At 43.9% G+C, this 288,358-nt stretch overlaps 5 protein-coding genes, 1 long non-coding RNA gene, 1 other non-coding gene and 1 pseudogene across 13 annotated transcripts; 2 read left to right on the top strand and 6 right to left on the bottom strand.

Moving 5' to 3' along the window:
- Nucleotides 1–8,200: 8,200 nt before the first annotated feature.
- On the bottom strand, nt 8,201–46,080 carry MSANTD3 (Myb/SANT DNA binding domain containing 3). 4 transcript variants are annotated; one of them, XM_061426342.1, is made up of 4 exons: nt 45,973–46,080; nt 45,822–45,889; nt 21,714–22,164; nt 8,201–13,812 (listed from the first exon to the last, which is right to left on the bottom strand). In XM_061426342.1, exons 3-4 carry the CDS (start codon nt 22,129–22,131, stop codon nt 13,403–13,405), a joined length of 828 nt encoding a protein of 275 aa, XP_061282326.1. In that variant the 5' UTR covers nt 22,132–22,164; nt 45,822–45,889; nt 45,973–46,080; the 3' UTR covers nt 8,201–13,402. The 4 variants fall into 4 exon arrangements, with proteins under 4 accessions (XP_061282326.1, XP_061282327.1, XP_061282328.1 ...); XM_061426343.1 differs by lacking the exons at nt 45,822–45,889; nt 45,973–46,080 and adding an exon at nt 38,221–38,366; XM_061426344.1 differs by lacking the exons at nt 45,822–45,889; nt 45,973–46,080 and adding an exon at nt 38,065–38,163.
- Nucleotides 46,081–63,690: 17,610 nt separating this feature from the next.
- On the bottom strand, nt 63,691–75,184 carry LOC133253086 (NUT family member 2D-like). The gene is made up of 7 exons (XM_061426337.1): nt 74,478–75,184; nt 69,091–69,805; nt 68,005–68,133; nt 66,779–66,951; nt 65,939–66,234; nt 65,368–65,484; nt 63,691–64,876 (listed from the first exon to the last, which is right to left on the bottom strand). Exons 1-7 carry the CDS (start codon nt 74,509–74,511, stop codon nt 64,130–64,132), a joined length of 2,211 nt encoding a protein of 736 aa, XP_061282321.1. The 5' UTR covers nt 74,512–75,184; the 3' UTR covers nt 63,691–64,129.
- Nucleotides 75,185–78,434: 3,250 nt separating this feature from the next.
- LOC133253085 (uncharacterized) lies at nt 78,435–127,313 on the top strand. The gene is made up of 4 exons (XR_009738175.1): nt 78,435–78,537; nt 84,839–84,951; nt 122,955–123,154; nt 127,140–127,313. It is a non-coding gene; the product is annotated as an uncharacterized LOC133253085 (long non-coding RNA).
- Nucleotides 125,190–159,563, bottom strand: FBXW12 (F-box and WD repeat domain containing 12). 4 transcript variants are annotated; one of them, XR_009738174.1, is made up of 11 exons: nt 159,318–159,563; nt 156,225–156,262; nt 152,164–152,324; nt 151,624–151,742; nt 147,706–147,915; nt 133,006–133,164; nt 131,430–131,640; nt 130,192–130,370; nt 129,973–130,100; nt 129,145–129,333; nt 125,687–125,775 (listed from the first exon to the last, which is right to left on the bottom strand). XR_009738174.1 is itself a non-coding variant. In XM_061426333.1 (10 exons), exons 1-10 carry the CDS (start codon nt 159,546–159,548, stop codon nt 125,667–125,669), a joined length of 1,545 nt encoding a protein of 514 aa, XP_061282317.1. In that variant the 5' UTR covers nt 159,549–159,563; the 3' UTR covers nt 125,190–125,666. The 4 variants fall into 4 exon arrangements, 2 of the variants coding, with proteins under 2 accessions (XP_061282317.1, XP_061282318.1); XR_009738173.1 differs by lacking the exon at nt 129,145–129,333 and adding an exon at nt 126,126–126,595 and having other exon boundaries at nt 125,688–125,775; XM_061426333.1 differs by lacking the exon at nt 129,145–129,333 and having other exon boundaries at nt 125,190–125,775.
- TRNAW-CCA (transfer RNA tryptophan (anticodon CCA)) lies at nt 145,924–145,995 on the bottom strand. Its single transcript has one exon. It is a non-coding gene; the product is annotated as a tRNA-Trp (tRNA).
- A 2,532-nt stretch (nt 159,564–162,095) lies between the features above and the next one.
- Nucleotides 162,096–171,176, bottom strand: CDK20 (cyclin dependent kinase 20). The gene is made up of 8 exons (XM_061426335.1): nt 170,743–171,176; nt 170,271–170,384; nt 167,272–167,460; nt 166,916–167,037; nt 166,655–166,717; nt 165,405–165,528; nt 164,792–164,947; nt 162,096–163,070 (listed from the first exon to the last, which is right to left on the bottom strand). The coding sequence occupies exons 1-8, from the start codon at nt 170,815–170,817 to the stop codon at nt 162,873–162,875; spliced, it is 1,041 nt and encodes a 346-aa protein (XP_061282319.1). The 5' UTR covers nt 170,818–171,176; the 3' UTR covers nt 162,096–162,872.
- An 18,291-nt stretch (nt 171,177–189,467) lies between these two features.
- Nucleotides 189,468–194,400, top strand: LOC133253497 (double homeobox protein 4C-like). The gene is made up of 4 exons (XM_061427088.1): nt 189,468–189,480; nt 190,505–190,680; nt 192,616–192,699; nt 193,636–194,400. The coding sequence occupies exons 1-4, from the start codon at nt 189,468–189,470 to the stop codon at nt 194,398–194,400; spliced, it is 1,038 nt and encodes a 345-aa protein (XP_061283072.1).
- Nucleotides 194,401–256,646: 62,246 nt separating this feature from the next.
- On the bottom strand, nt 256,647–257,533 carry LOC133253446 (large ribosomal subunit protein eL21-like; annotated as a pseudogene).
- Between the last annotated feature and the right edge of the window lie 30,825 nt (nt 257,534–288,358).

The raw sequence follows: 288,358 nt of genomic DNA, 5'->3' as shown, positions 1-288,358 counted from the left end.
TGGGTTTGAACTACAAGAGTCCACTCAGTTGTTTTTTTTTTTAATAAATAGGTACTATGGTACTACACCATAAAAGGTTGGTTGACTCCTTAAATGCAGAGCTGTGGATACAGAGGGCCAACTGTACAGTTATATTCAGATTTTCAACTGTGAGGGGGGTTAGCCCCCTAGCCCCCATGTTGTTCAAAGATAAACTTACTAGAAAATTAGAAGAGGTCCCAGGTTAGGGAAATCTACTCAATGTTCAATGGTGACCTAAATGGGAAGGAAATCCAAAAATCAGGGGATTTATATATACATATAGCTGATTCACTTTGCTCTATAGCAGAAACTAACACAACATTGTAAAGCAACTATATACTCCAATAAAAATTAATTAAAAAAAAAAAAAGAGGGCTTCCCTGATAGCTCAGTTGGTAAAGAATCTGCCTGCAATGCAGGAGACCCCAGTTTGATTCCTGGGTCAGGAAGATCCGCTGGAGAAGGGACAGGCTATCCACTCTAGTATTCTTGGGCTTCCCTGGTAGCTCAGTTGGTAAAGAACATGCCTGAAATGCTGGAGACCTGGGTTCCATCCCTGGGTTGGGAAGATCCCCTGGAGAAAGGAAAGGCTACAAGGCTTCCTTGGTGGCTCAGAAGGTAAAGAGACTTCCTGCAGTGCAGGAGACCCAGGTTCAATCCCTGGGTTGGGAAGATCCCCTGGAGAAGGAAATGGCAACCCACTCCAGTATTCTTGCCTGGAAAATCCCATGGGCAGAAGAGCGTGGCAGGCTACAGTCCATGGGGTCACAAAGCAACTACATACTCCATTAAAAATTAATTTAAGAAAAAAAGAAAGAAGAGGGTCTAGGTTGAATCCCTGAGGATCTCCAATGATGAGAACTGTGAAAGAACTGCCAGAAAATTAGAAGGAAACCAGGAAAGAACAGGGTCACAGTGATGAAGGAACAAAATCTTTCAAGAAGGAGGACATGCCCACCTAGTCAAATGCTGTTGAAAGGTCAAGCAAAATGAGTCCTGAATAGTGTCCAATGGATATAGTCACTTGAAGTCATCAGTGATCTAAGCAAGAGCCATTTGGTGAAATTGTAGGGGCAGGATCCAGATTGGAGCCTTCTGAGAAATGAGTAGGAAGTAGGAAGTAGAAACAGAACGTTTGGACAGCTTGACTGTGAAGAGAAGAAGAGAAACAAAGCTAGAGGTGACTGGGTGGAGGAGGGACTTTTTGAGATGAGACTGTAAAATATTTAAAACGATGATAAAGATCCTGGGGTGGGGGAATTGACTGTACAACACAGGAAAAAGGATCATCAGGAGTGTAAGGTTCTTGAGAAGACAAGGTGGAATTCAAAGCGCAGATGGAGGGACTGACTTTTGAGGAAGACACTTTCTTCTTTGAAATAAGATAGAAGAGTGGAAGGTGACATGGGGGTTGTAGATATGGTATTGAGACACTGAGGAACATCCTGAATCTTGGTTTCATTGTCTCTCTGAAAAGAAAGGGGGCAGGGCAGAGTGGGATATTGGCGGGCGGGGGTGGGGGGTGCTGCATCCAAAGGTAGCTGAAGGCACTGTTGGCCCCACTATACTCTCCATCAGCTCCCTCTAGGCTGTTCCACTCCAATCTGCATTACCATCTTTACTGTGGGCAGTTGCATTCTCTCAGTCTTATGTAACAAGTTACTTTTTCTTTAAACTGACTTAGAGTTCTAAGGGAAATGGTCTCTTAAGAAAGTTTGGGCAAAGTGTACCCTATGCTTTCTGAGTAGTCAGTGTGACTTGCTGCTGCTGCTGCTAAGTCGCTTCAGTCGTGTCCAACTCTGTGCGACCCCATAGATGGCAGCCCACCAGGCTTCCCCGTCCCTGGGATTCTCCAGGCAAGAACACTGGAGTGGGTTGCCATTTCCAATGCATGAAAGTGAAAAGTGAAAGTGAAGTTGCCCCGTCCCTTGAGGTAACCTAAATTCAGATTCTCTCCAATCTAGCATGCCTTCTATTCTATAGAGGTGAAAGTGATAGTCTCTCAGTTGTGTCTGACTCTTATCCACCCCATGGACTGTAGTCTGCCAGGCTCCTCTGTCCCTGGGATTTTCCAGGGAAGAATACTGGAGTGGGTTGCCATTTCAAATGCTGGCAAATGGTCAAGAGTGATTGAATCACCATTTTGCAATCACCATGAAATAACTGATTTGAGTAATGATCACCAATGGATGCTAAAACTGTGGGGTGAAAGGTTGTAGGGGACAGGATATTCATGTAGTCTTAAAATATCACGCTACAGATAACTTATTAACTATAAACAAAAGGAGATAACTTTATAATGGAAAAATCTAGTAGATGCTGCCTTTGCCAGGTGATCAAATTTAGCCTCACCAACGGTGGGGCAGCTTTTGACCACACAGCTCCGGAAAGGATGTAATGAGAGATAGGTGATATTATCTATAAGATAGTCTTGCCAAAGAAGTTTAACCTGAATCTAATCACAAGGAAGTAATCAAATAAATCCAGAATATGGGGCACATTGACTAGGCCTGGACTTTAAAAGAAATTTAATGTAAGGAGAAATAATAAAGGAAAGAGGTTTCTTCTAAATTAAATTAGGCTAAAGACACAAAACAACCAAATGCAATAAACCTTGATTGGATCTGAGAAAATAAACAGCAATAAAAGACATTCTTACAACTAGAGAAATGTGAATGTAGACTACATATAGATACTATGTGGTAACTCAGAAGATATTACTAAGTTAATATTAATTTTCTTCCATGTAATAATGGAATTGCAGATGTAGGAGCACGCTGAAGAATTAAATGGTGAAGTGTCAAAGTCTGCAACTTTCAAGTGGTTCAAAGAGCGAGAAAAGCCAACTGTTAACAATTGGTGAATCTAGGTGAAGGATTAAAAAAAGGATTTTTTTTAAATTCAATGCAATTTATTTCATTACTTCAAACATATTTTTTTGCCATGACCTTGGATAGCTTTTTGTGCTTCTTAATATGCTAAATTAGATAGAAACCTTTAAAAGCATCACAGCAAGATAACTGCTCTGCAAAGCCTTTTAGACATAAAAGAATTTCTAATTTGTGTAGGAGTATAAGTGCATATATGGTAAAATGGGAGAGAGGGCCACAAAATAATAAAAAGAAAACTCTGGGAGTTGAAGACCTTTGTGTATAGCACTTAACCTGTGGAGGTGTCTGTCTGCTCATCTGCAAAGCAGGGGTAATAATATTGCCTTTGTCATCCTGCGGTCCAGGCACAGGAGAAGCAGGATAGGAAAAGACTTTATAAAGTGGAAATGGGAATGGAAGTCATACTATTGTGATGTCCTGTTAGCAATGGTTCTTGAGCTTTATTACACCTACCAAGCAACAGGGAAGCTTGTTAAAAGTGTAGATTTCCAGTCTTGCCCTCAGAGATTCTGATTTCAGTAGGTCTGGGTACTGGTCCAGAACTTGCTTTGGGGAAGCACGCCAGATTCTCTGATGCAAGAGATCTGAAACACTTAGGGAGCCATCGAGGATGTTGTTGTTGTTTAGTCACTCAGTCGTGTCCAACTCTTTGTGACCCCCATGGACTATAGCCCAACAAGCTCCTCTATCCATGAGATTTCCCAGGCAAGAAAACTAGATGGGGTTGCCATTTCCTTCTCCAGGGGATCTTCCCAGCCCAGGGATAGAACGTGTGTCTCCTGTATTGGCAGGCGGATTCTTTACCACTGAGCCACCAGGGAAGCCTGCCGTGGAAATTACTGTGATCTAAAATCCTTGCTAAAGTCTGCTATACATGTAAATCGGAGAAGGCAATGGCACCCCACTCCAGTACTCTTGCCTGGAAAATCCCATCGACAGAGGAGCCTGGTAGGCTGCAGTCCATGGGGTCGCTACGAGTCAGACACAACTGAGCGACTTCACTCACTTCACTTAAAATCCCTGCTACTCAATGTTTGGTCTATAGATTGGCAAAATCACTAGCCCCTGGAAGCTTGTTGGGAATGCAAAATCTGGCTCTACTCCAGACTTACTGAATCGGAATCTACATTTTCAGCAAGATGCCGAGGTGATTCTAATGCACCTTAACATTTGAGAAGCACCACAAGACAGATGGGTGACCTCTCTTTCGCCTTGGTCACTGATTCTCAGCTGGCTGTCAGAAGAACTGGGTACCACGTTTGCCGCTGCTGTTACCTTTAACCTCGTGTAGCTCTTCTCTCTGCTTCATTTTGTTTCTGGCTCATCATTCCTAACAGATGTTGATAAACATAACCAGCCATAAACAGACTAATCAAATCATACTAACTCAGGATCTAAATCTAGTTGAGCTAAATATGCAATTTTTTTATTGCAGTGAAGTACCGTAAAAGTTACCATTTTCGCCATTTTTAACTGTAAAGTTCAGTGATGTAAACTACATTCACATTGTTGTGTAACCATCTGTAGAACTTTTGGTATCTGACTTTGAATGACACTTAACCTCTCTAAGCTTCATTTCATTATCTTTAAAATATGGATAATATTCCTACTCCTACAGAGTATTTTAAGAATAAAATAATATATGAACATGCTTAGGGACCATAAAAGATATGCAACAAATGCTAAGTTTCATCCTTGGAAGTAGGTTTCCAGGCAGCCCTGGATGTTCAAAAGAGATATCATCTACTGAAAGCAACTGATTACATGTTAAAAGCATATACAAAAATCTACACATTCTGGGTATATTACTGCCTTAGAACAGGGCAATTTGTAAAATAGAAGGATTCTATAATCTATAGAAGTGGGCAATTTAAAAGAGCTAAAGTAAACAGCAGCTAATTACATCTTATTGGGAAAATTACATTTTAGGAACCAACAACCTTTATGTATGCCTTATATAGAAATTCTTGTATTGCTTGTATTTGGTTTATTTTAGAAACAGTTTAAGTATAATCATTATGCTAATTCAATAACTTTCACAAATACAACTTTTAACTTTGAAGTTGACCCGCTTCAATGGATTATTTTAATTCCATTTATGTACACATTTTCAGGCTTTCCTGGTAGCTCAGACAGTAAAGCGTCTGCCTACAATGCGGGAGACCTGGGTTTGATCCCTGGGTCGGAAAGATCCCCTGGAAAAGGAAATGGAAACCCACTCCAGTATTCTTGCCTGGAAAATCCCATGGACCGAGGAGCCTGGTAGGCTACAGTCCATGGGGTCGCAAAGAGTCAGACACAACTAAGCGACTTCACTATGTACTCATTGGAAATCTCAAGTGGCCCTATGTACATACACATTGGAAATCTCTTCCCCCCTGGCTGGGGAAGATCCCCTGGAGGAGGGTATGGCAATCCACTCCAGTACTCTTGCCTGGAGAATCCCATGGACAGAGGAGCCTAGCAGGCTACAGTCCATAGGGTCGCAAAGAGTTGGACTGAAGCAACTTCACACGCACACACATATACACGTTATCTTTTAAGGAGAATGGTAAATTGAAAACTTGTGTTACATGCAGTAAAGTGAAAAGATTAGTTTAACTTCAGAATCAGGTGAATTAAAACAAGGAAAGGGAATTTAGAGATCCTCTCCTCCAACACCCTTATTTTACACACAAGGGAATTATATTAATCCAGAGAGTGATGAGTGGGTCCAGAGCCCAGGTTACAGGAGTGCGTCCTGGTGTCACTTGACCTTGAAGGACGGATAACACTTTAGCAAGTGATGGAGAGAGGCTGTAGAAAGGCTGACAGCATTCCAGGTAGAGGGATCAACAGAAGTAATTTCACAGAGCCTGGCTCTGAAACCGAGGTGATGAGTGTGTTCAGGTATTGTCACAGAGTGGGAAGGCTGGAGGGAGAAATTAAGATGAAGTTTCATGATGGAAGAAGAGAGTCTTGGATTGTCCTATGACACAGAATATCAGAAGAAAGGTGCAGGGTTTGGGAGGGGGAGGTGGGTTGTACAGTTTGTGTGGCCCTTTCATGTTTATATTCTCATGTAATCATTTTGGAAAGTAGGTTTTTTACAGATGATGGTCTAATATTCAGGAGGCCATGTTCTCTGTAAGTGAAAGTGAAAGTGGAGTTGCTCACTCGTGTCGAACTCTTTGTGACCCCATGGACTCTAGCTACCAGGCTCCTCCGTCCATGGGATTTTTCCAAGCAAGAATACTGGAATGGGTTGCCATTTCCTTCTCTAGGAGATCTTCCCGACCCAGGGATTGAACCCGGGTCTCCCACATTGTAGGCAGATGCTTTACCATCTGAGCCACCAGGGAAGTTCTTTGTAAAGCAAAGACTTGAATGCAGGCTCTGAATAGAAACACTGTATTCTGACTCTTAAAAGCATGAGCTCCAGAGCGAGGCCACTTGGGTTCAAATCTCTCTGGCCCCATTTAGAAGCCATATGACCTTAAGAGAGAAAAAAAAAAAAAAACTAAACTAAAACTTAGAGTGTCTGTGTGCCAAGCTTTGTTCTAAATACATACAAGTACTCATTTAATGCAACAGCCCTAGGATATGTATTCTATTATTATCACTATTTTAAAGCCTCTCCCTCCAAAAAAGAAAAAGAGGAAGGAACTGGGATGCATTTCCCCCCTAAATTCTCTGTTCTGTTTATCATCTAATCTCAACTCCTTGGTATTCCACTCATAGCCTCCCCACTTGTGTCACTGTGGTAGATGAGATTACCATTCCAATTTTTCACCTCCTCCCCTCACCAGCTTCATGCTTAGCTGCTCAGTCATGTCTGACTCTCTGCAACCCTGTGGGCTTTATAGCCCACCAGGCTCCTCTGTCCATGGAATTCTCCAGGCAAGAATACTGGAGTGGGTTGTCATCCCCTTCTCCAGGGAATGTTCTTGACCCAGGGATCGAACCTGGGTCTCCTGCATTGCAGGCAGATTCCTTACCATCTGAGCCGCCAGGGAATCCTCCCCCTCACCTGCTTAAGAGGCGTCTGCTTCCCTCCCCCTCTCTTTTGGCTCAGTCACATGACTTGCCTTGGCCAAGGAGATATTAGCAGCTATCACACTGACACTTGAAATGTGCTTTCCCAGGTGGGCTTGCCCTCTCATCCTTCTGCCGTCACCTTGAGAAGGGCTTCCCCTGGACAGCTCCTACCCCTGCAGCTTGGGGCTCCAAGCGACCCCAGCAGTGCCTCCAGACTTCCCAAAGGCTGAGTGACTACAGTGACCACCTTCCATTCCTGCAGAAAGTATAACACTAGCCCACCCAAAATCTCTCTGAGGTTCAAGGATAAAAATCTAGAACCACATGCACCTCACAGCAGAGCAGAGTTTCCTTCTCGGTTGTTCTAGAAGCTAAACCAGATGATGAGGCAAAAAAGAACTGGAACCTTTTTTTTTTTTTTTTGCTGCACTGCACAGCCTGTGGGATCTTAGTTCCTTTACTAGGGATCAAACGTAGGCACCAGGCAGTGGAAGCATAGAATCCTAACCACTGGACCATCAGGGATTTCCCTGGGACCTTAACTTCTGCTGCTTACAGTAGTTCCATTATAACAGGTCCTTTTGATTAAAAACAACCAATTTCTTAAACAGCAGGGTTTGCAATTTTTTTCTCCCAACAAACCCATGAAAGAGAAAACTCAGACCAGAACCTAATTAAATCTCTTGACAGTTACCGGGAGTTATGACACGGAACTCAAGTTTATGGCCAGAGAACCCCCTACTCTGATGAACACACATGGTGAGTCTTCCCCTCCACACTGGCAGTGCTGTGAGAATGTTTTTCAAGTGGAACTGGAGCTGTTGATCCCCTCACTCAGGAGTAGCAGGAGCCCCATTCTGTCTACTCTAATCAGTGGCAACAGTGAAAAAACCTGCATGCACAAAATCTGGGCATCTGGAGAATGTAGAAATAGAAGCTTTCCACCTAATGATGATAAACTGCACTGTTAGGTTAATAATCAGCTTGCAAACCCTACTATTATATTAGGTAATAGAGGTTCAATACATATGTTCTTTAAAAATCTTACATAAATCACTCTTCTATAATCACATCTCATTCTAAATGAACCAAAGCGCTGTTTAAAGAAATGCTACGGTGAAATTTTTCATATACCCCCCAAAATCACTCTGGTATCTGTTATGGAAATTTTCTATAGTGGGTATTCCTAAAGCATGGTATCCTTGGGGTTCTTCCCCTACAGAGCAGCATCTCTACAGGGTTGCATCCATGTCACAATGACAACAATAATGTTAAAACGCTTTACATCACTCTTTATTTCAAAAGTGCTTTACTAACATAGACTAGTCTTTACAACATTCAAGGGAGGTAGATAAGTATTACACCACTTTCACAGATGGAGAAACCGAGGCAGAGATTAGTAAGTTGTGTTGAAGGGCATAACATATGGCACAATTAGGAAAAGAATTTGTTGCAGTCATGAATCACCAGTGACCTTTCCCGAGACATCTGAGTTCCACCAACACAGAAGTAGCGGATGCCGCAAGGAAGCAGATGGTCGATATTATGGCTAGTCTAAGGCTACACACTTCACCTTGTTGATACCACATGTTCAATATGCTGGGTGTTGGCAAGTATCTCCCTCACACACATTCTCAGGTGACTCCAACTCTAAAACAGGGGTCAGCACAGACTGTTGTGGGTGCAGAAGGAGGGGCTGCAGAAACAGGGCTGGGAAGGCAGAAGACAGAAAAGGGCAAGGAAGAACAAGAGGACCAGCTGGGAAACAGCCCAGCGGAAAGGAAAGCTGCAGCAGAAAAGAAGTGCTATTGCATTTGAACAGCTTGGACATCTAGAGATGCTATTAAGAGAGTAATTCTTTGCAATGACATTACAGAGTCACTCTTCATGGCTTTGCCAAATATAATTATCAGGTCCTTCTGACATTCCCGGGAGGCAGAACCATTCCTCTCCCCTGGTCCAGACCAAGTGCTGATGTAATTGACCTGACACTGCAGAAGCTGTTGACAACTCAAATACACTGCCCCACCATGCCTCTTTCCTTCTGTTGGCTCTTGTCTTAAAAAAATAAAATAAAATAAAAACAATGTATTTTAAGATTCTCCCTGAAAAGTTCCTAAAATATTTCCTAATTTTTAATGCATAATAAGGTAGGATTCTATGTTTGATTATTGTAAAGGGGCTGTAATAGGCATACGTGGGAATTAGCCTCTCAGTCAGTGCGTCTTTACACAACAAGGGACGCTTAAAAAATACCCTGAAATTTGTAGGTGCCAACTAGGAGAGAACTGAAGCCCAAGATAAAAGAAATCAGTTGACCCTTGAACAACACAGGTTTGAACTGCGCAGGTTCACTCATGCTCAAATTGTTTTCAATATTTGGGTACCATAGTACGACACCATCTGCGGTTGGTTGAATCCCCAGATGCAGAATTGCAGATACAGAGAGCTGACTGTAAAGTTATAGGCGGATTTTCCACAGCTAGGGTGTGTTGGTGGCCTTAGCCCCCCAGTTGTTAAGGGTCAACGATAGTCTTTCCTGACCTTTCAAGTGTGAAGCCTTTATAAGAGACAGTGACTGATACACCACTAGCTGCAGTGGAGGTCCTGATGGCAGAGACAGCACCAAGTGAGTCAGGTGATGAGGACCCAGCGAGGAGGGGTTAAAACGTCAGCTGAACAGGTGCAAGGAGCAGCACAGGCAGCCCAAGTGGCAGAAGTCAGAGCAAAGAGGCGCCAGCCAAAGAGGAGGTGAGAGGAGGAGCTGGTGTTCCAGGCTGAGCGGCAGCAACTGCACTAGTTTGCATCCAGGCTTCCCCTAGGACATTGTCAGCCAGACGCATCTTTGCTTTGTTTCAATCAACATCATTCTTTCAGGCATCGACTTCAAAACCCTAGTCATCCACTTCAACAATAGAAATCTACCAAGCCTGAGTGATGCCTCTCCCGCCCTTCACATTGGTCTCCCTCATTTTGCACTACAGCCTCCTCTAGGTCCTCCTATCATCTCATCCTAACTAGAGCCAAGCCCTCCTACCTTGTTTTCTGGACTCGTCTTCTCTAAACTCAGTTCCATCTTCTAATCTTCCTCCTGGAGCACCGTTTTGATCACATTACTGCCGAATTTGGAAATTACTCCACGTCCTCCCAATTACATGTCTCCTTGCACAAATCTTCATCAGGGTCTTACATCTAGTGAATTTGCTCTCCTTTCTGAATCTCCACCTACCAAAATACCAACTCTAAAGATTTAGCTCAAATGCTAACTCCTCCAGGCGGCTTTCCTTCAAGCTTCTTCACTCTCTGCTGCTGCTAAGTCACTTCAGTCGTGTCTGACTCTGTGTGACCCCATAGACGGCAGCCTACAAGGCTCTCCTGCCCCTGGGATTCTCCAGGCAAGAACACTGGAGTGGGTTGCCATTTCCTTCTCCAATGCATGAAAGTGAAAAACTGAAAGTGAAGTTGCTCAGTCATGTCTGACTCTTAGCGACCCCATGGACTGCAGCCTACCAGGCTCCTCCATCCATAGGATTTTCCAGGCAAGAGTACTGGAATGGGGTACCATTGCCTTCTCCGTCTTCACTCTCTGCTGAGCTACAAATGCTCTAGAAGACGTGCACTGATCAAATACACGACAGCTGTGTACAAGCTCTCCTACTGGGCTATGTCCATGATTCGGCAGGGCGGGGGATGTATTAGTGGTCATCTGTCAATTCTCTACAGCACCTGCCAAGAGATGTTTATTGCATTTCCACCTCAGGTAAAGAACTGCTCAAAAGTGGAATGCATCGGGATATACCTGTTCATAAGTGGAGACATTACCAGTAAGCTGTAGATGTCATCTGGCTCTCAGGATAAAGGAAATCCATGACAGAGCTTTTGAGGGATGGGGTGGGAGCAGGCAGGTGGAGCTATTTGTTTTCAAGTCAAGAGACCTAGCACTGAGGTCCTGTTTTGCCATTCACTAGCTTTCAGCCTGGTGCAAGTGTTTCTTCTGAGCATCATTTCCTCACTGCTGCTGGACTTCACTGGATTAAGGACCAAATGATACACGTTTGTGAACTCTACACCAGTGGGTCTCAGTCTCAATTGGGCATCATCATCCTTTGCAAAATCCCAAAATATAGAAGACCAGGCCTCAAACCAGGAAAACTGAATCTCCTGGGAATGGAACCCATTGAGACAAATTTTTTATAAAACACTGTTTCTAATGCAACTCAAGGCTGAAAACTGTTATAAACTCATAAATACCATTAACAGTAGAACACGTGCTTTAGCCTGCTGGTTTAATTATCCTTTATTTGTTCAGTTAGGAATTAGTTCGATGCTTTTACAGTTCCATTATATGTGTGAGCTCTTTTTGTGTTGTTCCACATTGTTATTTGTGTGACTAGGTGGCAAATTCTGAAAGAATAATAATATATGGCATAATGCTGTATACAAAAATGTACCTAACCCAATGGTGGTGCTTTTTTTTTTTTTTTTAAAGACAAGGGTCCTCTAAAACCTTGCTGCACAGAATCATGGTGATCAGACAAGCAGAACTGACATAACCTGGGAACTTGCAAGAAATGCACAGTCTCAAGCCCCATGCCAGAATCGGCATGTTAAGGAGATTTTCAGGTGGACCAATAGATGAAGCAAATCACACTTTTGTCAGTTCACATCTGTGTTGAGGACCTGCCATTCTCTGGCCTAATCTGTCTCCCATAAATCCATGAAGCTTGAGACTTTTTCCAGATGCTACTTCTCTAAAGGGTCCATTTGGAAAAAAAAGTAAGAACACAAATCCTTACAAAAGCATCCTTCCTTTGAAAGAAGACTAGTCTTCATGGGTTCCCTTTAATAACTGGTTCCTCTAAGGTATTTAAAATATGATCAGTGCATATAATAAATTGATATCCATTTAAGTTTTATGCAGTGCATATGCATATATGAGTACATATGTACTTTACTGAATTTACAGACCCTGAGAGCCAAATTCCAAAATTATGAAAGGAAGCTTAGCCACTGTATAAACTCTCCCCGTTGACTCACGTCCTACGGACAATTATGATGTTAGCAGCCGTCGTCCAAGACTGTGCAGACCACACCGTAGTCAAGGAGTTGGTCTGATCATTATCTAGACCAACTCCCTTGTTTTAGAGACAGGAAACACCACGGCCAAAGACTAAATGGAGTTACCCAAGGTCACATAGCACCTGAGCCGGAGCCAAGCTCAGAATTCAAGCTCTGACTCCTAGTCCTACACTACCTACATAGCCTCTGTCACACATACTCCTCCTTCCCCGACACACAGTCTCGAAGTTTCATTCTCAGACTCTGCTGACCTGCCATGGCACTTGAGTGTCACTTAGCTTCTCCCAACTACTGCTATGCCAAGGCTGTTTTTCACACTAGGCTACAGGAGAAGTTATATCACAGCTCAGTCAAAATATCCATTTATCAATCCATATTTCCAAATCTATTGGTAATGGATTCTGAAAAAGCTCAATACCAACTGTGTAATGCTTATGGAGCATTACTATCAGCCAGCACCAGGAGTACAGCAAGGGAAGGGTCTTTCCTTAGGTGGCTAAAGATTAAAACTAAGGGCAAGCATGAACTCAGTAGTACAAAGTTGGGAGGAACCTACAGCAGGAAGGCAAAAACTGGAGCACAGTGAGGGAAGCAGCACCTTTAAAAAACATACACAGTGTAACTATAAAATTGCAAGTCTTGTCTTTTAATAAAATAAGAAATAAGCATGACAGAATGTAGAACTCTAAACGAACATTTCTCTCTCAAAGTAACCACATCCTTAGTTCCAACAAAGCTACCATTGTTGGAGACATTATCTGGAACTCTTCTTTGAGTAAAGGGGAAAAAAAAGCAGTCTATGAGCCACATTAGAAAATAACCTTCCATATGTCGGGCTGTTTAAAAACGGAAAATCCACACTCAGAAGATGACACAGAAAAACTGAAAAGTGTGCTGTAGCTCTTGTGGAGGTTCCCGAAAGACCTCTAGCAAACTCTGAGCAACAGCATCACCGCTGGAGAAACGTGTATCCTCCCAAGACAGCCGCTTTCAATGGGAGGGCATTCATTTGGATATAAAAGGTCTGCTGTTTAAAAAAAAAAAAAAAAGACCCATAAAACCCAGCCACACTCCCTTTATAGTCACACTTGCATTTGATTAAAAAAATACAACAACAACACTCACACATGGTTCTTGTATGAATTCTAATTAAGAGACATTACATTCAGAAGGATAGCACTCAAAGTGATAATTTTCAGAAAACTCTAACAGCTTCTTTACCACTGAAGGGGTACACAGGGTGCAGCTGTTTACCTGAATGTATTCTTAAGTGTCTACTACCACTCTAATTTTCCTAGTTCGTAGCTCTGTTACAGGTTACTGACCGCAAGTTCATGTTCCAGACTTTCTTTGCCAACACACATTAATTACAAGGGGGCCATCCCCACAGTCTTTTAGGGTGAATTGGGAAAGGGCCGGTTAAATGAGGAAACAGGCCACTCCTTGGTAAAAGTTTGCAGTTTTCTTTCCCAATACATCTTCTTTTTATTGAGAACTTCCATTTTTATCCTGTGTTCCTCCTCTGCCATCTCACACTCTCGCTCTATCTGCTGGATTTTGGCCACATGCACCTCATTCATTTGTATCAGCTGCAGTTGTAAGATGGACATTTGTTGATGGTGTTCTTCCTCATGCATCTTTTTTAAAGCACCTTCCTGAGAGGTTTTGCTCCTGTAGTTTTTATTGGCTGTTATTCTGACAGCTGAACACGAGGGTTCAGGTTGAGAGGTCCCCTCACATACTGGAAAATGTATGAACTCTTTCTCATCATCGCACAGTTCTCTATTTGAAACAGCAAATGATTCTGAAAAACAGTAGCAGAAAACATATGTTCAAAGATCTTACAGGCAGAGAGTAAATCAATCCTATTTCAAATGACAGGGTCCCCCATGGCAGGATGACTTGAGACAGCATCTGCTCTGGTCTGCATGTCCACAGGTACCCCTGTCACTCCTGACTTTAAAAAAAAAACAAAACCATACATCGAAAGCAATTTTCCCTTAAGAAAGTAACAATAATAGGTTTCATCATGTCATTTCTGACACTGCGAACTATGAGAAAAGTGGTCCGAGACTGTGCTTATCAAGGACTGGAGACCTGGGTATGTGGATGTAAGTTCTAAAATGAAATGTGCACAACCCCCAGTGAGCAGAAGACCACAGTACGAAGCCAGTGGTCGGTTTGCAGATTAAGAAGTTCTCCCTTGGTCTGATCTCCCTCTCTGATTCTCATTCAGCCATGAACACTGAAGTTCAATTTCCACAAGGGCACCATTGTTGGGGGTCCTGTTCACAGGTCTTAACCCTTACCCTGGATAGGATCTCACAAAGGTTCTTCCTAGAAAGATGAGCCTACACTCCCTGGCTTAACTTCCTCAGACTTTTCTTCAGTCTCCTACATTTGGCTGTTCCCTCTAGCGCTGCCATCTGGGGGTCAATATTCATATCCTACAGACAATTTCTGACATCCCTTTTATGAAACTTCTCCCTAGCACTTGACAATCCTTCTTGACATTTGTTTTCCCCTATTAGCTTCTGAACCATTGCTTTCTCCTAAGTTTCCTCTCTGATTGCTCTTTCTTCTCTTTTCTGGATCACACTTAAATGTTTCCCTGGGGTTCCTATCTCTGGCTCTGTTTTCCATCCACCCTAAGTAACCCTCATAATCTAATTCTAACCTTCCTTTATCTTCCTTGACTTACTCTTCAAAATCCCAGGTATCCTCCAATTCTACCACAATCTTTATTTTCTCCCATAATGCTGTCTCACTGCTCCTTCAGCCTACAGTTGGGCTCACTAATTGTCCCCAGACCCTCACTCAAACACACATTCTTACTCTAGTTTCCCTTCCAACCTCCTCCCTAACCCCTACTTCATTCAGGATCAATGCTACTTGCTCTGTGAAACCTCAGCCCTCTCCTTTTCTCTTCTGTTATAGAACTTAACACATCCTAGTATTGTCTGAGGACTGTGACTTATTCATTTCTTTTATCCTTGGGCACCAATTATTTTGCTTGGTACCTAGCGGATGCCTAGCGCTGAAGCTTTGAACAGAAGGGAACAGAGCTTATGGATACAAAAGGTTGCCACATTCGGTGGTGCCATGTTTGCCCTAGTATTTTTATAGGTCAATGATATGAGTATCAGTTAGGGAGTTTCCATAAGGAAACCACTAACACCACTAACCCATGATTCCATGTGGTAGGACTGGATTCTAGCTCTGACTCCAGTGCTTTCTTGGGACGCTTTATATTTCCGGTAATGAGAGTCCTCTCCTTGGAGAAAAATAACATCAATTTATTAACAGAGTTGATTACATTAGTACGTCCACTCCATTATTCCAGAAGATGGGATGCCGGGAATGTTAATGGCTACTGGGGGAAACCTAACTCGTAACACTCTGTTAATAAAAGGAAAATGGCTGCTGTTTAGATGATTTCACTCTAAGGGGTTAGGTAACAACCATAACTAGTCCCTAATTAAGCTTAAAGAAAAGGTAAAAAAAAATCTTACTTTTGAAAGGGAAGGTTAAAAGGACTCCTGCATCATCCAGAGATAATGAAAATGTCTCCCTAGGAGTCTTCCCAACTCCAGCGGCTACAGCTTCAATTAGATGTCCTTCCCTCATGCTCCCACTGCCTCCGGAGCCTACCTCTGGCAGAGCACTTGTTAAAACTGGCGGTTTAACTACCTCCCCTTCAGGTCTCTGAGCACTTTGAAGACAGACACTGCCTCTAATTCATCCTCCTGGAGGACCCAGCTCAGGGCCTGACACACTGCTGGGCTTGTAAGAAATGTGTGCGGGATGAACTGGCTGCAGAGGGTCACATCGCTCTCAACACGGCACAACTGTGAAGAAAGAATAGCATTCTGAGTGCAGAGCCAAGGCGCAGGACAAAGGAGTGGGGACGGCTGAGCACCGAGAATGGGGTCCCTCAGATGGGATCAAATGCAAAGAGGATTACCTCATCTGTTTCCTTTCGAGTCTCAGATCTGAAACTGTCTTCAAAGAAGACTGGACACATTAGACGTTTTTTGGTACCTTTAGCCTCTTCTCTCTTTGATTTCATTCCAGAGGACAGTTCTGGATACTCCTCTGAGCTTTTAAAAAGTCCATGCCCTGACAATGCTACTCATCTCTCCCAATTTCTAAATGCTTATTTTTCTCTCAATAAGTCTTGGCTTTAGAGGCCTTTTGATGATGACTATGATGACAGCAATACCATTTTCTGAGCAGCTAACCAGGCACTAGGCTAGTGCTTTGCAGCATTATCTCATTCAATCCTTACAACAACCCTCTGAGAGAGGTGTTTTTATTTTTTATTTCATTTTTGGTCACACCCCATGGCATGTGGGACCTTAGCTTCCCGACCATGGATGGAACCTGTGCCCCTGCACTGGAAGATGGAGTCTTAACCAGTGGACCACCAGGGAAGTCCTTGCTGCCGCTGCTGCTGCTAAGTCACTTCAGTCGTGTCCGACTCTGTGTGACCCCATACACGGCAGCCCACCAGGCTCCCCCGTCCCTGGGATTCTCCAGGCAAGAAAACCGGAGTGGGTTGCCATTTCCTTCTCCAATGGATGAAAGTGAAAAGTGAAAGGTAAGTTGCTTAGTCGTGTCCGACTCTCAGCAACCCCATGGACTGCAGCCTACCAAGCTCCTCAGTCCAGGGGATTTTCCAGGCAAGAGTACTGGAGTGGGGTGCCACCGCCTTCTCCGGGGAAGTCCTTGAGGGAGGTACTATTATAGAAAACCAAACACAATAAGCTAAAGTCACTTGGCTAGTTGAAAGAACCAGGACTCCAATCCAGGTCTGCCTGACTCTAAAACACAAGCTCAACTATTACAACGCCCACCCTCTCATTATATCACCTGCTCAGCTGGTTACTTACATATCTTGAAATGCAGTCTTCAGGTTGTATCCACTACAAAACCATTGATTATTAAGACTATGGGTATATATTTCAAATTTTGACCTCCAAATTTCTCTCTTGACTTATGAACATGAACACAGTATGTTTATGTCTGGGAACAGATAAATGAGTCTACTTTAAAATTAATTTTTTTTAGTTTAAAAGTGTGCATATTTTAAATTTAAAAAGCCAGATCTCTCAAGACTCTGCTAGAAGCTGTTGCTTAAAACTAGAGAAGCCCGATGGAGTAGTTAATTAACTTTCACACAAATATTAGCTCCAATGATTGGAAGCTAGTGTTCAGATGGGGAGAGTCTCCTCTTAATTGGAAAAAGACTCTCCTGGGAATGGCAACCTGCTACAAACACACACCATGTAATCTCTCTCCCAGGTAAAACAAAGCCACCTGAAGTAGAAAACAACTCGATCGTGTGCAAAACGGGTAAGAAGGCCTAAAGTGTTTCCTGGGAGCAGAGAACACAGTCAAGGGGTGTTCTTCCACTTGGGCAATTTGAGTAAGTTTAATTTCATCAGGAAAACCAATGAAGGCAGTCAAAGGATGGGAAGGAAACTATGTACAGGCTAAAACTCAGCCCTTCTCAGCAGAAAAAATGGAAACAGGACTGACAGGGAATATGGATAAATAAGATGCTGGGGATATACACTACAGAATATTATACATCAACTAAAAGAAACAAGTTAGATTTACTCACCATGGTGGGGATAGATCTTTAAAACATTCTAAGTGAAAAAAGGTAAGAGAAAAAGGAATGGCATTTATAGCATGATTTTTAATCTATTTTTAAAAACTAAATTTTAGTTTTTAGTTAAATATTTTAGTTAAATATTAAAACTAAAATTTTAATATTTGCAAAAAATAAAATATACACACACAACACCAATGCATGCTTTCAAAAACACATGAGAGAATATACAACACGTTAGAATGATTAGAGTTCAGGAGAAAAGAGTGAAAGTGGTGAATGGGGATTAAAAAAAGGAAAAAAATAATGCTGATTTTTGTATAAGTAATAATACACAAAAAAGGACTTTTCCAGCCCTTTATATATCTAATGTGTCATGACTAGAAATAAAAATCAGCTCCCTGTACTGGAGTTCCTACCCCAAAAGAAGAGGATTAAACTAAAAAGACTAATACTGGAATTTATTAAGAAATGTTTGATAGGTTGGCATGCCTATGTCTGCATTACTGGAGTATAGCTGTATAGTAGAGAACTAACAGCATATGAATTAAATGTAAGTTCTCTCAAGATACTTGAGTCCTATCTGAAAGCTTAGTTTTCCTACGTGCATCTGACATTTGGCCATTCTACCCTCATTACTTTGCCAACAAAAGTCCGTCTGGTCAAGGCTATGGTTTTTCCAGTGGTCATGTATGGATGAGAGTTGGACTATGAAGAAAGCTGAGCGCTGAAGAATTGATGCTTTTGAACTGTGGTGTTGCAGAAGACTCTTGAGAGTCCCTTGGACTGCAAGGAGATCCAACCAGTCCATTCTGAAGGAGATCAGCCTTGGGGTTTCTTTGGAAGGAATGATGCTAAAGCTGAAACTCCAGTACTTTGGCCACCTCATGCCAAGAGTTGACTCATTGGAAAAGACTCTGATGCTGGGAGGGATTGGGGGCAGGAGGAGAAGGGGATGACAGAGGATGAGATGGCTGGATGGCATCACTGACTCGATGGACGTGAGTCTGAGTGAACTCCGGGAGTTGGTGATGGACAGGGAGGCCTGGCGTGCTGCGATTCATGGGGTCACAAAGAGTTGGACACGACTGAGTGACTGAACTGAACTGATCACCCAGCAAATTTTGTCGACTCCCCTAGTTTGTTTGTAAACCTGTTCCCCAAAGATTATGGAAGTTAAGTATCGAAGCCAAATTATCACATATCATAAATCTACAGGGTATAAATTCCTTTATTATATTTAAGGAGAAAACACCCGTTTTTTACAAATACGTTCCTAAGTATTAAGTTTTAAGGCCAGTGCATTCAAATACAGATATACATTTCATGAAAGTTATTAACAAAGCTAAGAACATGCAAGGGACGGTGATCAAGATGACACAGTTGAAGACATCTCACATAAGAAATAGTTGGTGGGAGGCCTCTAGGGGAATGTGTTAGGCTCCTTTGTTTAAACTCCAACAAATCTTTGAGCAACTAATTCTGTCACAGGCACTGTATAAGGTGTTAGGACAGTGCTGTCCGACAGAAATATGAGTTACGTATGCCATTAAAATTTCTTCTCATAACCACATTAAAGAAATAAAAAGAGGCGAAATTAATTTTAGTAACATATTTTTAATCCAACAGATCTAAAGTATTATCATTTCAACATTCAATCAATATAAATGTTATGAGTAAGACTTTACATTCTGTTTTTTGGTACTAAATCTCTGAGATATAGTGCATACATTTATAGCACCTCTCAATTCAGTCTCCCTACATTTCAAGTGCTTACCAGCCTCACATGGCTTGTGGCTGCTATACTGGACAGCACAGTAGAGACAGAGAGACAGGAGACAAACTTAGCAGAGATACTAACTAAACACACACACACACACAGAGTCCATGGGCCAAAAGACACACGAAAGAAGAAGAGCCATAACTCTATAGCAGGTTCTCAACCTTTTCCCCAGCAAGACCCAGAAACAATGATTAACAATTCCAGCTTTCTTTCTCTTTCTTAAAAGTAAGTTGAAATGCAAAATGGGTAAGGTAACCTCAAAGCTGTTTTAATGTATGGAAAGAGTTTCAGTACCTTAACTACTAGAGAATACAAATTATTTTGGACCCAGTTCCCAACTGACAAAGCAACACACTTCTCCATCACCCTCCAGATCTGACCTGGAAACAGGAACCAGACAGCATATGGCTGTACCTTAAGAACCATCAGCAAAAAGTCTCATGCACCATATATGTACACACAGCCAATTTAAAGAAAATCTCTTTACAAGTGAGTCTCTAGAAAACATCACTACAGGAAGGACACTGAGAATCCACATTTATTCCCTTCTTGTTGAAAATTTAGAAATTGTGTTTATGAGTAAATAAGTTATATCCTTTCCTCTAAAAAGCAAGAGGAAAAAAATCTGTAAGAATAGACTTTCTAGTTCCTACTCAAGAATTTGAAAATGGGGAAATAAGACTGTCCCCTTAGAAGAAGCTGATGAAATCAATACACAACCATCCAGACTGGAGATCTGCAAAGTGAACTGCACGCAGTCCACACCAGCATCTTCCTCAGCAACATCTCTCAGGGAATATAAGCAATTTGAAAAGCAGCCCTGCTGATTCACCTCCCCCAGCACCATTCCTTTCACTGCCTCACAGACACAGAATCACCCAAGGCCAGCATAATGGACAGGAACTCGCTGAAGCTGTAAACATCTCCAAGGCAAGGACACTGTCAATTAGCAGCGGACCCCACTTTAGCACAGAAGCAGCAATAAGGATGGAGGAGAGAGAGCTGGCAGTGTCCATATTAACACTGGAAGCTTCCCTACCTGGGGAACTCAAGAATCAACTTAAACAGAGATCCTACCCTGAGAAACAACACATGAGTTGCCTGACATTCAACTGGCTTCCTAGATTTTACCTTGGCCAAATGATCAGAAAACAAACATTTGATCGTAATTAAGCTTCCCAGGATGATCTGCCGACAGGAAAAAAAAAAGTGCTAATCAGAAACATGTTATTATCTTTTCCACTCTACATGAATAACATTCTTGGTTTTAAACAGTTTCTTGTGACTTTTAATTAACCAGTCTCTCAGAGCTTCAATTTACTCTCGGGACACTAATAAGTGAATTTCTCATCCTGCAAGCCAAAAGTTGGATTTTTCCAGGCAAATCCTTGCTGTCTGGGTCCTTGGAGGGCCTTTTGAGCAGCCTTCTGGCTTTCCCAGAAATCTTCCTCTGCATCAAGGTATATTTTCTGCAAACTTCCATGAATCTTTACATAAACTGATCTTTCCTATCTTAAAAGAGGCAGAAATTACTGATACTTTGTCTATATGCATTCTCACCCTCCCCTTGCCTGGAGAAATTTCAATAGCCCCTTAATTCCAACTTTTTAAAGCCATGACCCACTACTGTTACAGTCTTAATTATGTGACATTCTTTTACTTCCCTAAGAATTACGTATATTTTTCTCTTTTCAAAAATGAATTTTTTCCAGAACGTCTCATGTTTCCTGGAGTACACAAACCAAAACTATAGATCACAATGTTATAATAGGTAGAAATGCTAGTTTTTAACTTGGGTGACTGCTAAATGGGTGTTTGGTATATTCGCCTCTGTACTTTTGGTAACTTTGAAATAGTTCACTTTCTTATCGTGGCCTTTTGAGGAACTTAATGTGGTGCTTTGCACACAACAGTCCTCAAAAACTACTTTTGAAAGATAAAAAATATGATTGACTGAAATGAGTATGAATCCTCAAAGTCTCTTTAATATATAAAATAGAGATAAGCAACTAAGGTACTTCATTCATAACTATATTGATGCAGCCCCTTATTTTCCCCTCTTAGGTGATAATAGTGATTACTGAGACCTCTCTAAGAGATAGCACAAGGAGAGAAGAGCTTCTGTTTTTATGGACAACATGACTTGAATGTCCTATCTAATCCAGAAATTCTGAACTAAGAAAGTCAAGTCTGATAGGAAAGTTATTATTTTTTTTTCTAAGCTCCGTGGAAATGAAGGACTTGAACACTGAATTGTCAAACGGCTACCCGAGGGGAAGGTGCAAGCGGGCGGCACGCACGATACCTTGGGCAGCGGCCTCAGCATGGTACTCGGGCTCCTCCTCGGGAGGGCTCTGCAGGAAATACAGTTGCTCCGGCAGCATGCTGGCAATCTTCTCCTTCCCCAGGACGTGGGTGCTCAGAAGCGGGCTGACGCTGCGCTTCACTTTCTCTCTCCTCTCGTGGGCCATAATCTTTTTGGTCCGAGCCTTGATGTTCTCCCAGCACTTCTTCAGCTGTTTGAAATCCCGCAGCGACACGCTGGGCTGGGAGTTGTACTCGTGGGCAAGCGCCTGCCAGGTGCGCTGCTTGAGGGCAATAGTTCGCGCATCACTTTTCTTACATTCCAGCACATACTTGTACTTTTCTACTAACGCCAGCAGGATGCTCTTTTCCAATTCTGAGAAGTATTTGGCAGGTTTTATGATTTCGTTGTTTTGCATTTTCCACTGTGTTTCTCCTGGCTGTTAGCTATCCTGGAACAAGAAGTTTGAAACAATCATTATCAACTCCAGCTATAAAGGCATCAGCTAATCACTGAAGCTCCATCCCTGACTTGATTCCCTTGTCTGAAATACAGCACTTTCCTCCCCTCTTTAATACTGAGTTGTGATATTCTCAAGAAAACATTCAGAAGTTTACCAGGAATGGGGTTTTAACTTAAGAATAGATTTTCAAGTGGGGGTTCCCTGGTGCCTCAGATGGTAAAGAATCTATCTGCCTGCAATGCAGAAGCAGGTCAATCCCTAGGTCGGGGGGATCCCCTGGAGACAGGAATGGCTACCCACTCCAGTAGAACCTTCGCTGCACTTCTTGGCTATTTTGTGGTTACCTGGTTATTGTGTTTAGTCGTGTCTGACGCTTTTCCATCCCATGGACTGTAGCCCACCAGGCTCCTCTGTCCCTGGGATTCTCCAGGCAAGAATACTAGAGTGGATTGCCATCTCCTTCTCCAGGGGATTTTCCCTGCCCAGGGGTTGAACCCACACATCCCACTAGGCAGGCAGGTTCTTTACCTCTGAACCACCAGTGAAGCCTGATTATGTGGTGCATGCATGTGTGTTCAGTTGCTTCAGTCATGCCCGACTCTTTTTGACCCCATGGGCGTTAGCCCACCAGGCTCCTCTGTCCAAGGGATTCTCCAGACAAGAATATTGGAGTGGGTTGCCATGCCCTCCTCCAGGGGATCTTCCCAACCCAGGGATCGAACCCGCATCTCCTGTGTCTCCGGCATTGCAGGTGGATTTTTTTTTACCGTTGAGCCACTGAGGAAGGCCCTATGTGGTACAGAACAGCCAAAAAAAAGAAAAGCTGAACATCTATGTGGAACTCTATTGTGTTAATTTGTTTCTATCACTCACCTAAAGCCAGACATCCTGGGATGTGAAGTCAAGTGGGCCTTAGAAAGCATCACTACGAACAAAGCTAGTGGAGGTGATGGGATTCCACTTGAGCTATTTCAAATCCTGAAAGATGATGCTGTGAAAGTGCTGCACTAAATATGCCAGCAAATCTGGAAAACTCAGTAGTGGCCACAGGACTGGAAAAGGTCAGTTTTCATTCCAATCCCAAAGAAAGGCAATGCCAAAGAATGCTCAAACTACTGCACAATTGCACTCATCTCACACGCTAGTAAAGTAATGCTCAAAATTCTCCAAACCAGACTTCAGCAATACGTGAACCGTGAACTTCCAGATGTTCAAGCTGGTTTAAGAAAAGGCAGAGAAACAAGAGATCAAATTGCCAACATCCGTTGAATCATGGAAAAAGCAAGAGATTTCCAGAAAAACATCTATTTCTGCTTTATTGACTATGCCAAAGCCTTCCACTGTGTGGATCACAACAAACTGTGGAAAATTCTGAAAGAGATGGGAATACCAGACCACCTGACCTGCCTCTTGAGAAACCTATATGCAGGTCAGGAAGCAACAGTTAGAACCGGACATGGAACAACAGACTGGTTCCAAATAGAAAAAGGAGTCCGTCGAGGCTGTATATTGTCACCCTGTTTATTTAACTTATATGCAGAGTACATCATGAGAAATGCTGGGCTGGAAGAAGCACAAGCTGGAATTAAGATTGCCGGGAGAAGTATCAATCACCTCAGATATGCAGATGACACCACCCTTATGGCAGAAAGTGAAGAGGAACTAAAAGGCCTCTTGATGAAAGTGAAAGTGGAGAGTGAAAAAGTTGGTTTAAAGCTCAACATTCAGAAAACTAAGATCATAGCATCCGGTCCCATGACTTCATGGGAAATAGATGGGGAAACAGTGGAAGCAGTGGCTGACTTTATTTTTTGGGGCTCCAAAATCACTGCAGATGGTGACTGCAGCCATGAAATTAAAAGATGCTTACTCCTTGGAAGGAAAGTTATGACCAACCTAGATACCATATTCAAAAGCAGAGACATTACTTTGCCAAAAAAGGTCCATCTAGTCAAGGCCATGGTTTTTCCAGTGGTCATGTATGGATGTGAGAATTAGACTGTGAAGAAAGCTGAGCACCAAAGAATTGATGCTTTTGAACTGTGGTGTTGCAGAAGACTCTTGAGAGTCCCTTGGACTGCAAGGAGATCCAACCAGTCCATCCCAAAGGAGACCAGTCCTGGGTGTTCATTGGAAGGACTGATGCTAAAGCTGAAACTCCAATACTTTGGCCACCTCATGCCAAGAGTTGACTGATTGGAAAAGACTCTGATGTTGGGAGGGATTGGGGGCAGGAGGGGAAGGGGATGACAGAGGATGAGATGGCTGGATGGCATCACTGACTTGATGGACATGGGTTTGGGTAAACTCTGGGAGTTGATGGTGGACAGGGAGGCCTGGCGTGTTGCGGTTCATGGGGTTGCAAAGAGTCAGACACGACTGAGCGACTGAACTGAACTGAAGTGAAACATTAAGGAACTGATAATTCCTCAAATTCATGGTAGGCACCTTCTGAACTACACAGGTCTCTCAAAGTTTTGTTAAGCTGAAGATAAGAGAAGGCACTGAGTGACCTAATGTAACAGATAATATAAATACTACCAAGATTGTAGAATCATCCAAAATCACCCCAGAAGATCTGACATTTCCATCACTATGTTTGTGGCTGCAGATAGGTCCATGCTCTTAGAGGAACCTCAGTTTCTTTATCTTTAAAATAAGGACTTGGAGTCTGTGATTCTTAAGCTATAAGGGCCACTTTTAAAAGTGTACAGTTCCATGTAAATAATTAATATAATTTCAGAGGTGTAAAGGCCTGAACGCTTCAAAGATTGAGTCCAATGCCCCTCTTTTTTCTTACCCCTGGACATTTCATACAAATGGAATAATCTGTGACTTGCTTCTTTCACTTTGCATAATGTTTTCAAGGTCTGTGTACATTGTGGTGCATATCAATACTTCATTCTTTGTTATTGCCAAAGGATAGTCCATTTTATAGATATAGCACAGTCTATATCCTTTACTAATTAATGAATTTTTATTTTATTTATTTTTGGCCACACCGCATGACATTGGTGCTAGCGGTAAAGAACCCACCTGCCAATGCAGGAGACGTAGAGATGCAAGTTCAATTCCTCGGTCAGGAAGATCCTCTGGAGGAGGGCATGACAACCCACTCTAATAGTCTTGCCTGGAGAGTCCCACGGACAGAGGAGCCTGGCAGACTACAGTCCATCAGGTCACAAAGAGTCGGACACAACTTAGCACACATGCCCTTATCATTATTAGAATCTATATACCATAGATGAGCATATTAAAAAGCAGAGACATTACTTTGCCAACAAAGGTCCGTCTAGTCAAGGCTATGGTTTTCCCAGTGGTCATGTATGGATGTGAGAGTTGGACTATAAAAAAAGCTGAGCACCAAAGAATTGATGCTTTTGAACTGTGGTGTTGGAGAAGACTCTTGAGAGTCCCTTGGACTGCAAGGAGATCCAACCAGTCCATCCTAAAGGAGATCAGTCCTGGGTGTTCATTGGAAGGTCTGATGTTGAAGCTGAAACTCCAATACTTTGGCCACCTGATGTGAAGAGTTAACTCATTTGAAAAGACTCTGATGCTGGGAAAGATTGAGGGCAGGACAAGAAGGGGACGACAGAGGATGAGATGGCTGGATGGCATCACTGACTCAATGGACATGAGTCTGAGTGAACTCCAGGAGTTGGTGATGGACAGGGAGGCCTGGCGTGCTGTGGTTCATGGGGTTGCATAGAGTCGGACACGACCTAGTGACTGAACTGAACCATAGATTTTTATATTTTTAATAAATGTAAAAACATGCTATACCTTTTTATATTAAAAAAATTGTATATATGTAACATACATAGTGAAAATGATTACTACAATCAAGGTAAACAACATATCTCCTCACATAGTTACCTTCTATGTGGGTGATGAGACCACCTAAAATCTAGGCTCTCATCATGTTTCCAATATTCAATACAGCATTATTAGCTATAGTCTCATTCCTGTACCTTAGATCTCCAGATTGATTCATCCCACATAACTGCACCTTGTAGCCCCTTAATCAACATCTCCCCATCTTCCCCACTCCCCACTCCAGTCCCTGGTATGCACTGTTCTACTCTCTGCCTCTGTGAGTTCGAATCACCTGGTATTCTTAGTATCATTTCACAATTATCTCTTACTCAACTATGACTCCCTAGGTCATCTTGCCATCCTCCCCAGTGCTGAGCCAGCATCTTTTACACAATAGATGCTTAATAAATGTCTTATTCCACTGAGCCTATGTGTTCTATGACCACATACTCTCCCACATCTTTTATTCACAGAAAGCTTCCTACAAAATTAATCTCTCAGATTCATCATGGCAAGAATGTCACTAAGCAACAGAGAATGCAGCAATAAAGCAAGCGGTGCATTGTCCTCTTTGTGGAAAGAGCTGATATGCCCCGTTCTCTTTATGTTCTTCAAGCCTCTGAGTTTTCAGAATAACAGACAAGTTTCAAGATACTGATGATGCAGTCCATTTAAAACTGACCAACCTGCTATGAAAAGAAATAGAAACTAACTTGAAACGAGCCGCACTGGCCAAAAATGGGACATCTGAATAACAGTGATGGGTACACTAAGATTCATCAAATTATTCTCTTGATCTTCATATTTGAAAAGTTCCACAGTTAGGGTGGAGGAGAAAGACTGTGGCTTGTAAGTTTTAAAACACTGACTTAAATTCACACCATTATACAAGTCAGCTCTTCACATACTATGCCTGGGGAGGGGTTACTGTAGTTTTTTATTTTTTAATATTTATTTGGCTGTGTTGGGTCCTAGTTGCAGTTCAGGGAATCCCCATTGCGTCAAACAGGATCTTTCGTTGCAGACTCTCTAGTTGTGGTATATGGGCTTAGTTGCTTTGAGGCACGTGAGATCTTAGTTCTCAGACTAGGGATTGAACCCGCATTCCCTGCATTGCAAGACAGATTCTTAACACTGGACCACCAGGGAAGTCCCAATTGCAGTTGAAATCTGTGAGACCTGAGTGTGGAGGGGATCTGGCCAGATCAGAGAACCTTTAAATAGAAGCCAAGGAAATGTGGGCTTAACATGAGGGCAATAGAACCTGGTCTGGGTTTCCCACCATGTACCACTTCCTCCCAAAAGTTAAGGTCAGTGTGATCAGTGTCTCCAGATACAAGGTGCCTGCCCTCACATTCATCAGAACACATCCACATCAAAAATCTAGAGCTTTAGACAAGCCAGAGGTGATTTGGCCCTGAGGTCTTGGGCAAAGAGAAATGTTTAGTTGCTAAGTCGTGTCTGACTCTGCATCCCATGGACTGTAGCTTGCCAGGCTCCTCTGTCCATGGGAGGAGAATTTATCTTTGGAGACAAGTCCTGAACCCCTAAATTACTAGGCCTATGCTTCAGCCATGTGGCTCTAATATTCCTATGATGATCCATCCAATTCAGACCCCGTCTCCCCCAGAGGTCCAAAATTAATTTTCCCCTTCATCAATACTCTTATTTCCTATAAAGTAGCGTTCCCAAACTGAAATTTATTAACACGCACTCCTTACAATATATCTCTTCCTATAGTATCTCTATCTACCAAGATGTCTGTGTTCAATTTTATGTTCTATGGTTTATGTTTTATGTTCTATAGTTTTTATTATGAAATCAATAGGTATCCCAAATGTTCTTAACCTACGCACCACACTATATGAAGCCCACCCCAACTCTTCTGCCCCCAGATGTCTACCTTCCCCCATGCCCCTCTCTTTTTAAGAATCACTGCTATGAGGATTCGGAATCTGATTCCCAAATGAAAAAGGGATTGTTTGCTATTTCATTCTATTAAAGGTAATAATATCTTATACACAATATACATTTTCTTTCTAAATAAACCTCTTTTCCTATCCTTGATTATTTCTTCAAGATAAATTCCCAGGAGAGGAACAGTTGCCAAAAAAGATAAAAAACACTCAAGACTTGTTCCATCACTATCTGTCCTTCAGAAATGGTGTACCAACTGATATTCCCACTTCATTGACTTCTGCTGTTAACATTTTTTAAAAATCTGTGTCAATTGTGGAGATGAAAAATATGTCCCTTCATTGTTTAGTGATATATGAATTGCAGCTCCCAAGCAAATAGGCCACACTCTGCCTAACAAAGTCCCTGTGATACTTAGTGGAATTGAAACTACAGGGAATTAGTTCCAAGCACTTTAATAATTCCTCCTCACACAGTGTGCAGTACCACTAACTGCCACCCGGTGGTGGAGGGCTGGTGGGGATCTAAATTCATAAAGGATCTTAACCTAAGTGTGCCCAGTTTGGTCTCTAATAAGAGCAGTAATAACAATAGCAGATAACTGTTACTGAGGCTATACTGTAAGCATGACACTATACTAACTGCTTAATATGCACTATATCATTTAATCCTCCCCAAAATAGCCCTTGAGAGCATCATTTGTTACACTGCTAAAACAAAAAAACTATGAAAGTACCAGAAGAAATTACACAACTCTCTCAAAAGCAAATATTCAGAATTACCAACACCTGGGGACCATTAATAGCCTATTAACTAGACTGTTATTTAATTACTAGTTAAGTAAATCGAAAGTTACCAATTTACTTTGCCTAATTTTGTAAAACAGCAGGCCTCCCTTGGCCATGTGGTTGCATCCTGATGGGCTATAAAAGGATTCTGGTATGAGACAGAGTACCCCAAAGGTCCCCTATGGATTTCCAACAGTCTTCTGAAGTGGGCTATACAACCCCACTAACCAATTATTATTCCTGTTTCCCAGATCAGAAAAATGAGGCTGAGTAACTTGCCTGTGGTCACACAAATAGTAAGCAGCAGAACCAGGATTTAAACCCAGGTCTGACTCCATGCCCAGGCTGCTCTCTGCTCTACTTAGCCCACTTCTTTCAGACCTAGCGACAGCCTCTAGTGCCCCTGTCGAATTACTTGTCAATTAGCAATCTGTCAGCAGGGAAAGGTCCTCGGGCAGAGCAGCCTAGGAGCTGTCTGCCCATCTCCATTTGTTGGCTCCCCACTCCCCCTTTCTTTCAAACCTAGGGTCCCCAGTCCCCCACCCCCACCCAGGTGCCCTGCTCTCACTCTAACCAGGGAACTGAAATAGTGTCCACTGTTGATCTGCTAAGAATGTGTGTCTGAAAAGTAACTGTAGCAATAAAATGGAGCTTTAAAATGGTCACACCTCAGGGAGACTGGATGCTGATGTTGCGCTGGGGCACCTGACTGACAGTCCTAAGTAAGCAAACACTTCCTGGAGAAAGAGATGTCCAGGCACAGCTTATTAGTAGAAAACACCGAGACTAGAAAGCACCTTCCAGCTTAAAACTGCTCAGGAATGTCCATAACTGGTTATATATGACAACATAACAAGCCTCTGCTGCATCAACTTTTATTAGAAACTGCCCCCAGCTCTACTCAGTATGGATCAAATTTTCCACCCATTGTTCTGCTAGACAGGGTGCAGATGCATAGCTGTAGGACAACAAGCAGCCCAGAGACCCTCACATTGTGGGCCCTCAGCAAAATTTAACGAATCAATGTCTTTTGATATAGGCATAAAACTGCCTACCATGCACAGAATGAATATCATATGTGATAAAATAATCAGTACACCAAAAGCTGCATGAAAGTAAAAATTGTCAAATAAAATAGAAAAATCCAAATATGATGGAAATTCCTCTTGGGCTAAGCAAAGACCCACAGACAGAACTAAATAAAATAGCAGGATTTCAATACTATAAAAGAACACAGAGGAAATAATCAGCACAATTCCCAAAACAATAACACTGACTAAACCACCAGAAGACTGTAATAAGTACATTTAATATCCACCTTAAAAATCCATCTGTTAGGGGACTAAATGTTTGGATTCAACCCATCCCCCTAAAAAAACTTATTTGTTGCAACGCTAACCCTCACAGTAACTGTATTTGGAGATAAGCTTTTAAGGAAGTAATTAAGATTGAATGAGAAAACAGGTCAAAAAGCAACAGTTAGAACTGAACATGGAACAACAAATGGACTGGTTCAAAATTGGGAAAGGAGGTGTATATTGTCAAGGCTGTATATTGTCACCCTGTTTATTTAACTTATATGCAGAGTACAACATGAGAAATGCTGGGCTGGATGAAGAACCACAAGCTGGAATCAACATTGCCAGGAGAAATATCAATAACCTCAGAAACACAGATGGTTCCACCCTTAAGGCAGAAATTGAAGAGGAACTAAAGAGCCTCTTAATGAAGGAGAAAGAGCAAAGTGAAAATGCTGACTTAAAACTCAACATTCAAAAAATGAAGATCATGGCATCCAGTCCATCACTTCATGGCATACAGATGGCGAAACAATGGAAACAGTGACAGATTTTATTTTGGGGGGCTCCAAAATCACTGCAGATGGTGACTGCAGCCATGAAATTAAAAGATGCTTGCTCCCTGGAAGAAAAGTTATGACAAACCTAAACAGTGTATTAAAAAGCAGAGACATTACTTTGCCAGCAAAGGTCCATCTAGTCAAAGCTATGGTTTTTCCAGTAGTCATGTATGCATGTGAGAGCTGGACCATAAAGAAGGCTGAGCACTGAAGAATTGATGCTTTTGAACTGTGGTGTTGGGGAAGACTCTTGAGAGTCCCTGGGACTGCAAGGAGATCAAGCCAGTCAATCCTAAAGAAAGTAAGTCCTGAATATTCATTGGAAGGACTGATGCTGAAGCTGAAGCTCCAATGTTTTGGCCACCTGATGGGAAGAACAGACTCATTAGAAAAGACCTTGATGGTGGGAAAGATAGAAGGCAGGAGGAAAAGGGGAAGAGAGAGGACGAGATGACTGGATGGCATCACTGACTCAATGGACATGAGTTTAAGCAAGCTCCAGGAGATGGTAAAGGACAGGGAAGCCTGGCATGCTGTAGTCCATGGGGTCACAAAGAGTTGGACTGAATGACTGAATAACAACAACAGGATGGAATGAGGTCATAAGGGTGGAGTCCTGGCTCAAGAAGATTAGTGACCTAATAAGAAAAGACAAGACAGCTCTTGTTTCCTGCCTCCCCAACCACCACCAACCCCTAGGTTACAAAGAGGTCGTGTGAGCACACAGAGATGGCAGCCACCGACAAGCCAAGAGAAGAGGCCTCAGAATGAAACCTACTTTACTGGCACCTTGATCTTGGACTTCCTAAGCTTCCAGAACTGTAAGAAATAAACTTTTGTTGTTTAAGCCTCCCCCTCCACCAGTCTGTGGTATTTTATTATGGCAGGCCAAGGTGACTAATACACCATCCAATAATATTCTAAGTCCACTAAGGATGAAACAAAGTCCTAAAATTTGGGCAAAGACTAGAGAAAGTTGGCCAGATTTGATCTCTACTGCCCTTTGTAGGAACCATGACCAAAAATCGTGACACTGAGACTTCAGACAGATGTTAGGATATGAACTACTGCTCTTAAAGTGAAGTGAAGACACTGGATGCAGAAAACCTGGGCTCAAATCTTAACTTTAGCACTCACTTAGCGGTGTGACTCTGGGCATGTCAATTAACCTCATGCTTCATCTGTAGTAAGAGTTAATACCCACTACTCTGCCTTAGTCCCCCTATATGACCGTCCTGCAATGGGAGTCAAGAAGCACAGACTAGATCTTCAATAAATTTTAGTTCTTTCCACCCCTCTCAGCCATACTGAACTGCTTCCAAAAGTAAAACAGTGGTCTAAATACAACATACACTCAAATACTTATTGGTTCTTCTATTCACTGGCAAAAAAAAAAAAAAAAAACCCGTCAACAGATATGTAATGAATTCCTGCCAAAGGCTCAGTACTGTCCTAGAATATGTGGCAGATACAAAGACAATCTGAACCAGAGAGCCTGGAAGGGCACTGGCATGCAGAAACTGACAACCAGAAGGACAGGCACACTGAAACTGAGACCTAAACAGGACCAAGCGCCCTGGGCATTCAGAAGAGGGAAGAGGTTAATGTGCACTCTTCATGAACCAGAGGACATTTGAGCTAGATCTTTTAAGAATGTATAGGATATGAACAGACAGCGCTGAAGGAGATCATACAGATAAATAATTGATAAGGAAGGGCCTGGATTCTGAGTAGCGGCGAGTTAATGGAAAGGAGGTGGTGCGTGCCAAGGGCTGTTTCAAAGTGAGAAATGACCAGGATGTGTGTGTGTCTACACTAGGGTGGGGGATCAAGAGAAAGCAGAGGCAAAGAGAATGCACGAGGACTAGATAAGCACCTGCGTGTGCAGGCACTGGACGGGGGAGGGGTATGTCTTAAGATTCAGGAGAAAACAAAACAAATTCAGGAGATCACGGTCCAATGAAGACACAATACAACACAGAGTACTGTGGATGGACTGGTAACAAGTGTGATAAGCACAGAGAAAGAAATGTGCCCAGGGATGTGACTCCAAGATTGGGGAGGACCTAGAATAAGGACCTTAACTCCCATCAGAACAGACTGGAATCAGAACTGCCATTAGAACAAAGCAGGGCAACTTTGGAGAGAAGGAAAGTATACAGAATTGGCGAGTGAGCTGCAGGAAATATGGCAGCCAATTCCCTGAAGGGGGTCCTGGCCATAGGTTATGGGTGATCAGTTTGTTCTAAAGCCTAGAAAGGCTATTTCCCATCCTGGTCTATTGACTGTCTCCTCTCTCAGCATCCCCCTAAACAATCTTTTTTAGAGAACAACATCGATCCTAACACGTTAAACTCACAAGGGACTTCAATCCACTCTTCTCACCTTACAGATGAGGAAACTGAGTCTCAGAGCGAGCTACAGGGGTTCCTAGAGGCCGAGGAGGGGCTAAAAGTGAAGCTTCATTATTTGTTTTCAACCCCTCCCCCCATATCTCTTCTCTGGAACCCTCTCACCATCAAGATGCCCTTTGGCTAGGTACCCTCAAGCCTTCCCCATTACCCCAACTGAAAACTCTGAGGCCACTGCCCTCAACTCTGACACTCACTCTGTGCCATCAGCCAAGTCCCCTTTCCTCCTGTTGATTCCTCATCTCTAAACTACCATGCATGTTCTCTAAAGCCCCATCCAGTGCTGTAGCCCACACTAACAATGCTGTTACAAGGGTTTTTCTGCAACCTAATTTCCATGGTCCTTTGCCAAAGACCCATAGATGGCATTTTCTGATTATTTATGAGGCTAGTGGGGCTACTAGCCAAAGAAAGAGAACACTGCAACAGAATAGAGCCAACTCAGCAGTTTAGGGAGGTTAGCCCAGGTTTAACTCTGTAGGTTATTTCTAAGTGAAATGTCTAAAGCAAGTGATGGACCCCTCCCTCACTACTGTAGCCCAAGCTCCTTGAAGAGCACCTGGAATACAGCAGGGAAATAAATACAGGGGAAATATATGTTGAAACTAACCTGCTCGCCATTTGCACTTTCTTTAACTAATTATATCTAGATGTCCCACGATCTTAAATTTCTCCTTTTATCAAGGATTTATCCTAACAAAAATCATTTTATGGCTTCATCTTATAAATACTGCTGTACTGTACGCCAGATTTTTTTAATGCACTTATTTCTTTTTGGTTGCACTGGGTCTTTGTTGCTGCGTGAAGGCTCTCTCTAGCTGGAGTGAGCAGCGCCTACTGTCTAGTTGCGGTGCGTAGGCTTCTCATTGCAGGGGCTTCTCCTGTTGCAGAGAATGGGTTCTAGGCTCATGGGCTTCAGCAGTTGCAGCACAGGGTCTCATTAGTTGTGGCTCTCAGGCCCTAGAGCTCGCGAGGTTCAGGAGTTATGGCTCATTAGTTGCAGCTCACAGGCTCTAGAGCACAGGCTCAGTAGGTGTGGCCCATAGGCTTTAGTTGTCCGCAGCATATGAGATCTTCCTGGACCAGGGATCGAACCTGTGCCCCCTGCATTGGCAGGTGGATTCTTATCCACTGTACCACCAGGGAAGTTCCTGTACGTCAAATTTTTTTAAGAGCCTAGCTAGAACTATGATGCCTTCCTGATTTCATCTGACACAGTGCATGCTCACTCAGTCATGTCTGACTCTTTGCAACCCCGTGGACTCCAAACTGCCAGGCTCCTCTGCCCATGGGATTTCCTAGTCAAGAATACTGGTGTGGGTTGCCATTTCCTCCTCCATCTGTCACAGAGGTTAAGAATAATCAGACATTCCTGTTCCCGTGCACACCTTGCCATGTACCTGCTCTCAAGTGTTCAGACCTGTCTACTCAGGATGACCACTCACCTGTGCCCTCTCCACCTTCTATCTTTCCTTTAGACGGTTTTCCAATCTATACCCAGCACTAAACTTGCTTCCTCTGGTGCTCTCCCTCCTCTTCTCCTTCACCACCCACTCCAGGTGGCCAAGTAACCGGGAAGTGTTTATTTTTACCATCTGTGTCTAAGTGTGACCGTGAGCAGAACCAGCCCTGTGTTTAAGCCTAGGGGCTCCCACCTCCTGTCCCCCACCCCCCTCATGGTTCCCTCTGCCAACCAGGGGAAGGTTCTTAAAGATCCTGACCCCTCCCCTGCCCTCCCGTCCCCTACAGCTCCATCCCAAACCATCTCCCCACACTATCCCAGTCTCCCTGAAATTCCCTTGGGATCATTATTCAAGTACCCTCCACAGAAAGTGCTTTTACAAAATGAAAGTCCCCATACTTAGGGGTTCCCGCTCCGGCCTGCTTCTCATCTGAGGACAATCTCCTCTTCAGCAACACTCACCACTTCAGCAACAACAGCTCTCAAGTCGCAGGGCCCAGGATCCCACGTATTTACCTTTTCCTTCAGACTCAGAATTACTCTGTACTAGTCTATCCATCGCCTCAGGGGGTCCCCTATCCAAGTATGAGCTCCTGTGGCTTGGAACTATATTTTATTTGTATCTTGAGCACATAGCTGATTCTTGGCATTTGATCGCAAGAAAGTAGGGATGTCAGGAAGAACCTCGCTCCAGCCCCATCCTCTCCCCTCAACACCACATACATTTCTAGTTGTCTCCTGGCCACCTCCATCTAGCTGTCCATTATGGGTACCTCAGAAACCTCCCAAAGTAAATGAATTATTCATTCCCAAACCTCCAATTTCTGATGATTTCAGCCACATGAACTCGGCTGAAAGCAGAAACCTCAGTGTGCTCTTCAATCCCATGGAACTACTCGTCAAGACCTGCTTCACATTTTACCTCTGTATCTCTTCTCTCCGCTCCCATCCTCATTGCCTGTGCCCATGGTGAGCCCTAGTCTCCCAAAATGACCTCCCAAACTTCCGGCCCCTCAAGGAATCTTCCTAAAACACAGTGATGATGCCACAGTCCTGTATGTAGACCTCTGATCATAAAGTCCAAACTGCTCACAAGGCATCCAAGGCTTTTCCAGATCTGGCCCTGATTACAGTACCCGCTCCCCACCCACATCCCACAACACCCTTTCCCTGTATGTTTCAACCCAGCCAGACCAAACTCACCTTCATGCCCTTGAACTTGTTGTGTTCTCATGCCTCTGGACATGGGGCTTCCTCTGGCTGGAATACTTTACCCCAAAGGCCACCCAGGGCTTATCTTCATCCCTCAACGTCCAACTCTCACGAAATTTTTGTGAAGCCTTCCTTAACTAACATCCAGGCTATTATGTTGATTTTATTTATAATAGCTTCCTCCTAAAATGAGTTTGAGGCAGCTTAACAACTATGTACACACTGCAACTAGGTTGCGTTTTTTGTTTTTTGTTTTAAGAGAGAGACTATCAGGGCAAAGACAAGACAAAGGTAAAAAAAGAAATTAAGAGTTGGTGTTGCATTCAAAACCTCTATGATAACATCTCATCTTGTTAAATCTTGTTCAAGAGGCAGTTAGCCCTGAGTGTTCTATCCAGAGCTCATTGCCAGCTGTGGATAACTGCACTTCCCTTATTTTCTGTAATTTGCTCATTGTGTCCGTCTCCTTCACTAGGCTGGGAAATCCCTAAGGGAAATGCATAATTTCTGACTTATCTCTGGATCCCCAGCATGAAGTATATGACTCAGCATAGGACTGGTGCTCGGGAGACAAGAGTTAAACAAATGTCACCATGGACGGGGGAAAGGTCCTAGTGCTTGTTGAGCTCCCTATCTGGCACTTGAAAAACCATCATTTAATCCTTGCAAAAAACTACATGGCTGAGAAATGGCAGACCTAGAACTCAAACATCCCATTATCTGTCTCTCCAAAGCACCTGCTCTTTTTACTAGGCACAGGGCTCCTACCTTCACCAATCTATGCGCCCAAACACCCTGTCCTTCAAGACTGGTTTTCAAACAACCCTTCTCCAAGAAGCTTTTCCTGCTCACTCAGGAGAAAAGTCAGCCTGAGTCGAGCCCCGACCTTCCACAACACTCAAGGAAGATGCAGTCACAAGCTGGGAGAAGAGGGGTACCTTCTGGGTACTCCAGCACTAGGGGGCTGGGTGGGTATTCTGCACATGGTGTTCTGGAGGCCTCAGTGCCCCTTCTACCCCCTGCCCCAGGGTACAGCACCTGGGCCTTCCTGCCTTTCTTTTTTCTTCAGGGTCCGGAATCTTTCCAGTTCTCCTCATTCCAAACTGAACCCCCAAATAATCTCCTCAGGCCCATTACTTATCCAACCAAGGGAGCTGTATCCAAACACACTCCTTCATTACATCAATTAGGTCTTTGTATTTTAAGCATCTTACCAATCTTTAGGGTTGGTGAGCATCCCAATCTCCTCAAACATATTAAAAGAATTTAAAGAATCATGAGAAGGGACCATGGTGCTTTAGGAGGCCCTGTCATCCGGCTCTCAACCCAGCTGATTACTTTTGGGGTGGCCTGGGAGTAAGAAGAGACAATCCATTGATCTTGCCCCTGGATCCTTCCCCCACCCCCCCCACTTCCCTCCTTCCAGATAGGATGTCTGGTCTCTAAGGGCAGGATGAAATCTTGGTCCAGAAAACTGCTGGGTGGTCACAGGTCCCTCTCTCCACCCAGGGCTTTAGAATCCTCCATTTCCTCCTAGTCCACCCCTTGTCTCTCTGGCCCCAAACTCCTAGAGCAGTCCTCAGTCCTAACTCTGGAACTATGTTTTTTAATTAATACTCGACAATTTCCTTGGTAACACAACTGACTTATCTGACGCTGAAATGCACACCCCTGGCCCTGATATTATTTTACCTCCCGGTTTTAAATGTGTAATAAATATATCCCACAACTGCTCTAACATTGCAGGGACATCTGTAATCTTAAATGTGACCATGCCTAAGAAACACCCAATTTCCTTAATCAGAATAGGGAGGCTAAATTCTTTTCTATTTCCTACTCCTAAATAAAGATTACTAGTGCAATTTACAGTAGCTACATGACAGCGCCAGCATGATGATTTAATTAGATAACTCATGCCAACTGTTTGGTACCCAGGCCTGGTATGTAGAAAGTGCTCAATATGTATGATCATTTGCGTACCTCATCTCTCACAATAGCACCTGCGGGTAGGCATTACACCACGCACTCTCAGCCACCATCCCTCTCCCCCATCCCACCCTCATTTACAGGAGCTGCAGCCAGGGCTCGGAGTAAAGGCGCTTTCCCAAGGTCAGGCGGGCACCTCTGTGATGCTCGGCGCTCTGCCCCAGAATGAGGGACCCCTCCCCTCACAGCTCTGTAAGGGACACAAGGGGTCTTAAAGAAGACAAGTATGCAAAAGCGCGAGCACAGTGCCCGGCATACTGTGGGGACACTGAGATGGAGAGACGCCGGCACTGAGGGTCATCAGGTTTCTCCCCCACCCCCTCAAGCCGCTCCTCTGCCCTCGGAGTCCAGAGTCCCCAGACCCCGGGTACGTCGCTGAATCTCCCCGAGGTCCGCGCCCTGGGGCTTTGTACGCCGCAGGCCGGCCCCACTCACCGACTCCCATTGCGGCGCGCGGAGGTGGCCGTCGGGCCTGCGGGGCAGGGGTCGTGGCGCCTGGGCCGGAAGGGCGCCCTACCGGCCCCGCAGCCCCCGCACGCCTGGCCCGCGCCCCCGCCCCGCTGCGACCCGCCCGCCTGGGGAGCCTCCTACCTGCAGCGGCGGCGCAGCGGCAGCGGCGATCGGGGGAGGGGCCGGCGAGATGCGAGCGCGGGCGGCCTTGACTCCTCTCGCAGGCTGGGCGGCCGGGAGGGCCGCGGGCTCCGGAGCGCCGGGCGGCGGCGGCGCGCCCCCGGCCGGCCAGGCCCCGCCGCGCGCGCAGCGGCCACAAAGCCCGGGAGCCGCCGCCCCCTCGCGGGCCGCCCGCCGCCTGCGGGTCCGCAGGCGCCGAGGAGGGCGGGAGCGCGGCCCCGCGCAGTCCCCACCTCCCCGAGACGCGGTCGCTGACCTCCCCCGAGGTTTGAGGCGGGGTGCAGGGGGTCTCCCGCCTATCCACCCCTCTCCCTCCTGCCCGACATCCTTGTGCTGATTGAGTTCCGTCTTCCCACCTTGGCGGACGAGCTCCTGAAGGGCCTGAAAAACTGTTTCATTTCCATGAACAATAAAAGAATGCATTTGTCGCCAGGGACTTGGCGGCCATGGGCAGGAATCGGCTCAGTCCATGCCCCCCGTCTGACAAAGGCCCCCCTTTTCTTTCGGAACACCCTGCTACTTAAGTAGCCAACCCTCCTTTGCTGGGTTCATCACGGAGTTTTGCTTTATTTTTTAATTTGCGGGATGTGTCTCCCCCTAGGCTGTGCGCTCCCGGGGCAGAGACTGTTCCCTCTGCAGCCCAAACCTGGTTCAGACGCTGTGTGCTGAGTAAGTGGGAATTTTTGCACGAACAAATGAAGAATGCACAACAAATGCAGCTGTAGGACAAGGCACCTTTTATCGTGCCCCCGCAAGGATTCCAAGCTCGGAAGGGTGGAGAGGATTGAACTTTCTCTTGTTCTTATTACACGAGTGAAATACACATAACATAAAAATAACTTTAAAGTCAACAATACAGTGGCATTTATGACAATGCAGTGTAAAGCAACCACACCATCTCTATCTAGTTCTGAAACAGATTCATCACTCCAAAAGGGAACCCCCTCCCCACACATTAAGCAGTCACTCCCTATCCGTTGGTATCCTCAACTCAGAGTACCCACTAATTTATTTTTTCTCTCTGAATTTGGCTATTCTGGACATTCCGTATAAATGGAATCATACAACAGGTAGTCTTTTGTGCCTGGCTTCTTTCACTTAGCACGAGGTTTTCAAGGTTCACCCTCCTTGTAGCGTGTGTCCTACTCCTTTCTATGACTAAATAATATTCCATTGTATGTATACCACAATGTGCTTATACATATATCTGTTGAGGGATGTTTGTGTTATTTCCACCCTCTGTGAATACTGCTGCTCTGAACGTGCCTATATCAATGTATTTGTCTATGTTTTCAGTTCTTTGGAGTATATACCTAGGAGTAGGATTGCTGGGTCATATGGTAATTCTGTTTAACTCTATGCTGCTGCTGCTAAGTCGCTTCAGTCGTGTCCAACCCTGTGCGACCCCATAGACAGCAGCCCACCAGGCTCCCCCGTCTCTGGGAGTCTCTATGAGGAACTGCCAAAAAAATTTCCCATAGTGGCTAAATGAATGATTTTATGTTCCCACCAGCAATATATGCAATGTATGAGGGTTCCAAATTTGCCATTACCTCACCAACACTTGCTATTTTTTTTTTTTTTAATTCCTTGGATATATGTGAGGCTATCCCCACCCTCCTAGCTCCCATGACCCACAGAGTCACCTTGCTCAGAAAGTGAGAGGCTGAGCCAGGTCTTTTGACTGCAAAGAAACACCCAAACACTTCTAGTGGTCAGAAGCACTAATAAAAATAAAGACCCTTCCTATACTATAGAGGTATACTCCCTGTTCATTATTTTAACAATAATCTTTCAGGTGTCCAAGTAGATCTGAAATTGTCCAGAGAACTTAGAAACTAAGACCACCCCTAGGGAGATGCTATCTGGAAACAAACTGTGTGACATCTGCCTCACTGGAACTCAAGGCAGTACAGTATAGTTCAGATACTGATATCTCAGAACTTCTGAAGTATGTTGATAGCTAATGACAATAATGTACCGAGATTTTTTAAATTGAGACTTCCCTGGAAAATTTTGTCATTGCTGAGTCACTAAGTTGTGTCCGATTCTTTCAGACCCCATGGGTTGCAGCACCCATGGCCAGGCTTCCCTGTCCCTCACTATCTCCCACAGTTTGCTCAAACTCATGTCTATCGAATCAGTGATGCCATCCAGCCATCTCATCCTCTGTTGCCTCTTCTCTTCATACCCTCAATCTTTCCCAGCATCAGGGTCTTTTCCAATGAGTTGGTTCTTTGCATCAGGTGGCCAAAGTATGGGAGCTTCAGCTTCAGCATCAGTCCTTCCAATGAATATTCTGGGTTGATTTCCTTTAGGATTGACTGTTTTGCTCTCCTTGTTGTCCAAGGGACTTTCAAGAGTCTTCTCCAGTACCACAATTCGAAAGCATTAATTCTTCAGTGCTCAGCCTTCAGTGCCATAAAGGTCCAATTCTCACATCTGTACATGACTCCAGGAAAAACCATAGCTTTGACTAAATGGACCTTTGTCGGTAAAGTGATGTCTCTGGTTTCTAATACGTTGTCTAGGTTTGTCATAGCTTTTCTTCCAAGCAGCAAGCATCTTTTAATTTCATGGCTGCACTCATCATCCGCAGTGATTTTGGAGTCCAAGAAAATAAAGTCTGCCACTGTTTCCACTTTTTCCCCGTCTATTGGCTATGAAGTGATGGGACTGGATGCCATGATCTTCATTTTTTAATGTTGAGTTTTAAGCCATTCTCCTCTTTCACCTTCATCAAGAGGCTCTTTAGTTCCTCTTCACTTTCTGCCATTAGGGTGGTATCATCTGCATATCTGAGGTTGTTGATATTTCTCCTGGAAATCTGGATTTCAACTTGTGATTCATCCAACCAGGCATGTCACCTGATATACTCTGCATATAAGTTAAATAAGCAGGATGACAATATACAGCCTTGATGTACTCCTTGCCCAATTTTGAACCAGTCTGTTGTCCCATGTCCAGTTCTAACTGTATGCTTCTTGACCTGTATACATGTTTCTCAGGAGGCAGACAGGTAAGGTGAACTGATGTTCTCATCTCTTGAAGAATTTTCCACAGTTTGTTGTGAACCACACAGTCGAAAGCTTTCCTGTAGTCAATGAAGCAGAAGTAGATTTTTTTCTGGAATTCTCTACCTTTTTCTATGATCCAACTGATGTTGGATCTCTAGTTCCTCTGTCTTTTCTAAATCCAGCTTGTATATCTGGAAGTTCTTGGTTTGAACATTCTTTAGCCTTGTCTTTCTTTGGGATTGGAATGAAAACTGACCTTTTCCAGTCCTGTGGCCACTGCTGAGTTTTCCAAATTTGTTGGCATATTGAGTGGAGCACTCTAACAGCATCATCTTTTAGGATTTGAAATAGTTCAGCTGGAATTCCATCACCTGCACTAGTTTTCTTTGTAGTAATGCCTCTTAAAGCCCACTTGACTTCACATTCCAGGATGTCTGGCTTTACTTGAGTGACCACACCATCGTGGTTATCCAGGTTATTAAGACCTTTTTTGGTCTAGTTTTGTGTATCCTTGCCACCTCTTCTTAATCTGTTCTGCTGCAGAGTACATCATGTGAAATGCCTGGCTGGATGAATCACAAGTTGAAATCCAGATTGCCAGGAGAAATATCAACAACCTCAGATATGCAGATGATACCACTTTAATGGTAGAAAGTGAAGAGGAACTAAAGAGCCTCTTGATGAAGGTGAAAGAGGAGACTGGCTTAAAACTCAACATTAAAAAAACAAAGATCATGGCATCCAGTCCCATCACTTCATAGCCAATAGATGGGGAAAAAGTGGAAACAGTGGCAGACTTTATTTTCTTGGACTCCAAAATCACTGCGGATGATGAGTGCAGCCATGAAATTAAAAGATGCTTGCTGCTTGGAAGAAAAGCTATGACAAACCTAGACAACGTATTAGAAACCAGAGACATCACTCTACTGACAAAGGTCCATTTAGTCAAAGCGCATATTCAAAAGCAGAGACATTACTTTGCCAACAAAGGTTCGTCTAGTCAAGGCTATGGTTTTTCCTGTGGTCATGTATGGATGTGAGAGTTGGACTGAAGAAGGCTGAGCGCCGAAGAATTGATGCTTTTGAACTGTGGTATTGGAGAAGACTCTTGAGAGTCCCTTGGACTGCAAGGAGATCCAACCAGTCCATTCTGAAGGAGATCAGCCCTGGGATTTCTTTGGAAGGAATGATGCTAAAGCTGAAACTCCAGTACTTTGGCCACCTCATGCGAAGAGTTGACTCATTGGAAAAGACTCTGATGCTGGAAGGGATTGGGGGCAGGAGGAGAAGGGGACGACAGAGGATGAGATGGCTGTATGGCATCACTGACTCGATGGACGTGAGTCTGAGTGAACTCCGGGAGTTGGTGATGGACAGGGAGGCCTGGCGTGCTGCGATTCATGGGGTGGCAAAGAGTCGGACACGACTGAGTGACTAATCTGATCTCATCTGATGGTTTTTCCTGGAGTCATGTACAGATGTGAGAATTGGACCTTTATGGCACTGAAGGCTGAGCACTGAAGAATTAATGCTTTCGAATTGTGGTACTGGAGAAGACTCTTGAGAGTCCCTTGGACAACAAGGAGAGCAAAACAGTCAATCCTAAAGGAAATCAACCCAGAATATTCATTGGAAGGACTGATGCTGAAGCTGAAGCTCCCATACTTTGGCCACCTGATGCAAAGAACCAACTCATTGGAAAAGACCCTGATGCTGGGAAAGATTGAGGGTATGAACAGAAGAGGCAACAGAGGATGAGATGGCTGGATGGCATCACTGATTCGATAGAAATGAGTTTGAGCAAACTGTGGGAGATAGTGAAGGACAGGAAAGCCTGCTGTGCTGCAGTCTATGGGGTCATGAATAGTTGGACATGACTGAGCACCTGAACAACAACAATAGATTGGAGGGGCCAGCAGCTTTAGAATTTTTAAAAATGTGGTTCTAGGAATCAAGAGAAATACTATTTGCACATATGGAAAAGGAGGAATGAAAAAGAGTTTACTGAAGCACTACTGTAAAAAAAAGGGAAAACTTAACATCTATTGATACAAAAATGATTAAGCTATGGAATAGCCACAGTGTAGAAAATAATATTTCACTGACTTCAGGACATCATGAATGATAAACACCATTATTTTATGTATCACTAAAAAAGAAAAAAGTGGTCCTAATTAAACTATGACAAAAAAGTTTTCTTAACACTTATAATTTTTATTTTATATTTATTCAAAAAGCCACATGAAACTTAAGACATGAATTTTTAATTCCATGTCATCCTCATGCATACATTAAAATAAGAGTATTCATCAAATAAATTGATTAAAACATATATAAATCTTCTTCTTGGAGTCAGAACCTTCTGAGTCATATGTAGACTCAGAATCATTAATATTCCAGGCTGCTAACATCCATTCTGCAAGTTTTGAAGCATATCCAGCAGGCAATGACAATTACATCACTACTACTGCCTAGATGATGGCAAGTGTAAGATGCATACCAATTTTAGAGATAATAACATGTGAATGAAAGAGTATGCCTTAGAATAAGGAAAAAAGGGTATTATGCAGCAGCTAAAGGACCCAAGGAAATTTCATACAGGCCACCTCAGAAAGTATTAATTCATTCATACTGCTAAGGAAAATTAGCAAGCTGCCAAAAATATATAGTGTGAGTTTATTTTCAGAAAAGCAAAACCAACCTCTATATTTCTGCAGCAGGCACTGAAACCTTGCTTAGCCCAAAGATATTCACCCCTCACTTTTACTATGTCGTTCTATACTTTGTTGTTGTTCAATCACTAAGTCGTGTCCGATTCTTTGCACCCCTTGGACTGTAGCACATCAGGCTTTCCTGTCCTTCACTATCTCCCAGAGTTTGCTCAAACTTAAATCCACTGAGTTGGTGATGCTGTCCAAGCATCTCATCTTCTGTCATCCCCTTCTCCTCCTGCCCTCAATCCTTCCCAGCATCAGGGTCTTTTCCAGTGAGTTGGCTCTTTGCATCAGGTGGCCAAAGTGTTGGAGCTTCAGCATCAGTCCTTCCAATGAATATTCAGGGTTGATTTCCTTTAGGATTGACTGGTTTGATCTCCTTGCTGTCCAAAGGACTCTCAGGAGTCTATATTCTAGATGCTTAAAAAGTAAATTATTAATATTTCCCTTGTCTTACTTTTTTTTCTTTTTTAGCCACTCAGCATTCAGGGACCTTAGTTTCCCCACTAGGGATGGAACCCCATGCTCCCTACAGTGGAAGGATGGAGTCTTAACCACTTGACCACCAGACTCCCTTGTTGATAGAGGGGTCATGTGATACAGTCTGGCCAATGAGTTGTAGGCAGATGTTCCAGTCGGCTTCCTTTCCTGAATTAAAATATAAAACTTCACAAGATAGCTTTTGTCCTTTCCTGTCCAATAAATGGACTCAGTTTTAGAGAAGCAGCAATCACCTTGTGACCATGAGGATAAATGTGTAGATGGTGAAACCAAGACAGAAAGAGTCTGCTGGCTCTACACTACCTGCCCTTGGGTTTCCTTTCAAATGAGACTAAAAAACTGCTTTCTTTTGCTGGTTATTCAGTTGGCAGAATAAAGTTCTAACTGCTAAAAATCAGTGTAGAGATAGATTTTTAAGTATCAGAGCAAAATGCACGCTAAATTGATGAGTGGAGGTGGAAACAGAATTGGGAAGGGGACTTTCCCTTCATTTTCAGTTTTTGAATTTTTTACAACAAAAAGGTATTCACATATTCCCCGTTTAGCTAAAAAAATTACTTCTGTAAGATTTATGTCAGAAATGAAAGAGACTCTGACAAGAGACTCTTAAAATGGGGCAGCATCTCAGGCTGAGGTAAATGACTAAACCAAAGAAAGTTTTTCCACTGAGCTATCAGTTTACTCTTCATTCAAAAAAGTTAATCTGGCTTGATTTATTTGTTCTTAGAGAATGCAGACTGCTTCATAGTGAGTACCAGTTCCTTTTCTAAAGGCTCACAAACCACTTTTTTTTTTTTTTAGGCAGTACCGCTTGGCTTGTGGGATCTTAGTTCCCCCATAAGGAATCAAACCTACAGCCTCATCAGTGAAAGCGTGGCGTCCTAACAACTGCATAGCCAGGAAATTCTCCTCACAAACTACCTTTGATACGATCCATCCTGGGTTTGTGTTGGTGCTCAGTAAAATTCAAGATTATTAGAGTCCATTTTTCAAGATCTACTTTTTTCTCCTTTCTAAACTCAGAATATTTTCCAATCTCTAACTTCCTGTTACTTCTCAGGTTCTCTGATATTTTCCAAAGATTACCAGCATAACAACTGCATACAAAAGATCCTGGCACACAAAAAAACACATGATGATGATACTTAATGCTTCTAACATTGATGATAGTAATAGCACTTACCACTTATTGGGCATTTCTGACAAACATTGTGCCAAGTACTTTACACACACTGTCTGATGTCATCTTCACAAAAGTCCTGTGAAGCCCACAACTATTACCAGGTCCACTTTACAGAGGCAGACACTGAAGCTCGGGCAGGTAACTTACCCAAAGCCACATAGGCATGCGGTGTCAGAACACTGGGACCTCCAAAGCATCAGCTCTTGAACACCGAGCTTAATTGAAAAAAAGGTAAAATCAGTAAAAATGTAAACTCACCAACAGATTGTCTTTGTGTACTCTGCAAACACCCACTAACCTGGCCCATTTCCTCTCTCCCGGCGGAGCCAGAGCTGACAGCCATCCAGATCCTTTCCGTATTTTCCTTATCACCTCAGTCTAAGCTCCTCAGGCTCCGCCCCTCCCCGGACCATGGCACCTTCTGCGCAAGCGCACTGTGGCCCGGAACTTGCCCATTGCTCCGCGCGTCCCCGAGGGCTGCGGGCCCGAGCAGAAGGAGCGCGCCGAGCGGGGCCGCGCCCAGAGGTGGGCGGGGCCTCCATGTGACTGGCGGAGACACGCGAGCCCAGGACTCGCTGAATGAATGGCGGGGATTAGAAGGATTCTACTCGCTCGGGAGTTGCCACAAGAAGTTTCTATTGCACAAGTATTTCATCCACCCATCTATTTATTCCAGAAATGTATGTTAGTGGCTACTGAGTGCGGCTATCTACTTAGCACGAAGAATGTGCCCACAGGGCTCCCCAGCTTGAATACATACTTGAGAACGTGCGGGAGCGGGATTCCTTGAGCCTCACCCCACAACCCCCAACACAGAATTCCTGTATTGCAGGAGGAAAAGCAGGCCCACGTCAAGGGTTCAGATCTGCACCTACCTGGGAAATAGATCCCGCTTGTCTCTAGGCTTGTCATTCCATGTTCTTCTCTTCTCCCCGTCACTTGTACTTATCCCACCCGCCCTTACGTCAGGGTCCTGTGAATTCTGCTTTCTAGAAGTTTACACTGTAGCGGGGTTAGAACACTGCAGCATGATACAGCTAAGGATGGGTCTGTAGAAGGCAGACGATTAACCCTCGTGCTGGTTAATCCTCACTGTGGTCCAAAGGAGCTAGATAATGATAGAACCAGTGTTCAAAATACTTGAGAAGTGTGAGCCCTCCCTCAGGGAGCTTACGATGTTTCAAGAAAGAGAGGGGCAGAGAGTGGAATAAAAGAAATAAAGAGGTGGAAACAGGAGGCTGTGCTATTTACTAGGAGGAAACGAAATAAATAATGAATATAATTTTGTTTGCTTGCTTATTTGTATTTTTGTGATAACTATTTTATTGCATTCCTATTTTCTCCAAAGTTGAGTCATTTCTTGAAACTGGAACAAACTGTGTTATTTTTGCATAAGTTCTTCTTTCCTCAAGGTCTGTCTCATGTCATTCCTCTGCCCTCCCTCTCAGATTTTCCTTTCCCTGCCTTCCACCTTCCTCTAATAATTGTTCAACAAATGCTAAATTTTAGAAATGGTTTCTGCTCTCAGTGTTCAGCTTCTAAAGCATCTTCTTTTATTTCTGGAGTCTACAGTCTTTAATTCACGAAAAAACAGTCAGCCCTTCTCCTCCTTTTTCACTTTTTGGTTAATTATTATTAATTATTTTGTAACTTCCCAGTTCCAAAAAGCTTTTCTCCTAATTTCATCTTACAAGCAAGTGATCTAGTACACTCCTTGACACTGCCATCACCTCCAAACTGCTATATCCCATATATATCAGTAAGTCTTGTCAGTTTCACATCCCTAAAATTTCTCAAACTTTTCTTTGTGTCACCATGTCTGTCCATGACCTTAGTTTAAGCATTCATCTGAATCTCTGGTATAACCACATCCATTGCATTTTTCCCTTCCTGTTAATCCATTCTCCCCAGAGTAATTTTCTTGAGAAACAAAATCTAATCTGTCATTGGATGCCTAATACCTATCAATGGCTTACCTTTGCTTTAAGGATAAAAACCAAAATCCTTGGAGGACTTACAATGCCCTGCCAAAATCTGCACTCCCTTTGATTCTATTCTCTCCTTTGTCTATTTCACCCACTGCCTTCTTTCAGTTCTTTGAATGTGCTCTCACCTCAGGGGACTTTGCACATGCTATTCTCTCTGCTTAGAATGTTCTTTTCCTTACTTACAACATTACTTATTAGTCACATTTTTTCCAATATTACTGAGGAAAAATTGACAATATAGTTGTATATACTTAAAGGGTAAAATGAGATTTGATCTATTTATCAAATGATTAGAATAATTACCAAGGTGAAGATAATTAATACATTTATCACCTCACACAACTCTTTTTTTTCAGGTAAGAATGCTTGTGATGTACTGTCTCATTATTTTCAAGTATATAATACCATATTATTAACTATAGTCAACATGCTTCCACATTCACACCAACCGTTGTTATCTCTTGTCTTTTTTATTATAGCCATTTAACCTGTGTGAGGTGATATCTCACTGTGATTTTGATTTTTATTTTCCCGATGCTTAGTGGTGTTGAGCATCTTTTCACTTTGACCATTAGAATGTCTTCTTTGAACTGATCACATTCTAAACAACTGCACATCCTTTAGATTTCAGATTCAGCATCACTTCTCAAGAGAAAATTTCTCAGATTCCCAGCGCAGGTCATCACAGAGATAAATTCTGGCAAGCAAGAAAGTGTATGTGCTTGGAATTCCATTTGCTCTTCTGGATGTACTCTTCACTTTTCTTTGCTATGCATTATACCCAAGGGAGCCAACCTGTGCAGAACACACCAAAGTCTCCTTGGCCCCATGGCTTCTGACTGGGGAGAACAGTCTGAGTGGGGTGCATAGGCAGGAGCTCAGAATCAGGTGGGGTATCGGGGCTTGTATCCCCCTGCTTCCTCCTTTCGGGTCCCTGAAGACTAGCTGCTCCCTCAACCAAGTACTTACTAAGCTTCTGTCAAGCAGGAGTTTCTGCCAGCTTTCTTGATTTCCGGGTTCCCATAATTTCCCCTCCTTCCTCCTGTCACCACTTCAGGCCCATAGGTACCATCAGCAATGTGGTCACATACTCCATTATTACTTTTGGCTTCTTTAATCTCTGCCCACTCTTTTGTAAACAGATCTTGTGTTAAACACTCCTCTAATTACCGTCTCCAAGTGTGTCATCTGTTTCCCCTGGGGACCCTGATAGAGACATTGCCCCTGGGATTTTTCATATAACTAAAATTTACATTATTAGTGTCAAAACCCTTCTTATGGCCAAAAATAAGAGATTATCTAATCTATTGTATTTACAAAATGGAATGCTATTGGTTATTGAAAAATCATATTTTTGAAAAATGGAAACAGGATACAAAGGAATGTACTGAATTTGATCTCAGTTTTATAAAACCAAAGATAATAAACTAAAACAAATGTGTGTGTATAAAAGAGTCAACATATATGTTGCCAAAATGGTAATAGCTCCTAAGAATGACAGGGTTATTTTTTCTTTATGATTTTTCTATTTTTTTCTCTGTTGTCTGCAATAATGCTACATTACCATGATGATGAAATATATATATATATATGTTATTTAAAAACATTTTTTCTTGATCCAATACAAGTTAAAAAGTAATTAATCAATTAAAGTGAAAGTTAAATAAGACAATGAAAGTATATTGCCTAGTGTATGTGCCTATTAGTTGGCACAGAGGAGGCATTCAATATGTCAAATAGTTTCTTATTACAAATCATGTTTTACATACCTCTCTGCCTTATGAAACTAAATACAGAGAATAGAAATTAGCTTTTTTTGAATGACTTGGGATATTAGTCATTATACTGTACTTTAGTATTATAGCATGATGCTCTGAGCTCAGTTCAGTCCTATCATTTAGCATATAAAGTGAAGTGAAGTCGCTCAGTCGTATCCGACTCTCTGCGACCCCATGGACTGTAGCCTACCAGGCTCCTCCCTCCATGGGATTCTCCAGGCAAGAGTACTGGAGTGGGTTGCCATTTCCTTCTCCAATTAAGGAAATGTATAGTACGGAACCATCCTCAGAGGGCTCAAATGACTTCGCTGAGGCCATGTACTGCTAATTAGGGCTCTCAGCTCACACTCTCCTCCAAAGACTTCCTCCAAGACATCCTTCCTTCCCTCCAGAGAAATACTTCTTTTCCTGTATTTGTCACTACCCACAACTCACTTAATTCTATTACAGGCTTTTTGTTAAGTAACTATGTCTATTTCTATCTTTATCATAGTACATCGTGTACATTTTTTTCTCCTTTCCTCCTATTTTGGTTCTGGAAATGGAACTAATCTGGTAAAATGATTGCTAGTGATAGAACACAGTAAAAGGACATCAGAAAGTTTCAAAAGAAAATTAACTTAAAAAAAAGAATGAATGCCATCAACTTTTAGAGATCATCAACATGTCTTGCACTCACCTTCAGAAATCACACAAATGGGACTTCCTGACAGTCCAGTGGTTAAGACTCCATGCTTCCAATGCAGGGGCACAAGTTCTATCCCTGGTCAGGGCACTAAGATCCCACATGCCTTGTGGCCAAAAAAATTTCTTTTTGTGATTTAAAAAAATAATAATTGAAAAAAAAAAAAAAGAAATCACACAAATGTGTATTGTCTCCTTTTTTCCAACTCTTTATCCTAACAGTATTTTGGTAATATATACTTTATATATGAAAAAATGAACAGATTTAAGTGTAAAGCTTATTGAATTTTGACAGATATACTTGTGCAGCCAACGTCTAGATCAATATAAAGAAAAGACTTGTAAAAGAAGAAAGACAGACAGCATTGCATTTCACCCACTTCTGCAAAGATTAACTTGCTGCAGTTGTTGACTGACAGTGCATTCTACTTCACAGGAAATTAAGATGATAACAGGATGAAGCACTCTGTGCTTCAGACAGAAAAAATTAAAATGATAGCAGGATGCTCTATGCTTTGGACAAGCAGGGTCTTATGTGGTTAGATGTGTCTCAGGAAGAATTTTAGTGAATGAAGTTTCTTACAACTTTCCATGCATTGAAAAGCACCAAAATCATTAGCTCGATACATCCGTTTTTGATGACTAACAGTAATCTGTTACCAAGATATATAATATACTTGACTGCATGTATTCCCCAGCCAAAAATCATATATAAATTAATTTCCCCAGCTATCTCTTCAGAGCAGTTTCTCAGAGCTCCTGAAAGGCTCTCACTCGGGTTATAGTCTTCAATAAGACCCTAAATGAAACTTAGCTCACAACTCTTATATTGTGCAATTTTCTATCAGTCTGTAGTCCTTCACCTCAGAAAATTCCATGTTTTCCTATGCCCTGAACCCTCCCTCCCCTGACTCCCTGCCATGGCACAACACAACCACTATTCTAATCTCTTAACTTGCTTTTGTCTGTTCTTGAACTTCCTATAAATGGAATCGTACAGTGTGTGCTGTTATGTATATGAATCGTCCCTTCTTTTATATAGCTGTAGGATTCAACTGTATGAATATACCACAATTTCTTTGTCCATTCTTCTGTCAATAGACAGTGGGGTTGTTTCCAGTTTGGGTTATTATGAATAAAGTTGCTGGGAATATTCCTGTACAATAAAGTAATGAATATGAAAAGTAAAAAAAAGTTTTGTGTACATGGTAAAAGTTTCTTAAGACATTAAACTGCCTTTGAAATCTTTTATTGTTACTTTGATTAAGTAAATAACTATTGTTTCACAGTGAATGTAAGCTGGTACCAAACTGGAATTTGGTTTTCTCTCCCTGATGAAAAGAACAAAGTTTTCTTGGAATATGGCTTTTGATAACAGACTATGTAGATTTCTTTGCCTTTAAGTGATTCGTATTTGTTTTTTAAATCTTTTGTTACTTTGATAAAATGAATGAATATTATTTCACAAAGCTCTATGAAGGCTATGTCACACATAGACAAAGCTCATTCTGCTTCTACAAAATTAATCCTTCATCAGGGAATTTAAAATGGATAAACAATGGCTGTAAACCAAACAGCTGGGGCCACGGGAAATCCAATATGGCTGCTTGGCTTTTCCTGGCTCCCTGACAAACCTCACTTTTATTTGATAGGATAATGCTTTTCCTGGCTGTAGGGTTAGTGTCTCACAGTGGAGAAAAAATGGTTCAACTATGTTTTCTACAATCTGCAGTGATCAAGGCACCCACTTTACTGGAAAACCATACAAGCATTACAGTTTTCATGACTTTTTGTCTGTCATACTGCTGGCTTTTAATCTTTGTTTTCAGATATAAAGAGGCTCTTCTCCTCAAGTTACTGATGGTTTAAAGCAACTTAGTAATTTACACCTGTGGGTAAAATTATAACTTTTTTCTCTCTGTCTTGTCCTTCCAGAAATTGGAGACACTGGGTTCTGAACAGATTTATCAAGTAAATAAAAAGACTGTCTCCCAACATATACAGAAATCTCAAAGTATACTGCTGCTGCTGCTGCTGCTGCTAAGTCACTTCAGTCGTGTCCAACTCTGTGTGAGCCCATAGAGGGCAGCCCACCAGGCTCTCCCGCCCCTGGGATTCTCCAGGCACGAACACTGGAGTGGGTTGCCATTTCCTTCTCCAATGCATGAAAGTGAAAAGTGAAAGTGAAGCCACTCAGTGGTGTCCAACTCCATGGACTGCAGCCTACCAGGCTCCTCCGCCCATGGGATTTTCCAGGCAAGAGTACTGGAGTGGGGTGCCATTGCCTTCTCCCAAAGTATACAGGGGACCTCTAAAAGAAAAATCCACCTCGATAAAAACTGATGTCAGTCCTATGGCATCTATAGTCAATGGACCAAACTTACTTTAGAAAGGAAATTAGTTTTCACTATATTTAATATAAATGGGGATAATTGTAGAAAAATATTCTGTTTCACTGAATACTAAGTTCTAGTTTTGTTATTTAAGATCTGTATTTACTAAGACTCATTTATGAGATAGTTCCTTGTGGCTATGTTAAATTGCTAAGAGGTTTAATTAAGTTATTGAAAAGGACACTCTGAGTTTGTTTCTAAAGTGAACTCGCTCAGTCGTGTCCGACTCTTTGCGACCCTCTGGACTGTAGCCCTCCAGCTTCTCTGTCCATGGGATTCTCCAGGCAAGAATACTGGAGTAGGTTGCCATTTCCTTCTCCAGGGGATCTTCCCAACCCAGGGATCGAACCCAAGTCTCCCGCATGGCAGGCAGGTGCTTTATCCTCTGAGCCACTGGGGAACACAGTTTGTTTCTCTGAGTTTGTTTCTAAAGCTTATCTTTAAAGCCTATCTTATCTCTAAACCAATCTTTGAATAAAGATCAGATCCTTCAAGAGCTACAACCAGGAGATTAACAGCAGGTTATAGTCATGTAACAAACTAAGTCAGATGACTTGGAAATATCCCGGGGCTATATCTAATGGAAGTTCTTTACTTAAGTTCTTACTTATGATTTTATTATTAGTGCTAATTATATTGTTTTCTACATTACCTGTTTCAAAAATTGTTGTCCCTTACATTATCAATTGTGTGACTGAGCCACTGATATAATGATGGTATACAGTTCCATATGAAATCCATAATTGTAGCAATGTGACTCTCTATATTAGAAGAAGCAACAAGAGGAAATATTTTCCTGGACCAAGAGGCTAGTAAGAAAGGTGTGGTCCAGAGACTTTTGCTATTCACAGGGCCTAGTCCAATAACAGCACAGAGAGTGGCCAATCTGTGAAATCTTTGACAGACCTGGGAATGAGCCTTCCCAGCACCATGGGACAAGATGGTAATGAAATGCCCCAGTTCAGTTCAGTCGCTCAGTTGTGTCCGACTCTTTGCGACCCCATGAGTCACAGCACGCCAGGCCTCCCTGTCCATCACCAACTCCCAGAGTTCACTGAAACCCATGTCCATAGAGTCGGTGATGCCATCCAGCCATCTCATCCTCTGTCGTCCCCTTCTCCTCCTGTCCCCAAATCCCTCCCAGCATCAGGGTCTTTTCCAATGAGTTTTAGAACTAACACCCCCAAAAGATGTCCTTTTCATTATAGGGGACTGGAATGCAAAAGTAGGAAGTCAAGAAACACCTGGAGTAACAGGCAAATTTGGCCTTGGAGTATGAAATGAAGCAGGGCAAAGGCTAATAGAGTTTTGCCAAGAGAACATACTGGTCATAACAAACACTCTCTTCCAACAACACAAGAGAAGACTCTACACATGGACATCACCAGATGGTCAACACTGAAATCAGACTGCAGCCAAAGATGGAGAAGCTCTATACAGTCAGCAAAAACAAGACCAGGAGCTGACTGTGGCTCAGATCATGAAATGCCCCAAACAATGGTCAAACTCATGGCCATAATGGGGCCCTGCTGACTGGAAACTGGCACTTGCCAACTTCCTCTACAAATATTAAATCATGGACATTATAGCTGCTGACCTTTAACATCCCCTGAAAGGAGTTCTGAGTAGAAATCAGAAATTAAGCAGTCACTCTGTGCTCTTGGCAAAATGGACAAAACAGGCCTCTCTATCAAACAGATAGTTCAATATTGTCAGGTAAAAATTTTCTTGAGCCCAAATTCTTACATCTCCTCATACCTAGAAAAACACTAAAATTGTTAACAGTGACAACTACAATGGCTTATATGTTAATACCACAGTAAGAGGCTAAAGCCTACTTGCACAAACCTGGACAGCTGGCTGCCTGGCTATAAGTTTACATAAAGCACCTGTCTACACTGGGTTTGAGACGCATTCTCCTAAAAAAAATGATGAGATTTATTTCATCTGTTAAAGTGCAAGTTGTCACTCTTTCACCTACTTCTGAGAACAGGGTTTGTTATACCTACATTCAAAATGTATACGACCAAACCAAATGGCTCCATTCTTACAGACAGGGCCACCCAAGTGTTGACTCTGTCTAGACCAGGATCAAATTTCCCGCCAAATGTAACCTGATTCTTATTCTTGCTTGGACTGTTGATTATAATAATTCTTTTACTGATTTTTGGTTTCTGCCTTTTAAATCTACTTGTCTAGTTTGTTCTTCCTAAATGATACAATGGCTTCCCAGACAAAGTAATAGTGATGTAGAGATTCTGGTCACTCTTCAAGATGGACTCCCCTGATGTTCCTCTCTGGTCATAGATCCAATCTTGATTTGGAATTATAGTTTCCCAAAATTCACAGACTATTGGGAATGTGTAGTCTGTGGGCCTAACCTGGTGGGAAACTACTTCAGTAGTTATTCTTACTATTTGCACCCTGTATCTTTCATTGTCTAATGAATTTTGTATCTAAGCAGCTTGAGGCATTTAAGTTGCAAATGATTGTTCGTGCTTCTACAATTTCTCCTGCCTCCTCTAGCTATTACTTGGGGCCCCTGGATCAGAAACACTAAATAAAAGGGTAAGAAGAATATGTTGCTTCAGCAACTTAGGGCCAGTGCCCCTCGCCAACACAGAGCAGTTAAAGACAGATTTCTTTACCCCTTTCCCATCAGCAACAATATTCTCCTAAAAGAAAAGGGGAGAATGAGAGAGTTAAAGCATAGGCAGGTTGCCCAAGGCCCTTAAAGGAGGAGGCAGCAAACATTCCTTTATCCATTCTTTTGCCTTAGTCAGGTAGGACATGTTTCTTTTAAGCCCTGTACTGGTATTGCAACAATATATCTTGCTTGAGAGCTGGCCTTCTTTAGGTCCAGAACTAACCATTACAAAGCACAATATATCTTACTCATGGGTTTGCTTTTCTTAGACTCTATCTTAATGATTATAATTGTAACAAATCTTGCCTGGGAGTCTGTTTCTCAACAACAATATATCTCACCCAGAAACATGGTGCTCCGGAACTCCCCGAACTCCTTCCTTCTGGCTAATCTTGTACTGAAGTTATCTCAGGATGTGTGACTTGGGAAAGGGTCTGGTGGAACTCTTACAACCTCGAGATATTCTTTTTATCTGTTTTCAGCAGCCAGTTGAGAAGTATATAGTTCAGTTCAGTCGCTCAGTTGTGTCTGACTCTGTGACCCCATAGACTGCAGCACACCAGGCTTCCCTGTCCATAACCAACTCCTGGAGCTTACTCAAACTCATGTCCATCAAGTCAGTGATGCCATCCAACCATCTCATCATCTGTCGTCCCCTTCTCTTCCCACTTTCAATCTTTCCCAGCATCAGGGTCTTTTCCAGTGAGTCAGTTCTTTGCATCTGGTGGCCAAAGTATTGGAGTTTCAGCTTCAGCATCAGTCCTTCCATTGCATATTCAGGACTGATTTCCTTTAAGATGGACTGGTTGGATCTCCTTGCAGTCCAAGGAACTCTCAAGAGTCTTAACCAACACCAGAGTTGTTTTTTTTTAAGCAGGGCATTATATGCTTCTCATATATGACAACCTGCTTAAAAACTAGTGACGGTGGGAACTCTCTTTCCCCCTTTTGTTAGAGGCTTTCTCTAAACTTTTCACTCTAATAAAACTTTGTTACACAAAGCGCTGAGTGACTGAGACTGTATTTCAGTCAAAACTGAAATTTTTGTGAAATTTTAGTTTTGAAATTTTCGCCTTTAGAGACCAGGAATACCAGCACGATTCACCATAAGCTTTCAGTTTCGGGTGAGGTGCAGGTGGGACCTACTTCTTAAGGTCCTCAAGTTCATACTTCGCTCTAAGTTAACAAGAGCTCACCCCATACTCCTTCCAGGATCTACCTTGAAGGCCACCTGTGACTCTGGGGACCACTCAAAAACCCAGTTAACCTAGGGCTTGGGAAAACATCCTCAGCGCCATCTGGGAGAGAAAGTGATAACAACAAAGACAGGTCTCCCTCTGGAGAGTCCCCTCCCTGCTTGCTCACAGGAAAGTGAGGAAACCAAGGGAGCGCTGGAAGGACCCCCACATGGGGACATCCACAAAGCCCTCAGAGGTTCCTCTGACTGGACAGGAAGTCAAGGCATCTCTCAGGCTCCCACAGACAATTTTGTTGGCAGAATTGGCACAGTGAGCCTGTGGTGGGAGTGGACAAATGCAACCTGAATTCTAGTCAAAGTCCCAAAACAGCCAGGAATGAGCCACAGAGGGAAGCTGGGGGGCAGGCCTCCCCAGCATCTTGCTCTAGCATGACAGTCATGGACCTCAACGAATGCCCCCAATCTGCCAGGACCAAAGAATCTGTGGAGGAGGCCCTGCATGGTAAGGTAATTTTGAACCTAGAGTACTTATTAAATCCCAAGTCATTAATGTTGATATGAGGAGTTCACAATCTCCAAGGTCCAATAAAAATCCCTCCTCAAACACAAAGTTAGAATCAGGAAGATCTACACACCAATGAACAGTTTTATAAGCTTGAGTTTCAAGGGCACACTGTGAAACTGGTGTGCTCCTTCAAGACTGTGCCACTGACATGCTTCTCAAGGACTGTCACTCAGATATGTTCTTTGCTGCAAACATCTTGGCTTCTCAGGAATCTCTTTCCTATTCCCAGGACTTGCCCAGTGGAGATGTGTCCAATTACCAGACGTTCTATAACATTAACTTCAGTGGAGGGAGCACCCAGGGGGCAGCAGAAGATCCTGAGACAGCAAACCCAATATAAGAATCTGAGCAATAAGTTTGTCCCCACTGATAGAAGAGAGACTTACAGGAGGTCCAAACTAGGACAGCATAAAAAGGGTTGGCAGAATAGAGGGCCTATGAGGCCTAAGGGATGAGTAACCTGGGCCAGCAAAAGATATCAGCAGAGTCCCAGAGAAGCAAATTGTGACAGTTAAACCTGAAGAAGAGACAGGGTCCTTCAGAAAGCCACTTCAGAACACAGATTAAGCAGGTTCTGCAATGGATTTTCTCAAGTAAATGCAAAGGATAAGAACAGCCCCTGCAAAAAGGCAAGCTTGCAGCATCCGCCGCCCAGGGCCAGGAACCAGTCAAAAGCAGACTGATTACCGACAGCAGGGCTGTTAAGGATCAGACTCTCATGACAGCTGTTGGACAAATTCAAAGAAAAGATGGAGCTTCACCATCGACTTCATGTCTTGGAGTTAAATTGGTGCAAAGCAGAACTCTGGGCCCCATTAGGTTCACATTACGGCTACACTAGGTTTCTCTCCTACCCAGAGTAAAGGAGAGTGAGGAGAAACTCAGCCTGCAATCACCAAGTTACCCCCATGGGCCACATCTGTCCAAAAACGAGTAAGTAGACCAGTCCCAGGGACAGCAAGTGGACCGTCCCACCCAGGGAGCCAGGTCCCCCTCCAGGCAGAGCCTGCCAACATGGATCAACAGTGACGTGTCCCAGGTTGTTTCTCTCCACTGTCCAAGGCGCTATCTTCTTCAGAAATACACCTCTTCTGGTCAATCAGAACACGCTTTTCACAGCATTCCTGGTAGGAAAACTCTTCTCCAGAAAAAAAAAATTCATATTCTGCCAAGACAAAAGTTTTTCTCTCATGTTAGCACATCCTCTATGTGCTAATGGTTTCTTCCAACCACGTATTATTTTGTTTCCTGAAATAAGTGTTTTTTTTTTTTCCCCATGAAAGGTGGTGGCCTCTGTCTGTGCCCTGCTGGGGGGTAGTGAGGGGATCAGGGGCCACTCTTCCCAGGTGCCTGCTTTGACTTCCAAATGTGCCCCTAGTGTGGGAAGTAGAGGAAGGAGGCAGGTGGCAGAGGTGCCCAATAGATGGTGCAGTGACTAAGGAGCCCCTGGCGTCCCACCACCATCTGCAGCCCAGAGGAAAGAAGTTAGGGGCCCACGGCTCATGGTGGCCCCACCCCAGAGTCTCCCCTTACTCCAGCTCCCAGAGCCCAGACAGAGGGATAACACCTACAGCTCTCCACAGAGGACCAGGCTCCCAGAGACAGCGGAGCCTCTGAGCAAGGAAGCTTTCACAGGACTGGGAGCTTGGGACAGACTCATGGTCTGTGATCCAAGGAAGCTCCTAGGGAACATGTGGGACTCAACAGCCCCAGGGTCTATGCTGGTGTCACAGCAAGTGTCAACTATTATCATCGTGTCAGAACCCCAACACATAGGACCAGGACTTGGGAGGGAAGGGCAGAGGCATGGGCCTGCTTGTGCTGTGTTTTCTCCCTGGAGCCACGTCCTGCCTCTGGGCCCCATCGTCCAGGGTGGGCCCAGCAGTAGGGGCTCAGCCAGGGTCTGAGGGGAGGATCTGGGACCTAGATTACAGAGTGACCTCCAGAGCTCAGGCGAGGGAGGCACAGAGCAGGGACCCTGAGCCTGGTCATTCTGTCCCTGTGTGGGGTTAGTGGGAATCCTGTGGGAGATCAGTGTGGGTCTGTTTACAGTGGATAAATGGATAAAGGTGATACACACACGTGCACATACATAGCATAAACAATGAGATATTATTCAGCCTTAATCAAAGTAAACCCTGACATTTTCAAGAACATTGAATGAACCTGGAGAACACTATGCTAAGCGAAATAAGCCTGACAGTATCACTTATGTGTGGAATCTAAAAGAAAAAAAAAGGAATCACAGAACAGAGGGTTGAAATTGTTGTCTGCAGCTAGTTGTGGGGAAATGAGAACAGGTTGGCAAATGGATACAAATTTTCCATTATAAAATGAGAACCAAAACGAAGGACTAAGGTCTGAGGAGCTAATGTACAGCGTGATGTCTCCTGGATAGGCAGGCAGGTGCCAATCCTGAGAAGTCCTTCAATGTGCAAGCTGAGTTGCTATCACACAGCTGGAATTGCATCACCTGCACTAGCTTTGTTCATAGTGATGCTTCCTATGCTTGACTTTGTATTCCGGGATGCCTGGCTCTAGGTGAGTGACTGCACCATTGTGGTTATCTAGGTCATGAAGATCTTTTTTGTACAGTTCTTCTGTGTATTCTTGCCACCTCTTCTTAATATCTTCTGCTTCTGTTAGGTCCACACCATTTCTATTCTTTATTGTGCCCATCTTTGCATGAAATATTCCCTTGGTATCTCTAATTTTCTTGAAGAGATAGCTAGTCTTTCCCATTCTATTGTTTTCCTCTATTTCTTTGCACTGTTCTTATCGCTCCTTTCTATTCTTTGGAACTCTGCATTCAGATGGGGATATCTTTCCTCTTCTCCCTTGCCTTTCGGTTCTCTTTTCTCAGCTATTGTAAGGCCTCCTCAGACAGCCATGTTGCCATTTTGCCTTTTCTTGGGGGTGGTTTTGATCACCACCACAGCTCAGCTATCTAGGGCCAATCCTCTTTCCTTGCTCACCCTGCTTCTTGCGTTCCCCCAGCTCCTCAGCAATCACCATGGGGCGGGGGGTGGAGATGGCAGCATCACTGGATCCCAGTTCTGGGAGCTCTCATTCACGTTTGGAGGCTAGAAATTACTGATGGCTGCGACAATTCTTGTTGATTAATATGGCAGGAGATATTTTCATTTCACAGGGGCTTTCTCTGCCCCCTTTAGTTCAAAGTGACAGGAAAGTCTCTGCTGGTTTATCCCTCTCTATTCTTGGCCTCTGTTGAGAAGACTGATTAAATTAATGAGCCACATCCATGATCTCTTCTTCAAATGGTTGCTCAGCTATACCCTTAGAGTTTTCTTCAGAACAAGCTTGCTCACTTTGAAATATGGATAGGCTGATAATTTTCCAAATCTCTAAGTTCTGATTTTTTTACTGCATAAATTTATTTATGTATTTCTAGATGAAACAAAGATGAATATTTTTAATGATAAAAGGTACAACTCACAAAGAAGATAGACATCATAAATCATCTGGCACCTAACAACAAAGACACAAAGATACATAAGGCAAAAATTAGAAGAAATATAAGGGAAAAGAAAAATAAATATAATCATAGCGAGGCATACTCACATTTCTCTGAGAATATTTTATTAAGTGCATAAAAATAAGAATAGAAGCATCTTGAATGATGTCATTAATAATTTAAATATAATAGATTTCTATTTATATTACTTTATATTAACCTTATATCCTATACAGACATACTTAAAATTTTGTATCTCACATGTTGCTATTAGATGTTCATAGGATGATTAGAAAAACTGGACAAAGGATAAACATTACTAAATTTCAAAAAGTAGAATTATTTTTTGTGTGTGATTCAGTTATACATATACATATATATTATTTTTAAAATTGTTTTCCACTATAGGTTGTTATAAGATATTGACTATAATTCCCTGTGCTATATAGTAAACCTTTGCTGCTTATTATATATCTATTTTTTAAATTAGAAAACTAGCATTCTATTTACACTAAGTCAAACAAGTGGAATCAAAATGTAAATTTTTTAGTTAGGCAAAAATTAATAAGTTTTCTAAAATACATATATTATACATATTATTTATATATATGTACACAAGAGCTTTTCTACTACACTTGATAAAGGCTTGAGGAAGAACACCAAGAAAAAAGAAGAGATGGAGAAATTAGAAAACATAGACTAAATGAAATGGGAAGCCCTGAATATGAAATGGAAAAAGTTAAACAAACTAAATAAAAGAGCCTTATATAGTCCAGATATGTTCCAACATCTGTTGGATCATTGAAAAAGCAAGAGAGTTCCAGAAAAACATCTACTTCTGCTTTATTGACTATGCCAAAGCAATTGACTGTGTGGATCACAATAGACTGTGGAAAATTCTTCAAGAGATGGGAATACCAGACCACCTGACCTGCCTCTTGAGAAATCTGTATGCAGGTCAAGAAGCAACAGTTAAAACTGGACATGGAACAATAGATTGGTTCCAAATAGAGAAAGGAGTACATCAAGGCTGTATATTGTCACCCTGCTTATTTAACTTATATGCAGAGTACATCATGCGAAATGCTGGGCTGGATGAAGCACAAGCTGAAATCAAGATTGCCAGGAGAAATATCAGTAACCTCATGTACTCAGATGACACCACCCTTATGGCAGAAAGTGAAGAAGAACTAAAGAGCCTCTTGATGCAAGTGAAAGAGGAGAGTGAAAAAGTTGGCTCAAAACTCAGCATTTAAAAAACTAAGATCACGGCATCTGGTCCCAACCCTTCATAAGAAATAGATGGGGAAACAGTGGCAGACTTTATTTTTGGGGGGCTCCAAAATCACTGCAGATGGTGACTGCAACCTTGAAATTAAAAGACGCTTGCTCCTTGGAAGAAAAATTATGACCAAGCTAGACAGCATATTCGGAGAAGGCAATGGCACCCCACTCAAGTACTTTTGCCTGGAAAATCCCATGGACAGAAGAGCCTGGTAGGCTGCAGTCCATGGGGTCGCTAGGAGTCAGACACGACTTCACTTTCACTTTCACTTTTCACTTTCACGCATTGGAGAAGGAAATGGCAACCCACTCCAGTGTTCTTGCCTGGAGAATCCCAGGGACGGGGGAGCCTGGTGGGCTGCCGTCTATGGGGTTTCACAGAGTCGGACACGACTGAAGCGACTTAGCAGCAGCAGTAGCAGACAGCATATTAAAATACAGAGACATTACTTTGCCAACAAAGGTCCATCCAGTCAAAGCTATGGTTTTTCCAGTAGTCATGTATGAATGTGAGAGTTGGACTATAAAAAAAGCTGACCACCGAAAAATTGATGCTTTTGAACTGTGGTGTTAGAGAAGACTCTTGAGAGTCCCTTGGACTGCAAGGAGATCCAACCAGTCCATCCTAAAGGAAATCAGTCCTGAATATTCATTGGAAGGATGGATGCTGAAGCTGAAACTCCAGTACTCTGGCCACCTGATTCAAAGAACAGACTCATTTGAAAAGACTCGGATGCTAGGAAAGATTGAAGGTGGGAGAAGAAGGGGACTACAGAGGATGAGATAGTTGGATGGCATCACTGACTCAATGGACATGAGTTTGAGTAAGCTCTGGGAGTTAGTGATGGACAGGGAGGCCTGGCATGCTGCAGCCCATGAAGTCTCAAAGAGTCAGACACGACTGAACGACTGTACTGAACTGAACTGAATGTTCATTAGAAACATATCTGAAGCTCTGGCAAAAAATTTAAGAAAGCAATGCTTGAGTATTTGTATTTTTCAAAAATTTCCAAGATAATTCTGATATGCATCTGGATTATAAAAAGTCATTACAGGTTTTTCTATTAAATGGTAGTTTTGATGATATAGAATTCCATTATTTTTCTTTTGACCAGTAATGATACAATGGTGGAGCCCCTACCACCCATGCCTCTGCAGGAGACCCTCCAACAATAGCAGGTAGTTTTTGTTCAGTCTCTTGTGGGGTCACTGCTCCTTTCCTCTGGGTCTTGGTGCGTGCCAGATTTTGTTTATGCCTTCCAAGACTGGAGTGTCTGTTGTCCCAGGCCTGTGAAAGTCCTATAATCAAATTCCGCTGGCCTTCAAGGCCAGATTCCCTGGGCCATATGTTGTTAGGAGGAACTGTCTCATGCTTGAATATAGATCAGTGTTGACCCCAATACACACACATGTTCAGCCATGGGTGGGAAGGGAAGAGACAGTAGTTGTGGGATGTCTTTGCAGAACTCTGGGCCCCTAAGGTCAGTCCCCATAGCCACAGTAAGATGGGTCCCCTCCCTCCCCTGAACAAGACACTCCTGCACAAAATTCCCATAAATTCCAGAAAGGGGCCCAGCTGTCATTTTCCTTATACACAGCTTTAGTGGGCATCCCATGAATTTCCTCTCACCCATTTCCCCTGTTTCATCCTCACTGGGACTAAGAGGTAGCTGCCTCCACCACTCTCCACACTGCAGTAATCCCTCTGAGACTAGAGGGTGCTCACCCTCCAGCCAGGCAGAGAGGCAGACAATCTGGACCCTATGACCGAGATTCTTCCTCTCTGGTCAGGCCACCACACAGGAAACCCTGGATGAGCAGAGAATCAGCCCAGCCCCTTCATCTGGCTGCTTCAGGAAGCAGAGAGAAGCTCCCTAAAGACAAAAGCTGTCACCAGGCTCCATTCTGGAAACTGCTTAGTGTCCAGAGGGCTGAGAGCAGGACAGCAGCTCTCCATCCCTAGATTGTCCAGGGATGCAGATGATGGTACAGATGTCCCCAAGATCTCAAGCCAAGCTGGCTTTAGAGAAGGGGATGATGAGGAGGTCCCTGTGGAGGATGAGAGCTGAGAGCTCCCAGGAGCTGCCTGAGGAGTCCTTGTCTGTGTGGAGGCAAGACTTGGCCACTGGAGGCCCACAGCACCTGTGACCTCCCTGGTCCTTCCTTCCTGTCAGGACCCCTCTCTGTAGAGCAGAGCAGACACAAATAAGAAGATGGTGACCCAAGAGCATTTCCCAACAAAACTACGTTTATTCACATTTTACATACATCTCTCCAAAGATCCTGCTGCCACCCACGCCCACCCAGATCCACCTCCCCCACCTCTCGAAGCTCCCACAAGCCCAATCCCCTCCCTGCCCTGGAGTCCCTTCCTCCAACAGCAGCCAGGATCACCCACGAGCTGAGGAGCCCTAGGCTCCCCTTGGGGCTGGCCCGCTGTTCCCTACTGGCTGCAGAGCCGCTTCCTCTTCCTTCCTGTGACAAATGGGTCACACTTTCTCTTTCTCAGCTGTGAGGAGCGAACCAGTCCCAGAGCCAGAGCTGGGGTCTCAGAGACCCCGAGGCCAGCCCCCAGGCCAGGCAGCATCTCAACAGCAGCTGAGCCTCCGCACAGAGCCCGCTTCCTAGACTTGGCAGCAGCCAGAGGAGCTGGGCTGAGGCCTATTCTCTGAGAGGAGGGGGCCTGGCCTGAGGCAGGGACAGGACTCTGGGACAGCCTCCAGGGCAGCAGGCTGTGCTGCGAGGCCAAGAGGAAGGCCAGGCTGGGGAGCTCCTCCTCGTCCTCGCTGGACCCGTCCCTGGGCCCTCGGGCCCCCAGAATTGGAAAGACCGTTCTGAGAACTGAGGTATCCCTGGGTCCTGGCTGAGGGCCAGTGCACCTCTGACCCTGGGGAGGGGAGGGTTGTCCTGGCTGGAATGGAGGCAACTCCTGCTGTCCCAGAGAGGGAACAAGGTCTTTGGCCTTGGATAGGCCAGTGTTTGCTTGGCTGAACCTGTGAACAGCCTCGAAATCAACCTCTGGTGGGCCGGCTTCATGTCTGACCCCTAGCTGGGGGCCTTGATCATATCTCTGGGCATCTTTGCTGGCGTCAGACTCAGAAGGACTTGAGTCCACTTGGGGTACACTTTGACTGCTGGGTGTCCGCACTCCCTTGTCTTCCTTCAAGGCCAGGAGTCGTTTCTGCACCAGCTGGTAGGAGAGAAGAGGGCAGTGACTGCTCTGCACACCCACATGTGAGAGGAGGAGCCGTGGGCAGTGGGACATGGCCCTGGGTGGGGTGGAGAGGAGGGGTGACCTTGAGACTCAAATCCAAATATAGACACTGTGGTGTTCCTGCTGGCCTCCTGCACCTTGTTCCCAGCTTTGTGTCCTTTCCTCCCTCATAACCCGCCCCAGCTCCCTATCCTCTCCCTCCTATCACCCAGCACTGCACCTACCCCAGAGTAGGCTGTCTTCCAGGCCAGATGTCCCAGGCAGGGGAGGGATGGACAGAGCCATGGAAGCCTCCTTTTCTGGGGTTCTATGTCTCCCTTGCTCACCAGGGTCCCCCATGCCCTGGTTTACCTGGGAGACTCTTGTCTCCCCTGTTCTACCTGGGGTCCCTCCCTCCCCTGGCTCCCCTGGGTCACATGGGGTCCCCACCCACAGGCTCCATAAGTATCCCTCCCTCTCCTGCTCACCTCCTCAGGGGTGAGGCCTTCCTCCTGTTCCAGCTCCTCAGCTAGTGCCAAGGGATCCAGTTGTGGTTCTGGGGAAAGCAAGTCTGCCAGGAATCGAGGGTGAATGACTGCCTCTACCTAGAACAGAAGGAAAAGGCTGTGAGCATTCTTGGCCAGGAATGGCCTGGGAGCCAAAAAGACCTAGAGGAAAGTGAAAAGTAGAGACCCACTCCTGTTCTCTAGTGGGGGTGGGGTGGATGCTCAAGAGTGAGGGGTGGGGGATATATGTATACATATGGATGATTCACGTGTTGTACAGCAGAAGCTGACAGAACATTGTGAAGCAATTATACTCCAATAAAAAAGCACATACACACCTACTTACACAGACATATGAAGGCATACACACAGACAGACACAGACATGAGCACTCATACATGTGCGTACACACGCTCCACACACATATGGACACACACACAAAGCACATGAACAGAGCTTCAGTCCCATTGGCCTGGGCAGAACCCAGTTCTTGGGGTGCTGAGAGTTCCATGCCTTGGAATCTTGTGGACCCCAGGCTCCATGCCCAGCCCACCTTGGTGACGAACTCTTCCTGGGAACACAGCTTGTCAATGTAGCTCAGGAGATCTGGGTCTGCATAGGTCCCGTCCTCTTCCTGCTTCAGCTCATCCTCATCCTTTCCACATTCTGCCTCTGACTTGCCCGTGGCCAAGTGGATGGGCCCCACCAGCACCTCCATGATGTTCACATACTCTCTCACAGCCTCAGGGGGAATCTCCTTGGGGGCCTTGGTCCCCGGATGCCGCTGGGCTCTGTGTGGCTGCGAGCGGGTGGGATGGGCCCGGGGCCCGGCCTTCCGGGGAGCACTGGCTGAGGCAGAGCAGGAAAGAGGGAAGGAAGGTGAGGGGCTTCTGCGTCCACCTCCTGACCACTGAGCACGCGCTGGTGAGGGCAGTGTTTGGGGGTCAGTGACTTAGGTGTGGGCAGGGTTAGCACCACCTGAAGCCTCATGCACAGTGGGAGGGGGAGGGGGCCATCTAAGACAGTCCTGTGAGGAATGTGGAACCTTGATTCTTCAGGGTATCCCTAACAAGCCCACTCTGTGTGGGGTCTTTTGACAGGGAGGTGAAAGAGGAGTTATTAAACTGATGGAGATGATACCCTGTAGTGACAAAGGAAATGGCAACCCACTCCAGTGTTCTTGCCTGGAGAAGCCCAGGGACGGGGAGCCTGGTGGGCTGCCGTCTATGGGGTCACACAGAGTCGGACACAACTGAAGCGACTCAGCAGCAGCAGCAGTGACAAAGGACAACTGAGACCCTGTCTCACTGGCTGTTCTGGTTGAAAGACCAATGACCCTCTTGAAGGAAAAGGATCCACATGGGGCCAGCGGTCATCCCTTGGCCCATGTCACCTTTGCTTGGAACTCCAGTGGGAACGTGGGTGCCTGGCTGAGGGCACACTGTCGGGGCTGAGGACCCCTGAGGATCCAGCTTTGGTGGGACTGGAGGAGGCAGGCCTTGCACCCCCTGCATCCACTGTAACTTCTGAATCTGCATCACTTCCTCTGCCTCAAATTCCATGAACCTGGGAGTGATGGAGGCATACGGCACACTGAGAAAAAGGCCTGGGCTTTGGAGCCGGGAACAAAGGCAACAGAGAATGAGGGCCTGGGAGAGAGTGTGTCTTGGGGTGGACAGGCCTCTGGGAGGTACTATTCCCAGCAGAGGGCTCTCCTGGAACTGACTGGACATCTGGGACTCTTTCTGCCCCACCAGCACTTGAAGGGCACTCAAGAGCATAGACCGAGGCTGCTGAATTGAACCAGGCCCTCAGGACACAGGCAGACCCACAGGGGACCCTCCTCATGCCCCCATTCCCGTCCAGAACTATATGAAGGGCTGATGGCCAGAGGCTGAATCAGGCACATGTCCCCAAAGCGGTCCTTGCTGAATCCAGGACCCTGGACAGGGGCTGAGAGTCCTGGAACATAAGCCTGGAGACAGGGCCCAGGAAAGGTTGGAGGATTTGGCCGCTAAGCTTAGAGAAGAGGCTTTCCTTTCCTCTGAGAGGTGTTTGTTTGGTTGGTTCTATTTTTAAACTAAAAAGATTGCCATGGAGAAAATACTGGAATGGCCAGAGACGTTTGGGCTGATGACATGCTGGCTTCCCCAGCCTCTTCAGGGAGATCAGGGTACCCACTCCAGCCACTTTTCATGAGAAGAGGGGGTCCCAAAGTCTATGTCAGTGGCTGCCAGCCACCCACCACTAAGGAAGCAGCAGGCTGGTGGGTAGAGAACATGCCCCTGCATAGCTCCTATGGCTGGGGTTGGACCCCTCCTGGGCTCAAAGCTTTACCCAACCCCATCCTGAGACCTTCATGTCAAGCCAAAGGTAGGTCACCATCAGGGGAGATCAGAGGTGCTGCTGGAGGAAGTACTGAAGACCCACGCTCTCAAGATGAGGGAAGGGTTCTGGAGGGGAGTAGGGCATCTGGGCTGTGGGGGCCCTGTGCTGAGTGACAGCCCTCCTCTATCCTGCTTGATGAGCATGCCCACAGCCAGACCCTGACCTGGGGTCTAACCCTCACCCACTCCTCTTACCCACCACACAGCTCTAGGGCCCAGGATGCTGACTCACTTTCTGGCCATCTCATAGTAGATCATCCGGTCAAAGTTGCTTCTGTGCTGCCATTCCTGCACAGCCCGCCACAGTCCCTCCTCCAGTGTCATGGTGGGCTTCAGGCGAGCCAGGGACCGAAGCACTGGGCTGTAAGCCATCAGGGTCTGTTTCAGAGTCCAGCCCAGTCTCCACTCATCTGATTCCACCCAGCAACTTGGACCACATAACCCAAGATAGCATGACTGAGCATCAGGAAGGTGAGAGACAGGCCTGAGAGAGCAAGGACAAGCCTTCCCGCTACTGCCATCACCGCCTCACTCTCACTGAAGGATGACCATCCATTCCCAGGCTAAGGCTGGGACAGGGACCCTTGTGAGGGCTCCTTCCTTTGCAAGATTGCCTTTTGACTATAAAAATCCCTATCATCAGTGAGGCATGGCATGTGCCAGGCAGTCTGCTAACACTTCATAGATTAGCCTAAAGAGTCTTCTACACAGTTCTCTGAGTTAAGTGCAATTGTCCCCCCCACCACCTTTTTTTTTTACGAGGGAACTGAGGTTTAGGAGGGAAATGCCTGCCAGGCTCCCAGCTCTAGGAGAGAGCCCATGCCCTGTGAGCTCTACCACCACCCAGTTCTAAGAATTCTCCAGAACAAGGAGGTTCTTGTTCTTGAGGCATGCATAGAGCTCTATCCTGGACCTTGCACTCCCTCTCCTTTCTGAAGGGACATCCCCTGACCATGGACAATCAAGTCCTGTGTGAAAGGATACGGCACCACAAAGGAGTGCAGCATCCCATCTGTGGCTCCTCACCTCACACCAAAACCCTCCCTGGCTACAAGTCTTCATCAACATCACCATGAGCATCATGGAAAGTCAAGTTCGCTGTACTCACAAGGCAGTGAGATAACTGAGATAAGGTACTGAAAGGATGTCAGGAACTTGCATGGTGATGTGTAGGACCAAAATGTGCCTTCTCACAGCAGGGACATCACCCTCAGACTTTCTTCCTGGTATCCCTACAAACCTAATCTGAGCATCCACCCCCAGTTCCTTTTTATCTAAAAGCTCTGATAACCTCATGACCCCCTGGCTGTTCACTCACATGAGAAAGCAGGAAAGAGCTTCAGCATCAGGACTCTGGGGAAGGTGTCTCCGGGCCAGAGACTTGAAGCGCTGCCAACGTCGGAAGTTCTCATACACGCTCTTGGGGTTGCAGGAGTCATCCTGCGAGGCCTTGGACTGGTTGGTGGCCAGGCTGCCCTCCCTGGAAATGCCATGTGACTGTGGCCCCAAGTTCACTTGGGGAATGATGGGGGCCAGCTGGGCAGCTGGTAGTGGAGCTTGAGGTGGAAAGCCTGGGGTCCAGCTTCCCTTGCCAGACTGAGCTACTCCAACAGCTGGGGCAGTCACAATGGTCTCCATCGCAGGGGTTGTTAAGAATAGGGGGACAGGACATGCAGTACTCCTGCTGAGGGGCCCTGGAGTGCTCCAGTTGAGGGGAGCCTGAGTAAGGACAAAGGTCTGAGTCTGCGGGTGCTCTGCTGGCCTTCCTTCTGACCTGACTTGGACAATGATGTTGCAAGCCCCAGGGGCACTGGGGCCATAGCCAGCATTGGGCACCAAAGGTGTCCTTGGAAAAGCTGGCAGCAGCTGAGTGCCACCAGGAGGGAATGATGGGGTCATGGAAGGTGGCAGGTGTTGCTCCCAGGGTGGCCAGTGTTGGGGGCCAGGAATGGGTGGAGGAAAGGGCATTGTCCTGAAAGGAGGCAAGGAGGCACCAGGGGTCACGGCCACATCCATTCCCAGCTCTGGAGATGCTGTTGAGACAAAGGAAAGATTTGAATGGAGGAGGAGAACGGGCAACAGATGAAAGGTTGTTGCTGAACCACGAAAAGATGCTGAGATTCTTGGCCTCCGGAGGAGAATAATTCAATCCAGGCCCAGAGATGAGGCTTGATTGCTCAGAGCTTTTGTGTAATAAAGTTTTTTAAAGTCTAAAGGCGATAGAGAAAGCTTCTGACATAGGCATCAGAAGGGGGCAGAAAGAGTACCCCCTTGCTAGTGTTAGCAGTGGAGTTATATACTCACTAATGAATCAAAAGAATGTCTGGAGGTTGTAAAGACCTACTCCCATAATTTACATTTTAAGATAACAGAATTAGCCAGAAGGTTTAATCCAGAGACTGTCCTCAGGCAGGATACATTCAGTTCAGTTCAGTTCAGTCGCTCAGTCGTGTCCGACTCTTTGCAACCCCATGAATTGCAGCACTCCAGGCCTCCCTGTCCATCACCAACTCCCAGAGTTCACCCAAACTGATGTGCGTCGAGTCGATGATGCCATTCAGCCATCTCATCCTCTGTCGACCCCTTCTCCTCCTGCCCCCAATCTCTCCCAGCATCAGAGCCTTTTCCAATGAGTCAACTCTGCATGAGGTGGCCAAAGTATTGGAGTTTCAGCTTTAGCATCAGTCCTTCCAATGAACACCCAGGACTGATCTTTAGAATGGACTGGTTGGATCTCCTTGCAATCCAAGGGACTCTCAAGAGTCTTCTGCAACACCACTGTTCAAAAGCATCAATTCTTCGGTGCTCAGCTTTCTTCACAGTCCAACTCTCACATCCATACATGACCACTGGGAAAACCATAGCTTTGACTAGACAGACCTTTGTTGGCAAGGTAATGTCTCTGCTTTTGAATATGCTATCTAGGTTGGTCATAACTTTCCTTCCAAGGAGTAAACGTCTTTTAATTTCATGGCTGCAATCACCATCTGCAGTGATTTTGGAGCCCTTCAAAATAAAGTCTGACACTATTTCCACTGTTTCCCCATCTATTTCCCATGAAGGGATGGGACCAGATGCCATGATCTTAGTTTTCTGAATGCTGAGCTTTAAGTCAACTTTTTCACTCTCCTCTTTCACTTTCATCAAGAGGTTCTTTAGTTCCTCTTCACTTTCTGCCGTAAGGGTAGTGTCATCTGCATATCTGAGGTTATTGATATTTTTCCCAGCAGTCTTGATTCCAGCTGTGCTTCATCCAGCCCAGCATTTCTCATGATGTACTCTGCATATAAGCAGGGTGACAATATACAGCCTTGACGTACTCCTTTTCCTATTTGGAACCAGTCTGTTGTTCCATGTCCAATTCTAATTGTTGCTTCCTGACCTGCATATAGGTTTCTCAAGAGGCAGGTCAGGTGGTGTGGTATTCCCATCTCTTGAAGAATTTTCCACAGTTTGTTGTGATCCACACAGTCAAAGGCTTTGGCATAGTAAATAAAGGAGAAATATATGTTTTTCTGTGACTATTTGATTTAGGTCATGCCTGAATGGTCTAGTGGTTTTCCCCACTTTCTTCAATTTAAGTCTGAATTTGCCAATAAGGAGTTCATGATCTGAGCCACAGTCAGCTCCCAGTCTTGTTTTTGCTGACTGTATAGAGCTTCTCCATCTTTGGCTGCAAAGAATATAATCAATCTGATTTCAGTGATGACCATCTGGTGATGTCCATGTGTAGAGTCTTCTCTTGTGTTGTTGGAAGAGGGTGTTTTCTATGACCACTGCATTCTCTTGGCAAAACTCTATTAGCCTTTGCCCTGCTTCATTCTGTATTCCAAGGCCAAATTTGCCTGTTACCCCAGGTGTTTCTTGACTTCTTACTTTTGCATTCCAGTCCCCTATAATGAAAAGGACATCTTTTTTGGGTGTTAGTTCTAAAAGGTCTTGTAGGTCTTCATACAACCATTCAACTTCAGCTTCTTCAGCGTTACTGGTTGGGGCATAGACTTGGATTACTGTGATATTGAATGGTTTGCCTTGGAAATGAGCAGAGATCATTCTGTCGTTTTTGAGATTGCATCCAAGTACTGCATTTTGGACTCTTTTGTTGACCATGATAGCTACTCCATTTCTTCTAAGGGATTCCTGCCCACAGTAGTAGATATAATGGTCATCTGAGTTATATTCACCCATTCCAGTCCATTTTAGTTCGCTGATGCCTAGAATGTCAATGTTTACTCTTGCCATCTCCTGTTTGACTACTTCCAATTTGCCTTGAATCATGGACCTAACATTCCAGGTTCCTATGCAACATTGCTCTTTACAGCATCAGATCTTGCTTCTATCACCCACCAGTCACTTCCACAGCTGGGTATTGTTTTTGCTTTGGCTCCATCCCTTCATTCTTTCTGGAGTTATTTCTCTACTGATCTCCAGTAGTATATTGGGCACCTACCAACCTGGGGAGTTCCTCTTTCAGTATCCTATCATTTTGCCTTTTCATACTGTTCATGGGATTCTTAAGGCAAGAATATTGAAGTGGTTTGCCATTTCCTTCTCCAGTGGACCACATTCTGTCAGGATACATTATTGTTATATAATTCTTGTAAAGACCTCACCAGATCTACTCCCATAATTTACATGTTAAGATAACAGGATTAGCCAGAAGGTTTAATCGAGAGATTGTCCTCAGGCAGGATACATTATTGTTATATAATCCTAAGGAATGTAGAGGGAAAAAAATTTTTGTCCTTTCTTCCTCCTTGAGAATTTCAGACCCCTCTCTCCTTGGAGACCCCTAGACTTCTTATCAACCTGCCTAGGAAATGACTCTCTCACTGGGACTGAGGCTCTCTGGAGAGAATCAGAGTGTAAATCTCCACACATGAGGACATCTGGACAGTGTGTGCAGCATGGACATGTCTTCTAATGATTTTCACGATCTGACCTCTGGATGAGAATTATTCCACTGGTGACGTCACTCCTAGCCTCCAAGGTCCCTGAGCCCTGTCTGCCAAGAAGAAATCTCTTCAGCAAGTGCTGACTCGGAGAGCCTCCCTCAGGCACTCTCTGGGACTCAAACCTCACAGGCTGTCTCCCAGACCCGGAACTGGGTGAACATCTGCTCTGTGAGAAATGCCCCTCAGCAGGTCCACTAGCAGGTGAGGACCTTCTCCACGGTAAGTTCTAGGCACCCAAAGACCCTTTGTGGACAGGCAGTGTTTAAAACATTAGGGGCCTACCTCCACCTCAGTCTTTCTTTTCCTGGTGCTCAGTATAAATCCTCTCACTCTTTTCAAGCCTCACAAAACAAAAATAATGGAAACTATCACTCAAATGGAATTCTGACAAAAACCCATAACACACTGGCTCAGCATGCACATCAGAATCACCACAGCAGACAGTTAATATGAGCCAGGTTATACCACCCCCTTCCCAGTGCCCAGAGCCATGTCATCACTCTAGGAATTCTCTTTGTAGGAACTGTGGGGAGTCTGAGAAGTGGGCATCTGTCCCTTAAATTCTGTCATTTCACAGCCAGTGAATGGCTGTAGAGGATTAGACAAGGACCAGGGAATGGTCATGTTACATTGGTTGTGGGAGTATAGACTGCCTGGGGTACTTCCCCTTTGAGTTCCCAATAACAGAGAGTGAAGACAAACTGAGAAACAGGCATGATCCAGGTGCCATTGTGATAAAGTTGTCTGGAACACATCCCTGTTCAGGAGAACACGTTACATGCCACGTGCACCTAATTAATCAGAACAGGTGTCATAGGACTTTTACTCAGAACAGAGAAGATTGTCTGCCTGCTTCTGGGCTACACTCCTTACCCCCTTTAAAGAGGAAATCAGCTTTCACTGACATTCCACCAGAACTAACCACCCTCCACATCTGTTCCCTGTCCACAAAGGAGTGACGTGAAAAATGAAGAAACTCTTCGTCTCAAGATATGCCGAAGGTCCACCATGAGATATTGGACAAGATGAAGTCGGTCTAAAGAGCTGCTTTTCCACAAAAGGAAGAACAGTTTAGGACATCTTGGGAAACTGAGGCCTGTCTTGGTTGAAGTTACATGGACACCCATCCCTGTCAAAGCCAAGGCAACTGTTACCTGAACTGAGAGGTCAGCTGTGAGCTGGAAGGAGTGGAGACGGTCTGGACTGCAGCAGTTAGAGTAACTTCCTGCCTAGCTCTCAGAGGAAATTTCACTTCAGGTGTGACCACACACAGTCCCATTGAATAGTTTTCTAATAAGACTATCTCTCCCCATGGCCCAGTTAGATACAGTATGCCCCAGTCCAAACCCCTCAGAAAGACATGGGGTGGGACAAGCTTCGGGTACCTAAGAAACACAATACGGGGCTAGGGCCTCCTCATGACCCTTCCTGTGTCACCACCAGATCACCCACACTTCCTACACACATGTTTCAAAGCGGCTTATCTTCATTCTAGAAATAATCAAGCCTGCCTGCTGCCATCCTTTCTCCATAACCAGGGCAATTTCCCTTGATCCACTTCCAATGAACCCTCCTCCCCAGTGCAGCCTCAGGTTTCTTCAGGCTTTTCAGTCTCCCCAGATGTCCTTATGGGTCCAGTGCTCTCTCCTTCCTCAACTTCAGTTCAACCGTGTGCCCACAGTGAAATGTCACATGTGGACTCAAAGGTCTGAGAAATGGCAGGGAACACGACCGCAGCCTACAGGCTTACCTCCTTCTGAAGCCATTCCCATAGGCTTGGACATGGACCACTGCTGCCTGGTAGCCTCAATGAGAAAAGTCAAGACCAAGACCCAGAGAGGGACCTGCTCCAGCAGATGCTCAGCATCCAAGTAAAGGAGGGAAATGTTTGAATTCAAACAGTAGAATGTGGAACTGAAACATTCTGCAGCGGGGGAGGGGCAGAAGGCAGGTGGACCTGGGTGGGGTGAGCAGACATTCCATGAACAGCTCTGGCAGGAAGGCGAGAACCAGAAGTTCGTTCCACATTACATAGCGGTGACACAATTGGTGTTTGCCTCTTTAGGCAACTTATCAATTGTTTCTCAGTTTCACAGCACCAAAGTTGGACTTGATCTTCCACCTATTTCACTTCTTTTTCCATCAACCTAGTTTTGTGTCCCTCAACTCACTCTGCTTCCTAACTGGATCTTGACTTACTTCAACAGAGACTAGACTTTCAGAACAAGTTCAGAAGAACTTTTAGTCTTATAAACCCTTGGGTATTAATGGCTACATGGAACTGAGGGTTTGAAATTAGGATTGTCTCAGTAGATGCAGGGTGTTTGGTTGCTGTATGTACATCACTCCTAAGGAAGCAGTCCTTGTGCCCCAACCAACATTCAGCAGGACTTTTCCTTACTAACAATCCCTTTTGCTGGAAAAAGCCCATCTATCAAAAATCCATCATGCAACCCACACGTCTAAGACCAGAATTCACTGTGTTTCTCATAGCATTACATTGTTGTTAAATATTTAGTTTTTTATCTTTTAAATGATTTTAGTATAATACTTTAAACAAGTAATATCTTCTAATGGTTCAATATCAAATTGTGAGAAATGGAATATGCAGTGACATAGTTCCACCTCTTTCCTCACTTCAATCTTCTTTCCCAGAGAAAACCAGAGTTATCTGTTTCATTAAAATCTTTCCAGAGATGTGTTTTGCAACTAAAAATGAATGTGATTGATATTCATTTTTAAAAATGTCTCCAGTTTTTTTTTTTTTCTGGTTGAAAATTCATATATGTTCCAATATATCCAAGTATATTTTCAATGATTGTTTTTGTATTTTGTATTACAGCTCCTCTGTTTCTGGACTTAATTCCTAGAACAAGAATTTCTACAGTCTTTTAAATTTCAAATTACCTGAAAAGGTAGGATGGCCAGATCAAGCAAATAAAAATAACAAATGCCTAAATGAATTTGATTTTTTGAATTTTGCATAAACAATGGATTAGTTTTTAGTCTAGCTGTGCCCTATGCAATATTTCTGATATAGCTTTATGCAAATTAATTTCCTCATTATCTGATACTTGCATTTAACTGAAAACCTGTATTTTATCTGGCAGTACTACCAAAAAAGTATAACATAGTAAGCTATTATTCATCATTCTTATGAGAAAGAGGGGCTTCCCTTGTGACTCAGACAGTAAAGAATCTGCCTGCAATGCAGGAGACTCAGTTTTGATCCCTGGGTTGGGACGATCCCCTGGAGAAGGAAATGGCAATCCACTCCAGTATTCTTGCCTAGAGAATTCCTGGACAGAGGAGCCTGGAGGACACAGTCCATGGGGCTGCAAAGAGTCGGACACGACTGAGTGACTACAGTTTACACTATGAGAAAGAGAACTGGGAGTAAAGAGACTGACGTGTGCATCTTGGGTCCAACACAAAACACAATTGCAAACACACAAAATCTGCAGACTCTGGATGAAATGGATTTCGAAGAGCCATCACATGGCATTGAAAGTTTAGGCTTAGTAGGACTAAGGACAGAAATAAGGAATGAGAAGGTAAAAAAATCTTCTCTTTCCTTGTGTTTAAAGGACTAAATATCCCAGAGCACTGGTTTTTCTAGATGTTAAAAATCTATTACCCATGAAATGGACGTGTACCTTGAGAAAAATGCCAAAAGTTTATCTAGCAATGTCCAATCCCCATTCACACAAATCCACTTCCATCTAAATTCTAGCCTGCAAATACTGCTTATAAGCTTATGAATTTCCTGTCTGCATTACATACCCTTGCTCTTTAGAACCTAAGCTCATCATTGCATATGGACCCACCTGCATGAAATAAAGGGAGCATCTCTTTTTTTTTTTTAATAATTTGCTTGATTCTCATTTTCATATTGAAAATCAATGTCAGTTTATCACTATCAAAATGATATGAAAGAATATTTGCCTTTTGTGTTGTGAGAAGAAAGGAATTTAGGTATCTTGTCAAGGGATATGAAGGGTGAAAACTTCAGAGGACTACAACCAGATCTCTTGGGAGACAAGAGTCACTCCCTGCTATAGCAGGAATTGTGGGGTGTTGGGGAAAGAAAGATTTAGAAGGACAGTTCCATACGGTGAAAAAGACTTCTGTTGGTGCTTATGAAGTTCCTTGCACCTTGCAAGGAAAAATGGACTCAAAAGAATGTGAGAAGATGAGGTGAGAGTATTTAAAGTAATATCATGGTGAACTTTATATCAATAAACTCCTGTTGGGGACTGAAAAAATAACTTGGAAATATGGCTCAGCTCTTGGACTCCTATCATGAAGGAAAACTTAAATGATATTCAACCAATGCTAGACTTGATGCTAGAGGGATGGTGAGGCAGAATACAAGAAAGGAAAGCTTTCTTGTTGCTTCCTCCCCTTGTTCAGTCCTTCAACCAATTACAAGATTCTCATTCATAACTCTGATAAAGTATTTGAATGAGGCCTCTCAGGGCCACTGATACAAAAATTGCATTATGTAAAAGTTATCAATTCTGCAATCAGTTTTGTACTGCTTCAAAATACTACACCCCGGAGACAGATATAATCAAATCAGCCCAAATATGATTTGGGAAGACCAGACAAGGAAGGAGTATCTAAAATTCCTTTAGATCACAATCTCTGACTATTCCTGCAGACGCTGGGGGCAGGCATTGATTACAGAGAAAAAGTATCTCTGGACATGGATCACAAGCATCAGAAGACAGTTCATCTTCCACATCACTATGGAACATTAAAGACAGAAAGAGATACAATGTTTATGTCTTGTGGAGTTTTCAAGTCTGTGCACTTGAAGCTCTTAGTACTGTTAAATATGAGGGATCTTCAGAAGCTTTCTGTTGAGTGAAAAAATGCTCTAATCTTGCAATTGACCAGAAAGAGGATTTGCTGATTGAGGTTTCTTTGGCAAGCATTACATAGTCAGGTTAATAAGTTGATTCTGCTACTATTTATTTTTTTATTGCCAACAGAAATTTTGCAATATATTACCAAAAAAGGGGGAGAGTAAAATTGTTCCCATAGTATTAATACCTGTTGTGTTTAAATTGAACCAGATTGTTGTCTTACTCAGGGTTACAACAAAAACTTTACAAAGGAAACACTCAATATTTACTGAAAAAAACTCCATGTATTAAATACACTACAGAAAAATATTCTAGTAGAGTATATGCATTTGGAAGAACTCTAGGAATGGAATCAGGAGAAAGCATCTTAAGAGTGTTCCCAGGTCTGAAACTCTTTGCTAAAATTGTTCTTTAACAGAAACGTCCACCTTGCTAGGAAAAAGACCTACTGGTTTTGACAGGCATAAACAAGAAGCAAGGAACTGCAGTCTGAAGGTCATGAAAGCACTTGCTCCAATTTGAGGACATTGTTATAAGGATGGAGCTCTACAAAACCCTTTGCATCTAAGCGCAAGGACTTCACGTATGCAATTTAAAAATCACAAGTGCTCTTCTCACGAGAGCTAGTTTTAAGAGAGCACCACGAAGTTTCCAGCAAGGAGACTTAGCCAGAGAAGCTCCTCAGGATACCCCGACCCTCCATTTCTCTCCTCTCCAGCAGGGACTTAAAAGGACAGTTTCCCACAAGTCCTGACGCACAGGACTCCAGGGGCTCTAGAGCACTGGAAGTGCGGTAGTCTAATGGCTCTTTCAAGGGTCTGTTGAGGCTGTCTGCTCAGGAAAACAGGAGCGCACGCGCGAGCTTGGAGGGTGGGGCCCCAACGGCTGCCTCAGCAGAGGGCCGAACCTCTTAAGGCCGCCTCCAGAGTCAACATGGAGGTAAGGGATGGAGGGACCCTTCAACCTGCGGGTGTCACTCTCTGACTGCTGTTCACCCTGTCGGGTATTTGTGTCTTTGTCTGTAGGGGAGTGGAGAAGGAAATGGCAACCCACTCCAGTGTTCTTGCCTGGAGAATCCCAGGGACGGCGGAGCCTGGTGGGCTGCCGTCTCTGGGGTCACACAGAGTCGGACACGACTGAAGTGACTTAGCAGTAGCAGCTGTAGGGGAGACTCCTCACAATGTGGATTCATGCCCCTATAGAGCTTACTTAGTTCCCTTTGCTGCGTTTACACTAGGGTTATTGGCCATGGGGGAGCAGGCTGCAAGAACGGTTCGGTGACTGTGGGAGTAAGTTGTGGGATAAATAGTGTGTGAGAGCCGTTAAACAGGTGCCATTCTGTCCACGTGTTCTGAAGAGTACGAAAGCTAGACGGAAGTTCTTCCGATTTGAAAGCCCTCATCAGGTTCCCAAAAACTAGCACAGGTTATAGGAAAATGAGTGGAAAGTGAGTGAAACCATAGTTTCACTTGTGTCTTCATTTTTAACGTAAAGGCATCAATCGATTGTTCAATTGATTTGGACACAAATGTTCAAACTGCACTCTTTTGTCCATGATAGAAGAAACTTTGCTGAATGTAGTAATAAACATTGATTCATAGTCTGATATCAATTCAGTATTGATTTGCAAGCATAGATGGGATTCGTGTGTAATCGGTTGGTGGGAATCTGATATGTAATAAAATGTGTGGGTTGGTTTTGTTTGTGAATATTTGTGTTTAAGGGGAAGTTATGTTTTTGTGAGAATGTGTAAGGTAAATCTTTGAAGGATATTTGAAGGGTGTTGAGATTTAACGGAGACATACTCAAGGAGTGAGTTAGTGGTTGCTGCTGCTGCTGCTGCTAAGTTGCTTCTGTCATGTCCGACTCTTTGCGACCCCATGGACTGCAGCCTACCAGGCTCCTCTGTCCGTGAGATTTTCCAGGCAAGAGTACTGGAGTGGGGTGCCATCACCTTCTTTGTAGTTAGTGGTTAGGTATTTGTAATTTGGTATTTGGGGAATATTTTTACATGTGTCTTTTTCACCCATGAATTTGGGAATTTCTTTGTGTCTCATGATGGATTTGCATATGCATAAGGGCAGTGTTAGGAAAAGGACTGATGTGTATTAGTTTGGGTATACTATCTGTTTTGTGTATTTGATGAATGTAGGATGATCATTTGTGTATTCAGGATATCATTTGTGCATTGTGTATGTTGTAGGGCTTATGTGGTTTGTGTGTGTGTATTTTCAGGAGCTGTGTATATATCTGTTGCTGTGTAGGGGAAGTCTGTGGCTATTTTATGGAACTGATAGATGTAGGTATGTTGTGTTTGTATAATACTGTATTATGGAAGATGGAAGAGTTAATTCTGTGTGAGAGTTTGGGAATGTGGGGCTATGCATATGCAGGTAGTGTAGGATGTGTATTTGAAACAGAGAGTATATACAGTTATATGTTTGCTTATTTTTAGTGCAGCGGGTAATTGTTCTATTTGGAGCTTGTGGAGAGTTGTACATAAAGTAAGTTTGTGTGTGTATTCAAGGGGCATAGCCATTTGGAGGAATATCTGCTAGTGCTATGTATTTGTATTTTTCAGTAGGGACCTCTTAGGCTTATATATTTTGAGAAGTGAGTATATGTGTATCTGATGAGACGGTGAGGTTCCAGGTTTATACACAGGAGTTGGAGAATTGCACTTATATGTATTAGGAATATGTGACATGGTTATTTGTTAGTATTTGCAGATATATGAGCTGGCTCCTACTAGCTAGGGATCATTTGGTATGTGGAAGTTATTTCATAAATGGTTTCCTGTAGATATTTCTATGCATGTTACTTGTGAATAGTAATTTGTGTGTATGTCATCAAAGGGTGTATGAATTATCCAAGTTTGTTCATGAGGTATGGAGTTGTTAAGAGTATTCTAAGTGCATTTCTTTGGAAACTGCTAGGATCCCTTATGATTATACAGTGGAAGTGAGAGATAGATGTAATGGACTAGATCTGATAGAGTGCCTGATGAACTATGGATAGAGGTTTGTGACATTATACAGGAGACAGGGATCAAGACCATCCCCATGGAAAAGAAATGCAAAAAAGCAAAATGGCTGTCTAAGGAGGCCTTACAAATAGCTGTGAAAAGAAGAGAAGCGAAAAGCAAAGGAGAAAAGATATTCCCATTTGAATGCAGAGTTCCAAAGAATAGCAAGGAGAGATAAGAAAACCTTCTTCAGCGATCAATGCAAAGAAATAGAGGAAAACAACAGAATAGGAAAGACGAGAGATCTCTTCAAGAAAATTAGAGATACCAAGGGAGCATTTCATGCAAAGATAGGCTTGATAAAGGACAGAAATGGTATGGACCTAACAGAAGCAGAAGATATTGAGAAGAGGTGGCAAGAATACACAGAAGAACTGTGCAAAAAGATCTTCACGACCCAGATAATCATGATGGTGTGATCACTCACCTAGAGCCAGACATCCTGGAGTGTGAAGTCAAGTGGACCTTAGAAAGCATCACTTCGAACAAAGCTAGTGGAGGTGATGGGATTCCAGTTGAGCTATTTCAAATCCTGAAAGATGATGCTGTGAAAGTGCTGCACTCAATATGCCAGCAAATTTGGAAAACTCAGCAGTGGCCACAGGACTGGAAAAGGTCAGTTTTCATTCCAATCCCAAAGAAAGGCAATGCCAAAGAATGCTCAAACTACTGCACAATTGCACTCATCTCATATGCTAGTAATGCTCAAAATTCTCCAAGCCAGGCTTCAGCAGTACATGAACTGTGAACTTCCAGATGTTCAAGCTGGTTTTAGAAAAGGCAGAGGAACCAGAGATCAAATTGCCAACATCCTCTGGATCATGTAAAAAGCAAGAGATTTCCAGAAAAAACATCTATTTCTGCTTTATTGACTATGCCAAAGCCTTTGGCTGTGTAGATCACCATAAACTGTGGAAAATTCTGAAAGAGATGGGAATACCAGACCACCTGACCTGCCTCTTGAGAAACCTATATGCAGGTCAGGAAGCAACAGTTAGAACTGGACATGGAACAACAGACTGGTTCCAAATAGGAAAAGGAGTCTGTAAAGGCTATATATTGTCACCCTGCTTATTTAACTTCTATGCAGAGTACATCATGAGAAATGCTGGGCTTGGAAGAAGCACAAGCTGGAATCAAGATTGCCGGGAGAAATATCAATCACCTCAGATGTGCAGATGACACCACCCTTATGGCAGAAAATGAAGAGGAACTAAAAAGCCTCTTGATGAAAGTGAAAGAGGAGAGTGAAAAAGTTGGCTTAAAGCTCAACATTCAGAAAACTAAGATCATGGCGTCTGGTCCCATCACTTCATGGCAAATAGATGGGGAAACAGTGGAAACAGTGTCAGACTTTATTTTTGGGGGCTCCACAATCACTGCAGATGGTGACTGCAGCCATGAAATTAAAAGACGCTTACTCCTTGGAAGGAAAGTTATGACCAACCTAGATAGCATATTGAAAAGCAGAGACATTACTTTGCCAACAAAGGTCTGTCTAGTCAAGGCTATGGTTTTCCCAGTGGTCATGTATGGATGTGAGAGTTGGACTGTGAAGAAAGCTGAGCGCCAAAGAATTGATGCTTTTGAACTGTGGTGTTGGAGAAGACTCTTGAGAGTCCCTTGGACTGCATGGAGATCCAACCAGTCCATTCTAAAGATCAGTCCTGAGTGTTCATTGGAAGGACTGATGCTAAAGCTGAAACTCCAATACTTTGGCCACCTCATGCAGAGTTGACTCATTGGAAAAGACTCTGATGCTGGAGGGATTGGGGGCAGGAGGAGAAGGGGTCGACAGAGGATGAGATGGCTAGATGGCATCACCGACTCGATGCACATGAGTTGGTGATGGACAGGGAGGCCTGGAGTGCTGCGATTCATGGGGTCGCAAAGAGTCGGACACAACTGAACTGAACTGAGTGCGTTTATACATGTGTTTGATAGTAGATAGTAGGAGGTGGTCTGTGTATATTAGCATGAGGTTAGATATATGTATATAGTGTCCTTTGTTTATATGTTTGGGGAGCAGTGGGGAGGTTGTATTTGGAGAGGTAGTGTTTGTTGTATTTGGAGAGGTAGTGTTTGAGGGGGATCTCTATGTTCAGAGGTTGGGAATGTTTGCACATCTGTGTCCATAGGTGTGTGAGAATTGCATGTGTATATTAGAGAACAGAAATTGTCGGTGTTTTTGTGTTTTGTGTGTGTCTTAGCATTTGGGATGTATACTCAAGAGTAGTTTATGGATGTGTGTATTTGTGATTTGTGCGTAAAGGAGGCTTAGTGTCCTCTTTGTGTTTATTTCAAAATGTAATGCCTGAAGAATTTAGCAGTGTTGCTTGTGTGTTCTCAGAACTGGTAAGTTGGACTTATATAAGTATAGTTAACTCTATAACATCATGGGTTTGAACCACACGGGTCCATTCCTAGTGGATTTTTTTTTTTTTCAGTAAATACTACAGTGCTACTACATGATCCATGGATACAGAAGCATTGAATGGAAGTTTGGTACCCTAATCCCCAAGTTGTTCAAGGTTCAGCTGTATTCGATAAGTGTAGGTTGTTTGTGGCTGTGTGTATTTGAGTCCCTGGGGCTATGAATTAAGTATTCTGGCAGATATGAGAGTTCAGTAGATGGAGTAGGTTATGTGTATGTTCAGAAATCTGGAGTATATATATTTTAGGGCTATGAATTGCATGTGGGTCTTTTGGGAGTTGCTCATGAAACAAACACTTGTGTACCTCGTGAGCCTATGTGTATACGTGTACAGTGTGTGTACATATGAGAGGTATATTGATTGCATATGTTTGTGTTCAGGCCCATGTCGTGTGTATATATGTATATAGTTATAAGAGTGGCATGTGAATATTCAGTGTGAGTAGGTTTTCATCTATAAAAATTTAGGTAGTAAGAGGTGGTCTCTGTGTATATTTTTTCAAGGTGAGAGTAGAAATATACATGTGTGTTCAGAATATATATGTGTATGGATATACATACATACACATATATATGAATATGTATGTTGTGTCCTTTTGCTTATATATCTGTGCTGGGAGTTGAGGGGCCTACTCTGGGTATAAGTGGATTTTGTGCACATACTCATATGAAAAGATTTGGGATGTGTTGAAACTGGTTCATACTAGCTTGGGATAGTCAGTGGTGCATATCTCCTCCCAGTTCTGTGTTCAGTGATGTCAACTAGGTAGCTTGAAACTGATCATGCTGGGAATGTTTATACCATGTAGACACCATAAATGAAGTCTTTCCTACCTTTCTCAGAGAGGTTTTTATTAAGCATTTATCAGCACACCACTGATGTGTGTGTTTAGATGTATGTATGTATGACACAAGAATATTTGGGCATCAGTGGGAATGTATGGGACACTTACGTGGTTATCAGTGGGGCTTCTGGGGTTGTAAGTGTGAATGGATCCGTGTCATTCTGAATCATTGCATCGTTCCTATCAGGTTGGTCAAAGAATTCCCGTAAATGTTGGGGATTCCCAGCAGAAATCATGCAGATGGATAGAGGGGTGTCTGTACTTTAGGCAGTAGACACTCCAGCATTTGTATGGTCCTAGCATCTGGGCCCCTAGAAGGGTGGGTGTGGTGGGCAGATGGCCTTGTAGAGGAGAAGCTTCACAGGTGCGTTGTTGGTGTGACAGGCAGCAGTCAAAAGTCATAGGGCTTCCTGGATAAGAAGTCAGATAACCAAGTGCTCTCCCAGGAAAACCCCCTGAGAGTTGCTTGGACAGCTCCAAGTATTGCTGGCTCTTCTGTGACACAGGTGATGGGCAAGCACACCCTCCACACTGGGTCTAGGTGTTGAAAGTCTACAAAGCCATGTATCCCTAAGCCCAACTGCCCCAGGGTGATGGGGACTATTATCAGGCTGGTCAGCTGTATCACTAGGTCTCAACCAACCTAGCTCCATGGAAACCTAAGTTCTCAGGGTAAGGCAGGACCTCTAGGGATCAATGAGCTGACAAGGATGGAGGTGGGGAGACTGTCCCTGAGGGACAGTTGAGGACTGAGACCTGCAGAGACTGGGGAGTCCCACTCTGAGAAATATGGCTCTGATATTCCCAAATCCTTTAGTCATGTTCTCTGGTCTTTTCTGAAGGCTGAGGATGCTTCTAGCAGTGGGAAGCTCATCTCAGTTTCATGTTTCTCTGATAGGATAAAGTGACTTTTTTTTTTTTTTTAATATTCCACAGCAAGCTGCAAAGTCATCAGATGGAGCCATGTGATCAGTGTGGCCACCAGCTGACCCCATAGTCACATTCTGCCTCCCTTGCATCCTCCTAAGAATTTCTGAACCTTCTTAATGGTGAGTCTTCTGGCCTTTTCTCCCTCATTGTGAATCCTCCTGCCAACAAAACATGCTGTGAACTTTAATAAAAGGATAACTCAACTGTAACTGGAGTCTGGAAGGCCTGTAGAGGGAGCTACCATTTCCTGTCACTCATCATCAAATACCCTAGCAGGAAGAGGTCATTACTGATCCCAGCAGGAAGACTGATACATTGCAATCCCAAACAGGAAGTGCAGCTACATTACTACCCCAGCTGGAGGAGGGAAGATTTCCTTTTTGGCCAACAACAAACTCAGCTAATAGAAAATTTTGCCATCAGAAGCCACTTTTCCCCACTGGAACTTTCATCGCTTCCTTTCCTTGTCCTACCTTTCTTATTTTAAGAGCATTCCATGATGTGCAGCCCCTTGCAGTATCTCCTTGTCTTCCACGAGATGCCATCTGATTCATGAATCATTTACTAGAGTCAGTATGTTACAAATTCCGAGTAAATCTTCCAATTTACTCAGTTAAATATTGCTTTTTTAATATATTAGTGGCAGTGATGGAATGATATCTGGGGACAAGGAGAAACAGGTGTGATGTCTAGAAATCCTTTGAATTCACTGTCTTTCTTGCCATTCCTGGAGGTTGTTGGTAAGCTCCTCTTGGTTTGAGCTCCATTCTCTTTGCATCTGTGCTCCCAGTCTGATGGCTTTCCTTTACAGGGCAGGTCAGCTTGGCTGGTAGGGGATTCTTCCTAAGGCCAAACCCCTAGCCTTTCAGATCAAAATTGCCAGGGCACAGTAGTATCTCTTGGTTATTGCCAATCTATTTTTGAGTAGTAAATCCTAGCCCCTAATTCCGTTCCCTGGAAACTGCTGACAGTTTAGTCTGTACTTTCCCATCTGTTTGGAATCAGCAGTGGCCCCCAGATTCCATGCTGGGAACTATTGGTGACAGCCATAGTTCTCCTTTTTGTTTGGAATTAGTTTGTAGTCCCAATTTCTTGGAATTTGCTAGTTTGACCATTTCCCCCATTCCAACATTCCCTGGGAATTGGTGGTGGTACAGGCCAGGCCTTCTTTCGGCTGAGACATAGCAGCATCTCTTGGTTACTGCTCATATATTAAGGCCCAGGTGTATTTGCCTTGTTTCGGGTTGACAAAGACTAGCAAAGGAAATGGGAGCCTTTATCGCAATTCGTTATGCTACCTTCTGGCACACTTGCTTATTTTATATTTAAGAACTGTAGTCCTGGAGGCTGTAGAGACCTAGAAGGATGGCAAAATTTTAGTGATATTGGTCTAGAATTACAGTGGCCGTTGTGGGGTGTGTTCCAATCAGACAAGATTGTTCATTTAAGGAAAACACTAGAGCAAAGGATCCCATTTGAACAGGGAGAATGAGATGCCTACTTTAATGGGTATGTGAAAACTTACAAGCCTTCAAGATTCCAAAATATCTTCATTTAAAAACTCAGTACAAAAAGCTAATGAAAAATTAAAGAGATAAAGTTACCTGAAACAGAAGATCATAGGACAGCTATGACTGTAGACTCAAGTCCTACTATTCTACCATATCCTTTTCCAATCCCTGGTGGCTCAGACGGTAAAGAATCCGCCTGCGATGTGGGAGACCTGGGTTCAATCCCTGGGTCAGACAGATCCCCTGGAGAAGGCAATGGCAACCCACTCCACTATTCTTGCCTAGGAGAATCCCATGGACAGAGGAGCCTGGTGGGATACAGTCCATGGGGTCACAAAGAGTCAGACATGACTGAGTGACTGACTTAATGTTTTATTAACTTTTTGACTGAACTACTTTTCTATTCCAAAGAGAATATTCAACAATTGCTATTTAAAATAAAACTAACTGAGGTTGTAGGCAAACCTCCTCAGATATCTTCTCTCCCTTAGTTAAAGACTGAACTGAGAGCTCTAGGCAAAGAATTCTCTAAACCTAAGGAGGAACCCCAAAAGTTTTTGAAGAGTTTAGAGTCATTTTTAGGGCCAAATTGCTAGATCTTTCTCAGCTTGTACACATGTTGGTCCTCTCCGCCTCACTCCATGGCCAGACTCACTTCCTGTGGCTGCAAGTAACACTCCCTAATAGAGGGAGTGTTATCTTGGAGGGCAGGGGTCCAGGTTCTTCCTGTAGCTCTCCCACACTTTAAACAATAAGCATGGTGTACCCAGATTAGAACTGCAGTATATAAGGAAGAAAGTTCAGGCCCTCTTCTCTGGGAACAGCCCAGAAACCTAACCAGCAAGGCCGTTTCTGAATAGCTCACAAGTCTCTTTGTACCCTCCCCCACTACTACCATGGGCTTCCCTAGTGGCTCAAATGGTAAAGAATCTGCCTGCAATGCAGGAGAGCTGGGTTCAGTTCCTGGGTTGGGAAGATCCCCTGGAGAAGGAAATGGCAACCCTCTCTAGTATTCTTGCCTGGAGAATCCCATGGACAGAGGAGCCTGGCCTCTACAGTCCATGGGGTTGCAAAGAGTTGGACATGACCGAGCTACTAACATTTTCACTTTCTACTACTACCTGCAGAGCCAGGTAGATCAAGCACCCTTAATTCAGTTGCTAACTGGATATCTTCTAATACCCTGCATGTTTATGATGGAGCTATGTGTTTCCTGTCTATTTCCTCCACATACTGTAAATCTATAAGAGCGGTCTTTGCCGTGTTCATTGATGCCTGATGAATAATTGAATGAAGAAATGATTATGGTTGTCATAGTTTGGATTTTTTGGAACACAGAATCAGAGAAAGAGTTTAGGGAACAGTATATTTACCAAGCAACACCTGTGAGGAGTAGAAACAGAAAGGATTGGGCAGAGGGGCTGTTGAACAGTGACTCAAACTCCAAAACATCTTCCCCCTACCCCATGGGACCTGAGGAGCCAGACTGTCTCTTCAGAGAGGTGGTCAGTTGGAAGGAGTGGGCCAGGCATTTCTAACTCTGCCTCCATCAGTCCATCAGATATGAACTTTCCTGGAAGGGGAATGACTGTTAGGCAAGGCAGTTCTCTAGTTCAGCAGTCCCTGAAGGAATTGGGAGCTGACACTGCCTCCCAACTATACCCTCATCAATTCAGGACACAAGGCCTTTCCTGAAGAGAAATCCAGGTGGCCCACGTCCATGTCACCAAATTCATCCCCTTTACAGCTTGCAGCTGTTTCTTTACAGGGATTCTGAGTGTGGGTGTGTCTTTGCTGCTGCTGCTGCTGCTAAGTCGCTTCAGTCGTGTCTGACTCTGTACGACCCCATAGACGGCAGCCCACCAGGCTCCCCCATCCCTGGGATTCTCCAGGCAAGAACACTGGAGTGGGTTGCCATTGCCTTCTCTGGTTGTGTCTTTAGGGTGGTGGAAATTGTGTGTGTGTGTCGGGGCTGTGTTTATGTGCATAAACATGGTTTGTATGTGTGAAGTCAGGGAGTGTGGAGGGTTGTGCTTATGTTTGAGGGAAGTTGGAATGGCCCCTTGTATGTTGGGGTGAGGTGTGTTCGCAGGGCAATATCTGGTGTGTTACATTAAGAATATGTAGATTATGACCTGCTGAGTGAGGAGGCACAAGCCCCACAAGGAACTGGCAAGCAGCTCCCTCAGCACCCAAGCTCCCATGTTCAGGAAATGAAAGCCCTAAGTGTTGTTTTGATTGAAGGCATAGTTTCAGTACATACACACAAAGGAGGTAAAGTCACAAGAGTTATTAGTGTCACACCCTGGAACTGGGGGATAGTGGGGGTTGGGTTGGGCAAGGAGCTTTGAAAGGCAATCCTCTGCCCAGGTTATGAGCCAGCAAGAGGTAGAAAGCAGGGTAGCATGCATCTATTAATTATTAGGTGTTTGGGGTGGAGGTCACTAAACTTTGGTGGGCTCAACTGTAAGTGGCTACTTTAAAAGGTGTCCCAGGAAAAGTAAAACTGAACTTGGAGCAAGAATTCTAAGTTCAGGGTGTAAAAAAGGTTATGAGACTCAGCACATACCTTGGTTTTCCAAAACTCAAAGGCATAGCAGAGAGCAGCCTGACAATCGTAGCAACCATCTCACACTCAAGCAGCAAGTGTTATATACAGTAAGCAAGCAAGGAGGCCTTGGTGTAGACATATAGTTAGCTCTGCAAAATGCTATTTGAAGTGTCATCGGCAGGGTATTTAGATAAGCAAGCATTCAATTTAGCAACCAAGTCCCAGTGCTTGTGTCCCTTGATGTCATCTTGGGTACAGTGGAAGGTTGTGGAGGCAGCATTCAGGATGAAGTTGTGTCCAGTCATGTCATGGGCTGGGGTGTTATAGCATGAATCCTCATGTCCCAATCCATCCATGTTGTCTTCTCTCAGACTGTTATGTCCTGCACTTTTGTGGGCTATAGCATTGCATCTCCAGTGTTGTCTCAGGTGAGGGGAGCCATCTCAGAGGCTCCCAACATAGTGGCTCTGCCAGGGAGCCGCTGAGGAGGGGAACTGAGTGACCAAGGGGTCTAATAGGGCCCTGATAAGGGTATGCTTGCACTGTCGGGAGTCAACATCAGGGTGCATGTATCTTTTCAGGTTAGAGTTTTCATCTTTTCTAGGTATGTGCCCAGGAGTGGGATTGCAGGATCATATGGTTGGTTACTCTATTTTGGGTTATTAAGGAACTTTCATACTGTTCTCTGTAGTGGCTGCAACAATTTACATTCCCTGCCAATAGTGTAGGAGGGTTCCCTTTTCTTCATACCTTCTCCAGTATTTATTATTTGTAGACTTTTTGTTGGTAACCATTCTGACCAGTGTGAAGTGATTGAAGCTCTGATTTGCATTTCTCTAATAATTAAAGATGAGATGGCTGGGTGGCATCACCTACTCAATGGACATGAGTTTGAGTGAACTCCAGGAGTTGGTGATGGACAGGGAGGCCTGGCGTGCTGCAATTCATGGGATCGCAAAGAGTCGGGCATGACTGAGCGACTGAACTGAACTGAACTGAATAATTAGTTGTGTTGAGCATATTTTCATGTGCCTGTTGGTCATCTGTATGTCTTCTTTGGAGAAATGTTCATTTAGGTCCTCTGCTCATTTTTTGATTTGATTGCTTTTTTTTGATACTGAGCTATATAAGCTGTTTGTATATTTTGAAAATTAAGCCCTTGTTGGTTGTATCATTTCGAGATATTTTCTCCCAACTATAGATTGTCTTTGCATTTTGTTTATGGTTTACTTTGTTGTGCAAAATCTTGTGATTTTGATTAGGTCCCATTTGTTTTATTTTTGCTTTTATCTCTTATGCCTTGGAGAATGACCTGAGAAAATATTGCTACAATTATGTCAAAGAATGTTTTGCTTATATTCCCTTATAGAAGTTTTATGGTTTCATGTCTTATATTTAAGGCTTTAGGACATTCTGAGTTTACTTTTGTGTATGTTGTGAGGGAGTGTCCATTGATTTGCTTGTGACTGTCCAACTTTTCCAGTACCAGTTGTGGAAGAGATGGTCTTTGGTCCATTGCATATTCTTGCCTCTTCTGTCAAAGATTAATTGACTGTGGGAATGTGGGGTTATTTCTGGGCTCTTCATTCTGTTCTATTGATCCGTATGTCTATTTTTCTGCCAATATTGCACTCTTTCGATTAATGTAGCTTTGTAGTATTGTCTGAAGTGTGGGAGCATTATGCCTCTAGCTTTGTTCTTTTTCTGAGTCTTTTGTGGGTCCGTATAAATTTTAGGATTATTTATTTTTGTTGTCTATTTGCTAAGTCCTGTCCAGCCCATCAGGCTCCTCTGTCCATGGGATTTCCCAGGTAAGAATATTGGAGTGGGTTGCCATTTCCTTTTCCAGGGGATCTTCCCAACCCAGGAATCAAACCTGCATCTCCTGCATTGTTAGGCAGATTCTTTACCACTGAGCCACCATGGAAGCCCAGGATTAGTCACTGCAGTTCTGTGGGGAAAAAAAAAAATATCATGGGTAATTTGATAGGGATTGCATTAAATCTGCAGATTGTTTTGGATAGCATTACCATTTCAAGAATATTAATTCTTCTAACCACAGAGCATAGGATATCTTTCCATTTCCTTGAATAATCTTCATTTGCCTTTGTCAGTGTTTTTATAGTTCTCAGTGTGTAAATCTTTCATGTCCTTGTCAGGTTGATTCCTAAGCATTTTATTTTTTTTGACATAATTTTAAACAGAAATTTTTTTTTTTACTTTCTTTAATATTTCGTTATTAGTGTAAAGAAATCCAGCAGATTTCTGTATATTAATCTTGTATCCTGCTACCTTGCTGAATTCATTTATCAATTCTAATTGTTTTTGTGTGGAGGCTTTAGGGTTTTCTATAGAGTATTATGTCATCTGTACATGACAGTTTTTTCTCTTCCCTTCCAAAATGGATACCTTTTATTTTTATTTTTTTGTCTGATTTCTGTGGATAGGACTCTCAATACTATGTTGAATAGAAGTAGTGTAGTAGGCATCCTTGACTTGTTCCAGAATTTAGTGGGAAAGCTTTCAGCTTTTCACCATTGAGTATTATGTTGGCTGGGCATTTGTCATAAATAACTTTTATTATGCTGAGATATGTTCCTTCTGTATCTACTTTGGTGAGAATTTGTGTCATGAATGGATGTTGAATTTTATCAAATGCTTTTTATGCATCTGTTTAAATGATCATGTGGTTTTTGTTATTTGTTGTGATGTAACAGATTAAATGTTTTGCATATATTGAGCCATCCTTGTGACCCTGAGATTTATCAAACTTGATTATGGTATAGGATCCTTTTTAAGTGTCATTGGACTTGGTTTGCTAGTATTTTGTTGAGGATTCTTGCATCTATATTCATAAAAGATATTGGCCTGTAATTTTCTCTTTTGGTAGCATCTTTGTCTGGTTTTAGCATCAGGATGATGGTAGCTTCAGAGAATGACTTTGGGAGTCTTTCCTTACCATGTCAGGTTTAGCCTGTTCATAATGGTACTATTTCTGTTTTAGCCCAGTGGCATTTGTGGCCATGCTGGGTCACTCTTAGGAGGAAGCCCTTATCCATGATATAATAGGGATGTGAGTTTGCCAGAGAATAATCTTCATCCCATGAAGGCTTCTGTTTGTAACAAAGCCCGCTAAGTGACCAGGATTTGATGTGCTAGGGGAATGTAGTAGGTGTGGAGAGTAGCTGTTTGGTCTCGAAGCCCACAGGCATCTAGGAGGAGCCATGTTAAGTTCAAAGTCCATGCTGATCAGTCATGCTCTACCCAGAAGGAGCAGCCGAGGGGAAGGGCTTCATTAATTTTTTTTTCAGATACATTTTATTAAATCAGACCAATCACCCAATTTAAAAATTTACATGTGTGATAGCAACCCAGGTTGCACATTCAGGGGCTTCTCAGGTGGCACTAGTGGTAAAGAACCCGCCTGCTAATGACATCATGTTGTGTGTTAGCTCCTCAGGTCTTATTCCTTCATTTTGTTTCTCATTTTATAATGAAAAATTTGTATCCATTTACCAACCTGTTCTCATTTCCCCCACAACCAGCTGCAGACAACAATTTCTACTCTGTTCTATGATTTCTTTTTTTTTTTCTTTTAGATTCCACATGTAAGTGATACTGTCAGGCTTATTTCAGTTAGCATAATGTTCTCCAAGTTCATTCAGTGTTCTTAAAAATGTCAGGGTTAACTTTTGTTAAGGCTGAATAATATCTCATTTTGTATGTTATGTATGTGTGTGTATCACCTTTCTTTATCCATTTATCTACCACAAACAGGAAGTTTCTTTCTGTACCATTATTTTGTGATTAATGTTTCAGAGAACATAGAAAATCACTGATAACTTTTTCAGATAAAAATGTTTGTTTCTTTTTGCTAAATGACCAGAAGTGAAATTGCTGGATCACATAATATTCTAATTTTATTTTTTGAAGCATCTCCACAGTGTTTTAAATATTAGTTGTACCAATTTACATTCCGAACACCAATGCACAAGGTTTGTTAACGTCAGACCTACCGTGAAGGCCCTGTCAGTGAGTGGATACTCAGATTCTAAGGAACGCCTGTGAGGTCTGTGTGGGAGGTCTCAGAGACAGATTTGAGAGGTCACTGGGAGATTACTCGTATGGGTCTGTGAGAGGCCCTTTTGTGGGGTCATTGTAGCTCTGTGCCAGGCCTCTGTGAGGGGCTAGTGGGGTCCCTATGGGAGATCAGTGTGGGTTTGTCTGAGGTCTCTGTGTGGGGTCACTTTTTATCTGTGGGAGGTCTCTGTGTGGGACTAGGGGGAGTTTATGTGTGGAGTCAGTGTGGGTTTGTGGGAGATCCCTGTGTGGGACACTGTGTCTCCATGTGGAGACACACAGTGGGGGGCCCTACATTTGTGTCCTTTCTGCACTTTAGGGCAGGAGAAGGGCACAGGGATTTTTCCCCTCCTGGTTTCTTGCTTTTCTGTCAATATCCCTTCTGTGTCACTCCTCCAGACAGGAAACGATGGGGCGCCCCAGCACTCACCTCTTGGTGCCCCTAAGAGAACCAAGCAGCAGCCAGGCTCGAGGTCCCCACTCTGTGCCCCACTCTTCTGAGCTCTGGAGGCCACTCTGTGCCCTGAGCCCCCACTGCTAGGCCCACGCTGGACGATGGGGACCAGAGGAGGGACCAGGCTCCAGGGAGAAACCGCAGCACAAGCAGGCCCATGCCGCTGCCCTCCACTCCCAGGTTCTGGTCCTACAAGTTAGGGTTCTGACACGCTGATAGTAGTTGACACTTGCTGTGACGCCAGCATAGTCCCTGGGCCTGTTGAGTCCCACATGTTCCCTAAGAGTCTCCTTGGATCACAGACCATGAGTCTGTCCCAAGCTCCCAGTCCTGTGAAAGCTTCCCTGCTCAGAGGCTCCGCTGTCTCTGGGAGCCTGGCCCTCTGTGGAGAGCTCTAGGTGTTCTCTCTCTGTCTGGGCTCTGGGAGCTGGAGTAGGGGGAGACTCTGGGGTAGGGCCACCAGGAGCCACCAGGCCTCTAAGTTCTTTCCTCTGGGCCTCTTGACAGTGGTGGGATGCCAGGGATCCCTCGGTCACTGCACCGTCTATGGACACCTCTGCCACCTGCCTCCTTCCCGTGCATCCCACCCTAGGGGCACAGCGTCCCACCCTCAAGCAGTGAGGTGACTGCACACGCAGTGACACCCCTACTTCTTCCCCAGGGGAGGTGGGCACTGTGAACAGGGCTGTCCTCTCCTCTCGGACAGGGTGGACCAGCCCTTGGGGGCCTCCATGCTTTACACTGCACACCCTCAGAGCTGGGAATGTGCTCCTCATCCTCGCCTCTGCTCCAGAGCATGAGAAAGGCAGAGGGAGGGTGATGCTCCTGGTTCATCTCATTCCAGTTCCGTCTGGGAGAGGAGGGACTTCCAGGGCAGTGTCATCTATCCCACCATGACACAAGGACAAGGTTTCTCCCACGTCTCACTCGGGGCCAGCACTGGCCCCAAGCTCCTGTCCTTATTCTGACATGAGAAGTTCTCTCTGACACCTTCTGAACCTGAGGGGAATTTCAGCCTCTGCAACCCAACCCCCACCCACAGCCGTACAAGTTCAAAGTAGAGAGAGAGCAGGAGAGAACTGAGCTGGATCCTGAGAAGGAGTGGTTTTTAGGTTTAGTTCACTTTGGCATGTCCTGAATGCTGTTGCTTGTTTCCGTAATGCTGGTATTGTGGAAACTGGGGTGCAATGAGGGAATTGGGGTGAGGGTGAGTATCCACACTGGGGTCACCCTCCCTATGTGTCCCTGTCCAATCTGGAAGACAAAGCAGGCACCTGAGAAGAGTGAACCCTGACCCCTTCCCTTCCCCTCTGCAGGGTGCAGAGGCCACCATTGTTCATGAGAAAAAACATTTATTTCAGTAAACAGTAAACTTTGTGGTAGGAAGAAGCCATTAGCACACAGAGGATGTGCTAACATGAGAGAAAAAAGGTTTTAGCTGCATGGTATACTATGCATTTTTTTATTGGAGATGAGTTTTTCTACCAGGAAAGCTGTGACAGGCATGTTCTGATTGACCAAAAGAGGTTTATGTCTGAAAGAGGCAGTACCTTGGACAGTGGAGAGGATGGCCTGGGACACTTGTCACTCTTGATCCATGATGAAGGTTCTGCCTGGTGGGGGTGGGAAGGTCCACCTGCTGTCCCTGGGGCTGGTCCACTTACTCTTTCTAGGGCAGCCATGACCCATGGGGTAGGTTGGTCATCCCGGCATGTATATTGCCTCACTCTTAACTTGGTAGAGAGAAACCTGTGGTAGTAGTAACGTAGAACTAATGGGGCCCAGAGTTTTCCTTTGAACCAGTTAAACTCGGAGGCACGAGGTCCACAGTGAAGTGCCACCTTCTCCCTTAGGATCCGGCCAACAGCTGTCCCAAGAGCCTGGACCTCAGCAGTCCTGCTATCGAGCTGGCCTGGTCGGCCCTCCGTACTGCCAGCCCTTTTATGCTGTCCTAGTTTGGGCCTCCTGTGAGTCTCCCGGCAGTGGGGACAAACATCTTGCTCAGGCTCTTATATTTGGGCTGTTGTCTTGGGGCCTCCTGCTGGCCGTGCCTACTCCCTCCACTCAAGGTCATGGAGCTTCTGGGAATTGGATGAGTCTCCACAGGACAAGGGCTGGAAGCCAGACAGAGATTCCTGAGAAACCAAGATGTCTGGGGCAATGAAAACATCTGAGTAACAGTCTGAGAAACGTCTTGGTGGCGCCATCTTGAAGGAGCAAGTAGTGACGCAGCCTTGAGCCTGTTTCTGCTGGTCTCTGAACCCTTGGAATTCAGGCTTGCAACACCGGGCCTCAAAGTGTAGATCTTCTGGACTTGCGGCTGTGGACTCTGTTCAACGAGGGGCTTTTATGGGCCTTCGGGACCATGATCTCCTCAGATCCATATTGCAGATTTGGAATTTAATCAGCACACTAGGTTTGAAAGTACTTTTCCAAGAAGGGTCCCCCTCCATGACCTCTTGGACCCTGGAAGATTGGGACCATGTGTCGAGGTCTATGACTGTCATGATAGAGCAGGTGTCTGGGGAGGCCTGCCCCCCAGCTTCTTCCTGTGGTTCATTCCTAGCCAATGCCGGACTTGGACTGGGCTCCAGGCTGCCTTTGTCAGTCCCCGCAACAGACTCATGTCACAGATTCTGCCCACAGAGTTGTATGAGGGGGCCTGTGAATGTGGCTTGTCTTCCTGTCCAGTCAGAGGGACCTCTGAGGGCCTATGGATGTCACCAGGTGGGGGTCCTCCCAGGGGCCCTGGGGTTTCTTCACTCACCTGTGAGGGGGCAGGAAAGAGACTCTTCAGAGGGGAAACTGCCCTTGTTGTTATCACTTTCTCTCCCAGATGAGCCTGGAGGGGCTTTTCCAAGATCTTGATTAACTGGGATTTTGAGTGGTCCCCAGAGTCACAGGTGACTTTCAAGGTGGACTTGAGCCTTTTTCACCTTTAAGCTAAGTATGAACTTGAGTAACTCTAGAGGTACACCCCACCTGTACCTCACCTGTGTGTGCTTAAGTTGCTTCAGTTGTGTCTGACTCTTTGCAACCCCATGGACTGTAGCCTGCCAGACTCTTCTGTCCATGAGGATTCTCCAAGGAAGAATACTGGAGTGGGTTGCTATTTCCTCCTCCAGGGGATCTTTCTGGCCCAGGGATTGAACCTACGTCTTATGTCTCCTGCATTGGCAGGTGGGTTCTTCACCACTAGTGCCACCTGGAAAGATCACTTGAAACCTTATTCTATGTGCTTCCAACTCTTGTTGATTATAAGGATTTGAAGACAAGAGATTCATGGGAGGTGTTCATGGACACGACTGAAGCAACTTAGCATGCTGTTCTCCGAAGTGGCTGTATCACTTTACGTTCCCACCAACAGTGCAAAAGGGTTCCCTTTTTTCCCACACTTTCTTCTTCACTTATTATCTGTAGATTTTTTGATGATGGCCAGTCTAGAAAACTCCAGTACTTTTGCCTGGAAAACCCCATGGACAGAGGAGCCTGCTAGGCTGCAGTCCATGGGGTCGCTAGAGTCGGACATGACTTTTTCACTTTTACTTTTCACTTTCATGCATTGGAGAGGGAAATGGCAACCCACTCCAGTGTTCTTGCCTAGAGAATCCCAGGGACGGGGGAGCCTGGTGGGCTGCCGTCTACGGGGTCGCACAGAGTCGGACTCCACTGAAGCGACTTAGCAGCAGCAGCAGCAGTCTAGAAAAAATGTTACAGATGAATCTAGTTCCAGGGCAGGGATACAGATGCAGAACTAGAGAATGAGCCATGTGGACACAAAGGGTGGTGAAGGGGAGGGTGGGGTGAATTGGGAGATTAGGTTTGATGTAAATACACTACCATGTGCAGAATAGATAGATAGTGGGGACCTGCATAGAGCACAGAGAGCTCAGTTCAATGCTCTGTGGTGACTTAGGTGGGTATGATGGGGATGGAGTGGGAGAGAGGTCCAAGTGGGAGGGTCTGTATGTATATATACAGCTGATTCACTTCATTGTACAGCAGAAACTAACACAACATTGTAAAGTAATCGTACTCCAATTAAAAAACAACTGCAACAATTTGTCCATAGCTGGACCTGGAGTCCCACCTCCCAATCCAGGTGCTATTGGTTCAATGCTGCCCACAGGCTCCTGCTCACCACACCCTTTTCCAGGCCCCTCACGGCTTCCTTCTCCACGTGGAATCTCAGAAGTATCTGTGTTCTGCTCTTCATCCCAGGAGTCTCCCTGAGGCTTCTGTTTCCTGAGTGACAGATACTGCCACTGGCCTCCTCGGAGTCCATGGACCTGGGCCCTCAGGGTAGGGAGAGGAGGGGGCTAATGTTTGGGGCACACAGGGTTGAATGGCAGAACTCGCCTTTCAAAGCTCTGTTTCTTTTCCTGCTCCTGCTTCTTCCCCTCAGCTCCATTTGATGCTGAGAGAGAAAAAAATGAGGACCTGGGACCAAGTCTCACTCTCCCTCTCGAGACAAGCATAACTCAGAGGCCATACATAATATGACTTCATATGTTTTACTAACAGCTCTGTGGGTTTTCCTTCCTTTCACTCATTTTTAAAGAAGATAAAAGTGTTTTCTGTTTTCCTTCTTTGAAGAACATAAAGGATTTTCAGTGTGAGATTCACCCTGAATTTCTTTTGTCACTGTTTCTCTGCTCAAGAAACACACGCATTCTCAGACCTGTGGGTGAATCCGAGCTCCATCCGGTAGGTCTCTGCTTCCTGAGACCAGGCCCTCCTCCAGCCCCTGCTCTGAGGCTCTGGGGGCCTCAGCAGTGCCCTCAGATTAGTCCTGGTCTGAGATACCTGGTCAGGTCTGGTGAACAGATGCTCAAGGGCCTCTCCTCTGGCTGAGAGTGAACTCAGTATCCAGTCCTCAGACTCTGGTCACTATGCTGGGGACTACTCCTGGAGCCCTCTGCTACAGCTGGTCAACTGGTCTGATAACTTTGGATAGAAATCCTAGTGTTCATTGTATCCCCTGCCCAGCCTGGTTTGTCCCTAGAGGGATGATGTTCTGTTCTTCCTTGAGAAAGTTATTGTGTTCTTTTCCATCCCAGGAGTCTCCCTAGTTGATTCAGAAAATGGAAATACGTATGTAAAATAGACAGCCAATGGGAATTTGCTGTATGGCTCAGGAAACTCACACAGGGGCTCTGTATCAACCTAGACGGGTGGGATGGGGAGGGAAATGGGAGGGATGTTTACAAGGGAGGAGATATATGTATATCCATAGCTAATTCATGTTGAGGTTTGAAAGAAAATAGCAAAATTCTGTAAAGAATTTTTATTCTTCAATAAAAAATAAATAAATTTAAAAAAAAAGAAAATGGAAATAATAATACACAAGAAGAGGGAATCATGTGTTTGTGAGTCTGGGCCAAGGGTTCCTTACCCTCCTGATCAATCATTAATCACCTCCAAAGTAGAACTGGAGTTCAGCCGAGTTATCAAAAGTGCTTTTCAGAGAACAGAGGATTCTCCAGCATCTGAATCACACTGCTGCCCTCAGGCAGTTAAGCACAGGGTGTGCACTGGGGACTCAAGTCCGAGGTCCCCGTCACAGAGCTGTGGTCTGGTCACAGTGGGCTCCTGAAGTGGGAGGGAGTACTGGAGGGCGGGGCTGGACCACCGCCCCTCTCTAACCATCCAGACCCACAGCTCCATCCATCTCCTTCTCTGAGCCTTCCCATCCTACCTTTTCATCCTGTTAGAGAGACATAAGTCAAGTTTCAATTAATTCCACTTGGAACTCAGACAATACTTGATTCCTTTGAGATCTCCACTTGAGCCTCGTCAGTTGCTCTGAAAAATCTGGAGTTGTCCCTGTAGTTTTGGTTAATCCCAGGAATTTTTATTCCCATGATGCCCTTGACTGTAATTCCAAGTTTCCCACATAGTATGTTTATGCCTTGCCTCACCCAGGCACAGAACTTAAATTTGTCTCATACTTAGCCGTGTGAATTTTGAAAACATTAAAGAAAAATTTTAAACTTTATGTTAATCTTAACTGTATTCAGCTACAGGGACTGAAACAATTATTTGAAATTTACAAAGTTATGAAGTATAAAACAAGTTGAAATAGTTAAACCTTACAAATAAATATAAGTAACACTGATATATTTTATATATAAAAGTTTTAACAGAGTAAATCTTAAGAGTTCTCATCACACAAAAAGTTTTTTGTTTCTCTAGTTATATGTAACACATGAGGTAAGAATGTTCACTAAACTTTTATCGTAATCATTTCATGATGTATGTAAGTGTAATCACCTTAAACTTATACAGTGCTGTATGTCCATTATATCCCAATAAAACTGGAAGAAAAAAAAAGAAACATAAGTAAATATACTAAAAAAGGAGAAAAAAAGGCATTGTGTCTGGAAACTTTAGAATAATAATTAAAACAAGCAAAATATTTGGGCAGAGATATCTATGGTAAATTATCTAAAATGTCTAGTGTTTAATAGTAAGTTATAAGACATAAAAAGAAGCAGGAAAATGTGTTCATACTAGTGTGGAAATAAATTAGTAAAAATTGTCTTTAAGTAGTCTCAGATATATTTTTCAAACTTAGAATTCAAAGCACTTATTTAAGTATGATTAAAGAACCCAAATTGGTCTCCTCCAGCTTATCCCTCTAATTGACTCCAATCATGTTACATCTCTGGACAAAGATTGGGCACAGGTCTATGTCCTAGCTTCAGTGGCTGCTGCTGAGGGGTGGGTCCTTGGATTACCTGGCTCAGATAGCCACCAGGGTTTGCATTCACTGGTCCCATAGGACAGTAGCAAACAAAGAAGTAGTTTTCACTGGCTGTCCTCCTGGGACTCAGGAGCAGAAGGAGCAAACAGAAATACACATCTTTTAGTCTTTTCCTGAAAAGGGTCTATTTGCGTATTTTAAAATTCACTGCAAGTATCAAGTTTCCAATTTAGCATCCTTCTATGGGCTGAATCAGAGCCTCCCCAAAATTCCAAGAGCCTGTGTCCTGCCCTTTGCCCTCTTCCTCAAGCCTACTTGAAGTTGCTAGTATCTCTTACAAGAAGCTTGTACACGTATTCCCCAGCTTTTTCGGCTACTGCCCACGTCACAGGCCACTGGATTTTTTGACAGCCAGTGGGGTTTGCTTTCATAAGTCCCACAGAACCGGAGCAAATGAAGTAGTAGTTCTGAACAGGCACAGGACAGCCCCTCCTTCTTCCTCACAACTATACAAGCACAGAAGGAACAGGCAAAAATGTCAGTCTTTCAGTATATCACTGGAAGGGGCTTAACTACATACTTTGCCAGCTTCCAGTCAGCCTACCTCCAGGGCCTGATGTGATCCTGCCCTTTGGGACGCTGATGGGCCCTTGAACATCCTCAATGACTGAGAAGTACCATGGACAAAGAGTGTGGCTTAAACAGTCAAAGATTTGAGAGGCAATCAAGAACCCAGGGTGAGCTGATTAATAAGTTTCATCTTGTGTGTGAAACCACTCTGTCAAGACTGGGAAAGGTGGCTGTCTTTTCTAATGTTTAAAACCAACAGACAGTGAAGGAAATCAAAGAAACAAAGGACTGTGTTCCAAACAAAAAGGTAAGGTAAGAGGGTCCAAGCTAACGCAGTAGAAGGATGTGTGTTCATCTCCCCTTGTGAGAGCCTTCCAGCATGGATCAAGAGTAACAAGTGTCCCAGGCGATGCACTATCTAAGGCACTGTTTCCTTCAGAAATGTACCTCTTCTGGTCAGTCAGAACATGCTTGTCACAGATTTCCTGGTAGGAAAACTCTTCTCCAAGAAAAAAGAAATTGCATATCGTGCAGAAAAAAACTTTTTCTTTCATGTTAACACATCTTCTGTGTCCTAATGACTTCTTCCTACCACAAATTTTATTGTTTCCTGAAAGAAATGTTTTTTCTCATGAGAACTGGTGGTCTGTGCCCTGCTGAGGGGAAGGGAAGGGAGCAGGGTCCACTCTTCCCCAGGTGCCTGCTTTGTTTCCCAGATGGGACGGGGCCACGGAGGGAGGGTGTGACCCCGGCGTGGATGCTCACCGCCACCCCGTTTCCTCACTGCACCTTCAGTTTCCATGATCGAAGCATTGCAGAAACAAGCGACAGCATTCAGTACATGTCAAGGTGAACTAAACCTAAAGACCTCCCACTTTTTAGGATCCGACTCAGTCCTCTCTACCTCCCTCTCTACCTTGAGCTTGTGGGACTACAGAGCAGAGGGGTTTGCAGAGGCTGAAATTCCCCTCAGACCCCAGAAAGTGTCAGAGACAAGTTTACATGTCAGAATAAGGCGGGGAGTTTAGGGGCAGTGCTGGCCCCAAGTCCAGAGGTGGGAGAAACCTCATCCCCACATCTTGGTGGGATTAGATGACAGTGTCCTGGAAGCCCCTTCTCTCCCTGATGGAGCTGAATTGAGATGAACCAGGAGCATCACCCTTCCTCTGCCTTTCTCATGCTCTGGAGCAGAAGCGACAATGAGGACCACATTCCCAGCTCTGAGAATGTGTGTTGTGGAGCATGGAGGCCCCTGAGGGCCCATCCACCCCGGCCCTAGAGGAGAGGACAGCCCTGCTCACAGCACCCACCTCCCCTGGGGAAGGAGCAGGGGTGTCACTGCGTGTGCAGTCACCGCACTGCCTGAGGGTGGGACGCTGTGCCCCTGGGGTGGGATGAAGGGAAAAGAGGCAGTGGCAGAGGTGTCCGTAGACGGTGCAGTGACCAAGGAGCCCCTAGTGTCCCACCACCATCTACAGGCCCAGAGGAAAGAAGTTAGGGGTCCAGTGTTTTCTGGTGGCTCCACCCCAGAGTCTCCCCCTACTCCAGCTCCCAGAGCCCAGACAGAGTGGGGCTACCTGGAGCTCCTCCACAGAGGGCCAGGCTCCCAGAGACAGTGGAGCCTCTGAGAATGGAAACTTCACTTTTCCACAGTGTAAATAATCAGCTTTCACAGGACGGGAAGCTCAGGACAGACTCGCGGTCTGTGACCTCTACCTACATGTGTGGCCCAAGGAGGCTCCCAGAGGACAGACGGGACTTAACAGGCCCAGGGACTGTGCAGGGGTCATAGCAAGTCTCACTTGCCCCCAGCCTTGCTGACCTGAGCCCGGGGCGGGGGAGGGGAGAGACTAGCAGACCGGATGTGTCACCCAATGGCGGGGGGTGGGGGCGGGGGTGACCTGTGGGGAACAAGTATGCTGTCAGCTTTCCTCCCTGGACCCATCCACAGGGGAAAGTGGGGAGATAGGAGCAGTTCTCTGGAACAGCTTGGGGCCCTGTGTCACAGTCACTCCCACAGTGGAGAGACCTGCTCCAGGAGGGGCCCCGATGCAGGCGACAGGAAGAATAGTCCTGCCGCACGGCTGTCAGGACTCCCACAAGTGGGACCAGGATCAGGGTTGCAGGGGCAGCGGGCACAGGCCTGCTTGTGCTGTGTTTCTTCCCTAGAGACAGGTGCCCTCTGGGCCCCATCCTCTGGGGTGAGCATAGAACTCAGGGCTTATCCAGGGCTGAGGGACGAGCTGGGGCCCAGGACAGACAGTGACCTCTGGAGTTCAGCAGAAGGGAACACAGAGAGCTGAGACCCTGAGGCCAGCTGCCACCTGGTCCTCTCAGTGGCACCAAGAGGTGAGTATAAGGGATGGGGGAGGTAGACCCCCTAGGCATGTATCCAGAGGAATGAACCAGAACGGACACAAGAAACAAGAAGCAGCAAGTCTCTGTGTCCTTCTGCCGCGAGGGGCAGAAAGACCAGCAACAGAGGTTTCCCCACTAAGAGTCCCCACGCTGACCCACACCGACCCCACACATGGACCTCTCACCCCAACTCTGAGAAATCCCAGAGACCTCTCTCTCTGAGACCTCCCCAACACACCTCACTGGTGTTCTTTAGGATCTGAGTATCCCCCCACTGACAGGTCCTTCATGGTGGGTCTGATATCAGTTAACGAACTGCAGCATGGGAGAAAGACCAGTGGCCGTGTCCCGAACTGCCCCCCACCCCTTGTCCAAAACTCTTAAGACATCCAGACATTGTCAGCATGTCCCCAGATGGGTTTCTCTGCTTGGAGAAATGCTCCTGCTTTCTTGTACTTTTGCAAACATTGCCTCTGAACAGAAGAATTATAACTTTCCACGTGCAGACTTGCAAATGTCTTTCCTCCACAGGTCTTCATTACCTGGAGCTCTGCCACATTGCTTCAGTTCAGTTCAGTTCAGTTGCTCAGTTGTGTCTGACTCTTTGTGACCCCATGAATCGCAGCACGCCAGGCCTCCCTGTCCATCACCAACTCCCGGAGTCCACCCAAACTCATGTCCATCGAGTTGGTGATGCCATCCAGCCATCTTATCTTCTGTTGTCCCCTTCTCCCCCTGTTCCCAGTCCTTCCCAGCATCAGGGTCTTTTCCAATGAGTCAACTCTTCGCTTGAGGCAGCCAAAGTATTGGAGTTTCAGCTTTAGCATCAATCCTTCCAGTGAACACCCAGGACTGATCTCCTTTAGGATGGACTGGTTGGATCTTCTTGCAGTCCAAGGACTCTCAAGAGTCTTCTCCAGCACCACGGTTCAAAAGCATCAATTCTTCAGTGCTCATTGCTTAGAGAATCACAAATTTTAAACATCAGTAAAATGCTGCCAGTCTGTTGTTTCACGTCCAGTTCTAATTGTTGCTTCCTGACCTGCATATAGGTTTCTCAAGAGGCAGATCAGGTGGTCTGGTATTCCCATCTCTTTCAGAATTTTCCACAGTTTATTGTGACCCACACAGTCAAAGGCTTTGGCAAAGTCAATAAAGCAGAAATAGATGTTTTTCTGGAACTCTCGTCCTTTTTCCATGATCCAGCAGATGTTGGCAATATATGCGGAGTGCATCATGAGAAACGCTGTGCTGCAAGAAGCACAAGCTGGAATCAAGATTGCCAGGAGAAATATCAATAACCTCAGATATGCGGATGACACCACCCTTATGGCAGAAAGTGAAGAGGAACCCTCTTGATAAAAGTGAAAGAGGAGAGTGAAAAAGTTGGCTTAAAGCTCAACATTCAGAAAACTAAGATCATGGCATCTGGTCCCATCACTTCATGAGAAATAGATGGGGAAACAATGTCAGACTTTATTTTTTGGGGCTCCAAAATCACTGCAGATGGTGATTGCAGCCATGAAATTAAAAGATGCTTACTCCTTGGAAGGAAAGTTATGACCAAACTAGATAGCATATTGAAAAGCAGAGACATTACTTTGCCAACAAAGGTCCGTCTAGTCAAGGCTATGGTTTTTCCACTGGTCATGTATGGATGCGAGAGTTGGACTGTGAAGAAAGCTGAGCACGAAAGAATTGATTGCTTTTGAACTGTGGTGTTGGAGAAGACTCTTGAGAGTCCCTTGGACTGCAAGGAGATCCAACCAGTCCATTCGAAAGGAGATCAATCCTGGGTGTTCATTGGAAGGACTGACGCTAAAGCTGAAACTGCAATACTTTGGCCACCTCATGCGAAGAGTTGACTCACTGGAAAAGACTCTGATGCTGGGAGGGATTGGGGGCAGGAGGAGAAGGGGACAACAGAGGATGAGATGGCTGGATGGCATCACCAACTCTATAGACATGAGTCTGAGTGAACTCCGGGAGTTGGTGATGGACAGGGAGGCCTGGTGTGCTGCAATTCATGGAGTTGCAAAGAGTCAGGCATGACTGAGCGACTGAAATGAACTGAACTGAACTGAACTGAAAATGCTGCCAAACTCTAATGAGAGAAAGTATAAAAATTTCTCCCATTTTAGTTATCTTCCAGTCGGATGGTGTCAATATCATATTAATTTCCTTGTGGACAAGATGAGAACTCAAGATGTCAGGTTTCTTTACTCTGAAAACAAAGTAACAAATGGGCTCAAGGAATAAACCAGCAAAAAGGCATGTGAAGTCTCCCCCACCTCCCAGGGGGCTGTGCAGCTAACACACTATTTTGTGCATACAGCTTGTGTCAGGTTTGTGGGTTTGGTTTTATTTTTAAATGAAACAAGCTAATACGTGAAGTTTTTCAGGTGAATTATATATTTGGCAATATTCCTTTTTTGCGGAGAAGGCAATGGTACCCCACTCCAGTACTTTTGCCTAGAAAATCCCATGGACGGAGGAGCCTGGTAGGCTGCAGTCCATGGGGTCGATAGAGTCTGACACGACTGAGCGACTTCACTTTCACTTTTCACTTTTATGCATTGGAGAAGGAAATGGCAACCCACTCCAGTGTTCTTGCCTGGAGAATCCCAGGGACAGGAAGCCTGGTGGGCTGCCGTCTATGGGGTCGCACAGAGTCGGACACGACTAAATCGACACAGCAGCAGCAGCATTCCTTTTTGTCCACTGGGATTTTTCTTTTTCCTTAAAATCTGGTAATGCCCTCAAATGGTGTTATACATATTTCCAAGATATGACAAAGTCCTAATATCCAGGTAACATAGCTGAAACTGATGAATATTTAGGAGGAATCATTTTTTAAATAATTCTTTAAAAATGTAAAATTTCCAAGACTCTGGTAGGCTCCATTTTTTATTCATTATATCATTTTAGGGCTAAAAGGGGGCTTTCCTGGTAGCTCAGCTGGTAAGGAATCTGTCTCTAATGCAGGAGATCCCAGTTCAATTCCTGGGTTGGGAAGTTCCCCTGGAGAAGGGATAGGCTACCCACTCCACTTTTCTTGGGCTTCCCTGGTGGCTCAGATGGTAAAGAATCTGCCTGCAATGAGGGAGACCTAGGATTGATCCCTGGGTTGGAAGATCCACTGGTGAAGGGAATGGCTACCCCTTCCAGTATTCTTGCCTGGAGAATCATCCTGGACAGAGGAACCTGGTGAGCTACAGTCCATGGGGTAGCAGAGAGTCAGGCACGACTGAGCAGCCAAGCACGGGGCTAAAAAAGGACTCTGCTTCAACTAGTCTGGAGTTTTACAAAAGATCATTTAATCTGTGCTTGATATATACACATGGCATGATAAAATGACCAGAAGGGACTTCTTTACATCTGAATTGAAGATAGGGTTACATAAATAAATAATGTATTAATGTACACAGAATGTACATCAATCATCAAAACCCTCACATTGTATTTTCAGCCCTTTCCAAAGTTGGCACTTTAGTGAAACTACATACATATTTCTTGTTGCTCATAAGCAACTACGTTTCCTTGCCTTGTTAAAATCTACTTTAGTGACAGCTGTCGAGTGTTAATCATTGGTTAAGTCAGATTATCCCTCAGGATGACAGTATCACAGTCTGTTTCTAAGAGAAACAGAGCTGATGTGAGGGTTCTTCTGGCCTACTTATTTCAACAAAAATTCCCTTCTTGTATTTTTTTATGATTACAAATCTATAACTAATTTTCTACCTTACTTCTTACAATCTTACTGAATCACAACATGATGGAATATGGTTGTGGATGTCCTCTTGTATTCTATTATGTGATTTTTTTTTTTTTGTAGTGAAAGTTACGCAGGTAGGTTTCATAACGAAATGGGGCCAACTGAGAAAAATTCCATACAGGAAATGCTTTACAAAATGTATTATTCCCTTTTCAAGTTGACTGTCTTAGACTGATTATTATTCAGTCCTTTGAATTTAAGTTGAACAAACTGAAAACATAGACAAACATACATAATAATAAATAGTTTATTGCAATGATGTGTGATTGCACTGCCCCTCATTAGTAATGCATAGTGCGAAACTGCAATGAGCAACGAGCACTAAAGCAACGTTCCCGTCAGTCACTGCACCTGCATCTTCATATGTTGTCTCAGATGATTTATGTGTCCAAATTCCACAGCATAAACTTGCACCTTTGCCCTAGATAAAACAATCAAGGGGATTCTATCTATTTTAAAAATATTGTTGGTATTTCCAGACTTTACATTCACCCGTATTTTAACAGGATTCACCTACTGTGTGTAAATCTTATGTTTTGCCATTTATATATACAAAACAGAAATGGATATAAAAATAAGATAATGGAGAACATAACAAAACAAGTCCTTTGATTTTTACATTTTTCACATGAAAACATGCGATTAAAAAAAAATTATTTATTTTAATTGGAGGCTAATTACAATATTGTAGTGGTTTTTGCCATGCATCAATATGAATCAGCCATGGGGTACATGTGTTCCCCATCCAGAACCCCCTTCCCACCTCCCTCCCCATCCCATCCCCCAGGGTCATCCCAGTGCACCAGCCCTGAGCACCCTGTCTCATGCATCGAACCTGGGCCAGCGATCCACTTCACATATGATAATATACATGTTTCAACACTACCCTCTCAAATCATCCCACCCTCACCTTCTCCCACAGAGTCCAAAAGACTGTTCTATACATCTGTGTCTCTTTTGCTGTCTTGCATATAGGGTCATCATTACCATCTTTCTAAATTCCATATATATGCATTAGTATACTGTATTGGTGTTTTTCTTTCTGACTAACTTCACTCTGTATAATAGGCTCCAATTTCATCCGCCTCATTAGAACTGATTCAAATGCCTTCTTTTTAATGGCTAATATTCCACTGTGTATATGTACCACAGCTTTCTTATCCATTTGTCTGCCGATGGGCATCTAGGTTGCTTCCATGTCCTGGCTATTGTAAACAGTGCTGCGGTGAATATTGGGGTACACGTGTCTCTTTCAATTCTGGTTTCCTTGGTGTGTATGCCCAGCAGTGAGACTGCTGGGTCGTATGGCAGTTCTATTTCCAGTTTTTAAAGGAATCTCCACACTGTTCTCCAAAGTGGTTGTACTAGTTTGCATTCCCACCAACAGTGTAAGAGGGTTCCTTTTTCTCTGCACCCTAATTTATTAAAACATGTGATTTTTAATGCACAATATTCAGTATCTAAAGGAACGTTGGTTTTGAGATTGATTTACATTTAAGACTATTCTCCCTGGTGGCTCAAGACAGTAAAGAATCTGCCTGTGATGTGGGAGAAACAGGTTTGATCCCTGGATCAGGAAGATCCCGAGGAGGGCGTGGCAACTCACTCCAGTGTTCTTGCCTGTAGAATCCCATGGACAGAGGAGCCTGGCGGGCTATAGTCCATAGAGTTGCAAAGAGTCAAACATGACTGAGGAGACATAGCATCAGCAGCAACATCACACTGATTAAATTGAACCCGGAAAAACGTGGAAACTAAAATGCTTTTGCACAGCCAAAGAAGCAGTGAACAAAATGAAAAGGCAGCCTACAAAATGAGAGAAAATATTTCCAAATCATCTACCTGATAAGGAGTTGATATCTAAAATATATAAGGAACTCATACAACTAGCGAAAAGAAGTAATCTGATTTAAAAATGCACAGAAACCTGAATAGTTTCCCAAAGAAGACATACAAATTGTCAAGAGAGACATTAAAGGATGCTCAACATCATTAATTACTAGGGAAGTTTGAAAAACTCCAAAGTATCACCTCATACCTATTAGAATGGCTAGTATGAAATGTTGGCAAGAATATGGAGAAACGGGAATCTTTGTGCATGTTGGTGGGAATGTAAACTGGTACATTCTATGCCAACAACTATGGAAAACAGTATGGGGGTCCCTCAAAAAAATTAAGTAGAGAACTATCATATGATCTGACAATTCCTCTTCTGGGTATTTTTCTGAAGACAGTGAACTCACTATTCCAAAAAGATATCTGCATCCCCATATTCATTGCAATGGTATTCACAGTTGCTAGGACATGGACAAGTGTCCCTCAACAGATGAATGGATAAAGAAAATGTGATGTATGTGTGTATGTGTGTGTGTGTGTGTGTGTATGTATATAATACAGATATTATTAAGCCATGAAAAGAAGAAAATCATGCCATTTGAGGAAATCATCCTAAAAGATGATGCTGTTAAAGTGCTGCACTCAATATGCCAGTAAATTTGGAAAACTCAGCAGTGGCCACAGGACTAGAAAAGGTCAGTTTTCATTCCAATCCCAAGGAAAAGCAATGCCAAACAATGTTCAAACTACCGCATAATTGCACTCATTTCACATGCTAGCAAAGTAATGCTCAAAATTCTCCAAGCAAGGCTTCAACGGTACATGACCCGTGAACTTCCAGATGTTCAAGCTGGATTTAGAAAAGGCAGAGGACCCAGAGATCAAATTGCCAACATCCATTGGATCATAGGAAAAGCAAGAGAATTCCAGGAAAACATCTACTTCTGCTTTATTGATTACGCCAAAGCCTTTGACTGTCTGGATCACAACAAACTGTGGAAAATTCTTAAAGAGATGGAAATACCAGACCACCTGACTTGCCTCCTGAGAAATCTGTATGCAGGTCAAGAAGCAACAGTTGGAACTGGACATGGAAAAACAGACTGGTTCCAAATTGGTAAAGAAGTACGTCAAGGCTGTATATTGTCACCCTGCTTATTTAACACATGCAGAGTACATCATGAGAAATCCTGGGCTGGATGAAGCACAAGCTGGGATCAAGATTGCCAGGAGAAATATCAGTAACCTCAGATGTGCAGATGACATCACCCTTATGGCAGAAAGCAAAGAGGAATTAAAGAGCCTCTTGATGAAAGTGAAAGAGGAAAGTGAAAAAGCTGCCTGAAAACTCAACATTCAGAAAACAAAGATCATGGCAGCCAGTCCCAACACTTCATGGCAAATAGATGGGGAAACAATGAAAACAGTGAGAGACTTCATTTTTGGGGGCTCCAAAATCACTGCAGATGGTGACTGCAGCCATGAAATTAAAAGATGCTTGCTCCTTGGAAGAAAAGCTATGACCAACCTAGACAGCATGCTAAGAAGCAGAGACATTACTTTGCCAACAAAGGTTGGTCTTGTCAAAGCTATGGTTTTTCCAGTGGTCATGTATGGATGTGAGAGTTGGACCATAAACAAAGCTGAGTGCCAAAGAACTGATGCTTTTGAACTGCGGTGTTGGAGAAGACTCTTGAGACTCCCTTGGACTGCAAGGAGATACAATCAGTCAATCCTAAAGGAAGTTAGTCCTGAATATTCATTGGAAGGACTGGTGCTGAAGCTGAAACTCCAATACTTTGTCCACCTGATGTGAAGAACTGACTCATTGGAAAAGACCCTGATGCTGGGCAAGATTGAGGGCAGGGGGGTAAGGGGGTGACAGAGGATGAGATGGTTGGATGGCATTACCAACTGAATGGACATGAGTTTGAGCAAGCTCCAGGAGTTCGTGATGGACAGGGAAGCCTGGCATGCTGCAGTCCATGGGGTCACAAAGAGTCAGACACAACTGATCAACTGAACTGAACTGAAGCCATTTGAGACTACTGCTGCTGCTATGTCACTTCAGTCGTGTCTGACTCTGTGTGACCCCATTGATGTCAGCCCACCAATCTCTCCTGCCCCTGGGATTCTCCAGGCAAGAACACTGGAGTAGGTTGCCATTTCCTTCTCCATTTTGACTATTGAGACTACTGGATGGACCTTAAAGACATTTTGCTAAATGAAGTAAGTCAGAGAAAGACAAATACTATAAAATGTCACTTATATGTGGAATCTAAAAATGATACAATACAAAACCAAAAACTGAGCACATAAATTCAATTCAGTTCAGTTCAGTCACTCAGTCATGTCTGACTCTTTGCGACCCTGTGGACTGCAGCACACCAGGCTTTCTGTCCTTCCCCATTTGCCAGAGCTTGCTCAAACTCATGTTCATTCAGTTGGTGATGACATCCAACCATCTCATCCTTGGTCATCCCCTTCTCCTCCTGCCTGCAATATTTCCCAGAATCAGGATGATCCAAGTATTGGAGCTTCAGCTTCAGCATCAGTCCTTCCAACGAATATTCAGGACTGATTTCCTTTAGGATTGACTGGCTTGATCTTCTTGCAGTCCGAGGGAGTCTCAAGAGTCTTCTTCAACACTACAGTTCAAAAGCATTAGTTTTTCGGGCTCAGCTTTGTTCATGGTCCAACTCTCACATCCATACATGACTACTGGAAAAACCATAGCTTTGACAAGACCTACCTTTGTTGGCAAAGTAATGTCTCTGCTTTTTAGCATGCTGTCTAGGTTGATCATAGCTTTTCTTCCAAGGAGCAAGCATCTTTTAATTTCATGGCTGCAGTCACCATCTGCAGTGATTTTGGAGCCCCCCAAAATAAAGTCTCTCACTGTTTTCATTGTTTCCCCATCTATTTGCCATGAAGTTCTGAGACTGGCTGACATGATCTTTGTTTTTTGAATGTTGAGTTTTAAGCCAACTTTTTCACTTTCCTCTTTCACTTTCATCAAGAGGCTCTTTAGTTCTTTTTTGCTTTCTGCCATAAGGGTGGTGGTGTCATTTGCATATCTAAGGTTACTCATATTTCTCCTGGCAATCTTGATCTCAGCTTGTGCTTCATCCAGCCCAGGATTTCTCATGATGTACTCTGCATATAAGTTAAATAAGCAGGGTGACAATATACAGCCTTGATGGACTCCTTTCCTGATTTGGAACCAGTCTGTTGTTCCATGTCTGGTTCTAACTGTTACTTCTTGACCTGCATACAGATTTCTCAGGAGGCAAGTCAGGTGGTCTGGTATTCCCATCTCTTTAAGAATTTTCCACAGTTTGTTGTGATCCACAAAGAACTTGGTGTAATCAATAAAAGCAAAAATAGATATTTTTCTGGAATTCTCTTGCTTTTTCTATGATCCACTGGGTGTTGGCAGTTTGATCTCTGGTTCCTCTGCCTTTTCTAAATTCAGCTTGACCATCTGGAAGTTGTTGGTTCATGTATTGTTAAAGCCTCGCTTGGAGAATTTTGAGCATTACTTTGCTAGCATTACTCATGTGAGATGAGTGCAATTGTGCGGTAGTTTGAACATTGTTTGGCATTGCTTTTCCTTGGGATTGGAATGAAAACTGACCTTTTCCAATCCTGTAACCACTGCTGAATCTTCCAAATTGCTGGCATATTGAGTGCAGCACCTTAACAGCATCATCTTTTAGGATTTGAAATAGATCAACTGGAATTCCATCACCTCTACTAGCTTTTTTCATAGTGATGCTTCCCAAGGCCCACTTGATTTCACATTCCAGGATGTCTGGCTCTGGGTGAGTGGTCACACCATCATGGTTATCTGGGTCCTTAAGATATTTTTTGCACATAAATACAGACCAAAAAATGGTGGCTGGCAGAGTCAGGAAGTTACAGGAGTGAAATTGGTGAAGGGGATCAGAATGTGCAAACCACAGTTATTTAATAAACCATGGGCTTATAATGTTCAGCATGGTGACTATAGTTAATAATACTGTATTGCGTATTAGAAAGTTGGTAAGAGAGTAGGTCTTAAAAGTCCTCATCACAAGAGAAAAATATTGTAACTAGTATGGGGATGGATATTAACTAGACTTTTATTGTGTTTCAATATACACCAATATGAAGTCATTATGTTGTACATCTGAAACTAGTATAATGTTATATGTCAATTATACCTCAATTTTAAAAAGAAAACTAGTAAAATTTTCCTGTTGGGAAAAAATGTGCTTTCTTACTTAGGACCATTCCACATTGTTCAGGTTTTCTGCTCTTGACTAAACAAGTCTGCAAGAATTATGCATGTGTCTGCTCATAACAAGGTTAAAAAGAATAAAATAGTTTATCAAGTCTTAGGTAAAAATCATAGCTAAAACAGAAAGAGAGGGGACATGTAACCTGTTATCTGAAAATTCCAGAATTTTGAGGCTAGGGATAAATGAGGCTCAAGTCATTTTGGAGAGGGTCACAAAGTCCCAAGTCTCTAAGACATGTTTGGAGACCAGAGTTTTTCTACCATGAATTCAGCTAATTCATCAAACCATGAATTCATAGTGACTCACAGAAGCATGGATTCATCTGATTCATAGGATCATAAATTCAAACTGAGTGATAGAACCATAATTTTATACTGCCATCTCTAATTCTTTTATTTTATTTTATTTTTAAACTTTACATAATTGAATTAGTTTTACCAAATATCAAAATGAATCCACCACAGGTATACATGTGTTCCCCATCCTGAACCCTCCTCCCTCCTCCCTCCCCATACCATCCCTCTGGGTCGTCCCAGTGCACTAGCCCCAAGCATCCAGTATCGTGCATCGAACCTGGATTGGCATCTCATTTCATACATGATATTTTACATGTTTCAATGCCAGCATCACAGAGTACATTATAGCCTTCCTTTATTTTTAGTTTCTCCTACAGAGAGAATGAGGGTTTCTTTATCCATAACATATTCACTTCTTACTCACTCCTAGAATACACGTATGTTGGCACCACCCCCAGCCCTTTTTAAATTATTTCTGAACACATAAAGTTAACACATTTCTAAATGTAAGAACAATTAAACTTACATTTAAAGTGCCTCTCTTCCTACTCCTATTCCTCTATTACCATTTCCCCATCCTTTCCACTTACCCCTTCCCATCTCTGTCACCTCATTCACTTTTAGTTTATATTTTCTGTGGGGGTTTTTTTGTGGCACATATGTATATTTTGCTGTTTCTTGTCCTTATATTAAAAGTAGACAGTTCATGAGGAAGTTCTTATCTTTAAGTCTAATCTAATACCTAAACAAATGATAAAATCTCAGTTATTTAGCAACTTCAAGTGGGTATATAAAGAAATGACAAATAGCTTCAGAAACTAAACTGAATTATTGTGCTCTCCTTTTTTCCTTTGTCCACGAACATCATGGTCCTGATGGCGTGTGTGCTAAGTTGCTTCCATTGTGCCTGACTCTGCGCCCCTGTGGACTGTAGCCCTCAAGGCTCCTCTGTCCATGGGATTCTCCAGGCAAGAATATTATAGTAGGTTGTCATGCCCTCCTCTAGGGACTCTTCCTGACCCAGGGATCGAACCCATGTTTCCTGTAGCTCCTGCATTGCAGAAGGGTTCTTTACCACTGAGCTACTGGGGAAGCCCTAAAGTCCTAATTAGGAAACACCTAATGAGATGGTTCAGAGAAGGCAATGGCACCCCACTCCAGTACTCTTGCCTGGAAAATCCCATGCGTGGAGGAGCCTGGTAGGCTACAGTCCATGGGGTCGCAAAGAGTCGGACACGACTGAAGCAACTTAGCAGCAGCAGCAGCAGCAGCAGCAGCAGTGAGATGGTTGGATGGCATCACCAACTCAATGGACATGAGTTTGGGTAAACTCCAGGAGTGGTGATGGACAGGGAAGCCTGGTGTGCTGCAGTCCATGGGATCACAGAGTCAGACACGACGGAGCGACTGAACTGAACTGAACTAAAAGGCACTTACCATTCAACCTAAGTGTAAGTGCAAAATAACAGCAGCCATCCTGTTGCCATTCTGGTCTACTGAAGTATTCATTTGTATTTCTAAACTAAGAATATATGCAAGCTTAAAAACTTCTGATCAATAAATACAAGGTTTGAGCTAAGTGTATCTCTGATGCCACTCAGCTCCAAGATTCTGTGAGCCTCTGTTCCCATGGTGCCATGGTTCTAATATTCCAAACCAGAGGAGAATCATTTTACTGAGACATTAACAGGCAGTCCTACTCTCTTGTTTTGGACTTCTTCTACCGAAGTTTGAACATGGGTGGAATGAGCTACACAGTGAAGAAGGGCACAATAAAAACAGGAGATCCTGTATACCTGCGGAAGGCCCTTGTGTACAACCTCGGAGAGGAGAAGAGAACCAGGATCCACATTCTAAAACTTCAGCAGGCTTTAAATATGCGGTTCAGGGAGATCGATAAAGAGAAAGCAGCCTTGAAGAAGTTTTTGGTTAAGCTTCAGAAGACAACTGGGTATTTTCCTCAAATGCCCTTCTGGTGACCAGTGCCACTGTAGGTGAGGAGTTCCGTGAAAAGTCCAATACAAAACACACCTGTGTCTCCTTCTGTTATCGCTGTGACCCAAGAAAGCATTATAAAAAACCATTGGGACAAGTGAAAAAAAAAAAAAAAAAGACTATACAATTGAACATAAAAATGAAATGCCTAGAAGAAAATCAACAAATATCTCCTACAAAAGAGAGACTAGAGCATTACTTTTTCCAGATGATTCCATATATTTACAACTTGAAGTGGTAATATGCAGTGCATATATTATTTCCGTTCAAACTTTTCCTTGAGACCAGAATAAAGCTTAGGCATTGTAGAGATCTTTCTGATATTGACGGTAGCATGCATATATTTGTCTTAATTCTGTTTTTTTCTCATTGATGTCATTTTCAATTGTTTTTCTATAGTTTTAATAGCATGAATAAAAGTTAGTTTGAGGAACTTCCTTGATGGTCCAGTGGTTAAGACTGCATGCTTCTAATGCAGGGGATGCAGGTTTGATCCCTGGGCACCCCACTCCAGTACTCTTGCCTGGAAAATCCCATGGACTGAGGAGCCTGGTGGGCTGCAGTCCATGGGGTCGCTAAAGTCGGACACAACTGAGCGACTTCACTTTCACTTTTCACTTTCATGCATTGGAGAAGGAAATGGCAACCCACTCCAGTGCTGTTGCCTGGAGAATCCCAGGGACGGGGAAGCCTGGTGGGCTGCCGTCTATGGGGTCACACGGAGTCGGACACGACTGAAGTGACTTAGCAGCAGCAGCAGCAGGGAACTAAGATCCCACATACCACGTGGCAGGGTCAGAAAATAAAATTAAATATGAACAACAGAATAATTTTTTTAAATAATGATATAGTAGGAAAAACTTAGAATCTTGATTCTTTAGTTGTTTGTTGTTCAGTCACTCAGTCATGTTCAGCTCTTTGTGACACCGTGGACTGCAGCAGACCAGGCTTTCTGTCCTTCACCATCTCCCGGAGCTCGCTCAAACTTATATCCATCCAGTTGGTGATGCCATCCAACCATCTCATCCTCTGTCACCTGCTTTTCTTCCTGCCTTCAATCTTTCCCACATCAGGGTCTGCTCTTTGCATCAGGTGGCCAAAGTATTGGAGCTTCAGCTTCAGCATCAGTCCTTCCAGTGAATATTCAGAACTGATTTCCTTTAGGATGGACTGGTTTGATCTCCTTGCAGTCCAAGGGACTCTCAAGAGTCTTCTCCAACACCACAGTTTGAAAGCATCAATTCTTCAGCGCTAAGCCTTCTTTATGGCCCAACTCTCACATCCATACATGACTACTGGAAAAACCATAACTTTGATTTATGGATCTTTGTTGGTAAGGTTTGGCCATGCATTACCTGTGTAATCCTGGATTTAGAAACTTTTCTTTTACCCAAGATAGAGATAATAACACTTATATCAAAACACTGCTTTAGCAAGACAATCTATATATAGGTTAAATAAGACAATATACGTACAGGGGATATTGCAGACACCCCCAAGTGGTAATATATGGCATTGTAGTTAATTTTGTTTTAAATATTATTTTATGACTATATAATAATTAAATTTGTTTAAATTATTACTCAGATTCTCTTCTTAGCTCTTCTACTAACATCCTAGGTCTCCAAACAAGTCCATTTCCATTCCTAGGCCTTGGTTTTTTCAAGGCTATAATGTGAAAACTGGACTGAATCATCTCTAAGGTCCGTTTCAACTTTAAATTCTTTGAAACTAAAACTCCATAGTTCTACTTTGAAATGTGCTTGTGGGACAGAAAAAGGATCCAGCAATCAGAAAACATATCAAGGTGACTTCATGACCTTGGATATATTTTCCTATTTAGCCCTGACTTATCTACCAATCCTATGTTTAAAGATAGATGCTATTCAAATGTGATATATTCACTGGGTGAGGGCAGAGCAAATGCACCTCACTTCTTGAAAGCCCTTGGGATTAAGTTGCATGTCTTTATTACTTCTTTAGGCTCTACAGTGAAATAGACATAGATTCTGCCAGATATTACTGTTTAATACTAGGCAAATTCAGTTCAGTTGTTCAGTCATGTCCAACTCTTTACGACCCCATGAACCACAGCACGCCAGGCCTCCCTGTCCATCACCAACTCCCGGAGTCTACCCAAACCCATGTCTATTGAGTCAGTGATCCCATCCAATCATCTCATCTTCTGTTGTCCCCTTCTTCTCCTGCCCTCAATCATTCCCAGCATCAGGATCTTTTCAAATGAGTCAGCTCTTCGCATCAGGTAGCCAAAGTATTGGAGTTTCAGCTTCAATATCAATCCTTCCAGTGAATACCAAGGATTGATCTCCCTTAGGATGGACTGGTTGGATCTCCTTGCAGTCCAGGGGACTCTCAAGAGTCTTTTCCAACACCACAGTTCAAAAGCATCAATTCTTCAGTGCCCAGCCTTCTTTATAGTCCAACTGTCACATCCATACGTGACTACTGGAAAAACCATAGCCTTGACTAAACGGAACTTTGTTGACAAAGTAATGTCTCTGCTTTTTAATATGCTGTCTAGGTTGGCCATAACTTTCCTTCCAAGGAGTAAGCGTCTCTTAATTTCATGGCTGCAATCACCATTTGCAGTGTTTTTGGAGCCCCAAAGAATCAAGTGTGACACGTTTCCCCATCTATTTGCCATGAAGGGATGGGACCCGATGACATGATCTTAGTTTTCTGAATGTTGAGCTTTAAGCCAACTTTTTCACTCTCCTCTTTCACTTTCATCAAGAGGCTCTTTAGTTCTTCTTCACTTTCTGCCATAAGGGTGGTGTCATCTGCATATCTGAGGTTATTGATATTTCTCCCAGCAATCTTGATTCCAGCTTGTGCTTCCCCCAGCCCAGCATTTCTCATGATGTACTCTGCATAGAAGTTAAATAAGCAGGGTGACAATATACAGCCTTGACGTACTCCTTTTCCTATTTGGAACCAGTCTGTTTTTCCATGTCCAGTTCTAACTGTTGCTTCCTGACCTGCATACAGGTTTCTCAAGAGGCAGGTCAGGTGGTCTGGTATTCCCATCTCTGAGAATTTCCCAGTTTATGGTGATCCACACAGTCAAAGGCTTTGGCATAGTCAATAAAACAGAAATAGATGTTTTTCTGGAAATCTCTTGTGTTTTCAATGATCCAGCGGATGTTGGCAATTTGATCTTGGGTTCCTCTGCCTTTTCTAAAACCAGCTTGAACATCTGAAAGTTCATGGTTCATGTATTGGTGAAGCCTGGCTTGGAGAATTTTGAGCATTACTTTACTAGCATGTGAGACGACTGCAATTGTGCGGTAGTTTGAGCATTCTTTGGCATTGCCTTTCTTTGGGATTGGAATGAAAACTGACCTTTTCCAGTCCTGAGGCCACTGCTGAGTTTTCCAAATTTGCTGGCATATTGAGTGCAGCACTTTCACAGCATCATCTTTCAGGATTTGAAATAGCTCAACTGGAATTCCATCGCCTCCACTAGCTTTGTCTGTAGTGATACTTCCTAAGGCCCACTTGACTTCACATTCCAGGATGTCTGGCTCTAGGTGAGTTTGAGTGATCACACCATCGTGATTATCTGGGTTGTGAAGATCTTTTTTGTATAGTTCTTCTGTGTATTCTTGCCACTTTTTCTTAAATCTTCTGCTTCTGTTAGGTCCATACCATTTCTGTCCTTTATTGAGCCCATCTTTGCATGAAATGTTCCCTTGGTATCTCTAATTTTCTTGAAGAGATTCTCTAGTCTTTCCCATTCTGTTGTTTTCCTCTATTTCTTTGCACTGGTCACTGAGGAATGCTTTCTTATCTCTCCTTGCTATTCTTTGGAACTCTGCATTCAAATGGGTATATCTTTCCTTTTCTCCTTTGCTTTTCACTTCTCTTTTCACAGCTATTTGTAAGGCCTCCCCAGACAGCCATTTTGCTTTTTTCCATTTCTTTTTCTTGGGGATAGTCTTGATTCCTGTCTCCTGTACAATGTCACAAACCTCCGCCCATAGTTCATCAGGCACTCTATCAGATCTAGTCCCTTAAATCTATTTCTCACTTCCAGTGTATAATCATAAGGGATTTGATGTAGGTCATACCTGAATGGTCTAGTGGTTTTCCCCACTTTCTTCAATTTAAGTCTGAATTTGGCAATAAGGAGTTCATGATCTGAGCCACAGTCAGCTATTTGTATACCTTCATGTATACTTTAAGTTGCTTATATTTTTAAGTTGTACATATGTCCATGGGGTCGTAAAGAGTTGGACACGACTGAAATGAGTAGCACACATCTTTCCTCCATTTTACTGCCTTTGTATTTCATCAAGATCAGTGATATTTTCACAGAAATACAGTGATATTTATGTGAGTCTCTTTCAGGGTTCTTTATTCTGTTCCAATTATCTATATGACTTTTTTCATCCAATACCACACTTGGTTACTGTAGCTTTATTGTAAGTCGTGAAGTCAGGCAGTGTCAGTCCTCCAACTTCAGTACTGGCAATTCTGGGTCTTTTATCACTTCAGATATACTTTAGTATTATGTAGTTGACATCCACAAAATAACATGCTGGCATTTTAATAGGAATTGCATTGAACCTATAAATCGTTGTGAAGAATGACCATCTTGACAAAACTGAATTTTCGCATCCATGAATATCTACCTATAGTTCTTTTTAAATTTCTTTCATCAGAGTTTTGTAGTTTTCCCCATATAGATCTTATATGCATTTTCTTAGATTTACATATAACTAAATTTTTTGAGTGTTAATGTAAATGGTAACACATTCTAAATTTAAAATTCTGCATGTTTATTGCTGGTATAATAAAAGTGTTAATAACCTTTTGTACATTAACCTTGTATCCTATAAACTTGCTGTAATAACTTTATTTCCAGAAATTTTTTGTTAATTCTATATAGACCATCATGTAATAAATGAACGTTTTATTTCCTCTTTTCCACCCTGTGTAACTTTTATTTCCCTTTTTTGTTGTTACCGCATTACCTATATCTTCTGGTATGATGTTGAAAAGGAATGGTGAGAGGACATTGGCCTTGTTCCTGCTTTTGGTGGAAAAGCTTCTATTTTCTTGCCATTAAGTATGATGTTAGCTGTAGATGTTATCAAGTTGAGAGTTCCCCTCTATGCCTAGTTTGCTAGTTTTATAAAAAATGAGTGATGGATTTTGTCAAATACTTTTTCTGTATCTATTGATACAATCATGTGGTTTTTGTTAGCCTGTTGATGTGGTAGATTAATGGATTTCCAGATGGTAAACCAAACTTGCATACCTGGAATACATTCTTTGCATACATTTTGGTTTTGATTTGCTAATATTTTGTTGAGAACTTTCGCATTTGTATTCATGAGAGAGACTGCTCTATAGTTTTAAAGACTATCTGGTTTTGGTTTTAGAATAATGCTGGCCTCATATAAAATGAGTTAGGAGGTTCCCTTCTGCATCTTATCTTCTGGAAGAGATTGTATAGAATTGGCATAAATTCTTCCTTAAATGTTTTAATTCACCAGTGAACCTATCTGGGCCTGCTGCTGTTCTGAAAGGTTTTTAATTATTGACTCAATTTCTTTATTAGATACAGGCCTATTCAGTCTTTTTCTTCTTGTGTAAGTTTTGGCAGATGTATTTTTTAAGGAATTGCTCCATTTAATCTAGGTTACCAAATCTGTAGACATATGGTTGTTCATAGTATTTCCTGATTATCCTTCTAATATCCATGGGATCTGTAGTAATGTCCCTCTTTTATTTTGGATCTTACTAATTTGTATTTTCCTTCAGTTAGCTTGACTAGAGGCTTATCAATTCTATTAATTTTCAAAGAACTATCTTTTGTTTTTTAACTGAAGCATAACTGACCTGTAATACTATGTTAATTCCAGGGGCACAACATAGTGATTCAATATTTCTATACATTACAAAATGTTTATTATGCTAAGTCTAGTTATCTGTCACCATACAAAGATATTACAGTATTACTGAGTATATTCCACATGTTGTATATTTCATCCGCATGACTCATTTATATTGTAATTGGAAGTCTGTACCTCCACCTATGGCATTCAACCCACCACTCCCTCCCTTAAGGCAATCACTATTTCTTCTCTGTATCTATTGTTTTCCTTTTTTCATTTGCTGTTTTTTAGATTCCACATATAAGTTAAAATCACACTTCATTTTTCTTTCTGACTTATTTCACTTAGCATAATAACCTCTAGGACCATTCATGCTGTCACATTGAAATCACGAAAGATTTTTCTTTTTATGGCTAATATTCCACTATATATAATATACCACATCTTCATCCATTCATCTATTGCTGGACATTCAGGTGGTTTCCATATGTTGCCCATTGTAAGTAATGCTGCAATAAACATAGGAATGCATACATCTTTTCTAATCAGTGTTTTTTTTCCTTTGTAAAAAATATGCAAAGTGGAATTGCTAGATCTTAAAAAAGTTATGACCAACCTAGATAGCATATTAAAAAGCAGAGATATTACTTTGCCAACAAAGGTCCATCTAGTCAAGGCTATGGTTTTTCCAGTGGTCATGTATGGATGTGAGAGTTGGACTGTGAAGAAAGCTGAGTGCCGAAGAACTGATGCTTTTGAACTGTGGTGTTGAAGACTCTTGAGAGTCCCTTGGACTGCAAGGAGATCCAACCAGTCCATCCTAAAGGAGACCAGTCCTGGGTGTTCTTTGGAAGGAATGATGCTAAGGCTGAAACTCCAGTACTTTGACCCTCATGCGAAGAGTTGACTCATTGGAAAGACTCTGATGCTCGGAGTGGTTGGCGGCAGGAAAAGGGGATGACAGAGGATGAGATGGCTGGATGGCATCACCAACTTGATGCACATGAGTTTGGGTGGACTCCGGGAGTTGGTGATGGACAGGGAGGCCTGGCATGCTGCGATTCATGGGATCACAAAGAGTCAGACACGACTGAGCAACTGAACTGAACTGGTGGTAGTTCTACTTTTAAGGAATCTCCATACTGTTTTCCATAATGCTTGAGCCAATTTGTACCACCAACAGTGCACAAGGGTTTTCTCTATATCCTCACCAACACTTGTTATTTCTTATCTTTTTGTAATAGCTATTCTGACATGTGTGAAGTGTTATCTCATTGTGATTTTCAGTTGCATTCCCCTTATGTTTATAATGGGAGCTTTTTTATGTTGAGCATCTTTTCATGTGTCTTAGTCATATGTATCTATATCTTTGGAACAATGTCTATTCAGTTCCTTGGTGGGACTGTTAGTCCTTTTGGTGTTGAGTTCTATGAGTTCTTTGTGTATTTTGGATATTAACCCCTTATCTGATATATTATTTGCAAATAAATGCTTTCTCCCATTCAGCATGCTGTTTTTCATTTTGTTAAGTTTCCTTTCTGGTACAAAAGCTTTTTGGTTTGATGTAGTTCTGTTTGTTTATTTTTGCTTTTCTCTTGCCTAAAGACACATATTAAAAAAAATATTGCTAAGACCAATGTCAAAGAAGGTACTATGCTTTTCTAGAAGTTTTGTTTTTTCAAGTCTTAGACTTAAGCTTTAATCCATTTTGAGGTTTTTAGTTATGTGGGAAAGTAGTCGTTTCTTTGGCATGAAACTGTCCAGTTTACCCAACACCAATTATTGACAACACTGTCTTTTCCCCATTCTATATTCTTGCCTACTTTGTCATAATTGCCCACAGTTCTGTCAGCATCATCTCCCAAACTTGCTGAATGCCTTATCCAGACATCCTGGACAACACTGCCTCAGAATGAAGGACCTATTTTACACCAGAGGGGTGACAATGAGCTCATGACTGTGCAATACGTTGATCTTGTCATGTATCCATCATCCGGAAGTAACTGGCCTGATGCAATACAGGATGGCCTACTGAAGGCTCAGGTAAGGTGCTGGCTGGGGAGACAATACTTAGTGAGGTTTGGATACAATCTTCCAATACAAGATATGGTGTGTGCTCTGAACCAATGACTGGTAATGTGACTATAGGGAAAATACATGGTTAGCAATTGGTATTTTGCAGTTTAAGACTTGACTTGTAGCCAATGACTAGGGAACTTTATGACTGAGTGTGACTATAGCCACACTCAAGAATACACGGTTAGCAGTCAGTATTTTGTAGTTTGTTAAGACTTGACCTGTAGCCAATGATTAGGGGAATTTTTAAAAAGTAATACAGAATACATATGCCTACACCAGGAGTTACTGGAAGGTCTCACAGAGATCTGCATGCTTCTGTAGGACTCGAGGAGGACCACTCACGCTCCTTAACTGGAACAGTGCCCATTGCACCTTGTAAAACAAGCCGTCAGGACTTGGACTTAGAGGACTTTAGAGCATGACATACTAAGTGCCTATTCCTGGGGCCATGGCACCACACCCCAGCAGACCATGTTTTCCTGACAAAAGCCCATCTGCCAGACTCAGGACCTACCGTTGTCAAGACTCACAGAAATCCCCAGAGCTCCCTATGTTCCCATAGACTCCCTTACAAACTTCCTACACACAACCAAAGCAGAACTGCACTTGTTCTTGGGTAGGGCTGCCATTCCCAGACATGATACCTAATGTAGCACCTGAGGACAGAGTGCCTGGACCTGATTAGCTGGCCTCCCCTAAGAAATGACCAGGACCGCTTTCCTAGCCATCACGTGTCCAAGTTTCTTAGGTGGATCCACACACTCAAGAGTTCCCTTGTCTGATCTCCAATCTCTTGCTGACACCCCAACCCCTTTCCCTGTGTCTTCAGAAAACCTTCCTATATCTCAATTTATCTGAAGTTTTCCCTTCATCTCTGAACAGCTATTTCCTGCTGTGTCGCATGTGTGTGTGTGCATATTTATTTCAGCTAATTTCTCATCTCCTTCCCCTTTCCCCACTGCTGTATATACGATGCATTAGTACTTAGTTCATGAGTTTTGGAACATCAAGCAAAATCGTGATAGAACCAAAAGAGAGATTCACAGCCCTAAGAGTTCTGACTTGAAACCGGTTCACACAGCTAACAAAGACCTTGGGTTTTTAAGTGTACCAGTTATGCGAGATTTAATGCATTAGGAAAGCTGGGTAAAGGGCGTATGGGAACCCTCTGTACTATCTCTGCAAATGTTCTGTAAATTTAAAATAACTCCAAAATAAACCTTAAGATTAAAAAAGAGAAAGGAAAACCTTAGATTTTCTCCTCTGGGTGAAATGATTGCATGTGGTCTTGGCTACATAGTATATAGGTGCTGTGTTAGGCCAAAAAACTATTGTTAAAAGGCAAATATAGAAGTAGGGTATATTGGGAACTAGGCAGCCACAAGAGCAGAATGTAGTAGAGAACTTTTAATCTTTATTTTCTATTTTCGAGGAGTTCTTCACTGTATGAATCTTGGTTTTGAGTACCTACTATTAAAGCTGAATGGGCCAGACTCTCCCATCCTGAACTTGATGGTGTGGGCTTGTGACGCAGGCCAGTAAATCCCATACGCACACTCCACTGAGTCGCAAAGAGTCGCATTTCCTTAGGGAAGTTTTCAGATAATGGCAGTGATGCCTGTTCAGTGACAGCGATGGGAGCATGGTGGCAGCGATGTGGTGGAGCCGGAGGGGAAATAGGGATATGAGCAGCAGAGCCGGGAAGCCAGGCCTTGCTGGAGCCGGCCCTGGTTGTCACCTGCTGCCAGCTTCCATGGTGCCAGGCCTACTCCTCAAGCATGCACACTGCCCCTCTATGCTACTCTATTTCTTTCTAATAAATTCCTTTTTTGGTGTTAGTGATCCAGCCTGCTGTTCTTATTGCCTGCAATTAAGAATGCTAAAGACAGACCTGCTAACCCAGTCAGGGCTTCCATATGGACCAACTCCGGAGGCATCGCTGTCACAAGGCACAGAGTGGTGCCCTGCAGCCATGCAACGTTGTGCCACAGAACATCTGTAGGACACCCAGAGCTGTTTATTAATGTGTGTCTAAAGCATGTAACACAGACTAGGAAGATAAAAATATTTACTCCATTAATTACATATTTGGACAACAAAAAACAATTATGTTACAATCTTGAGTACTTTAAACCTGGGTTTTCTAGCACCCAAGGTCTTGCACTCATTCTTCTTGGCTACTTACTATCTGAATAACCTTGGACAGTTTGATAGCTGGAAAATGGACCAACGGTGGGTTAACTACTCTTCTACTACATTTCAACTTCTTTGAAAAATACAGACAGTAATATCTACACTTCAGGGCTTCTGCTGAGGATTTAAAAATAAGGTCACCTCACACACTTGTGTGGCCCATAGTAGGTATTTGAGGATCATTACTTCTTTTCCCGATGTTGATACAATAATTACTTTAGTCTCTGTATGCAGACAAGCCCCTCACCAACTGTGGTGACAATCTTCAGTTGATGCAGTCATCTTAGCCACAGCGCACTTGGAAGTAATATGACCTCAGAATACTAGTTCCGATGTTTCTGGCTTCCACGCCTACAATGCTCATACTGTCACTCTCCACATGAGTGAATCCACTGTGAAGGAAGGGACACGCTATATGTTAACTTTGGAAAAGGACAAACGTTTAAGTCATAAAGCTTTTACACGAAGATGGAGCTCAGCCTTGTACGTTCTCCACCCAGTCCACCCCATCTGTGAGTATGCTAGGCTTTGACTTGAGGACCTACGTTCATTTATAACAAGTAGCAAAAATCATCACATTCTTGACTATGATCAGTCTGAGGTCTTCCTGATGGTAGCTGCCTGAATCACAATGATTCCAGCTACTCTAGAAACTTCTGATACAGGAGTGGGGGATACCTCATCCAATCTGGGCAAGTCAGAGTCATTTCTCCAGAATTTAGAATTACTATCAATTCCTAACCAGTCTTAGTGAAGGAGATGTAACCACAGGAACCAATGGGGACTTCGGTTTCCACAAAAACACAATGCTGCTCTGTTGCATTATAGAAAAATTGAGCAAGTCCAGACCAACAAACAAAAAAAAGAACTAACCAACAAACAAAAACAGAAGGAACTTGCTGAGTTTCCCAAAGAAGCCCAGTTTTTGTCTATAGATTGCTTCTGAAACGAGCTTTGGCTTTCATGAACTACTTTCAGCTTAGAGTAAATGCCATGCTGACTTACTCAACTTAAGAGATTAATAAACCACTACAGTACGAGCGACTTCACTTTCACTTTTCACTTTCATGCATTGGAGAAGGAAATGGCAACCCACTCCAGTGTTCTTGCCTGGAGAATCCCAGGGACGGGGGAGCCTGGTGGGCTGCCGTCTATGGGGTCGCACAGAGTCGGACACGACTGAAGTGACTTAGCAGCAGCAGCAGCACAGTACTGCAAAGTAATTAGCCTCCAATGAAAATAAATTAATTTTAAAAAACGCATCTTGTGCAAACAACAACAACAGAGATTAATAACAAGAGTGGAATGTGGCAGTTTGCAGACTGTGTCAGAAAACTGCGAGATTGGGTTGGAAAATTGCAGGACTGGCTGGTCTGCGTGGGGTGAGCAGGGCAACAACTGCTCCCTGATACAAGCAGTCAGCCAGCAGTCTCCTTGGTTTGTTAGCAAATAAGGTTGAACTAGCACCTATCTTCTTTCTTTTTCTCTTTATAGACTTCCTCTTCATCTTCCCCCACGCCCTCAACTCATCTTTAGTAAATTTGCAGAACTCTGTAACTATCACTAAAACCCAGTTTTAAGAACATTTCCATTGGCCCCAAACGATCTGTTGTAGCCATCTGCAGTAAATCCCATCCTACCCCCAACCCTGGGCAGCAGTAATTAACCTTCTGTTCCTACACTTGCCTTTTCTATATGTACCATATTAAAGGAATCATTCAATATGTGACCTTACACATTTGGCTTCTTTCACCAGCACAACATGTTGGCAGTTCACCCACGTGTATGTCATATGCCATTCCTCTTTACGGCTGAATAACATTCCCCTGTATGGACGCACCACAGTGGATTTATCCATTTACCAGCTGATGGGCATATGCACTGTTTGCACCTTTAGGGTTTTCTGAATAAATCTGCTAAGAACATTCAAGTACAAGTCTCTGTAGACATGTTTTATTTCTCCTAGGGGTATGCTGCTACGTTTGCTATTACATTTTTATTTACCACACCCGTTTTCTTTGGAGAATCAGAGTATGTGTTCACAGATTATAACATTTTAGGAAACTGAAAAGCTCCTAAAAAGTAATGAAAAGATAGATCAAATGCAGTCCACAGCTGCCCATCCTGTGGGGATCAGCATGGAGCAAGGTTGCTGGGTTTATGATTGCCAATGAAGCCCTCAAAGAGAAAAATTACCACTTGCATCAAATAAGGATTTCTGAGGAATCTGTTATGAATTAGGAAAGAGCAGAATTCAAGGTTGTAATACATTCCAGGGTTCTGATTAAAGCACATTTATGTTACTAAGTGTGCTATGCTCATTGAGAAAATGTCATTTCAGTGAAAAGGTTTACCATCCTATAAAATGGGTGTGTTAGTCACTCAGCCATGTCTGACTCTTGTGACCTCATGGACTGTAGCCCCCCAGGGTCCTCTATCCATAGAATCCTCCAGGCAAGAATAGCCATTCCCTTCTCCAGGAAATCTTCCTGATCCAAGGATCAAATCTGGGTCTCCTGTACTGCAGGTGAATTCTTTACCATCTGAGCCACCAGGGAAGCCTCAGAATAGCACAGTTTAAAAACACATAAAAAACAGAAGTTTCTGGAACTTCCCTGGTGGCTCAGTGGTTCAGAATATGCCTGCCAACAATGTAGGGGACACATGTTTGATTCTTGGTCCAGGAAGATCCAACATGCCACAGGGCAACAAAGCCCATGTGCCACAATTACTAAGCCCATACTCTAGAGCCTGAGCTCTGCAACGAGAAGCCACCGCAACTGGAAAAAGCCTGCATGCAACAATGAAGACCTAGCACAGAGGTAAGTAAATAAAGTGTAATTTAAAAAATAAGTTTCTAATAGTGCACAATGAATATTTCAGTGAATGAATGTGTTCTGCTTTGTGTGATGCATGTAGAGCAGTGTTTAAAAATGTGTAAAAAAGAAGTTTCTAGAAGTGCTACTTGCTTACTAAGTTGACAACAGTGTTTTTTCAGTGAAAAGATGTTCTAACCATTCAGTAATGATACAGGGAATTCTTTAAAGGCACATATAAAAACGGAAAGGAAAAAAAAGCACATCTTGGGAGACCAACATCGCTGGCAAGCTCTTCAGTGGCCTCCTTCCAGTGGCAACAAGTGTTTGTTCGCACATACATCTCCTGCCACTGGAGGGAAAAAATCATTACTGAGGAGTCATGAGTGGATGTGGGGTGTGTAATCAGGGCCTCCATCGGCCTGAGGGGCTTGCTTCACAATGGCTGGCCTGCGGCCCAGGTACAGACAGAACAGAGCAAGGCCACCTCTCCCGAGCACAGGGGAGGGTAGATAACAACATATTAGGGTCTTCAGTAGGAAATATACAGCCCCTCATGGCCTGCAGTGTGGAGATGGAATGTTATGGCTCTTAAACTCAGCAACTAGGTAGGTTTGTTATACTGGAGTGGGTTGCCATTTCCTTCTCCAGGGGATCTTCCTGACCCAGGGATCAAACCTGGGTCTCCTGCATTGCAGGCAGAAGCTTTACCATCTGAGCTGCTAGGGAAGCAGGTTTGTTAATAGAAATATTTAATTGTAAAAATATTTAGTTTGGGGCATTGCATTTTTTTAAATTAACACTGGAAGATGTTTGCCACAGGAGGCTGAATTAATCCCATAACTCATGACAAGTAACTGATGATTATGAAGCAGGAGGTATTACCATAAGTAACCCAGTGAAACAGACAATCTGGAAGCCCTGTCCTTACTTTGCAGGACTTACTCTGATAAGAAAAAACATGTCATCCCCCAATTCTGGGCTGCCCTGGTAGGTCAGCTGGTGAAGAATCCACCTGCAATGCAGGAGACCCCAGTTCCATTCCTGGGTCTGGAAGATCCCCTGGGGAAGGGATAGGCTACCCACTCCAGTATTCTTGAGCTTCCCTGGTGGCTCAGGCAGTGAAGAATTCACCTGCAATGCGGGAGACCTGGGTTTGATCCCTGGGTTGAAAGATCCCCTGGAGGAGGGCATGGCAACCCACTCCAGTATTCTTGCCTGGACAATCACCAGGGACAGAGGAGCCTGGTGGGCTACAGTCCGTGGGGTTGCAAACAGTCAGACACGACTGAATGACTAAGCATAGCATCCCCAATTCTAATTGTAAATCAGAGCACAAAAATCATATTCTCTTCAACTTTTACAGTCTTGCCCCTATGGCCACCTAGGTTTGGTAAATGGAGCTGGCATTGTGCAGGTTACAGAGGTGGGGTAAGGGCTGCATCCAGGCTGACCCCAGCTTCACTGTGCATCCCTGTGGGCCTTTGGGCAAAACCCACATCGCTGATTTCATCTGGGAAACGTGGGTGATGCTAACTGCAGGTGGTGGCTTTGTATATTAAAGGAGATAATGCAAATGATGCACAGTGTAGCATTTTTTTTAAAACCAGAGGATAAATATGAACAGTGACTTGCCTCAGGTCCCCATATAGGGAGGGGCAGGCTGGGCTAAGACCCCAAGTCCTATTCACATTCTTGCCAATGGTATCCTCTTGCTGGGAGGCCATGAGAGGCCATTGTGTAGCTAACATTTAAAAAGTCAGAAGCAATTACCTGGCCCATCTGTGGGACCCACCAAGCAAATGATAGCAGCTCTTGAGGACGGGAAATTTATTTTCCTTGTTCCACATGTAGACTCTCAGGGAGAGGTCAAAGGAAGAGGTGATGACTCGAGTCTGGTCCTTGAAATGAAAAACCAAGTGAGGCAGGAATGTGGGCTCCAAGGCACGGAGCCATGAGGCTGGCAGCAGGCGGGCAAGGGGCCACACTCACCACCCACATGGACGTGATGGGCCTCTGGTGGTCCTGAAAGGCCACCAGCTGCAGGCCGTGAATGGTGAAGAGCACCAGCTCTGAGCCGGACACCAGCAGGATCACCTGGGAGCCGTGGCCCTTCATGAGGTGAGGAGGCATCATGGTGTCTGGCAGCAGGAAGCTCGCAATCTGTCGTACTTTTTGAAATAAAGGCACACAGATTGTCATGTCTTAGTAGCAGCTGGGGGTCTGGAATAGACATGCCTCACCTACAAGGATGTGGAATAATGAAAAGAGCAACAGCTTTGTGCTGCATCTGCAATCAATCCTGACCCATGCATTTACTCCCCTAGTCTACTGGTCATCAGCTGTCGAACGCTGATCATGCTGCTTTATAGGGAGACTGTGAGGTTCAAGGCGATATGCACATGGCAGTGACAGTATCTGGCCCATGGTACTATCCAGGGGTGCGGCCTCCACCCTGCTTTCTACCCTTCCCCATCTAAGACAGGGGGATGTAAGACATGACCACAAGAGAACTATGACATTTATGACATCTGCTGAAAACTACTGTTGAAGATTCTTTTATACTGTACAGCATTCCTTGTTAAAAAAAAAAATTAATTCGATCATTTCCTTATGGAATTTAGTTAGCACCAGGAAAACAAAATTACCTCTTTTGAAGAGTTCATGCGTTTTCTCGTATCAGACAAGGGATTATATTACACATCCTGTTTCCCTTTTTTTCCTCGGCTGCCAGGAAGCTCAGAGTAAAATTTATGGTCAAATGATGATAGGAAAACAAATGAATATAATACAAAGGAAAAAACGCTAAGGAACAAAGAAAAGGCCTATCAGGGTGGTGTGGGGTTTGGAAAACAGAGGAGACAGGAAAAGACAAAAATGTGGGTCTTATTTTCCTACTGGACTAGGAGCTCCTTAGGGAAGAGCTCCTTATTCATCTCTGTGGGCACTCAGTGCTGAGAGTGGTGACTCTGACACAGTTGTAAAAGGAGAGGTGGGGATGAATGGACGCAGAGAAGGGAGAAGAGTGGACAGCAGTTAACCTCTGAATCCCACGGCCATGCAGAGGGCCCCAACACACAGCAAATGTTCAACTACTCCACCAGCACACAAAAGCACAACTAGAAGACATCTGTGGGGTCACTATGATTCACTGAGAGGAAAGAAAAAGTGCCCCAAAGGAAACATGAAGAAGCACTGTAAGGTAGTGGTGGTGACACGGGGATCCTTACCGAGAACCTCCACTCTATCCCTGGACTTCCTGCTCCCTAGCTCATAGGTGGTGATGACCAACTGCATGCCATTGTCATTTCTGTGCATCACCATCAGCCTGGCTGCCTCGTCGGGGGTCCAGCAGGCTCTGGACGTCAGCCAGATGGGGAGAGTGGTGGAGGCAGGAGTCTCATCTTCTGACCGGCAGAGCAAGGACTGAGTGTAGAACACCTGGGGAACAGCACCACACGTCTCATCGCTGGTGAGGGAGGAGACTTCTCCAACCAGGAGCCCTCCGAAAGACCACATCCACGGTGACTGTACTGGGTCTCACAGGGTGCCTCATGTGGACCCGCCTTTCTCAAACGCCCTTACCAAGGAAAAGAGGTTAACCCCACACCATGTCTGGCCCTGCTGGAAAGATCTTGGCACACCAGTCCCAGTGAGGTCAGCATAATGGGTGAATCAAATAAATGGATTTTCTTTTCCTGAGCGCCTATCACCATCTTGCTTTTGCCTCCAATGTCTTCCTCCATATTCCTTTCCTGTCTTCTTGCAGTCTGGCTCCAAACCCCTTCTTGGTCCCTGGAACTGATTTGAGGCTGCCCACCGATCCTATGGCCTCTCTCCTTTGGCTGCCCTCCCTGACCCCTGGCCTCCCCTGACTCCCAGGTCTCGGCACTTCCACTTCCATCCAGCTAGGCCACTGATTCTCTTTTTCTGTCCTTCCTTGCTCACCAACCCCAGTATGTCTCAAGACCCGCTCCAGCTGCCTGCTTTTTACTCCAGTCTAATTTTCCAATTCAGGCTTTCCTGGTGGCTCAGTGGTAAAGAATCCACCTGCCAATGCAGGAGACACAGAAGATGCAGGTTTGATCCCTGGGTTGGGTAAATCCTCTGGAGTACGAAATGACAACCCACTCCAGTAGTCTTGCCTGGGAAATCCCATGAACAGAGGCGCCTGGCAGACTACAATCCATGGTGTCACAAAGAGTTGGACACGACTGAATGACAGAGCTCATGGGTGCACCTGCGCGTGCACACCCACACACACACTTTTCCAGTTCACACCCTGGCACTCAGCCTGAGCATCTCTGAGCCCTCACTGGCAGAGGCAGCCATTCTCACAGGCAAGCTGTGTATGGGCCTCCAAGTAATGGATACAGTCCCTATGCTGTCAGCATCTCCTCCATGCTGGCCCAGACACTGTCTTCCTTAATCTTGTTGAAGCCTGTTCTCAGGCCACTAATACCTCATGAGCATTTCCACCAGGAAGTCCCAAACCTTTTCAAAACTGAATTCTGTCATCTCCAGTCAGGTAGCTGACCCCCTCCAGCCTGTGGGCAACACGGGAGCCTGGAAAGAACAGAGACTCCTGGGTGAGGCTGCCATGGCCATCAGCTCAGCTGGTGGCCCTGAGAAGGCAGTCCCTACTGTGAAAGGTCACAGATGACTCATCATCACCCATACATGCAGGTTTGGTCCTACATGAGAAGCTGCCCCCACAGATGCACCCCAAAAGCCTAGGGCATAGGATCCACCACCCTTGTGCACAAAGCCAGCCACCTGAGGCAAGGGACACAGCCCACCACTGACCTCCGGGCTCAGGTCTGAGTTCTGGGTTGACGCGAACACCCACTGCCGGTCAGGTGAGCAGAGGAGACTGGTGGGGTTGCCGGGAAACACGTTGACTCTGGAGAGCAGCTGCAGCCAGGGCACCGTAAGTGTGTAGAGTGCCCCTTCAGCACAGGCGGCCTGCAAGCAACGGATCAAAAATGGGATCAAGAGCCAAAAAGAATCAGAAAGTGTCCAAGGAGATAAGCAAAGGTCTAAGAAACACAGAAATGAAGTTCCTACAGAAGAAAAGTCAACTAATTAACAGACTAACACTGAAAATCCATGTTCAAGGACTTCCCTGGTGGTCCAGTGGTAAAAAATCTGCCTTCCAATCCGCAGGGGACGTGGGTTTGAACCCTGACCGGGGAACTATGATCCCACACGCCACTAAGCAACTACGCCTGAGCGCCGAAACTACTGAGTCCACGTGCTGCAACAAACACGTGGTGCAGTCAAAACAAACAAACAAAATTCATGTAAAAACTTTCCAGCGATAAATCCTGGGGAAGTTGAGCTGGGATGGTCACCACAGACACATCACAATAAAACTAACTACTAGGCTTTAAATCTTTCAAAAAATCCTTTAGGCCTTTGATTTTTTAAAACTCCAGTATTTAACAAGAGAAATAAGGGTGGCAGTAGACATTTCCAACAGAAACACTGTGGCATAATATTTTCACAAAATTTAAGGAAAGCATGAGCCAGGGATGCAGTGGCCAGCCAGGTCACTCTTCAACCCCCAGACTACAGAACCACAATGCTAATGCAAGAATTGCATTCATGGGTCCTTCCTCGGGACCTGACCAGGCGATGGGCTTCATCAAATCACAAGATACAACGAATATGTCACCAAAAGAACTAGTGTTGTTATGAAATACATTAAACCGTAAATCAAAGAGCTAATTAAAAAAAAAGGTAGACACAAGAGAAGAACAGGGTGTAAATATTTTATGGTCTCAAAAAGCTGGAAATAATATATCTTTAAAAAGTGAGGAGGATCAAAATAGAATAACTCACTGACTGCTATGGGAGTAAAGAGTAAAGACAACAAATAAAACAGGTGACAGGCCCAAATAAGGAAAAAGGAGAAAGAAAGTGTTAAGGTAAAGAAGACCGGGGCTTCCTTGGTGGTCCAGTGGCTAAGAATCCCCATTCCCAATGCAGAGGGCCTGGCTTTGATCCCTGTTCAGATCCTATTCCAGGGGATCTTCCCAACCCAGGGATCAAACCCAAGTCTCTCGTGTCTCCTGCATTGGCAAATGGATTCTTTACCGCTGCGCCACCTGGGAAGTCCTTACTTGGCTGCACCAAGTCTGAGTTGAGGCACTTCAGAGTTGCAGCCTGTGGACTCCTGGCTGAGCCTCCAACAAAAGGGGGAAGGACAGTACCCACCGTCACGAGTTTTTAAGCAGGTTGTCATATATGAGAAGCATATAATGCCCTGCTTAAAAAAAAACAACTCTGGCGTTGGTTAAGACTCTTGAGAGTCCCTTGGACAGTAAGGAGATCCAACCAGTCCATCTTAAAGGAAATCAGTCCTGACTATTCACTGGAAGGACTGATGCTGAAGCTGAAACTCCAATTCTATGGCCACATGATGTGAAGAACTGACTCAATGAAAAAGACCCTGATGCTGGAAAAGATTGAAGGCAGGAGAAGGGGACGACAGAGGATGAGATGGTTGGATGGCATCACTGACTTGATGGACATGAGTTTGAATAAGCTCCAGGAGTTGGTGATGGACAGGGGAGCCTGGCGTGCTGCAGTCCATGGGGTCTCAAAGAGCTGGACACGACTGAGCAACTGAACTGAACTAAGGAGTGTTCAAATCATTTGCATAATTTAAAAGCTGCATTGTGTCCTTTTTCCTGAGTGGTACCAGTTCTTTATATATTCTCGACGCAGTCCTATGTCATGTTTATATATGGGAAATACATTATTCCAGTTTGAAGCTTGCCTTTTATTTTCTTTAATGTCTTCTAAAAAGTTCTGAACTTGATGAAATCGAATTTGTTTATTTTTTATTACACAGCTAGTCCTTTGTGAGTCCTAAGAAATTGTTACCTTTGAAAAGTTTCTAGTAATCTACTCCCCTGCAAAACAGTTAGAATTAATAGGTTAAACTTCCCTGGTGAGCCAGTGGTTAAGACTCTGAACTGCTAGTACAAGGGGCACAGGTTTAATCCCTGGGTGGGGAAGGTCCCGCAAGTCGCACAGTGTGGGCAAAAAATAATAAAAAAAATTTTCTTTTTTACCAAAGAATTAATAGGTAAATTTAGCAAGGCTGTTGGATACAGGTAACTATACAAAAGTCAAACGCAAGTCTCTGTATATTTATACAGAAATTATTTCTATGTATGCTACATAGTGCATGCATGGCAATTTCTTTATAAATACAAAACCATACATTCTCCTATTACTCTTGGTCTGCACCCTACCCACTCACGTAGCCTCAAGACAGAAGAGTGTGGAGTCAACAACAGTTTAATGGATGGGGGACCTTATGTCTGAAGCAAGGCCCTTAAGTGACATTCTACCATATGCAGCAGGGAGCAGGCAGGACATAGCAGCAGTCTTCACTGTTGAGGGGGCAGTTGGTGTTGTTCAGTGGCTCAGTTGTGTCCAACTTTTTGCGACCCCATGGACTGCAGTATGCCAGGCTTCCCTGTCCTTCACCATCTCCTGGAGTTTGCTCAAACTCACATCCATTGAATCAGTGATGCAATCCAACGATCTCATCCTCTGTCATTCCCTTTTCCTCCTGCCTTCAATCTTTCCCAGCATCAGGGTCTTTTCTAATGAGTTGGTTCTTCTCATCAGGTGGCCAAAGTATTGGAGCTTCAGCTTTAGCATCAATCCTTCTAATGAGTATTCAAGATTAATGTCCTTTATGACTGACTGGTTTGATCCCCTTGCAGTCCAAGGGACTCTCAAGAGTCTTCTCCAACACCACAGTTCAAAAGCATTAATCTCTGCAGTTCAGCCTTTATGGTCCAACTCTCACATAGCATGAATACTGGAAAAAACCATACCTTTGACTACACAGACCACTGCTGGCAAAGTAATGTCTCTGCTTTTTAATACGCTGTCTAGGTTGGTCACAGCTTTTCTTCCAAGGAGCAAGTGTCTCTTAATTTCATGGCTACAGTCACCATCTGCAGTGATTTTGGAGCCCAAGAAACTAGTCTCTCATTGTTTCCCCATCTATTTGCCATGAAGTGATGGGACTGGATGCCATGATCTTAGTTTTTTGAATGTTGAATTTTAAGCCAGCTTTTTCACTCTCTTCTTTCACTTTCATCAAGAAGCTCTTTAGTTCCTCTTTGCTTTCTGCCATAACAGTGGTGTCATCTGCAAATCTGAGGTTACTGATATTTTTCCCAGCAATCTTGATTCCAGCTTTTGCTTCGTCTAGCTCGGCATTTCACATGATGTACTCTGCATATAAGTTAAATAAGCAGGGTGACAACATACAGCCTTGAAGTACTCCTTTTCCCATTTTGAACCAGTCTGTTGTGCCATGTCCAGTTCTAACTGTTGCTTCTTGACTTGCATCCGGATTTCTCAGGAGGCAGGTCAGGTGGTTTGGTATTCCCATCTCTTGAAGAATTTTCCACAGTTTGTTGTGATCCACACAGTCAAAGGCTTTAGCATAGTCAATGAAGCAGAAGTATGTTTTTCTGGAATTCTCTTTTTCTATGATCCAGCATATGTTGGCAATTTGATCTCTGGTTCCTTTGCCTTTTCTAAATCCAGCTTGAACATCTGGAAGTTCTCGGTTCACATACCGCTGAAACCTAGGTTGGAGAATTTTGAGCATTACTTTGCTAGCATGTGAGATGAGTGCAATTGTGGGGTAGTTTGAACATTCTTTGACATTGCCCTTCTTTGGGATTGGAATGAAAACTGATCTTTTCCAGTCCTGTGGCCACTGCTGAATTTTCCATATTTGCTGGCGTACTGAATGCAGTTCTTTAACAGTATCATCTTTCAGGATTTTAAATAGCTCAGCTGGAATTCCATCACATCCACTAGCTTTGTTCATAGTAATGCTTCCTAAGGCCCACTTCACACTCCAGGATGCCTAGATCTAGAGTGACCAGACCATCATGGTTATCTGGGTCATTAGGATCTTTTTAATATAATTCTTCTGTGTATTCTTGCCACCTCTTCTTAATATCTTCAGCTTCTGTTAAGTTCATACCATTTCTGTCCTTTATTATGCCCATCTTTGCATGAAATGTTCCCTTGGTATCTCTAATTTTCTTGAAGAGATCTCTAGTCTTTTCCGTTCTATTGTTTTCCTCTATTTCTTTGCAGTGTTCACAGAGGAAGGCTTTCTTATCTCTCCTTGCTATTGTTTGAAACTCTGCATTCAGAAGGATATGTCTTCCCTTTTCTCCTTTGCCTTTTGCTTTTGTTCTTTTCTCAGCTATTTGTAAGACCTCCTCAGACAACCATTGTGCCTTTTTGCATTTCATTTCTTGGAGATGGTGTTGATTGCTGCTTCCTGTACAATGTTACAAACCTCTGTCCATAGTTCTTCAGGCACTCTATCAGCTCTAATCCCTTGAATCTATTTGTCACTTCCCACTGTATAATTGTAAGGGATTTGATTTAAAGTGTAAGTGTTAGTCTCTCAGTCATGTCAGACTCTTTGCAACCTCATGGACTGTAGCCTGCCGGACTCCTCTCTCCATGGGGTTCTCCAGGCAAGAATACTGGAGTGAATTGTTACTTCCTACTCCAGGGGATCTTCCTGACCCAGGGATCGAACTCGCATCTCCCACATTGAAGGCAGATTCTTTACTGTCTGAGCCACCGGGGAAGCCCAGGATTGTCTTTATTCAGACTAAATAATACAGTTTACTCATTTCCCTGCTTTCCAGGCCTCTTGCATCCCACTTCTTGCTCTTTCCTTCCCCCTTCTTTTTTTCCTCCAGACTGCAGACTGTGCTTTCCCAGGAAGGGCTTTATTATCAGCCTGTGTGCTCTCTGCTCAGGAGGCTCATGCTTCATTCAAGCCTGCTTCTGTCCCTTGATACTCCTGTAACTCCTCCTATCTGTAGTCCAGTTTATGGTCAGAATTATGGAATTGATTTAGATCATACCCTTATGGCCTAGTGGTTTTCCCTCCTTTCTTCAATTTAAGTCTAAATTTTGCAATTAGGAGTTCATAATCTGAGCCACAGTCAGCTCCTGGTCTTGTTTTTGCTGACTATATAGAGCTTCTCCATCTTTGGCTGCAAAGAATATAATAAATCTGATTTCGGTATTGACCATCTGGTGACGTCCATGTATAGGAGGGAGACCAATTACAGAGGTAACTGACATCAGGTTGGCTTGTCAGTTACCAGGGAAACCAGCAGAGGAGCCCGTCCCTCACCACCCCTTTGATAAACTACCATGGAGAAGATGCTCTGATCTAAAGATTAGAATAATCACTAACTGGAGGTGGGGGCAAGTATGTATTAGGGGGGAGTAGGTATTAAGGGTTGGTCATGTGAGTAGGGGCTGGTCATGTGAGTAGGGTATAGGTGAAGAAGGGACTGGTCGAGCAAAGGATGTACAGACAGCAAGAGAAGAGCCATCTTGGGTAGCATGATCACATTTATGTTCTATATATGCTGTATACTAGCAATGGAAAAAATTGGAAAAGTACATTTTAAAATAACATTAAGGGACTTGCCTCATGGTCCAGTCATTAAAAATCTGCCTCCCCATGCAGGGGATGTGAGTTCAATCCCTGGTTGGGGAAGATCTTAAGATCCCACACGCATGCATGCTCAGTAACATCCCACTCTTTGGGAAGCGATTAGACTGTAGCCTGCTAGTTTCCTCTGTCCATGGAATTTCCCAGGCAGTAATACTCAGAGTGTCCATTTCCTGCTCCAGAGGATCTTCCTGAACCTAAGATCGAACCCATGTCTCCTGCATTGGGATGTGGTCTTAACCACTGCATCACCAGGGAAGCCATAAGATCCCACGTGCCTCGGGGCAACTAAGTCCGTGCCCCACAACTGAGCTGGCAAGCTCTGGAGCCTGTGCACCACAAGTACTAACAGAGAGCAGCCCCTGTGCTACAACAAAGAGCCTGTGCCCAGCAATGATGATCGATCCCGAGTGCGGCAACTAAGACCTGATGCAGGCAAAAATGAATGAATATTTTAAAATAATATGTAAACAGTATGAAAATGCTTGTAGCAGACTATGTGCAAGTGCTGTTCACTTAAAACCACAAAACTTTGTTGAGGAAAATAAATGAAGGCCTATATATATATATGGACATATATGCTTGATGAAAGTCAAAGAGGAGAATGCAAAAGTTGGGTTAAAGCTCAACATTCAGAAAACGAAGATCATGGCATCTAGTCCCATCACTTCATGAGAAACAGATGGGGAAACAGTGGAAACAGTGTCAGACTTTATTTTTTGGGACTCCAACATCACTGCAGATGGTGATTGCAGCCATGAAATTAAAAGATGCTTACTCATTGGAAGGAAAGTTATGACTGACCTAGATAGCACATTAAAAAGCAGAAATATTACTTTGCCAACAAAGGTCCATCTAGTCAAGGCTATGGTTTTTCCAGTGGTCATGTATGGATGTGAGAGTTGGATAGTGAAGAAAGCTGAGCGCTGAAGAACTGATGCTTTTGAACTGTGGTGCTGGAGAAGACTCTTGAGAGTCCCTTGGACTGCAAGGAGATCCAACCAGTCCATCCTAAAGGAGACCAGTCCTGGGTGCTCATTGGAAGGACTGGTGTGAGGCTGAAACTCGAATACTTTGGCCACTTTATGCGAAGAGTTGACTCGTTGGAAAAGACCCTGATGCTGGGAGGGATTGGGGGCAGGAGGAGAAGGGGTCGACAGAGGATGAGATGGCTGGATGGCATCACCAACTCGATGCACCTGAGTTTGGGTGAACTCCAGGAGTTGGTGATGGACAGGGAGGCCTGGGTGTTGCAATTCATGGGGTCGCAAAGAGTCGGACATGACTGAGCGACTGAACTGAACTGATGCCGTATTCATGGCTTAGAAGACTGAATACTAAGGTGTTAGTTGTTCCCAAATTAATGTACAGATTCAAAGTAACCAAAAACCCAGGAAGCAGTGTTACAGAAATTGATGAGCTCACTGGAAAAATTTTATGGAAACAGATATATTTTCAAAGAAAGGAAATGTGGGAGGTCATGACTTAACTAAAAGCTGTGGGAAACAAGATCCCATGTGACTGTCATCAGGACAGACATACAGATCAGTGGAGACTGACCCACAAGTTTGACATAGAACACCCATGACACATTTGGTCAGCTGATATTTTGACAAAACGAAGGTGATAATGTAATTGGATGAAGAAAGTATGGTCTTTCCTGTGAGTTTTGGATGACCATTTCTAAGTAAAAATGAACCCTGATGCTGACCCTGCACACAAATGTAATTTAACTTGAAATGAGCCAATGACCTAACCACTTCCAAATAAACCGTGGAATGTATAAAAAGTCACACAAAGCTGAGTCAAGGTGTCAGGGTGCTGGATTCTCATTTCAGGGCCCATTCAGGTCACTGTGGCTGCAGGACTGAGGTTTCCCTGCCCACTGGTTGGCAGCAGAGACCATCCCTGTTCCAGGCCCACCAACAACCTGGCAGCCAGCACAGGAGGCCCCCATGCCCTCACCCTCTGTGTCTCTGACTTCCTCTTCTGTGACCAGCCAGAGAAAATGCTTGGCCTTTAAAGCGCCCACGGAACTAGAGTGGGCCCGCCCAGATCATCTCTCTTTAACCAGGTAACAGCAATGTCTCATGATGCATGTAGCTTTGACCATTTCTCCTTGAAATTCTACACATTATTTTTCAATATATATTTTAGACCATATTCTAAAATGCATTCAAAATTAGCCCTGGGATTTTCCTGGTGGTCTAGTAGTTAAGATTTTGCACTCCTAATGCAGGGGGCACAGGTTTGATCCCTGGTCGGGGAACTAAGATCCCGAAAGCCACTCCAAAAACACGAGACCAAAAAAAAAAAAAATTAGTCTTGCTGTATCTTCCCAGGAGGCTTACCTAATTCTTATTCTGATATAAGACCCCTAAGATCCAGGAAAGACTTTCATCTTCCAGTCTTCTCGTCTAACATAATTAGCTGTATCAGCTTGCCTCTGGTAACATCTCTAATGCCTATCATTTTCCCATCATTTTAATTCCAACCCTTCCTTAAGTGTTCTGTTTTAGAGGAGTCTTGTATTAGTTTCCTTTGGGTGCAGTAGTAAGACAGGGTGGCTTATAAAAACAAAAAATGTATTCTCTCACAGTTCTAGACAGCAGAGGCCCCAAATCAAGATGCCAGCAGGGCTCTGCTTCCTCTGAAGGAAGACCAGAGCCAGTCATTCCTCCCTACTCCCTCAAGCCATTTCCAGAGCTGACTCCTAGAAGCCCGCTCTGCTCTCCCAGGGAGGTCTGATAATGAAACCAATGAGTCTTTTTACATCCCCTCAGAGCATGTGTGGCATCATGAGTTCTCATGATAATGAGAACTAAAAATGCTGCCTGCCATATATGTAAACAAAGGATGTTGCAGCCATTAAGCATCACATTACCGCCACCCGCAATGGTGAGCTCTGAGGGGACTCGGGATGTGAAAACACAGGATACTGGCCCCAGACAGTGAAGGTTCATAAAATGAAAGTGTAAGTTGCTCAGTCATGTCCGACTGTTTGCGACCCCATGGACTATACAGCCCATGGAATTCTCCAGGCTAGAATACTGGAGTGGGTAGCCTTTCCCTTCTCCAGGGGACCTTCCCAACCCAGGGATCGAACCCAGGTCTCCCACATTGCAGGCGGATTCTTTACCAGCTGAGCCACAAGGGAAGCCCACATCAAAAGAAGGTACGTATCAAAGGAACAATTCAGTAAGCCCAGACTCTTGCATTTTCCCATACATGGAAGAGTGTTAAATTCCTTAACTTGAGATATCATATCTGGTTTTCTTTAATTAACAGTAATCTTTTGATGTTCCAACCACCTGGTCATTTATTGCAAAAAAAATCCTATATATCCTGGGTCCCCACCCTTGCCTCTTCCGAACAGTTTTCTTAAGGTTATCTGAAATGCTCTATCTTCAGAAAGTCCTGCTGAATAAAACAAAACTCTCAGCTTCTAGGTTGTGCTTTTGTTTTTCTTTTCCAGTTGACAATAACCAAGCCAAACTTTGGGTTGGGTTGATCCTGCCCCTAGAGGGAAACCACAAGACACACTGATCTTCCTCTTATGATTTAGAAGCTATTTGCTGTATACTATTTTGGGAATTAGGTGAGAGATAACTGTTTGCAAACTGCCTCATAAAGTATATGACTAATTTCGTACATTTAATCTCGGACAGTTCAAGGAGCTTAGTAGACCTAGTTCCTCATAACCTTCTCCTAACCTAAATGGTGAAGTCATTCATTTTATTTCTACATATAAAATCCACAAGGCGTTGTTTCTGCTGCTTTATACAGGATATTCATTTAGATTTCCTAAGATTTACCATGGTTCTTGCTCAAAATTCTTTCCTGCTCCTTCTGAAAGTTCACCTATGATCATTCTCCCACTGCCTGAAGCAGTCTCATTACTATTACACTTAAGGTAGTTTTATTTCCCCTCACTGCTATTAAATAGATCTGTCTTAGTCTTCAATTATCTCAGTTCACTCTGATAGGTCTATGTGCAAATTTATTTTTATTTACCTTACTCGGGGTTTGCGGGACCTTCTTGACCTTCATTGATTAATGTCCTCAGTCTATTTTGGAAAAATGTCTACCATCTTGTCAAATGTTTCTTATGCTCCCACCCCCACCCCACCCCCCAGCTTGATAGGGAAAGAGTAAAGGGACAACGTAGGTCATAAAATAGTTAACTCCCACTAGGGGATTGTAAGTTTTAAAAATTGGACCCTGAAGAAGGAAATGGCAACCCTCTCCAGTACTCTTGCCTGGAGAATCCCTTGGACAGAGGAGCCTGGTGGGCTACAGTCCATGGGGTCGCAAGAGTCGGATATGACTGAGCGACTGACACACACACACAACTGAAATACTTGATGGTGCAAGGGCACACTTTCTCTACTCTCCCATCTCCTGCAGGAAGCAGGATGGGGCAGGCAGGACCTGGGAGGCAGGGTGACTCCCCCCACCCCCATCCCTTCTGGAAGTCTTGGGGCCTCAGTGCCTGCAACAGCTGGCCTTGGGCAAATAAAAGACTAAGTTGTTTACTGGAAAAAATAAATAAATAAATAAAAATTGGGGAGACCCCTGGGAGTTAATGATCACTCAAGAAAGCAAATTTGGATAACCTCAAAACCAAGTTGGCTTGCTTAGCGACAGAAGCATGACATGCCCCAAAACTGCAAACCACTGGTGGCACGAGACCACATCCTGCCCAGGGAGCTCAGTCAGCTGATGATGCCTAGGGCATGCTCTCTGCACACATGAAACAGTACCTGTGGACTTAGATGGACCACATAGGGACAAGAAAACTCCCCTGCTCAACCTGGAGGAGGAACTCATGATGGAAGCGTGACATCTATCAAGAAAGACAAAGATCTCCTCCTCCTCACTTTTCCTTTGATTATAAAACTAGCCCACTAAGTTCTCAGGACACAGCGCTCTCTTGCCCATTTGCTTGTAAGCCTCACAAGCACCCTTTTCTAATAAATCACTTATCACTTCACCCTTCGCTGGATTCTTTCCACGTGGAGACATAAAAGATCAGGGCTCTTTGGAGCCCCATGAAATGGCACTACATGGTTTCACCCTGACTCACCTACTCCTAAGATATCAAATGAACAAATACTAAACTTTTTCATGGGTCCTTTATGGCCTTGCTACTCCAAGTGTGGTCTGTGACCTGACGGCATCAATATCCTCAAGAAGCTCCTAAAAAACTCAGAAATCTCAGGTATTCCCAGGGACCCACTCAATCAGAATCTTCATTTCAACAAGGTCCACAGGCAAATAACATCCCATTCAAGTCTGAGAAGCACTGGTCTCTGTCTCAGCCTCTCTTCCACATTTACCACTCCTGATATCCCCATTGCATTCTACAGAATTACGTTTATCTTCCAGTTCACTAATTCTTCTATAATCTTAACTTCTTAATTGATGTACATAACACAGAAAATTGCACCAAACATAAACATAAGAGCTCAGTAAATTATTACAAAGTAAATACTCATATCACCACCCATGGCTTCCATGTCTTGGCTATTGTAAACAGTGCTGCAGTGAACATTAGGATACATGTGTTCTTTTGGATAATGGTTTTCTCCAGGTGTATGCCCAAGAGTGGAATTGCTCGATCGTATTTTAAGTTGTAAGTTTTTTAAGGAACCTCCATACTGTTCTCCATAGTGGCTGTGACAATTCACATTCCCACCAATACTGTATGAGAGTTCCTTTTTCTCCACACCCTCTCCAGCATTTATTGTTTGTAGACTTTTTGATGATGGCTATTTTGACTGGTTTGAGGTGATATGTCACTACTTTTGATTTATATTTCTCTGATAATTAGTGATACTGAGTACCTTATCATGTGCTTTTTGGCCTTTAGAATGTCTTCTTTGGAGAAATGTCTATTTAGGTCTTCTGCTCATTTTCTGATTGTTTTATATATATATATGAGAGAGACAGAGAGCGAGCTCCATGAGCTGTTTGCATATTTGGGGGATTATTCTCCCATTCTTTGGGCTCTTTGTTCATTTTGTTGATAATTTCCTTTGTTGTGCAGAAGCTTTTAAGTTTAATTATGTCCCATTTGTTTACTGTTGTTTTTATTTTCATTACTCTAGAAGCTGAATCCAAAAGGATCTTGCTGCGATTTATGTCAGAGTGCTCTGCCTGTTTTCCTCTTAAGAATTTTACAGAGTCTGGCCTTACAGTTAGGGCTTTGATTCATTTTCAGTTTATTTTTGTGTATGGTGTTAGGGACTGTTCTAATTTCATTATTTTATTGAAGAGACTGTCTTTTTTCCTCTGTATATTCTTGCCTACTTTGTCATAGATTAACTGACCATTGGTGCATGGGTTTGTTCTTGCCTGGAGAATCCCAGGGACGGGAAGCCTAGTGGGCTGCCGTCTATGGGGTCGCACAGAGTCGGACACAACTGAAGCGACTTAGCAGCAGCAGCAGCAGCAGCATAGGTTTATCTCTGGGCTTTCTATTTTGTTCCATTAATCTATATTCTTGTTTCTGTACAAGTCTCATACTATTTTGATTACTGTTGCTTTGCAGTATAGTCTGAAGTCAGGGAATCTGATTCCTCCAGCTCCCTTTTTCTTTTTCAAGATTACTTTGACTATTCCAAGATATTCTATGTTTCTATATAAATTAAAAAATTTTTGCTCTAGTTTTGTGAAAAACTGGTAGTTTGCTAAGGATTGTACCAAATCTGTAGATTGCCTTGGTAGGTCATATTATCTTATCTCTACTTATCTCTGAAAGTGAAAGTTGCTCAGTCATGTCCCACTCTTTGCCCATGAACTATCCAGTCCACGGAATTCTCTAGGCCAGAATGCTGGAGTGGGTAGCCTTTCCCTTCTCCAGGGGATCTTCCCAACGCAGGAATAGAACCCTGGTCTCCCATACTGCAGGTGGATTCTTTACCAGCTGAGCCACAAAGGAAGCCCAAGAATATACACCATTAGTAGTTTGGTAAGGACTGGACTGAATCTGTAGATTGCCTTGGGTAGGTCCTGTTATCTTATCACTACTTATCTCTAAGGTGAAGGTGAAGGTTAAGTCTCGCTCAGTCGTGTACAATTCTTTGCGACCCTGTGGACTATAGTCTACCAGGCTTCTCCATTCATGGAATTCTCCAGGCAAGAATACTGGAGTGGGTTACCATTTCCTTCTCCAGGGGATCTTCCCAACCCAGGGATCGAACCCGGATCTCCTGCATTGGAGGCAGACGCTTTAACCTCTGAGCCATCAGGGAAGCCCATTGTCTTAACCACTCCCTCCCTTATTTCTAAGGGAGTGCTAAACACTATATTTGAAAAGAGAGGCATGGTGAGTCTTATCTTTCTCTAGAAAGGATTTTCATTTAGTGAAGAAGTGAAGTCGCTCAGTGTCCGACTCTTTGCGACCCCATGGACTGTAGCCTACCAGGCTCCTCTGTCCATGGAATTTTCCAGGCAAGAATACTGGAGTAGGTTGCCATTTCCTTCTCCAATTTAGTACCACCAGGTAACTGGGCAGCTGCAGCCATTGCTGCTGCTACTGCTGCTAAGTTGCTTCAGTAATGTTTGACTCTGTGTGACCCCAGAGACGGCAGCCCAGCAGGCTTCCCCGTCCCTGGGATTCTCCAGGCAAGAACACTGAAGTGGGTTACCATTTCATTCTCCAATGCGTGAAAGTGAAAAGTTAAAGTGAAGTCGCTCAGTCGTTCCCGACTCTTAGCGACCCCATGGACTGCAGCCATTGCAGGCACTGTTTATTTTCAGACCCTCCCCCACAACTCTCAGGTTCCAACATTCGATAACACACCCAATGTAAGAGGCTTCACAGGGCTCCAACCCTTGATGGCCCTGCACTCCAACCTTTATCTACTTGGCTATCTCCCTGCTCAGCTCCTTGGCCTTGGAGTAAACATCTCCAGAACAAAAGCAGCCCCAGTGTTAGGCTCAGCACTTTGCTTTCTGCCATCTTCTGAATCTTGGCCTAGAAACTGTTTGCTATTTTTAGCTCTCTGATTTAATATATATTCTAACTTTCCTAACTGTCCTTCACCAACAATGAAGTGTGAATCATGTGGTCTCTCATTCCCCGGAGAGAACTACAGTGGCTTCCTCTTCCTCTTTACAATATATTCTCAAATTGCTCTGGAGGTATTAATTACACTTATTCCAAAGTCTCCTTTAAATAACTACAGAGTTATTTATATGAAATATGTTTCATCAGGTCTTACTGTTTTTGTTCATGAACTTAGTTCCTTTACAGAATTAGTCCTGTTTACATATGAAGCTGTTCCTGGGGGTGTGCTCATCTTGGTATTTGGGAGGCCAGCTTGTTCACACTCTCAAAGACCTCCTTCCCTCCAGGAGGAGGATACTGCCGCCAGGTGAGAGCCACATCCTCGACCTGCCAACTTACACCCACTTTCACCCTTTCTCTCTGGCCAAATGCTCCCTTGCAATACTCAAGAATCACCTCCAAACCAAATGTCCTGGCAACAGAAGGCCTTTATCATCTCAGGCAAATGCTTGCATTCTGTCGAACATGCCTGTTTTCCTTTGAGTTGGGCCCTTGCTGAGACTTGAAAGGGGGAGAGAAGAGTGAGAATGCAGTAATGAGAAGTAACCAGAAGGGAAAGAAAGACTATGAGCAGGACGGGGAGACAGGAAAGCAGGGGCATGTGGACAAGAAAGCACCGGCAGCCCATGGGGCTGGACCTCACTGTGAGAGGGTGAGAGGCTGCAGAGACAGGTCCAGGGAGCAGGCTGTGGCATGTTAGAACTGAAGGGGGATGTGGAGCCTGCCCTCCACACGGCAGGCAAGGAGGAGCGGGGGGACCAAGCAGAATAATGAGGTCACTTGGTCTGCCACGTGGAGGGCCTGGCTTGAGGTGCCACCTGACACGGTGGTCCGGTGCCAGGCCCACAGATGCCGGGAAACAGGAGAGGCTCCTAGGAGCCAGGTTACTCACCAGCAAGAGGGGACCCTCCGGAATGTCACAGGCCTCCAATGCAGATGAATACATGGGCAGCAAGAAGGCGGCTTTCTCACACCCATTCTCTGCTTCCCATACTTTGATCAGTCCCCGCTCATCCACAGTGACCACCAGTTGCAGTCGAGGGTAGGCCACCAGATTCACCAGAGCAGCAGACTGTACAGGGCTCGACCAGAGCTCCATGCCCTGGGCAACAACAAAATGAATATAACAACTCACACAGGGGTCATTTATTTCCTAAACACTTATTGGTTTCATTCATTCAACCATCACCCAGGGCACACTGGGGACATGCAGGATGAGAGGTGTGATCCCCATCCTCACAGGATGCACAGCACAATATGGGATACAACACAAAAGCAATGTTCCCTTGGACTTCCCTGGTGGCCCAGTGGTTAAGAATCTGCCTGCCAATGCAGAGGAGATGGGTTTGATTCCTGGTCCAGGAAGATTCCACATGCCGTAGAGAAACTAAGCTCGCGTGCCCCAACTACTGAAGTCTGTGCACCCTTAGAGCCTGCCTGGCAACAAGAGAAAATCATGCAGCTCTGAAGACCCAGCATAGCCAAAAACTAAATAAATAATAAATAAAATTCATTAAAAAAAAAAAAAAAAGTAACATTCTACCACAAAGGACACATTTGTCCTAGAGGAGAGCAGTGGCTGAGCGTGGGTGCGGAGACTGCTTGGGGCTAGAGCCATGGCCAGAAGGACTGAAGGTGGGGTCTGGGGTGCACATTGGGATGTCTGAAGCACTACCAGTGGTCAACTATGGCTTAACTGAGGAAGGCTGGGCAGGGAGGCAGGACCAACGCTACCTTCCACCCTGCCCTGGACTGGAGCTGTACTCAGGACCTGAGTTCCAGAGGGCTGCATACAGAGAACTTCCACACAGAGCATCCCATTTGGTCCCCAGGAAGCCCAAGTTTACAGATAAGCTACTTTAGGCTCATGGATGCAAACGGTTTCTGTTGAGTAACTGCAGCTGCCCTGCTCAGAACATGCCCTTCCCACTGGGGTGCCCAGTGGAGCTACCACGGGCCGAGCCTGGCCAAGGTCCATGCCCTGTCATGGCCATTAGCATAGAGGAGAACAACTGGCCTGAGATGGGCTGACTCCCAGCTCCACGGTCTCTTCCAGGATTCTGAAAGCTAGAAGAGTGAGGTAAAGAGCAGGCCCATGGCACATTAACAAAGGGCATCAGAGAACCAATCCTCTAGCCATTGTTTCAGAGTTTTCCAGAGCTGCGACAAAGTTTTTTCTTTTTCTTTCAATTTGTAGTTATTATGGTCCTTTTTGTATCAGGTGTTATCTTGTTAGCACAATCTTTTCCCAGTCATGATATCCCAGTATTCTTCCTTTCTTTTCTTTCTTTCCCCTCATGTCAACATATCAACAGTTGATTTCTGTTGCTGGAACAGCTAATAAGACCATCACTAGTAGAAACTCTGCACCGGTGACTGGCTCATGTCAAATAGGTCTCAGAGACCACACATCACTCCCCAGTGGCCAGTGGTATGGAAGTAGGCAAAGCAGCAGTGAAACTCCCCTTCTCATGTCAGAATCGAAAGCAGTGACCAGGGGAAGAGAGCATGGAAACAGGCTACATATTGCATGACTCCAACGGAATGACTGAACTTTTAAAAAAATAAAGTAAGATTGGAGATGTGCTCACAAGAGGGATTAAGATAGGGAATCAGGAAGAATGGATGCAGAGTGGTCTAGCCCTATAATAAAACAGACCACAGTAGAGTTCAACCACGGCCTATACCCAAACCCATTTTTGAATTTTAGTTAAAGGAAAAAAACAAAGAGCATTTCATGACACTTGAGAACAACATGAAACTCACATTTGAGTGTCCATAAATAGTTACATTGGAACACAGCCACTCCCTTTTGTTTATCTGTTATCTATGGCTGCTTTTGCATTACAGCCACAGAGTTAAGTTGTTGCAGAATCACATGGTTTATAATGCTTAAAATATTTGCTCTCTGGTCTGCTGGCCAGACAAAGAAAAGGTCTTACAGAAAGGTCTGTCGACCCCTGCACCAAAGCTCTTTCAAGTCAAGATCTTTTTGTTTTGGCAACTATGGAACCTCCCAGCCTTTGGGTCTCATTCCTGCCCAAGATCCCTAACCTACTAAGCCTGCAAGGTCTCCTGTCCACAGCCTGAGGCAGGCCTCTTTCAGGGCAACACAACTGCAGTGAGACAGAAACCAGCTACATGCACCCATGGTCACCAGAGACCTTCACCTGGAATTATGTCAAACATCATGGCATATATATGAGGGAAAAAAGCACATGGAAGAGAAAAATCCGTGATAAACAACTGAAAAACTGACTATGGAGGAAAGACATACGATGCAAATAACTGTATCCTTTAAACAAACAAAAATAATAATTATAATCAGAAAATATGAAAGGGTTCCTAGTAATTAAAAATGTTTCTGTAAAGCAGTCAACAGATGCTCTCTAAAGTATACACACCAAGAAACAGAATCTATTAATAAAATATAAAATAAGACCAGAAATCAATAAAGAAGTGGTTACCTTTGGAAGGAAGGGCAATTTTTTTTACTTCTTATAAATTATCTTTCAGTCCCATTTTTCCTTTCATATAAAAGCCTTGATAGTGTTTTATGAAAATCAAAGCAAATTGTAACTACCCAAAATTCATTCCCAAATTGCTCTGCTCCTTTGCCCTCTCACTGCTCCCATCCAGTGCCCCCAACCTTCCTCCCTTTCTGAGTCCGTATCCCAGTTTCTAAAGTCCCTCAGACGGCCTAGTTTGTCATCTGGCATCTGTCAGAATCCTGGGCTGGAGCCCAACTAGGGCTTTCGGACTTACTCATTCACTGGCAGCCAAGCACTCCCATCGCCTAACATGGTTCACACCATTCTCTCTCATGGCTTCTACCATGAAGTCTGGGCAGAGGAGCAACCCCCAAGGCAGGAACAGGGACTCAAAAATGCAGCTACAACACGGACTGAGAAGTCAAGCCCACAGATCAGTCAGGTCTCTGACCACCGTGCCCTGTTCATGGGGGCAATCTGCGGGATGTTAGGTAGGGCTTCCTGGTGCCCTACTCAGGAGTTTGCCCTCTGCTCGCTCTGCACTAAGTTCCCGTGGAAGGAAACTGTCATGTCCAGCAAACCCGAACAACAGCACAAGATGAGCAACCACCTCCCCAAGTCTGTCTACCAATAATGCAAGGCCTAGAGGGACCTCCTTGTCTAGGGTGTTTGAAAACATCAAGCTATCTAGTTTTCCAGGAAAAGATCCATGGGCCCAGGCAGAAGCCCTGGATCTGCTAGGGACCACGTGGTTCAACTCAGATGCCTTTCCTTTCTGTCTCAGTCTAAACCTGTATAAAATTAGGATGATAATAATAATGAATACTGTGAATAATAACGGCTACTGTGGGAATCAAATGAGAAAATGGATAGGAAAGCTTTTTAAGTGCCAACCAAGTCTGAAATTACTAATAGTTATCAAAGTTTTTAACACTTAGTTTGCAAATGGGTGAGTAAAGTTTGCATTATCTGGGCAAAACTGGCATCAGCTCTAATATGGACATCACAAAACTGGGCAAGCCAGCTGCCATCCCCTTGCATGAACAGACTCCATCAGGCACTGTAAAAATGCCCATCTCCCTGAGGCGGGGCAGGACAGTCAAGGGCATTTGCGATCAATCAGACTCAAGCTTGAAGAGTGACCTGGCACAGTGACTGAGCCTCCTGTAGCTCACACTTTCCACTGTACAATGGGACTCCCACACCTCACAAGTTGACTGTGATGGTTAAAGAGAAAGAGAATAAAGGCAAAGGGCTGCAAGACTGAGGACACAGCAGAATCCACAGCGCTCATCCTGGCCCCCTCCCAGGCAGCTCACCTCATGCAGATCCCAGGCACGCACGGTGCCATCTGAGGACACGGTGCACACCACGGACTTGTCCTGACCATCAAACCGGTACTCGCTGGTTGAGATGTAGGCCAGATCATCTATCTCTCCTGAAGAAGAACACAGACTTGCCTTGAGCACACATATGGGTGCTCAGGATATGAACACTCAGCTTGGTAGGTGGGACAGTCATCCCTCTTTCTCTCTCAGAAGCAGTGCTGATTCAGGGCACAGCGGTGGACACACAGAGTTAGGGCTTCAGACTTACAACCCGGGTATCATGCCCAGGACTGCCTACCATCCCACTGGTCATGTAACTGTCAACAATTTCCTTATGTTAGTTTCTTTCTACTCTGAAACAGATGTAATGATCTCTGTGAGGATCAAATTATATACAACAAGTATAGAAACCAACAAGGGCATATCCTCATTAAGTAGCCCTTTCCAACTAACTGGCTGAAAGACCAAATCCCTGGAGACGTGACCAGGGAAGCCGTGGGAATGTAGAGTTACCACTTTGTCACCCCATACCTTTGTGCCCAGCAAGGGCTCTGCAGGTAAAGTCCTCTGGCCGCCCAGATGCCATTCGGAACTCAAGCTCAGATCGGCGGAGATAGTACTGTTTCCATGTCTGTGTGCCCAGGGTCATCTGGGAGGCTTTACAGGAGGACCAGCGTCTCAGACACAGCTGCCTGAAACACAGGCCCCAGTCCCAGGCAGAAGAGGAGTCATTACAAGGTGCTTTGGCATCAGGAGGCCTAGTTTCAATTCCCAGTTTTAGCATCTATTAACATTAGCCTGGACAACTCATTCTGTCTATGTAGGCCTCAATTTCCTTTGAGGAATCCAGTGCTGAGGTGGGATGCAGGTTTTCCTATACTCACTGAAACTCTGCTTATTCTATCAGAAGTAGCATATCACAGCCTGTAGGCAGAATGAGCATCCAGATTACCTTGTCTGGTCTGCTTAGGACTGAAAGCGAAAGTGAAGTCACTCAGTCATGTCCAATTCTTTGCAACCCCATGGACTGCCAGGCTCCTTTACGAGATTTTCCATGCAAGAGTATTGGAGTGGGTTGCCATTTCCTTCTCCAAGGGATCTTCCCAACCCAGGGCTTGAACCCGGGTCTTCTGCATTGCAGGCAGACTCTTTACCATCTAAGCCACTAGGGAATCCCTTTGCATAGGACTGGCCTACATGAAGTAGTTGCGCACACTTAAAAATCAAATTTCACACACAAATCAGGTAAAAGAAGGTTTAGCTATATTGAAATCAAATTACCACCTGATAAAACTTGTCTGGGGCCACAGAGAACTGTCCCCTTCAGACAAGAATGGGCTTTCAGGAAATTCCCTAGCAGTCCAGTGGTCAGGACTCTGCACTTTCACTGCTGAAGACCTTACTTCAGTCTCTGGTTGGGGAACGAGGATCCCACAAGCTGAATGGCACCGTCAAAAAAAAAAGAATCAGCTCCACCACAGCCTTCACCGCTTGTGTCATCTCCTGGACTAAGAAGCTGATTACCAGCTGCCTCACATCATTACTCTCATGCTGTTGATTTTCATTTAGGTGAAATAAGCAGAAAGGGGACTTTCTTGTACACATATGTCAACTTAAACAGTTTGAAAATAAAAACTAGACCAAGAAGACAACGTAGTTTTAAGAAAAAAAGGGAGAAAGCATGTTTCTTTGTGGAAGTGAAGCCTGTTTCTACATTGTTAAGGCCATTATACATAAAACCATAAGTAGGAACCATAAGGAATATTCAGAAGAAATAAAACCAAATGATCTGACTAAAAAAGGGCACACTGTCAATACAGTTGAAGTGTGCATATAAGTATATACATCTCTGAAATACAAAGATGTATCAAGTGAAAAAATCAAAACCCTTGGCATCAAAACCTTTCAGATACCAGCTGACAGCAAAACAATCTAATGTGCACAACAGAAATTACATACCTTAAACAAAAGGAAATGTCTGCAGTTTTACTTTTAACCAAAAAACTAATGCTTAGTGTGTTAAAGAAATGGCACAATTTAATTAAAAGGTCAAAGGGGAAAAAAAGGTCATGAAGCATTTTAAAGAAATACCATGAAGTATTTTAAATTAGAATTGGAATACATATTAAAAACACATGATCAGTTAATCACATTCATTTACTGTGTCCATAAGAATTTCACTGGGCCTGAGGAATTTTGGGGTCTGGTACCCACACAGGCACAGCATCAGAAATGATATGTGCATGTGACAATGCTCCTGGAATGTGTTGTCCCAGAAACAGAAACCCAGTGTTTTTATATGAACATAGGTATAATCTTAAGCAATGACTTTATGCTACAAAGAGTTAACACCAGATACTGAAAAATAATCATCAACCGAAAACCTATCTGTGACTTGGCTTGCAGAAGGCTGAACAATCTGCTTCAGGAACCTGGAGATGCATACAATATGGTGACACATGACACATATGTGGGGGTCAGGTGATAAGCTGCTGCAAAGATTTTTTGAATTGCTGCAAGAAATAGACTTACTTGTGTTACTCAAAGGGAAATTTCTACCCCAGCTTATCAGTAAAAATGAAAACAAATACTAGGGTTTAGGGTTGGCATTCTACCCATTTCAGTTGTGAGCACTGTACTACAAGTTCAGTTCAATTCAGTTGCTCAGTCTTGTCCGACTCTTTGCGACCCCATGGGCTGCAGCGTACCAAGCCTCCCTGTCCATCATCAACTCCTGGAGTTTACCCAAACTCATGTCCATTGAGTCGGTGATGCCATCCAACCATCTCATCCTCTGTCGTTCCCTTCTCTTCCCACCTTCAATTTTTCCCAGCATCAGGGTCTTTTCTAATGAGCCAGTTCTTCGCATCAGGTAGCCAAAGTAGTGGAGTTTCAGTTTTAGCATCAGGCTTTCCAATGAATATTCAGGACTGATTTCCTTTAGGATGGACTGGTTGGATCTCCTTGCAGTCCAGGGGACTCTTAAGAGTGTTCTACAACACCACAGTGCAAAAGCATCAATTTCTCGGCACTCAGCTTTCTTTATAGTCCAACTCTCACATCCATACATGACCACTGGAAAAACCATAGCTTTGACTAAACAGACCTTTGTTGGCAAAGTAATGTCTCTGCTTTTTAGCATGCTGTCTAGGTTGGTCATAACTTTTCTTCCAAGGAGCCAAGCGTCTTTTAATTTCATGGCTGCAGTCACCATCTGCATTGATTTTGGCCCAAAAAAAGTCTCTCACTGTTTCCACCATTTCCCCATCTATTTACCATGAACTGATGGGACCGGATGCCATGATCTTACTTTTCTGAATGTTGAGTTTTAAGTCAACTTTTTCACTCTCCTCTTTCACTTTCATCAAGAGGCTCTTTAGTTCTTTTTCACTTTCTGCCATAAGGGTGGTGTCATCTGCATATCTGAGGTTATTGATATTTCTCCTGGCAATCTTGATTCCAGCTTTTACTTCTTCCAGCCCAGCGTTTCTCATGATGTACTCTGCATAGAAGTTAAATAAGCACGGTGACAATATACAGTCTTGCTGTACTCCTTTCCCAATTTGGAACCAGTCTGAATTTCCATGTCCAGTTCTAACTGCTGCTTCCTGCATACAGGTTTCTCAAGAGGCAGGTCAGGTGGTCTGGTATTCCCATCTCTTTCAGAATTTTCCACAGTTTATTGTGATCCACACAGAATAAACCACACACAATTCTGGCCTTGGAGTACAGAATGAAGCAAGAGAACGCATTGGTCATAGCAAACATCCTCTTCCAACAACATAAGAGAAGACTCTACACATGGACATCACCAGATGGTCAACACCGAAATCAGATGGATTATATTCTTTGCAGCCAAAGATAGAGAAGCTCTATACAGTCAGCAAAAACAAGACTGGGAGCTGACTGTGGCTCCGATCATGAACTCCTTATTGTTAAATTCAGACTTAAATTGAAGAAAGTAGGGAAAACCACTAGATCATTCAGGTATGACCTAAATCAAATCCCTTATGACTATACTAAAGTGGAAGTGAGAAATAAATTTAAAGGACTAGATCTGATAGAGTGCCTGATGATGCCTGATGAATTACGGACAGAGGTTTGTGACACTATACAGGAGACAGGAATCAAGACCATCCCCATGGAAAAGAAATGCAAAAAGGCAAAATGGCTGTCTGAGGAGGCCTTACAAATAGCTGTGAAAAGAAGAGAAGTAAAAAGCAAAGGAGAAAAGGAAAGACATACACATTTGAACAATGCCATTACAGCAAAGATGAAATCAAAATGGCTTATCTGTCCATCAATTTGTCTATCAGCCAGCTGCATTCAATCTGTTATACACATCTGCCCCTGAGTTTGGTACCCCCGCCCCTAAGATTAACCTCCAATTGATTAATAAACTCTCTTTTATTTCAATATACTATTAAAGAAAAGTCTTATTCTCCAAGTAGGGAGGAGTTTCCTGCTGGTAGGGGCTGTGGTTTGTCTGTTCCTGTCTCCTTAACAGAAATGCCGTGAGTGCTAAAAAGGGCCACCCCTCTCTTCTTCAAGGCATACTCTTTCCTGAGAGGCCTGGTTTTTCCTTCACTCACCTCCACAGTTCCTTGGTCCTTGAAGCCTCATTCCAGACCTAGAAAAGGAGGAGAGAGAAGACAGTCATCTGTTCAGTCAGCAAGCAATCAGTGACTAGCCTGCCAGGCCCTGTGGAGGTGACAGAGTGCTGAATGAGATCCAGTGCTGGCATTCAAGAACACTCACCCTGAGGTGACATATTCAGACAATCAAATAAAACCCACCAAATGATGAATGAGGAAGGAAAAAGAATGACCAACTCAACTGGGGCCAAGAGGTTCAGAAGAAATGATGGATCAAGCCCTGAAGGATGTCCTCTTAAGTGGCTGTCCTCTAATAAAATGCCTGAAGCAATTTCAGGGAGAGCCATCCACCTCGGCAAAGATTCACAAGTGTGAAAAAGATGATGAGCAGGTTGCCTTCATCAGAACACAGAGAAAGGAGCTGGAGACAGGCTTAGACCAACTCTTGGAAGGGCAAAAACAGTGAGAAGTCACTTGAGAATTGTAAATGGCAGAGCGACATGCCAAACTGTTTCAGGAAGGTCACTAGATGCTATGAGAAGGAAGAACTGAAGAATGCAGAGCAGCAGGGCCCATAAGAAGGCTGCTGCAATGGAGTAAATTAAGGCCCTGGCTAAAGAGATGTCCCAGAGATGTCAAGGTGGCAGAATGGACTCCTATCTGGGGAGGGTACATAGGCCCTATTCCCACAAACTGCTATCTGCAGAAATGTCTGGAAGAGGCTCAGGTGGCCCCGGACAGGATCAGAGTGCCATGCTTCCCTCTCCCTCAGGCCACACCTGCATCCTGGAACCTCCTGGCCTCTCTAGCTGGGCCACCCTGGATTCAGGAGCCTACCCATCCTCATGAAAACCACTCGGGAGCTTTCTGTGGCCGAGACCTACTGAGGCTCCCTTCCAGATATGTGGCTTACCAGGCCCTGGTAGAAGTAACAACCTTCCTGTCTGAGCCCAGGCTCCTACTTCTGCCGCCCTCACTCATCCAAGTTTAAAAATTTCAGCCTTTAACAAGTCCTTTTGGAGACTTCCCTGGTAGTCCAGGCACTAAGACACTGTACTGCCAATGCAGGGGCCTGGCTTTGATCCCTGATCAGGGAACTAGATCCTGCATGCTGCAATGAAAATGGAAGATTCTGTGTGTGACAACTGAGAACCAGTTTAGCCAAATTAAAAAAAAAAGGAAGTTTTTTTGGCTGGAAGGAATGTAAAGTTGATATTTTGCAAAGATCAAACCTGACAAGATTATCCATTCTCCTTTTACACAGTTCCCAGTTCAAAACCCAACTGAGATCTTATTTCCCTAATATTTATAATCCCTAATAATTATAAAATGTAATGAAACCTACAAAATAGATGCTACCCACCTTTGGGCTTCCCTGGTGGCTCAGATGGTAAAGAATCTACCTGCAATGCAGGAGACCTGGGTTTGATCCCTGGGTCAGGAAGATTCCCTGGAGAAGCGAATGGCTATCCACTCCAGTATTCTTACCTGGAGAATTTCATGGACAGAGGAGTCTGGCAGGCTACAGTCCATAGGGTCGCAGAAGAGTAGACACAACTGAGCAACATTTTCACTAACATTTTCACTTTCAAGTCCTCTGAGAATCTCTCTGTTAGAACCTGACCTTCATGATGACACTGTGAGGCAGGGTCTACTGACCTCATTTTACCTAACAGGGGAACCAGAACCTAGAGAATCTGCTACTATCAAAGGGTAAAAGACACCTCCCTTTCTAAATCTGTTGGGGGACTACCTGGGTGACCTCAGCCAACGTGCTCACTACCTGATACTCATTTTCCTTACTGGTGTGTGTGCATGCTAAGTTGCTTCAGTCTCGTCTGACTCTTTGTGACCCCATGGACCATAGCCCACTAGGCTCCTTCCTCCATGGGATTCTCCCCAAAAGAATATTGGAGTGGGTTGCCATTTCCTCCTCCAGGGGATCTTCCTGACCCAGGGATGAAACCCACGTCCCTGACCAAGTACAGTCACTTGCATTGTTAGGCGGGTTCTTTACCACTAGCGCCACCTGGGAAGCCTAATACCTTACTGGTACAACTGGGGATAACAACCCAGGATTGTTACTCTACACATTTAAATTGTAATTACACAAAGAGGTAAAGGTCTGTCTGTTTACCTTTTGTAAACTGATACAATAATGTATTTTTAAAAGTGAAGAAATTATTTCACTCAACAAACATTTACTGAGGACCCTAAATATCAAGGGGGTTGAGATGGTTGGATGGCATCACCGATTCAATGGACATGAATTCAGGCAAACTCTGGGAGATGGTCAGCAACAGAGATGCCTGGCGTGTTGCAGTCCATGGGGTCGTAAAGAGTGAGACACGACTTGGCATGACTGAACAACAATTAAATATCAAGCCATATACTGAGTGTATACACACAATGATTATACAGTGATTTTATACACAGTGATGCAAGAAACAAGTTCCCCACTCTTAGAAATGAGTCTAGTGGGGGTGGGGGGTGAGGAGCAGATATTTAACAAATAACACTGTACGATCATGTGGTTACAGCTGTGCTGATGGAGCGCACAGAGGAGAAAGCGCTCAGAACACGTGTAACATGCGCAGAAGCGCAGACCAGACTACCACATTCAACAGGCACTTAGGGAACACAGCCAGAATGAGAGTTCGACTGGCTGAGAAGGGGTAGCCCGAGTCTGCAGGAGGAGGTGCCACTCACAGGGAGAGCAAGGATTTCCGGGCAGGCCCCATAAGGGAACTTTCAGAACATTCCAGAAGAGGCGGGATCTCTAAGTCAATCTTGGGGTGAACTCTGTTCACAGGTACCCAGCGCAGGTCAACCCAACAGGAGCTCTGGACACACTCTAGACAGATGGAGGGACGGAGGAGTAACAGGCTTTCTGAGCGACCCCTTAAAACGCTGAGGAGGTCATCACCCCGGGGGCCACGAGCGTCCTCTGCTAATTCCGGGCGGATTCAGGACCGCCGCACGCTCCCTCCCAGATTTGGGAAACTGAGGCCTAGAGGGAACGGACCAACCGTGGACACGCCAGAGACCATGAGCCCAGCCCTGCCTCCCACCTGGGACGGGACTCACTACCTTGTCCACTTGGGCGGCGCACAGCAGGTCGCGAGCCTCCAAGAAGGAAAAGACGTGCAACAGTTCATGCAAACCCAACTGCGGTTCCATGGCGCCCGCCGCCCAGGACGCCGGGTTGGGCCACGCCTTCGCTGTGCTTCCGCCCCCCACGGCCGAGCTCCGCCCCTCAAGCTGAACCTCTTTCCGCAGGCCGCGCCCCGCCCAGCCCGCCGGCTTCCGCCCGGCTGGCATAATTCTTGCCGAGCAGCGGTGCTGTTGCTCCTTACAGTAATAGCACGCCGGATCCGCTTCTGTTAGTCTTCATCTGGCTTTTGAGCTTCCCCTTGGCACTTGCTCTTGTCCTGACAGTAGCCCAGAACCTCGCTCACCCTCTTATACTGACATTCATCCTCGTTCTGACCTTCGCCCTTGCACTGACCCTTACACTGGAACTTGTGGTGCCCCTGCACCAAGTACCTCCTGAGCCCTTGCCCTGGTGCTGGCCCTTATCCAGACCTTGTACCTTTTCTTCAGCCTCACCCTAATCATCGCGCTTGACCTCATTAGCATCTGACATCTACCCCACCCCTATTCTTACCCTCACTTGATCCTGACACACCCTAACATTCCTTCACCCTGACTTTTGCCCTAGCCATGACTCTTGCCTTCACAATCACCTTCACAGAGACCCCCAGCCTCCCTCTTACCCTGGCACTGGCCCTCACCTAAGTGTCTCCTTTGTCATGACCCCTGCCTTGGCCCTGACCCCGGAGCTCACTCTGGACTTGGTCATGACCATACCAAAGATCAGAGTTAGTGTAAGGGTGAGGATCATGATCTAGCTCAGTGTCAGAGCAGTTAGGGTCACAGTCAGGATGAGGGTAAGATCAGGGACAGATTGATGAAGATCAGAAATTGGGGTGAGTGTCCAGTTCAAGGTAAAATTCTATGTCAGGTTAAGGGTTAAGATAAGAAAAAGGTCAGGGTTGTGTCATTGGAATCAGGTTCAAGGACAAGATCAGTGTGAGGGAAATTTTAGATTCAGGGTTAGGTTCAAGATCCAGTTCAAGTTTGAGATCAGTGTGAAAGTCAAGATCAAGTTGTGCCTCCATTGCAGAGGGTCAGTGAGAGGATGAATGTCAGGATAAGAAAGATGGTATTTTGGGGATGAAAGTAAAAGTTGGGTTCAGGTTGACAGTGCATGGCCATTTCAGAGTAGGATTCAGGGTCAAGTTGAGGGTGAGGTTGATGTTCAGAATTAGTGTTGGATTCAGGGTCAAGGTCAATGTGAGGATAATGTTAGTGTCAAGGTGAGCATGAAAGTCAAGGTCAATTAAAAGTCAAGGTGGGGTTCCATTTCTACTCCTGCTGGCAGGAATTAAGTTTTCCTCCAACTCTCCCTCCCCTCCCCCCATTACATTGGCCCAATCTGCATAATCCAGGACACTCTTTACATCTCACTCCTTTAATTACATTTGCAAAATCCCTTGTGTGTGTAAAACAGCATATTCATAGCTTAGGACATGGGCATTTTAAAGGGAACATTAGTCTGCTTACCACAGAGGGTCAGCGTTTGGCTTGTAGTAAAAATCAGGCTTAAGTTTCAACGTGAGAATAGGTCAAGATGGAGGTGATGATCAGGCTGAGGATCAGAGTCATCATAATCATGAAGGGCTATGTCACCCTGAAGTTCAATTTTAGAGTTAAGGTCTAGGTCAAGTTCAAGGTCATGATGGGATTAGGGTGTCAGTGGTGTCAGCCAAGTGTGAGTCTATGGCAAGATGAGTGTCAGAACCAGAGTCATGATCAGGTATGGGGTGCAGACTAGTTTCAGTTTCAGCTTGAGTACAGTGGCTCAGACAGTAAAGTATCTGCCTGCAATGCAGGAGACCCAAGTTCGATCCCAGGGTCAACATGAGAAACAAAGATAAATACCAGTTAGACAGTCATGGTTAAGGTGAAAAGGAGAGCCAAGTTCAAAGACAAGGTTAAGTTCTAGGTCAAATGAGGTCAGAGTTTGGATGAGGGTCAGAGTCAATGCTAAGATCAAAGCCAAGCCAGTGGTGGGGTGGGGGGGGTGCGGGGGGATGGAGAAGGGGCTGCCAAAGAACTAAGGGAAGGTGAGAGTGAGGGTATGTACCAGGGTCAGGGTAATAGGGTCAGGTTAAATGTAAGGCTCAAGGTCAAGGCTAGGGTCTGTGTTGGGGGTGGGGGTAAGGTTTATAGAGTCTTTGTGAGCAGAACTGGCTGAGTGTCAGTGATCAGGGTTTGGGTCCAGACCCACATTCATATGGAGGTGAGAGATACCAGAAATTGAGCTAGACTGAAGCTTAGTCTTCAGATGTGGCTGGACAAACAGGCAGAGACTAGATGCTTAAAACACCTTTAAAGTCACATGAGACACTTAAACTTATCCCTGCAAACAACAACTGAGTTTACTGTATTTTACCCTCAAAGAGCCTAGAGGGCAGTGATGGTGGCAGTTAGTCACCTCTGTAACCTCAGCGCTTGCAGAAGTTTATACATATGAGGACAAAATGTATATTTTGAATAACATACTGCTAGTATTTTAAGTTTCTCTTAAAATACTAGTTTCTCTCACTTGTCTGTTTTTAATCTATCCATGAACAAACAGCACATTGTCTTATTTACTATACCCTATGTCTTGGTATCTGATACGGTAAATCCTTTTATTGCTTTTCTCCTTTTCTTCTTCTCCCTCCTCTTAACCTTTTCATTTCCACATATATATTTTAGAATTGGCTTACCAAGTTATTAAATAAGAAAGACAAGAGCAAGTTTGGATTGTTTTGGTATTTACTGAATTAACAAGTGAATTCCAGGAATGTCTCTTATTTGCAAGATATCTCTGAGTGAAGAGGTTCATTTGATCCCAGCCTACCCTTATCCTGAGGGTGATGCTGGTAAACCAGTTTAAGGTGTGGAGGGTCACTACCGGGTCCCCCACTTGAGCCATCCCTGGCCCTTGACTTCTGCCACCTTACCTCTAAATGGGAGCTCTGTTACATGAAGAACCTAGGAAGCCCCCAAGACTATAAAGTAGCCATGAGTGGGGCCACTTTCCAAGTGAGCAGAAACAAGGGCCAAGAGATGATGCCACCTCAGCCACTTCTCTCTATATGAACTACGGAAGAGGGGCTTACGTCACATAGAACTACTCAGGGTTTTTATAATAAATCTCAAAATTGAACTAGTGTTTAATGTCTGAGAAAAAAATCAAACCAAACTTTCCTTCTCACTTGGGTTTCCAACATGAGGACATCTTAAACTCAGTGCTCCCTTGGATGGTTCTACTGGGACAATCCCTGATGATGGCAGGCATGGTAGTGGAGCTCACTGCCCCCTCCTGATGGATCCCTCGGCAGCACACAAAATTGGAAGCTGACAGCACAGGTTGAGGGCGCCCTCTGCTGGGGCTGGATGGCCTCATCGTCTGGCCAGGACCAGGGCCACTGTGGTTGAAATCAGGCTGGAGCAAAAGAACGAGTGGCTTGGGTTGTCCTTGGGAGGGGCAGGAAGTTGGGGGGACAAGCCAACTGGGCCTGGCCCTGCATCTCAGCCCTCTGGGATGAAAGGCCGAATCAGCTCCGGGTTCAACAGTGACTCCTCGAGAGGCCGGTCCACGTGGAAGTCATGGACATGGGGGGGTCCTGGGTGGGCCTTTGGGGCAGGTCCCCCTGGGCGCTGGGGGATCGGCAGCTCCGAGGGGTGGACAGGCAGGGGAGCTGTGAAGAAGTAGTGGTGCAGGAGGGCCTGAGGGGAGCAAGCAAGAGACAGCAAAAGGAAACCGGTCACTGCAGCCTTCCAGGTTCAGCTCACTTCCCTCTGGGGGGCAGCAGGGGATGTGAATACCCGAGAATACCCTGGAAGAAATTTTCTCATTCATGCATTCTCCATTCAAGATGATCCCAACAGCTCTGAGTGTTCACTGTTTCAGCACTGCTCCAAAGACAGGAGATGTAGCAGTGAACTAACAAAGAGCTCTGCCTTCAAGTCTTCCATATAGTCAGGGGTTGGACACGACTGAGCGACTAAGCACAGCACAGCACAGGGGGCGATAACAAGGTAAAGTAAGATAAACAGCGCACCAGATGATTGGTGCTGTGGGAAAAAGAAAGTCAGAGCATGGACAAGGAAAACTAGGGCAGCTGCAGGCCTGAAGAACGGGAGGGTAGGCCCCGAGAGGTAGCACTTGAGCAGAGATCTGGAAGCTGAATGAGTGAGGCTCTGGGACAGAAGTGCACAGACCTTAGGACCTGGAGGAGGCCTGGGGTCCCAGGGAGTGAGCAAGGGGAAGGGAGCTGCAGGGTCACAAATGTGACGGCCCCACGTGTGTGATGCCTGTGGGTCACTAGGACCTGGGCTTCTCAGCTGAGGAGACAGCCCTGCAGGGGAAGATGTGACAGCCTGCCTGGACAAGGTCCCTCTCTCTGCCGGGTGGAGGAGAGATCGAATGGGAGGAGGAGAAGCAAACTCTGGGAAGCAATTGGGGACTTGCAGGGAGGCAGGAGGCACTTAGACTGGAGGCAGCAGCGGGGGGCTGAGAAGTGGTCGGCTGGCTTTGTGCACGCGTGCTAAGTCGCTTCAGGCATGTCCAACTCTTTGCCCACCAGGCTCCTCTGTCCTTAGGATTTCCCAGGCAAGAATAATGGAGTGAGGTACCATTCCCTTCTCCAGAGGATCTTCCTGACCCAGGGATCGAACCTGCATTTTTTTTTTTTTAATGTCTCCTGCACTGGCAGGTAGATTCTTTATCACTAACGCTACCTGGGAAGCCTCGGTTGGCTTCAGTACATCCTAAAGGCATTGCTGACATTGGAGCTCATAGGGGTGTATGTAAACACACACTGCTTGCTCCAAGGGCAGGGAAGTGAGGCTGCCATGAGGCCAGATGGACAGGTACATGTAACAGAGGCCTGACTCCATAAGCCATCAGCCCATGGTTCTCCCCTCCTCCCTCACCTACAGCCACAACCCCTTCTGGGTCCTCCTCTCCAGGCCTCTGCTCATCATTTCTCTTGGGATGACAGACCCGCCCCACTCCCCCCGCCCTTCTCCAGAAGACCTGCATGACCCCAGAGTCAGTCCCAACATCCCTCCCCTTGATGCCCACAGACTGGCTGCCCTGCCCCACCACAGGGTGGAGAGCCCAGAGGAACAAGTCACGTCTGTTCACGCGGGATCAGGACCCAAGACAATGCTGGGCATGTGCCAGATGCTAGTAAATTCTTCTTGAAGGAATGAAGGGATGAAGAAGCGAGATGCACTCTTCAGCGAGGTGGGCATGCCCTTTTAATATGGCCACTCCTAGCCACCTGCTGCCTCTCAAGGGTCTGCTCAAGAGAGGTACGCCTTCTCCATGCCCCCTGTCTCCAGGGGTGCTGTTCCCAGCCCATCACAGGTTCTGAGGACCTCAACCTGCTGGGTCACAGGGGCATGAACAAGGAGGGTCAGGGCAATGGGCGTCTTCCTACCTGGGAGGCAGAGATGCGCTGTTGTGGTGGGTAGAGGAGGAACCGCCCTAGCAGGTCCAAGGCCTGGGGAGAGGCATCGGGCAGCACCTCCTCCAGGGGCACAGGTGCCTGCTCCTTAAAGGAGATCTTGTTGTAGTCGGGCAGCTCAGTGATCTCCTGGAGGAGAAGGGGGCTCATCACGGCTGGCGCCCACCCTGTCAGCCCCCTCAGGAGTCAGTTCTTGCTTTCTGTCACCCACCTGCTGCCATTCACTCACAGAGCCCCCATCCACCTGCCCCTGCTCGCACCACATCACTCATGACATCATGCGCTCACAGCATGATGTGAGTGAACACATGCACATCTCAGGCGCCTGCTCCATGCCCAGCTTGGTAAGGGCTGCGTGTGTGCTGGGGATTAGCAGGAAGGGGTAGGGGCTGGGCTCTGGTCCTCCACCCTCCAGTAGATCAGGGATGGAGGAGATCCCATGCTGGGCCAGGACCAAGGTCTGGGAGGGTCTAGGAGGTGTGGGGGCCTTGAGGCAGAAGACAGAAGATGCAAGGCAGGGGAGTTATGAGCTGCTGGGGGAAGAGAGGACACCCCCTCCCCCCCCAAATGGTAGGCCCCTGCAAACCGGCCAGACTTGAGGACTGGGGGTGCCCAAGATTCGAAGCACACAACAAAGCTGTTCGATGTCATTCTCTCCTGGGAAAAGGGGGGACCCGTTCAGCAGCTCCCCCAGGATGCAGCCCACAGCCCTGCAGGTACAGAAGCCAAACATCTCAGAGATCACACACGAGGGACACAGGTTTCCCCACACCAGCACCCACACTTCCCTCTGTGGTCAAGACACCCACAAAGTAGCCTACAGATCCCCAGCTTCACACAGTCCAAAGCTTCAAGCCTAGAATACAGAGCATAGCCCATTCTCTAAATAGGTCTTAGGCCTCAACTTTGAAACACACATCAACCCAGTTTGGGGAACGTCTCAGAACCTCATACTCTGGGACACACAGCAACCCCCTCCCATTCTGGGACAGACCCCCAAAACAGCCCCCAGACCTCGAACTCTTGTGAAGTGAAAGTTGCTCAGTCGTGTCTGATTCTTTGCAACTCCAAGGATTGTAGCCTGCCAGGCTCCTCTGCCCATGGAATTCTTCAGGCAAGAATACTGGAGTGGGTAGCCTTTCCCTTCTCCAGGAGATCTTCCCAACCCAGGGATCAAGCCCAGGTCTCCCTCACTGCAGGAGGATTCTTTATCATCTAAGTCACCAGGGAAGCCCAAGAATACTGGAATGGGTAGCCTATCCCTTCTCCAGGGGATCTTCCTGACCCAGGAATCAAACCAGGGTCTCCTGCATTGCAGGCAGATTCTTTACCAACTGAGCTACCAGGTGAGTCCAGTCATGTCTGACTCTGAGATCCTATGGCCTGTAGCCCACAAAGCTCCTATGTTCTTGGAATTCTCCAGGCAAGAATACTAGAGTGAGATGCCATGCATCCAACTCCAAATAAAGGTCCAGGGCCTTCATATCCAGGGACCCAGGCCTCTGCATAACTCAGGGACATTACATCCTGGGATGTCATCCCCTGCATACCGGCTTAGACATCCCATGCCTCGGACCGCCTTCCCAACCTCAGCCCAGAAGCTTCCTACAGGGACAATCACTCCAATCCCACTTGACCCCTCCCAGCTCAAAACTCATGGGGAGGATCACTGATTCCAAACTCCTCAGAAATACTCTAACCAGAGGAGACACTCCCAAGGCAACCTAGAGCTCACAGCAGGGAAAACCCCCAAATGGCTTAGAGACCTCAATGTCCAGGAGGAGAGGTGACTCAGCTACCCACATCCCCCCTTTGTCTAGCCCATAGGAGTCTCACCAGAGGTCAACACCTTGATCGTACTGGCGGGCACCATACAGGAGCTCGGGGGCTCGGTACCACCTATGAGAGGAGGGCACGGGGTCACAGGTAGGTCACTGGTCTGTCAGGAAGCTGCCCTGGAAGGTCACCCTGACCCTCACACCAGCCCCAGTAGAACTTGTTTGGACAGAACATCTCTTCCAAAATCATCTCTTCCCCAGTAGGTAGGCTGGGGGCCTATCCTTTGCCATATCCTGCCCAGAAACTGGTCCTCCCTACCTGGTGGCCACCTGGTGTGTGTAGAGGCGGTTGCCATCTGGGGAAAAGACCCGGGCCAGGCCAAAGTCTGCTATCTTGAGCTGGCCTGAAGCACTGATAAGCAGGTTGGCTGGCTTCAGGTCCTGAGGGCACCAAAAGAAGCATCAGTTCCTCTAGCGGACCTCGGGACAGGAGGGCTTGGCAGGCTGGGCACCCGGGTGAGCTCAGGACCTGGTCTCTTCCAGGGCCACAACTCCAGTCACTTGTTCCCAGGCCCTGCCCGTTCTGTCCCCTCCCAAACCATGCCCTTTATCAAGGGCTGGCCTACTCCCAGCCCAGCCATCCACAGGCCCACCCCAGCCCATGGTGGTACTGACCCGATGCACGATGTTGTTGGCATGGCAGAAGGCGACACCCTTGAGCAGCATCTGTAAGTAGCTCTTGACCTGCGCCTGGGCCAGTGGCCTCTGGGTGTGGCGCACCACCTCAGCCAGATCTGACAGCATGAACTCGAAGGCCAGCACAAAGCCTGCGCCGTGTGGGAACACGGCCTTCAGCTGTACAACCTGCAATGGTACCCCGTCAGCCTCCAGACTCTCATGGCTCACGTTCTCTCGGATCCCCAGCCCCTGCGCCAACAGAGGACCAGGCAGGCAGAGAAGTTGAAAAGAGACCTGAGCTCAGGATCAGGGAGCTGGGTGCTCTCTCGCTCCCTTCTCCCAGAAGAAGGCAAGTCCCTACTGGAATCCTGTAGTAAACACCCGCCTGCCAATGCAAGAGACCTAAGAGATGTGGGTTTGATCCCTGGGTTGGGAAGATCCCCCGGAGGAGGACATGGCGGCCCACTCCAGTATTCTTGCCTGGAGAATTCCCTGGACAAGAAGCCTGGCGGGTCACAGTCCATGAGGTCGCAGAGTCAGACACTACTGAAGTGATTTAGTTCTAGCAAACCCTCAGGGGAAAGGAGGTCTAAGAAAGGCCACGTAGGGCAGTGTCTGATCCCCCACCCAGCCCATGAACTGGAAAGTCATCTGGAAACACATCCACACAGGTGATCGCAGCTCCCAGCACTGGGCGCAGGAGACATGCCATATAAACCGAGGGCCCACAAGGGCTGGCTGCACAGCAATGAGCAGGAGGGAGGGCCAGTGGGTTCTCAAGGAGGGGACAAATGACAGAAACTAACAAACCTATAGGGTATTCTGATGAAAACAGAAGAGAACAGATGGGGCGAGGTCTGTTATATAGGGATCTGGGAAGGAGCTGGGGGCAGGGGGACAGCAAACACAAGGCCCGAAGGCAAGAACAGGAAGGAGGCTGCTCTGTTCTATACTCCTGGAGTCTCGATAGTGCTGTTTTCGGAGAGACATGGAAGAAATTTTGCTGAATGAATGAAGAGGCTGGCATGAGACAGAGCAGATAGAGATAGTTCTTTCAGAATGAAGAGAAGACACTGGAGCTTTTCAAGCTGGGGAGTGGATTCATCTACAGTTTTTGACTGTGGAGTGGGAGTAGTGGCAGGGAAGGTGGAGGAGGGAAGGGGGAGCTGTTGCAGTAGTTCTGATGAGAGGTGAGGATGGCCTGGGCCAGGGGAATACCTGCAGTGTTTTAAAGATAGACCCTTCAGGCCTGCTACACAGGACATGGGACTGTATCACCAGCTTCCCATGGGCCCTCCAACCAGCTCACACAAGCTGTTTGTAAGCCCTTTTACTGTCTTCAAAAAACAAGAATGGCCATAGTGCTGTTTTTCTGATTTTGATGGTAGCATACAGTCATTTTACAAATTGTGACAAACATAGATTCAGATAATACACAAAATTATAACAAAAAACCCCAGCAAAAGTAAAATCCTACCACCTATAGTCAACAGTAGGAGTCTATCCCACCAGACTTTACAAGAGACGTGGTACACACAGACACATATTCATACGTGTGTGTGTGTGTGTGTGTGTGTGTTGTATGTGTTAGTCGCTCAGTCATGTCTGACTCTTTGTGAACCCATGGACTGTAGCCCACCAGGCTTCTCTGTCCATGGGATTCTCCAGGCAAGAATACTGGAGTGGGTTGCCATGCCCTTCTCCAGCAGATCTTCCGGACCCAGGGATCAAACCCAGGTCTCAGGTATCTCAGGCAGATTCTTTACCATCTTAGCCACCTGGGAAGCCTATATATATATACATACACTTAATATTCTTATACAAAACCAGGATGACACATGCAGTTCTAAAACATGCTTTTGTCACCAAAATATCATGGACATCTCTAGAGAATAAGAAGCAAGTCAGACAGCAAAAGAGACACTGATGTATAGAACAGTCTTACGGACTCTATGGGAGAGGGAGAGGGTGGGAAGATTTGGGACAATGGCATTGAAACATGTAAAATATCATGTATGAAACGAGATGCCAGTCCAGGTTCGATGCACAATACTGGATGCTTGGGGCTAGTGCACTGGGACGACTCAGAGGGATGGTATGGGGAGGGAGGAGGGAGGAGGGTTCAGGATGGGGAACACATGTATACCTGTGGCGGATTCATTTTGATATTTGGCAAAACTAATACAATTATGTAAAGTTTAAAAATAAAATAAAATTAAAAAAAAAAAAAAGAAGCAAGTCAGAGTATTGCCTACTCTTGGGTGGGTGGGCCTAGCCTTGTCACTCCCCAGGAAGTTAGGTACATTCTCCACTCAGGAAGGACATGGACAAGAGAGAAAACCACGCAATGAGCCTGGGTGTGGGAGGTGTCTCTCCCCATGCGCCCACAGCCCCTTTCATGCCTGTCACATACAAATCACGCCAAGTGGACCCTGTAGCCTTTGTCTGTCTCCCCTACCACACTTCAGTTCTCAAAAGCAGGTTAGGGGCTATGTCTCCAGTGCCCAGCAGAGGGCAGAGCCTATGGGAGACCCTAATGCTAAAATGTTGATTCTGCAATCAGGCCAAAGCCTCCACAGACAAGCTTGAGCCAGCTGAGTGCCCATGAGCAGGCCCTGGCCTGAGATAAGGAGAGCCTGAAACCCGCCTTGCAGTATGGAGGAGAAAACTCAGGACAGTGTACATAAAGCAGTTAACCCAGCCTGCAGAACGTAACAGGAGCTCAACAGGTGGCAATAATCACTATCATTAGAAATCATTATATGATTTGAGAAAAAGGATAAGTCAGTCAATGAATGAACAAGTAGGCAAGAAATAAATGCGTGAACAAGAGGGAATGAGTGAGGAATGAAATAACTGGGTGAATGAATGTGGACAAGAAAGGCAGTGAGTTGAGGGGTGAGGATGCAAATAAGGAAACACAGTGACCGCAGGCCCTCAGAGTGGGAGTGAGCAAGGAGGGTGGGACAGCCCCTCAGAACACCAGCCCCACTCACATACTGACTGTCTTCGATCTCCTGCAGGGCCTTGATCTCCCGTAGGACCTGGTTGGGGATGCCATCCTCCAGCCGCCGCAGGGCCACCTTCTTGAGGGCAACGATCTCTCCAGTCTGTTTGGGACAGAACGCAGACACTACCAGCCCGTCCCAGCTGGGAAAAGGGGTGCGACGCCGAGGGCTGAGGTCCTCGTGGGGGTGGAACGCGCCCCCCAACCCGTGCTGGAGGGAAATCAGGGCCAACCGGCGCAGAGCTGGGCAAACAACTCAGATATCCACGCCAGGCTCCTAGGGGAATTCGCTGAAAGCGCCGTTGGTAGCTGGCCGCAACTTGGAAGCCCTCCCCTCCGCGGGCAAAAGAGGCGGGCGCACGCCAGGATGAACTACCGGGAGGCAGAAGCTATGGCCCAAGCATGGGTCAGGAAGACGGGGAGATCTCAAAGAAACCGAAGAGGAAGGGCTGGATGCTCACCTCCACGTGCTTGGCTTTGAAGACGATGCCGTGCGCACCCTCCCCTATGCGCCCCAAGATGCAGTACTGCTCCATGGCCCTCTGCCCGGCACCCTGACCCTCCGCAGTTACAGCCCCTCGCTGGCACCGGACCCTTCCGCGTTAGCCCGCCCCGGCTTCCGCCCCAGACGCGGCTGCCTAGCAACGACGCAGAAACGAGCGCCCGGGCCTGGAGGCCGAAGGCAACTAGAGGTGACGTCCGGGCCTCTCAGTGCCTTTCCCTAGGACCTCGCCATCACGCCTCAGTGCGCTTCACTCAGCAGAAGTCATCCGTGCGGGCGGGAGCGATGGCCGCCGATCCCTCTCGCCTCTGCCGAGCACCACGTGACCAGTGATGCCGGGTTACGCAACGGGCGGGGCCACTTAGCCCGAGGGCAAAGCCGAGAGGCGGTGGGAAGGCGCTAAATTGGCGGGAGGGTGGAGCCGCTCTTCAGGGAGGAGGCGAGCACGGGGCAGGGAGGGGCGGGGCCGTCCACCCAGGGGCGTGACTGCGGCGCCGAGGGCGTGGCCGAAAAGTGACAAGGAGGGGCGGGCTCCTCCCCAAGAAGGCCAGGGTCCCTCCGCCCCCTTACCTAGAGGTGCCAGCTTCCACCTAGGAAAACATACAGGTACCATTCCGCCTTTAAGCCCCAGACTTAATGATGATGGAAGCGAGACGGGTTCCGGTCTGCGTTGTGGAGGGAGCGTGAAATGGCAGTATTTAAAGACAACTTTTAAAAAGTGCAAACTCTGACACAGAAAGACAATGTCTGAGGACTTCTAATGAGGAAATACTGGAGGAATTTGCAGACTGGGGGATTTTAAAGAAGTGCATGCCGTCAAAGGATGTTGATACAAGCAAGTAGCTTTTTAAAACTTCTGAAAAAGTGTTTAATCTCATACACGATGAGATAAACCGTAAAATAATCTAATCACAACTAAAATAATAATAAAATAATCATATCACAGTTGTATATCCTCTTTGACCCACTTCTAGAACCTCCTCCAACAGATACATTACACTCATGTGAAATGACACGTGTAAGTTCAGGCATTGAAGCACAGATGAATTGCAAAAACTTAGAAACGGCATTGATATCCATCGATAGGAGACTGTCTAAATTGTGATACACGCATCAATTCAATTCATTTCAGTTCGGTTCAGTCGCTCAGTCGTGTCCGACTCTTTGCGACCCCATGAATCGCAGCACGCCAGGCCTCCCTGTCCATCACCAACTCCCGGAGTTCACTGACATATAAATAATGCTTGTTCATGCATTACAACTGTCTATTCCAGATGGACTGCAGACCTAAATGGGTTCAGTTCAGTTCAGTTCGGTCGCTCAGTCGTGTCCGACTCTTTGCGACCCCATGAATCACAGCACACCAGGCCTCCCTGTCCATCACCAACTCCCGGAGTTCACTCAAACTCATGTCCATGAGTCGGTGATGCCATCCAGCCATCTCATCCTTTGTCATCCCCTTCTCCTCCTGCCCCCAATCCCTCCCAGCATCAGAGTCTTTTCCAATGAGTCAACTCTTCGAATGAGGTGGCCAAAGTATTGCAGTTTCAGCTTCAGCATCATTCCCTCCAAAGAACACCCAGGACTGATCTCCTTTAGAGTGGACTGGTTGGATCTCCTTGCAGTCCAAGGGACTCTCAAGAGACTTCTCCAACACCACAGTTCAAAAGCATCAATTCCTCGGTGCTCAGCTTTCTTCATTGTCCAACTCTCACATCCATACATAACCACAGGAAAAACCATAGCCTTGACTAGACGAACCTTTGTTGGCAAAGTAATGTCTCTGCTTTTGAATATGCTATCTAGGTTGGTCATAACCTTCCTTCCAAGGAGTAAGCGTCTTTTAATTTCATGGCTGCAGTCACCATCTGCAGTGATTTTGGAGCACCCAAAAGTAAAGTCTGACACTGTTTCCACTGTTTCCCCATCTATTTGCCATGAAGTGATGGGACCAGATGCCATGATCTTAGTTTTCTGAATGTTGAGCTTTAAGCCAACTTTTTCACTCTCCTCTTTCACTTTCATGAAGAGGCTTTTTAGTTAGGATTTTCTAAATGAGGTTACAGAAAATGTTAAAAGACAAATAAAAATGAAAAGTTGAACTTTGTCAATAGTAAGAACATCGGTTTATCATAAGAAACTACATTTAGAGAGTGAAGAACAAAACCACAAAAAGGAGAAAATATTGTAACACTTGTATCTGACGAAGAACTCATATGCAGAATTTATTAAGAACTCTTGCAAAATCATAAGAAGCAAGCTTTCAGAAAAGTGGGCAAAATATAGGATAGACAGTTCACAAAAGGAGATACACAAATGGCCCATAAACATTTGAAAAGTTCTCTGCTAATTCCACTAGTCATCAGGAAATTTTAAGTCAAAACCATAATATAATAATCACCAGAATATCATTCCACTCCTAGGAATTTGACTTGGCAGAAATGTGTATACATGCCTTTTTTTTTTTTTTTTTTTTTTGAGGAGAGCATGGCAACTCATTCTAGTATTCTTGCCTGGAGAATCTCATGGACAGAGGAGCCTGGCAGGCTATAGTCCATAGCGTGGCACAGAGTCGGACATGAATGAAGTGACTTAGCACTCACTCGCACATTTTTTTTAACACCAGAAACACAGAAGAATGTTGATAACAGCACTCTTTTTAATAGCTCAAACCTGGAAACAACCCCAAAGTCTATAGTAGAATAAATAAATTGCAGGATTTTTCACCTAATGGAGTGCTACATAGTAATGAGAATAAACAAAACATTATTATTTGCAACAACATGGATGAATCCCAAGCACAATGTTCAAAGAAACGAGACACAAAATAATGTGAAACGGTGCAGCTGCTATGAAGAACAGTATGGGAGTTCCTCAAAAATTAAAAATAGAATTACTATGTGATCCAGCAATTCTACTTCTGAGTATATATCAAAAGAATTAACAGCAAGACTTTGAAGAAATGTTCGCACTTCCATATTCATAGTAGCACTGTTCACAGTAGGCAAGAGGAATAAACAACCCAAGTGTCCATGGAGAGATAAATGGATAAACAAAATACAATATATACCTACAATGGAATATTACTCTTTTTTTTCCTCAATGGCGTGGTATGAGGGATCTTAGTTCCCTGACCAAGGATGGAACCTGTGCCCCTATCTTTGGAAAAACAGAGTCCTAACCACTGGACCACCAAGGAAGTCCTGGAATACTATTCCTTCCTAAAAAGGAAGAAAATTCTGCCACATGATACAATGTGAGTGAACCTTGAGGACATTATGCTAAGTGAAATAAGCTGGTCACAAAAACAAAAATACTGTATGATTCCACTTATATGAAGTATGGAGAGAAATCAAATTCATATCAACAGACAGTAGACTGATGGTTGCTGGGGCATGGGTGAAGGAAGAAATGGGGTGCTGTTGTTTGATGGGTATAGAGTTTGTTTTCCCATATGAAAACTTCTGGATATTGGTTTCACAGTACTGTAAATATGCTTAACACTACTGAACTGTACACTTAGAAATTGTTCAGATGGTAAATTGTTTAAATGGTAAATTGTATATGTTATTTTCCACAATTAAGCCTTTTTAAATTAAAAAAAAAAATTTTAAATAAACATAATCTGAAAGGCTGGTAAGACATTAAGAGTAGATCTAAAATTTAGGAGAGGTGGAAGAAGGCAGGGCTGAAAAAAATATTTGAATAGATAATGATTGAAAGCTTCATGAATTGGGGGAAGGTATAACCTACGGTTTGAAGAAGTTGAGTCAATCCCAAAAGAACAGGCCCCAAACTATCATAATGCCCTAAAACATCATAAATCAAATTACTGAAAACTAAAAGAAAAAACAAAAAAACCAACTCTTGAATGTGCCCAGCAGTCCTAGAAAAATGATACATTGCCTACTGGGGCAGAATGTCTCTAATTCTTGTGATTTCTCATTAGAACCCATAGAGGCCAGAAGGAAACAGCACATTTTTCAAGTGCTAAGAGAAAGGAACTGTTAACAGAATTATATATCCAGTAAGAATATACTTTAGGAATGAAAATGAAATGAAGCCATTCTCAGATGAAGGAAAATTGAGTGAATTTGTTCTTAGTGAACTTAATTTAAAAAATTGCTAAAGGAAGTTCTTGAAAGGAGAAGGAGAATGATAACAGAAGGAAACATGGAATGTCAGGAGCAAAAAAGAGGAATAGAAAGGGTTAATATTTGGACTTGACTTGTTGGTGAAGTGGATAAGAGTCCGCTGGCCAATGGAGGGGATTTAGGTTTGATCCCTAGCCAGGAAGATTCAACATGAAGAGGAGCAATTAAGCCTATGAGCCACCGCTTCTGCAGCTACTGAGCCCAAGCACGTACTCTTGCCTGGAGGGTCCCATGGATGGAGGAGCCTGGTGGGCAAAAGTATAAAATAAATATCCATGAATTACTATTAATAAATAAATGATAAATAAATAAAGGGTAATAGGAAGTATCCTATTCAGAAGAATTCCAGATATTTTATGCAAGTACTCTGCTCTCAGGAGACGCAGCATAACCCCCCCCACTTTTTTTTTTTTGTAATTTAAGTTTCAATTTATTAAATTATCTAAAAGATAAAACTATGAAAGTTCATTTTCTTAACCTTGTATACATCAGTAATGATTGTGATTAATTTCTCTCAAATACCTTGGGCTTCCCTGGTGACTCAGATGGTTAAGACTCTGCCTGCAATACAGGAGGCCTGGGTTTGATCCCTGGGTTGGGAAGATCCCCTGGAAAAAGGAATAGCAACCCACTCAGGTATTCTTACCTGGAGAATCCCATGGGCAGAGGAGCCTGGCAGGCTATAGTCCATGGGATAGCAAAGAGTTGGACTATGAAAGTTCATTTTCTTAAACGTGTAAACATCAGTAATGATTCCAGTTAATTTCTCTCAAGTAACTTATATGGCAACAACACATAAAAAGACCTTAAACAACATATAAAATATAAACAATTGCAATAATTATAAAATTTTATCATGAAATTTAAATTTATTCATGTTTAAATTCTATTCTAAAAATATCAATACCATAGAGTTACTCTATTCCTTATTTCTGCACAATTTGGTATACCTTCCTTCAGTTCAGTTCAATTCAGTTCAGTTGCTCAGTCGTGTCCGACTCTTTTCGACCTCATGGACTGTAGCACACCAGGCTTCCCTGTCCATCACCAACTCCCAGAACTTTTTCAAACTAGTTTCCATCGAGTCGATGATGCCATCCAACCATCTCATCCTCTGTCATCCCCTTCTCCTCCTGCCTTCAATCATTCCCAGCATCAGGGTCTTTTCCAATGAGTCAGTTATTGGAATCAGGTGGCCAGAGTATTAGAGCTTCAACTTCAACATCAGTCCTTCCAGTGAATATTCAGGACTGATTTCCTTTAGGATTGACTGGTTGGATCTACTTGCAGTCCAAGGGACTCTCAAGAGTCTTCTCCAATACCGCAGTTCAAAAGTATCAATTCTTCAGCACTCAGCTTTCTTTATGGTTCAACTCTCACATCCATATGTGACTACTGGAAAAACCATAGCTTTGACTAGACGAACCTTTGTTGGCAAAGTAATGTCTCTGCTTTTTAATATGCTGTTTGCTAAGTCACTTCAATTGTGTCCGACTCTGTGCGACCCCATAGACGGCAGCCTACCAGGCTCCTCCCTCCATCCATGGGGTTTTCCAGGCAAGAGTACTGGAGTGGGTTTCCATTGCCTTCTCCAATATGCTATCTAGGTTGGTCATAACTTTCCTTCCAAGGAGTAAGTGTCTTTTAATTTCATGGCTGCAATCACCATCTGTAGTGATTTTGGAGCCCAAGAAAAGAAAGTCTCTCACTGTTTCCATTGTTTCCCTCTCTGTTTGCCATGAAGTGATGGGACCAGATGCCATATCTTAGTTTTCTGAATGCTGAATTTTAAGCCAGACTTTCCACTCTCTTTCACTTTGTTCAAGAGGCTCTTTAATTCTTCTCTGCTTTCTCCCATAAGGGTGCTGTTATCTGCATATCTGAGGTTATTGGTGTTTCTCCAGGCAATCTTGACCCCAGCTTGTGCTTTATCCAGCCCAGCATTTCTCATGATTTACTCTGCATAGAAGTTAAATAAGCAGGGTGACAATATACAGCGTTGACGTACTCCTTGCCCAATTTGGAACCAGTCTGTTGTTCCATGTCTAGTACTAGTTGTTTCTTGACCTGCATACAGATTTCTCAGGAGGCAGGTAGGGTGGTCTGGTATTCCTATCTCTTTAAGAATTTTCCACAGTTTGTTGTCAGCCACACTATCACAATATTAGTGATAACAAAATAACCCTAATATTAGGGTTATTTTAATGCTTCTTTTGATGTTTTTCTGTGGCTTCAGAAAATTTCACATTAATTCTTTCCAGGAATTTTGTTGAAATTTACAGATGCCTCTTCCCCTCAGAACAGCAGATTTTGCAGGATCTAGGCTATCAATCAATTCCTAAGTATCTTTTTTGACCCTACAATTAAAGGGAATTAAACTTTAGTGATATATGGTGTGGCTGAGTCCCTGTAATACATGTGGACTTTTCTCTCCCTTCCTCTCTCCCTCTCCCTGTTACATATTTTCATTTCTGTAAGTTGTTGTCTTTCCAGTGCGTGAATAGCTCCCCACTTTTTAACTGCTGACTGTATGTCGTGTCATACTGTCAAAGAGGACAATATGAAAAGTTAATAAAAGACTATATTGTTGTTGTTCAGTGGCCCAGTCATGTTCAATTCTTTGTGACCCCATGGACTGCAGCATGCCAGGCCTCCCTGTCCCTCACTAGCTCCTGAAGTTTGCCCAAGTTCATGTTCATTGCATTGGTGATGCCATTCACCCATCTCATCTGAAATGAAAATCAAGTGAAATCAAATGAAAAATACTATACAGGGAAGAAATCTGACAAGACTCCACCTCAGTCAAGAGATAAGGTCATTACTAGTGATAAGCCGTGCTGATAGTACTAGTATGTGGAGAGAATGGCACTTTACCTCTGTTGTCTTCCTTCCCAAATCCCATAATCTCTATCAGATCATGAGGAAACATGACGCAAATCCCGAACGTGGGCCATTCTACAAAAAGGTGAACAACACTCCTCAAAACTGGCAAGGTCATCAAGAACAAGGAAGGTCTGAGAAACTGCCATAGCCAAGTGAAAGTCATTCAGTTGTGTCCGATTCTTTGTGACCCCATGAACTATACAGTCCATGGAATTCTCCAGGGCAGAATACTGGAGTGGGTAGGCTTTCCCTTCTCCAGGGGATCTCCCAACCCAGGGATCGAACCCAGGTCTCCTGCATTGCAGGCTGATTCTTTACCAGCTGAGCCACAAGGGAAGCCCATAACCAAGAGGAGCCTAGAGAGACATGACAATGAAATAGAACTTGATATCTTAGAATACTAGGACAGAAAAAAACATATTCGGTAAAAACTAAGGAAATCTGAATAAAGTATGGACTTCGGTCAATAATAATGTGTCAACATTCATTTATTAATTATTGTAGATGTGCCATACTAAATACAAAATGTTAATAGAAGAAACTGGGTTTTGAAGTATGTGCAAGCTGCATTATTGCGATTTTTCTGTAAATCTAAAACTGTTCTAAAATTTTTAAATTTCCTCTAAAAAAATCATTAAAACAGTAATCACGGGGACTTGCTGGTGGTCCAGTGGTTAAGAACCTGCCTTGCAGTACAGGGAACACGGGTTCAATCTGTGGTCCAGGAAGAGACCACATGCTATCTACAGAGGTCTGCTGGATCTAACCGTGTTTTAGTGTTGTTCTAGTCTTTTATTTCCTGGCTTTTCTTTTGCCTAGTTGTTTTATTATTGAAAGTGGGACATGATGTTTTCAACTTTTATTGTTGAATTATGTGTTGCTCCTTTCAGTTTTAAGTCTGGTTTCGTTTCACTGTAATATAGACGTCTATTGTTAAGTGAATATGTTTGTATAATCATTTTTCCTATTGGATTGTCCTATTTATTTCCTTAAATACCTCTATAAAGTGTCCTTTGTTTCCAGTAACAGTTTTTGTCTTAAAGTCTATGTTGACTCAAACCAGTATAACCACTTGACTCTCTTGGTTTCTATTTACATTCTGTATCTTTTCTCATCTTTTAACTTTCTAAAGAGACTCTCTTGTATACAGCTTATAATTGGATCATGTTTTTGGGAAAATCCATTCTGTCAATCTCTCTCTTTTGATTGGAATGCCTAATTCATTAGCATTTGTTGTAATGATTTCTGAAGTAGGATTTACATCTACTAATTGATATTTATTTTCCATGTCTTTTTCATTTCTCTGTTCCTCTATTATCAGCTTCTTTTGTATTAAGTAGATGTTTTCTAGTGTGTTCTGTTTCAATTCTCTTGTCATTTTGTTTACGATATTAAAAAATCTTTTTTCTTAATGTTTCTCTGGGTAGTAAAATTAGCATCTTAATTTAAAACAATCTAACATTTTGTTTTACCTTGCATGTGACTTGCAGGATCTTAGTTCCCCAACCTGTGCCCTCGGCAATGAAAGTGTGGAGTCCTAACCATTGGACAGCCAGGGAATTCCCAACAATCAATAATTTTAATTAATACTAAATTTCAGCCATGTGGAAAAACTTTGTTCCTATATAAGCTCTGTTCCTTCCCCTCTCCTTTATGTTGTTATTATTATACGAATCAATCTTTATACATACTGTGACCATCAATACAGATTTATAATTATTGTGTTATGCACTTGTCTTTTAAATCAAATAGGAAAAATATAATTACACAGAGCATTTATATTTATGTTGTCATTTCCACACTTACTTATGTAGTTATCTTTACTGATGCCATGTTGATTCAAGTTACTCTCAAGAGTCCTTTTATTTCAGCCCAAAGAACTCCTTTTAGAATTTGTTGTGGGGCAGATCTTAATTCCTCCTTCATTTGTGAAGTATAGTTATGCCAGATGTAGAATTCTTGGTTGACAGTTTCTATTTTCAGCACTTTCAGTGTCATCCCACTACCTTCTGGCAGTCCTGGTTTCTAGGGAGAAATTAGCACTTAATCCCATGGACAGGGGAGTCTGGCGGGCTACAGTCCATAGGGTTGCATAGAGTTGGGCATGACTGAATCGACAGCGTGAACACACATGAGGATCTCTTATAAGTAGTGAGCCACTCCTCTCCCTCTGCTTTCTTAGAGTCTCTTTTTCTTTGGCTTTCAGAATTTAACAGTGATCTCTTTCTCAGGAAACTGAAAGTCTTCTCTTAGTCCTAGGGAGCTTCGTGGGAGCTTAGGCTATTCTGTGCACTCACTTTCTGAGACAACTTTCGAGCCCCTTGGCTTGGATAGGGTTGGGGGAAACACATGAGAAACAGAGTATGAACTCTTGACTAGTTGCACAAAATGCAATTTGCAAGCCAGCAGCACTGTCAACCCCTGGGAGCTTGCTGTGATGTAGATGCCCAGCAGCACCCTAGACCTACTGAATCAGACTCTGTATTTTCAGTAAGGTCTCAAGATGACTCAGTGGTAAAGAATCTGCCTGACAGTGCAAGAGTTGCATGTTCAATTCTTAAGTCATGAAAATCCCCTAGAGAAGGAAATGGCAACCCACTTTAGTATTCTTGCCTGGAAAATCCTATGGACAGAGGAGGCTGGTGGGCTGCAGTCCATGGGGTTGCAAAGTCAGACATGACTGAGAAACTGAGCAAGATGACTCAAGTGCACTCGATAAATTCCTTTTTGTGAAGAGGAGAAATGCCTACTCCAGTGCCTGCAGTTCCCTCAGCGGAAGGAGGTGGCTGCTCTCATACACGACCTTTTGAAGATTGAACACACAGCAGCGAATGCTTTAAGATACTACTGGCAATCTTCCAGTTCCCCTCCATAGCTGCTTATCTCAGAAAATTCAGTATTTTCTCAAGTACTAAAGTGAATCAGTGGCTCTCTACCACTTTTTAACTTATTTATTTTTGGCTGTAATGGGTTTTGTTGCTGTGCACAGGTTTTCAGTGAACATGGGCTCTACAGCTCTCGGGCTTCAGTAGTTGTGGCACAGGGGCTCAGCTGCCCCAAGGCACGTGGAATCTTCCCAAACCAGGGATCAAACCCGTGTCCCCTGCATTGGCAGGCAGATTCTTAACACTGGACCAACAGGGAAGTCCTTTCCACCACTCTTCGCATCATCAAGCAGTAAGTCAATAAAGCTCTATGAGTGCCCATGGTGTGCTCTTCTAGGGAGAGGGCCATGGACCAAGGTTCCAACTTAGAGAAACTGCAGTTGCTCTTGGAACATTAACATGTAGAGGCCTAGTGCAGGGGATAAAACCAAAGTAGTTGCAGTGGATTTCTCAAAGTGCTCCTCATCAGCTGAAGACCACAACAATTGCTGAGTGTTTTTCTCTTCAAATGAGATACTGCTAGTATCCACTGAAGAGGGTTGCTCCAATGGTTTAGATCAGATCAGATCAGTCGCTCAGTCATGTCCGACTCTTTGCGACCCCATGAATCGCAGCATGCCAGGCCTCCGTGTCCATCACCAACTCCCGGAGTTCACTCAGACTCACGTCCATCGAGTCAGTGATGCCATCCAGCCATCTCATCCTCTGTCGTCCCCTTCTCCTCCTGCCCCCAAGCCCTCCCAGCATCAGAGTCTTTTCCAATGAGTCAACTCTTCGCATGAGGTGGCCAAAGTACTGGAGTTTCGGCTTTACCATCATTTCTTCCAAAGAAATCCCAGGGTTGATCTCCTTCAGAATGGACTGGTTGGATCTCCTTGCAGTCCAAGGGACTCTCAAGAGTCTTCTCCAACACCACAGTTCAAAAGCATCAATTCTTCGGCGCTCAGCCTTCTTCACAGTCCAACTCTCACATCCATACATGACCACAGGAAAAACCATAGCCTTGACTAGACGAACCTTTGTTGGCAAAGTAATGTCTCTGCTTTTGAATATGCTATCTAGGTTGGTCATAACCTTCCTTCCAAGGAGTAAGCGTCTTTTAATTTCATGGCTGCAGTCACCAATGGTTTAATGAGAGAATAATAAGTCATTAAGTCCTCAAAAAATGTTCATCATTATTAAGTCATTACAAGCATAGTGGGTTTTACCAGTGGTGTTGTGAGAATTACATGTGACGATACCTAGATTCAGAGAAGTTAAATCATAAGGTATTTAGGGACCCAGAATGTTGCATATAAGTGCTGGAGCATGAATTTGACTCCAAATGTTCTAAATCTTTGGGTGTTTTTTATTGTGTATGTGTGTGTATACAGTCTTTGTTAATTAAATTATTCTTCAGGACAAGAACAAAGATCATCCCCTGACAAAACTTAGGAACTATGTATGTGTGCTAAGTTGCTTCAGTCGTGTCCAACTCTTTGCAATGTTATGGACTATGGCCCGCCAGGCTCCTCTGTCCATGGGATTCTCCAGGCAACAATACTGGAGTGGGTTGCTGTGCCCTCCAGGGGATCTTCCCGACCCAGGGATCACACCCTTGTTGTATAGAACTTTACAGAACAGAGAACAACACTTTAGCTGAAGCCTGCCCGCTGACCTGCAAAGGGTGCCTGAGTGGACTCAACGAAGAAAAGTAAATCAGGCAGGGAAGGAAAAGTACCCATCTGAATAAAACTTCAGCTGCCATCAGGGCAAGTCCTGTGATGGTCACAGATTGAAGGCTCTGTTTTTGGAAGGTTCAAGTACAGCACAGGGGTTCCACGTGTCTTTATGGTTACATCCAGGCTGAGATGCTATTTGGTCAACGTAACTCAAATTCCTGGCCAGCCAAACTCCAGCAGCAAAGGCCCAAATTGAAGAACAAGTTCCTCTGGAAGTCATTCTTATTGGTGCTGAAGTGGTAGATGCCCCAAAGCCAGTCTCCCACTTTGTCTGGAATTTCGGTAGCTTCGTTCGCAGAGCCCGCAGAGGCCCCGCCAGCCCCACTGGAAGGCATAACAGCACCTTTGCCCAAATCTACTAAATCTTTTAATCCCAGATTTCTTTGTGGTTCTTTGTGCTACAAATCAGCTCCATCCTCTGCTGTCTTTTCCCTTAATTAGCCCTAGCACAGCTGAGTGCCCTGTAGTCATTTTTAATGAGTTAATCAAGGAAGACCTGAATCCTTTGCTTAGCCTAGAACTGACATGGCTAAAAGCCCCTGGAGTGCCCCAGGATATCATTCATAATCCTTTGTCTGCTCAGGCTGCTCTTTCTTCCCTGTGAGCTCTGAATCAGGGAAATTTCAGGCATAAAATAAGAGCATTAATTCATTGGTCCTCATATTTTTGAAGAAAATAAAATAGCTAATGTTTAATAAGCACATAACACATGCCAGAACCTACTGAAAGGCACTTTATATGAAAACCCAGTGAGGCAGCAAATTTAGTTACTTCTGTTGTTCACATAAGAAAAATGAAGTTTAGAGAGTTTTTCCAAGTCTTTCCATTTCAGGGAGCTAGGGAAGGGAGGAGCCAGATTCACAACAAAATCTATCTGACCTTCCCTGGTGGCTCAGAGGATAAAGAATCCGCCTCAGTGCAGGAGCTTCAGCTGGATCCCTGGGTTGGGAAGATTCCCTGAAGAAGGAAATGGCCACCTACTCCAGTATTCTTGCCTGGAGAATCCCATAGACAGAGGAGCCTGGTGGGCTACAGTCTATGGGGTCACACAGAGTCAGACATGACCAAGCGACTAACACTGATGTCACAGGGATTGGAAGGACAGGGAGATCGGGGGGTGGGGGAGAGGGGCAGAGAGACAAAATAAAAGTTGACAGAGTTCATTTTATTTTTTTAGTTATTATTATTTTTAAAATATTTATTTGGCTGGGCTGGGTCTTAGTTGTGGCATGCAGGGTCTTTAGTTGAAGCATGTGAACTCTTAGTTGTGGCTGTGGGATCTAGTTCCCTGACCAAGGATCAAACTCAGGTCCCCTGCATTGAGAACTTGGAATCTTAGCCAATGGACCACCAGGGGAGTCCCATGGAGTTCATTTTAGCCAAGTGTCGTCCTGAGGGTCTGAATCGTGAAGACATTCATGAACCGACTCTTTTTGACTCCCTCTCAATCACCCTCAATCTCCATCTCTCTCTCACACGCAATCTTTTTTTCCCCTTCGCTCTCTCTATTTCCATCTATTGCTGTTATGCTTTAAAAAAAAAAATTTGGCATGATTCTTGAAATACTAACCTCAAATAATCAACAAGTATTCACAACTCTGTTACAAAATCTGCCATTTCTTATGGGAAAACATTAATTTATGAGTGATGAGTGTCTGATACTCTTCAATTGAATAATAAACATAATCTGGGATAGACCAATTGTCAAATGTCTCTGGAGGTAAAGATAAACTTCCTTAAATTTTTTTTTAAATTTTTTCCCTGTTATTTTCTAACGCAGCAGTCCACAGTGTTTTTTGGCACAACTGGTTTTATGGAAGACAGTTTTTCCACAGACAAGTGTGAGGGTGAAGGGGGTGGGGTGGGGGTGGGGGAAGGGGTTGGGGATGGTTTCCAGATGATTCAAGTGCCTTACATTTATTGTGCACTTAATTTCTATTATTATCACATCAGCTCCACCTCAGATCATCAGGCAATAGAGCCCAGGGGTTGGGGGCCTCTGTGCTAAAGGAATCTGAAGCTTTGGCCTTCTCCCATGAGGAACGTGGAAGCTTCCTGAAGCCACAGAGGAATACTATTTGTCTTGTTCATAAATTATCTTTAGGATCTTGCCCATTATCTGGCACCTCATAGGTGCAGAGGGACTGCATAGCAATTAATGGCATAGACTCTTAATATAATGTGAGCCACATGGGTGATTTTAAATTTTATAATAACCACATTAAAAAGGTAAGAAGAAATGGGTGACATTGATTTTACTAACACATTTTATTTTGCCCAGTATGTAAAAAATGTTGTTTTGACTGTGTAAGGCATATAAAAATCACTGAGCTGATGAAACAAAATTGTTTTAAGGCAGGACAAGAAAAATTGAACCTAAAATTTTATCTGCTGTTTGAGTCACTCTTCTCTCCCCTTCATATGCATTGTGCATCTGCACTGTACACAGACAAGATCTCCTTAGAAGATCTAGAAGACACAGGAATGCCTGCTCACCAACAAGAAATTAACTAAAAACCCCAACAATTTTCTATCAGTGCCAGCAAGGTAACTCTTTAGGAGATAACATTCCTTTCTCAATTCTGTAAGGAGTCACGATGACTCACTACTTGCCTGTTAGATCATGTAAACTATCAATATGTTTCTCTTACGTATAACCCTTTGTCTCAAAAGTTTATATAACTGTGCTTTGACCTCTAATGGATCTTTGAGTTCTAATGGGTGGAACAGTCCTCAGTGCTTTCTGAGAGACTGTCTCCTGGGTTGTAATCCTCAGATTGGCTTGAATAAAATTTTCCATTTATTTCTTAGATTGGCTATTGAGTATTTTTTTTCTTGGACAGAGCTGTTTCACATCGTGTGTTTTGTGCTGAGTGTCCAAAATGCAGTGTGCCAGGGCTTCCCTGGATGTCCAGTACTTAAGACTCTAAGCTTCCACTGCAGGAAGCATGGGTTCAGTCTCTGGTTGAGAAATTAAGATCCTGCATGCCACACCATGGGGCAAAAAAAGAAAACAAACAAGCAAACAAAACAACCCCACAGTTCAGGGTGTGTTTTACAGTCACAGCACATCTCAGTTTGGACTTGCCACGTTCAGGTGCCCAGCGTGGCTCAGCCATGTATTGGTTATAAATGTGGCTCAGCCACTGTATTGGTTATAAACACCCTCAGAGCCTGTTTCAGAGGAGGAAAAAGGGCAGCAGTTTACTGCCCAAATTGTCTTGGATTCCAGGACTGTGCCTTTAAACGGACTTTTGGGCTTGGCCTCCACTCTTGAAGAAATGGGATGAGAGCAGTTATGGGGACCAATTAATACAAGGGCAGGGCTTGGCCCAGAGCAGAAATCCAGACCCTTTGAGCTTTGGATGCATCCTTTTGTGGCATTGAAACATTGGTCACCTTATTTCTGCTTTGATGCACACTTTCCTGTAATAATAACACTTGAATTTCTCCCATTCTAAAGTGTTTCTCCAAAAATCCATGTCCACACGTGTATTGAGCTCCCTCTGCTTCCCCGCAAATTCTCCATGGTTTCTCCACTCCTGCACCTCCTGTTCATCTCTCTCCTCCCTGCACAGAGCTTGACACTCACCATCCCCTGAAAGTGCAGTAGTCTTCTCAAATTTAGGAACAAGAAATGAAGTGAGAGGTTCAAGTGATAAAGAGGTGGTAGTGGCTCTTGGGCATTATGTGGGATAGCGTGGTGTGGAGTCTTGTTGGGTTGTTGTGGGGTCATTTGGGGTCTTTTTGGGGTGGCTGTTGGATCTTGTGGGGCTGAGGGGGAGTCTTGTGGGGTCTTATGGGGCTGTGGGTGGGTGGGGAAGTACAACTGCTTGGAGCTGATGTAGCTGTTCCCTGGTGAAGGAGTGGGAACTATCACACCCATAAGGTGGTTCCTTCTGCCCGAGGTGGACCCTCTGATGCTAAACTTTTTCAAACAGAGTACATCCTTCATGGACACACAGCTATGAAGATCACTTCTAACCAGAACTGGTGCCGATGGAGAGCCTTTCAGGATTGGAAGCATTCTGGGTTTTCGGTCTGCTACCCATCTCTGCAGGAGTGAGATGGGTCAGCAGAACCATCCTCAGAGCAGAATAGGAGGCCAGTGCCCATGTATTTCTGAGCTTCCTGGAATGCAGAGCAGAAAGCAGGTTTCTGAGATGGAATTCTCCATGGGAGACCATCAGAAAAGCTTCATATGGCATTTTGAGGTTGTCTTTTTGACAATATTCAACAATACTTTCCCCTCTACTTCTCAACACTTGGATCTTTCCAGGTTTGCTCTTGCTATTTAAATCTTTCAGCTCAGGACAGACTTTGGAGGAAATAATTTCGTTTTCTCTGAGGCAATGCCAAATTAATTGAACAAGTTGCAAATTAATCCGGCCAGAAGCAAAACAAAACAAATAAAAACTATGGAGCTTGAAAGAAAACACCGGATAGTGGTCAAAATGTGGTCAAAAGCCTTTGGTATGGATCACAACAAACTGTGGAAAATTGTTAAAAAGATGGGAATACCAGCCTCCTGATAAACCTTACCTGCCTCCTAAGAAACCTTATGCAGGTCAAGAAGTAACAGTCAGAACTGGACATGGAACAATGGACTGGTTCAAAATTGGGAAAGGAGTACTTGAAGGCTATATATTGTCACCCTGCTTATTTTTCATATTTGTAAAGAGAAAGTGTTAGTTGCTCAGTCATGCTGACTCTTTGTAACCCCATGGACTATAGCCCACCAGGCTCCTCTGTCCTTGGACTTCTATGAGCAATAATACTGGAGTGGGTAGCCATCCCCATCTCCAGAGGATCTTCCCAACCTAGGGATTGAACTGCATCTCCTGCATAGGTAGGAGGATTTTCAACACTGAGTCCCCAGGGAAGCTCATCATGGGAAATGCTGGGCTAGATGAATCACAAGCTGGAATCAAGACTGCTGGGAGAAATATGTGTGTGTGTTATGTGTGTGTTAGTCGCTCACAGTCGTGTCCGACTCTTTGTGACCCCACGGACTGTAGCCCACCAGGCTTCTCTGTCCATGGAATTCTCCAGGTAAGAATACTGGAGTGGATTGCCATTCCCTTCTCCAGAGGAACTTCCCAACCCAGGAATCGAACCCTGGTCTCCTGCATGGCAGGCAGATTCTTTACCGTTTATGATACCATTATGAGGCAGAAAGTGAAGAGGAACTTAAGAACTTGTTGATGAAGGTCAAAGAGGATAGTGAAAAAGCTGGCTTAAAACTCAGCATTCAAAAAACTAAGATCACGGCATCTGGTTGCATCACTTCATGGCAAATAGAAGGGGAAAAAGTGGAAACAGTGACAGGTTTTCTTTTCTTGGGCTTCCAAATAACTGCAGATGGTGACTGTAGCCATGAAATTAAAATAGGCTTGCTCCTTGGAAGGAAAACTATGACAAACGTAGGCAGTCCATTGAAAAGCAAAGACATCACTTTGCTGACAAAGCTCCGTCTAGTCAAAACTATGGTTTTTCCAGTAGTCATGTATGGATGTGAACTGGGGCTTCCCAGGTGGCACAGTGGTAAAGAATCTGCCTGTCAAGGCAGGATATGCAAGAGACACAGTTTTGATCTCTGGGTCAGGAATATCCCCTGGAGTAGAAAATGGCAACCCACTCCAGTATGCTTGTCTGGGAAATTCCATGGACAGAGGAACCTGGCAGGCTACAGTCCATAGCATCACAAAGTGTTGGACATGATTGAGTATACATCCACCCACATGGATGTGAGAGTTGGACCATAAAGAAAGCTGAGTGTCAAAGAGTTGATGCTTTCTAACTGCTGGAGAACACTCTTGAAGTCTCTTGGACTGCAAGGAGACCAAACCAGTCAATTCAATCCTGAAGGAATTCAACCCTGAATATTCACTGCAAAGACTGATGCTGAAACTGAAGCTACAATACTTTGACCACCTGATGTGAAGAGGTGGAAAAGACCCTAATGCTGAGAAAGACTGAGGGCAGGAGAAGAGGGGGCAGCAGAGGTTGAGGTGGTTATAAATAGCATCCGGACTCAATTGACATGAGTTTGAGCAAAATCCTGGAGATAGTGAAGGACAGGGAAGCCTGGCGTGCTGCAGTCCAAGGGGTTGCTAAGAGTAAGATGCGACTGAGTGATTGAACAACAGCAACAACAAAATGTGATCGTATCTAGTGCCCCACCCTGCTTGTTAATCACCACAACGAGATAAGCAAAAGGTCATACAGCTTCCCACCCCTTTCTCTCCTGGTACCTGCACCTTGGGGGCAGTTTGCAACTTATTTCCTTTCTATTTTCCTGGAATTATATTCTACTAAAATTCCCTTGAGATTTGCTCAGTCCATTGGAATTCAAGAAAAGTGGGCCCTGATATACAGCATAAATGTCTAAATCTTGACTCATGACCTTCTATGTATTAGATAGGCACAGCAGCAGCTTTTATAATAACAGTCCATTTCATGATTTAAAAAAATTTTTTTTCTTTATTTAAATGTTGATCAGAGGAAATGGATAAGGAAATTTCAGTAGCAAGTTCTGTAGTAACGGGGTAGGAAAGTGTGACTCAGTCTGGCCCTATGTTTGCTACTGGGGGACGTTTGCTGTTGGGCGACGCTTGCCGCACTGCACTTGGGTATATTGTGGGTGCAGAAGAGTTGCCTTTCATTCCTTAACTAATTCATCTGCCGTCATATCCCTTAAAACCAATCACCTTGATGACGCTGTGTGGTCTGGTCTACGCTATTCTGCGACGGGGTGGGGGCAATCTCCAATCAGGTTTCCTAAATCCTGACCCAGTGCTCAATGTCTCAGTAGCTGCGCAAAGTCCGGGAGTTGAACGCACCGGAACTAGTGCTCTTCCGAGAGCGCCTGGCCACTCCCAGAACTACTTTTAGAGAAGATTGCATTAAGGGAGGGGGCCTTGGAAGGTGTTTAAAAGGGGCTTGACTGGGTGGGTCCCTCCAGTGCCTCTACCGGACTCCAGGAGAGAGGGAGGCAGTTCTCACTGAAGTTCCTTGCTCGTCTGGAGGCCCATCCTCACCATGTCTTCGGAGGGTAAGTCCTTGGGACGAGGGCTATTGTGACTAATGCGGAGAGTCTGGGCTGTGGGGTATCGGCAGGGCTCACCTGGAGTGATTTGAAGTTTTCTGTTTACTGTGCCATTTAGTGCTGAGACTTAGAAAGGGGGGAAGGCTAACTAGACCAGGCCCTGAAAAAGCCTCCTTAGAGAAGGAGCTCAAGATGGTAGTAGGAGCTCAAGATGGTAGTAGACACCCATCATGGTACTTTTTTTTTTTCCCCCCTTAAATTCAGAAATGTGCAAAGTTCACTTTGCAGGATGCAGCGGTTCTAGATTGCTTTGAGGAGGGCCTAAAGGGGGAAGGGAGCCTAACTTCTCCAGAACCTGATATTTTGCCCATTTTTCATCAGAGAGTGAATTTGGTTTAGAACTGAGTCAGTAGTGAGCCCAGTTCTAATGCACTTGGGAGCCCAAAGCTAAAATTGAGGACTGAGGAGCTTGCCCTAGTTACAAGCAGAAATGCAAATATTAATGTGTATGATTCCACGATATTTGGTTTTTCTCAGATGAGATTTCTTCGTTTAAATTTTTGACATCTCCTAATAGCTGTATATTTTGAGTCCTCTCATAGGTGGTGGGTACATATTAGTGGGGGTCTTGACAGACACATCTGGGCATTCCCAGGCCAGTGTCTGGACCTGTGCATTGTGTTGTCATTATAGTTTATATGGCAGATGCCCCAAGAATTGTTTGGGGTGCACTGACATCTTTGGTATCGGTAGGATGTGCAGGTGGAATCCCTGAGTTGGGAGCTGAGGGAGAGTCGGTATTTCATGGGATTCCTCAGAGGGTGCCAGGCCAGGAGCAGAATCCCAGGAGTGGGCTTGCGAGAGCTCTGCAAGGGGGCCTAAGCTTCCTGCCCAGAAACAAAATTCCTTCTCTTTGGGAGGCTGCAGATTGAGCAAGTCTCAGTTCTCACACACAGATCCCGGGGTTACAAGTGAACCGAAATGTGAGGCCTGAGGCTGAAGTCTGTTTCTTGTTCTGGATCTGTTCTAGAGTCTTTTTCTGGACCTGCTCCAGAGTCTCAAGAAGGCCAGAGGCGCAGGAGAACCAAGTACGACAAAAATCAGTCCAAGATTCTTTTTGAGGCTTTCAAAAGTGACGCTTACCCCGATATTAATGTCAGAATGGCTCTGGCTGAGCGAATCAAGGTTCCTGAGCCAAGAATCCAGGTAAAAATGTAAATCCTTGACAGGAGGGTGGGGCTGGGTGAGGGACCAGCCCACGTATTAACTGCCTGTTTTTAATACTGGTTTAAAAAGCCCTGCTTTGAGTAAATCCTCTTAGTATTGCTGTGAGGTAGACATTATCCCCATTTATAGGAAAATAAAGGTTAGAGGTTAGTAATTTAGGTTACTACTCTGGCAAGGGGTAGAGTCTAAACTGGCTTCTCTGGGTTCTGTCAAATATTTACCATGTTAGAAATTGAAAACTGAGAATTTACAAAAAGGGAAAAAAAGAAATTGAAACCGAGAAATCTCAAAATATTCACTAATTCAGTAAAAATAACCATAATAAACCTGTGCTGCAGTCCATGACGTCGCAGAGTCTTAGCGACTGGACAACAATAAACTGGTTACATTACTTGTTAACTTTTGGTATTTTTTAAGAAAAGCAACCATAGTCTCAAAACCTGAACACTGTCTTAGAAGAATGGCAGAACAAGACTCAGAAGCTGGTTTCTCAGTTCTTTGCATTCCCTTTGCTATACCAGCTCTCTGGGCCTCTGGGAATCACAGAGAGAATATAGGAAGAGAGGAAAAGAGCAGAGGCAAATTACATCTGGGTGTTGTAAAGAAAATGGTTTTGATTTCACAGGGACCCCCCAAAGGGGGTTGGAGGTCCCAGGGATCTTGGATCTTTTGGATCTCTGGGTCACAGCCTTGGGGGCACACTGTAGTCTCTCTGATTGCTCCTCCAGGAAGTCTACTTGGATGAGTCTGGGTCCAGCCTGGGAATTTAAGTAACACCCCCTCCTCTGCCCTCTAGGTGATTGAAGTGTGAGGTCAAGTCTGAAAACTGCTGCTGCTGCTCTTAATGAAATTCAGGTCTTTGAGGGCGGAGCTGGAATATACACAGGCTGTTTAGAAAGCCTCCCAGGTGATTCTGATGTGTAGCTAGGATTGAAATCTCTGTTCTTGACCAGTGGTTTTCAGTCCTAGATTAACGTCTCCTGCACTGGCAGGCAGATTCTTTACCACTAGTGCTATCTGGGAAGCCCAAACACCAATGCAGGAGACGTTAAGAGACTAAGAGACTTGGGTTCGATCCCTGGGTTGGGAAGATCCCCTGGAGAAGGGAATGGCAAACCACTTCAATATTTTTGCCTGGAGAATCCTATGGACAGAGGAGCCTGGCGGGCTACGGTCCATAGGGTCACACAGAGTTGTACATTACTGAAGCGACTTAGCAGGCAGGCAGGTACAACTTCACGACCACTTATGGGCAGAAGCACTGGGTTCAGAAGTTCAGTAAAAGGTTCTGGGGTTCCGTTTATACTTCAGGTAGCATCTGGAGCCAGATGGGAAACCTTGAAGTTCAAAAGCTCAGCTATGGGACATCCCTCTGGGGGCACCTGGTAGACACCCTATTAGGGCCAGAGAGTGAAAGTCGATTAGTCATGTCCAGCTCTTTGCCACCCAGTGCCTGCCAGACTCTTTTGTCCATAGGATTTCCCAAAGGGACAATAATGGAGTGGATTGCCATTCCCTTCTCCAGGGGATCTTTCCTTTCCATGGATTGAGCCCAGGTCTCTTACGTTGCAGGCAGATTCTTTACCATCTGAACCACCTGGGAAACCCAATTAGGGGCCAGAGAGACTGGGAAAGTTTCCTGGTTAGAGATCAGCTTAGCATTTGCAAAGGCCAGGGTGTGGGGGAAGAAGCCAGCATCCTGTGCCTACCTGGAGGTGGGCTTGCCTTGGGGCCAGGGTGTGTATAGGAGAGTGCAGGGTTGGAATTTTGGGAATGTCCCTCTTCCCTCACCCCTCTGCTGTAAGTTTGGGCCTTTATCCTGCAGTTTCCCTGGGGGAGTTGTTTTCCCTAAGGGAAAAGAAAATGTGTGGGAATTGTCAGTGAAGTTCCTTTATTGTTCTGTTCCATCTTCAGGGCTTGCCCAGTGGCTGGGCCTATAAAGAGGCCACTGTTGTGGTCCTGGAGGGCAAAGGGGAGGCCTGGCAGAACTGGACCAGGGTCAGGGGTGAAGAGGAGCCTCCAGGAGAAGGAGTAGCCCTAGGGGAGGTGGAACCGCATCTCAAATCTAGAGGAGGCAGAGAGGAGGCCTGCCTGGGAATGGGAAGAGAAGAGGACTCCCAGTGTCAGGCAAAGGAGAGGAGGTGGGACTAATAAGTGTCTTGCTCCCAGGCCTCACCTATCCAAGGTGAGGTCCTGAAAGGACCCACAGAGGAACTGACACTGAACTAGGGGGCTTGGGGTGAAAAGGGGTTTTACTCAGAGGGGTTCTGTCTTATAAACTAAAAAATGATTACCACTGTACAGCTTACGTAACACCTCATTCTGTCACATAGTTAACATTTCTTTATGATAAGAGCATTAAATATCTATCTGCTTTCTTAGCAACTTAGCAACATGCTGTAATTAGATCTCCAGAACTTGTTAATCTTATGACCTGAGAGTTGGTACCCTTTGACCAGCATCTGTCCAGTCCCGTCGGCCCCGCCCCCCGGCCTCCCCCGCCATGGGAGGAGGCTTCTTTTAAAGATAATCTTGATAAGAAGGGGTGAGTTGCAGTTGGCAGAGAAGAGCAGAGCCAGGAGTGAAAGTGAAAGCACAGTGAAAGTGCCGACAAGGATTGGAAAGTAGAATGGGAGAGAAAGGGTGTGTCGCTATGGCGGCCTCCACACAGCGTCCTGGGTTGTGGGACGCATGCGCACATGATGCCTTGGGGAGCTTTGCCCGGATGGTTAAGGTTGGGCCACACCTTGAATGGTTTGAATCAGCTTACCACGAATTTTACTTTTATTCTGAATTCTACCTTAAGTCACATGCTCCTTGGTGGTGATAATTATGGGACTGGGCTTAATTGGAAAATGTCTTTTTGTCTCACCATCCCTGTAACTCGGTGTCTCTTCTTTCTCCATCTCCCTCCCCCTATCCCCGCCCCTCTAGGTGTGGTTTCAGAACAGAAGAGCTCGAGATCCTCGATCTCGCAAGAACACAAAGGAAAAGGCACGCCCCCCGGTTCCAGAACCCATTCATGGAAGAGTTGGCGCCCCAGTTCCAAGACCCAGTCAGGGTGGACTCTGTGCCCCCAACTGCCCTTGCCAGCAGTGTCTTCTGGCGGCCCAGAAGAATGCCAGTTTATTTTCCTCGAAGCCAGGGAATGCTTCTGATCAAGCTGATTTTGGTGGGTATGTTGGTAACCCGAGCATGAATATGGCCTCGCATAACCTGCCAACTGCAGCTGATGAGCCTTCCGGAGACCTGCGCTACTCTTTCTCCTCGAGCTTCAGCCTCCACTATTTCTCCTCAGGCTTCAACCCCAAAATTCTCAATGCTTCCCAACAGTCCTCTCCACAACTGGAAGCTGGCTGTGCAGAGACTTATGTGGGGGACCCCGAACAGTTCCTGGCTCAAGGGGATGAGCCCCCGCAGGGATACGGGCAATGTCCCCCCTCTGGTGAACAGCAGCCATGGTGGAACTGGCAGCCTTCGCCTGCTCCGAAGCCAGAGATGGAATTCGAGCAGCCACTGTCCCAGAGCCTGGAGGCCGCTGTGCCTCCGTGGTCCTGTTGGTCACTTCCACCTACTCTAGCCTCTTCACCTCCTCAATCCCCTCTACCCCAGGAGCTGTGTTCCCATACTGCTTCTTCTCAGCCCTTTCCAAAGAAGGCACGTGCCAATATGAGGAACCTGTTCCATCCCTACCTCTGAGAAAGGACCTTGGTGGGAGGCCCTAGGCACCCCAGCCCTCAGCCATTGCAGCTCTGGGAACAGCACTTAAACTCCTGCTACAACGAAACAGTGGACATAACCTAAGCAAGTGTGAGTCAGGTCACAGATGAAATCAGCTAGGGCTCATCTATACTTTTTAATAGTATGCAAAATTGAAAAAGGATTTGAAGATTTGTGTATTTGTGCTGGAGAGATATAGACATATTTCTAATGAAATGCAGTTGTCAAGATGGAAGGGCATAAAGTGCAGGGGATATGGGCAGGCAGAGGACCTAAGGGGTTTCCTTAGATGGGAGGAAAAGGGATCTTTGGAAGTCCATCTGTCCTGGCTTTTTATCAATATGAATCAATATGATTCACTTGATCAATATGAAGCACTTAAATGTTCTGTAAACCTTAGAAGGGATTGAGGGGTAGGGTGAGGGCTGATTTGTAGAAATAAACTCAATACTCACAGAATGGGATTCACTGTGGCTATTTCTGTGGCCTGGAATGGATCCTCCCTCTTCTCCATGTGCACACTGCCCATTTCCCTTGTCCAGCCAAGTGTGTCTTCCCTCTGGACTTTGAACACATCCCTGCTCCTGGGCAAACAATTTCCTGAAAGCAAGTCCTCCTCCCAACTCATTGTGTATGGCCAAATGCAAACCCCAGTGTAGAATGAATGGGTTTGAGTAGAGAGAGAAGTTGGAAGGTGAATGCAAAATGCATCTCTTCTTTTCAGTTCACACAGTGTAGCCTGGGTCCCTCTGGTACCTACTCATCCATGCCAAGAGGGAGAGGGTGGGAAGCACACCTATGTGGAGGAAATCTGCTTAGCCAGGGGGACTGAACCCTCAAGGTTGGAGAAATTATATAAAGATGCTTCTTGTTCATGTGGCAGACTACCTTCAAGGTTACAGAGTAGCAAAACTTAGCTTTACTCAGTTTATAAATAAGGATCTGGTGTACATCAGAGCTGAACACCAGCAGCCTTAAATTGCTCTGCGCAGTCTGACTTTAAGGAAAACTAGGTGATGAGCACACCCACTCCAGTACTCTTGCCTGGAAAATCCCAAGGATGGAGGAGCCTGGTGGGCTACAGTCCATGTGGTCGCTAAGAGTCAGACACAACTGAGCGACTTCACTTTCACTTTTCACTTTCATGCATTGGAGAAGGAGATGGCAACCCACTCCAGTGTTCTTGCCTGGAGAATCCCAGGGACAGGGGAGCCTAGTGGGCTGCCATCTATGGGGTTGCACAGAGTCGGACACGACTGAAGTGATTTAGCAGCAGCAGCAGCATCAGGGGTTGAGCGCAGGCTGCTGGAATGTCCAATTACATATTTCACCTTCCTTGCTTCCTTGCCATTCTGTGAAGTTAAAGTACCAACACACAGACTGCCAGGAAGGCCTCATGGCCTGAAAAATCTTAAGTTGGATCTACATTGTCAGCACCTTGGGTTTTGACTCCAGACTACTCAGGTTTCATCAGTAGACATCTTTCTAGCCTCAAACCCCCATCCTTCACCCCCATTTTTCTTCCCAAATGGCAGTACCAGGTGAAGAGGGAACGAGAGTACCACCAGATCCTGCTGGAGGGCAGAACACCAGGCTACCCTGTGCCCACGGAGGGTGTCAGGAAACTGCTCCTGTGTGTCTTCATGAGGGGATATGCTGAGTTTCCCAGGTCTGGGGCCCAAAGAGACAGAAGCAGAGCTGCATGGTAGGAGACTGGATGGCTGTCTTCTGTTCAAATGGAGCAGAAGGCTTGGCTGAACTCTGACCTTTATAAGGCTTCTCTCTGGTTCCCTGTCTTTCTGCCCCTATAGTGCCTTACAATGTGTGAAATCCACATTGGAATGGATTAATAAACATTAATTAACCCTTATATTTATCAAGCTGTAGTAAAGAGAGAAGACACTGACTCACGAACTATTTACTCATATATACCATGGCAAAGCTGGCCATGGAATCTGTATATGCTGATTGGTGAGTGATGGTCTTTCTCTGAAATTAGACTTCAGCATTTCCAAGTTTCTTGTAGGTGGAAAAGAAATAAAAGATGCTGTCTCTTGCTTTTTGTCTCTAGTTTTCTTACATTCTTTGCAGGAAATTTATCCTCAACAAGGGCAAGTTCTTGGGAATTCCTTGGAGGCCCATTTTTTTAGGATTCAGTGCTTTAACTTCCCAGGCCTGGGTTCAATTTCTAGTTAGGGTACTAAAATCCAGCAAGTAACACAGCATGGCCAAAACAAAACCAAAAGCAAAACAAAACAACTGAAAAAACAAAAACAAATGAACAACATGGACAAGGTCTTTGTTTTTGTTGAGTCACTAAGTCGTGTCTGACTCTTTGAGACCCCATGAACTGTAGCATGCCAGACTCCTCTATCCTCCACTATCTCCTGGAGTGTGCTCAAATTCATGTCCATTGAGTCAGTGAAGCTATTTAACCATCTCATCCTCTGCTGCCTTTTTGCTTTCAGCCTTTCCTAGCATCAGGGTCTTTTCTAATCAGTCAGCTCTTCACATCAGGTGGCCAAAGTATTGGAACTTTAGCAAGATCTTTAAGAAATCAGTATTTGGAAGGAAATGATTTAGGATATATAACCAGGGATATATAACTATGCTCCTGGTCTTCTCAGATGCTGCTGCTGCTGCTAAGTCGCTTCAGTCGTGTCCAACTCTGTGCGACCCCATAGATGGCAGCCCACCAGCCTCCGCCATCCCTGGGATTCTCCAGGCAAGAACACTGGAGTGGGTTGCCATTTCCTTCTCCAATGTATGAAATGAAAAGTGAAAGTGAAGTTGCTCAGTCGTGTCCAACTCTAGTGACCCCATGGACTGCAGCCTACCAGGCTCCTTCATCCATGGGATTTTCTAGGCAAGAGTACTGGAGTGGGGTGCCATTGCCTTCTCCGCTTCTCAGATGAGAACTCCGTATCTCCCTTCCTTTCCCCAGGCTCTTGGGTGCTTGCTAAGCAGCTGATCAGAGAAAGCCTGAGGAATAAGGGCAGAGCCTGAGGTAAAACTGAGGTTCAGTTCTGGCCCCACACTCCCTAGATATAGGGCCTGGGCAACATTTCTTCTCTTAGAGCCTAGTTTTCTTAATTACCAGGCAACATATGAATGCCTCTCAGGCTAAGATAATGGTTCCAAGCATGAAAATAAACACAGAAAAGAGACTGCTCTGCCATTAATACAAGATAGTTACCATGGACAAAACTCAAAATGCAAATGACATGTTGGAGGAAAAAGTAAGAGCATATATAGTGGCAGGGAAATTAATAAAGTCAGATAACAATGAATGATACCTCTCAAAATAAAAGTGAAAGTCATTCTAAATTAAAAAAAAAAAAAAAGCAAAACTAAAAATAGAATTGCCATGGTTTCCTGCAGTACCACTCCTGGGCATATGTCCAAAGAAAACTTGCACCTCTATGTTCATAGCAGCACTATTTACAATGGCTAAGACATGGGAGCAACTTAAATGTCCATCAATAGAGGAATAAATAAAGAAGATGTGGGGACTTCCCTGGTGATCTAGTAGCCAAGACTGTGCACATAATGCAGGGGCCCAGATTTGATCCTTGGTGAGGGAACTGGGTCCCACATGCCACAACTAAGAGTTCTCATGCTGCAACTAAGACCTGGTGTAGCCAAATAAATAAATATTTTTTTTAAAAAAAGATGTGGTACACATATATAATGGAATACTGTGCTGCTGCTGCTAAGTCACTTCAATCATGTCTGACTCTGTGCAACCCCATAGACGGCAGCCCACCAGGCTCCCCCATCCCTGGGATTCTCCAGGCAAGAACACTGGAGTGGGTTGCCATTTCCTTCTCCAATGCATGAAAGTGAAAAGTGAAAGTGAAGTCGCTCAGTCGTGTCCGACTCTTCGTGACCCCATGGACTGCAGCCTACCAGGCTCCTCCATCCATGGGATTTTCCAGGCAAGAGTACTGGAGTGGGGTGCCATTGCCTTCTCTGATAATGGAATACTAGTATTTACTTAGTCATAAAAAAGTATGTGTGTGTGTCTGTGTGTGTGTGTGTTAGTTGCTTAAGTCGTTTCTGACTCTTTGCAATCCCATAGACTGCAGCCCACCAGGCCCCTCCATCCATGGGAATCCCCAGGCAAGAGTCCTGGAGTGGATTGCCATTTCCTTCTCCAAAAAAGAATGAAGTAATGCTATTTGCAGCAACATGGATGGGCTTCAGTTCAGTTCAGTTCAGTTGCTCAGTCGTATCCGACTCTTTGCGACCCCATGAATTGCAGCACACCAGGCCTCCCTGTCCATCACCAACTCCTGGAGTCCATCGAGTCAGTGATGCCATCCAGCCATCTTCATCCTCTGTCGTCCCCTTCTCCTCCTGCCCCCAATCCCTCCCAGCATCAGAGTCTTTTCCAATGAGTCAACTCTTCGCATGAAGTGGCCAAAGTACTGGAGTTTCAGCTTCAGCAGCATTCTTTCCAAAGAAATCCCAGGGCTGATCTCCTTCAGAATGGACTGGTTGGATCTCCTTGCAGTCCAAGGGACTCTCAAGAGTCTTCTCCAACACCACAATTCAAAAGCATCAATTCTTTGGCACTCAGCTTTCTTGCAGTCCAACTCTCACATCCATACATGACCACAGGAAAAACTATAGCCTTGACTAGACGAACCTTTGTTGGCAAAGTAATGTCTCTGCTTTTGAATATGCTATCTAGGTTGGTCATAACTTTCCTTCCAAGGAGTAAGCGTCTTTTAATTTCATGGCTGCAATCACCATCTGCAGTGATTTTGGAGCCCAAAAAAATAAAGTCTGACACTGTTTCCACTGTTTCCCCATCTATTTGCCATGAAGTGATGGGACCAGATGCCATGATCTTTGTTTTCTGAATGTTGACTTTTAAGCCAACTTCTGGTTGGGCTTAGAGATTATCATACTAAGTGAAGTAAATCAGAAAGACAAATACCATAATGATATCATCCATGTGGAATCTAAAATACGATATGTTGGGGTCCTTTAATGGACTGGAACCTGGTGGTCCAGAGTTGACAATAAGAAAGTAAAAGAGAGAGAGGCTGATATTCCCTGGTTTACACAGAAAACCAATAAAGCCCTTGACACAGGGCTTGTGTTGCTCATGAAGGCACGGGGCACCCTCTCAATGGGGTGAAGTATGCCTTCTGGAGAGTGTCTTAGAAGCCCTGGCAGGAGAGTGAACACGATGGGTTTCTACACTTCAGAGAATTAGCCAGGAAGAGAGAGGAAGAAAGACACGGGGACCCAAGATCTGATGGAGCAAAGGCGTTTTACTCAATGTAGAGTGGGTATATATACTGTCTTACAAGATAGCTTTGTTCAGCAAAGATAAATCTCAAAAGTCCAGGCTTACAAATTATCAGGGAAACATAAGGCAATCCATATCAAAGAGAGAGGGTTGTAAATAATCACTTTTACTGTATAGTTCGTAAAAAGGAAGAGGGTCATAAATAGTTACTTATCACCGTATGGAAAAACTAACGAAGGAAATGCATGCAGTCCTCAGCCCCGGGAGTGGTTTGCCACTCCTCTTAATTCCTGAATATTCAGGAACAGAGGACTCATGACAGATCCAAAACAGCACACAGGAAGCCTCCTGTTAAAGGCTTCCTGACAATGATGCAAATGGGAATTCCTTGGTTTGGTGGTTAAGACTTGGTGCTTTCACTGCCCTGGGCTTGCATTTGCTCCCTCATCAGAGAACTAAGATCCCACAAGTTGTGGTGTGGCATGGCCAAAACAGAAGAGCTTAGCTATGAAAGAAGCAGACTCACGTAGAGAACAAACCTGTGGTTGCCAAGGGGAAGTGGGGTGGTAGGCAGCGGATGGAGAGTGTGGGATTAGCAGATACAAACTGTAAATATAGAATGAATAAACGACAAAGCCCTACTGTATAGCACAGGGAACTACATTCAATATCCTGTGATAAACCATAATAGGAAAGAATATGAAAAAAAAAATATATATATACATATAACTGAATCCCTTTGCTGTACAGGAGAAACTAACACAACATTGTAAATCAATTATACTTCAATAAAACAATTTTTTAAAAAGCAACACAAATTAGTGAAATGCTATATTTTACCTATTATATTGGATTAAAAATGAAAATATTTGCCATATATGGTCAAATATTTAAGGATATGCATAATAGAGCTTTGTTTATAATAGTAAAAATTAAAGGAATGAAAATATAGAAAGGTTAATTATATGGATCTTCTAGTACATGAACTATTATGAACTCATTTCAGTGTCCTAAATGAAATGTTTTCAACATCTGAGCTAGAACCATTTAGTTAATTAAATCCCCTATTTTACAGGGGAAGAATCTGAGCAGATAATTAGCCAAGTCCCAGTCTTTCTCCAATTTACCAAATCCCTTCAGCTAATTATAAATTCCTTTAAAGGCACATCAGTACTGTTCAGATAAATCATATGAAACTTCTAAATACCATTGGTCCTGGTTTGGTTCAGTGTGCATTATGTGTGTGCAGGTTCGCTCAGTAGCTCAGTCATGTTTGACTTGTTGGGACCCCATAGACTGTAGCCCACCAGGCTCCTCTGTCCAAGGGATTTTTCCAGCAAGAATACTGGAGTGGGTTGCCATTTCCTCCTCCAGAGGATCTTCCTGACCTAGGGATTGAATTTGAGTCTCCTACATCTCCTGGATTGGCCAGCAGATTCTTTACCATTGAGCCACCTGGGAAGCCCCTCAGTACACACTGGGGATGGCCAAAGACATTTGCTGAGAAATGGCTTCTTTGGGTTCTGTGGGCCAAACAAGACCAAGGGTACCTCTCTCTCTTACACCTAGGAAACACTCAGCCCCTAGAACACATTTCACTTTTGGGAATTTCCTCTTATCTTTGCATCTTTGCGGCAGCACTTCATTGCCTTTCAGGCCCGCTTCCTGGACAGTGGGCGAGGATGACAGAGCAAAGGTAGGCGGTTGGAGGCCTGGGGCTCACACCTGCATTTGTTTCCAAGGAAGACAAGAAAGGGAAAAGAAAAGAATGTGAAAACTGACCCCTAAGAAACTGACCCAAGAAACTAAGCTGTGGGGACTACAGGTTTTCTGGGGAACATACATGACAGCTGAGAGTGGTAAACACAACCCTGTAACTCCATCTGAAGTCTTAGTTTTGCATTCTGAGTCTGCCAAGTGAGACAATCTCATGAATATAGAAAACCGTTCCTGCTTACCTCACAAAGTAGAGTGTTTGAAAGAAGCTTGTGATGTAGTAAGTGCTATGTAAATGTGGGACACCTGTGACTTTGTGTGGTGGGCTGGAAATGCCAGTTCAGGATTTTCAGAATGTTTGCAGACAACTGAGAAGTCAGCAAATAAAGAGTGAAGAAATATTTGCCCATAGACACAATAGCTCTCCATTTCAGAGTTCTTTCCAAGAGCTAATCCCAACCTTTTCTATCTGCTAAACCCAGACTGAAAATACATATTCTCCTTGAAGTGTTTCCTTGTTTCTGATTTCTCAACTTCTTGGAGACCTCTCATCTGCCTGCTTCCTTTCCTCCATTCCTGGGAATCCAGATACCTCCATGGGTTTGACCTGGAGAAGCAAGTAGAGTGTCCTCCCTGTTCCTGGCTTTCAAGATCTTTCCTTCATTCCTTTATTTCTTTGTCTTACAACAAAGTTCCCCACCTCACCTTCTCCCCTCACCCTTATCTCTGAGTTAAGGCTCATGCTCATGGGATTATCGGCGAAGGCGATGGCACCCCACTCCAGTACTCTTGCCTGGAAAATCCCATGGATGGACGAGCCTGGTAGGCTGCAGTCCATGGGGTCGCTAAGAGTTGGACACTCTGAGTGACTTCACTTTCACTTTTCACTTTCATGCATTGGAGAAGGAATGGCAACCCACTCCAGTGTTCTTGCCTGGAGAATCCCAGGGACAGGGGAGCCTGGTGGGCTGCCGTCTATGGGGTCGCATAGAGTCAGACACGACTGAAGTGACTTAGCAGCAGCAGCAGCAGCATGGGATTATAATTGCCATCATCTCTTCTCATTTCCACGGCTTCCCCAGTGGCTCAGTGGTAAAGAATCCATCTGTCAATGCAGGAGACTCCAGAGATTGTGGGTTCAATCCCCGGGTGGGGAAGATCCCTTTGAGGAGGAAATGGTAACCCGCTCCAATATTCTTGCCTGGAGAATCCCAAGGGAAAAGAAGCCTGGCAGGCTACACACAGTCCATAAGATCACAAAGAGTCAGACACGACTGAGCAGCTGAGCACACACTTCTCATTCCCAGAGATAGTGGGGAAGGGAAGCTGGAATGGACGGATGATCAAAGCCATTGTTGTTCAGTCACTCAGTCATGTGTGACTTTTTGTGACCCCATGGACTGCAGCATACCAGGCTTCCCTGTTCTTCACCATCTCCTGGAGCTTACTCAAACTCATGTCCATTGAGACAGTGATGCCATCCAACCATCTCACCCTCTGTCACCCACTTCTCCTGCCTTCAATCTTCCCCAGAATCAAGGTCTTTTCTAATGAGTGAGCTCTTCACATCAGGTGGCCGAAGTATTGGAGCTTCAGTTTCAGCATCAGTCCTTCTGATGAATATTCAGGGTTGATTTTCATTAAGGTTGACTGGTTTGATCTCCTTGCATTCCAAGGGACTCCCAAGAGTCTTCTCCAGCACCACGGTTCAAAAGCATCAGCACTCAATCTTATTTATGATCCAACTCTCATATTCATATATGACTACTGGAAAAACCATAGCTTTGACTAGATAGACCTTTGTTGATAAAGTAATGTCTCTGCTTTTTAATATGCTGTCTAGGTTTATCATAGCTTTTCTTCCAAGGAGCAAGCATCTTTTAATTTTATGCCCCAAATCTCAGTAATCAGCGTGAATAATATTTTATTGTGATATTCAAAAACTATTAGTACTAATGTTTTTTAAAAAAGATGAAAGAATAGTAAATAAAGATAAGCTCTCACAGTACCACTCTGAGCCACATCAGAGCCTGAGGCAAATGGGAACTGTGCCTCCCTATCTATGTGTTTTCTTGTGTTTCCATTAATTTTTTTTTCCAGAATGTTAAAACAGTTGAAAAAATGTTGAGAAATTGCAAAGTAGGTTTACTCAACATCTAACTGAGAAGTTAGTGAACAGCAGTTCTGGGGTGACATCAAAAGCAAATGTCAAAATGCTCTTGAGTGAGGATATTCTGAAAAATGAGATGAACTTAAAAATAAAGGCATGACACCTCACACCTGTTAGAGCAGCTATTATTAAAACCTCTACAAATAACAAGTGTTGGTCCGGATATGGAGAAAAGAGAACACTGTGACATTGTTGGTGGGAATGCAGACTGGTACAGCCACTGTAGAAAACAATATGGAGGTTTCTCAAAAAACTAAAAATAGAACTATCATATGACCCAGAAATTCCACTCCTGGGTATATATTCAAAAGCAAAAACACTAATTTGAAAAGAGCATGCACCCCAATGTTCATAGAAGCATTATTTACAGTTGCCAAGACCTAAGTGTTCATCAACAGATGAATGGATAAAGAAAATGCTATATATATATATAGGCTTCCCTGGTGGCTCAGATGGTAAAGTGCCTGCCTGCAATGCAGGAGACCCAGGATCGATTCTGGGTTAGGAAGATCCTCTGGAGAAGGAAATGGCAATCCACTCCAGTATTCTTGCCTGGAAAATCCCATGGATGGAAGAGCCTGATAGGCTACAGTCCATGCGGTCGCAAAGAGTCAGACACGACTGAGTGACTTCACTTCATATATATACTGTAATACTCAGTTCAGTTCAGTCACTCAGTAATATCCGACTCTTTGCTACCCCATGAACCACAGCATGTCAGGCCTCCCTGTCCATCACCAACTCCTGGAGTTCACTCAAACTCACGTCCATTGAGTTGGTGATGCCACCCAGCCATCTCATCCTCTGTTGTCCCCTTCTCTTCCTGTCCCCAATCTCTCCCAGCATCAGAGTCTTTTCCAGTGAGTCAACTCTTTGCATAAAGTGGCCAAAGTATTGGAGTTTCAGCTTTAGCATCAGTCCTTCCAAAGAACACCCAGGACTGATCTCCTTTAGGATGGACTGGTTGGATCTCCTTACAGTCCAAGGGACTCTCAAGAGTCTTCTCCAACACCACAGTTCAAAAGCATCAATTCTTTGGCACTCAGCTTTCTTCACAGTCCAACTCTCACATCCATACATGACCACTGGAAAAACTATATACTACTCAGCCATAAAAAAGAACTAAATTTCGCCATTTGCAGCAATACGGATGGACTCGGAGGGCATTATGCTAAGTGAAATAAGTCAGACAGTTCAGTTCAGTTCAGTCGCTCAGTCATGTCCAACTCTTTGCAACCCCATGAACCGAAGCACTGTAGGCCTTCCTGTCCATCACCAGCTCCCAGAGTCCACCCAAACCATGTTTATCGAGTCAGTGATGCCATCCAACCATCTCATCCTCTGTTGTCCCCTTCTCCTCCTGCCCGCAATCTTTTCCAGCATCAGAGTCTTTTCAAATGAGTCAGCTCTTCACATCAGGTGGCCAAAATATTGGAGTTTCAGCTTCAGCATCAGTCCTTCCAATGAACATTCAGGACTGCTGCTAAGTCACTTCAGTTGTGTCCAACTCTGTGCAACCCATAGATGAGAGCCCACCAGGCTCCCCTGTCCCTGGGATTCTCAAGGCAAGAACACTGGAGTGGGTTGCCATTCCTTCTCCAATGCATGAAAGTGAAAAGTGAAAGTGAAGTCGCTCAGTCGTGTCCGACTCTTAGCGACCCCATGGACTGTAGCCCTCCAGGCTCCTCCATCCATGGGATTTTCCAGGCAAGAGTACTGGAGTGGGGTGCCGTTGCCTTCTCCAATTCAGGACTAGAGAAACACATATATTGTATGATATCACTTATACGTATAATCTAAAAAATACAACAAACAAGTGACAATAACATACAGGAAGCAGACTCACAGATACAGAGAACAAACTGGTGGTTACCAATGGAGGGGAGAGGGGCAATAAGAGGTGGGGAAGAGAAGATACAAACTACTGGATGTAGAAGATAGGCTCAGGGATGTATTGTACAACACAGGGAATATAGCCAACATTTTGGCTTTAGTGACCTTGGGGAATGTAACCTTTAAAAGTGGTATAAAAATTAAGAAACAAGTTAGGAAATTCTCTGTTGGTCCAGGGGTTAGGACTTGGTGCTTTTCCTGCCCAGGGCCTGGATTCAGTTTCTGGTGGAGGAACTAGGTCCCTCAAGCCTTGCAGTGCAGCCAAAACGGTGAAATAAAACAATAAATAAAAATGAAGGCATGAGACACATGCCTTTAGGAACATGATTTACCTTGAGCAAGACTTAGCAGACACAACAATAAAGTTTTCCCATCTCGAGAACTTAATACAGAAGAGAAATCTGGAAGAACTGTTGACTAAAAAAGAATAAACCTTAAACTCTACTTAACGTGATTAACCATAACTAGCTTCTTGCTTTTTAGTCACTCAGTGGTGTCTGACTCTTTTGTGACCCCATGGACTTAGCCCCCGCAGGTACTACCCTTCATGGGATTTCCCAGAAAGAATACTGGAGTGGGTTGCCTTCTCCAGGGGGCTCTTTCCCTCCCAGGGATGGCACCCCTGTCTCCTGCATTGCAGGCTGACTCACTGAGCAACTGAACTGAACAGAACAACCTCTGAGCCACCAGGGAAGCCCCAGTTAGCCTCTTAGATGAGAGGCAATTGTGGAAATGCTCACCTTCCAGGAGACAGAAACCTCTCCATGGCCTACCAATGATAATCAGACACTGGCGAAGGAGGCAGATATTTAAAAACAAAGTCAACAGGGCAATGAGGGAACAATGGGAAAAATGTATAAAATGCCCTCGGGGGTTGGGGTGGGGGTGTGTGGAGTCTCACGGTGCGCAACTCAAGATAAAGTCGCCATCTGGGTTCTCAGGTCAGATACCTGCGAGTACACTTGATCACCTCTCACGGAAAGTTCTTTTATCACGCAGTCCGGTTTTCCTACCTCCTTAACGTCTCTCAGAGAGCTCTGTCAGCGTCTCCCGCCTCTGGTCAACATCCTTTCTGAACCCCTTCCTCTTCTATGGGGACCACGACAGCAGCTCCCTAAGCGAGCAGATGCCCCCGTATCGTCAGACACGACGATATCATGTCGTTTAGGAAGACTTGACCCAGAAGCACGCGTGATAGAGGGTCACCTCTGCCAAACAACAAGGCCAAACATAGGATCTCAGTAAATAGGACTTTTCTACACACCATTACTGAAGTGAATTCAACATGGATAAGATATAGGACAGTATTCTAAAACGTGTGTGGCCCTTTTTCTGCATAATACTTAAATTCAGAATCACGTGATAAAAATACATTCTAAGCGTGATTTTGAATTTAAATGCCATATACTACATGCCAAGCAGATCTGAGTCTTTAGTTTTCGTTTTCATTTTACCACATGTTGCATGTACTCATTTTGAAAAGTGGAGTGTTTTTTCAATACTTATGAAGAGAAACAACACTCTCCTGCTACACCCTTCCACACAACTGATTCTTATTCCTTAAACACAAGAAGATATAAATTTTTTAGGGGCTTATCATGCTTTTATACCTACATTGATATGTGACAAGCTTTTAAGAGTACTTCTTGATTTCTAGTCTTCTGATTGTCTGCTTTCTCACTATGGTAGATGAGAATTTAATTCTTTAAAAAAGTTTTTTTTTTTACACTTTTTATATATATTTATTTAGGCTGCACTGAGTAGCTTTTGGGAATCTTAGTTCCTTAACCAGGGATCCAACCCCAGGCCCCAGAAGTGAAAGTGCCCGAATCCTAACCATTGGACTGCCAGGGAATTCCTGAGAATTTAATTCTTTTGGCACCTCAATAGTTACTCCCCCTGTTCCCATTCTCTCTTCATAAAATGTAATTTCTGGGTAAATTATAGTGTTTACATTATCATGATCACAATTTTCACAGTATATTACTCATATTCATAGTGTGTCTGATTATGCTCTTTCTGGTACAACTTCTCTTCTTCTAGACTCAATTTTGTTGCATTTATTTCAATCATTCAGTTCAGTTCAGTTCAGTCGCTCAGTCGTGTCCGACTCTTTGCGACCCCATGAATCACAGCACGCCAGGCCTCCCTGTCCATCACCAACTCCCAGAGTTCACTCAGACTCACGTCCATCGAGTCAGTGATGCCATCCAGCCATCTCAGCCTCTGTCGTCCCCTTCTCCTCTTGCCCCCAAGCCCTCCCAGCATCAGGGTCTTTTCCAATGAGTCAACTCTTTGCATGAGGTGGCCAAAGTACTGGAGTTTCAGCTTTAGCATCAGTCTTTCCAAAGAAATCCCAGGGCTGATTTCCTTCAGAATGGACTGGTTGGATCTCCTTGCAGTCCAAGGGACTCTCAAGAGTCTTCTCCAACACCACAGTTCAAAAGCATCAATTCTTTGGCGCTCAGCTTTCTTCACAGTCCAACTCTCACATCCGTACATGACCACTGGAAAAACCATAGCCTTGACTAGACGAACCTTTGTTGGCAAAGTAATGTCTCTGCTTTTCAATATGCTATCTAGGTTGGTCATAACTTTCCTTCCAAGGAGTAAGCGTCTTTTAATTTCATGGCTGCAATCACCATCTGCAGTGATTTTGGAGCCCAAAAAAATAAAGTCTGACACTGTTTCCACTGTTTCCCCATCTATTTCCCATGAAGTGACGGGACCAGATGCCATGATCTTAGTTTTCTGAATGTTGAGCTTTAAGCCAACTCTTTCACTCTCCTCTTTCACTTTCATCAAGAGGCTTTTTAGTTCCTCTTCACTTTCTGCCATAAGGGTGGTGTCATCTGCATATCTGAGGTTATTGATATTTCTCCTGGCAATCTTGATTCCAGCTTGTGCTTCTTCCAGTCCAGCGTTTCGCATGATGTACTCTGCATAGAAGTTAAATAAGCAGGGTGACAATATACAGCCTTGACATACTCCTTTTCCTATTTGGAACCAGTCTGTTGTTCCATGTCCAGTTCCAACTGTTGCTTCCTGACCTGCATACAAATTTCTCAAGAGGCAGGTGAGGTGGTCTGGTATTCCCATCTCTTTCAGAATTTTCCACAGTTTATTGTGATCCACACAGTCAAAGTCATTCATTAATTCCCCACACCTCTGATGACCATGCATGCCATGCTAAGTCACTTTAGTCATGTCCGACTCTTTGCAACCCCATGGAGTGCAGCTCACTAGGCTTCTCTGTCTATGAGATTGTCCAGGCAAGAATGGAGTGGGTTGCCATGCCCTCCTCCAGGCTCTGATGAGCATATAAACCTCCCCTGGGGGCCTCAGTTTCCCTCCTCCAATCTGTGTCAGCTGTTCTCTAGGCTTCTCTTCCTACTGTTATCCTGGAATGTGCCTTCTCCATCATCTCGGGACTTTCCTCCCCCTCTTTCCTCTGTTGGAGCTAGAATTTTCTGGACCTTATATTGTTCTTTTCTTGGAGTTTTCTATCATTTTGAGGATCATAATTTTGAGTAGCTTCATGAGAATAGGTTGTCAACAATTGCATGTTTGGCTGGATGTATACTGGCTGAAATATTCCTTCCAAATTTCAAAGGTAATTCTTGTGATCATTTATGCTTTTGGCAACGTAAATTTCAATGTCATACTGATCCCCAATGCCTTGTAGGTAAATAGTTTATTTTTCTATCTGAAGAAAATAAATGAGTTCTCTCTTCATTCTTTATGTTTCTGTGTGTGTACATGTTAAATTACATTTATCTGGCTGTGGATTTGGTAGCTATTGTTTTTTTGATAGCTATTTAAAATTTGATAGTTAATGTTTTTCCATGTTAGAAAATGTTCTTTTACTTCTTTGCTGATAACTCTATCTCTGTTTTTTGTTTTTTTTTTTGCCTTCTCTTTAAAGATTTTATTATTTTGATTTTGGCTATCCAAGCAAATCTCTTAAATTCTATTTCCCCCCAACTTTTTGTTCTACTTTCTATAAGAAATAAGTGAAATAGAAATGAAGAGAACAATAGCAAAAATCAATGAAACTAAAAGCTGTTGCTTTGAAAAGATAAACAAAATTGATAACCTTTTGCAAGAAAAAATGGGAGAGGACTCCAATAAAATTAGAAATGAAAAAGGAGAAGTTACAACTGATACAGCAAAAATACAGAGGATCATAAGATACTATGACAAGCAACTGTGGGCTTCCATGGTCACTCAGTCAGTAAAGAATCTGCTTGCAATGCAGGAGACCTGGGTTTGATCCCTGGGTCGAGACAATCCCCTGGGGAAGGGAATGGCTACCTACTCCAGTATTCTTGCCTGGAAAATTCCGTGGACAGAGGAGCCTTTATTTTCTTGGGCTCCAAAATCACTGCAGATAGTGACTGCATAAAATTAAAAGACACTTGTTCTTTGGAAGAAAAGCTATGACCAACCTGTGCTATGCTATGCTAAGTCACTTCAGTTGTGTCCGACTCTGTGCGACACCATAGACGGCAGCCCACCAGGCTCCCCCGTTCCTGGGATTCTCCAGGCAAGAACACTGGAGTGGGCTGCCAGTTCCTTCTCCAATGCATGAAAGTGAAAAGTCAAAGTGAAGTCGCTCAGTCATGTCCAACTCTTAGCGACCCCATGGATTGCAGCCTAAGAGGCTCCTCCGTCCATGGGATTTTCCAAGCAAGAGTACTGAAGTGGGGTGCCATTGCCTTCTCCGATGACCACCGTAGATACCGTATTAAAAAGCAGAGACATTTCTTTACCAACAAAGGTTTGTCTTGTCAAAGCTATTGTTTTTCCAGTAGTCATGTATGAATGTGAGAGTTGGACTATAAAAAAAGCTGAGTGCTCAAGAATTGATGCTTTTAAACTGTGGTGTTGGAGAAGACTCTTGAGAGTCCTTTGGACTGCAAGAAGATACAACCAGTCCATCCTAGAGGAGATCAGTCCTGACTATTCATTGGAAGGAGTGATGCTGAAGCTGAAACTCCAATACTTTGGCCATCTGATTCAAAGAACAGACTCATTGGAAAAGACCCTGATGCTGGGAAAGATTGAAAGCAGGAGGAGAAGGGGATGACAGGGGATGAGATGGCTGGATGGCATCACTGACTCGATTTACATGCGTTTGAGCAAGCTCCAGGCGTTGGTGATGGACAGGGAAGCCTGGCATACTGCAGTCCATGAGGTTGCAAAGAGACATGACTGAGCAACTGAACTGAACTGAGGAGCCCAGCAGGCTGCAGACCATGGGGTCGCAAAGAGTTAGATGCGACTGAGTGACTAACTCTTCACTTTAATTTCACTTCACAAGCAACTATATACCAATAAAATGGACAACCTGGAAAAAATGGACTAATTCTTAGAAAATTCAACCTTCCAAGACTGATCCAAGAAGAAATAGAAAATATGAACAGACCAGTCACAAGCAATAAAGGTGAAATTGATTAAAAATTTTCCAACAAATAAAAGTCCAGGACCAGATGGTTTCACAGTGAATTCTATCAAATATTTAGAGAAGAAACAACACCTATCCATCTCAAACCCTTCCAAAAATTGAGGGAGGAACCCTCCCAAGCTTATTGTATGAGGTTACCATTGTCCTGATATCAAAACCAGAAAAAGATATCACAAAAAAAGAAAACTGCCTACCAACATCACTGATGAACATAGATCTGTGGCCAGAATGATTTTTCCCTTAAAAACATCAGTACACCTACCCTTATGGGTAGTTCAAATTTTGAAACTATATTGGTTGTGCTCAAAACTAAAGTTTTGGCCCATGTTTGAAATAGTGCAGTGATTCCCGAGTTCAAGTTTCAACAGAATCAACGATTGTAAAATTGAGATCACTTGGATCCACCCCCAGAGTTTCTGACCGAATGTGTCTGAATTCTGACAAGCTCCCAGGTGGCGTAGATGCTGCACGTGGGATGTGCTTTCAAACCAGCCTTAGAGCCGCTCACTCAGCTATTTCAGAAGCTCTCCACAAGGTGGCGCACTGGGAGCGCTTCTGGACAGGCTATTAGCCAGCTCTTCCTCTAGGTGGTCAGTGGGCATCTCTGTACCGGAGACCCTCCCCACGACTGGCTGATTCCCTCATCCTCTTTTACTTTAAATTGTTAGGACTCGATTTTCTCTGTGGCATTTCAAACCTCAAAAGTAATACAGGTTTAGGTGAAACAAACTAGTAATGAATTATGTCTTTAACATAGGACCATATGCAAAAATAAACTAAAAATGAGTAAAGACTTAAATATAAGACCTGCAGCCATAAAACTCCTATAAGAAAGCTTAGGCAGTGAAATGTTTTACTTTGGTCTTAGCAAGGTATTTTGGGGTTTTTCTAAGGCAAGGTCAACAAAAGCAAAAATAAACAAATGCGACTACATCAAAGTAAAAAGCTATTGTTCGGAGAATGGAATCATTAATAAAGTAAAAAGATAAGCTATTGAATGGAAGAAGATATTGGCTTGGAGGACGAGCAGTGGGCACTGATTCTCGGAGAGAAGCAACTGAGTTGGCAAAACAGGGACAGAGGCTTAAAGACGTTATTTAAAGGTATAAAGATAAGCAGTAAGAGAATCAAAATGAATTGGGAGCTTATAGCATAGTAATTAGTAAAAATTGTGATGTAAGATTTTGAAGAAGAGTAACAGAGTTAACCACTAGAAAAGCATTAGCAAAACAGTTCCTAGCGTGGGAGGGAAATTTTTCTTCTACCAGTGTAGGTCCCGGGGGTCAGGGACTGTTTAACGGGAGAGAGGTTTATTTCACATGCGTGCAGGACCACTCAAAAATAAGTGGCTCCTTGAAAAGGTAGGGTGAGGGGTATACACTGCTATAACAAAAGCACAGGGTAGTGGGGAGCGCGGGTGGGGCTCCTGCAGAAAGTGTGAAGGTTTTGACAGAGTTTGATATCAATGAGTTATTGCGGTTACTTATGATGTTATAATGTTGTGATTATTAATGGATTGATGAGTTACTACTAACCAAGTTATGAAACATTGTCTAATTCTAGTTTTTGTAGTCCCCTGTTCAAGTTTCTAAAAATAACAAAGTGGGCGTTAACTTTGAAATGTTTTTGTTGCTCAGTCCTGTTGATCAGTCATGTCGGACTATTTGCGACCCCAGAGACTGCAGCACGCTAGGCTTCTCTGTCCTTCACCATCTCCCAGAGCTTGCTCAGACTCGTGTCCATCGAGTCAGTGATGCCATCCAACCATCTCATCCTCTGTCATACCCTTCTCCTCCTGCCCTTAATCTTTCCCAGCATCAGGGTCTTTTCCAATGAGTTGGCTCTTCACTTCAGGTGGCCAAAGTATTGGAGCTTCAGCCGCAGCATCAGTCTCTCCAATGAACATTTAGGATTGATTTCCTTTAGGATGGACTGCTTGGATCTCCTTGCAGTCCAAGGGACTTTCAAGAGTCTTCTTCAACACCACAGTTCAAAAGCATCAGTTTTGAGATATTGTTAGACTTTAAAAATGTATTGATCAATCCTCACAGTCACTTCAAAGAAGATACATAATTAAAATGTTTAGAATGTGTGCCATCCACTGTTCATCCAACTGGTGTTCTGTGCTTGCATGGGGCTGTGCAGTGAGAGCCCACTAAGGCCGCTGGCTTCCCAGAGCCTTCAGCATTCCTGCTCAGAGTCCTCAGACCTTGAGCCAGCTAGGGAGCAAGTGCACAGTAACCAAGGTTGTGGAAATGCCCATGAAGCACTTCAAGAAAGCCACAGTGTCAGCCTCCGTCTTTAGATGAGGTAGGCAGGGTTCTGCAGAAAATGGAACTGAGAGCATGTGGATATACATATGTAGATAAGATGTATGTGTGTGTATGTGTTTATGTATGTATGTGTGTGTGTATGAGAGAGAGAGAGAGGGAGAGACTAAGTTTGAGGAATTGGCTCCCATGATTTTGGGGGTTGGCAAGTTTGAGATCTGAAGGGCAGGTTGGCAGACTGGAGACCCAGGGAAGGGTTGATGCTGCAGCTTGAGTCCATAGGCTATCTGGATTCAGAATTTCCTCTCCCTTGGGAGACCTCAGTCTTTTTTTGAAGACCTTTCAGTGATTGAAGGAGGCCCATCCACATTATGGAGGGCAACTGTATGTGCATGCACGCATGCTAAGTCACTTCAGTCATGTCTGACTCTTTGCAACCCTATGGACTATAGCCTGCCAGGCTCCTCTGTCCATGGGATTCTCCAGGCAAGGATACTGGAGTGCATTGCTGTGTGATGGAGGGCAATCAGCTTGACTCAAAGTCTACTGAGTTAAGTGTTAATTTCTATACTAAATACCTTTGCAGAACATCTAGAATAATATTTGGCCAAATATCCAAACTTTGTGGCCCAGTCACGTCAACACATGAAACTAACCATCACATGAAACAGGTGAAAATACTGAAGCATGACCTAGCCATGGGTGGAACATTCCAGAAAAGAAGACAAGCAGCTCTGGCCTGGATGGGAAGGAGGCCTGTGCAGGGTTGTTGGCACCAGTGTTGCAAGAAAAATTCTGAGAACATCAGGCTAAGGCCTGATCATACAGTGCTTTGAGGGGTAAGGCAGGGGACTTGAATTTATTCTGAGGGCAATGGAGAACAAATATGTGCAGTGATAAGTGTCAGGGTTACTTCTGAGAAGATCTTCCAGTTCTGTGTACCAAGTGGAAAACAGCGTGCCTTCTAGACAAAATGCCTTGCTGAATAATGAATCCCAGATAATGGCTCAAATGGAGAAGATAGATATTAAATACGTAAAGTAGCCTTTTCCTTACACTCTCACTCTAAAGGATACTTTAACAGTCACTGATACCCTAGCTGCAACTTTCCGTTTTAGTATTTTATATGTATATTTCTTTTTTTTTTTTTTCTTTTTGACTCTGATGCTGGGAGGGATTGGGGGTAGGAGGAGAAGAGGAAGACAGAGGATGAGATGGCTGGATGGCATCACTGACTCAATGGACGTGAGTCTGAGGAACTCTGGGAGTTGGTGATGGACAGGGAGGCCTGGGGTGCTGCGATTCATGGGTGCAAAGAGTCGGACACGACTGAGCGACTGATCTGATCTGATCTGATGAGATTGATGATGGTAATAGTGTAACTCTAGATATGAGAAGAAGCAACAAGAGAAATATTTTCCTGGATCAAGAGGCTAGTAAGACAGGTGGTCCAGAAAATTTGGATAGTGTTTATGGCCTAGTCCAGTAACAACATATTGAGTGGCCTATCAACAAAATCTATGCCAAACGTGAGAATGGACATTCTCAGCACCATGGGATAAATGGTCATGAAATGCCCCCCTCAAAATCATGGTCAATTTTATGAGCAAAAGGGGCTCTGCTAACTGAAAACTGATACTTGCCATCTTCGTCTACAAAGATTAAATCATGGCCACTGCAACTGCTGACTTTCACGCCCTGAAAGGAGTTCAGGTGAAAATCAGAAATGAGGCACTCTGTGCTCTGGGAAAAACTGGCAGAACAGGCCTTCTGATAGTTAGATCTTTCAGACAAGATTTTATGAGTTCTAATTTACATCTTCATACCTAAAAAAACACTGACCTCATTACTGGTGACATCTGCTTTGACTATTAAGAAAATTTTACAATTAAAAGTCAAAATGAGTGGCTATGGTTCAGAGATCCTGGGAAATGTCACTAGGTGACACTATGATGTAATTTCAGATTAGACCTTGTATTGCTAAACACTTGAATTTTCTGAGTCGTGTCAGGCTTAGATGCCACCATTCTCAAAACAATGTCTGCTGGAAGCTAGTAACTGTCACCTTACTTTTATAAACTAGGCAACTGGCTACCTGGCTACAAGTCTCCCGGAAGTGCCAGGTCCAGACTGGGATTCAGGACTATTCTTCTAAAGAGAAATGAGATTTATTTTGATTAAAATTCCAGTTATCCCTGTAAGGTATAGTTCTGGCCGAGCCAGAAAGAGGAAAGACGACCACAACAGAAGTAGGTTACCTTTATTCTGGCAAGGAGGGGCGACAGTCTAAGGACCTAAGGACCAGGCTGAGCTCTTATATGTATATTTCTATTTTGCATTTTAAATGACATTGTACTGTATTGTATTGAAAGTGAAAGTGAAGTCGCTCAGTCGTGTCCGACTCTTAGCGACCCCATGGACTGCAGCCCACCAGGCTCCCCCGTCCATGGGGTTTTCTAGGCAAAAGAATACCGGAGTGGGTTGCCATTGCCCTCTCTGGAGTTCAGCTGTAAGTTTATATAAAGGCTGGGCAAGTTCCCCATAACCCAGAATCCAAATGCGACAGTAACCTGTGATTCCCAAAAATCCTCTCAATTGTCTTAAAAGTCATTACAGGTATATTACAGGCCCCTAAAAATGCTCAGGGGCTTCCCTGGTGGCTCAACAGTAAAGAATCCACCTGCAATGCAAGAGACACAAGTTCGATCTCTGGGTTGGGAAGATCCCCTTGAGAAGGAAATGACAATCCACTCCAGTATTCTTGCCTGCCTGGGAAATCCCATGGACTACAGTCCATAGAATAACAAAGAGCTGGACTGAACAACAACAACAAAAGTCCTGAGACTAATATAGACAATTTTCATTTAGAACACAGCTGGAGTGCATTTTTTTTTTTTTTTTTTTTTGGTGATAAGGAAGTTAGTTCCTCTTTCATAATGATGACTATTACAAACATTTCTGGGAATTTTTACAATGTTTTCTTCAGAATGCTTCATACAGCAGTTCTCTAATTTCAAAGCAGTCACCATTTAGCACTTTGAACAGAGTGTGAAACAATTGACCTTTGGCTATCACAAAAGGCACACAGCTTAGTAACGGAGAGGTCAAACCTTCAATATTTATTCAGAATCCCCTCAAAGGACTATGAAGCGACACTTAAAACAGTCCTTTAAAAAACTCAGCCCATGAAGCAGGGCTGACTGTGAGAAGCAGGCCCCTCAGCCAGCGTATGTGGGATCTGAAGTCAGAGAGCCTCCTCCTTCATCAGGAATCGAGCGGGTTTCCTGAGAGGTTTCTATTTCTAGCTCTTTTTACAAAATGCATCTCAAGGCAGCTTGATTACCAGGGAAGTACTTGAGAAAACAAAAGCAAATGGTTCAGTAAGTGGGATGAGAGCCTGAGGCTAGCGCTCTCTGGGCATACTCCCCTCCACCTACCACAGTTCCTTAAGAAATGCCCAACCGCCCCTTGCCCAGGGGAAGGGTGGGGCCTCTCCGCCTGGATCTGGGAAGTGGCTAAAGCAGCCAGTACCAGGTTCAGATCAAGGACATCTTCCCAGAAAGGCCCGCCTTCAGCCTGTTTTTGCTTCCTCTGCTGTGGAGACGCCCACCCAACTCTGGCAATGACAGGTAACATTGAGAAAACAAAATGAGATCCTAACTTGTTTCCCTGGCATTGTTTTTTTTTTTTTTTGATTTTATTCTGACATGTGCACACAGCTCCATGTATTATTTTATACTTATTTAGTATCTATTTTGGGCTGCACTAGACCTCCATTGCTGCACGAGGGCTTTCTCTAGTTGCAGAGAGTGGCGTCTACTCTCTCGTTGCACAGTTTCTCACTCTGGGGCTCCTCTTGTTGGGGTGCACAGTCTCTAGGCACACAGGTTTCCGTAGTTGTGGCATAGGGGTGCATTAGTTGTGGCTCAAGGGCTTAGCTGCCCCTTAGCAAGTGGAATCTTCCCAGACCAGGGATTGAACCTGTGTCCCCTGCATTGGAAGGCAGTTTCTTATCTACTGCGCCTCCAGGGAAGTCGGCCCATGTGGTTTTGATAGCATTCCTATTCATTTCAGGCAACTTCTCTTCCTCCCTTCCCTGATAGCTTAGCTGGTAAAGAATCCGCCTGCAATGCAGGAGACCCCTGTTTAATTCCTGGGTCAGGAAGATCCACTGGAGAAAGGATAGGCTACCCACTCCAGTATTCTTGGGCTTCCCTTATGGCTCACCTTTGTAAAGAATCCGCCTGCAATGTGGGAGACCTGGGTTAGATCCCTGGGTTGGGAAGATCCCCTGGAGAAGGGAAAGGCTACCTACTCCAGGATTCTGGCCTGATCACAGAGTCGGACAGGACTGAGCAACTTCCACTTTGACTTTCTCCTCCTTGCTCTGTCTGGAACCCCGGAGGGTATGACTTTTCAATGAAAAGGGATAAAAATACACTTAGTATTTGGGGAGGCAACACTGATATAGCTTTGAAGGGCTTGAAGAAAGAACAAGAAACTTAAATGTCTTAAATTCTAAAATTGAGGCATAAATTGTACCCCATAGTGCGTCTAATGCTGTGTTGCAGTTTGATCTTACAGTATGCCGAGTGGCAAAGTCAGTTGAATTCACAACAACATGTTATCACTCTATCAGAGTGAGGGGATTGATTGGAACTCTAAGAATTAGAATGGGAATACATGAGAACCCAAAAATATCTGGACAACTATGAGTCCTGCCTTTTCCTTCCCCTCGGTTTTCCTTACTCACCCGAGTCCTTCCTTGCATAAAGACCCTGAAACTCTCTTGCCTGAGTGAGTTCTGTTGCAAGTTCTGTTCACATCCCACTCCTTGCATGCTATTCTGGCTGTCTGATGGCCTGTAATTAGACTCAGAGCTCTACATGTCCAGGAGGTCAACTACAAAGTCAAACTCCGGAATAGAAAATAAACTGTTTGTAATCAGCAAAATCATGAGAACATGTGTGGAAATAGAGTTTTTTAACCTGGGTTCTAGTTGCTTTACGAAGCTGTGTTAGTTTCTGCTGTACAACAAAGCGAATCAGCGAATGTATTCATAGTTTCCCTCCCTGTTGGATCTCCCTGCCTATCCCAGTTCCACCCACCCAGATCAAAACTACAAAGAGGTATCACCTTACACAGGGCAGAACGGCCTTCATCAAAAAATTTACGAGTAATAAATGCTGAAGAAGGTGTGGAGAAAAGGGAACTGTCTTGTACCACTTGTGGGGATGTAAAGTGACTCTAGGAGTTGGTGATGGACAGGGAGGCCTGGCGTGCTGCGATTCATGGGGTCGCAAAGAGTCGGACACGACTGAGCGACTGAACTGAACTGAAAGTGATGCAACTATTATGGAGAACAGTATGGAGATGCCTCAAAAAACTAAAACTAGAACTACCATATGACCCAGCAATCTCAGGCACATACTCTGAGAAAAACGAAAAAATTCTTAAAGACACATGCACCCCAGTGTTCATTGCAGCACTGTTTACAATAGCCAGGGCAGAAACAACCTAGATGTTCATAGACAGATGAATGGCTCAAGAAGGTGTAGTGCATGTATATGATGGGATATTACTTAGCCATAAAAAGGAACAATATGGGGTCATTTGTAGAGACATGGATGAGACATGTAGAGACATGGGGTCATGTAGAGACAGACTTAGGGACTGTCATAAAAAATGAAGTAAGTCAGAATGGGAATGGATTCTGATGGTCTAAGACCAAGGAAAAAGAGAATATATTTTTATGTTGGGTTGAAGCGTCTATATGAGTGAACTACTTGAAGGCTGGATTCTGAGTTGTTTTGCTACCTCTAGGAGCATTAACACTGCTCAATGTTAGGCTGAAGATAACATAGATTAAAGATTCAGTTTACATGGACTCCTTGATTTCAGTGTTGGTTCTGGGGAGGTGGAAGCCACATAAGCACACGCAAATCTAATTTGATCACCATAATAGGCTCCAGGTCAGTTTGGTAAACAGACTGTTGTCACTCCCAAGGCCTTAGGAATGAAATTGGCAAGCAGTTTACTGAGGTTCTGTTTGATTTTTAAAATGGAGAACTTTCAGCTCTGGGGAATAGAGGCCTGGATTGAACATCATGATGAGGAATCAAAGCCTGTCAATGTCTAGATTGGAACTATTCCACAAGCCATGATCTCCTGCACAAGGAGGACTACATGATATTCTCACAAAATGTGCTATGAGTTTACTTCCTCACCTTCCCCTAAAACCTATAGCCACTTAACAAAATAACTTTGCATGAGAAAATACTCAGACACAGGGAATGCTCTCGGAGGCTAATCCCCATAGACCAACTAAGTTACTGTGGTCCATTGGCCAGTCTGAGAGTGTATAGAGGGCTTATTAACATGACAAATGGAATAGGAGCCGAGTCTACCTCATGGCAGCCCATCTATCCTTTAGCTATTTCCTGTATACATCTACCCTGCACTTACTTTCCCAGTTCCTGAACAGAGCATTGGTTAGGTGACCTCGGCAACTGGTACAATTCTACCACTGGCCTCCTGTTCCTGGGGGTGAAGTTGTTATGGTAGAAAGCCTCACACAGATAGAACAAGATGGCAGAGGAGTAGGTGGGCGTGGAGTTTATCTCTCTCCACAGATACATCAGGAATACACTTTCAGATGCAGAAGGCCATGCAGAATACTAGCGGAGAGTGGACAGGAGTACCTGACCAGCAGAAAAGAATATATAGAATCACGAAAACTTGGTAGGATGAAGGAACTAAGGGGAAAAACAGGAATGTTATTATGATTGGACCTGCCTTCTGCAGGTAGGGGAATTGAAGCAAGGGTCCAATCCCCACATCTGTCAATTGTCTGAATCAGAGCAGAAACATTTAAGGCTGAGAGTGAAATAGCGGATCTGTGGCAGCCTTAATGGAATGAGAATCAGACAGTCCTTTCTACAGCCATATATACCACGGAAAGGGACACAGGTCCCCTGGAAGGAGCAGTGGTTGGGAACTGGAGTTTAGGGATTGTGGAGCAACCCCTAAAGATTAACAAATTGAAAGATAAAAACCGTATGATCATCTCAATAGATGCAGAAAAAGTGTTTGACAAAATTCTGCACTCATTTATGATTAAAACTATTCGAAAAATGGGCATAGAAGGAACCTACCTAAACATGCTGCTGCTGCCGCTGCCAAGTCACTTCAGTCGTGTCCGACTCTGTGCGACCCCATAGATTGCAGCCTACCAGGCTCCCCCGTCCCTGGGATTCTCCAGGCAAGAACACTGGAGTGGGTTGCTATTTCCTTCTCCAATGCTTGAAAGTGAAAATTGAAAGTGAAGTCTCTCAGTCGTGTCCGACTCTTCGTGACCCCACGGACTACAGCCTACCAGGCTCCTCCGTCCATGGGATTTTCAAGCAAGAGTACTGGAGTGGGTGCCATTGCCTTCTCCAACCTTAACATAGTAAAGGCCATATATGATAGTGAAAGTGAAAGTGAATTCGCTCAGTCGTGTCCGACTCCTTGCGACCCCACGGACTGTAGCCTACCAGGGTCCTCTGTCCATGGGATTTTTCAGGCAATAGTACTGGAGTGGATTGCCATTTCCTTCTCCAGGGGATTTTCCCAACTCAGGGGTCGAACCCGGGTCTCCCGCATTGTCGACAGACGCTTTACCGTCTGAGCCACCAGGAATGTCATATACGATAAGCCTACAGCAAACATTATTCTCAATGGTTGAAAAACTGAAAGCATTCCCTCTAAGATCAGGAACAAGACAAGGGTGTCCACTTTCACCACTATTATTCAACATAGTTCTGGAAGTCCTAGCTACAGCAATCAGAGAAGAAAAAGAAATAAAAGGAATCCAGATTGGAAAAGAAGAAGTAAAGCTCTCACCATTTGCAGATGACATGCTACTGTACATAGAAAACCCTAAAGAGAGTATCAAAAAATTACTAGAGCTAATCAGTAAATTTAGCAAAGTTGCAGGATACAAAATCAATACAGAGAAATCACTTGCATTTCTATATACTAACAATGAAAATTCAGAATGAGAAATTAAGGAATCAATCCCATTTACCATTGCAACAAAAAGAATTAAATCTAGGAATCAACTTTTGTAAGGAGACAAAAGAACTGTACACAGAAAATTATCAGACACTAATGAAAGTAATCAAAGATGATATAAACAGATGGAGAGATATTCCATGTTCCTGGGTAGGAAAAATCAATATTGTGAAAATGACTATGCTACCAAATGCAATCTACAGATTCAATGTGATCCCTATCAAATTACCAATGACATTTTTCACAGGATTAGAACAAAAAACTTCACAATTCATATGGAATTGCAAAAGATCCTGAATAGCCAAAGCAGTCTTGAGAAGGAACAATGAAGCTAGGAATCAACCTTCCTGACTTCAGATTACACTACAAGCTACAGGCATCAAGATAGTATGGTACTGGCACAAAAACAGAAATATAGACCAATGATGCAAGATAGAAAGCCAAGAAATAAACCCATGCACCTATGGGTACCTTATTTTTGACAAAGGGGGCAAGAATATACAATGGGGCAAAGACAGCTTCTTCCATAAATGTTGCTGGGAAAACTGGACAGCTCCATGTAAAAGAATGAAATTCGAACACTTCCTAACACCATACACAAAGATAAACTCAAAATGGATTAAAAGTAAGACCAGAAACTTTTAAACTCTTAGAGGAAAACATAGGCAGAACAGTCAATGACATAAATCAAAGCAAGATCCTCTATGACCCACCTCCTAGAGTAACAGAAACAAAAAACAAAGTAAAAAAGTGGGAACTGATTAAACTTAAAAAGCTTTTGCACAGCAAAGGAAACTATAAGCAAGGTGAAAAGACAACCCTTGGAATGGGAGAAAATAAGAGCAAATGAAACAACTGACAAAGGATTAATTTCCAAAATATACAAGCAGCTCATACAACTCAATACCAGAAAAACAAACAACCCAATCAAAAAATGGAAAAAAGACCTCAACAGACATTTCTCCAAAGAAGACACACAGATGGCTAACCAAACACATGAAAAGATGCTCAACATCTCTCATTATTAGAGAAATTTACATCAAAACTACAATGAGATATCACCTCACACTGGTTAGAATGGCCATCATCAAAAAGTCTACAAACAATAAATGCTGGAGAGGGTGTGGAGAAAAGGGAACACTCTTGGACTGTTGGTGGGAATGTAAATTGATATAGTCACTATGGAAGATGAAAAAACTAGGAACAAAGCCACCATATGACCCAGCAATCCCACTCCTAGGCATATACCCCGAGGAAACCAAAATTGAAAAAGACACATATATCCCATTGTTCATTGCAGCACTATTTACAATGGCTAGAACATGGAAGAAACTTAGATGTCCACTGACAGATGAATGGATAAAGAAGTTGTGGTATATATACGCAATGGAAAATTACTCAGCCATAAAAAGGAATGCATTTGAGTCAGTTCTGATGAGGTGGATGAGCCTAGAATCTATTATATAGAGTGAAGTGAGTCAGAAAGAGAAAGATAAATATCATATTCTAATGCACATATACGGAATATAGAAAAATGGTACTGAAGAATTTATTTACAGGGCAGCAATGGAGAAACAGACATAGAGAATAGACTTATGGACATGGGGAGAAGGGAGAAGAAGGTGAGATGTATGAAAAGAGTAACATGGAAACTTACATTACCATATGTAAAATAGACAGCCAACAGGAATTTGCTGTATGGCTCAGGAAACTCAAATAAGAGCTCTGTATCAACCTAGAGGGGTGGGATTGGGAAGGAGATGGGAGGGAGATTCAAAAGGGAGGGGATATATGCATACCTATGGCTGATTCATGTTGAGGTTTGACAGAAAACAACAAAAGTCTGAAAGCAATTATCCTTCTATTTTAAAAAAATTAATTAAAAAAAGAGAAAGCCCCACATAGCCTTCTTCACTGATGACAAAGAGTCAAAAGCAAAAGCAAATGCCCAAGGGAAGTTCACAGGATATTGGGACTGTTCATGACTAAAGATGCAAGGATGTAGATTCCCATCATGGTCCATTTAGCTCTCTAATATAGCCAGGGCAAAAGGTAGATGAAAACTGGATAATGACAGTGGATAATTCCGGGTGATGTCTCTAATTGCAGTTGCTTTTCGAGATAGAGCCTCCTTAGTGGAGCAAATCAAAAGACCTCCAGTCATCAAGGATGCAGCTAAAGATAAGGAATTTTTTCCTGCTTAATGCAAATAACAAAGGAGCTGAGAGCTTTCTTTGGCTAAGAAGAACATCTTCAGTGTCTTGGCTCCGGGGTATTTCAACGCTCTGGCTCTTTCCCACACTTTTGCCATTTCACTGACCTGCAGGATGATATTCTGAGTCATTCACAGCATTGATAGCATCATGCTGACAGGACTCCAAGAGCTGATGGTGGGACATGTGTTGGGAGAGACATATGCAAAAGGTGGAAGATGAACATATTCCAGCCCAAACCACCAAGGTCTGTCTCCTTGGTGGAGTTTCTGGAGTCCAACGTCACAGGACATTTGGGGATGTTGTCTCTAATTTGAAAGAATGTTGCTGTGAATTGTGTTCTTTACCGCCCAGAAAGATATACAATGCTTGGTAGGTCTCTGTGGGATTTGGAGGTAGCCTACATCAAAGCTGAGTGTGCTGCTCTGAGCGACCTAAAAGGTTTCCAGTTTTGTATAGAGCACGACTCATGAGAAGGCAGTAAAGCTGATGATCTACATTGCCTGGAAGGAGATAGGACCAGAGGTAAAGATCTATATTGATTTATAGGCAGAGCCTAGTGTCAGGGACTGGGAAGGATGGGTGATAAGGAGTGAGTAGTGTGACAAGATATGAATAGTACTGATTGAGTGTCCAACAAAAAGGAGTATTTTTATCACTGACATTTGTTTAGGACATCTAGAACATGGTGATAATAAATAGTAGACTTTCAGTTAGATTTATCCTTATTTTAAAATTGTACCCCCTTACTACCTCATATTGTTGAGAACATTTTGGGTTTGTCAATAGATAAATCGATAAATGCCCATGTGGTGCCCCGCTGTGTATGGAGATTTTAAGAATCTGGTAGACACCTAGAGATTGTCAGACAGAGTGAAGTAAGTCAGAAAGAGAAAAACAAATGTTGTGTATTAATGCATATGTGTGGAATCTAGAAAAAATGGTATGGATGATCTTATTTACAGAACACAAATAGACACAGATGGAGAAAAGTGGGGGTAGAATGGATCGGGAGGTTGGGGTTGGCACATACACACTATTGATGGTATGCATAATGTAGACAACGAAAGAGAACCTACTGTAGAGCACAGGAACTCCACTCAGTGCTCTGAGGTGACCTAAATGAGAAAGAAATCCAAAAACAGAGGGCATATATGTATACGTAAAACTGATCCACTTTGCTGGCCAGTAGAAACTAATACAACATTGTAAAGCAACTATACTCCAATAAAAATTAATTAAAAAGAAAAGAACCTGGAAGGGAAGATAGCCCACATGCTGAAATGAGTCAGTCTTTCCCAATACTCTGGTGTGTGCCTACTGAACTCACAAACAAGGTGACAAAAGCCAGCACTTTCCCGTGTGGGTGTTACCGATGATTAAGCCTGTAACTGGACTTGTGGGTTACAATCTGAGGCAGGCTGGTAAAACTAGCAGGGGAATGGACTTCAGCCAGAGGTCTGGAGGTGGGTGCAGTAATTAACAAGGCAGTGACTTTTCTTCCTAGGTGGATGGGGTGCATAAAAGGTAAATACAAGCTTTTGTTTTATTTCATTTCATTTAGGAGGATAGATATGAAGTGAGTATGGTCATCATTGTCATCTCCCCACCTACTGTGCACTGCAGACACTGCCTGCCTCCCCTCCCCTACCCTGTGGGTTCCACCTGCCTCTTCCAACCCATATACTGGCATCTTTCCACCTCCTGTCTTCTAGAAACCTGTCAGAGTCTTCAAAGGCTGATGGTCTCCATCTTCCATTCTGTTCCCTTTCCTTGAATTCCACTTGTACTTCTCTTGGATGATTTTAGTGAGGGAGACAAGGAAACCTCGTGTCTCATTTTACCATCTCGAACCAGATGACTGGGCTTTTACATAAGGTTTCCCTTTGGTTTAATTATCACAGACATCTGTAGCAGTGCAGGGGAAATGCTGCATGCTTGTAATAGTACAGTTAAGTCCCCTACATGCAAACCTTCAAGTTGTGAACTTTCAAAGATGAGAACATGTGTTCACATGTCCAATTATGTAAGTAAGTTAGTTCACATGTCTGGCATACATTGTCATGTGTGTGCACCCTCTACAAGGGGTACACTGTACTGTGAGATTAAAAAAAAAGTTTTCTTTATTTTTTGTATTTGTATTTTATGTATTATTTGTGTGAAAAATATTATAAACCTATTACAGTATAGTACTATGTAACTGGTTGTATTCATTGAGTACCTAGGCTAACTTAGTTGATCTTATGAGTAAATTTGACTTATGAATGCATTCTCGGAACGGAACTTTTTTGTACATAGGGTACTTACTGTAGTGTTTCCCTTTCCTCTTGGATGGGAAAATCCCTGCTTTTCCATGAAAAATCAGGAAGAAATGTGCTGGAAAGAGCTGAGCAGCCATAGGAAAGAAGGAGGATGTCATTGTGAATTCCACAAATAGGTTTTAAAAAACTCATGTAGAAAGGTATTTCTGCTCATCTTGAAAACAACACCAGAGCCCTATGAATATATTCCCTGGGGCATTTCCAGGATAAAACTAAGACAGGAAAGTAACCTGAGAGCATTCCATTTTTAGTATCAATCAATATAGTGAAATTATACACCTGAGCTGCAGCCTGTTGGCCCCACGATGGGTTGTGTGATGCCCACAAGGAGATACTGGGGAAGAGATGTTTAGAAAGAAATGTTGGCTAAATTGCTCTGCGAACAAGCAAGGGAGAGTGGCAGCTCGCAGCCTCCTGGATCACTAATGTGCTGCTCAGAGGAAAATGAAACTCCAATCATTTGCCCTCTTCTTTCTCTAGATAACATCAATGGCTCTTTTTTTAAAAATTATTTTTTATTTTAAAAATTTATTTATTTGTGTTAATTGGAGGATAATTACAATATTGTGATGGTTTTTGCCATACATCAGTATGAACTGGCCATCGGAATACATGTATCCCCTCTACCCTGAACCTCCGTCCCACCTCCCTTCCCATCCTCTCCCTCCAGGTTATCACAGAGCACCAGCTTTGGGTGCCCTGTGTCTGACATCAAACTCACAGTGGTCATCTGTTTTACATATGGTAATGTATATGTTTCACTGCTATTCTCTTAAATCATCCCAGCATCTCCTTCTCCCACTGAGTCCAAAATTTGTTCTTTGTGTCTCTTTTGCTGCCCTGCAAAAGAGCAGGTATCATCTTCCTAGATTCCATATATGTGTGTTGCTGCTGCTGCTGCTGCTGCTAAGTTGCTTCAGTCGTGTCTGACTCTGTGAGACCCCACAGACAGCAGCCCACCAGGCTCCTCTGTCCACAGGATTCTCTAGGCAAGACTACTGGAGTGGGTTGCCATTGCCTTCTCCTATATATGTGTTAATATATGGTATTTGTCTTTCAGTTTCTGACTTTCTTCACTCTGTATAATAGGTTCCAAGTTTATCCATCTCATTAGAACAGACTCAAATGTATTCCTTTTTATAGCTGAGTAATATTCCATTGTATATATGTACCACAGTTTCCTTATCCATTCATCTGCCAATGGACATCTAGGTTGCTTCCAGGTCCTAGCTCATCAATGGCTCTTTAATCTAGGAGATGTGTAACGTCAAAGTAGACATCTGCTGGGTTCTCTGTGGATTTGTTTTTGTGATGTGGAGCTGCTTCAGCAACTCAGGTTCAGTGGTGGTGGCTGAGATGGGCTCTACACACCCAGAGTGGCTTCTCCATTCCCCTTAGTGTGAAGGCAGCACGTTTTTCATCCCCCTTCCCCTCAGTTCTCTTTTTCCCTACCCTGAAGCACTTTGTATGTTGGAAGTGTTGGGGGAGAATGATTTGCAGTAACTAGACTCATTCCTGTTTACTTTGCAGCACAGCATTCAGACAAGTCAACCCTAAAGGAAATTAACCCTGAATATTCATTGGAAGGATTGATGCTGAAACTGAAGCTCCAATACTTCGGCCACTTGATGTTAAGACCTGACTCCCTGGAAAAAATCCTGATGCTAGGAAAAATTGAGGGCAAGAGGAGAAGGGGACAGCAGAGGATGAGATAATTATATAGCATCACAGACTCAATGGACATGAATAGGAACAAACTGGGAGATAGTGGAGGACAGAGAAGCCTGGTATGCTACAGTCCATGGGGTCACAAAGAGTCAGAACAACTTATCAACTGAACAACAACAAAAGCTTACACGAGCCCCAAACCCCAGGAGTTTTTATTTCTTCTCCTAGGCCAAGCTAGAGAGAGGCCTGCTTGTTATGGCTCCAAGAATATCTGGCCCATCCCAGCCCCTGCAGCCCCTCCAGGCATCCTCTGAGACCATGGTTATTAGCCAGCCCACGAATCCTCCTCTGGTCCCAGTGAGCCTCCCTCCTGCTCCCTGGGAGACACCGTCTGTCATCCATCCCTTGGCCATCTGCTCCTCGAAAGCAGGATCCTCCCCCTCCCCCTAGTGCTGCCCAGCGCTCCCCCTCCAGGTCCAGGTGGGTCCTGTAAACGTAATTGAGCAGGTTCTGCTCTAAAAACCTCCCCACAGCTCCTGCTCCCTCTGCTGTCCCTGAAAAGCCTTGAACCTCGGGTCTTCTGCATGGGTCACTTCCTGTCTCATTACTGTAACAAAGTACAGTACCTGGGAGGCTTAAACAACAAACTTTTCTTCCTCACAATTTTGGGGGCTGAAAGTCTGAGGTCAGGGTGCCATCATGGCTGGGGGGTAAGCCTCCTCCCAGCCTTGCAGATGGTCACCTTCTTGCTGTGTCCTCATGGCAGAGACAGCACGAGTGTCTTCTCCTCCTCATTCATCAGTCCTAGCAGATCAGGGTTCCACACTTATGACCTTGCTTAACCTTAATTAACTCTTTAAAGGCTCTATCTCTGAAGAGAGTCACTTGGGGGCCTTAGGCCTTTAATGTATCTGTTTGTGGGGGAACACAATTCAATCCATAATAGTCCCTCTGCCCGGAGTATTCTCCCTTGGATATCTGCCAAGGCAATAGGTTCCTTACTCTTCAGGCCAAGTTACATGTTTAATTCCTCCGTGGAGTTGTCTTTTCTGGAACCACCTGTACTGATTTGGAGAAACACTCATCACCAAAGCAAATTTAGGCTGCTATTATCTCAGGAATAGCTGGCAGAAGCTGGATGGTATAAAACAAAGGTACAATAGACAACAACCCCCAAACTAAAGCCCAGTAAGATCATCATTTATAATAAGATGACAACTTGTTCCACATGCAGGTTCCCATGGAGCCTAAATTTCCCAACCAAATAGAAATTTACAAAGAGCACCACAGCAGGATCAGGGAGGAAAAAGATACAGACCGAACAATCTCACAACTGGGCATATACCCCGAGAAAACCATAATTCAAAAAGACACATGTACTCTGATGTTCATTGCAGCACTATTTACAATAGCCAAGACATAAAACAATCTAAATGTCCATCAACAGATGAATAAGGAAGATGTGGTACATATATAAAAATGAAGTCGCTCAGTCGTGTCCGACTCTTTGCGACCCCATGGACTGTAGCCTACCAGGCTCCTCTGTCCACGGGATTTTCCAGGCAATAGTACTGGAGTGGATTGCCATTTCCTCCATCAACAGATGAATAAAGAAGATGTGGTACATATATACAATGGAATATTACTCAGCCATAAAAAGGAAAGAAATAGAGTTAGTTGTAGGGATGTGGATGAACCTAGAGCCTGCTATACAAAGTGAAGTAAGTCAGAAAAACAAAGATTGTATATTGACACATATATATGGAATCTAGAAAAATGGTACTGAGGAACATATTTGCAGGCCAGGAATAGAGGTGCAGACGTAAAGAAAGGACTTCTGGATACAGGGTGGGGAGGGAAGAAGGTGGGATGAATTGAGAGAGTAAATTTGACATATATACTCTACCATGTGTAAAATAGTGGGAACCTGAAGGATAGCACAGGGAGCTCAGCTCAGTGCTCTGTGCTGGCTTAGAGAGGTGGGATGGGGAGGGGTGGAAGGGAGGCTCAAGAGGTAGGGGGATATATGTATACATATGACTGGCTCATGTAGTTGTACAGCAGAAACTAACACAACATTTTAAGGCAATTATATTTAAAAAAAAAAAGATGCAGTCTTGAGAGATAGACAACATGTGCCATGAGCCCCTCACCCTCCCACCTAAGACCTGGTGAGAGATGGCTCCGCTGAGGCTCTGGAGTGTGGGGACACAGTGACTAGGGGACACTCCTACCCCTGGAAGCAAGGAGGGCAGAACAGTCAGCTGGCAATTTGGAGGGTGGAGTTTCTAGAACTCCATCATAAGTTGACGATCTCAGATGCCCCTTTCCCTCATCTCTCTATGTGCTCCAACCCAGAGGGCCATGGGCACAAGTGGAAGAGAAGGAGCTGGAAAGAGAGAAGGACCACCCTTAGCCCTTTAGAAATCACCTTCATTGAGAATCTTTCATGTACAAGGAATTGCACCAATTCTAAGTTTTGACAAACACGTGCCCTTGTGTCATCATCACTGTTATCAAGTTGGGGATGTTTCCATCAACTCAGAAAGTTCCAGTGGTTAAGATTCCACCTTGCAATGCAAAGGACACCAGTTCACTCCCTGGTCTGGGAAGATCCCACATACCTCGAGTAACTAAGCCTCAGTGTCACAACTACTGAGCCCGTGCACCTAGAGCCTGTGCTCTGCAACAAGAGAAGCCACAGCAGTGAGAAGCCCACACACTACAAAAAAGAGTAGTCTCTGCTCTCTGCAACTAGAGAAAGCCCATGCGCAGCAATGATGACCCGGCGCAGCCAAGAAAATAAATAAATCTTTAAAAAAAAAATCATCAGCGTGCATCTGGTATCTACCTTGATGAGGTTTGAAATCTGGTGAGGCTATCGACACCACAAAGTACTGATACAAGTACATCCACATCCATCAGCTTCTCCTAACGTATGGTGGCTTCAAACCACAACCATGATTACTGTGCCTCTGATTACAGAGTCATCCTGACTGGACGTCCAGTATGGCTTGTCTGCTGTGCTGTCCCCTGTGTCTGGCCAGTGAAAGGGCAGGGGAGGCTGGCTGATGCAGGATGGCCATGCGGCATGACACAGGGAGCCCCAGTGCCGTGCGACTCCAGCATACAGCCAGCTGGTCCATATCTGGTAGTCTTTGGGGTCCAGCCACTGCAACAGAGCAGGCCCCAAAGCACAGGCACCTTTCAAACCTCTTCTTGCGCCGTGTTTGTCTATGCCCTATTGGCCAAAGCAACTCCATAGCCAAGTTCCATGTATAGATTCCACCTGTTTTTAAAAATTAATTAATTAATTTTTGACTGTGCTGAATCTCTGTTGCTGTGTGGGGGCTTTCCCTACTTGTGGGGAGTAGGGTCTACTCTTCACTGTGGTGCACAGGCTGTAGCGCACATGGGCTGCAGTGTTAATAGTTACAGAACGCGGGTTTGGTAGCTGCAGCTCGTGGGCTCTGGAGCGAGGGCTCAGTAGCTGTGGCACACAGACTTAGTTGCCCTGTGGCATGTGGAATCTCCCCAGACTAGGGGTCGAACCCATGTCCACTGGATTGCAAGGTGGCTTCTTAACCTCTGGACCACCAGGAAAGTCCTAGATTTCACCTCTTGATGGGATCATCGGGAGCCTCATATCCTAAGGGCGTAGACTGAAGGCAGAGAGCATGATGTGGCCAATTGTACAACTTAAAGCAAGATATTTATAGGCAATGCTGCGCCAGACAGAGGAAAAGTGTAGGGTACTGTAAGAACACATCACAGGGCACTCGGACTCACTGTGGGGGTGGAGAAGGACCCTGTGTGACCATGGTGTTGGGCAGAGAGCTGAATCATGAGTCAGGAGTTTTGGGGTACAGGTGAATGGGGCCTACAAGGAAGAGCATTCAAGACAGAGGGACCAGTGTGTGCAAAGGGCTTGAGGCAGTCAGGATGGTCACCCAATTCAGCGGCCCAGGATTGGGCAATGAGACAGGTCGTCAGGGAATAAATCACACTGGGCCTTGGGAGCTGAGCTAAGAGCTCCAAATCTCAATCTCAGAGGGGTTAGCAGCTGGTGAGAAGCATATTTGGGTTTTACGATTATCCAGGTTGCAGGATGGAGAACAGACTGTGGCTGAGCAGAGCCTAGCAGCGTGTGCAGGGAGATGAGAAAGAAGGGTGGCCAGGTCGTCTAGGTGGTGGGGAGAAGAAAAGAACTGGAGGTCAAACCCAGAACCAACATGAGATATAAATTGCCACAAATTCTTTGTAGATCCTCCCCTCCTGTGGTGGGGCTCTATGCCCTCCCTTTCTAGCTGGGCAGGCTTGGGACTGCTCTAACAGAAATTGGTGGAAGGATTTCTGTGTGACTTCTGAGACTGGGCCACAGAAGGCCATGCATGTTGTGCCTCCCTTACAAGGCACTTGTGGGGACGTCCATGTAAGAAGCCTACTCCGCCTGAAGCAGTTGAGCTAAGAGAAAGCCAAAGTTGCACAGAGGAGCCGCATGCAGGACCTCCAGGCCCAGGGGAGCCCAACCTTCGAGTCACCTCAGTCCAGGCAGCAGATGGATGAGTAAAGATGCCAGGAGATGCCAGCCCTGGCATTTGAGTGCTCCTAGTTGGGATCCCGGAGAAGGCAATGGCAACCCACTCCAGTGTTCTTGCCTGGAGAATCCCAAGGATGGGGGAGCCTGGTGGGCTGCTGTCTATGGGGTCACACAGAGTCGGACACGACTGAAGCGACTTAGCAGCAGCAGCAGCAGTTGGGATCCCAGATCCTGCACAGCAGACAAGCTGTTGTCTCTAAGGCCTGATCTAACTTCCTGACCATAGCATCCACAGGCAGAATAAAGTGGATGTTATTTTATCAGACTGATCTTGGGGTTTATTTTGCAGTAATCGGTAACTGGGCTTCCCAAGTGGCGCTAGTGGTGAAGAACGCACTTGCCAATGCAGGAGACGCAGGTTCGATCCCTGGATCGGGAAGATCCCCTGGAGGAGGGCCCGGTAACCCACTCCAGTATTCTTGCCTGGAAAATCCCATGGACAGAGGAGCCTGGTGGGCTACAGTCCTTGGGATCACAAAAGAGTCAGACACAACTTAGCGACTAAACAACAGCAATAACTAGGACAAGGAGAAAGGAAGGGGAGGTGTTGGGGTGACTCACAGAGAAGATGGTGCATGTCGTCTTGTTTCTTTGTCAGTTAAAATTGTTTCTGTGGCAGAAGTGGGCTGTCAAAACTGAATGTGATGTACACACTGCTGTATTTAAAATGGATAACCAATAAGAACCTATTTATAGCACAGAAAACTCTGCTCAGTGTTACGTGGCAGCCTGGATGGGAGGGAAGTTGGGAGAATGTACATGTGTGGCTGAGTCACTCTGCTGCACACCTGAAACTATCACAACGCTGCCAATCGGCTGTACTCCAGTATAAAATAAAAAGGTTTTTAAAGAAAGAATGAATGTGAGAAACCAGGACTCATCCCTGGTATATTGCATTAAACAGCAGGTAATTCGAGTGTTAACTAAAGCTGAGTGAGGGTGGTGGCCGTGGTGCAGATGTGGGGGACCATCCCAGAGCAGTGGAGGGGTCTGAGGCTGCTGACAACTGTCCACACCACACTGAGGTGGAACCCAAGTCTGCTCCAAGAGTGTAATAATACTGATTTCTAGATCAGAAAGTACTCTGAGCTCAGGACAATGAAAATGCTCCTTTACAGAAAAACTTGATTATTTTTTCTGGACTATTTATCCTTCATTTGTCTTTCCAAATGAGCAAAGAAAAATTCTCAAGAATATTTATTGCTTTTAATAATTTTTCTCTTTGGAAACTCAGCGCTGAATTTCTAGGGGAATGAAAGGTACATGCCTGAAAGGGCTTTTCTCTTGTTAAAAAGCATGATTAGGGGATTACCCAGAATGCTCTGTTTTACATTTTCCCCATGGCTTTCATTACAGCTGCTTCTTTCTCAGCAGGTTCCATAATTATACAAATGTCTTAGCCTTTCAAGTGTTTCATTATTCATTTGTTACTCATCCAGAGCACCTAAGGCCTCTTCAGCTGTAGAGATAGCTTGCTCAATGCACTGGCCATGAATTAATTTTTGACTTGGGTCTTTTGTGTTTCCTGGGAAAGATGAAGCGGAAGATAGCATTTTATGTTGTGATTCTCCTTGCTTGCTGACCTGGCTGTATTCTTTGTTGTCTCTATATGTGAGCCTACACACTGTTCAGGCCTCGATTCCCTAGTTGCATTTACTTGCAGACTGTGGGTACCATCAATGAAAGCAATTTTGCCTACTTGAAATATTTCATTTACTGTCATCCCTTCATTTAGGCAACACTTTCTTTCCCAACCTCTGGATCTCATTGCCTGTGAAACAATCTACTTCTCCTATTTAGTCATTCTATAATAACAGGTTCAGCAAAACCGTTTCAGAGTCCCAGTTTCCAATGATACATTTCACTTATATATAATTTTAGAAAATATTTTACAGAACTTCCTGCTGTATATCCTCAGTGATATGGATAAGGGGGAATAATTCAGTAATATGGAAAGGATAAAAACGATAAACTCTTTTGACAGAAAGCAACCAGTAACTTTTATATGGTTAATTATTTGGCCAATTTAAGTGTCATTTAGAAAAGTTTGCTTCCCTTGTGGCTCAGCTGGTAAAGAATCCACATGCAATGCAGGAGACCTAGGTTCGACCCCTGGGTTGGGAAGATCCCCTGGAGAGGGGAAAGGCTACCCACTCCAGTATTCTAGCCTGCAGAATTCCATAGACTGTATAGTCCATGGGGTTGCAAAGAGTTGGACACGACTGAATGACTTTCACTTTCACTTAGAAAAGTTCAGAGATTCTAAAGTTTATTGTGTTGTTGTTGAGTCACTAAGTCATGTCTGACTCTTTGTGACCGCATGGACTATAGCCCATCAGGCTCCTCTGTCCATGGGATTTCCCAGGCAAGAATACTGGAGTGGGTTGCCATTTCCTACTCCAGGGACTCTTCCTGACCCAGGAATCCTGCATTGGTGGGAGGGGCAGATTCTCTACCACTGAGCCACCAAGGAAGCCCCCTGTCCTCCTCATCCAATCCCTAATCCTAGGTCATCACTCATCTTCACTAGCCGACTCTTCATCTGTATAATTTTGTCATCTCATGAATGATGTGTAAATAGAAGTATATAGTAATATAAACTTTGGGGATTGTTTTTTCTCTTAGTAGAACTCCATTGTAACTTGTTGCATACATCAATAATTCTCTTAATTGCTGAGTAGCATTCTGTGATAGGGGCTTCCCTGCTGGCTCAATGGTAAAGAATCTGTCCGCCAATGCAGGAGATGCGGGTTTGATCCCTGGGTTGGGAAGATCCCCTGGAGAAGGAAATGGCAACCCTCTCTAGTAGTCTTGCCTGGAGGACCCCATGGACAGAGGAGCTTGGTGGGCCACGGCCCATGGGGTCACAGAAGAGTCAGACACGACTTGACGACTAAACAATAACATTTTGTGGTATGGAGAGATAGGAGCTTGTGTGATTCAACTCAATGAAGGGTATCTGGGTAGTTTCTAGTTTTGGCTATTATAATAAAGCTCCTCTGAAAATTCGCATACAGGTTTCTGTGTGAACATATGTCTCCATTTCTCTTGGATGAATACCCAAAAGTTTACTTGCTTGGTTGTACTGTAATTGTACATTTAGTTTTGTAAACACTGCCAAAGTTTTCCGGGGTTAAGATACGAACATATATTCTTACCAGCATGTAAGAGTGATTCAATTTTTCTGCATCTCCATCAGCATTTGGTGGTGTCAATGTTTGTTATTTCAGCCATTCTATTAGGTCTGTAGTGATACCCCATTGTGGTTTAATTTTCATTTCCTTCATGACTAATGATGTTGAGCATCTTTTCATGTGCTTATTTGCCATCTGTGTGTCATCCTCAGGGAATCCCATGTTCTAATTACACCCTATTTTAAAATACAGGACAGAGAAATGCAGTGCATCCTGGTTCATAGAGAGTCTGCTACATATCAACCATCCCCTGGAGACTAAAATCCACCAAATCTTTCCCCTTTCCCGAATTTTACAATGTATTAATGTATTTCCAATGCATTCAATTTAGTAATCACTGACATATGCCCAGAGAGAAAAGAAGTCCTTGTTCAGCAAATGGACTCTGAAATCTGGGGCCTGTACCTCTCATAGCTAAGAAAGAGAAAACATATCTGTCTTTACCAAGATCTCTTTATGCTCTCCTTGCTGTAAACAGGCAGAGAGACAGCTAGGAGCATCAAGAGGCAGAGGGAGATGGGGTGGGGTAGAGCACATAGAACTCCAATTTCTTCTCTTCCTTCTTGTACTTAGAACTGAAAATTTCACTTCAATCCAGAGTGGTCACCCAAGTGAAATTTCCCTTGTTTTGGCTCCACATCTGTATTTTCAGCGAGCATCAGGATCATTCTTATCTTCTTCTAAATTTGGGAAACAGCGCCTTCTCCTGTTGTGCATCTGTCAGTCCTTTGTAAAAGGTGGGTTCTCAGGGAGATGAACTTTTAGGCCTTGAGAAGGTTTACGGAGCCATTTAGTGCAGACACCATCATGGCCTTGTCAACCTGAGGTTAATGGCAGCCACCAACGTGTTCATCAGTATCCCTATTAAAACCATCCAGTTAGACTATTCATGTGCAAGTACCAAAGAGGGAAGCGCGTGTGGGTCCTTCAATTATACACATCCTATTTGTCTCACGGGATCTAACCTTATGTTTCTTACTTCCTTACCATATCATGCACATTTTATAAGCACACATTCTTTGGCAGAGAGATATAACAGGATTTGTTAATACTAGAAATTTCAGGTTATCTAAGAAAGTATTTCTAAAATAATTTGTCTAAGACATTCTCAAATATCCTAGTCAGGGATCCCTCTGCCCCATACCTTAGGAATTAGGTTTCCAAAAGAAAGGTGGATGTTTTCCTGAAGTCCTAATTTACCAAAAGCACAATAAAACCCACCTGAGCTAGATTACTCCTACTCTGTGGTCAGTTTTAATTACAGATAGTTTTAATCATGTCTTCCCTGAAAGGCGCCCCCGAAGCATCACCAGTTCCACCCCACCTCATGTTTTCACACCCAGAGCCTGGATAAGAGAAGCAGCCTGCTCTAAGGCTCCAGCTGTGGCAGGGCAAAAACCAAGGCTCACGTTCTCCATTAGGAGAACGCCTTGAGAGATTTTGAGTTGCCTTCTTCCTCTCCTATTTGCACAAACACTCAGATAAGGATTTGCTAGAATGGAGAGCTCAAGACAAGCCATAGAGTGGACTTGTCCAAAGATCTGTGTGTGCCATGGAGGGGCGTGGACCCCGTGTCAACAGGAACATCTCCAGGCAAATTCTTCAGTCCTTGGGAAGAAGGTCATCCTAGACAGGTGCTCGTCCTCAGGCAGGCCTCAGGAGGAGAGAAAGAAACATTCAACAAGTTTGTTTCTGTGTATGAGACGGGATTTCCCCTCTGTATTCCTTGTCACTCAGATCACTTGAAATGTGCATGCATTTATAACAGCTTCAACAACAAAGGCGCACACACAAGGACTCCAGGGTCTATCGGAATCCCTTGTCTGAACTTCCAGTCAGTGGGCAGCATTCCTGGCTTGGGGTGGGGTGGCCCATGTCAGGACTCAGCCTGAAGGGGCATCCATCTCTGGTGCTGGCCCTTGTCCTGCGCTGCCCCGTATGGTAGCTGATGGCCATGTGTGGCTACTAAGCCCTTGCCCTGTGGGTGGCTGGCTGACTTTGAGATGTGCTGTTAGGGCAAAATACACACTGTAGTGTGAAGGCTTCTTATGGAAAAAATGTAAAATATCTCATTAAAGTCTTCTATGTCAATTTCATGTCAAAATAATATTTGGTATATATTGGGGTAACTAAATTAAGTTTATCTGTTTCTTTTTAGTTTCATAAGGTGGTGACTAGAAAATTTAAACTTACAGATGTGATTTTGTTCTGTTTCTGTGGTCGTGCTGCTAAGATGGTCATACCACTCCCTCCCACTCCTCCTTCACTGCTCAGGAGTCACCTCTACTGATAATTGCACCTGACCCCTCTGTTGCCTTGCCTTGCTGTATTTTTGTTCATAACTCTTACCTTACCTGACTTTGCATTTGTTATTTTTTATCTTTCCCACAGAAATGAAAGCAACGAAAGACAGGGGAGATGCTTGAGAGATGCTGTATTCACAGCACTGAGAATGTTGCTGGCCAAAACCTTGGCTTTCTCTGGAGGACAGGGGAACATGGTAGGCTCATGCCTCAAAAACTGTGCCCCGCCCCGGCTTCATGAGGAGTCTAGGGGCTTATATAAAATGAGGGCTCACTGTTAGGAGTCGGTGATGAGGAACAAAGGTGTTGGGATCTTGATTTCTTCCTCTTCCATTGTTTCAAAGACAGTCATAGGCTGGCTTCAGTAACTCAGTAATTGAGTCCGGGAGTTTGATGGCTCTGTGGTCTTCTTTCTTATATGTAAAAAGAAGAACTGTAAGGGGAAGAGTGTTCCCCTTACACTGTAAGGGTACATACCAGATGCAGGATGCATCTAGCATAGAGTCAAAGGAAAAATAGATGTGAAGTAGAGCTCCTGCAGAGTTATGGGGCAGAAAAGCACACTTTGGGCTTCCCTAGTAGCTCAGTTGGTGAAGAATCCGCCTGCAATGCAGGAGACCCCGGTTCGATTCCTGGGTCGGGAAAATCTGCTGGAGAAGGAATAGGCTACCCACTTCAGTATTCTTGGGCTTCCCTTGTGGTTCAGCTGGTAAAGAATCCACCTGCACTGCAGGAGATCTGGGTTCGATCCCTGGGTTGGGAAGATCCCCTGGAGAAGGGAAAGGCTACCCACTCCACTATTCTGGCCTGGAGAATTACATGGACTATATAGTCCATGGGGTCACAAAGAGTTGGACACAACTGAGCGACTTCCACTTTCGCTTTTCAAAGCACACTTTGCTATTGACATTCCAAGTTAGGAGAAGTTAGGAAGGTTCAGGTCTGCTCACTGTTCTCTTTATCTTCTTTGTTCTCAGGAAAGGGAAAGAAAAAACTAATTCCTCTTTTTTTTTACTTCCTTTTCACTGCTACTTAAGAATAAGCGTTTGTTGAAAGAGTGAATTCATATAGTACAACTCTGTAAGAGAAAGTTGCAGTTGAGCTGATGTTGCTTAGTCATTTCAGTTGTGTCCAACTCTTTGCAACCCCATGGACAGTAGACTGCCAGGCTTCTCTGTCCCTGGTATTTCCCAGTCAAGAATACTGGAGTGGGTTGCCATTTCCTGCTCCAGGGGATCTCCCCAACCCAGGAATAAAACCTGAGTCTCCAGCTTGGCAGGTGGATTCTTTACCTCTGAGCCACCTGGGAGCCCTGAGTTGATGCTGCTGCTGCTGATTCGCTTCAGTCGTGTCTGACTCTGTGTGACCCCATAGATGGCAGCCCACCAGGCTCCGCTGTCCCTGGGATTCTCCAGGCAAGAACACTGGAGTAGGTTTCCATTTCCTTCTCCAATGAATGAAAGTGAAAAGTGAAAGTGAAGTCTCTCAGTTGTGTCCTACTCTTTGTGACTCCGTGGACTGCAGCCTACCAGGCTCCTCTGTCCATGGGATATTCCAGGCAAGAGTACTGGAGTGGGTTGCCATTGCCTTCTCCACCTGAGTTGATGACCCAGGGCTATGTTTTGCCGACAATTAGAAAAAACAAGAACAGGAGCTGACTGTGGCTCAGATCATGAACTCCTTATGGCCAAACTCAGACTTAAGTTGAAGAAAGTAGGCCAACTAGACCTACTAGACCAACTAGATCATTCAGGTATGACCTAAATCAAATCCCTTACGATTATACAGTGGAAATGAGAAATAGATTTAAGGGACTAGATCTGATAGACAGATTGCCTGATGAACTATGGAATGAGGTTCATAACTTTGTACAGGAGACAGGGATCAAGACCATCCCCAAGAAAAAGAAATGCAAAAAAGCACAATGGCTGTCTGGGGAGGCCTTAAAATTAGCTGTGAAAAGAAGAGAAGCAAAAAGCAAAGGAGAAAAGGAAAGATGTTCCCATTTGAATGCAGAGTTCCAAAGAATAGCAAGGAGAGATGAGAAAGCCTTCCTCAATGATCAATGCAAAGAAATAGAGGAAAACAACAGAATGGGAAAGACTAGAGATCTCTTCAAGAAAATCAGAAATACCAAGTGAACATTTCATGCAAAGACGGGCTCGATAAAGGACAGAAATGGTATGGACCTAAAGAAGCAGAAGATATTAAGAAGATGTGGCAAGAATACACAGAAGAACTGTACAAAAAAGGTCTTCATGACCCAGATAATCACAATGGTGTGATCACTCACCTAGAACCAGACATCCTGGAATGCAAAGTCAAGTGGGCCTTAGGAAGCATCACTATGAACAAAGCTAGTGAAGGTGATGGAATTCCAGTTGAGCTATTCCAAATCCTGAAAGATGATGCTGTGAAAGTGCTGCACTCAATATGCCAGCAAATTTGGAAAACTCAACAGTGGCTACGGGATTGGAAAAGGTCAGTTTTCATTCCAATCCCCCAAAAAGGCAATGCCAAAGACTCCTAAACTACCATACAATTACACTCATTTCACATGCTAGTAAAGTAATGCTCAAAATTCTCCAGGCCAGGTTTCAGCAATATGTGAACCGTGAACTTCCAGATGTTCAAGCTGGTTTTAGAAAAGGCAGAGGAACCAGAGATCAAATTGCTAACATTCACTGGATGATCAAAAAAGCAAGAGGGTTCCAGAAAAACATCTATTTCTGCCTTATTGACTATGCCAAAGCCTTTGACTGTGTGGATCACAATAAACTATGAAAAATTCTGAAAGAGATGAGAATACCAGAACACCTGATCTGCCTCTTGAGAAATTTGTATGCAGGTCAGGAAGCAACAGTTAGAACTGGACATGGAACAACAGACTGGTTCCAAATAGGAAAAGGAGTTCGTCAAGGCTGTATATTGTCACCCTGTTTATTTAACTTATATGCAGAGTACATCACGAGAAATGCTGGACTGGAAGAAACACAAGCTGGAATCAAGATTGCTGGGAGAAATATCAATAACCTCAGATATGCAGATGACACCACCCTTATGGCAGAAAGTGAAGAGGAACTCAAAAGCTTCTTGATGAAGGTGAAAGTGGAGAGTGAAAAAGTTGGCTTAAAGCTCAACATTCAGAAAATGAAGATCATGCATCCGGTCCCATCACTTCATGGGAAATAGATGGGGAAACAGTGGAACAGTGTCAGACTTTATTTTTCTTGGCTCCAAAATCACTGCAGATGGTGACTGCAGCCATGAAATTAAAAGACACTTACTTCTTGGAAGGAAAGTTATGACCAACCTAGACAGCATATTCAAAAGCAGAGACATTACTTTGCCAACAAAGTTCCATCTAGTCAAGGCTATAGTTTTTTCAATAGTCATGTATGGATGTGAGAGTTGGGCTATAAAGAAAGCTGAGTGCCGAAGAATTGATGCTTTTGAACTGTGGTGTTGGAGAAGACTCTTGAGAGTCCCTTGGAGACTCTCAAGGAGAGTCCCAAGGAGATCCAACCAGTTCATCCTAAAGGAGATCAGTCCTGAGTGTTCATTGGAAGGACAGATGTTGAAGCTGAAACCCCAATACTTTGGCCACCTGATGCGAAGAACTGACTCATTTGAAAAGACCCTGATTCTGGGAAAGATTGAAGGCAGGAGCAGAAGGGGACGACAGAGAATGAGATGGTTGAAAGGCATCACTGACTCAATGGACATGAGTTTTGGTAGGCTCCGGCAGTTGGTGATGGACAGGGGAGGTCTGGTGTGCTGTGATTCATGGGGTCGCAAAGAGTCAGACATGACTGAGCGACTGAACTGAACTGAATTAAACATATATTAATTTTGGAATTAAAATGCATTTCTTCTTTTTGTCAGACTTTAGACGTTTTCACAAGCCCTAGAAAGACTTACAGCTCCTGGCACAGGCCCTTGAGACTAATGATCCATTGGAATCTATTCCCATTTTGTTTCTTTGGATTTTTGTGCCCAGTGACTATCAGGGATCTGAACCATGGTCATGAATGGAAATTCTGTATTTAAAGACTATGTGTTTAAAACCAAGAGCTAGCAGGGGAGGGCTTGATGAGCCCATGGGATGGTTGCCATTGATCTCTACACCTTAGCATCACATTGTACATGACCAGGAGGTCACCCTACCAATGAGTTAGCAGAAGAGGCTACCTCAATTCCTTTTCATCGCTTTGCTGTGCTTGGTTAATTTGGCATCTCTACTCCCATATCTTGGGGTTTAAATGCTAAAAATGGCAGCCTCCCAGGAAAAGGCCCAGAGGCCTGGGGTCCAGGAGAAGAATCAGGCTTCTACTTTAGTAGAAAAGGTTAAAGAAATGTTGATAGGAAGACAAGGGATGATCCTACAGTGCTTTAACCCTCTGCCCACCAGCACCCTCGCCTTCCATGTTGGGTCAGAATATGAAATATCTGGACCTCAACACGCGTCATCAAAATCCACTGTGTCATTTTCCCCTTCTTGTCTATATTGAAAGTCCATCTCCAATTGCTGACCTCCAGCTAGTGGAGGTGATGGAATTCCAGTTGAGCTATTCCAAATCCTGAAAGATGATGCTGTGAAAGTGCTACACTCAATATGCCAGCAAATTTAGAAAACTCAGCAGTGGCCACACAACTGGAAAAGGTCAGTTTTCATTCCAATCCCAAAGAAAAGCAATGCCAAATAATGCTCAAACTACCGCACAATTGCAGTCATCTCACATGCTAGTAAAGTAATGCTCAAAATTCTCCAAGCCAGGCTTCAGCAATATGTGAACCGTGAACTTCCTGATGTTCAAGCTGGTTTTAGAAAAGGCAGAGGAACCAGAGATCAAATTGCCAACATCTGCTGGATCATGGAAAAAGCAAGAGAGTTCCAGAAAAACATCTATTTCTGTTTTATTGACTATGCCAAAGCCTTTGACTGTGTGGATCACAATAAACTATGAAAAATTCTGAAAGAGATGAGAATACCAGAACACCTGATCTGCCTCTTGAGAAATTTGTATGCAGGTCAGAAAGCAACAGTTAGAACTGGACATGGAACAACAGACTGGTTCCAAATAGGAAAAGGAGTTCGTCAAGGCTGTATATTGTCACCCTGTTTATTTAACTTATATGCAGAGTACATCACGAGAAATGCTGGACTGGAAGAAACACAAGCTGGAATCAAGATTGCCAGGAGAAATATCAATAACCTCAGATATGCAGATGACACCACCCTTATGGCAGAAAGTGAAGAGGAACTCAAAAGCTTCTTGATGAAGGTGAAAGTGGAGAGTGAAAAAGTTGGCTTAAAGCTCAACATTCAGAAAATGAAGATCATGGCATCTGGTCCCACCACTTCATGGGAAATAGATGGGGAAACAGTGTCAGACTTTATTTATCTGGGCTCCAAAATCACTACAGGTGGTGACTGCAGCCATGAAATTAAAAGACGCTTACTTCTTGGAAGGAAGGTTATGACCAACCTAGATAGCATACTGAAAAGCAGAGACATTACTTTGCCAACAAAGGTCCGTCTAGTCAAGGCTATGGTTTTTCCTGTGGTCATATATGGATGTGAGAGTTGGACTGTGAAGAGGGCTGAGCACCAAAGAATTGATGCTTTTGAACTGTGGTGTTGGAGAAGACTCTTGAGAGTCCCTTGGACTGCAAGGAGATCCAACCAGTCCATTCTGAAGGAGATCAGCCCTGGGATTTCTTCAGAAGGAATCATACTAAAGCTGAAAATCCAGTACTTTGGCCACCTCATGTGAAGAGTTGACTCATTGGAAAAGACTCTGATGCTGGGAGGGATTGAAGGCAGGAGGAGAAGGGGACGACAGAGGATGAGATGGCTGGATGGCATCACTGATTCGATGGACGTGAGTCTGAGTGAACTCCAGGAGTTGGTGATGGACAGGGAGGCCTGGCGTGCTGAGATTCATGGGGTCGCGAAGAGTCAGACACGACTGAGCAACTGATCTGATCTGATCTGAGCCCTACCATCTCCCACCTCCTCTCCCTCCTCCAGTCAGTAACTCTGCTTGCCTGTGCCCTCTCTGACAGTCCCCGTATGCCAGCTGTTGTACTTCTGTACTTTTCAAGGCACTGTACTGTAAGATTAAGCATGTTTTCTTTTTTGTGTGTTTGTTTTTTATATATTATTTATGTGAATAGTGTACAGTACTATATAGCTGATTGTGTTAGTAGGCAAACTTTAGTGGACCTGGGAACAAATTGGACTTGTGAACGTACTCCTGGGATGGAACTCGTTCGGATGTAGGGGGCTTGCTGTAGTCATCTTCTTTTATTTCCCTAATCATTTACAAATGTAAAAAGTATTATTAGTTTGCAGACCACATGAAAAGAGGTGGTGGGCTGCAGTTTGCTGCCTTCTATTCTAAAGTGCCAATGATTATGAGCCCAAATTGGTAGGAATAGCTTTGGTGTTGTTCACAGTTACCAAGTGCCCACAGAGAAAGGGTCTCAACTCTAAGAAAATTTCTTCTCAATAAAGCTAGACAAATGGAAAAAACATAAATTTTGTTTAAAAATCTCTTTCTGCCTGGTCCAGTTATATCCGTCTGCTGTCTGCTCCCCTGTTTTGCTTCCAGTCAGCATCTCTCAAGGTGAACGTGAACAATCAAATGTCCTGCCCCCCTGCTTGGTGTGTGCGCCCCTCTTACTCTAGCATCAGCCTCTTCTAGACTCGGCCAGAGCCAACCTTTCCTCAGCAGGTCTCCCACCTGAGCATGGTCTTGTGTCTGCTGGTCTCCTGGCTGTCCTGTACTTTCTGTCTGTCCTGTACTCCACTCCAAAGAGAGCATCTGGGCAGCCTCCTGATTTAACCTTGACTTCCCCATGAAGGGCTTCCCTGGTGGCTCAGAAGGTAAAGCATCTGCCTCCAACGCAGGAGACATGGGTTCGATTCCTGGGTCAGGAAGATCCCCTGGAGAAGGAAATGGCAACCCTCTCCAGTACTCTTGCCTGGAAAATCCCATGGACAGAGAAGCCTGGTAGACTACAGTCCATGGGATTGCAAAGAGTTGGACATGACTGAGCGACTTCACTTCACTTCCCTTCATTTCCCCATGGGTTGGAATGTCAATTTCCTCTTCTTGGCAGATATTCTTTTCTGTTAGGTGTCCAAGTGACTAATTTGTAGCCCATGGAACGTGAATTCTTAATCTTCTGTGCCTCAGTACCCATGTCTGTAAAATGGGGATGATTGTATGTGTGGCAGGGGGCAGGGTTTGCTGAGAAGCCCTTGCAGGTACAACCAGAATGTGTGAGAAATGTTAGTTTCTTCTCCCACCTCTGCTCACTGGTCTCATCCTGAGCCTGAGAGTTCCAGAAGATCCCCTGTTCCTCTGTGACTAGTTCTCAAATGTGTGCATGGGTGCTCCGTTGTGTTAGACTCTTTGGCCCAAAGAACTACATGGACCCCATGGACCTTATACAGCCCAGGCTTCTCTGGGCATGGGATTTTCTGTGGGCATGGGATTTTCCAGGCAAGCATATTGGAATGGGTTGCTATTTCCTTCTTCAGAAGATCTTTCTGACCCAGGGATTGAACCTGTGACTCCTGCTGTGTCTCCTGACAGGCTGATTCTTTACTGCTGAGCCACGGAGGAAAGCCCAGTCTGTTTCTGTCTGGTTTGAAACCAGGGATCTTCCGCATGGTGAAGCGAATGTGATAACCACTACACTATGGAGAGGAGGCAGGTAAAGGAAAGCAAATATATAGCTCTAATTTTCATCACTCCTTAGATGTCTGGCCCTGAGTTCCTATGCTGTGGTTGCCCTTTGCTCAGGATGTCCACCTCTGTCTCTCTCAGGCAAAGTATCTTCTCCCCTTCATGCAACTTCATTTTCTAGTAAAACTTTCAACATTTACACATTTAGAATGGAGAGATCTATGTTTTGTCAGTTTGACATATTTTAAAAGAACTGAATGTGTAATAAAATCACTTTGAAAGAATAGTGTGTGGAAGAACTGTTTTGTAGCAGATGTTAAAAATTCAATGCTAAAAGCTTTTTAGACAAATAAAAGGAGGGGAGAGTTCCAGGAACTGTGGTCCTCATTTAAATAAGCTTTTCATTCCTTAAATTACTATTGATGCTGATGCTTATCTTGGTAGAGATTTATGAGAGATAAATCCACATTTTGTTTTTTCATTGGTGCAGAACAGTTTTCAGTACTGCTACTGGCAACTTGAAATGAATGAAACTGTAATTTTGATAATTTTGAATGAACTATGTGACAGTTTCTTTCAAAGGGAAAGAGGGTGTTTACCGGAGTCCAGCCCCAGTTGGATCCAGGGATTCCCTCAGGATGACGGCGTTGGCGATTAAGGAATAGCAAAGGCTGAGAGATTTATTAGATGATCAATAATAACTGGTTTATGCGGGAAATCAATAAAGTTTGTGACACCAAACTTGCTCTGACCACGGAGGCCGCAGGCGCCCTCTTGAATAGCGGAAGGTGCCCCACCTTAGGCACCTTCTCGAGTGGGTCTTAGAAGCCCAGGCAAATAAGTGGTTGCAGAGGACCCCCATGCTCCAAATTATTTTGGCATGAAGGAAGAACAGAAGAGAAAAGGAGGAAAAGGAAACAAGAAAGAATGACACAGGGAGACTAAGCTTTGATGAGCAAGGCCCGTAGCTTTATTTTCAACAGGGGCTTTTATACCATAAGTTGCACATAGAGGATAATAGGAGATGTGAAATCATGCAAAGTCGGCAGTCTTTGATCCTTATTGAAACCAGGGTTTCTTTTCTGCAAATTTATCGTATACAAATGGTTTAGGTGATTTACATCATCTTCTGGCCAGAAGGCCTATTAACATTTTATGACTCTGACAAAGGTTTGTCAACCATAAGACTTATTTTCTCTAAGAGTAATTATTTTAAGGTCTGGCGCCATCCTCCGAAGGTGTTAGATAAAGTTGCATTCCTATAGGGCAGAGGTGCAGTGAGTTTACAACAAAGAAAAGAATTTATTACCTTAAGGGTCTAAAGTTGCTAGCACCAAGGCCACTACTTATCTTTTCTACATACCAACTATATTAATTAATACACATTCAAGGATACAAAACAGGGGATGTGGAAACTTGGCAGGAAACATTGGCTCATCAATGAAATCTTTAACTAGTTTTATTCTGACAGTTTCTAACTCTCTGAGAGGCTCTAAGCTATTTGAATATCTTAAGCTTCCCATGCCTCTCGCTGTTGGGAGACTGTAAACAATCGTATGCATAGCTGTAGGAGTCCTGGTAAACTTCTCAGGCAAGTTAGAGAGCTATCTGAGGGGTTTGGATTTAAACACTCCTTTTATGCCCAGGAACTTTATTAACTGGAGCTGTAAGTTAACTCCTTTTCAGAGAGAGCGAGATGGTGGTGGGGGACAGCCCCCGTAAAGTCAGAGGTGAGAGCACAAAGCAGTAAAGTAGGCAGATTCTGGTTTTGGGGGTAGATGCTCCAGAATATCCAGGGAGACTCCTGAGGCTCGATCCCGCCTTTGCGTATGCCAAGCCTCCTTCCTCATGACCTTTGCCACGGGCGGAGTTCCTCACGCTGGCTCTCGGCAGGTCTTTATGTTAGAAGATATCTAGTTCTTTCTGATATCTAATTCTGGAGATATTTGTGCTGGAATGTGACCCCTAAACGAGGCGTCAGGGAGAAGACAGTCTCAGTCCTCACATTTCCAGTGGGGAGTGGCTGGAGCTCAGATGCTCAGCTGAATGAGCTGGCTTCCCAGCGAAGTGAGATCCGCCAGTCTGGTGTGATGGCTTTCCAGGCATGAACCCGTGAACCTACCTTCTGTAGGGTTTTCGTCCAGGGCCCATGGACCTGCCCTTTTCCTTTCAGGAGTGGGGCTGCTCAGTGGTGGGTGGTCTACAGAGATAAACCTGCAAGGTCTGTTGCTCTGGCCACACCAGTATCAAGAGGGGTTTGCTGCCCATCTTCCCATAAACTTGAAAATTACCACTGCGAGATCTGAGCTGAGATTTCCAGTGAGAGGAGGGTAGTGCAACCAGATCGAGGTGTAGAGGAACAGAGGTGAGAAGTCTGGTGAGACACTAACCTTCAGACATGCTGGGCCCAGCACAAAACGCCCATCAGAACTTTTGGGTCAAGTAACTTTGGGTCAAAAGTGAAATTTTATGGAATAAATTAAAGCAATTAAAAAATTTTATAGGAAGTGCTGAAACTTTCATGAAATATCTGTTTGATTAGGGAAAGATTTTAGGGAAAGGCGAGATAAAAATTATTCAGGAAATTTTCTCCTTAAAGAAAATATTTTCCAATGGAAAATGATATGTAGAGAGGGTCTTTAGGTGTATTGCTGGAGAGCTGACCCCAGAATTTTCTGTCCTTTTGATCAAGCATCAATATTAAAGGCTTGATCCCACTATGATGCCAAAGGGGGTGGCTGCTGACTATTCAGGTGGTATTCTTCTTGGCACTGGCTCCCCAATAGAGTCTTTACTCCAGGGTGGTGTTCCCAGTTATTTTCCACATACCCATAGGTGTAACCTCAAATTAACCAAACTCTTAAGAGACTGATGTGTAAACCAAAGAAGCCAATTTATTACTTACTAGTGAGTGAAGGATAGATGTTCAGCTCTGCTCTTCAGCACATGCTCCCCTCAATATAAGAAAATGACTAGCCCTAGGAGGCTGTTTCAGGTGGACAAGGGTGTGTGTGATAAACCTGAATGGCATCTTGCCTGATGGCTGTCTTAGGAAACAGCTGTGAACTGGAGGCTGAGTTGTGTTTGATGGTGGCTGATGCATCCATCATTTCTATACGTGGTCCTCAAGTGCCTGTTGGCAGAATCACTTCCCTCTGCACATGTTTAAAACGCTATAGGGCCATTTGGTCTATAGTACTAAGATTGTGTCTCTTTAACTCATAATGATACTCCAGACAAGATGCAACATACATCTTAGTTTCACTTACATTTTAGTCCTAACCATTTGTTTCTTCTCCACAGAATTCACACCTTTTAATGATACCTGCTGCTGCTGCTGCTAAGTCACTTCAGTCGTGTCCGACTCTGTGCGACCCCATAGACGGCAACCCACCAGGCTCCTCCATCCATGGGATTTTCCAGGCAAGAGTACTGGAGTGGGGTGCCATTGCCTTCTCGGTTAATGATACCTAGATATTCCCAAATCCCTCTAGCTTGGAAGGAAAGTTATGACCAACCTAGATAGCATATTCAAAAGCAGAGACATTACTCTGCCAACAAAGGTCCGTCTAGTCAAGGCTATGGTTTTTCCAGTAGTCATGTATGGATGTGAGAGTTGGACTGTGAAAAAAGCTGAGCACTGAAGAATTGATGCTTTTAAACTGTGGTGCTGGAGAAGACTCTTGAGAGTCCCTTGGATTGCAAGGAGATCCAACCAGTCCATTCTGAAGGAGATCAGCCCTGGGATTTCTTTGGAAGAAATGATGGTAAAGCTGAAACTCCAGTACTTTGGCACCTCATGCGAAGAGTTGACTCATTGGAAAAGACTCTGATGCTGGGAGGGATTGGAGGCAGGAGGAGAAGGGGATGACAGAGGATGAGATGGCTGGATGGCATCATTGGCTCGATGGACATGAGTTTGGGTGAACTCCGGGAGTTGGTGATGGACAAGGAGGCCTGACGTGCTGCAGTTCATGGGGTTGCAAAGAGTCGGACATGACTGAGCTACTGAACTGAACTGAACTGACGCAGTTATAGACAATGTTTTGGGGTAGTTAAAAACCTCACTTTATGGGAGTCACCTTATTCCTAGCTTGTGTGGAAAATTGATCTTATTTGGCTGTATCTTTAAGTCAACCCTGAATATTCACTGAAAGGAATGCTGAAGCTGAAACTCCAAAACTTTGGTCACCTGACCCAAAGAGGCGACTCAGTGGAAAAGACCCTGATGCTGAGGAAGATTGAGGGCAAGAGGAGAAGGGGCAGACAGAGGATGAGATGGTTGGATGGCATCATTGACTCAGTGAACATGAGTTTGAGCAAACTCTGGGAGATAGAGAAGGATAGAGAAGCCTGGTGTGCTGCAGTCCATGGGGTTGCAAAGATTTGGACGTGACTTAGCAACTGAACAACAGAGCTGTATCTTTGCTTATCATATGATGAAAATTGGTTCTTCTTAGAAAATCTGTTGATTTGGGGACTTTCTTGGTGGTCCAGTGGCTAACCTCTGCACTCCCAATACAGGGGGCCCAGGTTCAATCCCTGGTCAGGGAACTAGATCCCACATGTAAAAATTAAAGATCCCAACTGAGATCTGACCCAGCCCAATAAATAAATAAATACTGGGTTGACCCAAAAGATCATTCAGGTTTTTCATAGGATCTTATTTAAAGAAAGAAAGAAAATCTGTTGATTTATTCTTGCTAAATTGTTGCTTTTTCTTTCAGTTTTGTTACTGGTGACATATCAGTTTAAAACTAAATTCTAGAAGGGAAGGTGTGTGTTCAGTTCAGGCTAAATTAAGAAGGGGACAAACGTGAAAAGAGGGGAGGGAAAGAAAAGGAAAGAAAATAAAATCAGCATTGTAAATCACAGCCTTCTATCTGGCTGTCAACAAGTTTATGTAAAGTGGGTCACACACAGTTGAAAACATTTCTGTTCCAACCTGCAGGATATTCAGTGTTCAAACAAGCTTATGTCTTGGGGCCTGAATTCAATGATAGCAATCCTGTGTCAGCTCTCTGCAGGTTTTATGCATTTTGTGTTCCCAGTAAGTGTCCATCTTAATTATCTCCAACCTGCCAATGAAGTCTGCCTTTACTTCTTGTGTGATTCTGAGGAATAATTTTAGTACAAATTCTTGATCTCTTATCATCTGGATAGTAAAATAGGTATTACCATTATTCAGCTGTCTTTCAAACCAGTCAGTCCTAAAGGAAATCAGTCCTGAATATTCATTGGAAGGACTGATGCTGAAGCTGAAGCTCCAATACTCTGGCCACCTGATGTGAAAAACTGACTCATTAAAAATGACCCTGATGCTGGGAAAGATGGAGGGAAGGAGGAGAAGGGAGCAGGAAAGGATGAGATGGTTGGATGGCATCACCAACTCAATGGACATGCTGCTGCTAAGTCACTTTAGTCGTGTCCGACTCTGCGTGACCCCATAGACGGCAGCCCACCAGGCTCCCCCGTCCCTGGGATTCTCCAGACAAGAACACTGGAGTGGGTTGCCATTTCCTTCTCCAATGCATAAAAGTGAAAAGTGAAAGTGAAGTCGCTTAGTCGTGTCCAATTTTAGCGACCCCATGGACTGCAGCCCACCAGGCTCCTCTGTCCATGGGATTTTCCAGGCAAGAGTATTGGAGTGGGGTGCCATTTTGAGCAAACTCTGGCAGACAGTGAAGGACAGGGAAGCCTGGGATACTGTAGTCCACTGGGTCGTAAAGAGTCGGACGCAAATGAGCAACTGAATAACAACATTTATGATTTTGTGGCCACAGAAATTCAGTATTGTTTCAAGTATTTAATACTTTTGCATCATTATATGTGAAACCTTGTGTCTCAGTGACTTTTACAAGAAATATGCTTTACCTGGTACTGTCTAGCAACCAACAGGATAGATCTTACTTTCTAATACATTTATGTATTTTTATTTCAAGTAGGCTTCCTATAAGGGGTAAAGTGGGGCTTTCGTGGTGGCTCAGTGGGAGATATGGTCTCGATTCCTGGTCTGGGAAGATCCCCTGGAGAAGGAAATGACAACCCACTCCAGTATTCTTGCCTGGAGAACCCCATGAACAGAGGAACCTGGGGGGCTACAGTCCACAGGGTCAGTAAGAGTTAGACACGACTTAGTGACTGAACAACAACAAAGGGGTAAAATGCTTGCGTGCGTGCTAAGCTGCTTCAGTCGTGACTGGCTCTTTTTACCCCACGGACTCTAGCCCACCAGGCTCCTCTGTCCATGGGATTCTCCAGGCAAGAACACTGGAGTGGGCTGCCATGCCCTCCTCCAGGGAAGGGGTAAAGTTCAGTTCAGTTCAGTTCAGTTCAGTTGCTCAGTCGTGTCCAACTCTTTGTGAGCCCATGGATCGCAGCACGCCAGGCCTCCCTGTCCATCACCAACTCCCGGAGTTCACTCAGACTCATGTCCATCGAGTCAGTGATGCCATCCAGCCATCTCACCCTCTGTCGTCCCCTTCTCCTCCTGCCCCCAATCCGTCCCAGCAGAGTCTTTTCCAATGAGTTAACTCTTCACATGAGGTGGCCAAAGTACTGGAGTTTCAGCTTTAGCATCATTCCTTCCAAAGAAATCCCAGGGCTGATCTCCTTCAGAATGGACTGGTTGGATCTCCTTGCAGTCCAAGGGACTCTCAAGAGTCTTCTCCAACACCACAGTTCAAAAGCATCAATTCTTCGGCCCTCAGCTTTCTTCACAGTCCAACTCTCACATCTATACATGATCACAGGAAAAACCATAGCCTTGACTAGACGGACCTTTGTTGACAAAGTAATGTCTCTGCTTTTCAACATGCTATCTAGGTTGGTCATAACTTTCCTTCTAAGGAGTAAGCGTCTTTTAATTTCATGGCTGCAATCACCATCTGCAGTGATTTTGGAGCCCCAAAAAATAAAGTCTGACACTGTTTCCACTGTTTCCCATCTATTTCCCATGAAGTGATGGGACCAGATGCCATGATCTTCGTTTTCTGAATGTTGAGCTTTAAGCCAACTTTTTCACTCTCCACTTTCACTTTCATCAAGAGGCTTTTGAGTTCCTCTTCACTTTCTGCCATAAGGATGGTGTCATCTGCATATCTGAGGCTATTGATATTTCTCCTGGCAATCTTGATTCCAGCTTGTGTTTCTTCCAGTCCAGCGTTTCTCATGATGTACTCTGCATAGAAGTTAAATAAGCAGGGTGAACAGTATGAAAAGGGGTAAAGTACTGGGGATTAAAAAAAAATTACTGGCAGTGACTTTCTCTTTCTTTTTCTCTTCCTCCCTCCTCTTTTCTTTCTTCCTTGCTTCCTCCCTTCCTCCCTCCCTCTCTCTCTTCTTTCTCCCTCCATCCTTCCCTTTCTTTTGAAATAGAGAAGTTCTGCCTACTGTTTGCACCCCTGCAGCTCTATCTCTGTCTTTGGTACATTGTTTGCTTTCTGTCCCATGGCTCCTTCTGGGTCCTGTGAGTGAGTCATGAACTTCTCACTGATTTTCTGGTAACTGTCTTCAGAGTAGTTATGAGGTAGAGAAATGCACAGATCTGTGCCACGTTCCTTACAGATTTCCCTGTCTTAATGGGAAAAACTTATTGTTGGCATGCACCACTTTATTTAACTAGTGGAGGTTAGAAAAGTATTAGTCTGGAGAAGTGTGTTTCAGACTGGTGATGCCAGTCACCTTTGCCTTTCATTCAGCTGGTGTAGCTCCAAGAATGGGAGGAAGACGCGCCCTGAGCCCAGAATTTCTTAGGGCCCCCAGGAACACAGCTTGACAAGGGTGGGGCAGCTTTGGGGATCAAAGGACAAAAAAAAAAAAAAAAGGAAACAGAAAACGCATCTTCTTCAACAATCACGACTTGTACTCATCCCCTCATCTGGTGTTTGGATCATCAGTGACATTACTTTGAAGTAGATTCTAAATGTATGCCCCCTGGCGGGCACTGTCAGGGAATAATGGGGAAGAGACGATTTCTTCATCTCTTTCTCACCTCACTGCTAGCCTGCACTGCTCAGATATGGCTGGGATACATGGCCTTCCAAAACAAGTGAGAAGTAATGTCTTTCTTCCAAGTTTTGTCTGAAAATTCTTGAAACATAAGCTAATTTTGACAAGAACAATTCACAGTGTGTTTGAAGGCAAGGTTTTGCTTCACTAAAGCTGTTCAAAGCACAGTTGAAAGGAAACTACTATTACTAATAGCATACTTGAACTTAAGGGCCATACATTTCAGGTAATTAGATAGTTGCCCAAGATAGCTAATTACACTTAAAAACAATTTTATAAATTTTGTCTCCACTAAATTGACCGCTTGACAGCTGTTTTGATGTCCTGTGAAGTTTGCCATTGTTGAACAAAAAATAACATTCTTTTGTCAATGTCAGTTGACACTATCTTCTAAGAAAAAATCTGAGGTCGACACATGACAATTTTTTAACTGTTGAGACTTTCCGATATTTTTGTAATTATCCTTTTAAAAAATGAAGTGACAAAGGTATACTGTATTTGGCATTCCTTAGAAAATAGAGTCTGCAGGAGTTTTGAGGTGACTTCTTGGGAACCATACTGTGAAGGAGTGAAGGTGCAAGACTGGGTAGGGTGGAGCTTGGCTGTGATGTGGGTGCAACAGCAGCCTCACTGGGACATGAGGATTTGCAATCTCAAAGAAAGGAAGAGGGACTCATCCAGGGAATGAGCTCCTCAGTTCTGAGGGAGATCTGGGCGGCATACCTAACGGTTATTAAATAGTTAATTTTCCCTTTCTCTTGAATGTTTATTATAACTAAAGGAAAGGGAAGCCTCATCAGACAAGGAGCTTCAAGGAAACATGTGCCTGTGAGATTCTGTCAGAGCCTATCTTCCCAGTGAGGACTTGAGAAGCAATCATGGTAGCTACTAGATTTCCATGACCACCCCCACTTTAGTGACAGAAGAACTCTTTTGTATTATAACTAATACCTACATTGTCTCACCTGAACAGATCCTTCCCCACGTTTTAAAAACTACAGTTTTATGTGTAGTCTCTCTGAGTCCAGAATAACAAACTATGATTTTAGCAGTTTATTACAATCTTGCTTGGATGTACTCTGGGAGAGATTTGAGTGGTTTTTTGTTTTTCTTTAAGGGAGATTCTTCTGACATACCAAATTATATCTTCTCAAGTTACATACCAAATTCATCTCCCCACGTTACATACCAAATTACATCTCCTCAAATTACATACCAAATTCAACTCCGGAAGGGAGAAAGCAAGTGAAAAATGTGTGGTTGATCTGGAACTTCAGCAGACGGTGCTACTATCTTACATGAAGGTAGAGATTTGGCAGGAACTTAATCACCTTTTGATGCTTTGTGATTTTCTGGTTTTTAAAGGATTATTTTGAAGAAAAAATTTAATTTCAGTTTTATTGAGGTATGATTGACATTTAAAATTGCAAGCTATTTAAAGTGTGCATCATGGTGATTTGATATACATACACATGGGAAAGGATTCTTCCCATCGATTCATTAATGCATCTGTCACCTCACGTAATTAACCTTTTTCATTTTTTTTGTGAGAACATTTAAGTTCTACTCCCTTTGATGTTGTTCAGTAGCTCAGTTGTGTCTGACTCTTTGCGACCTCGTGGACTGCAGCATGCCAGGCTTCCCTGTCCTTCATCAACTCCTGGAGCTGCTCAACCTCATGTCCACTGAGTCAGTGATGCCATCCAGCCATCTCACCCTCTATTGTCCCCTTCTCCTCCTGCCTTCAATCTTTCCCAGCATCAGGGTCTTTTCCAGTGAGTCGGCTCTTCGCATCCCTTAGTCAATTTCAATTATACAACACAATATTAACAGCTATAGTCGTCATGTTATACATCAGCTCCTGAGACCTTTTTAAAAATTATCTGTTTTTTTTTTTTTTTTAATTTATATTTTGACTGCACTGGACCTTTGCTGTGGTGCTCATAGGCTCCTGGTTGCAGCGTGAGGGCTTCTCTAGTTGTGATGCTCAGACTCTCTAGTTGTGATATGCCAGCTTAGTTGCTCCAGGATCTTAGTTCCCCAACCTGGGATCAAACCCACCTCCCCTGCATTGGAAGGCAAATTCTTAACCACTGGAGCATCAGGGAAGTCCCTAGAGCCTCAGTTCTTGCTCATCTTATTGCTAGAAGTTAGGACGCTTTTACTAATCTCTCCCTATTTATTCCATCACCCAGTCCCTGGCAACCACCATTATAATTTGTGTTTCTATAAAGTTTTCTTTTTTTAGGATTCCACAAATAAGTCATACCATACAGAATTTGTCTTTTTATGACAGTTCACTTAGCATAAGCCTTTGAGTTTCATCCATTTTGTTACAAATGGCAAGATTTTATTTTTCTTCGTGGCTGAACAATACTTCATTGTGTATGTGTATACCACATCTTTTTACCCATTCATCCTCCGGCGGACACTCAGGTTGTTTTCATATCTTGGCTACTGTGAGTAATGCTGCAATAAACATAGGGATGCAACTATCTCTTTGAGACAGTGACTTGTTTTCCTTCAGACAAATACCTGGACATGGGATTGCTGGATCATATGGTAGTTCTATTTTTAATATTCTAAGGAACCTCCATACTGTCTTTCATAGTGGAGGCACCAATTTACATTTCTACCAATAGTGCACGAGGCTTGTATTTTATTCACATCCTTGTCAGCACTTGTTATCTCTTGTCTTTTTGAAAATAGCCATTCTAACAGATATTGGGGCTTCCCTGGTGGCTCAGCTGGTAAAGAATCCACCAGCAATGCGGGAGACCTGGGTTTGATCTCTGGGTTGGGAAGATCCCCTGGAGAAGGGAACGGCTACCCACTCCAGTATTCTGGCCTGGAGAATACCATGGACTGCATAAGCAATGGGATCGAAAAGAGTTGGACGTGACTGAGCAACTTTCATTTTCAGTTTCATTCTAACAGCTGTGAGGTGATACATCACTGTGATTTTCATTGCATTTCCCTGATAATTAGTGGTATTGAGGACCTATTCCTGTATAGTTGGCCATCTGCATGTCTTTTCTGGAAGGATGTCTATTCAGGTCCTTTTTACATCATTTTTACATCAGATGGTTTGTTTGTTTGTTTGCTATTGAGTTGCATGAGTTCTATATAGATCTAACCAGATATATCATTTGAAACTATTTTCTTTCTTTTGGTAGGTTGCCCTTTCATTTTGTTGATGACTTTGTTTGCTGTGCAGAAGCTTTGTAGTTTTTTTTTTTTTTTAATAAATAATGTTGGGCAGTTTATTAACCAATGGAGTATATTACATAACAAACTACCCTCACATCTTTCAGGAAGAAAAACCACTCAGTTTGAAAAGTAAAGATGTCACCCACTGAATTTAAAACACACAATTAAAATGCGCTTTAAATATTTCTTTGGGGGGTTGGGAACACAAGACTTCTACTCAATTAAGAGAAATGTTTTAAGAGTCCAGATCTTTTATTTTCTTTATACTCATCATACCATCAAATCATGGAAATAGGCTTCAACAGTTCAGGCTCCTCTCCAGTGGTTCTCATGAAGCATGTGTCTCTGGGTGGAGCAGGCTGCCTCTTTAGTTGAACCCAAGTACCTTTCTCTTTGTCTTCCTCTGTTTCCTTCCTTCATTTTCCTTCACACCTTTCAGGAAGCTATCTTGGCTCTTAGGATGCCTAACATGCTGAATGTGTGCTAAGTCGCTACAGTCTTGTCTGTCTCTTTGCGGCCCTATGGATGGTAGCTCACCAGGCTCCTCTGTCCATGGGATTCTCCAGGCAAGAATACTGGAGTGGGCTGCCAGGCCCTCTTCCAGGGGATCTTCCTGACCCAGGGACTGAACCCATGTCTCTTATGTCTCCTGCATTGACAGGCAGGTTCTTTACCACTAGCATCACACATGTTGATTCTCTTGGCAAAAATCTTGGTCTTAACTTGTTTGTTTACAATGATGCTAACAGCTTGGCTGGGTAACATCATCGACTCTTCCAGTGTTGCCATGGTAACATTCGTGGGGCATTCCTTATCGAACAGTGTCCATCCCCTTGATATCTACAATCTCACCTTTCTTGTAGATTCCCTTGTATGCAGCCAAAGGAACAACTCCATGTTTTCTAAAAGGCCTAGAGAACATGTCGTGAGAGCCCCTCCTTTTTCCCTCCATATCGGTCATTTTGGTGAGTTACTGGAAGATGGCGGTTCTGGATGAAAAGGCAGAAGCTTCATTGAATTAATATAGTCTCACTTGTTTATGTTTACTTTTGTTGCCTTTTCTTTTGGTGCCATGAAGAAAAAAAATTGCATTTTAAGAACAAAACCCATTTAGTTTAAAAAGTGAATTGCTATTAACATTTGTCTTCTCATTTTATGTCAACAGCGAAGAACATATATTGGTCTTTCAAAATCTTTAATATGATAAAACCTGTAAAATATTAATAACATAATTGAATCAATGCATTTAATGCCTCTTTTGATACATTTATACTACTTTGCACACAAAGAACATCTTTAGGGAATTCCCCAGGGATCCAGTGGTTAGGACTCTATGCTTTCACTGCTGAGGGCCTGGGTTCAACCTTTGTTGGGAAACTAAGATCCCACAAGCTGAACAGCACCCCCAAAAAGAAAAATTCTTTAATCCAAAATTCTCAGTATATTCAATGTTTCTCAATAAAAGAATATTTTGCAAGAAACTACACATTTCTTGCTTTTCCTCATGCTTAGCTGAAGTGGTGTCAGTTATTAAATTTGCTCTGCATATGCATGCCCCATCCACTTATCAGAGAACTTTCTAGAAGCTCACATCTGTTACTGGAACAGCACAAATCCAGTCTTGTGTACATGTACCAGGGTCCCCACCACCTCTTTTGTTTCCCTGTATCCTTGGCAGTCCAATGTCAGCACCCTGACTGGGCTTGTCTCTGGGGGCAGTTCCTACAATGATGATTTCGTAAATTAAAAACAAAAAAGAGTCCAGGGCTCTGGTCTATGGTCAAGAAGAATCATGGAGGAGTGAGAATGGCATCATCGGGTAGCACAGTGCTCTAGGATCTCCCTAGAGAACTGGAGATTGGAACTGCTGATTTCTGGACTCCAGGCTTGCTCTGAGGATGAGGACGTTGTCATTCCTCTAGAGCAGGGCAGCCACCCTGACTGCCTCCCAGACCCCAGGGGCTGCAAGTGAGTGGATGAGCCTGGAAGGACCTGTGTTAACGGAGAACTCACGCCCATCCAGCAAGGTGTCTTCTCCTGCCCTCCACATGGTTCCTGCTGGAGGTTTGGAACTACTGATTCCTGGAGAAGCCAGAACCTAGCCATTTAAAATGTGAGACCTCTCAAATTTTACATGTTGGCAAACATTTACATTTTTTTAAAAGTATAGTGTAGGCCAAAGAAAATAGATGTGAGAGCCCATGAGCCTACAACAACATACATTCTCCTCCAGCCCCTTGTCACTGCAGCTGATTGGGACAGAAAGAAGAGCAGCCCCTTCTTGGGGAGGGCAGCCCATCCGCTGTGTGTCAGTGAGCATCTGGGACAGGTACCCAACCTTGGCTCTGCTGGGAACCCGATGAGGACATGAAGAATCTGGTCATCCTGATGGCCAGACTTGTAACAGAATTGATATTCTTTCTGTCATTTCAGATTATCAACTAAGATTGAGTTTCAATGAGAGTTTTTTGGGGTGGTTAATAAAACCCCCTTGAAAATGTAAACTATGCAAGGGCCTACAGGTGCCCTCAGAGAATCTGTGGTCCAGAGAGACTTGCATCTGAACACAGGCCAGGGCAGGCACCAACAGCCTCTGGCTTGGCGGATCCTCCCTGCATCTACCTGCTCTTTCCTTGTATTTCTACAGCCATTGGAGGTTCCTGCTACATGGTTCCTCCGGGAGAGAAGACAATCAGGAAGTTTTGGATGGCTTTCTCTGCAGAGAAAGAGGAAGGTTTCCATCATCTTTCTGGTTCCAGTTCTGCATGGAAGGGACCTTCATAAATAGAGATGGTCCCAGCAGTTCTCTATTTACTCCCACCCTGTTTATTGTGGTGGTAAAATGATCGCCATTGATTCTTATAGATGATTCTCCTTGGTTCCCAGTGTCATGCTAGGTGCTTTTGCCGTAGTTCTCTCTTTCACTTCTCTTCCAAGTGGGAACCAGTGAACCAAGATGGTTTGCCAAGCAGATGCACTTGCTGAAATGACGCCTGCTGCCTGCCACAGTGTGGTGAGAATCAGAAGGTGAGAAAAAAGACTAACTAAGGAAGGCTTAGTCTCATCTTGCACTCAGCAAAATCTATAGTTAATTTCTCAGCATTTGTATAAAGTAGAAAACTCCTAATAATTTCAAGTGTAACCTATTAGGATGATGGGAGAAAGATTTGAAGTGGTTCAAGGCTATCTTACCTCCATTATCCTTGGTAGGATACAAAGATATGACTTGATCTTGTTTCTGTCCAGAAGAGTTGCCATACATCACCGCCACAGAAGTTCTGATTACATCACCTTTGCAGCACTGAAGTGGTGGAAGGTTTTCCTGGGTGAGAATCACATAGCCTGTCAGGAAATGAGTGCATTTCATACTTAATTGCCATAAGAGTGCTCTCAGCTCTTTGCTATTGGTATAAACTGACTCCAGAATAATAGAGCAAATGCCCTCCATTAAGACTAACTCTTTCCATACCACGCTGCAATGAAGACAGGTGTTTGAGGGCGCCATATGTAATTAGGAACCTCCTGTTATAAAAGGGCATTCACCATAATTTGGCACCTGTCATTGAAACTAACATATGAGCCTGGCTCTAGGAATGTATCTCATTAGTTGGGTTATTTGCAGAAATAGGCAGAAAACTCTTACCTTCACATCACCAAGCAAACTATAAGCAGATTAATCTCAGAGTCCTATTCAGTTCAGTTCAGTTCAGTTCAGTTTAGTCGCTCAGTCGTGTCCGACTTTTCGAGACCCCATGAATCACAGCACGCCAGGCCTCCCTGTCCATCACCAACTCCCGGAGTTCACTCAGACTCACATCCATCGAGTCAGTGATGCCATCCAGCCATCTGTTGTCCCCTTCTCCTCCTGCCCCCAATCCCTCCCAGCACCAGGGTCTTTTCCAATGAGTCAACTCTTGGCATGAGGTGGCCAAAGTATTGGAGTTTCAGCTTTAGCATCAGTCCTTCCAATGAACACCCAGGACCGACCTCCTTTAGAATGGACTGGTTGGATCTCCTTGCAGTCCAAGGGACTCTCAAGAGTCTTTTCCAACACCACAGTTTAAAAGCATCAATTCTTCGGCGCTCAGCTTTCTTCACAGTCCAACTCTCACATCCATACATGACCACAGGAAAAACCATAGCCTTGACTAGACTGGAAAAGTAATGTCTCTGCTTTTGAATATGCTATCTAGGTTGGTCATAACTTTCCTTCCAAGGAGTAAGCGTCTTTTAATTTCATGACTGCAGTCACCATCTGTAGTGATTTTGGAGCCCAAAAAAATAAAGTCTGACACTGTGTCCACTGTTTCCCCATCTGTTTCCCATGAAGTGATGGGACCAGGAACTCTATTTTAAAAAGACCATGTATGTTTCAATAGTCAAGGCATTTAGAATAATTAAAATCTTTATTTTCTTCATCTCTTTAAAATATCTTGAGGCACTACTACTAATGATTTTCTGCTCAAGCCTGTTTATCAAGATGATATTTCTGTGCACAGGAAACTGACATGGTGTATTCAAAGGGCATTTTCATTGCTAGGCTTGGGATTTTCAAAACAGGGCACATAGATTGTACTGGAGTGTTTTAATAAATGCTCTTAATGGGTCACAATAGAACAGGAACTGTTTTCAAAACCAATGTGTAATATGATCCAGACGATTCTCAGAGACAGGCTTCTAAGGACAATGTACCTCATACTGCTACGATGGAACATGTATAAATTACGCACTTTTTATTGGAATAGTTGAATGTCAGTTAATAGAATCAAAGAAGGACCAACAGATCTTACAAGGGCAGACAATTTCAAGAAATCATTCAAGATTATAGCCTGATTTCTTCTTGTTCCACAAGTTCTTCAAAAATAGATGCTTTGGTAGGAGATTTCCTATGACAGTAATTCTTTACTTCATTTGGTTTTTGATGAAAATATGTTCAAATGACATATTCTTTCTCTAGACTAGTATTTGAATGCATGAACTGATTTTCTTATTAAAATAATTGGAACCAATTTTTAACCTCCCAAAGACACATTTGGGTAATTTTTACATCACTTTTCTGTCTACAAACTTGGAAACATTAAACTTGTTATTTAGTTTTTCAAATGTAGTATAGTATAGTAGCTTCTTGTGGTGTTTTTTTTAAGCTAGGAATATTACGAAAATTAGTACTCTTCTAGAGGGGTGTGAATTTCTAGAAGCAACATTTCTACTTTGCCTCAGTTTTGAGGAGATGCAGGAGCAGGCCTGTCTGGGGGTCTGGCACCGCTCGCTCTGCTGGGAGAGCAAGAGCCTCTGGTGCCGCGCCTTCCTCAGTGCTTGCTGTTAGCCGCCGACTGTCTCCTGAGCATCGCCCAAGGGTCATTTGCATTGTAATTTACAGAACTTCAAGCAGGTGCCTCATGAAAATATAATTGATTTCCCCCAAGAAAGAGCCCAGATTTAAATATACTAATTAATAAAATACAGTGACTCCCATTTTTGAGAACAATGGCATTTCCTTAGCTTTCATTCCATAATAAAGAGGAAAGCTTGTTTCCTGAGACTGTGAAATATCAGCGTGACAGTTCAAAGGTTGTTCCATCTGATTGTCCAGTTGTAAGAATGAAACAGTACAGATACAAGGCACGACAGACGTGCATGTAAGAATAAGGATTTTAGGCTGTCATTAGGAGACTGAAATTTTATGACCACCATCTCAGATACCTAATGAGTCCAGATGTTTAAGAATATTTTTCAATTTAATTCTAGTTTGTCATTGTTTTGTTGTGTGTTGTGGTTTTTGGTGGCATGAGGAGGAAAGAATCTTTTTGGACAGGGTCCACAGTAGCACCAGCAGGGTAGAAGCTGCCATGCATGTCAAGGCAACTGGAGCAGGATTTGACCTAGAGGAACATTTCCTGTTCTATTCACAATGACCATTGGGAGCATCTTATTTAGTTCATATTAGCATAGGTTCTGAGACGTCCTGCACAAATACATCAGTATGATCATTTTTATCCACTTTTTCCTCAAAATTACTTTACTATGATCTCTCTCCTTTTTTATAGGACACATTTGAACATTTCCTAGGACACTCACTTAAAAAAAATTAACCAATATTATTGGGACTCCCCTCATGGTCCAGTGGTTGGGAATATGCCTGCCAATGCAGGGGACGTGGGTTTGATCCCTGGTCCAAGAAGTTTCCACATGCTACAAAGCAGCTAAGCCTGTGCACCACGACTCCTGAAGCCTGTGAGCCCTAGAGCCTGTGCTCGACTTTGAGAGGAGCCACTGCCACGAGAAGCCTCAACACTGCAACTGGAGAGTGGCCCTCACTCGCTGCAACTAGAGAAGGCTCATGTGCGGCAACGAAGTCTTAGTGTAGCCAAAAATAAAATCAATAAATAAAATAAAACACATTTTAAATGTTAAAAATTAACCAATAGTATAAAGTATAATTTGTATAGATAGAACACATCTCTTTTCAGGGTATCATTTGATGCATTTTGACAAATACACACAGTTGTGATACCTTGTCCCAATCCACACAGGGAACAATGCCATCACTGCCAAAGTCTCCTTGTGTCCCCATGAACATCTCACACACCCTCCCCCAGCGCTGGACGATTCCTCGTCTGATCTCCATCACTGTGGAGGAGTTTTCCTTGTGTTGGAACTTTATATAAGTGGAATCACTTATATAAAGTGATTTTATACGCATGCTTACCTACACATGCTCCTTTGTGTCTTGTTTTTTTTTCCTACTGCATAATGTTTTGGGGATCTACTCCTGTTGTGTATCAGCAGTTGGTCATTCTTACTGCTGAGTTGTCTTGCATTCTATCAATGTACCACTTTTCGTTTATCGATTTTTCTGTTGGTGGACTTTTGTGCATGTTTTTTTCAATATTTCTCTGTACTTTTGTCTGGAATAGCTGCTGAGATGATCACTTATATTAAATATTTTACATACGCACTTACTTACAGGGGTGTGACAGTGTGTGTGCTTGTTTAACTGTTGTTCTAAACTGTCTAAATTGAGCAGGATCTAATGTTTGCTGCTAAGTGCAGTTCTTTAATCACATGACTGCATAACTTAAGGTCTACTTTGGATAAAGTTTTCTGTTGGTGGACTTTTGCATTTTCATCTCTGACTTTGTACAAACGTGGTCTGTAATTATGTTCATCAAAATTTTAAAATTACAATAATTATTAAAAATTCTAAGTATAGCAGTTTTAATTTAGTAATCAGTAACCCAGAGAGAGACCTTTATGCAGAAGAATAGGTAGTCTCATGGCAAAATCTCAAAGATATATAGTGTATCATTCTGATTTATTTGGTCATTTTCTCTGAAAAAGAATTAAAAATTTGTTTTCATATACGCTTTTAAAAGCACAGAGATGGCTTATGTGAAAAATTATGCTAGATAATATATTAAATTTTCAACCTATAAAACCAAAAGCCAAGCAAAAGCAGAATGCAAATATGCCAGTAGTAAAGGTCAAAGTAGTTACTGGAATTGAGCTTATAGTTTGACTGGATTCTTCTTGGCAAGAATTCACACCAGGACCTTCCTGTGGCCCAGTGCTAAAGAGTCTGCCTGCCAGTGCAGGGAACACTGATTCAACCCCTGGTCTGGGAAGATTCCACACGCCAAGGGGCAACTAAGCCTGCATGCCACAGCTGCTGAAGCACTCTAGAGCCCGTGCTCTCCAGCAAGGGAAGCCACCACAAGTGTGTAATACTGTTATCTACAGGCACAACACTGTCAGCAGAGCTCCAGAATTCGTTTACCTTGCATAACTACCACGTTATACTTGTTTAACAGGAACTCCCCATTCCACCCCCCAGCCCCTGGCAACACTATTCCACTCTCTGCTTCTAAATATCTGACTACTCTAGGGACCTCATATAATACTTGTCTTTCTGTGACTGGCTAACTCCATGTAGCATGATGTCCTGAAGGTTCATCCATGCTGTAACATATGGCACAATTTCCTTCTTTTTGAAGGCTTAATAATAGTCTAGTGAATGTATACACCACATCTTCTTTATCCATTTATCTATCAATGAACATTAAGGTGGGATTCCCAGTGGTAAAGAACCTGCCTTCACTGCAGGAGATGCAGAAGACACAGGTTCCATCCCTGGGATAGGAAGATCCCCTGGAGGAGGGCATGACAACCCACTCCAGTATTCTTGTCGGGAAAATTCCATGGCCAGAGGAGCCTGGTGGACCACATTCCATGGGGTAACAAAGAGCTGGACAGCACGCACGCATAGACGTTAAGGTGCTCGCCCATCTTGGCTCTCGTGGCCACATTTTTTTCTCTCTTCTTTGCACATGGACCAGCTTTAGTCCAGGCAGATGCAACTTCTTCTGTGCAACACTTACAGCAACAATTTAGTGAGTGTTTGAATATTCTTGGATCTCAGCATTTCTGAATCCCTCCCCCACCAAATCCTTCCAATGAAGCGGGGGCTCAGATGGGTCCCAAATACACCTCATCTGATGTAGTTGCATGGATGTGGTCACACCTTTTAATTTGGAGTCTCCAAGGTGTGGCTGGTACCAGGACTTCCCTCGTGGTTCAGATGGTAAAGAATCTATTTACAATGCAGGAGATCGGGGTTTGATCCCTGAGTTGGGAAGACCCCCTGGAGAAGGGAATGGCAATCCACTCCAGTATTCTTGCCTGGAGAATTCCATGACAGGCCATGGGGTAGCAAAGAGTCAGACGCAACACACACACACACACACACATACACACACACACTTGGTGTGGCTAAATGTGTACCTCCAGACTTTCTCAGCTGGAAAACCTGATAGCTTTGCTATATGAAATTTGCTATATGCTGCACAGAGTTGGACACGACTGAAGTGATTTAGCAGCAGCAGCAGCAGCATATAGTTTTGCTATATAAGAAATGGAGTGTAGATATTAATATTTTCTCTTGCCTCCTGAGAGGATAAGAAAATAAAGCCTTCACCATCATCAAGGAAAAAAAGAACTGGATTTTGTAGGTCATAAAAAGATCTTTGAGGATTAGGGACAATTAGAGTTTCAGCATGTCAGGTGGAGGAAATCCCTGAGGGAAACAAGAAGAGGGAAGCATTTTCCTGAAATGGAGGAGGAGTCAGAGAAGGGATATGCAGAGGGAGAGTGACAAGGCTCTGCTTGGGCTCTGAAGCCTCACCCCTCCCAGGGCTCAGAACCCTACGCTCCACCTGACTATTCCAAACAGTTCCCCACGTGGGGAAAGTCCCAGGATACCCACAAACCCAGGACAAGAGAAGGGAAATACAATGTGGTGAGAGTGGGGAAACCCCATGCTTCCTTCCCGCTAGCATAAAGCTGGGGGTCTCACTTTGGCCAACACAGCGCTCTATGAACTGCGTTCCGTTGGGGCTCCCATCACCCAGACCTCACGCGCATGACCTTCATGTCCGCTGTTCCCTTGGATCTTTCTCCAGGTTCTCAGCATTTGCTGTATCCACATGGCCCAGTACCTACAGAATCTTCAGAAATCAACTAACTGTGAGAGGCCCTTCATGACTATCTGATATAAAAAGAGCACCCCATAAGTCTCTATCATTTTATTTTGCTTGATTTTTCTTTGATGCCATACCCTGACGTTATTTATTATGTTTTTTCAATGAGAATATAAGGGTACAGAAAATAATTTTTCTATTTCATTTTATTGTTTCTGCAGTCTCTGGAAAGGTGCCTGATGTTTAGTGGAATGTCATTCTTAATTAATATTAACCTGAGAGGACAGATTTTCCCTCTCACCCATTACCCAGGTCAGGTGTTGTTGTTCAGTCTCCAAGTCGTGTCTGACTCTCTGTGACCCCATAAACTGCAGCTCGCCAGGCTTCCCTGAGCTTGCTCAAACTCTTGTCCATTGAGTCGCTAATGCCGTCCAACCATCTCATCCTCTGTTGCCTGCTTCTCCTCTTGTGCTCAATCTTTCCCAACATTGGGGTCTTTTCAAATGCATTGGCTCTGCATCAGGTGACCAGAGTATTGGAGTTTCAGCTTCAGTATCAGTCCTTCCAATGAATATTCAGGACTGATTTCCTTTAGGACTGACTGGTTTGATCTCTTGCAATTGAGGGGACTCTCAAAAGTCTTCTCCAACGCCACAGTTCAAAAACATCAGATCTTCAGTGTTCAGCTTTCTTTATAGTCCAACTCTCAAATCAATATATGACTACTGGAAAAACCATAGCCTTGACTAGACAGACCTTAGTCACCAAAGTAATGTCTGTGCTTTTTAATATGGTGTCTAGATTTGTCATAGCTTTTCTTCCAAGGAGCAAGCGTCTTTTAATTTCATGGTTGCAGTCACCATCCGTAGTGATATTGGAGCCCAAGAAAATAGTCTGTCACTGTGTCCACTTTTTCCCCAGGTGTGAACTGAGCAAATGGGAGAAACTGCAATGGTCTGAAGGAGCAGCAGATGGCGCTATAAACACAAGATGCATGAACCTGAAAGTGTTCTATAAAGTTATTTATTTTTTAAAGAAAGAGAAATTTAGACAAAATTGAGCAGTCTGTAGGGACTGCTGGTTTTGTAAAATGTGAGTGACGCTGTAAGACTTGGCCACCATCATCTTCCGCCTTTCACCTCTAAACTGCCGGAAATCCTAGTGTGATAAGGTTAGTGCCAGTGACCAAGACAGCTGAGCCACTGGATTTCCCACACTCACTGTGAAGTGGTAGGATGTCTCCTCGCATCATCAGCCTGTTGCCTGGATACCCCGTGAGGAAATATCTAACACATTTGGAAGGGGTCATATTGATGAAGTAGCAATACAGGCACATTATTAGGAAATATGGCGATAAATGGAACTCCCTAGGTGCTGCTAGTGGTAAAGAATCCACCTGCCAATGCAGGAGACAGAAGAGATGCGGTCTCAAGCCCCGGGTCAGGAAGATCCCCTGGAGGAGGGCATGGCAGCCGACTCCAGTATTCCTGCCTGGAGAATCCCGTGGTTAGAGGAACCTGATGGGCTACAGTCCATAGGGTTGCAAAGAATTGGACACAACTGAGGCGACTTATCACGCATTCATGCATGGAGATAAATACCAAAAGGATGAGCAAAGAGAGCAGAACTGACCTGCCTCTGGGGACTTCCCTGGTGGTCCAGTGGCTAAGACTCTGAGCTCCCAGTGCAGGGGGTCTAAGTTTCATCCCTTGCCAGGGAACTAGATATCACATGCTGCAACTAAGAGTTCTCATGCTGCCAAAAAAAAAGGATCCTGCATGGGGCAAAGAAGATCCCACATGCTGCGACTAGGACCCAAAGCAGTGAAATAAATAGAGAAATGACCTGCTTCTGCTAGGGTGACCAATGATTCAGATTCACCCAGGTCTCTCCCAATTTTAGCATTCATTCAAGCCCATGAGATTGACAACAGGTTTTAAAACAATTTAAGATATCAAGTGATGACTAGGACCCAATGACACAGAAATTCTTATCTTGCTAAGTGGAAGAATAAATTGGCAAAGCCATCCGAGAGTAGTTGGGCAATATCTGGAAGAATTGGAAATGTTCTTCCTTACGGCTAAAAAAAAAAAAACACCCAAAAGTCCACAGACTCCCAAACTCTTTTGCATGTGTGCACCAAAGTACCAAACATGTATTCATAGCAGTAGCACTATTCATAAGGGGAAAATAAAACCCTGGAGACATCCAAAAATGCTTAGAACGAGGAATAAGTGAATATAGATTATACAATAGAATATTACAGTGAATAAGATAAATGACCTAGAGCCATATGTATCAATGTGTATATATCTTAAAAAATAAAATTGATAACAAATACAGTTTCAAAATGAAACATAAGGCTAGCAGAAAGCATGTACCAAATGTAGGGTAGTGGCTATCTCTTGGGACTGATGAAGGGGATTGGGGCTCAGAAAACCCAAAGGGGTAATTTCAACTTCATCGCCAATGATCTCATGTTATAGAGATAAAGATCTAAAGTAAAATGTCTACATGCATTTTTCTGTGTAATGGATACAAAGGTGTTTATGAAATTATTCTGTTGTTGTTCAGTCACCAAGTCGAGTCTGACTCTGCGACCCCATGGACTGTAGTGCTTCAGGTTTCTCTCCCAGAGTTTGTTCATACTCATGTCCATTGAGTTGGTGATGCTGTCTAACCATCTCATCCTCTGTTACTCCCTTTCCTTTCGCCTTCAATCTTCCCCAGCATCAGGGTCTTTTCCAATGAGTTGGCTCTTTGCATCAGGTGGCCAAAGTATTGGCCTTCCAGCATCAGTCCTTCCAATGAATATTCAGGGGTGATTTCCCTTAGGATTGACTGGTTGGATCTCCTTGCAATCCGAGAGACTGTCAAGCATGTTCTCCAGCACCACAATTAGAAAGCATCAGTTCTTTGGTGCTCAGGCTTCTTTATGGTCAATTCTCACATCCTTACATGACTACTGGAAAAACCATAGCTTTGACTATATGGACCTTTGTTGGCAAAGTGATGTCTCTGCTTTTTAATAGGCTGTCTAGATTTGTCATAGCTTTTCCTCCAAGGAGCAAGCATCTTTTAATTTCATGGCTGCAGTCACCATCTGCAGTGATGTTGGAGCCCCCAAAAATAAAGTCTCTCACTGTTTCCATTATTTCCCCTTCTATGTGCCATTAAGTGAGGGGACCAGGTGCCATAATCTTAGTTTTCTGAGTGTTGAGTTTTAAGCCAGCTTTCACTCTCTTTTTTCACCTTCATCAAGAGTCTCTTTGGTTCCTCTCTGCTTTCTGCCATTAGGGTGGTAGGATCTGCGTATCTGAGGTTGTTGATATTTCTCCCGGCAATCTTGATTCCAGCTTGTGTTTTATCCAGCCCGACATTTCTCATGATGTACTCTGCACATAAGTTAAATAAACAGGGTGACAATATGCAGGCTTGTCGTTCTCTTTCCCCAGTTTTGAACCAGTCTTTTGTTCTATGTCCAATATTAACTGTTGCTTCTTGACCTGCATACAGATTGCTCAGGAGACAGGTAAGGTGGCCTGGTGCTCCCATCTCTTTAAGAATTTTCCACAATTTGATGTGATCCACATGGTCAAAGGCTTTAGTGTAGTTATTCTCTGTATCTGCCTGTAATTTTTAATTTCTCCAAATTAAAGAAGAGCTAAGTATGAAATACTATGAGATCCCTCAAAATAGTGAGACTACACAAAGTAAGGTTTTGTTAGGACAAGCTTTCCCTCTGAAGAGAAAGGATGAGTTAATTTATCTTAAGTCAAACAATGTTAAATAGTCTTTAAGAGCTGAGAAAATAACACTAATGCTGAGACATTAGTCTGGATTCACCAGAAAGTAAAGCCTGAGTCAAAGGTGAGTGTGTAAGTTATTTTGAAACATGACTCCAGAGAGCAGAAGTGGAGGATTGTGGAGACTGTCACAGGAAAGGAAGGGAGGACAACACGAGCATAAATTCTCAAGTCAGTCATCGTGGTGGGCTGTGGGCAATGGGGACTCTCTCTCTGTCCGACAGGACTCTCTGTGGAGCTGTGAGAAATGACTCTGGGAAGTGTCTCCATCTGTGCCTGTTGCCAGTGACCAAGGGCTGCCTCTCATTCCATGGCTATAAGGGAGGTGCGCGTGGTGTTGGAGATACCTGGGTCCAAGGCAATGATACACCACGAGTTGGAGGCAAGATCCCCCCAGGTGCTCCCTGCATGGAGCTTGTTATTGCCTTAGTTATGGGAGGAACGCAGGCGGAGTGGATATGAGGGAGGCAGGCACACGGCGTGCCTGGTTGGGGATAGCATTTCCATTTTCCCAAGGTAATAAGAAGTCTGCATTGAAATAGTAAGGAGGGAAGTCAGACATTGGAAAATGCTCCCAGGCTTAAAGGATATGAGCTCCAAAAAGAATTAGGAAGGAAGGAAGGATGGCTGACTTCCCTGGAGACTTTATTGGAAAGGTTCCAGAAGTATCTTTCCACAAGGATAGGGCTGAATGGAAGAAGAAGGACGTTTGAGACTTTCTTGACAAGCCAATAATTTTGAGAATTTTAATTCTAATTGTAGATTCTCTTTTTCTTCCCTCTCTCCTTTCCTCCAATCATACTTCTTTCCTTCCTTTTTGTCTCGCAAATCTCTTCAGTCGTTTTATACCACAGTCTTCTTTTCTAAGCTGTATTCTGAATCCTATTCAATTTAAACTCATATTTATAACAGAAAGTAGATTGATAACTGGATAGTCTTAATAAATGATTTGAGGCAACATAGGCAGATATTTTATCTGATTCCGTCACCAACAAGTGGTTCTAAAAAAAAAAAATCAGTTTTTCTTATCTTCAGCACTGAAGTGTTATAATGTGAAATCCATTCCTTTAATAATGTGATTTTGGTCCATTTATTTACTAAAGTTAAATAAACATTTTAAATATCTATGATGTACTTTTTTTCTTTTAAAAATAAGTTTAAAAGTTTTTAAGTTTCTTTTTGTCATTTAAAAATATTTTACAAATTTACATTGTAACTTTCTCCTCTCCCTTTTCATGCCCTCCCTCCACTGCTCCAAGTAAAATTTATGTCTTTGGCTTTTATTTCCGCCCCCCCCCACCAACGTAATATAATGACATTAAAATATTTTTCAATTGCATATAATTGATTGGGCTTCCCTGGTGGTGCTAGTGGTAAAGAACCTGGCTGCCAATGCAGGAGATGTAAGAGACATGGGTTTGAGCCCCGGGTCAGGAAGATTCCCCTGGAAGAGAGCCTGGCAACCCACTCCAGTATTCTTGCCTGGAGAATCCCATGGACAGAGAAGCCTGGCAGGCTATAGTTCATGCGGTTACAAAGAGTTGGACACAACTGAAGCAACTTAGCATGCATGCATTATTGATTACATATTATATGTTACAGGTGTACAATACAGTGATTCACACTTTTTAAAGGTTATAGTCCCTTTATAATTATTATAACATGTTGGCTATATTCCCTGTGCTGTACAATACATCCTTATAGCTTATTCATTTTATGCATAATATTGTAGTTTGTACCACTCGACTCCCTCCCCCTCTTTTCCCCACTGATAAACACTAGTTTGTTCTCTATATCTGTGAGTCTGTTTCTTTTCTGTTGTATTTGCTTATTTATTTTTTAAGATTCCACAGGGGACATGATTCCTCCAGCTCTGTTCTTCATTCTCAAGATTTTTTGGTTACTTGGGGTCTTTTGTGCTTCCATGCAAATTTTAAAATTACTGGTTTTAGTTCTGTGAAAAATGCCATTGATATTTTGAGAGGAATTGTACTGAATCTGTAGATTGCTTTGGGTAGTATAGTCATTTTAACAATAATAATTTCTTCCAATCCAAGAACATGGTATATCATTCCATCTGTTTGTGTTGTCTTCAATTTCTTTCATCAGCATTTTATAGTTTTCATGTCTTTTACCTCCGTAGATAGGTTTATTCCTAGGTATTCTATTCTTTTTGATGCAAGGGTAAGTAGGATTATTTCCTCGATTTCTCTTTCTGTTAGTTTGTTGTCAGTGTGTAGAAATGCAACAGATTTCTGTATATTAATTTTGTATCCTACAATTTTACTGAATTCATTGATGAGCTTTAGTAATTTTTTGGTGTCATTTTTAGGATTTTCTATGTATAGTAGCATGTCAACTGCAAACAGTGACAGTTTTATTTCTTCCTTTCCAATTTGAATTTCTTTTATTTCTTTTTCTTATCAAATTACCCTAAACTAGGACTTCGGATACTATGTTGAATAAAGTTGGGTTAACGCTGGCCTAACTGGCTGGTAGAGTTGGGTCCAGGAGTCTGCTTATAGGGCTCAGGGGTCCTGGAGCTAGTGTCAGATCTTTGGTGAGGCAAAGATTGCCAGACACAGTTGGAGAAGGGCCTGGGGCGTCCTGACGCTTGTGTTGGCCTGCTATCAGGTGGGCCTGGCACCCCGTCATCCAGGGCAGGACTTGGCCAAGTCCTCAGGCTGTGGGATTGTGATTTTCTTAGGTCTGTGCTATCCCTGGCAGGTGAGGCTGGTCCTGAAGGTAGAGCAGGATCCCTAGAGCACAGGGTGAGGGTTCAGGGGATTGGGGCTGATGCCTGCCCACTTGTGGATGGAGCTGGATCCCAGGCCCTCTGGTGGGCAGGGCTCTGTAGAGCAGCAGCTGTGGACTCAGGGGCCTTAAAGCAGCCTGTCTGCTGCTAGGCGGGCTGTGCCCCATCCAGCTAGTTGCTTGGCTTTAAACAGATGGCTCAGCTGGTAAAGAATCCGCCTGCAAGGCAGAAGACCTGGGTTCAGTCCCTGAGTTGGAAAGATCCCCTGAAGGGAATGGCTACCCACTTCAGTATTCTGGCCTCAAGAATTCCATGAACTCTACAGTCCATGGGTCGCCAAGAGGCGGACATGACTGAGCAACTTGCACTTCACTTCAGGCATCCCAGCTCTGGTGCCTGCAGGTTTGTGGGCCAGAGTGGGGCTGAGTCCTGGTGCTAATAAGCTAGAGGGAGGATTCCAAAATGGCACTTGCCAGAACCAGCATCCATCTCATAGAATGAGCTCCCCAGCTCCACCAGTATCCGCGTCCCCAGAGTGAGCACCAGTTGCCTGTAGGCTTTCACGGAGACTCTCCAAGATGAGCATGTCGGTCTGACCCAGGCTGCTATCAAATTACTGCTTCTTACCTGGGTCCTAGATCATGTGAAACTTTGTGCACACCCTTGAAGAGTGAAGAAGTCCCTTTGGCACTCCTGAAGGTAAGCCCCACTGGCCTTCAAAGTCAAACACTCTGGGGGCTCATCTTCCCAGTGCAAGACTGCTGGGCTAGGAAGACGACATGGGGCTCAGATCTCTCACTCCTTGGGGAAAACCTCTGCAGTCATAATCATTCTTTGGTTTGTGGGTTGCCTACTCTGGTGCATGGGACTTGACTGTATCACATCTCTGCTGGTCCTACCTATTTCATTGTGGTTCCTTCTTTATATATTTTCTTTATTTGTAGCTCTTTTCTGGTAAGTTCCAGTCTTTTTCAGTGATGTGTTTCTCAAGTAGCTGTGATTTTGTAGTGCCCATGAAAGGAGGTGAGCTCAGGGTCTTTCTACTCTGCCATCTTCTGTCTAATAGTTTTTATCAGACACGATTTCATGACATTTTCCACATACTAAAAACGGTCTCAACTTATCTAATTTAGGTACGTTTGGGAACTTTCCATATAAAGTGTCACACATGAATTTTATTTATGAATATGTATGTATTATTTAGATATCATCATAATCTACAGGGTCTGAAACGATATGTGAGGGTAAGGACTATGTTAATAGTCTGTGGTCATAAAAGTGTAAACATTCAAACTAATTTAAAAAATTCTGCTTAGCAAAACAAGCAACAATAAAATCCCAAAACAAAACACACACACACACACACACACACACAGAGACATCTGCTGATTTCCGTACTCTATACTTGGGAATTGGCCAAGGCAGGATAAGAGACACACTGTTAAATGTCTTTGGCATCTAGATGGATAATCTAAATAGATAAAACATTAATAGGTAGCTATGGAGACTGCAGTGAGCTGCAGAGTGCACACCACACCCAAAGATACTTACCAATTTTATCTTTCCTTCTGCAGCGGGAAGAGGTGTCAGCATAAACAGTATGAGGACAGGCAATATGTGGAAAATTGAAAGTACTTGGGAGTTAGGTAATACATAGAAAGGAATGATGAAAAAGTATAAAGATTTTTAAAGACAAATGCTACCTCTATTACACAAAAGCAGGGGACCATTTCAAGAGGCATCTGGTAGTCTCAGAAGCTCTTGAAGTCTTATAATCTAGTTAATAGGTGGTGCTAGTGGTAAGGCAATGGCACCCCACTCCAGTACTCTTGCCTGGAGAATCCCATGGACGGAGGAGACTGGTAGGTTACAGTGCATGGGGTCGATAGAGTCAGACACGACTGAGCGACTTCACTTTCACTTTTCACTTTCCTGCATTGGAGAAGGAAATGGCAACTCACTCCAGTGTTCTTGCCTGGAGAATCCCAGGGTCGGGGAAGCCTGGTGGGCTGCCGTCTCTGGGGTCTCACAGAGTTGGACACAACTGAAGCAACTTAGCAGCAGCAGTGGTAAGGAACCTGCCTTCCAATGCAAGAGATGCGGGTTCAATCCCAGGGTTGGGAAGATCCCCTGGAAAAGGAAATGGCAACCCACTCTAATATTCTTGCCTGGAAAATTCCATGGACAGAGGAGCCTGGCAGGCTGAAGTCCATGGAGTTGCAAAGAGTCACGTATGACTAAGTGACTGAACACACATATATACGTAACAACAAATAATAAATTAATTAAAAATATATTTGCATTAAGTTCTTAGCTAAGAGGTAAAGCTAGGATGTACTGGTTATCTCCGTAGTGATGGAAGAGACAGAGCTCTTCAAATCCATGACTTTGGCTTTTTGCTCTGACCAAAGCTCAGCATCTCCTCCCATCCTCCTGACGCACTCCCCCAAACACAATGGGTCCTCTTCTTCAGAGCACACATTAGCAGATATAATGTTTGTCATTCTGATGTCCATTTAATTTGTTTCCAGAAAAGTTCAGACAGGATTTTATTTGCAAAATGAGGAGGAAAGGAGAAAGCATTATATGTCTGGTATTATTCACAGAAACCAGACAGGTTTTATTTCAGGCTATAATTCATTTGAGAAGACAAAGAGAACTTTGACCTTAGTTCATTTAGTCTTGTTTTTAAAAAGAGGAACATCATTTGCTTACCTTTAAGGTGTTTTTAACTTCAGGCTTGGTCAAACATGACATTTTATTCCAGAGAAAAACTCATTTTGGAAGGCACTATGAAGTAGATAATAAGAATCTGTGGATCTCAGTTCAGCCATTACTGTGTCTGTAACCTTGAGTTAGTTACTCTTTTCCATTAAAGTTTCTTTATCAACATCCCTGTTCAGTTACCTTAACTTTGCCTATACTTTTACTGGTAATCTCTTCATCAATATATGGTTTTTCAACTTCAGCAGCCATTGGAATAGCCCAAGAAGCCTGGTTCCTATTACCAGACATGGGGAATTTGAAAGGTCTCAAGTAATTCTAATGGGTGGCCAGGGTTGAGAGCCACTGTGTTCAAAAGTTTCTCAACTTGAAACATCTGATGTGAATTCTATTTTATGCTTGGATTAATTCTTTTATTAATTCCTTTAATTGCATCTTACATTTACTCCTGCTAAATACTCATTGAGATTCTGATAGGCTATTGGAACAGATAAATTTTTTAAAATTTCCAATTTTTAAGAATGTTAACTAATGTGTAGGAGATGCATTTAGAATTCAAATAGCATAGACCTTAGCTTAAAAGGTACACACTGTTATTTTTACCATATTTATCATCATATATTGCTCTGATAGTATATTGTAGATGATAGTATATTGTAGATGAGTGAATCAGCGAACTAAAATGGACTGGAATGGGTGATTTTAACTCAGATGACCGTTATATCTGCTACTGTGGGCAAGAATCCCTTAGAAGAAATGGAGTAGCCATCATAGTCAACAAAAGAGTCCAAAATGCAATACTTGGATGCAATCTCAAAAATGACAGAATGATCTCTGTTCATTTCCAAGGCAAACCATTCAATATCACTGTAATCCAAGTCTATGTTCCAACTAGTAATGCTGAAGAAGCTGAAATTGAACAGTTCTATGAAGACCTACTGGAGAAGGCAATGGCACTCCACTCCAGTACTCTTGCCTGGAAAATCCCATGGACGGAGGAGCCGAGTAGGTTGCAGTCCATGGAGTCGCTAGGAGTCGGACACAACTGAGCGTCTTCACTTTGACTTTTCACTTTCATGCTTTGCAGGAGGAAATGGCAACCCACTCCAGTGTTCTTGCCTGGAGAATCCCAGGGACGGGGAGCCTGGTGGGCTGCCGTCTATGGGGTCACACAGAGTCAGACACGACTGAAGCGACTTAGCAGCAGCAGCAGCAAAACAAAGTCAGAGAATTGAATTTACTCCAACTTCAAGTCTTATTATGAAAGTTACAGTAATCAAGACAGCATGGTATTGGCAAAAGAATAGACAAACCAATCAGCAGAACAGAATAGAGAGCTTAGAAATAGACCTACACAGATACAGTCAATTGATCTTTGTCAAAGGTTAAAGATTTTTAAGGTCTCCCTGGTGGCTCAGACGGCAAAGAATCTGCCTGCAATGCAGGAGACCCAGAGACAATGAAAAGATTAGGGGCTGCAAAGGTTTGGGGATAGGGAAAGGAAGGATGAATAGGTGGAACACAGGATTTTTAGGGCATTAAAATTATTCTGTGATACTATAATGGTGAGTACATGACTTTATGCAGTTGGCAAAACTTAAAAAACCATACAATACAAAGAGTAAATCCTGAAGTAAACTATGGACTTTGGCTAATAATAATGAATGAATATTGATTCATCAATTGGAGCAAACATACCACAACAAAGCAAGACGTTAATAGGGAAAACTGAGGGCAGAGGGTGAACGGAGAAGGTAAGACGTCTCTGTAGTTTCTGTTCATTTTTTTTTTTTTCTGTAAACCTACTGCTGCTACTGCTGCTAAGTCGCTTCAGTCGTGTCCGACTCTGTGCGACCCCATAGACAGCAGCCCACCAGGCTTCCACGTCCCTGGGATTCTCCAGGCAAGAACACTGGAGTGGGTTGCCATTTCCTTCTCCAATGCATGAAAGTGAAAAGTGAAGGTGAAGTCGCTCAGTTGTGTCCGACTCATAGAGACCCCATGGACTGCAGCCCTCCAGGTTCCTCCGTCCATGGGATTCTCCAGGCAAGAGTACTGGAGTGGGGTGCCATTGCCTTCTCCGCTGTAAACCTAAAACTTTCCTAAAAAATAATGTCCATTAGTTAAACAAATACACCACAGAAATATCACAGGCCCCACTTAATGAAATTATTTCTCATCAGCATCTAAAATTTTTTAAAAATTATTAATAAAATCCGGTTGATTAGAGATAGTCCAAATGATGGTGAGGTGGGGGAGCACTAATGGCCATTTGTGTCCGTGGAATAGGGAGCTGTTATGAGCTACAGTGGGGAGAATATCCACAGACACAGTCTTACCAGGTTGGCCTGTATCTTGTCTTTCCCACTAATAAACAGGTGTCCAGTCCAAATGCATTAGTGGAAATGTTGCCCTGCCTTTCGATTTTGGAGTCACTGGTAAGACTAATTCTTGCAGAACTTGAAGCTGGGTAGAAAGTAGGAAAGATAAAATTTGTGGCAGATGGATGGGTCTCAAGAAAGTCTTCTCACATAGATTTCATTTTCCCCCAGCTGTAAACAAGGGCAAGTCAATGGATGATTTGGAAGTTTCCTCCCAATTCAAATGATAGGAATCTTTGATGTTTTGGGTACAGTAGGAAAAATGTTTAAAAGTATGTTTAGGAGATAATAAGTCTTGGGCTTGCAGTCATCACTTAAGAGTGGAATTTAAATTTTCTCAACTGAGCCTTAAAAGCAGGAGCAGGCAAACTTGTTCGGTAAAAGTTTAGACAGTAGGTGCTTTTGGTTTCATGGGCCATGCAGTCTGTCACAACTATTCAACTCAGGTGTTACAGTAGAAAGCTGTTACAGACCCCTATTGTTTTGTCAAGAAAACAGAAGCTTATCCGTTGGTAAGTGGAAGATGGATGAATTCCTTTTAAATGGCACCCCATTCCAGTACTCTTGCTTGGAAAAGCCCATGGATGGAGGAGCCTGGTGGGCTGCAGTCCATGGGGTCACACAGAGTTGGACACGACTGAGCGACTTCACCTTCACTTTTCACTTTCATGCATTGGAGAAGGAAATGGCAACCCACTCCAGTGTTCTTGCCTGGAGAATCCCAGGGACGGCGGAGCCTGGTGGGCTTCTGTCTATGCGGTCGCACAGAGTCAGACATGACTGAAGTGACTTAGCAGCTTAGCAGGGAGATCTAAGACTTTCTCGAGAGCTGTGGGGGCACATGTAAATTAGCTCAAGCCCTTTCTTTAGATATAAATACAAGCTTATTCATTGTGATTTATTATGTTAATATCTGGAAGGTGGTGCCTTAGAAAATATTTTTTAAATTCCTGTGGCTAAAATAAAGCAGAAATCCATCGTTATTTAGGTGAGGTTACAATGAGCACCTCCCCTCACCTGAATGACCCATATGGTCCATTTCCTGTGTGGTACCAGATGCATTACATTGATTGCTTAACTCCCATCCAGCACTTCTTTTTGTTTTGACTTTGCATTTTTAGCTTACATGTCTCTCTCCGAGGAGAACAATATGGTACTGGGGAGATTAAAGCTGAGATGATAAATGCTTGGGATTTGAGAATTGTTCTCCGAAGAGAAATAGAATCGGTACAACTTGCCCAGGAAAGATACAAATTTCAACATCTCTTTTAACACCTGCTCTTGTGCAATATATTATGGAAAACTGTGCCTAACACAGCATGATTCTTCTTCCATTCCTTGCCTCCTCCCAGGGGACACTAAAAGATGCTAGAAAATCCAAAAGGCAGAGGGAACCCCCAAACTTGGCTTCAAACTGGGACAGAGAAGCTAACACAGAGAGGGAGAAAGCCTGCAAACAAGCTAAAGTACATCAACAGGCACCCAGCACACCATCTTTAAGCCAAGGACAGAGAAACAGCAATGTGGCAAAAACATTATGGTAACATTAATAAGTAATCAGAAAGTTATGGAAAAGATATTTCCTCTGCTTGGAATATGGGACCAAGAAAAACCAAGTTGAAACTTGGGATTGTATTAATGCCTGGGGGCACTCGTGAGTCACAGCAGATGGTTCTCGGTCCTGTAATTAATTGCTCTACATGAATATGAGCGTTTTGTCCTTTAAAAATTTTAAATTCTGCCTTGTAACCACCATATGGTCCCCTGTCATCTACACAGTTTTCTGTCACTTAAGCAGTGACTTATTATTTATTATACTCCAAAAAAATTTGCAGAGTGAATTGGTATGAGTAAAATTATTCAGTAGAAACCCGTTTCTGAAAGTGATTGCTGAGTGTCTCGGGGCATCATCTCATGTCCCTGAAAAACTCACAAAGTAAATATTTACCACAAGCAAAGCACGGAGCAGAGTTACTCTTATTTTCAACATCATCTTCATGGCGATACTCTGTGCTAACTAATTTTTCCTAATTTTGCACATGTTGAAGAAAAACTTTGCATAATTGTTAAAAATGAACACCATCTCTTCGACTCCAGCAGCCTTGCACCCTTGTTACCATGGACAAACATTTGATTGTTGTTCAATTTTTCACCTCAGCTCAAGGAGGAGTGTGGAGGCTCAGTTCCAGAAAAGAACCCAGGTGCCTGTCATTCCATAATCATGGATCTACACCCTGGGCCTGCTTTGTATTATGTGTCTGTCTTGTGGTGATGGGTTTGTGAAGATTGGAGTTCTTCCTTGCTAAGACTCACAGCAAGGCTGTGGTTGTCCCCATGGGTCTCCACATCGTGATTTTTCAAGTGAGCACTGGGTCATCTGAAGAAGCAAATATAATCTGACCTCATTCTGATACCAAGATGTGACATAATTGCTCACAAAAGGGACCCAGACAATTCCTTCACTTCTTTGTTGAGTAGAGGAACAGCCACAGCTCATTTTCCTTTGGGAGATTCTTCCCAGGACTGTTTTCCTCCCCAAGGTAGTATAAACTGAATTTGAGGCGCCAGTCTCATTCTGTGTTATACTTACTGCATAATTGAGTTTCTCCATTTTCCTTTGAAGAAAAGGGTAAGGAAGATGGGAGAACGGAGAAAGGAGAAGAAAGCACAGCCAGTGCTGCATCTTTGTCAACCTGGACATGAGAAAGGGGTCCCTCCAAGGACACAGCTACTTTTAACTCATGTCACCAGCATGTGAGTGGTACACTGAACCTCTTCCATGGGTGAGACGGAGACCATGGCACTTCTGGAGAAAAGAATAAATAACTCTTCAAGATATTATCCACCCAGGTGGCTGGGTCATCTCTACCAATAGCCATGGAGCAGAACATGAGAAACACACACACACAATTGATCATCAGCCAGCCAGTGAGGAGAAAGGTTGACTGAGAACCATCGTCTCTGAAAAGTGATGGCCAGAGAAAGAAAGAGAGCAGCTGGCTCAGTTTGGAGAAGCTTCTGGGCTTGGTTTGGAGCAGTTTCTTCCTCTTTTTTTCTTTTAAAAGATCAATGAAACCAATAAGCCTCTTTGTTGTTGTTTAGTCTTTAATTTGTGTCCGACTCTTTTGCGACCCCATGGACTGCAGCCTGCCAGGCTCCTCTGTCCATGGGATTTCCCAGGCAAGAATATTGGAGTGGGTTGCCATTTCCTTCTCCATGGAGGGGTTTCCAACCTTAGAACATTCCCCCAAATAAGGGAGAAGTGGGTGAACATTTCCTGAGGATTCTCACAAATGGTCCTCTTCCTATCACCTGCTACTGAGAAAAGGAGTTAAACCAGGAAAAGGTACAAAGAAGCCCCTCAGACTGGCTGCAGGGGCAGGGTGGGCTGGGACAGCTGAGGCCTTCACTCACCGTTCATGTTTCTTCAAGCTGGGAGGAAAGTAGAGAAAAGGCAAAATGATTACACTTGCAAAGAGCTAATATTCTTCATTCATAAACAAACACCTATGGGAAGGGAAGAGAAAAAAGGAGCAAAAACCATCCACTCCCTGAAGGAGAGATGGTGAAGGATGAAGACACGCTAAGAGTGATGTTTTGGGCCCATCCTGGGAAGGAGAGACCCACAAGAGCCAGCAGACATAGAGGAGAAGGCTCCCAAGGTGGCAAAAGGAGGCTGTTTCCCAAACCTGAGGATCAGTCCACAGTGATAAATGGCACTGGCATATGATTTAACCAAATTGCCGAGCAGTGGGAGTGGGAGAGTCTCAGCCAGCTGAGCTTCCCAATCCTGAAGTGGCCACTCCCCAGGAAGGCAGAGGACATAGGGGTGGCCATGTCCAAGCCTAGCGCCCACTGGGAGTGGTGCCAGCATCATTCAGGGGGTGGTGCTGGGACATTAAGCCCATTTCAGAGATTAGAGCTGCCTCAGGGAAGCGAGACTTCACAGACTGATGGCAAAGACTTCACAGACCTCTCTTTTCTCTTAAACCTTCAGAAGTGACAAGGAACTTAGGAACAGATATGGAAATTCCAGCTTAAATAACATGAGAACACCTCTAATGCTACCTCAATCTTCTTGAATTGGGATACCTGAAAGTGAAAAAGTGAAAGTGTTAGTTGCTCAGTTGTGTCTGACTCTTTGTGACCCCACAGACTGTAGCCCACCAGGCTCCTCTGTCCATGGAATTCTGTAGGCATGAGTACTGGAGTGGGTAGCTATTTCCTTCTCCAGGGGATCTTCCTGACCCAGGGATCGAACCCAGGTTTCCTGCATTGCAGGCAGATTCTTTACCACCATGGAAGCCACCAGGGAAGCCCAGGATACTTGAAGGCAGTATGAATTCAAACACTTTGATAATATGGTGTGAGCAGACTTTATATGCAGGTGGGAGAGCAGGAGAAAAATGGACCAAACAAGCTGGTGCTCCCAGCCATGTGTCAATTGGCAACGTGAGTCAGGTTTCATAGAAAAATTTGATGAGAAAACCGTAGAGGAAAAGCTCTTTGAGAATTCAGTACTGTGATGGCTCCTGTGATCAACAGCAGAAATGAAGACAATGGTGGGTAGAACCTGTTCTTTCTGGTTGCCATGGGAGCTTGAGGAACAGAGGCAAACCAAGCAGGGTGCATGTATTGTTTAATTAAAGTCTTATCTTCCATGTTTGTAAGATCTATGTGAGTGGCTTTCAACCTATTTTGTCCTGGACTGTGAGTAAGAAAGGCATTTTCTATTACACATGCACAAGTTTGTAATACTAGCAAAGTTTTCATTTAAAAATACATACTCATACTACATATGATGCATTCTGAGTGTTACTGTATATTTCTATTCAATTTTTTAAGTGCAGCTGTGGTGATAAGACCTCAAAATGATCCCTGATGGTCTCTATCTCCTAGTGTTCCCATCTTTGTATGGTTTGATTATTAGTATAAAACTTTGCTAGAAAGGGGGAAAAGTAGAAAAATGCACAAAGAAAATGACTTGAGTAAGCAAAGAAGTGAGATTGGCTTGGGGTTCTTATGGTTAGCTTTGGAGCCCAGATGCAGGCTCATACATGTGGGCAGGGGCTCAGTGGTTTAAATAAATCTCCTTTGGCCCCACACAAGGGAAAGGAAAGGGGTGGGGCTTGATGCTATCAATAGTCATATATCAAAAATGGGGTCAGAGACTTCCCTGGTGGCCCAGCGGCTAAGACTCTGCTCTCCCAATGCAGGGGGCGAAGGATCAAGGAACTAGGTCCCACACGCTGCAACTAAAGATCCTGCATGCGTCAACAAAGATTGAAGATCCTACCTTCCCACAACTAAGACCCAGCACAGCCAAATAAATAAATAAATATATATTTAAAATGAGGTCAGACCCTATTATAAAGCCAAGAATTTGATTTTTCGTCAAAAAAATCCCTGAACAGAAAAGTAAATGAGAAATTTGAAAAACCATATTCAAAAGCTTCCACAGAGTGTGGATGCATTTCCAGAACAAGGAACAGCCAAAGTGTGTAATCACTGGGGGCTCAGTCATCATTATCTTATAACAAAACCATCAGCCTTCTTACTTTCAGTGAACTTGTCATCTGGGATCAGATGGAGCTCAATGTAATATTTAGTGAAAAATAAGAAATCTTTTTGAATTTATGGGTTTAAGTGCAATAAGAACATCCTGAATTGTCTGATAAAGCCAACAAGTTCCAGCTCAGTAGTTGTGGCTCATAGGCTCTAGAGCACAGGCTCAGTAGTTGTGCATTGCCGTGGGGGATGTGGCATCTTCCTGGACCAGAGATCAGACCCATGTCTCCTGCATTGGCAGGCGGATTCTTAACCACTGGACCACCAGGGAAGCCCTGAGGACAGTATTCATTTTCAATGGAGCAAAAATTAACACATTCACTTTCATGGAAAACTGGAAGATTCTTCCCTGAGGAAATGGAAGCCAAAAACTTCTTGACTCAGAGTCATCAGTTAAACAGTAGGCAGGGGTGAGATTTGGACTTGAAAACAAGGAGATTGATGATGAAAGGTGCATTGCTCTACCTACTTCTCTGGCATTTGTTAGTGCCTCAGATGGTAAAGAATCTGCCTGCAAAGCGGGAGACCTAGGTTCAATCCCTGGGTAGGGAAGATCCCTTGGAGAAGGGAATGACTCATCCACTCCAGGATTCTTGCCTAGAGAATTCCACGGACAGAGGAGCCTGGAGGACTCCCAAACAGTCGGACGTGACAAGTGACTAACACTTTCACATTTTTTCAAGAAGATGAGAGCAGCCTCCCTTAAGAAACTCAGGGAACCCAGAGGGTCCCAAATGAGGACCTTATCAGCCTGCTCCAGTGTGGTGCTACATTATCAGGCCCGAAGTGATCTTTCAGTTACAACAAGCAAAGTCATAGATTTTAGAAAATCCAGCTTTCTCCGCAGTCATGCCTCCTCTTCACCACTCCTAGTGCAGGAATGTCAAGCAATTTTTAGGTGCATGACTCACAAATATCAAAGAACAGTCAAATGTAGGACAGGAAAAGTTTTTTTCCCTCTGTCCTCTTAGGTTCAGGGGTTGCTCAAAAATCAAACTGATAAAAGAGGTCAATAAGAGGGGGAAAACAGTTTATTTGTGCATGCAATGTGCATATACACAGGAGAATTCAGTGATGAGTAACTCAAAGAGGTGGTTTGAATTTGGAACTTTTACACCTTCTTAACAAAGAGCAATAAATTTCTGGGGAAGTGCCAAAGTGAAGGAAAAGGGGTGTGGGCTTTTAGGGGTGGTAAAATGTGGGATGGTAGATACACAGAAAAGTTAGTGGAAATGATGGAATATTTCAGTAAGTTTCATTTGTGCAGGCCCAACTCAGGGTCACTTTTCTGTCTCTAGTGATAATTGTTGCTTGGTTGTGATAATGGGAGAAGAGATGGGGAATATCTTCAAAAGGAAAGTTTATATCCTGCCTTCTGGCAGAAAGGAGAGGATAGAGGACTTTTCCTCAATCTGTTGGTTCTCAACTGCCTTTTGCTCAAAATAATTCTTATGTCAAAGGGCATATTTTGGGATAGTGTATTCTAATCTCCTTCACAAGAATAACCAGATATTTGAAAACAGCCTATAACACAAAAGCAAAAAAGAAAACAGAAAAGAGAATGGAACACAGAATAAATATCAACAATGTGGACAGTAAAAGACAACTTCAGAAAAATCTGCAATTAATATGTTCAGGGATATAAGACACAATAGTTCAGTTCAGTTCAGTTCAGTCGCTCAGTAATGTCTGACTCTGTGACCCCATGAACTGTAGCACGCCAGGCCTTCCTGTCCATCACCAACTCCCGGAGTCTACTCAAAACCCATATCCACTGAGTTGGTGATGCCATCCAACCGTCTCATCCTCTGTCGTCCCCTTCTCCTTCTGCCCTCAATCTTTCCCAGCATCATGGTCTTTTCAAATGAGTCAGCTCTTCTCATCAGGTGGCCAAAGTATTGGAGTTTCAGCTTCAACATCAGTCCTTCCAATGAACACCCAGGACTGATCTCCTTTAGGATGGACTGGTTGGATCTCCTTGCAATCCAAGGGACTCTCAAGAGTCTTCTCCAACACCACAGTTCAAAAACATTAAATCTTCGGTGCTCAGCTTTCTTTATAGTCCAACTCTCACATCCATACATGACTACTGGAAAAACCATAGCCTTGACTAGACGGACCTTTGTTGGCACAATATTGAATCTATAAAACAGGAACCTGATGTTGTGAAAGGAAAACGTAAAGAGTAAGAAAATGCTAAGTAATTAAATATGTAGTGAAAAGTAGGACTTCAGAAGCAGTATTGGACAATAATGTCAAATCAACCTTTGAGAAGGTAAAATAAAAACTAATGAATTCATGGAAACAAAATGAGTGGTTAAGTCTGGGTTTGATATTGATGGATATTTGACTAATGGGTATTTGAGAAAATTAGGCAGTAGGAGAAACTTACCAAAGAATCATACATATGAATTTCTCCAGAAGGGAAGGACTTGACTTTTCAAACTGAGAAGGCTACCGAGTTCTTCCATCAAGGGAAGGGATAGTTAGGGACTTTGGGAAGGTTATATATTTTAAATGGTGGTTAACAGCATCCCAAGATAGTCCTAAAGGCAAGTCCCAGGACCACTGATTGGCAGCAGTTGAGAGAACAACAAATGCAGATTCAAGGAGCAAGAACATTGCAGGGGGGGCGGTGCAGAAATAGAGAAGAGAGCCCACATATAATTCAATCAAATGATCAGATTACATGCAGAGTAGACAACTGCGTTGAAGAAGCAAGAGGGTGAGATAAGATAAGGATAAAGAGAAGCACAGAAATGAAAAAGATGTGGAAATTATTAGCTAAGAACAAAAAAATTTGTAATAATGGATGATATATAACTTGACTCATGGAGAATAGATTGTAATGGCTACAAGTATGAAAGCACCACAGACCAATTTAACTAAAAAGATGTTTAATGTATTGGGGTAGTGAGAGAGGGGAAAAGGTGCGGGGAAGAAATTGAATATCCAAGTCCTCATCTCTCATAACAAGACAATAGAAGGAACTTTGATGACTCAAGACACAGTAGACCTGATAAGTAACATGAATTTACTGTTTAGCATAGGGAATTATATTCAGTACCTTGTAATAACCTATAATGAAATATGATCTTAAAAAAGTATAACTGAATCACTTTGCTGTACATCAGAAACTAACACAATATTGTAATAAACTATACTTCAAAAAAAAAAAAAAAGACACAGTGGATCCATTTAAAGAGTCCACCAATGCTAAGTGTTTAAAAAACTGCTCCCATCAAAATTTCTAAAGACAAGCAGACATTGATTGCTGATATATCAGGACCACAATATTCCACCCAGAAAAGGGAAGAAGATCCTCCATGAAGGTCTGATGCATTGTGACTGTGGAAATTAAGTGAACAGCAAACTGTCTAAAGCATCACTTGCTCAAAGAAAACACTTGGGCAGCAAAGAATCTCTACACACAGAACATCTGGTGCACCTCCCCTTATTTATCTATGGAAAGACCAAAGCAAACAAATGGAACCCCACAAACACATACAAATAACAAAGAAGGCCCATAATTTTGGAGTTATTCTCTCAAAACTAACTTAAGGTGCTTCTTTCTTCCTATCAGAGATGGCTCCCATGGCAAATTCACTTATCTGTGGGAGCTCACTTATCTCACTCTCTGCCTCTATGACACATTGAGGCAGTAGATCGAGTACTTGTTCCCAAGTTTTTAATCCCTCCTTCTGCATGAGACCCTGTGGTACAGAAAGTGTGCTTCCCTGCCCCATGGCTTTGCCATGTGACTTGCTTGACTAATGGAATAATACCAGAGGTAATACAAGCAGAGGCCTTCAGTGTTCTTGTGCAATTCAGGTTTGTGCTCCAGTGATCTACCATGAGAAAAACATGTGTCCTATTGTTACTGAGCCAAGGAGACTGAAAACACATGGGCAGAATTGAAGCCAGCCTAACAATTGAGGTCAGACCAGCTGACCTGAAGCTGAAAGAAGAGCCAACCTACAGAATCATAATGAAGGAAAAATGCTTGCATTTGTAAACCATTGAGATTGAGGATATTTATTACATAATATTGTAGTAGCAATAGCTAACTAACACAAATGGGAAATGTGTGGACTTTGGAGTTAGAGACATCTGGGATCTATTCTTGACTATGCAGGCACCCACGCATGGATACAAAAGTCTGCCTGTATAGTGTTTCTATTCTGGGTCTCTTCCTTCTAATATAATTTACTTGTGTATGTTGAACCAACTGTGCATTCCTGGGATAAATTCCACTTGATCACGACACATAATCCTTTTTACATACTGCTAGATTCAGGTTGCTAGTATTTCACTGAAGATTGTTGCGTCTATATTCACATCTATGCATGCATGCTGTCATTTCAGTCGTGTCTGATTCTTGGTGACCCCACGAACTGTAGCCTGCCAGGCCCCTCTGTCCACGGGGATTCTCAGGCAAGAATACTGCAGTGGGTTGCCATGCCCTCCTCCAGGTGACCTTCCTGACCCAGGGATCGAACCAGCGTCTCTTGTGTCTCCTGCATTGGCAGGCAGGTTCTTTACCAATAGCGCCACCTGGGAAGCCCAGCTGTATTCATGAGGGATATTAAAATACAGCTGTCTTTTCTTTGTGATGTCTTTACCTAGTTTTGGGATGACAGTGGTACTGGGTCATAAGTTGAGTTAGGAAGTATTCTGTACTCTTCCATTTTTTAGAAAAAGTTTGTGAAGGAGTGGTATTAATTCTTTAGACCTCTGATACAATTTACCAGTAAAGCTCTCTGCTGCTGCTGCTGCTGCTAAGTTGTGACAGTCGTGTCCGACTCTGTGTGACCCCAGAGATGGCAGCCCACCAGGCTCCCCTGTCCCTGGGATTCTCCAGGCAAGAACACTGGAGTGGGTTGCCATTTCCTTCTCCAATGCATGAAAGTGAAAAGTGAAAGTGAAGTCGCTCAGTCGTGTCCGACTCTTAGTGACCCCATGGACTGAAGCCTACCAGGCTCCTCCATCCATGGGATTTTCCAGGCAAGAGTACTGGAGTGGGGTGCCATTGCCTTCTCCGAAAACTCTCTAGGATTGGGCTTTTCTTTGTGAGAAAGATTTTTATTACTAGATTAATCTCTTTACATTTTATGAATCTATTCAGATTTTCTAAATCTATTCAGATTTTCTAATTCTTATTAAATCAATTTTGA

This window comes from Bos javanicus, chromosome 8 (genome assembly GCF_032452875.1).
Source record: "Bos javanicus breed banteng chromosome 8, ARS-OSU_banteng_1.0, whole genome shotgun sequence".
NCBI lineage: Eukaryota > Metazoa > Chordata > Mammalia > Artiodactyla > Bovidae > Bos > Bos javanicus.
The sequence above is the reverse complement of the archived record's forward strand: the minus strand, read 5'-3'. Positions and strand labels throughout refer to the sequence as shown.

What these genes read in the sequence shown, in the direction of transcription:
- MSANTD3 (XM_061426342.1), bottom strand. Translation starts at nt 22,131, where the DNA reads ATGCAAAACAACGAAATCATAAAACCTGCCAAATACTTCTCAGAATTG. An exon ending in TGCTGAGGCCGCTGCCCAAG is followed by an intron (nt 13,813 to 21,713) that starts GTATCGTGCGTG and finishes ACTGTTTTTCAG; the next exon opens with AATCATTTGCTGTTTCAAAT.
- LOC133253086 (XM_061426337.1), bottom strand. Translation starts at nt 74,511, where the DNA reads ATGTCCAAGCCTATGGGAATGGCTTCAGAAGGAG. An exon ending in AGGAAGAGTTCGTCACCAAG is followed by an intron (nt 65,485 to 65,938) that starts GTGGGCTGGGCA and finishes CTTCTGTTCTAG; the next exon opens with GTAGAGGCAGTCATTCACCC. An exon ending in AAGGCCTCACCCCTGAGGAG is followed by an intron (nt 64,877 to 65,367) that starts GTGAGCAGGAGA and finishes CTCTCCTACCAG; the next exon opens with CTGGTGCAGAAACGACTCCT.
- FBXW12 (XM_061426333.1), bottom strand. Translation starts at nt 159,548, where the DNA reads ATGCCAGCCGGGCGGAAGCCGGCGGGCTGGGCGGGGCGCGGCCTGCGG. An exon ending in GCGCCGCCCAAGTGGACAAG is followed by an intron (nt 156,263 to 159,317) that starts GTAGTGAGTCCC and finishes CTCCTTTTCTAG; the next exon opens with GTCTGGAATGAGGCTTCAAG. An exon ending in CGGAGGGTCCCCTCTTGCTG is followed by an intron (nt 133,165 to 147,705) that starts GTGAGTAACCTG and finishes CGTTGCTTGCAG; the next exon opens with GCCGCCTGTGCTGAAGGGGC.
- CDK20 (XM_061426335.1), bottom strand. Translation starts at nt 170,817, where the DNA reads ATGGAGCAGTACTGCATCTTGGGGCGCATAGGGGAGGGTGCGCACGGC. An exon ending in ACACACCAGGTGGCCACCAG is followed by an intron (nt 166,718 to 166,915) that starts GTAGGGAGGACC and finishes CTCCTCTCATAG; the next exon opens with GTGGTACCGAGCCCCCGAGC. An exon ending in CCAGTCCTCAAGTCTGGCCG is followed by an intron (nt 164,948 to 165,404) that starts GTTTGCAGGGGC and finishes CTTCTCCTCCAG; the next exon opens with GAGATCACTGAGCTGCCCGA.
- LOC133253497 (XM_061427088.1), top strand. An exon ending in TTCCTGAGCCAAGAATCCAG is followed by an intron (nt 190,681 to 192,615) that starts GTAAAAATGTAA and finishes TTCCATCTTCAG; the next exon opens with GGCTTGCCCAGTGGCTGGGC. An exon ending in CCTGGCAGAACTGGACCAGG is followed by an intron (nt 192,700 to 193,635) that starts GTCAGGGGTGAA and finishes CCGCCCCTCTAG; the next exon opens with GTGTGGTTTCAGAACAGAAG.